This window comes from Coregonus lavaretus (genome assembly GCF_964263955.1).
Source record: "Coregonus lavaretus genome assembly, chromosome: 23".
NCBI lineage: Eukaryota > Metazoa > Chordata > Actinopteri > Salmoniformes > Salmonidae > Coregonus > Coregonus lavaretus.
In genome coordinates, this window is record NC_140010.1 from 47,180,808 (window position 1) to 47,469,165 (window position 288,358).

Sequence of the window (288,358 nt, forward strand, 5' to 3'; positions counted from 1 at the left end):
TGACTGTAAGTCGCTTTGGATAAAAGCGTCTGCTAAATGGCATATTATTATTATTATTATTATCAGAGATCATATATGATCATTCAGATTGATTCACACTGTGACAGATCATCAGTCTATGAACTCCATGAGCTTGGAGTGGCACTTACTGGTTGGTTTGTGGCCTCTCTCTCTCTCTGTCTGTTCATGGCTGTCACTCTCCTGCCACGACCATGATGGCACCAAACAATGTCTTAACACATGAAACACACCTTCATGACCCATAATCACTGTGATGAAGTTAAAGACATTAAGCTGAAAGCCCTCAAATTTGCCAGCTAGTTTGCCAGGGGTGATGTGAGGGCAGTTTCCAAGAAGAACCTTACTTACAGTCCTTTGCACTCCTTTTATTGACTGGTGGCACATCCAGTGTCACTGTGACGAGATTTCCGGGCGAGAGTATCTGCTGGCGTCGTGCTTGACTGCCACTTCTCCCTGGTACCTGTTTAGTAACAATGTTTACTCGTCTGTTCTTCTCCCTGGTACCTGTTTAGTAACAATGTTTACTTGTCTGTTTTACATTAAGCGTTAGTTTTTTCTACTTTTCGGCCTGTTGTTTTTGTCCACTTTTAGGCCTCTGATGTACTTATCCCTGCCGGCTCATCATGCATCCTACGTAGACGCAGTTACCTGCATCGTGGCTTACGTCGCAACTGGTCTGTCAACTATTCTACTGGTAGCAACATTAACTCTCTCTGGTCTCACTCGCGCCCTGCTCCCAATCCATCATCTCATACTGTAAACCATGACTGCCTACAACTATCCAAAAACGTACCTCTCAGTCTCACAATCCTAATACTTTGCTCTCTTCAACAGTTGATCAATGAACAACAAAGCCCCCTTGCTCCATTAACTAATATCTGACAACAAGCTAGACTTCCTCCTCTTAACTGAAACTTGGCAACAACCTGGTGATTAATTTTCTCTTAACCAAGCTACTCCCGCTGGTTATGGCTACATGTGTCACCCCGCTCCACCTCGCTGTACTGTATAACTCTACAATTGTCACCCCACTCCACCGACTTGACAACAACCTGGTGATTTATTTTCTCTTAACCAAGCTACTCCCGCTGGTTATGGCTACCTGTGTCACCCCGCTCCACCTCGCTACAATTGTCACGCCCTGGCTCTGGGGACTCTTAATTGTTGAGCCAGGGTGTGGATTTTCATTGTTTAGTTTTCTATGTTTTTCGTTCTAGATCGTTTATATCTATGTTGGCCAGGGTGGTTCCCAATCAGAGACAGCTGTAGCTCGTTGTCTCTGATTGGGGACCATACTTAGGCAGCCTTTTGGCATGTTAGTTTTGTGGGATCTTGTTCCGTAGGGTTTTGTGTATAACCTAGGACTTCACGTATCGTTTGGTCTATTGTTTTGGTTCGTGTGTGTACTAATAAAGAATGTACGCTTATCACGCTGCGCCTTGGTCCGCTTCATCAGTCAGCGATCGTGACAACAATCTAAATAACTGAACTGTCTCTCCCTACTGTCTCCTCACTTGAATACATTGCCTACATATCATCTTGCTCCATGACCACTATCCTTGTGTACCGTCCTCCTAAAGCTAATGAATCCTTCCTATCTGAACTACTCATCATTGCTGTCCCACTCTCCACCCGCTTACTGTTGCTTGGCGATATGAATATTCATGTGGACTCATCAAACTCAATACTTACCTCTGATTTCATTGCTGTTCTGGACTGTTTCAATATTACCCAACATGTTAATTTTTCCCACTCACATCAAGTGATATGTACTTGACCTCGTCTGCTCTGTTGGCCTCAACCTAACTCATATTTCTCCCTCCCTGTTCCCGCTGTCTGACCACAAGATCCTTCATTTCTCTCTTACCTAATACTCACCCCACAACACTGACAAACGCCTCATCTCCTTCCGCAACATCAAGGCTGTTGACCCCCTCCAACTCTGTGATGCCATCTGCTCTGCTCTGCCCCTTGACCACGCCCCAACTCACCTGATGAACTAGTTGACCAATTCAATACTGCTCTATCTGTCTCCCTCAACTCTCTGGCCCCACTCCAAACTAAACCTGTCTCCTTCTCCTCCTCCTCCCCCTCGTTTACCACTGAGATCCGCACCCTGAAGCAAGCTGGCCACCTGGAGCGCCTGAGCAGGAAGTCTGGGCTCAATGACCACGCTGAGGCCTACAACCTCCACTTCTCCACCTACAGAGATGCCCTCCATGCTACCAGGTCCACCTAACCCAACATCATCAACAGCTCCAATGGGCTCTATGCACGCATTTCCGCATTGGCGTAAGGATGCTTGGGCATTTCCGGTTACCGGAAAAAAACATTAGACAGTGACAGTAGACCGTTATGATGGCAGAGATGAAGTTTACAAGGTGTTTGCTGGAGTTGCCTAAAGTATCTGTTAATGATATACGGAGGGTTGTCCGTGTCACGGTTTCGGCCGAGGCTGCTCCTTCTCCTTGTTCGGGCAGGCTTCGGCGGTCGTCGTCTCCGGAGTACTAGCTGCCACCGTTCGTTGTTTCTGTGTTTGTTTGGTTTGGTCTGTTTTGGTACACCTGTTTCTCATTTAGTCTTGATTATGTGTCCTTTAAGTTCTCGTTGTTTCTGTCTTGTGGTTGTGTGTAGTTGTTCCTTGTCAGCTGGTGCTTCCAGTCAGTTAGTGCTCTATTTTGTATTGGATAGAGAGTCCGCACTTGTTGTGCGTGTTTGCTGTGTTTTGCATTTATACGCTGTGTGCGTTATTTTTCTCGTGCCTCCGGCTTTGTTTGTAGCCGTTCTTTTGTGGACTTTACTAAAGTATTTTTGGACTAGCATCTGTGTCCTGCATCTGATTCCTACACCACACCTACGCCCGCTCTGACAGAACTACACACCATCCATGGAATCAGCAGGAGCAGCAGCAGCGACCGAGTCTTGGGAGGAGCGCGTCCACGGACAGGACGAGCGGATAGCCCAAATCACCAACGCTCTGCAGGGAGTAATGAATACCCTGCATCGCCTGGAGACCAGTTGGGCACCCACGCCTCCTCCCACATCACCACCAGCACCGGTCAGTCCCTTTGTCCACGCTCCGGAACCCAGTGGGATTCGGCTCTTGCTCCCGAGGGCGTATGATGGTACCGCTGCCGGGTGTCAAGGTTTCCTCCTACAAGTTGAACTCTACCTCGCCACCGTACACCCGGTGCCCTCGGGACACGAGAGCGTTTCCGCCCTCATCTCCTGTCTCAGCGGCAAGGCGTTGGAGTGGGCCAACGCCGAATGGAGGAGAATAGACCCCGCGACGATCACCTATGCGGAGTTCTCCCGTCACTTCAGGGCTGTATTCGACCATCCACCTGAGGGGAGGGCGGCGGGAGAACGTCTATTCTACCTCCGACAGGGGAGGAGGAGCGCCCAGGAGTTTGCACTGGAGTTCCGGACTCTAGCGGCAGACGCAGGGTGGAATGAGCGGGCCCTCATAGACCACTTCCGCTGCAGCCTACGGGAGGACGTCCGTCGTGAGTTGGCCTGCAGGGACACCACCCTTATGTTTGACCAGTTGGTGGACATGGCCATTCGCCTAGACACCCTGCTGGCTACCCGCGGACGTCCTGAGTGGGGGTCGTCCATTCCACCCTCCAGCACCTCCGAGCCTAGTCCTATGGAGCTCGGGGGTGCTGGCGCTAGAGAGGAGAGGAGAAGGAGCCCGAAAGGGACCACCCCCTGTACCAACTGTGGCCGTGGAGGACACACTGCGGCTAGGTGCTGGGGGGGGTCTCCTAGGGGACGAGACGGCAGGCCCCGCACTGGTGAGTCCTTCCAGGTGAGTAGGCGCCCCACTTACCCAGAGCTCTCTGTTGTGCACATAACCATACCTGTTTGTTTCCCACAGGTTGCACCTCGTTCCCAGCATAAGGCGCTAGTAGATTCAGGCGCAGCCGGGAATTTTATAAATCTGAGATTTTGTGTAGAGTAAGGGATTCCCCTCCTTCCTGTCAACAATCATTTTCCTGTACATGCTCTAGATAGCCGTCCGTTGGGATCGGGGTTGATTAGGGAGGTCACAGCTCCACTTAGGATGGGGATGCAGGAGGGTCATGAGGAGACTATTCAGCTATATCTTATTGACTCTCCTGCGTATCCGGTGGTGCTGGGGCTTCCCTGGTTGATTACCCATAATCCCTCTATTTCGTGGCAACAGAGGGCTCTTAAGGAGTGGTCTGCCCAGTGTGTAGGGCGATGTCTGGGCGTTTCCGTAGGGGCGACCTCGGTGGAGAGTCCAAACCAAGTGCCCACATTGCACATTCCCCCCGAGTATGAGGATTTAGCACTTGTGTTTAGTAGGGCGAAGGCGACGCAATTGCCACCACATAGACAGGGGGATTGTGTGATAGACCTCCAGGTAGGAGCTGCGCTTCCGCGGAGCCATGTGTATCCTTTGTCTCACGAGGAGAAGAGAGCTATGGAGACTTACATAGCCGAGTCTCTGAGACAGGGATACATACGGCCCTCCACTTCCCCTGCGTCCTCGAGTTTATTTTTTGTGAAGAAAAAGGATGGAGGTTTGCGCCCGTGTATTGATTACCGCAATCTCAATCAGATTACTGTGAAATACAGTTATCCACTCCCTCTGATTGCGACTATGACGGAGTCTTTACACGGGGCGCGGTTCTTCACAAAATTGGACCTCAGGAGCGCATACAACTTGGTGCGTATTAGGGAGGGAGACGAATGGAAGACAGCATTTAGTACCACCTCGGGTCATTACGAGTATCTCGTCATGCCATACGGGTTAATGAATGCTCCTTCAGTCTTCCAATCCTTCGTAGATGAGATCTTCCGGGATATGCAGGGGCAAGGAGTGGTCGTGTACATTGACGACATTCTGGTGTACTCTTCTACCCGAGCCGAGCATGTAGCCCTGGTGCGCCGAGTGTTGAGGAGATTGTTGGAGCATGACCTATATGTCAAGGCAGAGAAATGTCTGTTTTTCCAGGAGTCAGTCTCCTTTTTGGGTTATCAGTTGTCTGCGTCAGGGGTGAAGATGGAGGTTGACCGTGTGTCGGCCGTGCGTAATTGGCAAACTCCAACCACTGTTAAAGAGGTGCAGCGGTTCTTGGGCTTTGCGAATTACTACAGGAGGTTTATCCGGGGTTTTGGACAGGTGGCAGCTCCCATAATGTCCCTTCTAAAGGGAGGTCCGGTGCGCTTGCAGTGGTCTGCTGAGGCTGATAGGGCTTTTGAGAGACTGAAGGACCTGTTTACCTCGGCGCCGGTGCTGGCGCATCCGGATCCCGCGCTACCATTCCAGGTCGAGGTAGACGCGTCTGAAGCCGGTATAGGGGCCGTGCTCTCGCAACGGTCTGGCACGCCACCGAAACTCTGTCCCTGTGCTTTTTATTCTAAAAAGCTCAGTCCGGCGGAGCGAAATTATGACGTGGGGGACAGGGAGCTGCTAGCCGTGGTACAGGCCCTAAAGGTGTGGAGGCATTGGCTTGAGGGGGCTCAACACCCTTTCCTCATTTTGACTGACCACCGAAACCTGGAGTACATCCGGGCAGCTAGGAGACTGAACCCTCGCCAGGCTAGGTGGAACATGTTTCTGGCCCGGTTCGTTTTTAAGATCACTGCATCGCAGTGCTAGCTGTGCCACTAGAGATCCTGGTTCGAATCCAGGCTCTGTCGTAGCCGGCCGTGACCGGGAGACCCATGGGGCGGCGCGCAATTGGCCCAGCGTCGTCCAGGGTAGGGGAGGGAATGGCCGGCAGGGATGTAGCTCAGTTGATAGAGCATGGTGTTTGCAACGCCAGGGTTGTGGGTTCGATTCCCACAGGGGGTATGAAAAAATATATATAATGTAAGTCGCTCTGGATAAGAGCGTCTGCTAAATGACGTAAATGTAATGTAAATGTACATCCCTGGGTCCCAGAACGGTAAGGCAGATGCCCTGTCCCGGCGGTATGACACGGAGGAGAGGTCCGTTGAGCCCACGCCCATACTACCGCCGTCTTGCCTGGTGGCACCGGTAGTGTGGGAGGTCGATTCCGAAATCGAGCGGGCGTTGCGTACCGATCCTAGCCCTCCAGAGTGTCCTGTGGGTCGGACGTACGTTCCGCTCGAGGTTCGGGATCGACTTATATATTGGGCTCACACGTCACCCGCCTCTGGACACCCAGGTATTGGCCGGACAGTGCACTGCCTTAGCACTAAATACTGGAGGCCATCGTTAGCCAGGGATGTGAGGGTTTATGTTTCCTCCTGCTCGGTGTGTGCCCAGTGTAAGGCACCCAGACACCTGCCCCGGGGTAAGCTACAACCCCTGCCCGTTCCACAACGACCCTGGTCTCACCTCTCGGTGGATTTTGTTACTGACCTTCCCCCCTCCCAGGGGAATACCACCATCCTGGTCGTTGTGGATCGGTTCTCGAAGGCCTGTCGTCTCCTTCCCATGCCGGTCTCCCTACTGCCCTACAGACCGCTGAGGCACTATTCACTCACGTCTTCCGGCATTACGGGGTACCCGAGGATATAGTGTCTGATCGAGGCCCCCAGTTTACCTCTCGAGTCTGGAGAGCGTTCATGGAGCGCTTGGGGGTCTCGGTGAGCCTTACCTCGGGGTACCACCTGGAGAGCAATGGGCAGGTTCAACGGGTAAACCAGGATGTGGGTAAGTTTCTGAGGTCGTATTGCCAGGGCCGGCCGGAGGAGTGGGTGAGGTATGTTCCCTGGGCCGAGATGGCCCAGAACTCCCTTCGCCACTCCTCCACCAGACTAACTCCCTTCCAATGTGTATTAGGGTACCAACCGGCTCTGGCACCTTGGCATCAGAGCCAGATCGAGGCCCCTGCGGTGGATGAGTGGGTGCGGCGCTCGGAGGAGACGTGGAACGCTGCTCACGTACATCTGCAGCGGGCCATCCGTCGACGCAAGGCGAGCGCCGATCTCCACCGCAGTGAGGGACCGGTGTACGCACTGGGAGATCGAGTCTGGCTCTCGACCAGAAACCTGCCCCTCCGCCTGCCCTGCCGGAAGCTGGGTCGGCGGTTTGTGGGGCCTTTTAAAGTCCTGAGGAGGTTGAACGAGGTGTGTTACAGATTACAACTACCTATTGATTATAAGAATATTAACCCCTCGTTCCATGTGTCTCTCCTCAGGCCGGTGGTAGCTGGTCCACTCCAGGACTGTGAGATAGCAGAGACTCCTCCGCCCCCGCTGGACATCGAGGGGGCTCCGGCGTACACAGTTCGGTCCATCCTGGATTCGAGACGTCGGATGGGGGGTCTCCAATATCTCGTGGAGTGGGAGGGGTATGGTCCGGAGGAGTGGTGCTGGGTGCAGAGGAGAGATATCTTAGACCCGTCCCTTCTGACTGAGTTCCATCGTGGTCATCCCACGCGCCCTGCTCCGCGTCCTCCTGGTCGTCCCCGAGGCCGGGGTCGGCGCACGGCTGGAGCCGCGCGTCAAGGGGGGGGTACTGTCACGGTTTCGGCCGAGGCTGCTCCTTCTCCTTGTTCGGGCAGGCTTCGGCGGTCGTCGTCTCCGGAGTACTAGCTGCCACCGTTCGTTGTTTCTGTGTTTGTTTGGTTTGGTCTGTCTTGGTACACCTGTTTCTCATTTAGTCTTGATTATGTGTCCTTTAAGTTCTCGTTGTTTCTGTCTTGTGGTTGTGTGTAGTTGTTCCTTGTCAGCTGGTGCTTCCAGTCAGTTAGTGCTCTATTTTGTATTGGATAGAGAGTCCGCACTTGTTGTGCGTGTTTGCTGTGTTTTGCATTTATACGCTGTGTGTGTTATTTTTCTCGTGCCTCCGGCTCTGTTTGTAGCCGCTCTTTTTGTGGACTTTACTAAAGTATTTTTGGACTAGCATCTGTGTCCTGCATCTGATTCCTACACCACACCTACGCCCGCTCTGACAGTCCGGACATCCAGTACGACACCACGTAGAAAACTGGATAAAGGCTTCAAATTTTACGTTTCTTATTTTCTTTGCAACTTTGAAGGTAATATGCTAACGCTAGCTAGCCTGAGCTAGAAGCCTTGCTTTGATGTTTTCAGTCATGACTCCGTCCTGCTTCAGGTTAATCATGCTTTAAATAAAGTTTAATCATGTGTATATACCTCTCACTTCATGTGTTTGTACTTTTATGAAAGTATCAGGTAAAAACAGGGCTCAATGAAGAAACCAAAGCCACCACACCAGCTGAGAGTAGGACTACATTAAGTGACACGTTCAAAGTTCTGTTGAACTTGTTCAAGGTTCCGTTCAACACGTTTTACTCGTTTAATGTTACCACAGCTTTGATTGCCATTGCTAAGAGAACACTTTAGAACTTTAGTGGTTTTCACGATAGCTGAACAGTGGTAGCCTAATACAGACCAGGGTAGCTGAGTGGGAATTGCCATGCTTTGTTGTTGGGTCTGTTGTAAACAAATTGGTGTTTGGTTTGAAATGTAAACAATAATGAGATTACTACTTTTTCCTGACTTGATGACTGCAATGACAGTAACATATTCCACTCAGCTATTCTTCAAACTGCTGATGTTCTACTCAAAACTGTCCTGTCATCTTTACTTCTTTCTTTATAAACATATGGCCCAACTTCCTTGCTTTTGTACTTGATGTTTCTACTTTTCAAGAGGAATTAGGAGCAAAACCTTCACTCTACTGTTGTTATTGGTACTAGGCTATAATGTTGCACCACTCACCTTCTGCTCTGCCAATACTGTTTGAAGGTAGGTAAATGGCACAAGACAATAGGTAAGTGGTGGGAGACAGTATAGCCAAGTGGTGCAAGACAGTAGGAAAGTGATGCAGAAAGCACAAAAGTGACACGAGACAGTAGATAAGTTGCTTACACCAGTAAAAAGTAGAAAGAACAAGTTTTGCTCCTACTCCTGCTGCTGTAGACCCTCGTCTTTCAAAACCCATTAAATTATGCTTCTGTGTATTTCAGATGACATTGCGTGATTCACAGCCAGTTGTACTTGTTAAAAGCTACTGTTTCTGTGTGGCTGGGTGTGGGATATGCAATGATTTGGTTGCATTACTATATCAGACTGCCCATTACTCTGAATGTGGCATGTCTGTCGTCCCTCCTGTACTTTCGTGCACTGAAACAGAGCAGAAGTGGCATAAACCACGAACAATGGTTTGTATCATTTCAATACCAGACAGTTGTGTCACATGCATACTAGCATGTTAGCATCCTTATTGACAGTTATACAACATCTTAGAACATTTGGCACTAAGGTCAGAAACTGGACCACGCACACGTCAGTCCTTTTGCTTACTGCTCTTCTCAGTATTTTAAATACAATGAATGCGCTAGTAGATAGCCTAGATCTAGATAGTTTTAGATAGATACTTTACTCATCCCGAGGGAAATTCAAGGTTTCCAGTAGCTTACAACAACACACATCACACATGCAACATTTAAACAGATAATAATACTAGTCATTGTTGACAGCTCAAATACATAGGCCTATATATTAAACACATTGGACATTTTAATTTACCTTGTGAAAAACCTTATGTCATCATCAGATCCAGCAAACCGCTCCAAGCAGAACTTGCTGCTGATAGTTATCTCCTCAATTTGATTTCGGAGCCTTGCTATCTCTACACTAAGTTCTTCATTGTGGTCAAGGGACATATCCAGCACAGCAGGTTCAGTACTGTTGCAGTAGTCATGGTCAGGAGGACAGTCCAATTCCACAGACGGATCATTCATGGTTTCTGTGTTGGGACGCTCGGTCCTATCCCAAACTCCGGGCCGTGGGGCTGGAAGACTGAAATTGTTCCATTGAAACAGCACTGGAACAGCTCCCTTCTTCAGACGTCTGTGCCCAGCTGGAGTCGGAGGCTCTATCACATCTTCACTTAGAAAGTGTCGGCTGCAGACTTGTGTGTTTGTTGTAAGAAAGTTGACTTGTCGAATGTTAATCACCCACCGTTTATGTAATTCACTGTCTTTGGGAAAAGTAAAAAAACTAACAGAAGAATTGCATCTGGCAGACACTGTACATTGCGGCACACAGCAGTGATGGCTGGAAGAGCTGTCATCCCGTTTTTGAAAGGACACTTTTGTACGTTTACACGTCATCGTGTTATAAGTCAAGACGAAGTATTACAAGTAAAAACATTAACATAAACATTAAGATAAACAACAACAACAATGAAAATTAACCGTTTCGGATGTTTTTGACGACAAGCATTCAATGCTAGCATACGGTAGCACAGCATTCTACGATAACCGGAAGTTTACATTCATCCTGAGATTTAACCGGAAATACGTCATGGTCGCCTGTGCAAATCGCCTATAAGAACTCCAATAAGAACTGCTTCAGCCCTGTGACCACACCTTCTCTACTCCCTCCACTGAACTCTGCAACACCTTCCTTCTGTTTTTCAAGGACAAGATCACCAAAATAAACTCATCACTGACTGATCAATCTCCTTCAGCCGCCCCTCCCCCTGTCAACCTCCCAACAGTCACCCCTGAAACCCGGCTCTCCTAATTTGCCCCCATTGACTCTCCCTATATCTCAAAACGTATCATCTCATCCTCTCCCCACTGTTCTCATCAAAGCCTGCCTGCCTGCTCTCTGTCCATACATCACAGACATCGTCAACCTCTCCCTCGCCCATGGTACTGTCCCCTCCAACTACAAAACAGCTGCAGTCACCCCCATCTTAAAAAAGCCAGGACTGGACACCGCCATCCTCAATAACTTCCGTCACATTTCCAACCTCCCCTTCCTTGCCAAGACTGTGGAATGTACTGTTGCCTCCCAATTACAAACCCACCTGCTAATCAACAACCTGTTTGAGCCCCTACAGTCTGGTTTCCACCCCCTCCACAGTACTGAAACTGCACTCCTCAAAGTGATCAATTACCTCTTAACCTCTGATGATGCTGGTGCCCTCAACATCCTGTTTCTCCTTGACCTGAGTGCCGCATTTGACACAGTGAGCCATCAGATCCTCTTCACCAGGCTGGAGGGCCTGGGTGTTGAGGGCACTGCACTCTCCTGGCTACAGTCATACCTCACAAACCGGACCCACTACATCTCCCTCAATGGTCACACCTCAGACTCAGCTGCAGTTCTACAGGGTGTCCCACAGGGCTCTGTGCTGGGTCCCTTACTCTTCATCATCTACATCCTCCCACTTGTTCAGATGCTCCGTCACTTCAACCTTGACTTCCACTGCTATGCCGTTGACACTCAGATCCACCTCTGCACCAAATCCCTCTTCAACCCACATTGAATCCTGCCTCTCTGCAATAAAAACATAGATGCAACAAAACCTCCTTAAGCTCAACAGTGACAAAATGGAACTCCTCCTCATAGGCACCAAATCCACCCTCATCAAAGACGACACCACTGTCTCTCCCTCCCTCCATGCACGCAACTCTACACTCTCATTTAATCACCACATAAGACAGACGGTCAAATCCTCATTCTTCCACCTCCGCAACATTGCCAAAGTCATGTCCTCCCTCTCCTGTCCTGCCGCTGAAACCCTCATACATATGTTCATCTCATTCTGTCTTGACTACTGCAACTCACTACTCTCTGTCATCAACTCAAGCTCCCTCCATAAGCTCCAAATGGTTCAAAACTCTGCAGCCCAAATCCTCACCCACAAGTCCTTTCAGCACATCACCCTTGTCCTCTGTGAACTCCACTGGCTCCCTGTCTCCCAACGCATTGATTACAATATCCTCCTTCTGACCTACAAAGCCTTTCACCACCTTGCCCCCCCTTATCTCTCAGACCTTCTTCTCCTCCACCAACCCACATGCGCACTCCGTTCAGCCTTGTCATCCCCAGGTTGAAGCTCCATAGCTTCGGCCACAGGGCCTTCTCCTCCTCCCTTCAGCCATTCATGACTCGGAGTCAATCACCATCTTTCAGTCCCTCCTGAAGCCATACCTCTTTGACAAGGCCTACCCTTAAGCCCCCCCAAAGACACTCCTCTCTTCACCCTACTGAGCAGCACCTAACCCTTACCCTACCCCTTACCCTAAACCAGGTTCGTATCCAAATCCCAACCCTACCCTCCCCATACACTGACACATCACACTTTCCCTTCTTTGAGCCCAGCCCTCTCTTTATTCCTGTTTTTGTTTAGTCTGATGTTTTGTTTTGACTCCTGTTTTATTTGTATTTTTTTGTGAAGTGACTTTGGGTCATTGAAAAGCGCTATATACGTCCCATGTATTATTATTATTATTATTACTAACCCTATGATGAAGACTAAGACAGTGATTGTGCAAGTAATACTGTAGCGAGCAAGTATTTTTGGCTTCAAAACATTCACTATCAGTTTTTCACACAGCCAGAACTACCAAGCTTTAGCTAGTTAGATAAAACCTGACACAGCTAAAAATGACTAAACTGTAAAAATGTAAATCCAACTAGCTACTAGCCAGGATAAAGCTTATACAGTTGAAGTCGGAAGTTTACATACACCTTAGCCAAATACATTTAAACTCAGTTTTTCACAATTCCTGATATTTAATCCTAGTAAAAATTCCATGTCTTAGGTCAGTTAGGATCACAACTTTATTTTAAGAATGTGAAATGTCAGAATAATAGTAGAGAGAATGATTTATTTGAGCTTTTATTTCTTTCATCACATTCCCAGTGGGTCAGAAGTTTACATACACTCAATTAGTATTTTGGTAGCATTGCCTTTAAATTGTTTAACTTGGGTCAAATGTTTCGGGTAGCCTTCCATAAGCTTCCCACATTAAGTTGGGTGAATTTTGGCCCATTCCTCCTGACAGAGCTGGTGTAACTGAGTCAGGTTTGTAGGCCTCCTTGCTCGCACACGCTTTTACAGTTCTGCCCACACATTTTCTATAGGATTGAGGTCAGGGCTTTGTGATGGCCACTCCAATACCTTGACTTTGTTGTTCTTAAGCCATTTTGCCACAACTTTGGAAGTATCCTTGGAGTCATTGTCCATTTGGAAGACCCATTTGCGACCAAGCTTTAACTTCCTGACTGATGTCTTGAGATGTTGCTTCAATATATCCACATCATTTTACTTCCTCATGATGCCATCTATTTTTTGAAGTGCACCAGTCCCTCCTGCAGCAAAGCACCCGCACAGCATGATGCTGCCACCCCCGTGCTTCACGGTTCGATGGTGTTCTTCGGCTTGCAAGCACCCCCTTTTTCCACCAAACATAACAATGGTCATTATGGCCAAACAGTTCTATTTTTGTTTTGTAGTATCTGAGGAATTATGACTTTGCTAACGTTTTCAAATGGAACCTGATAGGAGGTTTATTTAGCCCAGGGAGTAGTTTTGTGGGGACACACCATAGAACAGAGGAAGTCTGTTGTGTGGAGACAGGGGATTGGTCTGTATGGGAAACCACCCACAGCAGGGTAAAGATTATAAATACTAGGTTGGGACAAAGGACGACAGAATAATCAGATTTGAGATGGGGCGATTGTTCTCCAGATATCTGCAGGTATCTGTAAATCGACGCTGTAACCCTTTGTTATGAATAAACCTTATGATGAAAATACAGCGTCAGCGGGTTCTCCTTGGTCACACAGCATAATTAGCAACGTTTGCTCGACACAACAGTTTCTTCAGACCAGAGGACATTTCTCCAAAAAGTACGATCTTTGTCCCCATGTGCAGTTGCAAACCGTAGTCTGGCTTTTTTATGGTGGTTTTGGAGCAGTGGCTCCTTCCTTGCTGAGCGGCCTTTCAGGTTATGTCGATATAGGACTCGTTTTACTGTGGATATAGATACTTTTGTACCTGTTTCCACCAGCATCTTCACAAGGTCCTTTGCTGTTGTTCTGGGATTGATTTGCACTTTTCGCACCAAAGTACGTTCATCTCTAGGAGACAGAATGTGACTCCTTCCTGAGCGGTATGACGGCTGCGTGGTCCCATGGTGTTTATACTTGCGTACTATTGTTTGTACAGATGAACGTGGTACCTTCAGGCGTTTGGAAATTGCTCCCAAGGATGAACCAGACTTGTGGAGGTCTACAACTTTTTTCTGAGGTCTTGGATGATTTCTTTTGATTTTCCCATGATGTCAAGCAAAGAGGCACTGAGTTTGAAGGTAGGCCTTGAAATACATCCACAGGTACACCTCCAATTGACTCAAATGATGTCAATTAGCCTATCAGAAGCTTCTAAAGCCATGACATCATTTTCTGGAATTTTCCAAGCTGTTTAAAGGCACAGTTAACTTAGTGTATGTAAACTTCTGACCCACTGGAATTGTGATACAGTGAATTATAAGTGAAATAATCTGTCTGTAAATAATTGTTGGAAAGATTACTTGTGTCATGCTCAAAATAGATGTCCTAACCGACTTGCCAAAACTATAGTTTGTTAACAAGACATTTGTGGAGTGGTTGACTCCAACCTAAGTGTATGTAAACTTCCGACTTCAACTGTAGTTGCTCACATTCATTCTAACATATCAAAGTTTATTCACATTCATACACTTTTTATTTAAACGTACTTTGTTGTTGCCAACAATAATTACTTTACCCAGTGTGGTGAGTAATGATTGTGGTGCTGCACAGTGCTTTTTCTCTCACTCACACATTGCCACTGCTTGTAATAACAGAGAGCTAGAATGAAGCCCACAAATGAAGCAGTCAGTGTGGGCGGGGGAAGTGACTCACGTTTCAGCAGAGGAGGCCTTTTCAAAATAAAAGTTCCTCAACTAATCTGGCAACAGTTTTTTCAAAATAAAAGTCTCGTGTTTTTTTGTTTTGTTTTATTGGGGGGGGGGGGGGGGGGGGGGACCATTACCCCCCCCCCGGGCTCCTACGCCCCTGACTTACATAGTAAAAACACCTTTTCCCATTCATGCAGTAGGTAATGACAAATGCAGTTGTATAGGCGGTATCACAGTTCCATTCCTAAATAATACATTATTACTAGGGCCTACAAACAACCGCATTAAAGACAATTACACTTTTAAAAATAACAAGCATTCACAATAATTCAACATAAAATATTTATTATTCGATAGGTAATGGAGTCATGGTTCTGTCCTCAACACACAATATCAAACAATGAAGCCAACACACATGCGGAACAGGGATATACATTTTCATCCAGTTATTTAGCAATAAAACAAATGTCAAACTAGCCTTCTAAAAAGCACTGTTTGGCAGTGCCCGTCCAATATGCATCCAACTTGAGTGGGGAATAACACAGAAGGCGTGGAATTTGACACGAATTTGATGCATTAGAATATGTTTAATTTATTATTGTCCAGCTTCTGGTATAGTTGTATATTAAATAAATATTCAAGTAAATGTGAAAATCTAGAGGATTTGTGAATCAGCCAATTGCTTGCCATGGCTTAATCACTCTTCTTTTCATCTTGTCCTCCATCAGTGGGGCCCCACTGGTTTTGCCTGTGCTGAAATCCCACAAACTTTGTTGAGAATTGTAACAAAAAGCCTAGTCTAAAGGGGCTGTGATGAAAGCTTCAATTCTCACCACACATATTAGGAACAATAATAACACAAGATGTGCTAACAATGTTTCTCCCACAAGGAATAACCTAGCTGAATGAGCTTCTGTAAACAGTAAATGCCAGACACAAGGAAAAAGACTGATGATAGTGGTGTAGCTGTCAATTGCCCAGTTTCTCCTACCCAAAACAGAAACAAACATCAATTTACTCTCAATACTCAATAAAAGGTGTCTCCCTTTAACAATTACTAACTATAGTCCTAAAAAATTTCACTGACCATCAACATCAAATATAATACAAGAAGCATTAATTAATAGTTAATCATTTATTTCCTGTTAATACGACAACAGCTTTATTTTAAACTAAGGCGAAACCTTGTCCCTAAAAATGGCAAGTTAGCGTGGCAGTCAGAGTTGTTTTCACACCTCCGTCAGTCACAGCAAATTCCTACATGACAAACCACGGTAAAATTGAATAAGAGTAAAAAAATGCACTAATAATCCTGAAGCTCAACGACATGACCTCATGCTTTGGCCTGTGATCTCTGATGTGCACCGGGCCTAAAGCTTCATTTATTTGGTTGGGAATCATTGATGGACAGCAATATTCAAACATTGTCTCTGATTTCTTAAAGCAGATTTAAGTCAGGACTGACACTGGACCATTCAGGAACACTCACCACCTCTTGGAAAGCCATTCTAGTGTGTCTTTGGGATTAACATTTGTCCCGCAGAAAAATTGCTCCTTTCATATTTCCTTTCATCCTGACAAACTCCCCAGTCCCTGCCAGTGACAAGCATACCCATAACATGATACAGTAACCACAATACTTGAAAATACAAAGGGATCAACAACATTGCATTCACTCCACATCACTTGCCTGTATGACAAAGTAAAAAGAAGAAAGCCTGTTTTAAGAAATCCACTCCAAATCATCCTTTCTGTTTACAACAAGGCCGTTAAGTAATACGGTAAGACAACACGGCAAAGACTTTAACGTTCTGGCCTAAATTAAAAACTAAAGTATGAAAATGGTTAGTCTTTAACACAGGCTTTCTTCAAGTTATCTAGAAGGGTGAGTGACTGTAACTGTGCACTGTTTTTGCAGAGTGAATGTACAAACACTTGCCACGTGCGAAAACACACACAAGCGACACCCACATTAAATTCTATATTTATGTCATGAATAAATACTTCCTCCAACCTTTCAGTCTTTCTCGAAACTCACTTTCATTGCCAAAACAACAGGCCTGTAGAGGGAGAGGATATGGGCCTTAAGGGTTAATATACTGTATATTATCTAAGTAACAAACTCCTTATCAAATTGACCTCTCATGAGTCATGATCATTAACTACTTCCAGGAGTTCAAGAGATGATAATGACATAAAACAGTCCAGCTAAAATGGTATACCATTGGAACAAGAAGAAGATAGCCCTACATCTCTAAGCAAGCAGGGTCAATGTACATATGCACACTTGTATATGTACATAAGTACAGAAATATACACTCTTAGGTGTGCATATGTATGTACAAAGATACACTTACATGGACATACATAGATTTGTTTATCTATACACATACATACAGTTACAGCATACATTGAGAAATGTTTGAAGTGCTTGATTCCGAGGATAGCTACTGCAAACCCAGTTTCATGCTGGGTTGCTGCTACGGTAATACTGGTAGGCAGGATAACACAGTTTATATACAACAAGTCTTCAATGCAATGAGGCTGGGTTGGATTCTTCGTTCGCATTTTGTTTCGCTTCCTGTTGTAACAGCAGCTATTAACATAGCCTCCACCTACAGTCTGATGTGAGGCCAGGGGAGGGCAGGGCCTCACACCTGTCTCTCCGGCTGTCAGTCAGACAGAATGTGTACAAAGGACATGGGGAAGACCCCTTTCCTCTCGGGATGTCCCTCTATGTGCCCGATCTGAAAGAAATAAAAGAATAGATACATAATGATGAATACATATTTTACTGTGACAGCTTCACAATGAGACTCAAATGAGTGACATGCAAATAAGTATACTCTTATACTTCAATAACTTGGTGTACTTGGTATTTTCTCTTTACTAATGATCCCTGATCTGAAAGGATTGGAAAGGAGAAAAATGCATGGCAGAAGCTTCACCTAGTCTACCTGACAACTTCTGCCATACAGTATCGCCGTCACCTTTCTAGTATAATTGTTTACATTTTGGTCATTTAGCAGACGCTTTCATCCAGAGTGATTTACAGACAGTTGTCAGTCAGCCTAGTCCTCTCAGATCAGCGAAGAAAGATAATGGATTTGTCATACATTCTGAATGACAAAACCAGGGTTACGTTCAGGAGTGTGCAACGTACTGAATGTTGCAGATAGAAACGCTTTGAATAAAACTTTTAATAGGGATTCCTTACTCAAGTGTTGCTTTAGCAGTATGCTTAGGGTCATTGTCCTGCTGGAAGGTGAACCTCCGTCCCAGTCTCAAATCTCTGGAAGATTGAAACAGGTTTCCCTCAAGAATTTCCCTGTATTTAGCGCCATCCATCATTCCTTTAATTCTGACCAGTTTCCCAGTCCCTGCCGATGAAAAACAGCCCCACTGCATGATGCTGCCACCACCATGCTTCACTGTGGGGATGGTGTTCTCGGGATGATGAGAGGTGTTGGGTTTGCGCCAGACATACCGTTTTCCTTGATGGCCAAAAAGCTCAATTTTAGTCTCATCTGACCAGAGAACCTTCTTCCATATGTTTGGGGAGTCTCCCACATGGCTTTTGGCGAACACCAAACGTGTTTGCTTATTTATTTCTTTAAGCAATGGCTTTTTTCTGGGCACTCTTCTGTAAAGCCCAGGTCTGTGGAGTGTACGGCTTAATGTGGGCCTATGGATAGATACTCCAATCTCCGCTGTGGAGCTTTGGTCTCTTTGTTGCCTCTCTGATTAATGCCCTCCTTGCCTGGTCCGGGAGTTTTGGTGGGCGGCCCTCTCTTGGCAGGTTTGTTGTGGTGCCATTTTCTTTCAATTTTTTAATAATGGATTTAATGGTGCTCCGTGGGACATTCAAAGTTTCAGATATTTTCTTACAACCCAACCCTGATCTGTACTTCTCCACAACTTTGTCCCTGATCTGTTTGGAGAGCTCCTTGGTCTTCATGGTGCCGCTTGCTTGGTGGTGCCCCTTGCTTAGTGGTGTTGCAGACTCTGGTGCCTTACAGAACAGGTGTCTATATACTTAGATCATGTGACATCATGTGACACTTAGGTGGACTTTATTTAACTAATTATGTGACTTCTGAAGGTAATTGGTTGCACCAGATCTTATTTAGGGGCTTCATAGCAAAGGGGGTGAATACATATGCTTGCACCACTTTTCCATTATTTATTTTTTAGAATTTCTTGAAACAAGTTAGTTTTTTCATTTCACTTCACCAATTTGGACTATTTTGTGTATGTCCATTACATGAAATCCAAATTAAAATCCATTTAAATTACAGGTTGTAATGCAACAAAGTAGGAAAAACGCCAAGGGGGATGAATACTTTTGCAAGGCACTGTATGAGTGTGGCTGCAGCCTGATGCAGGTCAAATACTCACCCACCAGTCCGGGTCCTCCTCTCCTGTGACGATGATAACCTCTCCCTCTGCAAAGGTCAGCTCATCATCGTTATCCGCCTGGCAGTCGTAGATGGTCTTCACCCGTCTAGTTTTACTCTTCCCCTGGTTGAAAATGCAAAAAGCTTAGTATGTTTACATTACCGTCAGAGTACACCGATAAATTTTCACATGGTGTATGACTTGATAAAATGGTACTTTATGTGAGTTATTAAACAATTTAAAGGCAATGTTTTCCGCGTTCGCAGAGACTGCATTCATGGTAAACGTTGCATATGTTGGCTCATTCAGAAATTAACTTTCATTGTTTAACGCGGATCTTCCGCAATACTTCTGTGATATGGATTGAATCCAGCCCTAGGTACTACAACAAAAAGCACTATATTTAGTCAGCACTCACAGTGTTGATCTTCCGAGGCAGCGGCACAGGCATTTCCACTGCACCCGGCGGGGATCCATTGGTGTCCTCACTGGCCTGTCTGGGTGACAGCTCCCCCTGTTGACTGCAAGACCGCCCATCCATCGCAGTCTGCACGGCCTCGCCCGGATGGAGCCGCTCACTGACAGGGGGCTTCGGAGGGATGTCGCTCAGTTGAGGCTTGGGCGGGAGGTCCTTGAGCTGCGGTTTGGGCGGGAGGTCCGACAGCTGTGGTTTTGGGGGGAGGTCAGAGAGCTGGGGCTTGGGGGGCAGATCTGACATCTGGGGTTTGGGAGGCAGTTCGCTTAGCTGCGGTTTTTCTGCCAACGGGGCCCTCTGAGGGGTGTCTCCGGGGGTCTGCAGGGGCTGGGGGGATTTTTGGTAAGACTCTAGTTGGGCGCAGGTTGACCTCTGTAGAACCTCCGGAGGTTGGCAGAGCTTGTCCACTGAAGGGAGGTGCATAGTGTCGATCTTCCGTAGTGCCACTTCAACAAGACAGGGTGAGGCATTAAAAAGTGTCAACTTGCATCAACTTAGTTTGGTATATTTTGGGTTAACAGTATCCTTACTAAATTGTATACATATAGTGGTGGTTTCCCAGACACAAATTAAGCCTTGTCCAGGACTAAAAAGCTTTCTCAATGGGGATTCTCCATTGAAACAACTTTTTAAAACAGCATTAGGCTTAATCTGTGTCTGGGAAACTGGCCCGTAATCTATACTATGTGATTTCTTGCATTGTTAGACATTTTCTGTTAAATAAGAGAGAAAGAATAATACCTTTTTGGGGTAGTTTGGGTAGAACCCTTGGACCAAGTGTTGACTTGGTATTACTAATGGTAGTACTGAAAGAGAGATAAGATTACCCATCATACAATGTGATTTTAGCCTTTGAAGGTTGAGGTGTCAATTTCGGAATGTTTGCATGCACTTTGTAAGTTCTAAGCCATATTTTTGGTTGTTGTCTCTCATAATCCAAAATAGGAATACTGTAAGTCATCCACAAAATTAAATACCCTTTTAATTGTGAACACTGTTGATAAATGCATCTGCTAAATATGTGATTGGCACTATCGCGCGGAGCCTGGACAGGCTGAATGAGTGAGTTGAAGCAGCGGTTATGGTGCTGTACCTCTGCTGCTGCTCAAACTTGTTTCCAGGTGAGGTCCTGTTTGTAGGCGGTGGAGTGGACTCGCTTCCTGTGTAGGAAAAAAGATTGAAGATGTATGGCCACATGTACCTTACAGGGGCAAGCTGGGATTTTGGAACATACATTTTTGGATCTTTAAATTAATTATATACAGTGTACAGCAATTAATACTTGAAGAATATAACTTAGAATTGCCTCATGAGCTTAGTTTCGATGTCAAGTCCATGCATCTATAGCTCTGTTTATTTATTTGAGTGCTTACATTTCTCCAGCCCCATCCCTCAGCTTTTTAAAGTGTGTGTATGGGGGGGGGGGGGGGGGGGGGGTGACCGCTTTGTTGTTGTTTCAATCCAGACTGCCTCTTTAAAGGGACAGTTCACTCCAAAATCAAAGGTTGACAGATATTTTCAGACCTCAATAGATGAGATAAGTCCATAGCCATGTATCAGAATGGAAAAGATAAACACCATATCATTTCCTGACACCATATCATTTCCTGATTTCATTCAGTTTTACCATCAAGGACCACTTTGGAAACAAGTATTTTAATTCATGCTTTTAAGTGCTATCCTCTGGGGATCCAATGTCCTGCTTGTTGTATTATTTGTTATGGAAAGAAGTGGAGGGCGCTTAACCAACGTGAGTCAAGGTGCAACCCAGATTATCATCTTTGAAAAAGAAAAGGCACAATGATCGCACACTATTAAAAACGTAGATGAAGGCCATTGATGAAGGCCCAAACGTCAAGCTTTTAATAGATGCTTAAATAAAATAACATGTTTTTACTGGTGAGTGAGGGTTGCACCTTTTCCTTTTCAATGTATAATTTTTTACCCAAATAAATTCTACCCAATTCATTAGACTACTTTTGAGGTCTGAAAACATCTGACAAACGCTGAATTTGGAGTGAACCATAGATTAAGATAATGTAACACTTTAGTTGAAGGACCTTGTTATATTGCTTTCAAACCAGTCATAGAGCATTATGGAACTGTATAATAATAAGACATGAGAGGCCCTTTAGCTGATATGTTAATGATACATGCCAGCCATGCCTTTTTACCATACAGTTTCACAATGCTCTATGACTGTATCTATTAGCTGATTAATGTTTATTAGCCTATATAATACTTTATAACAAGGAGCTTCAAGAAAGTTTTACCTGAATTTAAATGCTTGAATTCCAATGGAGAATTTATGTCAAAATGAGTCATATGAATTACAATTTAAAACTTCCATGGGTGTTACACATAAAGGGGTGGTTTCCTGGACACAGATTAACCCTAGTACTGGACTAAAAAGCATACTCAATGGAGAATCTTCATTGAAAGCACTTTTTAATCCATGACTATGTGTAATCGGTGTCTAGCAAACCACCCCAAAATGTCTAAAATGTAAACTATTAAACTTGGTTGATCGTAAGGAAAAATACATAATATGTATCAGCAATATGTGACAGAGGGAACGCATTCAGCACTTGGCCTTTTGTTCGTTTTTTCTGCTCGCAGAGGAAGTGAACCAAATGAGAAACAAAGAGGAACCACAGAAGCGTCAAAGTCAGATCTATTTCAGTTTGCCTCTATTTCAGCTTTGATCAAATCAGCAGAGGGGGTCAACAGCCATTCGGAGTGTTCAGCAGGACGCAATGTTTTGGGATGTTCAGATATAAATATGTTATGTAGAACAAACATGCCTCTGACACGTAGAATAAGGAATCTCGTCGGCTCCATTCATGGCATTTCTAACTGCAACGTTTGACAATGTTTCGCTACTGAACGTGGCCCTGGGGTAAGCTATCGAGCACATTTGGTAGAGTGCAAAATGCGTGCAAATTGAATGAATAGGTTGTTTCAATAACATCATAATGTTCAATTCCATTCCCAACTGGGGACAAGTGTAGCCCAATCTGATCCAGTAAACTATAGCTTTCCCTTTTAGTGACCATTCATTGGCGATTTGAGTAATACTAAATATAGGAATACAAAAAAGAAAATATATGTCTGACCCAGCTTCAACTTTAGCTCAGATTTTAAACCCGAATATCCAAGGAAGAAAACAATATACTCTTTTCTCTTTTGTGTGCTGGGGCCTGTTCAGGAGGATGCAAAGAAATTGATCATGTAAACCAGATTTGATTGTATGTAATGTAGAATGGAGAATCCTGTCAGCACTATTTACTTCTATATGCAAGGTTCACAATATGTCACTGCATACATGCATTTAAATTTTTTACATTTAAGTCGTTTAGCAGACACTCTTATCCAGAGCGACTTACAAATTGGCACAGTGTTGTTTAAAACTTTTCAACCCGTGTCCCACTCACCCCAACCGGTCCCACCTTTGCTCTGGGGGCCTTGCAGGACTGGGCTGGGGGGGTCTGAGAGGGTACGCTTGTGCCCGGGGGGAGGGGGTGGGGGTCTCTTCTTGAGGGTGGAGCTGCCCCCGCTGCCTCCAGTCTGGGAGCCCAGAAGAAGGGGGGTAGGCGGGCCAGTAGAGGGTGCTAGAAAAGCCAGGGAATGAGAGGCATGCTGTGATTGGTTTAAACAAGGAGGCACACTACAGAGCTGTTATCTATGATCGAAGCCATATTTAATTCCAAAAAAAGGTACTGTAAAGATGCAAAGATTGAACAAGATGTTCAAGCAAGTTGATTCCTCTGACACAAAGCGGAAGGCACTATCAATCTATTTTGACATTATCAAAACTATTCAAAAACACTTTGGATTATTCCATGCATGAACTGCATAATTGTGAAACCCTGTACATCAATAAATCAAATGTATTTATAAACCCCTTTTTACATCAGCAGATGTCACAAAGTGATTATACAGAAACCCAGCAAAAAAAAAAAAAACAACTACAAGCAATTCAGATATAGAAGCACTGTGGCTAGGAAAAACTCCCTAGAAAGGCAGGAACCTAGGAAGAAACCTAGAGAGGAACCAGGCTCTGAGGGGTGGCCAGATTATAAGAGTAGATGGCCATTTAGGCCAGACCGTTTTTCAAGATGTTCAAACGTTCATAGATGACCAGCAGGGTCAGAGTACATTCAAATGACGCCGACTAGAATTCAATAAATCCTACAAGAGTGAAGTTTATGCATTGTCTTTGTTTACAAACTGTGCTTGATTTGCACCATTCTCTTATTCTGTCCCCTGAGGCTACAAGTCACGCACGCACTGACACTTTTCTAGTTACCTTTCATGCTGTACAAACCAGTATAGCCTTCAAATGCCGCCCTCCAAAAAGCAGCAACCTTTTCGGTTGACAGAGAGACCTTATGTATTTGATCAAATACATGATAATCAGTTGCTACTGCCATAACCAGGACCATGGGAAAGACTCCTGTGCAAAGTGCTTCTACTTCTTTTTTTTTCCTTTTTTGAATAGAGTTGAATAGACAATGGAAACCTGTTTGTTTGCTGACACACTACCCACCCACACCCACACACAGCAGGGTGGGAGAAGCACAGGGTCAGGTCAACCACAGAGAAGTGCCCCTCAGACCATCTTACTGTAATGGAGGTGGTTTGGTGAACCATGCTCGCGTGATAATTGACCTTGCCTGAAACCCGAAAACTTGTGTAAGGTCCTCAACCTAATGCCTAGGCTACAGCTCAGCAGATGAACACTGTATTGTGGTGCGAAGGAGACACAGGTGTGAAACCCCAGTCTTTAATATATTAACTTTATATAATAGATTAATATTAGATTCATAATATTATTAATATTACCTTTCCCTGCTGTCCTGCTGGGTAGTGTAGTCCCGTCAGGTCCTGGTGAGGGAGGCGTGTCTGTGGAAGTGCTGTAGACTGGGTTGGCGAAGGCCCCATAGGATAGGCGCTGTTTGTCCCTGTGAGGAGTGTAGCCCCCCGGGAGTGTCAGCTTGTCCTGAGGGGTGGACATACTGGAGGAGTGGCCGAAGCTCTGGGGCCGCGGAGAGCGCTCTTTTTTCACAGGACTGGGCTGAGGGGTCAAGAGTAAGAGGTTAGAGGTCAGAGACCGCTCATACCTATCCAGCACTGCAACCAAAATGGCATCATATTCCCTATTGTGAGTAAATAGGTCCTTTCAGATCCAAGGGCTAACAGACAAACAGGCTACATGTACTATCTGAGTTGTCCCTTGTATTTAATTCTTATTTTTGCACTGTCTCTATGCACACTCACAGGGCCCTACACACTTACACACACTGACACTCCAACACACACACAAACACTCACTCCATCGTTTGCTCACACGGATAATATGCACATAGATTTCTACTGACTCTACACACATCCACTCACATACAATCATCATATACGCAGCTGTTTATCATATATCCTGTTGCCTAGTCCCCTTCCCCTTTTTGGGGGAAAAAGTCAAGGGGTCTGAATACTTTCTGAATTCAATAATTAATGATTTTATTAATTCAGTCATGATGGAGTACCTTGTCATCAAGGTCATCATCACTCTCGTCTATTTCCTCCAGTCGCAGGTTCCACTCATACGCCACATGGACGTGAGGGTTAAACTTCCCCTCTGCCGCCTCCATCAGCTAGAGAGGGAGAGAAGGAGAAAGAAAGAAAGAAAGAAAGAAAGAAAGAAAGAAAGAAAGAAAGAAAGAAAGAAAGAAAGAAAGAAAGAAAGAAAGAAAGAAAGAAAGAAAGAAAGAAAGAAAGAAAGAAAGAAAGAAAGAAAGAAAGAGAGAGCGAGACAGACAGACAGACAGAATGAGGGAGAGAGAGAGAGAGAGAGAGAGAATGAGAGAGAGACAGCGAATGAGAGAGAGAGAGAGGGAGAGAGAGAGAGACAGAATGAGAGACAAAGAGAGAATGAGAGAGAGAGAGAATGAGAGAGAATGAGAGACAGAGAATGAGAGACAGAGAGAGAGAGAGACAAAGAGAGAATGAGAGAGAGAGAGAGAGAGAGAGAGAGAGAGAGAGAGAGAGAGAGAGAGAGAGAGACAGACAGACAGAATGAGAGACAAAGAGAGAATGAGAGAGAGAGCGAGAGAGAGAATGAGAGAGAGAGAGAGAATGAGAGACAAAGAGAGAATGAGAGACAGAGAGAGAGAGAGAATGAGAGACAAATAGAGAATGAGAGAGAGAGAGAGAGAGAGAGAGAGAGACAAAGTGAGAATGAGAGAGAATGAGAGAGAGAGAGAATGAGAGAATGAGAGAGAGAGAATGAGAGAGTGAGAGAGAGAGAGAGAGAGAGAATGAGAGACAAAGAGAGAATGAGAGAGAATGAGAGAGAGAGAGAATGAGAATGAGAGAGAGAGAGAGAGAGGGAGAGAGAGAGAGAGAGAGAGAGATAGAGAGAGAGAGAGAGAGAGAGAATGAGAGACAGCAACCTTATCTTCCACACAGACCATCCCCTGGCATGGCACAATGCTATGCTAGCACACTACCCCTCTGTTAAGAGGGGGGGTGTTAGCGATGGGTGGAAACTTAGGATACTAGACAACGAGGACTCTGAGTCATCTAATATAAATCTTTATAAATCTGGAACAGTATTGGTTCAGGGCAACACCAAACAGTTCCAGCTGGACTTTCACCTAATCAAAGGAATAGCTCAGCAGGAGAAGCTCTCCCTTGAGAAAGATACCCCCACCCCGTGCGGGTCAGACCAGACCTCTTCATTAAATAACCCCACAGAGCAACCCCAAGCGGAAAGTCAACTTCCCAGCACAGCGTACTACTCCCTCATTGAAATGAAGGATGAATTCACCCAGCTGGAGGTAAGGCAGGTGGAGCTGGAACAGCAGGTGAACACACTCCAGTCAGCACAGACCCAGACAACAGTCCAGCACAACAACACCCCCTTAACTAGACATGGCGAGCTGGAGGTAGGACCTACACATAGAGGACCCCTGCCGAGAGGACCTACAACCAGACCACAGCACCATCAGCCACAACTACACCCCCACCCCCACCAATTAACACCCCCCCAAGTCAACCATTCCCACACCTCATTTAGGCCCCCTCAGATCAGACCTATGCCCCTCCTACCCACCCCATGCCCCCCACTCCCGCAAAGAGGGCCTCAGCATGAAAGTCACACATACGCCCAGGCCGTGAGCAGGCAAACATGCCCAACACCCACTCTTACACTAGCACAAGCCAATGGCATGTACCAGATGCTCAGCAGGCTCTGCTCACAATTACTGGCCTGAGGCCAAACCACACGACCAACAACATTAGACACTTTATGGAACACAAAGCCATCACTATTTCATCCTGGAATATCCAAGGCCTGAGGTCATCTGCCTTTGGCCTAAAGAGCAGGAACCTGGACTTCACCAAATAATTCGGAAATACAGATATTGTCATCCTGCAAGAAACATGGTATAGAGGAGACGGACCCACTGGGTGCCCTCTAGGTTACAGAGAGCTGGTAGTCCCATCCACCAAACTACCAGGTGTGAAACAGGGAAGAGACTCAGGGGGTATGCTAATTTGGTATAGAGCAGACCTAACTCACTCTATTAAATTAATCAAAACAGGAACATTTTACATTTGGTTGAAATTCAAAAGGAAATTATCTCAACAGAGAAAAATTTCCTCCTGTGTGCTACCTATATCCCCCCACTAGAATCCCCATACTTTAATGAGGACAGCTTCTCCATCCTGGAGGGGGAAATCAATCAATTCCAGACCCAGGGACATGTACTAGTCTGTGGCGACCTAAATGCCAGAACTGGACAAGAACCTGACACCCTCAGCACACAGGGGGACAAACACCTACCTGGAGGTGACAGCATTCCCTCCCCCATATGCCCCCCTAGGCACAACGACGACAACATAACCAACAAAAACGGGTCACTACTCCTGCAGCTCTGTCGCACACTGGGAATGAACAGTTGAAGTCGGAGGTTTACATACACTTAGGTTGGAGTCATTAAAACTTGTTTTTCAACCACTCCACAAATTCCTTGTTAACAAACTATAGTTTTGACAAGTCGGTTAGGACATCTACTTTGTGCATGACAAGTAATTTTTCCAACAACTGTTTACAGACAGAATATTTCACTTATAATTCACTGTATCACAATTCCAGTGGGTCAGAAGTTTACATACACTAAGTTGACTGTGCCTTTAAACAGCTTGGAAAATTCCAGAAAATGATGTCATGGCTTTCGAAGCTTCTGATAGGCTAATTGACATCATTTGAGTCAATTGGAGGTGTACCTGTGGATGTATTTCAAGGCCTGCCTTCAAACTCAGTGCCTCTTTGCTTGACATCATGGGAAAATCAAAAGAAATCAGCCAAGACCTCAGAAAAAAATTTGTAGACCTCTACAAGTCTGGTTCATCCTTGGGAGCAATTTCCAAACGCCTGAAGGTACCACGTTCATCTGTTCAAACAATAGTACGCAAGTATAAACACCATGGGACCACGCAGCCGTCATACCGCTCAGGAAGGAGACGCGTTCTGTCTCCTAGAGATGAACGTACTTTGGTGTGAAAAGTGCAAATCAATCCCAGAACAACAGCAAAGGACCTTGTGAAGATGCTGGAGGAAACAGGTACAAAAATATCTACATCCACAGTAAAACGAGTCCTATATCGACATAACCTGAAAGGCCGCTCAGGAAGGAAGAAGCCACTGCTCCAAAACCGCCATAAAAAATCCAGACTACGGTTTACAACTGCACATGGGGACAAAGATCGTACTTTTTGGAGAAATGTCCTCTGGTCTGATGAAACAAAAATAGAACTGTTTGGCCATAATGACCATCGTTATGTTTGGTGGAAAAAGGGGGTGGCTTGCAAGCCGAAGAACACCATCCCAACCGTGAAGCACGGAGGTGGCAGCATCATGCTGTGGGGGTGCTTTGCTGCAGGAGGGAACGGAACAATTCATATAAAAAAGATGGCATCATGAGGAAGGAAAATTATGTGGATATATTGAAGCAACATCTCAAGACATCAGTCAGGAAGTTAAAGCTTGGTCGCAAATGGGTCTTCCAAATGGACAATGACCCCAAGCATACTTCCAAAGTTGTGGCAAAATGGCTTAAGGACAACAAAGTCAAGGGATTGGAGTGGCCATCACAAAGCCCTGACCTCAATCCTATAGAAAATCTGTGGGCAGAACTGAAAAAGCGTGTGCGAGCAAGGAGGCCTATAAACCTGACTCAGTTACACCAGCTCTGTCAGGAGGAATGGACCAAAATTCACCCAACTTATTGTGGGAAGCTTGTGGAAGGCTACCCCAAATGTTTGACCCAAGTTAAACAATTTAAAGGCAATGCTACCAAATACAGTGGGGAAAAAAAGTATTTAGTCAGCCACCAATTGTGCAAGTTCTCCCACTTAAAAAGATGAGAGAGGCCTGTAATTTTCATCATAGGTACACGTCAACTATGACAGACAAATTGAGGAAATAAAAATCCAGAAAATCACATTGTAGGATTTTTTATGAATTTATTTGCAAATTATGGTGGAAAATAAATATTTGGTCAATAACAAAAGTTTCTCAATACTTTGTTATATACCCTTTGTTGGCAATGACACAGGTCAAACGTTTTCTGTAAGTCTTCACAAGGTTTTCACACACTGTTGCTGGTATATTGGCCCATTCCTCCATGCAGATCTCCTCTAGAGCAGTGATGTTTTGGGGCTGTCGCTGGGCAACACAGACTTTCAACTCCCTCCAAAGATTTTCTATGGGGTTGAGATCTGGAGACTGGCTAGGGCACTCCAGGACCTTGAAATGCTTCTTACGAAGCCACTCCTTCGTTGCCCGGGCGGTGTGTTTGGGATCATTGTCATGCTGAAAGACCCAGCCACGTTTCATCTTCAATGCCCTTGCTGATGGAAGGAGGTTTTCACTCAAAATCTCACGATACATGGCCCCATTCATTCTTTCCTTTACACGGATCAGTCGTCCTGGTCCCTTTGCAGAAAAACAGCCCCAAAGCATGATGTTTCCACCCCCATGCTTCACAGTAGGTATGGTGTTCTTTGGATGCAACTCAGCATTCTTTGTCCTCCAAACACGACGAGTTGAGTTTTTACCAAAAAGTTCTATTTTGGTTTCATCTGACCATATGACATTCTCCCAATCCTCTTCTGGATCATCCAAATGCACTCTAGCAAACTTCAGACGGGCCTGGACATGTACTGGCTTAAGCAGGGGGACACGTCTGGCACTGCAGAATTTGAGTCCCTGGCGGCGTAGTGTGTTACTGATGGTAGGCTTTGTTACTTTGGTCCCAGCTCTCTGCAGGTCATTCACTAGGTCCCCCCGTGTGGTTCTGGGATTTTTGCTCACCGTTCTTGTGATCATTTTGACCCCATGGGTTGAGATCTTGCAGGGAGCCCCAGATTGAGGGAGATTATCAGTGGTCTTGTATGTCTTCCATTTCCTAATAATTGCTCCCACAGTTGATTTCTTCAAACCAAGCTGCTTACCTATTGCAGATTCAGTCTTCCCAGCCTGGTGCAGGTCTACAATTTTGTTTCTGGTGTCCTTTGACAGCTCTTTGGTCTTGGCCATAGTGGAGTTTGGAGTGTGACTGTTTGAGGTTGTGGACAGGTGTCTTTTATACTGATAACAAGTTCAAACAGGTGCCATTAATACAGGTAACGAGTGGAGGACAGAGGAGCCCCTTAAAGAAGAAGTTACAGGTCTGTGAGAGCAAGACATCTTGCTTGTTTGTAGGTGACCAAATACTTATTTTCCACCATAATTTGCAAATAAATTCATTACAAATCCTACAATGTGATTTTCTGGAAAAAAAATTCTCAATTTGTCTGTCATAGTTGACGTGTACCTATGATGAAAATTACAGGCCTCTCTCATCTTTTTAAGTGGGAGAACTTGCACAATTGGTGGCTGACTAAATACTTTTTTTCCCCACTGTACTAATTGAGTGTATGTAAACTTCTGACCCACTGGGAATGTGATGAATGAAATAAAAGCTTAAATAAATCATTCTCTCTACTATTATTCTGACATTTCACATTCTTAAAATAAAGTGGTGATCCTAGCTGACCTAAAACAGGGAATTTTTATTAGGATTAAATGCCAGCAATTGTGAAAAACTGAGTTTAAATGTATTTGGCTAAGGTGTATGTAAACTTCCAACTTCAACTATACATAGTCAATGGTATTCTTCGAGGGGACTCCTATGGTAGGTACACCTATAGCTCATCTCTTGGCAGTAGTACTGTAGACTACTTTATCACTGACCTCAACCCAGAGTCTCTCAGAGCGTTCACAGTCATCCCACTGACACCCCTATCAGACCACAGCAAAATCACAGTCTACTTGAACAGAGCAATACTCAATCATGAGGCATCAAAGCCAAAGGAACTGAATAATATTAAGAAATGCTATAGATGGAAGGAAAGTAGGGTGGAAACCTACCAAAAAACAATTAGGCAACAACAAATTCAATCCCTTTTAGACAATTTCCTGGACAAAACGTTCCACTGTAATAGTGAAGGTGTAATATTAGCAGTAGAAAACCTAAACAGTATATTTGATCTCTCAGCTTCCCTATCAAATCTAAAAATCTCTAACAGAAAACCAAAGAAATTAACAGTGACAAATGGTTTGATGAAGAATGCAAAAACCTAAGAAAGAAATTGAGAAACCTATCCAACCAAAAACATAGACACCCAGAAAACCTGAGCCTACGGCTTCACTATGGTGAATCACTAAAACAATACAGAAATACACTACGGAAATAGAAGGAACAGCATGTCAGAAATCAGCTCAATGTAATAGAAGAATCCATAGACTCTAACCACTTCTGGGAAAATTGGAAAACACTAAACAAACAACAATACGAAGAACTATCTATCCAAAACTCAGATGTATGGGTAAACAACTTCCAATCCTTTTGGCCCTATAACAAAGAACAAACAGCAAAAAAATGTATACATGATCAAATGCAAATCTTAGAATCAACTATTAAAGACTACCAGAACCCACTGGATTCTCCAATTACATTGAATGAACTACAGGACAAAATACAATCCCTCCAACCCAAAAAGGCCTGTGGTGTTGATGGTATGTATCCTCAATGAAATGATAAAATATACAGACCACAAATTCCAATTGGCTATACTTAAACTCTTTAACATCATTCTTAGCTCTGGCATCTTCCCCAATATTTGGAACCAAGGACTGATCACCCCAATCCACAAAAGTGGAGACAAATTTGACCCCAATAACTACCGTGGGATATGCGTCAACAGCAACTTTGGGAAAATCCTCTGCATTATATATCATTAACAGCAGACTAGTTCATTTCCTCAGTGAAAACAATGTACTGAGCAAATGTCAAATTATCTTTTTACCAAATTACCATACGACAGACCACGTATACCCTAATTGACAAACAAACAAAACAAAGGCAAAGTCTTCTCATGCTTTGTTGATTTCAAAAAAGCTTTTGACTCAATTTGGCACGAGGGTCTGCTATACAAATTGATGGAAAGTGTGGTTGGGGGAAAAACATACGACATGATAAAATCCATGTACACAAACAACAAGTGTGCGGTTAAAATGGGCAAAAAACACACACATTTCTTTCCACAGGGCCGTGGGGTGAGACAGGGATGCAGTATAAGCCCCACCCTCTTCAACATATACAGTGAGGGAAAAAAGTATTTGATCCCCTGCTGATTTTGTACTTTTTCCCACTGACAAAGACATGATCAGTCTATAATTTTAATGGTAGGTTTATTTGAACAGTGAGAGACAGAATAACAACAAAAGAATCCAGAAAAACGCATGTCAAAAATGTTATAAATTGATTTGCATTTAAATGAGGTAAATAAGTATTTGACCCCTCTGCAAAACATGACTTAGTACTTGGTGGCAAAACCCTTGTTGGCAATCACAGAGGTCAGACGTTTCTTGTAGTTGGCCACCAGGTTTGCACACATCTCAGGAGGGATTTTGTTCCACTCCTCTTTGCAGATCTTCTCTAAGTCATTAAGGTTTCGAGGCTGACGTTTGTCAACTCGAACCTTCAGCTCCCTCCACAGATTTTCTATGGGATTAAGGTCTGGAGACTGGCTAGGCCACTCCAGGACCTTAATGTGCTTCTTCTTGAGCCACTCCTTTGTTGCCTTGGCCATGTGTTTTGGGTCATTGTCATGCTGGAATAGCCATCCACGACCCATTTTCAATGCCCTGGCTGAGGGAAGGAGGTTCTCACCCAAGATTTGACGATACATGGCCCCGTCCATCGTCCCTTTGATGCGGTGAAGTTGTCCTGTCCCCTTAGCAGAAAAACACCCCCAAAACATAATGTTTCCACCTCCATGTTTGACGGTGGGGATGGTGTTCTTGGGGTCATAGGCAGCATTCCTCCTCCTCCAAACACGGCGAGTAGAGTTAATACCAAAGAGCTCGATTTTGGTCTCATCTGACCACAACACTTTCACCCAGTTCTCCTCTGAATCATTCAGATGTTCATTGGCAAACTTCAGATGGCCCTGTATATGTGCTTTCTTGAGCAGGGAGACCTTGCGGGCGCTGCAGGATTTCAGTCCTTCACGGCGTAGTGTTTTACCAATTGTTTTCTTGGTGACTATGGTCCCAGCTGCCTTGAGATCATTGACATGATCCTCCCGTGTAGTTCTGGGCTGATTCCTCACTGTTCTCATGATCATTGCAACTCCACGAGGTGAGATCTTGCATGGAGCCCCAGGCCGAGGGAGATTGACAGTTATTTTGTGTTTCTTCCATTTGCAAATAATCACACCAACTGTTGTCACCTTCTCACCAAGCTGCTTGGCAATGGTCTTGTAGCCCATTCCAGCCTTGTGTAGGTCTACAATCTTGTCCCTGACATCCTTGGAGAGCTCTTTGGTCTTGGTCATGGTGGAGAGTTTGGAATCTGATTGATTGATTGATTGCTTCTGTGGACAGGTGTCTTTGATACAGGTAACAAACTGAGATTAGGAGCACTCCCTTTAAGAGTGTGCTCCTAATCTCAGCTCGTTACCTGTATAAAAGACATCTGGGAGCCAGAAATCTTTCTGATTGAGAGGTGGTCAAATACTTATTTCCCTCATTAAAATGCAAATCAATTTATAACATTTTTGACATGCGTTTTTCTGGATTTTTTTGTTGTTATTCTGTCTCTCACTGTTCAAATAAACCTACCATTAAAATTATAGACTGATCATTTCTTTGTCAGTGGGCAAACGTACAAAATCAGCAGGGGATCAAATACTTTTTTCCCTCATTGTATATCAACGAATGGCGAGGGCACTAGAACAGTCTGCAGCACCTGGCCTCACCCTACTAGAATCTGAAGTCAAATGTCTACTATTTGCTGATGATCTGGTGCTTCTGTCACCAACCAAGGAGGGCATACAGCAGCACCTAGATCTTCTGCACAGATTCTGTCAGACCTGGGCCCTGACAGTAAATCTCAGTAAGACAAAAAGAATGGTGTTCCAAAAAAGGTCCAGTTGCCAGGACCACAAATACAAATTCCTCGGCCTAAACATCAGCGCCACAGGTAACTTCCACAAAGGAACATAAAATTTGACATACCAATTAGGATCTGGCTAAAAATACTTGAATCAGTTATAGAACACATTGCCCTTTATGGTTGTGAGGTCTGGGGTCCGCTCACCAACCAAGAATTCACAAAATGGGACAAACACCAAATTGAGACTCTGCATGCAGAATTCTGCAAAAATATCCTCCGTGTACAACGAAAAACACAAAATAATGCATGCAGAGCAGAATTAGGCCGATACCCGCTAGTTATCAAAATCCAGAAAAGAGCCGTTAAATTATATAACCACTTAAAAGGATGCGATTCCCAAACCTTCCATAACAAAGCCATCACCTACAGAGAGATGGAGAAGAGTCCCCTAAGTAAGCTGGTCATGGGGCTCTGTTCACAAACACAAACAGACCCCACAGAGCCCCAGGACAACAACAACAACACAATTAGACCCAACCAAATCACGAGAAAACTAAAAGATAATTACTTGACACATTGGAAATAATTAACATAAAAACAGAGCAAACTAGAATGCTATTTGGCTCTTAACAGAGAGTACACAGTGGCAGAATACCTGACCACTGTGACTGACCCAAACTTAAGGAAAGCTTTGACTATGTACAGACTCAGTGAGCATAGCCTTGCTATTGAGAAAGGCCGCCGCAGGCAGACCTGGCTCTCAAGAGAAGACAGGCTATGTGCACACTGCCCACAAAATGAGGTGGAAACTGAGCTGCACTTCCTAACCTCCTGCCAAATGTACGACCATATTAGAGGCACATATTTCCCTCAGATTACAGAGATCCTCAAAGAATAAAAAAACAAACCCAATTTTGATAAACTCCCTTATCTACTGGGTGAAAAACCACAGTGTGCCATCACAGCAGCAAGATTTGTGACCTGTTGCCACAAGAAAAGGGCAACCAGTGAAGAACAAACACCATTGTAAATACAACCCATATTTATGTTTATTTATTTTCCCATTTGTACTTTAACTATTTTCACATTGTTACAACACTGTATATATACATAATATCACATCTGAAATGTCTTTATTCTTTTGGAACTTCTGAGTGTAATGTTTACTGTTAATATTTATTGTTTATTTCACTTTTGTTTACTATCTACTTCACTTGCTTTGGCAATGTTAACATACATTTCCCATGCCAATAAAGCCCTTAAATTGAAATTGAAATTGAGAGAGAGAGAGAAAAAGACTGAGTTAGAGTGACAATATTAATAATATAATATTACATGATCATATCATAGACAGAATAGATTATGGCAAGAGGCAGTACCAGAGCTGTGTGCAATGTGTGAAAAAGTGTATGCTATGATTATTCCCATAATTGAGAGCACTAGCATGCTTCTCTACATTAAGCAAAGCCAGGGAACCAGAGTGTTTGCATCAACAGCTAAGACTTCCTAGCTTAACATTGTGGCCTATTTAAGTTGAGTTCTGCACACACATCCAGCTTTGCGCTTGGAGTTTATTGCTGCCCATGCTGCAACTATGCTGTTACTCGCTGTGCATTGTCTGTTTACTGCAAGCTCACCACCACCCCAGCTTCCACCTGTTTGGCTCTGCTTTTGTTCCAGTCAGGGGGATTGGTATAGCTATACCTGTAGTTTATTATTATGGTAATGATTGAGCATCGCTACGGCAGTGAGCTACCCTGAAGCTGCAGAGCCTAACGCCAAGAACTAATGTATTGTAATGTACTTCTAATAAATGGTTAAAACGAATACATTGTGTTTCCTGTCTGAACTGATCATTGTCAAAAAGGATGACTGGATGTATGAGATTAGTTACATTGTGAGAGCTAGTCACAATACTGAAAAAGTTGTACTGGTATACATGCAATACAGTAGTCATGTCATATAGTACAGTGCCTTCAGAAAGTATTCATACCCCTTGACTTATTCCACATTTTTTTGTGTTACAGCCTGAATTAAAAATTGATTAAATACATGTTTTTTCTCACCCATCTACACACAATACCCCTTAATGAGAAACTGAAAACATAAGTATTCACACCCCTGAGTCAATACTTTGTAGAAGCACCTTTGGCAGCGATTACAGCTGTGAGTCTTTCTGGGGAAGTCTCTAAGAGCTTTCCACACCTGGATTGTGCTACATTTGCCCATTATTCTTTTCTAAATTCTTCAAGCTCTGTCAAATCGGTTGTTGATTATTGCTAGACAACCATGTTCAGGTCCTGCCATAGATTTCCAAGTAGATTAAAGTCAAAACTGTAACTCGGCAACTCCAGTGTAGATTTGGCATTGTGTTTTAGGTTTTGTCCTGCTGAAAGGTGAATTCATCTCCCAGTGTCTGGTGGAAAGCACGGCTGAACCAGGTTTTCCTCCAGGATTTTGCTTGTGCTTAGTTCCATTTGGTTTCATTTTAATCCTGAAAAACTCCTCAGTCCTTAACGATTACAAGCATACCCATAACATGATGCAGCTACCACTATGCTTGAAAATATGGAGAGTGGTACTCAGTAATGTGTTGTATTGGATTTGCCCCAAACATAACTTACTAACCAGATCAGTCACTCAATACAGTCTTCTTTCACAGTCGCTGCTGTCCTTGTCTGTTCCTAAGGCTAGAACTGAGATGAGGAAACAATATTTTTCCCATAATGCCCCTTCATCCTGGAACATGCTTCAAAAGATATTAAAATTAGGGGAGTTAGTGTCCTTTAAGACTCTGATCGACAACACTGTTTGTGATAGCTGCAGTTGTTTCTAATCTTCAATTGTATCTGTAACTTGTGACACTTTTGTGTGTATTTTGTATGTTTCTGTAATATTTTATGTACATGCTGCTATTTCCCTGTTTTGCCTTCTTGCCAGGTTGCCCTCGCAAAATAGGTTTTTAATCTCAATGGGTCTGGTTAAATAAAGGTTAAATAAAAAAAATAACACTTTGTATTCAGGACAAAAAGTTGCCACATTTTTTTGGAGTATTACATTAGTTCCTTGTTGCAAACAGGATGCATGTTTTGGAATATTTTTTATTCTGTACAGGTTTCCTTCTTTTCAATCTGTCAATTAGGTTAGTATTGTGTAGTAACTACAATGTTGTTGATCCATCCTCAGTTTTCTCCTATCACAGCTATTAAACTATGTAACTGTTTAAAAGTCACCATTGGTGAAATGATACACCATCCAATGTGTAATTAATAACTTCACCATGCTCAAAGAGATATTCAATGTCTGCTTTTTTGTTATTTTACCCATTTACCAATAGGTGCCCTTCTTTGCGAGTCATTGGAAAACCTCCCTGGTCTTTGTGGTTGAATCTGTGTTTGAAATTCACTGCTCGACTGAGGGACCTTACAGATACAGTAATTGTATGTGTGGGGTACAGAGATGAGGTAGTCATTCAAAAATCATGTTAAACACTATTATTGCATACAAAGTGAGTCCATACAACTTATTATGTGAGTTGTCAAGCACATTTTTACTCCTGAACTTATTTAGGCTTACCATAACAAAGGGGTTGAATACTTATTGACTTAAGACATTTCATTTTTTATTAATTTGTTAAAAAAAATTGAAAAACATATTTCCACCTTGACATTATGGGGTTATTGTGTGTAGACCAGTGACACAAATCTCAATTGAATCCATTTTAAATTCAGGCTGTAACACAACAAAATGTGGAAAAAGTCAAGGAGTGTGAATACTTTCTGAAAGCACTGTATGCCACTTGATGCTTGTATTATGTGATTGGATGTGTTGATACTGTGGGAGGTTCGTTTCAACCACTAGCTGCCAGGTTGACAGAGGTATTCAGGGGAGTTAGAGAAACATAAATGAGGGTACTCACATTGTCCGCACTTCTACGGGACATAGCATGCTTTCCATGTCCTCTGTTGCTAGTTATGACAGGGAGGACTGGAGCACTACCAGAGCCAGACTGTCAGTCTCTAAAACATTTACATTTACATTTACGTCATTTAGCAGACGCTCTTATCCAGAGCGACTTACAAATTGGTGCATTCACCTTATAGCCAGTGGGATAGCCACTTTACAATATGTTTTTTTTTTCTTTTTCTTTTTTTTGGGGGGAGGTGGGGTAAGGGGGGGTAGAAGGATTACTTTATCCTATCCCAGGTATTCCTTAAAGAGGTGGGGTTTCAAAACAGTTTGCAATGTTGCTGGAAATAATACAGCCTTCTAGATACTGATGCCTAGAAGGCTGATACTCACTGTTTCCTCGCACTGGGTATCTTGCAACCTTCTTGCAATGTCCAGAGCAGTCTCTCCACTTTGATTGGCTGAAAGAACAAGTAGCCAGTGGTTACCGTAAGTGCGGAGCCTCATGACATGATTTGTAATTTGACTATGGTTTTCTTATATGGCCCCAAGGGGATAAATGAAGTTGTAATGAATTGAATTGAAATGACATGCATCAACATAAGTCCAATTATGTTTTAATGTTATGAGGCAAATTATGGTTTTAAAAAACAACACCAGACCTAGGATAAATACTTGTAAAAATGCTTTGTGAAAATATTTGGAATTTGAAGAATTGTTAAATACTGTGCTAAAGGGGCAGATAATAACTTGACTGCTTTTTACAATTACAGTAGCTACTTTTCCTAAACTATTTGATATATACCTGAAAGTAAGAAATACAATATTTCTGAAGAAAAAAATACTTAGTAGTTGACATATAAATGCATTTCAGAACTATCCAGAACAAACAAATCAGGTCTCTCTCTCTCTCTCTCCCTCTCTACCAAAACACCTTGGTTTGCCTCACATATTTCAGTCATTTGAAATCTAAGATGAAAAAGATGCAATGAAATGACAAGTCCGACGGGGACAATCCGAGGGTTTGCACACACCGATGTCGATGGCTGGCTTGCCCCGCAGTAGCAGTTTCAAACATTCTTGTTTTTCATACAGACAGCAGTAGTGTAGTGCAGTGTTTCCATTCTCCGTCTGACTGTCTAGATTACCACTGGGGGTGGAGAGTGAGAGAGACTGATAGTCAAATTCTAGTGACAGATATACAAAGAATAAAATGGTAACACTTAAGATAATCATTAGTAAGTCATTAACAAGTATTTAGTAAATGTGTTTGTTATAATTTCCAACTTTAAATTGTGATTTAGTTCCCTCTGCCGGGACATATACCTGTTTTGCACCAGGAAGTCCACTAGATGCAGGGAGGTCTGGTCAGCAGTCCTCACAGAGTAGTGGAGGGCAGTCTCACCGGGCTCCTGTTGGGAACAAGTCTGTGTATTCATTTGGACATTTGTATAATGGTATCACTGGCATACTAGCATTAGCATTTTGATCTCAGTGGGTTTTAACTAATTAAAATATACATAAATAAAAATAGATCAAATACCACCACTGTAATAATTTATTCATTTGATTTATTTATGAATATTTTCATGTCCATATTTTTGATAACCACCTCTTCGTCCAGTGGTTCCAAATTGTTTCGGAATTGGGAACCACTTGAAGCCTTCAGAATTGTCTTCTGACTCGTTGTGAACTTCAGTTCATATGCCATTTAAGAATAAAATAAACACAGCTACCGTTACCTTTCCTGCCTCGGGCAGGGGCTCCATAAGCTCCCTCCCCTCTGCATATATCTGGATAAGTAACAGCAGATCTCGGGAGTGCACCGCCTCTGACAGCTTGCCTGGAACCGTGGCTTTGCCAGTCCGGTGGGCAAATTTGTGCTCCACGTATTTAGCGTTGATGTACTCCTTCCTCACCGTCCTGCCATAGAGAATATGAGGTTGTTTCTTATCATAATAATCTGTATGCCAGTGAACTGTAATACTTAGGCCGGTATCAGAAGTGCATTTGATTTGCACCACACGGAGGGAATTGATATTTATTGACACAGTCAGGAGTGAAAGTAAGCCGATCCGGAGTAAAATATATAGTGGTGGTACACCATATCGGTAAGATTTTTGCCTATCACAATAATAGCACCCCCTGGTTTGAACCTTTGAAGTTCAGATGGAACAGTAAAAGTAGGAAAAGTAACTGAAGTCTGGACACTGACTAGGCCTCATGTAGCCTATTATAATATTAACTCCTGCAGAATTAAGTGTTCCTCACAGTAACATAATAGACCAAATGTTAATTTTGTCTCGGAACAGGATTGGAGAAATAGGACATCTTTCTTTCAGCATCTTGAGATACTGCAAATACGTGTTTAAGGACCGTGTTGTGTAGCCTAAACGTGCATTTCTTTTCCCAGCAACATAAAGCTGACAGTATTTTACTTTCAACCACATAAAATATGCATCCTAAATTAACTGAAATACTATCAGAAACATGTTGGATCGTTTTCACTGTTTTAATTTCCTTAAAACCTGTCAAACTGTTGTAATTTGGAAATTTTGCACAGAAAATATCCCCGGTCACTAAATCAAATCAAATCTAATGTTATTCATCACATGCTTCGTAAACAACAGGTGTAGACTAACAGTGAAATGCTTACGGGCCCTTCCTAACAATGCAGAGTGAGAGAAAATAGAGAAATAATAGAAAAACATTCATTCTATCGATTTATGACATTATTCTGGTAAGCAAAGCAATATTTTTGTATTCTAGAGCATCAAGTAATGACAAAAGAGAAGCTGTATGTCGCCTATCTAATAATAGACAAGTTGACTAACAAATAACCTACCAAATGTCAGAAATTATAAGCAGAAAAATATCTAAATGAGGCTTGAAAACTTTAAAAAATGTTGCACCCCCTGTCAAAATATATTTCTGCCGTCCCTGTCCAGGTTACAAATGTCTCAATTGCCAAATATCATTACAATTTCTGGTGTTTTTCTAGCAGATGTATTTTTCCATCCATCAACTGGCTGGTGTGCTGTTGGATGCTGGAATTATTTGACAGTGGATGAACGTGTGCATCACTGGCGGCTTCTCAGAGGAGGAAGGAGAGGACCATCCTACTCAGTGAATTTCAGAAAAACAAAAATAGTGAAACATAATTTTTTAAATAATTTTTATACAAAACTACCGGTACACTAAATATATTAATATAACTGATTAAAGCACACTATTTTGAAATGAAGGTCTATAGTAGCCTCAACAGCAGTCTCTGGGGTAGAACCATGGTGTAGCCGGAGAACAGCTATTTTCCATTCTCCTCTAGGTACATTGGCTTCAATAAAAAAACTAGGAGGCTCATGGTTCTCACGCCCTTCCATAGACTTAAACAGTAATTCCGACAACTTCTGGAGCTCTTGCAGCATGAACTGACATGTTATCCACCCAATCAAAGGGTCAGAGAATTAATCTAGGACTGAAAGCATAAACTACAGCTAGCTAGCACTGCAGTGCATAAAATGTGGTAAGTAGTTGACTCAAAGAGAGAAAAACACTTTTTTTTTCACTTTCACTTACTTAGCTAGCTAATGCAGTAGGCTAAATTAGCCTACTCAAACACCCGGCTCAAACAGAGAGGAATGCTATTTATGTTAGCTAGCTGGCTATGACTATCCAACACTGGAACTCTTCCAAGTCAAGGTAAGCTTTTGGTTTTATACATTTATTGCCACATGGTCCGCTGGTGTAACTACTAAACTGCTTGCTGTACTGTGTGATTGTCGCGGGTTTACTAACGCGTTAGTTCTATTTAAACGAATCGGAGGCGAAGGACATAATGCTCATCCCAGTCCAGGCCCAAATCCCCGTCACTCGGAGGAGGTTTCGCTAGAGGTCGGCGTGCGGGATATCAAACGACACTGCGACGGTGAGTGGATAAGTCGCCATTACCCTCCATTCTATTGGCGAACGTGCAATCACTGGAAAATAAACTGGATGAGCTCCGTTCGAGACTATCCTATCAACGTGGTCTATAGAACTATAATATCCTATGTTTCACCGAGTCGTGGCTGAACAAGGACATGGAAAATATAAATCTAGCTGGTTTTTCTATACATCGGCAGAACAGAACAGCTGTGTCCAGTAAGCTGAGGGAAGGAGGTGTGTGTATTTGTCAACAACAGTTGGTTCGCAATCTCTAATATGAAGGAAGTCTCGAGGTTCTGCTCTCCTGAGTTAGAATACCTCATGATAAGATGTAGACCACACTATTTACCAAGAGAGTTTTCATCTATATTTTTTGTAGCTGTCTATTTACCACCAGGCAATAAGCAAAAAAGAAAATGCTCACCCAGATGCGGCACTCCTAGTGGCCAGGGATTTTAATGCAGGGAAACTGAATCCGTTTTACCTCATTTCTACCAGCATGTCTCCCGTGCAACTAGAGGTGAAAAAACTCTACTCTACACATAGAGACACATACAAAGCTCTCCCTCACCCTCCATTTGGCAAATCTGACCATAACTCCATTCTCTTTATTCCTGCTTACAAGCAAAAACTCAAACAGTAACTCAATACTGAAGAGGTCAATACTCAATTTGGAGTGGTCAATACTCAATACAGAAGTGGTCTGATGAAGCGGACGCTAAGCTACAGGACTGTTTTGCTAGCACAGATTTGAATATGTTGCAGGATTCAACCTATGGCATTGAGGAGTTTACCACATCAGTCACCGGCTTCATTAATAAGTGCATCAACGACGTAGTCCCCACAGTGACCGTACATACATATCCTAACCAGAAGCCATGGATTACAGGCAACATCCAACTGAGCTAAATGCTTGAGCTGCCGCTTTCAAGGAGCGGGACACAAATTCGGACGCTTATAACAAATCCCGCTACACCTGCGGACGAACAATCAAACAGGCAAAGTGTCAATACAGGACTCAGATCAAATCCTACTACACCAGCTCTGATGCTCGTCGGATGTGGCAGGGCTTGCAAACTATGATGATTTACAAAGGGAAAACCAGCCACAAGCTGCCCAGTGACACAAGCTTACCAGACAAGCTAAATGCCTTCTATGCTCGCTTCGAGGCAAGCAACACTGAACCATGCATGAGAGCACCAGTTGTTCCGTAGCCGATGTGAGTAAGACCTTTAAACATCTTAACATTCACAGACGGATTACCAGGATGCGTACTCAGAGCATGCGCTGACCAGCTAGCAAGTGTCTTCACTGATATTTTCAACCTCTCCCTGACCCAGTTTTGCCAGCAGCATACCACCCTGCATCCCACTGCTGGCTTGCCTCTGAAGCTAAGCAGGATTGGTTCTGGTTGGTCGCTGGATGGGAGACCAGATGCTGCTGGAAGTGGTATTGGAGGGCCAGTAGGATGCACCCTTTCCTCTGGCCTAAAAAATATCCCAATGCCCTAGGGCAGTGATTGGGGACATTGCCCTGTGTAGGGTGCCGTCTTTCAGCTGGGACGTTAAACGGGTGTCTTGACTCTCTGTGGTCACTAAAGATCCCATGGCACTTATCGTAAGAGTAGGAGTGTTAACCCCAGTGTTAACCCCAATTCCCAATCTGGCCCTCATACCATCATGGCCACCGAATCATCCCCAGCTTCTAATTGGCTCATTCATCCCTGTAACTATTCCCCAGGTCATTGCTGTAAATGAAAATATGTTCTCAGTCAACTTACCTGGTAAATTAAGGGTTAAATAAATACAAATAAAATGTAATACCTACATGTTTCATGCAGACCACCATAGTCCCCGTGCCCAGAAACGCCAAGGTAACCTTTCTAAATGGCTATCGCCCTGTAGCACTCACATCTGTAGCTATGAAATGCATTGAAAGGTTGGTCATGGCTCACATCAACACCATCATCCCAGAAACCCTGGACCCACTCCAATTTGCATATCGCCTCCACAGATAACTCTATTGCACTCCACTGACCTTTCCCACCTGGAAAGTGTGATGCCAGGTCAACAACCTCTCTCTCAACGTCAGCAAGACAAAGGAGCTGATTGCGGACTACAGGAAACAGAGGGCCGAGCACGCCCCCATTCACATTGACGGGGCTGTAGTGGATACGGTCGAGAGCCTCAAGTTCCTCAGTGTCCATATCACTAAGGACCCATCATGGTCCAAACACACGAACACAGTCATGAAGAGGGCACGACAACGCCTCTTCCCCCTCAGGAGGCTGAAAAGATTTGGCATGGGCCCTCAGATCCTCAAAAAGTTATACAGCTGCACTATTGAGAGCATCTTGACTGGCTGCATCACCGCTTGGTACGGCAACTGCTCGGCATCTGACCGCAAGGCACTACAGAGGGTATTGCGTACGGCCCAGTACATCACTGGGGCCGAGCTCCCTGTCATCCAGGACCTCTATGCCAGGCGGTGTCAGAGGAAGGCCCTATAAATTGTCAAAGACTCCAGCCACCCAAGTCACAGTCTGTTCTCTCTACTACCGCTTGGCAAGCGGTACCGGAGTGCCAAGTCTGGGACCAAAAGGCTCCTGAACAGCTTCTACCCCAAAGCCATACGACTGCTGAACAGTTAATTAAATAGCTACCCGGACGTTTTGTTTTTCACTCCCTGCCTACATGTACATATTACCTCAATCAATAACCCCAACTACCTCGTACCCCAGTACACTGACTCGGTGCCAGTACTCTTTGTATATAGCCTCGTTATTGTTATTTTATTGTTATTTTATTGTGTTACTAATTTATTTTGATCTATTTGTTAATGTTCTTACATTTTAACTGCATTGTTGGGAATAGGCTCGTAAGTAAGCATTTCACGGTAAAGTCTACACTTGTTGTATTCGGCGCATGTGACAAATATCATTTGATTTGATTTGAGATATGTTGACTATGACGTTAGCTAATATGGTGACAACGATGTAGGCTGTGTGTAGTGGTTAGTGGTTATGGTATGAAGGTTTGTCTTGGAAAGGTTTTTTCAAGTGGTCACAGACAGCTGTTGTGTTATTCATTGAATTCCACAAGCGAAGGGAAAAGGTGAGAGGAGGAGAGCACGTAGATGCGAGAAGGAATTATACAATGAGCAAAGTGATGACGCTGTTTGTATGTGGCTGCTATGAAAGTTAACTGTGTGTGTGGGTGATCAGGGGTGCATTCATTCCGCCGATTCTGTTGCAAAATGTTTCTTAAACTGAAGCAAACGAAACAAAATGGAGATGGACCTACCGCCGAATTTGTCCAATAGAAACTCTCGTTTGCAACTGTTTGGATTAATGATTACCTCCTAGATCAGCTAGACCAGGGGTGTCAAACATACGGCCCGCGGGCCGGATCAGGCCCGCAAACTGGTTTAATCCGGCCCGCGAGATGATTTAAGTATAAAAATGCGCTGCAATTTTTCAATAAAATAAACTGCTGTTCCAATTGCGTCCACTGGATGGCGCAATAGCAATTGTGTTAAGCAAGCAAACTGTTTATACCGGGGCAGAGCAAGTAGGTCAAGCACGTGCAGCCAATGAGCTACTTTGTTTTGCCCGCGATATTTATTACAGCTTCTACTTTTAACATTATGTGCTTTGGCACCCTCATTGCCCCAATATGTCTCTGTCAAAAAAGAGAAAAGTGGACGCAGAGTGCAGAGTGTTCCAAGAAAAATGGTCATCCTATTTATTCACGGAATTGAATGGGAAAGCTGTATGTTTGGTGTGTTCAGAGCATGTTGCAGTGCTGAAAGAATATAACCTTCGTCGCCACTATGTGAGTCTTCATGCCGACAAATATGACAACTTTCAAGGACAGCGGAGATGAGAGAAGGTGAATGAACTGTTGGCGGGTCTGAAGAAACAGCAGTCTGTGTTTACTCACAGCCGAGACATCAGTGACGCTGCAGTGAAAGCTAGCTACCTCATTGCTAATGAAATCGCAGTGGCTTCAAAACCATTTAGTGAGGGTGAATTTGTAAAAACATGCATGATGAAGGCAGCGGAGATTGTGTGCCCTGAAAAGCGGCAGGCTTTTGCAAATATCAGCCTGACAAGAAACACAGTTGCAGACAGGATTTCCGATCTTTCAGTGGATTTGGACAGCCAGTTGAAGCAAAAAGTAAAGTCATTTATTGCGTTTTCGGTTGCAATTGATGAAAGCACGGACATTACAGATGTTGCACAACTGGCCATTTTCATCCGCGGAGTTGATGACACATTGACCGTCACCGAGGAGTTCGTGGAGTTGGTGCCGATGACAGATACAACGACAGCAGCTGATATTTTTACCGCACTCGTCGGCGCGCTGGACAGGGTCGGAGTGGACTGGTCCCGCGCTGTCAGCCTGGCTACAGATGGTGCGCCCTCAATGATCGGGAAAAAAGCAGGCGTTGTGACAAAGTTCAAAGAGAAAGTGCAATCTGCAAATGGAGGACGTGATTTTTTGACTTTTCACTGTATTTTGCACCAGGAGGCTTTGTGTTGCAAGTCATTAAAGATGGATAACGTCATGAAGGTGGTCATCCAAACTGTTAATTTCATCCGATCCAGAAGCCTGAATCACCGTCAGTTTGACAGCCTTCTCAGAGAGAAAGACCACATCTATGGCCTGCCATACCACACTGAGGTAAGATGGTTAAGCCGAGGTGCTGTGCTGAGGCGTTTCTTTGATTTACGAGAAGAAATTGAACAGTTCATGGAAGAAAAGGGCAAACCAGTGTTAGAATTTCATTCCGCAGAATGGATGCAGGACCTTGCATTTATGGTGGATGTTACAGAGCACCTGAATAACTTGAACAAACAGCTGCAAGGGCGCAACAAAGTTGTCACGCAGTATTATGACAGCATACGTTCTTTCAAGTTGAAGCTGTCATTGTGGGAGACGCAACTTGCCGGTGGTGATGCAGCTCACTTCCCCTGTCTGAAAAATGTGTGCGCGACCCAACATGTGGCAGACATGAAGCGGTTCAAAGATAAAATAACGGGACTGTTACGGGAGTTTGAGCAACGCTTTCAGATTTATGTTTATGTTTTTATGTTGATGTGCTATTGTTTTTAATTGATTGTATTTGTATATTTAACCTATTCTTGACTCTGTGGTTCTTGCACTTGTTTGGGGAACAGGATTTCATTATTTTTATCTACATTTCTGCCTGAGAAATGACACCCTGATATAGTTCTGTGATCTGTGATATACTTCTGTGAATCACTGAGGCATTGTGTGTTTGTGTGTTCTTTGTCCTCAGAACTTTCAAATAACTTGAGGTGTTTTATGATTAATAGTGATGTTGTGCTTTTGGACACTGCCCTCAGGCTCCAGCTTTATGTTTATATGTTTTTATGTTGATGTGCTATTGTTTTTAATTGATTTTATTTTATTTGTATATTTAACCTATTCTTGACTCTGTGGTTCTTGCACTTGTTTGGGGAACAGGATTTCATTATTTGTATCTAAATTTCTGCCTGAGAAATGACACCCTGATATAGTTCTGTGATCTGTGAAACAGTTCTGTTAATCACTGAGGCATTGTGTGTTTGTGTGTTCTTTTTCTTTAGAATTTTCAAATAAACTTGACGTGTTTTATGATTAATAGTGATGTTGTGCTTGTACTATTTTGGACACACTGTCCTCAGGCTCCAGCTTTATGTTGTATGTTGATCGTATTAAAACAAAGAAAACAATCTGAAGTTGTTGTTTTTAAGTTATATATACCATGATTTTTCCGGTCCGGCCCACTTGGGAATAGATTTTCTTCCATGTGGCCCCTGAGCTAAAATGAGTTTGACACCCCTGAGCTAGACGCAGGCAAGAGTGTGCAAGGCAGTATTGAATGTGTCATTTCCATTCGTAGGTTGTAGCAACCTCATGATGGGTATCATGTAGTAGCCTAAACCTATCGATGTTACATTGAGCTGGGTGAATGGAATATGAATGACAGTCATCCAATATGCTTTAATAGAAATAAGGCCATACTTATTGTAAAACAAATATTGTCCTCCCTAATCTTAAACAGCACCGACCGCCACTGGTGTGCAGGTAGCGTACAGAGCCTTTGAAGTGATTTGTTTGACATTCAAATTCAAACATTATGACTGGTTCTGCTTACCGGGATGCCACATAAAAGGTAATACATTTTAAAAGTGAAAAGACATATCTTTACTAATTAGGCCCCTCCAGATAGGAAGTCCCGTACCGGCAAGAAATTAAATCTACTTTTCACCCCCTGGACACAGTATTTGGCAAATATTCGCAACTTGCTATGATGACAACCATTTTAGATTTCAGAGGGGTTGAAAAGATTAAAGGGCTAGATTCACATTGAGTTCAATTGACTGATGTTAATTCAATAACACTCACATGTCACTTGATGGGGTGGGCTTTGGCGAGGGACATGGAATATTGCCTTCCATGATGCCATTGAAACTACTGTTCCCTATGTTCTTAGCCAGCTGAGGAGAGAGAGCAGAAACGGTGGGATGAATGGAAACTGCCAAAGTTTAGTAGTTAAACATACCATATATAGTCCCTTGCAAAACTATTCAGACCCTTTGGATTTGTTAAATTGATGGAATTGTCATTTTTTGTCACCAATCTACACAAAATACTCTGTACTGTCAAAGTGGAAGATATATATTTTTTTAGATTAATAAAAATGAAATAACTAAAATATAGTCCTTGCATAAGTATTCAGCTCCCTGAGTCAATACATGTTAGAAACACCTTTGGCATCGATTACAGATGTGAGTCTTTCTGGGTAAGTCTATAAGAGCTTTGCACACCTGGATTGTACAATATTTGCTATTATTCTTTTCAAAATTCATGAATCTCTGTCAAGATGGTGGGGATCATGGCTAGACAGCGATTTTCAAGTCTTGCCATAGATTTCCAAACAGATTTAAGTCAAAACTGTAACTTGGCCACTCAGGCACATTCACCGTCTTCTTGGTAAGCAACTCCAGTGTAGATTTGGCCTTGTGTTTTAGGTTATTGTCCTGCTGAAAGGTGAATTCTTCTCCCGGTCTCTGGTGTATGTGACGCGTACTGAGTATACGAAGAGGCAGGACGCAGACGCGGGAATTAACAAGGTCAAGGTTTACTTAACAAAGAGCACGAGAAATAACAAAGATAGAGTAAACGACACAAAGCTTAACAATCACACACAACATCATCCAGAACAGTCCAGGGCTAAATAGGGATGGTGATGAGATGATGAGGTGCAGGTGCGCTGGAGGTGATTAGGGTGCGTTGGGTTTCCATTCCGGTGTTGCCGAGGTGGTGCGCTCAGACCAGTGGCTCAATAGACCGGCGAATCAGAGCGCCGGAGGGGAGCAACGGGAGGAGACGTGACAGCGTAAAGCAGACTGAAGCAGGTTTTCCTCTAGGATTTTGCCCGTGCTTAGTTCTATTCCGTTTTTTTTTACCCTGAAAAACTCCCCAGTATTTGCTGATGACAAGCATACCCATACCATGATGCAGCCACGACCATGCTTGAAAATAAGGAGGCAGTTACTCAGTGATGCGTTGTGTTGGATTTGCCCCAAACATAAGGCTTTGTATTTAGGCCAAAAAGGTACTCCTTTGCTGTGTTTTCTTTTCTTCAGTATTACTTTAGTGCTTTGTTGCTTACAAGATGCATGTTTTGGATATTCTGTATATTTGTATTCTTCTTTTCACTCTATCATTTAGGTAATTATTGTGGAGTCACTACAATGTTGTTGATCAATCTTCAGTTTTCTCCCATCACAGCAATTGAACTCTGTAACTGTTTTAAAATCACCAATGGCCTCGTGGTAACATCCCTGAGCAGTTTCATTCCTGTCCTGCAGCTCAGTTCAGAAGGATGACTATCTTTGATGTGTCTGGGTGGTTTAATACATCATCCACAGCATAATTATTAAGTTTAACCATGCTTAAAGAGATATGCAATGTCTGATGTGTTATTGTTACCCATCTACCAATCACTGCCCTTCTTTATGAGGCTTTTGAAAAGCTCCCTGGTCTTTGTAGTTGAATCTGTGCTTTAAATGCAATACCTGACTGAGGGACCTTACAGACGTTGTATGTATGGGGGACAGAGGAAGGGTTAGTTATATAAAAATCATGTCAATCCCTATTATTTCACACAGAGTGAGTAACTTATTATGTGATGTGTTAAGCCAAATCTTACTCCTTAACTAATTTAGGCTTGCCTAAACAAATGGGCTGAATACCTATGGAACGACTATATATAAAAAATAAAGAAAATGTTTTACATTTTTTAAAGAAAACATTTCTTTCACTTTGAAATTACAGAGTATTTTGTGTAGATTGTTGACAAAAAAAATACAATTACATCTATTTGAATCCCACTTTGTAATACAAAATGTGAAGGAATCTAAGGGGTCTGAGTAGTTTTGCAAGGCATTGTAAATAAACTAAGATACAATCAAATTAAATGTTGACAGGGGAAATTGTCTTGGACAGTACTGCCGTATACAAAATAACACACCTGTACAAATAAATTAGGAACGAGATTAAGCAGTCCTAGACTCAAAATATGCAGTAATTCCATAGCGATAAATTAGTCTGAGTCATGGAAACTGACCCTTTACACATCCATCACATACATAACATATACATTCATTGCATAATGCCAATGTCAAACACATCATGCATCTCGTTGACAAGAAAGAAACAACTGAAAAGTAACAGTTGAACGCAACACATAAATACCCCAATTTCTTTATTTTTGATTATTTGATTAATTGGGATTAAAAAAAACAACTCCAAGCTACACTTGAATGTTTAAAACCTGATAGAAAGTACAGTACCTCATGAAGCTGTTTGAGAGAATGCCAAGAGTGTGCAAAGCTGTCATCAAGGCAAAGTGTGGCTATTTGAAGAATCTCAAATATAAAGTATATTTTGATTTGTTTAACACTTATTTGTATGCTACATGATTCCATATGTGTTATTTCATAGTTTTGATGTCTTCACTATTATTCTACAATGTAAAAAATAGTAAAAATAAAGAAAAACCCTTGAATGAGTATGTGTGTCCAAACTTTTGACTGGTAGTGTATGTAAAATTATAATGCATCTATATATTTTTTTAAAGAACTGCCCCTCTTTCCGGCCCTCAAATTTATTTTAATGAACAAATTGGTCCCCCAAAACATCTGTGTAGCCCTCCATTGAATTGTTTTATCCCAATGTGGCCCTGGAGCTTCAAGATGTGTCAGCATACCAATTTACACTGAGTGTACTAAACATTAAGAACACCTTCCTAATATTGAGTTGCAACCTCTTCTGCCCTCAGAACAGCCTCAATTCGGTGGGGCATGGTCTCTACAATGTGTCGAAAGCGCTCCACAGGGATGCTGGCCCATGTTGACTCCAATGCTTCCCACAGTTGTGTGAAGTTGGCTGGATGTCCTTTGGGTGGTGGACCATTCTTGATACACACAGGAAACTGTTGAGCATGAAAAACCCAGCAGCGTTGCAGTTCTACCTACTACCATACCCCGTTCAAAGGCACTTAAATATTTTGTCTTGCCCATTCACCCTCTGCACACACACAATTCATGTCTCAAGGCTTAAAAATCCTTCTTTAACCTGTTTCCTCCCCTTCATCTACACTGATTGAAGTGGATTTAACAAGTGACATCAATAAGGAATCATAGCTTTCACCTGGATTCACCTGGTGAGTCTATGTCATGGAAAGAGCAGGTGTTCATAATGTTTTGTACACTCAATGTATGTGTCAACATACCAAGAGTTCGGAGCTCCCCAGTTTGTCTAGCTCCATGGACTGGATGCGGGAGATGTGGACACCCATCTCCCTGTGGATCCCAGAGCATTCGATACACGTCAGGATGCCAAGATTGGTAGACAGCCATTTTGGCTCTGCAAAGAGACAACAGATGACAACATTAGTGTCTGGGACTGGTCGGGTATGCTTCCACCTTCAGCACACACTGTATGTGCATGGTATCGAATCCTGGTACCACAGCTATATACTGTACATTCCCCTCGCTCTATGACCCCTCTCATTCAATTCTATCGCTCTCTTTCTCAATTATACATAAAAAAATACAAACGAGGAAAGAGAAACAAAAAGACAACAGAAGTTGATGGCGCTTTAAACATCCAGACAACGAGAGGTCTGTCTGTCTGTCTGATTGATTGAGGTGCTGCTTATAAGGCACATCAGAGCCAAACAACAGTACTCAGACCAACATCAAAATAATCTCAATATACACAATCTGACAGCCCTATTACAACTCTGTCGTTTTTCAGGGTTATCAGATGTTGAATGAAACAGTCATTCATCAAAGCCAATGCATGCAGTTGCATGCTATGGACACAAGATGGCACAAGGATGCTCTAGGCTTAACACCAAGCCCTTGAAAACTGAATAAACATTGATTATGTTTACATGCACACTAATAATTCAATATTAAACTGATTATTGCAGTAGGCCGAGTATGGCATTAGTCATATAAACACCTTACTCTGTTTATCTTAATCGGCGTAAGGTCATAATCGAAGTAAGCATACGCTGATTAAAATGCCTGCATTTTTTGGCAATCTTTCAAATTATTAGGACATGTAAACAGCTTAATCGGAGTTCCAGCGGTGTATTTGATCTGCGCCATGTGCTAGCAGCGCAAGCCTCCCTCTTATGTGTGTGAAGTGAGTTCGGAAAAACTGAAAATATGCAGCTTAGAAATAGTTTTCCAAAATGTCCAAACTCATAATCAAATAGGCTTCCCAAAAATATCAAGTCGCTGTGGTACAATGTTTATTTTGGTTGGGGATTTTCTGCATTTATCAAAGTCCCATCAGGTAGCCTGATTTCAGATCAGGCTACCTGACTATTAGGGAAATCGTTCTTCTTGCAAAGCATGTAAACATTTTAATCAAACTATTATATTGATCTGAGTATTCACAATAATCGTATTGTGTGCATGTAAACGTACCCACTGAAGTAAATGGACACCACAAAAACAATCAAAGGTTTATGTAGGGGTTTAAGACACCATTACACTAGATACAAATAAGAAACCAAATTGTTCAGCATTTGAAGAATAAATTCATTATGTCTACTGTTTTATCCATACTCATAAAACATTGTAATATGAAAGATGCTGGAAGCAGATAGCACCCTTTAAGTAAATGCATTTGAAAAGCCATACAAATATTGGTTGGTTGTTTAATGAGAACAAGGAGAAAGGGAGAAGTAAAAGAGAGAAGAACAAAAACGGGGAGAGAGAGAGCAAGAAGGAAAGAGAGGGGGTGCAGAGAGAAGGAATCGGGCAGATACACAAGGAATGAAAGAGGGGGAGAGAGGGAGAGGGGAAGAGGGTAGAACTGCATAATTATTAGCTGTGTTTACAGAATACACAAGTAGCCAGAGCATGGGATCTGCCCGGATACTAGTGATGTGGGAGAAGCCTCTAACACAGGATGTGGAAAAGAGGAGGTCCAAAGTGTCTCGGACTTCAGATCACAAACAAATTTTGATTATTAAGGGGCGGCAGGTAGCCTAGCGGTTAAGAGCGTTGGGCCAGTAACCGAAAGGTCGCTGGTTCGAATCCCTGAGCCAGCAAGGTGCCATTGAGCAAGGCAGTTAACCCCCAACAACAACTGCTCCCCGATGACGTTGATTAAGCCAGCCCCCCCTGCACCTCACTGATTCAGAGGGGTTAAATGCGGAAGACACATTTCAGTTAAATGCATTCAGTTGTGCAACTGACTAGGTATCCCCTTCCCTTCATATTAAAACCTCTACAGGATCAATGTCCCGAAATGGGACAGTTGCAGCTCAATATGCGATATGTTTTATTTTTATTTTTTAAACTACGTTCATTGGTGCGAAAAGTGCAAATCAATCCCAGAGCAACAGGAAAGGACCTTGTGAAGATGCTGGAGGAAACGGGTACAAAAGTATCTGTATCCACAGTAAAACGAGTCCTATATCGACATAAACTGAAAGGTCGCTCAGCAAGGAAGAAGCCACTGCTCCAAAACCGCCATAAAAAAGCCAGACTACGGTTTGCAACTGCACATGGGGACAAAGAACGTACTTTTTGGAGAAATGTCCTCTGGTCTGATGAAACAAAAATAGAACTGTTTGGCCATAATGACCATTGTTATGTTTGGAGGAAAAAGTGGGTGCTTGCAAGCCGAAGAACACCATCCCAACCTTGAAGCACGGGGGTGGCAGCATCATGCTGTGGGGGTGCTTTGCTGCAGGAAGGACTGGTGCACTTCACAAAGTAGATGGCATCATGAGGAAGGAAAATTATGTGGATTTATTGAAGCAACATCTCAAGACATCAGTCAGGAAGTTAAAGCTTGGTCGCAAATGGGTCTTCCAAATGGACAATGACCCCAAGCATACTTCCAAAGTTTTGGCAAAATGGCTTAAGGACAACAAAGTCAAGGTATTGGAGTGGCCATCACAAAGCCCTGACCTCAATCCTATTGAAAGTTTGTGGGCAGAACTGAAAAAGCGTGTGCGAGCAAGGAGGCCTACAAACCTGACTCAGTTACACCAGCTCTGTCAGAAGGAATGGGCCAAAATTCACCCAACTTATTGTGGGAAGCTTGTGGAAGGCTACCCGAAACGTTTGACCCAAGTTAAACAATTTAAAGGCAATGCTACCAAATACTAATTGAGTGTATGTAAACTTCTGACCCACTGGGAATGTGATGAAAGAATTAAAAGCTGAAATAAAAGCTCTACTATTATTCTGACATTTCACATTCTTAAAATAAAGTTGTGATCCTAACTGACCTAAGACAGTGAATTTTTACTAAGATTAAATGTCAGGAATTGTGAAAAACTGAGTTTAAATGTATTTGACTAAGGTGTATGTAGACTTCCGACTTCAACTGTACATACATACACATGCATACATATATACATGCATATATACACATACTTATACATTTCCTTTTTAAAATATATATTTCCCTTTATTACTTTCCAACCCCACCTCCCCTTCCCTAATTGGAGTAAACTAGTGAACAACAATGCTTAGGCCTCTACTTCCAGCTTATACATACTATATAAATTTTATGGACACAGTCAATTTTACAATAATTATATTTTGCTTGTTTTTACTCCTGAACTTCCTCTACCCTCAACCTCTCCTATCATTTACATGATGTCCATCCGGTTTGCTTCTATATGGCATATCTTTCTAACTGTGCTCTTTCACAAAAGCTCTCAACCTATAACCTGTGGTCTTTGAGTGTCTTATTGCCTATTGGTCCACATATTTCATAATAGTGATTGTGTTCCCCATACTCTATATAATATATATGTTTATAGATATGTGTTGTATATTTGATGTATTGATGCAGGGCTCATCCGTAAAACTATTGATGCAGGGCTCACCCCCTGCTAAAATAAAGGTTCAATAAAATAAGTAATAGTAAACTTGAGTTCTAACTCAATTTTTTAAATCCTCAATAGTGGTAGAGATGACCTCTGGGAGCCAACTCCAAAGAGACCACATTCAAGTCCTCCATCCCCCACTCATTCAAACATAGGAACTGGTTCCTCCAGTCTGAACCCTGCTGCTGTCTCTGGCTCCACACCCACCCCGGCCTGGCCATCTAGAGGTGTGAAGAGGCCAGCCGAGAAGCGGAGGAGGGCCAGTGAACCAGCGGCAACTACCACCGAGGGAGAGGACCGTTGGCACACTGTGCTTGAGGATGATGTGGAGCCACTTCCATCAACATTTAGACCGAAAATGCAGCCAGGACCTCAGCTGGACATAACTGGAAAGTACAGCCCCCTTCATCTTTGTGTGTAAACTTTAATTTTGTATTACCATAGCATTTTTGTATGTTCTTTATAGTTATGTACTTAAAAATGTATCAATTGACCAGTTCGGCCACTTGGGAGACTGACACCTGGGAGACTTCATACTAAATATTATGTAGCTCTCTCTTTCTTGAATGTATCATTCTGAAACTTTGCACACACACTGTTGCCCTGTTGTGGACTCCAGCTTCCTATCTCAATGTATTATCTTTCTTTTGCATTTCAAAGATGACACAACAAAAATAAAAATAGAAAATGCATGTTTTTTTGTTTGTTTTATCTTTTACCAGATCTATTGTGTTATATTCTCCTACATTAATTTCACATCTCCACAACCTTCAAAGTGTTTCCTTTCAAATAGTATCAAGAATATGCATATCCTTGCTTCAGGTCCTGAGCTACAGGCAGTTAGATTTGGGTATGTCATTTTAGGCGGGAATTGAGATGAAGGTTTTAACTACTGCAGTGGTTTTCAACCTGTGGTCCATGATTTTCTTCTTATGTTTTTTGTTGTTGTATTTTTTAAACTCCAGTCTGAACTCAAACAACTAAAACCAGATAGAACGTGTGTGGAAATTATAATGCACCTAAAAAATTACAAATAAAATACCCTGAAAACAATTGATTTCAAACAGTATTTTCAATATAAAGAGCTAAGCAGCAAATATAGTGCATTTTGTTGATTTTGTGGTCTCAATCCAGTGAGCTTGCCAACATTCGTCATCAAGAATATGATACTGAAAGAGCAGGAAATTTGGTTCCCTTGTCATATAATTGCTACATTTAATATTAATACAGCAATAAAAATAGATTGCATTTTGGTGATATGTCCCCTGCGATTCAAATCATTGTCTTGCGATTGTTGGAGCAGGATAGGGTTCTCTGTAGGAACAGAGAAGCGGCCATGGGATGACATGACATGGTTACTAGTTATGGGACACATTATTCCATTTCTGTTAGTCACATGTCTGTGGAACTTGTTCAGTTTATATCTCAGTTGTTGAATCTTATGTTCATACAAATATTTACACATGGTAAGTTTGCTGAAAATAAACGCAGTTGACAGTGAGAGGACGTTTCTTTTTTTGCTGAGTTTAGTATGTAGTATACACTCATTACGTATGTAGTATACAGTATGTTAGTATGGGTATTCAAACACAGCTTGGGAATGTGAGTATGAAAATGTGTACGTACACTACCAGTCAAAGGTTTGGACACACCTACTCATTCAAGGGTTTTTCTTTATTTGTACTATTTTTTACATTGTAGAATAATAATGAAAACATCTAAACTATGAAATAACACATATGGAATCATAGTAACCAAAAAAGTGTTAAACAAATCAAAATATATGCTATATTTGAGATTCTACAAATAGCCAACCTTTGCCTTGATGACAGCTTTGCACACTGCCTGTTTGGGTAAGAAATGCAATGTATTTACGTGTAGAATTTATTATCCGTCGTGTCTCTGTTGAAACCAATCACTCCTTCTATGGGGAAGGAGTTGATGGGTGTGAGGCTCTGATTGTCCACCAGAGGTCACAATGTCCTTCTTCTTTGTAGAGCTTCTCTGGTAGTGAAGTGTTTGTTAGGACAGACACTTCAGATGCACCAATGATTGTCTGAGATGGGATTGTCATTCCCAACTCGTGTCTTCAGTGAAAGTTGTAGACTACTTTACATGCCAGCTGCAGACTGGTAATGCTACGGTCTAGTGAGTTTCTTCTTCTTGTGTAGAGATTGAGAGTTTCAGAGTTTCTCACCATTTCAAACGTGTGGACTAACGTCTCACATTTCCTGGTCTTAGAGTGTCAACCATTTGTAACGTTCAGCTCCCGCTGCACATCGGCTGGTCTGTAGAGGTTCAACCATTTGTAACGTGAGCTCGCGTTTCATGTCGGCTGGTCTTTCTGGTCTAACCATTTTAAACGTGCAGTCGCCACTCTCACATTTTCTGTTCTTTCTGGTCTAACCATTTTAAGCCATGTAGCCACAGCTCCACGCTTCCTGGTCTAATGTTAATTTGTCTTTCAAGCCGTTATGCCCTGTTGGTAAAAGGGGCGTTCCTACTTGCTGACACGATCTCTGATGGTACTTGGGGCATGGCTAGTTACTGTGCAAAGGATATGATTAGAAGTTATCACTTATGACTCCTAATATCACATTCCTATCTTAACAAAAATAGTTTCATCCATTTTCATATCACATAGACAACGTTTTGGATGGAAACTTGACAGATAAAGGGGGTATCCTTCCTAAGTTACAGTATTTGATTCATACAGTTTTTAATAACTTCACAAAATAATAAACAATTTGACATGATTACTCTGTAGATCCCCACGGACTATTCTAAACATTCAGATGTTAGGAATATTGTTTGAGTGTTTACTTTTTGGACGTTTATAGTTTTGGTGGCAAAAGTATTCTGGAACAAAGACATTCCTTTACCAATACTGGGGAGCAAGGGAGAGATCCCCCTCCTCTCTAATATATGGCAGAGTGTTAAGGTGTCAAAACCAGCAAATTGGGAATGTGATAATTTGTCATACGGTGAATAGTTGGTCTGGATTTCCAGAATCCGAAATGTCTTAAACTGTTGGTTTGGTCTGTCCTCTCTCGAAGTTATGGCGATAGTGACTACAGATGGTATCTTGATGCATGGAAGGAAAACATCGACGAAAACAGCGTGAGCTTCACCCCCCCTAATCGGCTGAATAAACAAATGCGTTCACTACTACCTTCTCCTTCACCACTTCTACCGTGAGACCTGAGTTCGAGCCAGTAACCTGTACACAAGCATCCAGTCGAAGCTATCAACTGCCTTTTCTCTCATGCCTTTTCTCTCAGGAGTGCGACATGAGTCCACGTGGAGTAAGCAGGGAGAGAGATCCCGTCCAAACTTCTCTCATTGTACTGGTGGGAAAATGGACAAGACATAATGGACTGTAAAGGACAGTGGCGGCTCAGGTGAGAGACATTATCAAGGGCCATCTACTTTGAACATGTGCCATTGGGAGGACGAACTGAAACACTATCTGAAGCAGAACATGAAGAAAAGCCAGAACAAGAGTGCCAGGAAGGAGGGGGGTGGTCAACTGTGCCTATAAATTGATTTAGGGTTGCCCTAAACTGTTTATTTGGGGTATCATGTTGATTTTGGAGGTCTACACACTGAGAAGCTTATTGTAATTTAGATTAAAATGCATTGAGATACCGATCTGTCATTAACATGCCACTTGCGACATTGTAAGACATGGATAAACGGGGGCTGTAATGAGAAAAGCTAATACTGGTAATATGAGTAGTACAAATTGTCTATATATGGTCGTGAAGCACTAAGGACTGTCCTTCTAAATTTGGGTTGTATAACCATGATGGGGACATTGATAGTAGGGGTTTTGTTTTACCATGATATCAGAATTCTAAGGTTAAAGCGCATCAATACATATGGCTTTCTGGATGATACAGTACAATTGACTTGAGCATGTTTTAGTATGTTTATAACTATATAAGTGGACTAGCAGTAGTGACTAATGTGTTATAGGTTAGATGGAATGATTATGTGCAAATGAATTTGTAGCCGGAGGCTAAGTACATACGGGGCATGTATTTGAGACAGAATGTTTGCATAAGGGTGTTAGTTGCAGATTCTAGGAGAGATAGTGTTTTCATTTCAGACACTATTGTCAACTTTCAGTGAGGGGTTCGTTAAAGAAGGTACAACACTTGAAAGAATTGCCACAAATCCCTGTATACAGGAGGCCACCTTACCAGAAGGGAAGTTCGCTGTAGTAGTAGCATCACATCTCCTGCAGAGGGTGCCAAATGACAGGTGGCCATTGCTGTACATTTATACCCCATGGTGAGGGTAACTCGACTATTGTAGTGGAACATCTGAAAGAGCAGCAGTGATCTTGCAAACATACACCAACCGAAGCAATTGCCTTGTGTGTGGTGATGAAGCGTGTAACAATGTTTAATTCATATGTTCCTTCTGAGAATGAATTGCACTATGTGAAGGTTTGAAACTCAATGACAACAGAAGTCATTTACAATTGTAATGTATTAAGTGTAAGAAAGTCTTTCCTTTTCCCTCTTTCCAAATCATGTTAATACTTGTTTGATGAAAAATGCTTGTAAGTAATTTTCTATTAGGTTGAGACTTAGTCTCAAAAGGGAGGAAATGTGGGAGAAAATTACAATATGAGTCATGCTATCCCGTGTTTTACAATTTAGAGAATTGTCTCTTGTTATATACTATTTTTTCTAACCTGATACAAACTTGTCTTTGTGTGACTTAGTCATAAGACTGGGCGTATAGCTAAGATCCGTTTGGGTGCGACCGCAGCATGTGAGACATCCCGTGGTTTTACTATCTGCAGGAAGTCAGCTGTATGGAAACTTGCAGGAAGGGAGCACATTATAGTGTGAACTTTGACAAAACACAGTTATACGGTTTGAGTCCTCGTGCTATCAACCTCAAGCTATCTTAATCTGCACAGACAAACCAATCGCCTTTTACACTATGTTCCGTCCCTGTTTCCACCTCTATTTTATTTTTTATTTATTTATTTTATTTCACCTTTATTTAACCAGGTAAGCCAGTTGAGAACAAGTTCTCATTTACAACTGCAACCTGGCCAAGATAAAGCAAAGCAGTGCGATAAAAACAACAACACAGAGTTACATATGGGGTAAACGAAACATAAAGTGAAAAATACAACAAAAAATATATATACAGTGTGTGCGAATGTAGTAAGTTATGGAGGTAAGGCAGTAAGTAGGCCATAGTGCAAAATAGTTACAATTTCGTAAAACACTGGAATGATAGATGTGCAAAGGATGATGTGCAAATAGAGATACTGGGGTGCAAATTAGCAAAATAAATAACAATATGGGGATGAGGTAGTTGGGTGGGCTAATTTCAGATGGGCTGTGTACAGGTGCAGTGATCGGTAAGTTACTCTGACAACTGGCGCTTAAAGTTAGTGAGGGAGATAAGAGTCTCCAGCTTCAGAGATTTTTGCAGTTCGTTCCAGTCCTTGGCAGCAGAGAACTGGAAGGAATGGCGGCCAAAGGAGGTGTTGGCTTTGGGGATGTCCAGTGAGATATAGCTTCTGGAGCACAGACTATGGGTGGGTGTTGCTATGGTGACCAGTGAGCAAAGATAAGACAGGGATTTGCCCAGCAGTGATTTATAGATGACCTGGAGTCAGTGGGTTTGGCGACGAATATGTAGTGAGGGCCAGCCAACAAGAGCGTACAGGTCACAATGGTGGGTAGTATATGGGGCTTTGATGACAAAACGGATGGCACTGTGATAGACTACATCCAATTTGCTGAGTAGGGTGTTGGAGGCTATTTTGTAAATGACATCGCCGAAGTCAAGGATCGGTACGATAGTACGTTTTACGAGGGCATGTTTAGCAGAAGGAGGCTTTGTTGCGAAATAGGAAGCCGATTCTAGATCTAACTTTTGATTGGAGATGCTTAATGTGAGTCTGGAAGGAGAGTTTACAGTCTAACCAGACACCTAGGTATTTGTAGTTGTCCACATACTCTAGGTCAGACTCGCCGAGAGTAGTGATTCTAGTCGGGTGGGAAGGTGCAAGCAGCGTTCGGTTGAAGAGCATGCATTTAGTTTTACTAGTGTTTAAGAGCAGTTGGAGGCTATGGAAGGAGTGTTGTATGCCATTGAAGCTTGTTTGGAGGTTTGTTAACACAGTGTCCAATGAAGGGCCAGATGTATACAAAATGGTGTCGTCCGCATAGAGGTGGATCCGAGCGTCACCAGCAGCAAGAGCGACATCATTGATATACACAGAGAATAGAGTCAGCCCGAGAATTGAACCCTGTGGCACGCCCATAGAGACGGCCAGAGGTCCAGACAACAGGCCCTCCGATTTGACACATTGAACTCTATCTGAGATGTAGTTGGTGAACCAGGCGAGGCAGTCATTAGAGAAACCAAGGCTATTTAGTCTGCCAATAAGAATGCGGTGGTTGACAGAGTCGAAAGCCTTGGCCAGGTCGATGAAGACGGTTGCGCAGTACTGTCTTTTATCGATCGCGTTTATAATATCGTTTAGGACCTTGAGCGTGGCTGAGGTGCACCCATGACCAGCTCGGAAACCGGATTGCATAGTGGAGAAGGTACGGTGGGATTCGAAATGGTCGGTGATCTGTTTGTTAACTTGGCTTTCAAATACTTTCGAAAGGCAGGGCAGGATGGATATAGGTCTATAACAGTTTGGATCTAGAGTGTCACCCCCTTTGAAGAGGGGGATGACCGCGGCAGCTTTCCAATCTCTGGGGATCTCAGACGTTATGAAAGAGAGGTTGAACAGGCTAGTAATAGGGGTTGCGACAATTTCGGCGGCTCATTTTAGAAAGAAAGGGTCCAGATTGTCTAGCCCAGCTGATTTGTAGGGATCCAGATTTTTTAGCTCTTTCAGAACATCAGCTGTCTGATGTGTGAAGGAGAAGCGGGATGGGGGGGCATGGGCAGGTTGCAGCGGAGGGTGCAGAGCTGGTGGCCGGGGTAGTGGTAGCCAGGTGGAAAACATGACCAGCCGTAGCAAAATGCTTGTTGAAATTCTCGATTATTGTAGATTTATCGGTGGTGACAGTGTTTCCTAGCCTCAGTGCAGTGGGCAGTTGGGAGGAGGTGCTCTTATTGTCCATGGACTTTACAGTGTCCCAAAACGTTTTGGAGTTAGTGCTACAGGATGCAAATTTCTGTTTGAAAAAGCTAGCCTTTGCTTTCCTAACTGATTGTATTTATTGGTTCCTGACTTCCCTAAAAAGTTGCATATTGCGGGGACTGTTCGATGCTAATGCAGTACGCCAAAGGATGTTTTTGTGCTGGTCAAGGGCAGTCAAGTCTGAGGAAAACCAGGGGCTATATCTGTTCTTAGTTCTGAATTTTTTGAATGGGGCATGCTTATTTAAGATTGAGAGGAAAGCACTTTTAAAGAACAACCAGGCATCCTCTACTGACGGAATGAGGTCAATATCCATCCAGGATATCCGGGCCAGGTCAATTAAAAAGGCCTGCTCGCTAAAGTGTTTTAGGGAGCGTTTGACAGTGATGAGGGGTGGTCGTTTGATCGCGGACCCATTACGGACACAGGCAATAAGGCAGTGATCGCTGAGATCGTGGTTGAACACAGCGGAAGTGTATTTAGAGGGTACATTTGTCAGGATGATATCTATGAGGGTGCCCATGTTTACAGATTTAGGGTTGTACCTGGTAGGTCCGTTGATCATTTGTGTGAGATTGAGGGCATCTAGTTTAGATTGTAGGTTGGCCGGGGTGTTAAGCATATCCCAGTTTAGGTCACCAAGCAGTACGAACTCTGAGGATAGATGGGGGGCAATCAGTTCACATATGGTGTCCAGGGCACAGCTCGGGGCTGAGGGGGTCTGTAGCAAGCGGCAACATTGAGAGACTTATTTCTGGAAAGGTGGATTTTTAGAAGTAGAAGCTCAAACTGTTTGGGCACAGACCTGGATAGTACGATAGAGCTCTGCAGGCTATCTCTACAGTAGATTGCAACCCCACCCCATTTGGCAGTTCTATCAAGACGGAAAATGTTGTAGTTGGGGATGGACATTTCTGAATTTTTGGTGGCCTTCCTGGCCAGGATTCAGATTCTCTGCTAACTGCCACGAAGACAAAGAGGTTGTACATTCTATAAAAGCCGAGAGCCAAGCCTAACTCTAACCCTGTTCGTTGGGCTTTTAACTCTGCACTGTTGAGTGGATTGTTAACCGCTCCATTTTTCCAAATCTTATAATAAAGTTGTTTGAATAATCTACAGTCTCTCTCTTCCTTTTGGTTAGGATTTCCACCACATTCCTGACTACTGCCAAGGTTTGGTGGTCTTTCTGGCGCTTATAGCTGCCGAAGCGTCACCCAGATGGGTGCTACACTTCAGTAGTGGACTATCCAGCCTACCTGCAGAGGAGGAGGCGACAACGTATGAGGTGCCTGATGAAGAGCTTCGGGCCTGTCTAAGTAACTGACTGACTTTGTGCCATTGAAGCTCCTTCCGCTTAAACTAGTGCTCAGCCTTTCTGAACTGCCTGGATGAACAACACCTTAACATCTGAAGCTGTGGAGTGGAAGATCATCGCCCAAGACCTGCCAGATCTACATTTGTTTTGTTCGTTTTAAAAGCGTCTTTGAGATTGTCTTCGTAATGAAAAGCTCTTTATAAAATAAATCTATTATTATTCTTATTACTGTATGTTTGGGATGATGAGAGATCACTTAAACCACATGAGGGAGAAAACAGACACACACACACACTCACTCTCTCACTCACCAGCTGCACCACAGTCACAGCAGATTTCGTTGCCAGGCATCCGTAGCACGTCTTCTATGATGGCTTTGGTCAGGTCATCCAGAGTGTCCTCTCCTCCTGTACTCTGCTCCCCGCGGAACGCCTTGTTCAGTGCCTCCTCTTTACTGTTGGTCAGCACCGATATCCAGCTGCACACACACACACATATACAGTACCAGTCAAAAGGTTGGACACACCTACTCATTCAAGGGTTTTTCTTTATTTCTACTATTTTACTATTTTTTTGCCAAGAGTGTGCAAAGCTGTCATCAAGGCAAAGGGTGGCTATTTGAAGAAGCTCAAATATAAAATATATTTTGATTTGTTTAACACTTTCTGGGTTACTACATGATTCAATATGTGTTATTTAATAGTTTTGATGTCTTCACTATTATTCTACAATGTACAAAATAGTAAAAATAAAGAAAAACCCTTGAATGAGTAGGTGTGTCCAAACTTTTGACTGGTAGTGTATATACTGTATACAGTGACACCCTTGATAAAGATGAGCAAAAAGTACTGCATAAAATAAATAATTCAAATACTGAGCTATATTGTATGCTCAAAAAATGGGGACATTATATTATTCTACACTAATACAATTGCTCAGAGAAAGAGATTTTGTTTAACAAGTAATACATTTTCTTCTCAAAAAGAATACATTTTCAATACATTTCAATAATTCACCTTGCGAGGATAATGGCACTGAGCCTTTTTCTAAAATGTTTTATGACATTGGAGAACACATTGGGAGGGATCTTAGACCATTCCTTCTTTCTTTTTGTGGCCAATTAATAATTTCCTTGTGGATTTTAATGTGTGCTTGGGGTTATTATCTTGCTGATGATCCACTTGCGGCCAAGTTTCAACCTCTTGGCAGAGGCAACCAGGTTTTTAGCTAAAATGTCCTGGTACTGGGTAAAGTTCATGATGCCGTTGACCTTAACAAGGGCCCCAGGACCAGTGGAAGCAAAACAGTCCCATATCATCAAAGATTCCCCACCATATTTTACAGACATTCAGCTGTATACACACACACACAAACACAAACACACCATATAGTAGGCTATCTTACATCACAAACTCTTGTTCATCTTCAGCCTGGAAATGATATGTGCGATTATCTGTAAAAGAGAAATGACAGACATACAGTACCTTAGTGCATAGCTAGTATTACTAGAGTAGAATGACTAGAAGTAAAAACACTAACTGTGGGAGCCCGTTTTTTTACACACACAAAAAGACAAAGGGCTTCTCCCTCACTGTCTCGGAGCCTGGGCTCGGTGAAACACATAAAATACTTCCAAATACTTGAACATTGAGGTGTGTGCCGTGTTTTGGTATAGTGGTAGTGCTACAGGGGTTCCATCCCTGGTTCAGTCCTTCACACTTTCACTTTATATTTTAAAGTATTTTTATTTATTCAGACAGTAGGATATATAATTGTCTTACGTCAGATACCGCGACGTCTGCAATGATTTGTCTCATATCTCGCAAAGAGTAATGGTATAGATCAAAAGATGTCCGGCTACAATGTAGTCATAACATTCAAAAATATATCCTCGGTTGTAATGACACTTGGTCATAGCTAAATATACAAGACTGAATCCGTAGGTTTTTTTCAATGTATTGCCACATTTAACCCTAACCCCGTCGATGAGGCTGGGGGCGTAGTCCACGATCAGCTCCTTCGTTTTGTTGACGCTGAGGAATATGTTATTTTAAATACTCTCCGACTGTCTATTTATTATTTGAGTGTGTGTCTGTCTGCACATGTTTCATAGCGAGTCAAGCGAGAGAGCAGGAATTCCAGAAATGATTAAATATGTTTTCATTTTCTGTGGCATATGCATAATATTCAAATTAGCAGCATGACGCCGTTACATAGGCAGTGCAGCAGAGGCGGGCCGTTGCCTAGCAACCACAGCAAACAAATGTATCATGTGCAGCATTCAATGCAGTCACTTATAAAGGATGACAATAGGTAGCTACTTTCAGCAGACAGAAGGGTGATTCAGGTCAGATTTGAGCATTTTTACAAACTGGATTAAACGTACAATTCAAATTAAATCAAATCAAATCAAAATGTATTTGCCACTTGTGCCGAATACAACAGGTGTAGACCTTAGTGAAATGCTTACTTACAAGCCCTTAGCCAAAATGCAGTTTTAAGAAAGATATGTGTTAAGTAAAAAATAGATAGGTAAAAAATAACAAATAATTAAAGAGCAGCACTAAACTAAAATAACAGTAGGGAGGCTATATACAGGGGGTACCGGTACAGAGTCAATGTGCGGGGGCATCGGTTAGTCGAGGTAATTGAAGTAATATGTACATGTGGGTAGAGTTAAAGTGACAATGCATAAGTAAAAAACAGAGTAGCAGCAACGTAAAAGAGGGGGTGGGGTGTGGGAGACAATGCAAATAGTCCGGGTAGCCATGATTAGCTTTTCAGGAGTCTTATGGCTTGGGGGTAGAAGCTGTTAAGAAGCCTTTTGGACCTAGACTTGGCGCTCCGGTAACGCTTGCCATGCGTTAGTAGAGAGAACAGTCTATGACTAGGGTGGCTGTTGTCTTTGACAATTTTTAGGGCCTTCCTCTGACACCACCTGGTATAGAGGTCCTGGATGGCAGGAAGCTTGGCCCCAGTCATGTACTGGGCCGTACGCACTACCCTCTGTAGTGCCTTGCGGCCGGAGGCCGAGCAGTTGCTATATCAGGCAGTGATGCAACCAGTCAGGATGCTCTCGATGGTGCAGCTGTATAACTTTTTGAGGATCTGAGGACCCATGCCAAATCTTTTCAGTCTGCTGAGGTGGAATAGGCATTGTCGTGCCCTCTTCACGACTGTCTTGGTGTGTTTAGACCATGATAGTTTGTTGGTGATGTGGACACCAAGGAACCTCAAGCTCTCAACCTGTTCCACTACAGCCCCGTCGATGAGAATGCTCAGTCCTCTTTTTTTTCCTGTAGTCCACAATCATCTCATTTGTCTTGATCACGTTGAGGGAGAGGTTCTTATCCTGGCACAAGACGGCCAGGTCTCTGACCTCCTCCCTATAGGCTGTCTCATCATTGTCGGTGATCAGGCCTACCACTGTTGTGTCGTCTGCAAACTTAATGATGGTGTTAGAGTCGTGCCTGGCCATGCAGTCATGGGTGAACAGGGAGTACAGGAGGGGACTGAGCAAGCACCCCTGAGGGGCCCCCGTTTTGAGGATCAGCGTGGCAGATGTGTTGTTACCTACCCTTACCACCTGGGGGCGGCCAGTCAGGAAATCCAGGATCCAGTTGCAGAGGGAGGTGTTTAGTGCCAGGGTCCTTAGCTTAGTGATGAGCTTTGAGGGCACTATGGTGTTGAACGCTGAGCTGTAGTCAATGAATAGCATTCTCACGTAGGTGTTCCTCTTGTCCAGGTGGGAAAGGGCAGTGTGGAGTGCAGTAGAGATTGCATAATCTGTTGGGGCGGTATACAAATTGGAGTGGGTCTAGGGTTTCTGGGATAATGGTGTTGATGTGAGCCATGACCAGCCTTTCAAAGCACTTCATGGCTACAGATGTGAGTGCTATGGGTCGGTAGTCAATTAGGCAGGTTATCCTAATGTTCTTGGGCACAGGGACTATGGTGGTCTGCTTGAAACATGTTGTTATTACAGACTCAGTCAGGGACATGTTGAAAATGTCAGTGAAGACACATGCCAGTCGGAGTACATGACCTGGTAATCCGTCTGGCCCTGCAGCCTTGTGAATGTTGACCTGCTTAAAAGTATTACTCACATCGGCTACGGACAGCATGATCACATAGTCATCCGGAACAGCTGATGCTCTCATGCGTGCTTCTGTGTTGCTTGCCTCGAAGCGAGCATAGATGTGATTTAGTTTCTCTGGTAGGCTTGTGTCACTGGGCAGCTCGCGGCTGTGCATCCCTTTGTAGTCTGTAATAGTTTGCAATCCCTGCCACATCCGACGAGCATCGGAGCTGGTGTAGTATGATTCAATCTTAGTCCTGTATTGACTCTTTGCCTGCTTGATGGTTCATCGGAGGGCATGGCAGGATTTCTTATAAGCGTCCGAGTTAGAGTCTATATAGAAATATACACAGACCGCCACCCCTTGTCTTACCGGAGTCAGCCGTTCTATCCTGCCGATGTAGCATATATCCCGCCAGCTGTATTTTATCCATGTCGTCGTTCAGCCACGACTCGGTGAAACGTAAGATATTACAGTTTTAATCTCCCATTGGTAGGATATCCTTGATCTTAGGTCGTCCATTTTGTTTTCAAATGATTGTACGTTGGCTGATAGGATTGATGGAAGAGGCAGATTACTCGCTCGCTGTCGGATCCTTATAAGGCACCCCGACCTACGTCCACGATATTTCCGTCTCTTTCTCATGCGAATGAAGGGGATTTGGGCCTTGTCGGGTGTCTGTAGAATATCTTCGTCCAATACGAGGTGAGTAATCGCTGTCCTGATATCCAGAAGCTCTTTTTGGTCATAAGAGACAGTGGCAGAAACATTATGTACAGAATAAATTACAAATAACGCGAAAAAACACACATAATAGCACAATTGGTTAGAGGGCCATAAAACGGCAGCCATCTCCTCTGGCGCCATCTCACAGTGCATTATGGGTTCTGCACAGACCGTGTTACAGCATCAAAGGGAGTAGGGAGGAGATGGAGACAGTCAGTGCTTAATTTGTAAATTAGGAGGTACAGGAACAAAAAGTGAGCCAAGAGGGGGGTCACCTGGGGGCTCTGAGGTACCGGAACGCATTCAAAAAGAAATCACCTTTATAATAAAGCATTTAATGCATATCATATATTTTGAGTAGTGGCATAGAGCAGTAGAGTAGAGGCACTTACAGAAGTTGCACACATGGAGATTTTTTTTTTAAGCCTACAGTGCCTTCGGAAAGTATTCAGACCCCTTGACTTTTTCCCCATTTTGTTACGTTACAGCCTTATTCTAAAATTGATAAAAATATATATAATCCTCAGCAATCTACACACAATACCCCATAATGACAAAGCAATAACAGGTTTTTAGAAATTTTAGCAAATGTATTAAAAATAAAAAACAGAAATACCTTATTTATAAAAGTATTCAGACCCTTTGCTATGAGACTCAAAATGGATCTCAGGTGCATCCTGTTTCCATTGATCATCCTTGAGATGTATAACTTGATTGGAGTCCACCTGGGGTCAATTCAATTGATTGGACATGATTTGGAAAGGTACAGAGCTCTCTATATAAGGTCCCACAGTTGACAGTGCATGTCAGAGCAAAAACCAAGCCATGAGGTGGAAGGAATTGTCCGTAGAGCTCCGAGACAGGATTTTGTCGAGGCACAGATCTGGGGAAGGGTACCCAAAAATATATGCAGCATTGAAGGTCCCCAAGAACACAGTGGCCTCCATCATTGTTAAATGGAAGAAGTTTGGAACCACCAAGGCTCTTCCTAGAGCTGCCAGGCCAAACTGAGCAATCAGGGGGAGAAGGGCCTTGGTCAGGAAGGTGACCAAGAACCCAATGGTCACTCTGACAGAGCTCTAGAGTTCCTCTGTGGAGATGGGAGAACCTTCCAGAAGGACAACCATCTCTGCAGCACTCCACCAATCAGGTCTTTATGGTAGAGTGGCCGGACGGAAGTCACTTCTCAATAAAAGGTACATGACAGCCCGCTTGGAGTTTGCCAAAAGGAACCTAAAGACTGTCAGACCATGAGAAACAAGATTCTCTGGTCTGATGAAACCAAGATTGAACTCTTTGGCCTGAATGCCAAGCGTAAAGTCTGGAGGAAACCTGGCACCATCCCTAAGGTGAAGCATCGTGGTGGCAACATCATGCTGTGGGGATGTTTTTCAGCGGCAGGGACTGGGAGACTAGTCAGGATCGAGGCAAAGATGAACGGAGCAAAGTACAGAGATGTATTATTAAAGCGGTTATGACAGTTATTTTATTTTCTTCATGGTCTTCATCCATAATCGTCTATTAAAAGATTATACAATTACCGAGCCAGCCCTACATGTGGTAGAGTTGGTGGTACCATTCAGCCAAACTCAGGCACCAGACCTTCACTTTCAACTCTACTAATCTCCCGTGGACCGATTCTGCGTGTAGATCAAGAGAATCTGCCAGGGACTGAATGGGATGCGTGAGGTCCGAGCAGCATTAGTTCAGTGGGGTGGAGACTTAGTTTGTGCTGGAACTCTCAATTTCTAACACGTATGAACACAGAAGTTAATCACGCAGCTGACCAAATTACACAAGATTTTACTTCATGGCTAACAGAGATTACAACTCTTCTAATCTCATCTACCCCTCTCACTTGTAAGACTCCCTCACGCCACTGCTACCAAGAAACAGTAAAAACTAAGGAATGATGTTCTCCTTCAAAAAACTTGATGTGCGTTATAATTAGCTATGATTAGGAGGTGCACTATGATTAGCTATTGAGCTATGATTATTTAGCTAAGATTTTGACAACTATTACTGCATTCTATCAGGCTCAGCTCAAGTGTGTGAAAGTATTTTACATATACAGTATTCGACCCAGGTCTGGTGCAGACGGCCGATTCCATTCCAATATAGTCAATTATGAATAAAAGTGTCTGCTAGGTTATCGTCATCATTATATGATATTATACTAAATATATTATCATATATTATACATTATATTATTCTTATATGATATTATAGAGAATGAAACCCCACCTCTTTAAGGAATACCTGGGATAGGATGAAGTAATCCGTTTAGCCCCCCCCCATCCCCCCCCCCCCCCCAAAAAAAATAAAAAAATAAAAAAAATTGGGTAAAGTGGTTAACCCACTGGCTATAGGGTGAATGCACCAATTTGTAAGTCGCTCTGGATAAGAGCATCTGCTAAATGACTTAAATGTAAATGTAATTATAGGAACTCACGGGAGATGAGGTCGAAGCACTTCTTGTCCTCCCCACTGGGTTTGACCTGGCAGGTCAGTAGGTTCAGTCTCACCGGCTGTCTGTTAGACTAGATGAGAGAAATAACATATGAAATAGGTGAAGAAATGAAAGGATGAATTAATCAGCCAGTTGTTGATCAGTATGTTGAAAAGATTTGACGTTTATTTTTTATTTAATTAATTTTTTTAGGGGGTAGATCAGCTTTAATATTGCAGACAGATTGTAACTTCCATCAATGTAATTGTCTGCATCACTTCCAATCCCCCATGTTTTTTTTCTCTCGCATATATATATATATATATATATATATATATATATATATATATATATACATACACATACAGTGGGGAGAACAAGTATTTGATACACTGCCGATTTTGCAGGTTTTCCTACTTACAAAGCATGTAGAGGTCTGTCATTTCTATCATAGGTACACTTCGACAGTGAGAGACGGAATCTAAAATAAAAATCCAGAAAATCACATTGTATGATTTTTAAGTAATTAATTTGCATTTTATTGCATGACATAAGTATTTGATATATCAGAAAAGCAGAACTTAATATTTGGTACAGAAACCTTTGTTTGCAATTACAGAGATCATACGTTTCCTGTAGGTCTTGACCAGGTTTGCACACACTACAGCAGGGATTTTGGCCCACTCCTCCATACAGACCTTCTCCAGATCCTTCAGGTTTCGGGGCTGTCGCTGGGCAATACGGACTTCCAGCTCCCTCCAAAGATTTTCTATTGGGTTCAGGTCTGGAGACTGGCTAGGCCACTCCAGGACCTTGAGATGCTTCTTACGGAGCCACTCCTTAGTTGCCCTGGCTGTGTGTTTCGGGTTGTTGTCATGCTGGAAGACCCAGCCCCGACCCATCTTCAATGCTCTTGCTGAGGGAAGGAGGTTGTTGGTCAAGATCTCGCGATACATGGCCCCATCCATCCTCCCCTCAATACGGTGCAGTCGTCCTGTCCCCTTTGCAGAAAAGCATCCCCAAAGAATGATGTTTCCACCTCCATGCTTCATGGTTGGGATGGTGTTCTTGGGGTTGTACTCATCCTTCTTCTTCCTCCAAACACGACGAGTGGAGTTTAGACCAAAAAGCTCTATTTTTGTCTCATCAGACCACATGACCTTCTCCCATTCCTCCTCTGGATCATCCAGATGGTCTTTGGCAAACTTCAGACGGGCCTGGACATGCGCTGGCTTGCGCAGGGGGACATTGTGTGTGCTGCAGGATTTTAATCCATGTCAGCGTAGTGTGTTACTAATGGTTTTCTTTGAGACTGTGGTCCCAGCTCTCTTCAGGTCATTGACCAGGTCCTGCCGTGTAGTTCTGGGCTGATCCCTCACCTTCCTCATGATCATTGATGCCCCACGAGGTGAGATATTGCATGGAGCCCCAGACCGAGGGTGATTGACCATCATCTTGAACTTCTTCCATTTTCTAATAATTGCGCCAACAGTTGTTGCCTTCTCACCAAGCTGCTCGCCTATTGTCCTGTAGCCCATCCCAGCCTTGTGCAGGTCTACCATTTTATCCCTGATGTCCTTACACAGCTCTCTGGTCTTGGCCATTGTGGAGAGGTTGGAGTCTGTTTGATTGAGTGTGTGGACAGGTGTCTTTTATACAGGTAACGAGTTCAAACAGGTGCAGTTAATACAGGTAATGAGTGGAGAACAGGAGGGCTTCTTCAAGAAAAACTAACAGGTCTGTGAGAGCCGGAATTCTTCCTGCTTGGTAGGTGATCAAATACTTATGTCATGCAATAAAATGCTAATTAATTACTTAAAAATCATACAATGTGATTTTCTGGATTTTGTTTTAGATTCCGTCTCTCACAGTTGAAGTGTACCTATGATAAAAATGACAGACCTCTACATGCTTTGTAAGTAGGAAAACCTGCAAAATCGGCAGTGTATCAAATACTTGTTCTCCCCACTGTATATACATACATATCCTTTAAAAAAATATATAATTCCCTTTATTACTTTCCAAACCCACCATCCCTTCCCTAATTGGAGTAAACTAGTGAACAACAATGCTTAGGCCTCTACTTCATGCTTATACATACTATATACATTTTATGGACACAGTCAATAATTATATTTTATTTGTTTTTACTCCTGAACTTCCTCCGATCATTTTCATGATGTCCATCTGGTATGCTTCTATGTGCCATATCTTTCTAACTGTGCTCTTTCACAAAAGCTGACAATATATAACCTATATACTTATTATGGACACAGATGTCTTTCACTAGTTATCTTGTTGTTATTAGTTGTTGTTATTAGTCCCATCCTTCAGCTCCATTATACACCTCCCATCTATCTCTTAACACCATACACGTGTGGCGCAGTGGTCTAAGGCACTGCATCGCAGTGCTAGCTGTGCCACTAGAGATCCTGGTTCGAATCCAGGCTCTGTCGTAGCCGGCCGCGACCGGGAGACCCATGGGGCGGCGCACAATTGGCCCAGCGTCGTCCAGGGTAGCAGAGGGAATGGACGGTAGGGATGTAGCTCAGTTGGTAGAGCATGGCGTTTGCAACACCAGGGTTGTGGGTTTGTTTCCCACGGGGGGCCAAAATAAAAATAAAATAGTAGCTTAGTGGGTAAGAGCGTTGTGCCAGTAACTGAAAGGTCGCTGGTTCAAATCCCCGAGCCGAGTAGGTGAAAAATCTGTCGATGTGCCCTTAAGCAAGGCACTTAACCCTAATTGCTCCTGTAAGTCACTCTGGATAAGAGCGTCTGCTAAATGACTAAAATGTAAATGTACATATTGGATTTGTATTTGCCATATATTTTTCAACTGTACTGTGATGTTTTACAAAGGTTCTGAACCTTTCTATTCTCATTGTTTCTACAGTTTGTGAATTGAAAATAAACATTTTTGCTAAAAGTATTATTATATTAATGATCGATTGACTATGACTTTTCAGATCACCCAGTAGTGCTATCTGCAGGGTCAGCTCCATGCAAATATTGCAATCCTTCAGCCATTCCTGGACCTGTGTCCAGAAACAAGCTACAAATGGACAGTACCAAAACAAATTATCTAATGATTCTGTCTCTTCACAGCCAAATCTGCAGAGCTGGGAAGATTGTATCCCCCATACAAATAACATTATATTGGTAGCAAGAATTTTATATAATAATTTAAATTGAAAACGTTTTGAATTCGCTGTCGTTTTGCATATCAGTTCATAAACACTATGCCATGGGATCGGTACGTAAAAAATCTATTCCCAACTATTTTGCAATCTATATGGGATGGCTGTCAATCTTTTGGTCCTTAAATTAAACTGGTAAACTTTTTTATTTACCACAATTTTCTTTACCCAATTATGTTCTTTAATGCAAGGCCGACAGACAAGTTCCTTACTTTTTCCTCCTTCCACTTTCCTCTTCCATTTTTGCGGTAATGCTGCAATTATTTGGTTGTAATTTGGGGTAGAGCAGACATTTCCATTTGTTTTTGTTAGCTGCATGTGCGACATAACTCCACCATTCCTACCGATAATATCATTTACAAAGATTATACATTTATTTTATTTTTTCTAAAAAAAGAAAGTTTTTTATCAATTAGTATATTTGAGATTATATGTGTTGCAATATTTGTTCTGTCATTTCTGGAGGATTAAATTGAAATTGCAACCAACTTTCTATGGCTTGTTTTAGAAATAGTGATATTTGGGAGATGATTTCCTTTTCAAATACCTGAAAGTGAGGGGTTGTAATCTGAATAAAGGGAAAAAGTCCCTTCTTGAACATTGGGTGAGACAATTTTACTAGTTTGCTAGAGAATCAGTTCGGATTTAAGTATAATATTTGTATGACTGAAGCTTTTAGTGATAGGTCTAATGCTTTAATATTTAATAATTTCTGTCCTCCGAATTCATATTCATTATATAAATAGGCCCGTTTAATTTTGTCTGTCTTGCCGTTCCAAATAAAATGGAATATTTTTTTCTCATATAATTAAAAAAACTGTTCGCTAGGCGTAGGCAAAACCATAAGCAATTAGGTAAACTGGGATAATACTAAAGAGTTAATCAGGGTGATTTTTCCACAAATTGACAGGTATTTACCTTTCCATGGTAGCAAGATCTTATATATTTTTGCGAACTTTCTATTAAAATGTATTGGAGTGACATCATTTATTTCATTTGGGATATGTATTCCGAGTATATCCACATCACCATCAGACCATTTTATTGGTAAACTAGTTAATGTTAATGTAAAAATTGTATTTTTTAGTGATCCAATACGTAATATAGTACATTTATCATAATTTGGTTGTAATCCAGAGAGGTTAGAAAATGTATCTAGATCCTCTATAGGGTTGTTGAGGGATTCTAGTTGTGGATTTAAAAGAAAACATGAATCATCAGCGTACAATGACACCTTTGTTTTTAAGCCCTGGATTTCTAATCCCATGATATTATTGTTGGATCTGATTTTAATAGCTAACATCTCGATGGCAATAATACATAGATATGCCGATAGTGGACAACCTTGTTTCACTCCTCTTGACAGTTTAAAACTTTCTGAGAAATAGCCATTATTTACTATTTTACACCTAGGGCTACTATACATGATTTTGACCCATTTTATAAGAGATTCTCCAAAATTGAAATGCTCCAGGCATTTATATATAAACCCCAGTCGTACTTTATCAAATGCCTTTTCAAAGTCTGCTATGAATAGCAGGCCTGGTTTCCCAGATTTTTCATAGTGTTCTATTGTTTCCAGCACTTGCCTTATATTATCTCCAATGTATCGCCCATGTCTGATTAGAATGAATAATGTCCGACAATACCTTTTAAATTCTATGCGCTATACATTTAGCTAGAATTTTTGCATCACAACACTGAAGTGTAAGGGGCCGCCAATTTTTTAAATGGACTGGATCTTTATATTTTCCACTTGTATCCTGTTTCAGTAATAATGAAATCAGACCTTCTTCTTGAGTGTCTGATAATCTACCATTTACATAGGAGTGGTTAAAACATGCTAATAACGGTCCTCTGAGTATATCAAAAAAGGTTTGGTATACCTCGACTGGTATGCCATCCAATCCTGGAGTTTTCCCGGACTTAAAGTCTTTAATTGCATCCAGAAGTTCCTCCTCTGTAATTTCACCTTCACATGAGTCTTTCTGTATGGCTGTTAATTTTACATTATCAATAGAAAAAAAATCTCTACAATTTGCTTCAGTTAGAGGAGATGGAGATGACTGAAATTAAAACATATGCTTAAAGTATACAGTTTGCTTTATTTTTATAATATATTACACTTGATCTTTCTTGAATAAGTTTCTCCATTTCTTTTTGTTTTTCCTCTAATTTATTATGAGCCTCTATGTTACAGTTTTTATTGCTATCTATCTGTTCTGTTAGACCTTCTATTTCCTTTGTTAGTGTGGACTCTTTTGACCTAAATTGCTTTTGTTTTCGAGATGAGTACTGAATTGCATGGCCTCTAAAGGCACATTTAAAGGTATCCCATACAATAAGGGGATTTGCTGTACCTATGTTATGTCGGAAAAAATCTGTTATAAATTCCTCTATCCTAGTTAAAAACAAGTTATCATCCAATAAGCTTTGATTACATTGCCAATATCCTCGCCCACGTGGATTTTCAGTAAGAGTAATGTATATGCCAATTATATGATGATCCGACTGCATTCTGTCCCCTATCAACACTTTTTAAACTTTTGGTGCCAACGAGAATGACATAAGAAAGAAGTCAAGATGACTAGCTTGATTGAGTCTCCGCCATGTATATCTCACTAGATCAGGATATTTAAGCCTCCATGTATCTACTAGTTCTAATGTATCCATGACATTCACGATTTCCTTAAGAGCATGACGGTGATTGTTTGTAGTGTGATTTCCTTTACGGTCCATTGAGCTATTTAAAACAGTATTATAATCTCCCACCATAATAATAGAGTCTTGAATTGCTTGCAAGGTCGATATTTTATTATATATATTTTCAAAGAAGTGTGGATCATCATTATTTGGTCCGTAAAGGTTAATGAGACATATTTGTTTATGGTCCAATAACATATTTAAAATAATCCATCTACCTTGCGTATCTGTTTGGACAATTTGCACATTCGGATCGAAATTACTGTTAATTAATATCATCACCCCTTTTGAGTTTCTTTGCCCATGGGAGAAGTATATTTGCCACCCCATTCCTTTTTCCACGCAACTTCATCTAGAATTGTTGAATGGGTTTCCTGTAAACAATAGATATTATATTCCTTCTCTTTGAGCCATGTAAATATTGTTCCTCTTTTGTTATTATCTGCTAAGCCATTACAATTATAACTGGCTATACTTATTTCACCACATACCATAATGAGATACAAGTTTCAAATCTATTTGTCATTATATATGTTTGTAAATTTACCAATAGAAAATACCTTAGTGATTGAGTGTCCATATAGCTGTACCATGATATTTGCAATGTTACTAAATAACCCTCCAATTGTTCTCCACTAATTCCCCCGCAAAAACCTCTCCCCATCCCAAGTTGGGCCGTCATCCCAGTGATCAGCATACCACCCCTGTCCCCCCGGATCCCTATGCCCCCAAGGGGCCAGGACCCATCCATCGAAAACAGCACATAGTGCCACCCACAAAACAGAAGCAGGTCAACCGCCAAAGGCATTTCCAATGCTCTCACCTCAATATATTTGTATAGCAATTTAAAAATGTCTATTCAAATATCTTGCATATCTTATTTCCCATCATTATCAATTAATGTGCGTAATAATGTTGGCAGTTCATGCGTAGGATTTTAACCTATAACCCGAATTGTCATTGTATTACATTACATTTTTAACAAGCAACTACCACTTCAAGCAACTACCCCATGGGGTCGCTCAGGTGGGTGTCCAGGATATAGGGTTTGACATGTTGATAGAACCTTGGTTCAACATATTTTTGTCTGGTGGGATTTGACTTCTGGACAAGAGTGTTCTCACTGTGTTGCTGCGTTGCATTGTGTTGCAATGGATTATGGGTAATGTAGTGCAATGTAGTAGTACTCACTGTGGCATGTGCGATAGTGAGGATGCCGCTCTTCACAGAACATTTCCTCCTTTGCCACACCTTCCGTAACCTAGGAAACAAGGAAATAAATCAAGGAGATAATTTTTCACACTTCTTAATCTTATAAATATTTACACAGACAAACAAATACTGATACAGTGCCTTCAGAAAGTATTCATACCCCTTGACCTATTCCAAATGTTGTGTGTTACAGCATGAATTCAAAATGGATTTAAAAAAAAAATCTCATCCATCTACACACAATACCCCATAATGACAAAGTGAAAATATGTATTTAGAAATTTTAGCAAATGTATTGAACATTAAATACAGAAATATCTAATTTACATAAGTATTCTTCTTAACATTCTTCAAGCTCTGTCAAGTTGGTTGTTGATCATTGCTAGACAGCCATTTACAAGTCTTGCCATAGATTTTCAAGCCTATTTAAGTCAAAACTGTAACTAGGCCATTCACTGTCATCTTCGTAAGCAAGTATATTTGGCCTTGTGTTTTAGGTTATTGTCCTGCTGAAAGGTGAATTTCTCTCCCAGTGTCTGTTGGAAAGCAAACTGAACCTGGTTTTCCTCTAGGATTTTGCCTGTGCTTAGCTCTTTTCCGATTATTTTTATCCTAAAAAACTCCTCAGTCCTTGCCAATGACAAGTATCACTGCTTGCAATGGCTGCATCACTGCTTGGTATGGCAATAGCACTGCCCGCGATCACATGGCGCTACATGGCGCTAAATGCCTTTCAGGACATCTATATCAGGCGGTGTGAAAAGAAGGCCCGGAAAATCGTCAAAGACACCAACCACCCAAGCCAGACTATTTTCTCTGCTGCCACATGGCAAGAGGTAACGGTGCATCAAGTCTGACACCAACAGGCTCTTGAACAGCTTCTATCCCCAAGCAATATGACTGATAAATAGCTAACAATATGGACACTCACAGACCCCTACAAACTCACACACACTGTCACTCCAACACACACACTCACACTCACTCCATCATCTTCTCACTCACACATAATATGCACATATATTTATACTGACTCTACACACCCGCATACCCTCTCACATACAAGCTGCTGCTACTCTGTTTATCTTATATCCTGTTGCCTAGTCCCCTTACCCCTATACACATCTATCTCCATCACTCCAGTATCCCTGCACATGTAAATATGGTATTGGAACTGACTTTTAAATATTTCCTGTATATAGTATGCTTACTTACTTATTACTGTATTGTGTATTTCATATTTCATATTCTTATCTCACATTGTTATTGATTATTGCATTGTTGGGTTTTGAGTTTGCAAGAAAGGCATTTCACTGTACTTGTGCATGTGACGGAAATGTGAAACTTGAAGCATACCCAAAACATGATGCAGTCACCACCATGCTTGAAAATACTTAAAGTGATACTCAGTGATGTGTTGTGTTGGATTTGCCCCAAACATAACGCTTTGTACTCAGGACACAAAGTTAATTTCTTTGCCACATTTTTTGCAGTTTTACTTTAGTGCCTTATTACAAACAGGATAAATGTTTTGGAATATTTGTATTCTGTACAGGCTTCCTTCTTTTCACTTGGTCATTTAGGTTAGTATTGTGGAGTAACTACAATGTTATTGATTCATCCTCAGTTCTCTCCTATCACAGCCATTACACTCTGTAACTGTTTTAAAGTCCCCATTGGCCTCATGGTGAAATCCCTGAGCGGTTTGCTTCCTCTCCTGCAACTGAGTTAGGAAGGATGCCTGTATCTTTGTAGTGACTGGGTGTATTGATAAACCATCCAAAATGTAATTAATAACTTCACCATGCTGAAAGGGATATTCAATGTCTGTATTTTTATTTTTACCCATCTATCAATAGGTTCCCTTCTTTGCGAGGCATTGGAAAACCTCCCTGGTCTTTGTGGTTGAATCTGTATTTGAAATTCACTGCTCGACTGAGGGACCTTACAGATACAGTAATTGTATGTGTGTGGTACAGAGAAGAGGTACTGAATTTGTCTGAATCGTCTCAGTGCTTCTCCTGCCGATGGGGCGCTTCCCCTTTAAGTCCCTGTGAAATAGCCAGCATCAGCTGCGCAAAAGTGGGTTGTGACAGTGGCGCGAGAGAGGAAGTGTTCAACCCTCAGCTTGGAAGCTCATTCATACCCAGTTTGTTTTGTTGTATTTAAAAGTGTGTACTGTAGCCGTGTCGCAGGATCAACCAGTATCGGATCTACTTATGTCTATTGTTGGACTACTGATCTATGTTGGTCTCCTTGGACTTTCTCCGTTGGAGATCTGTTGGCGGATTGGATTGTCTGACTGACCGACTACCACTTTTTTTGCATACAGTATTTAATTTGTTTTGGGGTGATTTATACCGTGTTAATAATAATAATAATAATATGCCATTTAGCAGACGCTTTTATCCAAAGCGATTTTTGTGTATGGGTGGTCCCGGGGATCGAACCCACTACCTTGGCGTTACAAGCGCCGTGCTCTACCAGCTGAGCTACAGAGGACCATCAGTGTTGATTTATGTGTTCAGTTGTAGTTGAAGACTACTGAGATTTCTGATGCTCTTTATGGTTGTGTGGTAAAAGAGTTTGAGATTTTGATTGTATGATTGAGACTGGGTTTACGCTGCACTTTATGAACGGACAAACATTGATTGAGTAAGGTCACTTGTTCACTGCACTCATTTGCCGGGCTGGACACTTTTTATGCCCGAGGTAAGGGACATTTACCAGTGAACCAAGGATGTTATTGTTTTTTGACTTATTGATTGTGTGATTATTGTGATAATACAACAAACGCAAAAGAACAGTGGATTTGAAGTTATATCCAATGTTTTAAGGGTTTATGAAAAGTATTTCCACACTGACTTTTACACGAGTCCTTTGTATTGGTGTAGACTTGACAGACAGGACTGGACTCATTCCCTCTCAAACAAAACGGAGAAATCGATATTTTCTCTGGTAGGCACAACCTACCTGGCACCCCTAACAAACAATAACCTCAAGTCAAAACCGTTACAGTAGTAATTAAAAAAACAATGTTAAACACTATTATTGCACACAGTGAGTCCATGCAACGTATTATGTGACTTGTTTAGCACATTTTTACTCCTGAACTTTTTGAATTCATTAAAAAAACAAAAAAAATTAAAAAATTAAAAAAAACATGATTCCACTTTGACATTATGGGGTATTGTGTGTAGGCCCATGACACAAGCTATATTTAATAAATTGTTAATTCAGGCTGTAACACTGTATTGTAAGTCAGCGTTCACATCAACACATTACCAAATGTACCCATCCATCCACTTTTTCACCCACCCATCGCTTTTCTTCATCAAATAGCCCTTCTTCTCATTGCCAAACTCCTTGTTCCCCTGTAGTTGGTGCATGCTGTATCCACTCTGCTTGCTCTGAGAGTCCTGAAAGACCCAGTCACAGAGGGTTCAATGTACATAGACACACTACTTTACATAGACACACACCTTTACGTAGACACACTAATTTACATAGACACACTCCTTTATAGACACACAGCTTTACGTAGACACACTAATTTACATAGACACACTCCTTTATAGACACACTGCTTTACGTAGACACACTAATTTACATAGACACACTCCTGTATAGACACACTGCTTTACCTAGACACACTACTTTAGACACACTACCAGAGATAGACACTACTTTACAAATAAATCCCAAATAGTCACAAACACAATGGGACATGGTACAGAACTATGAAACATTCATGGGGAATGGTTACAGGACAAAATAAAGGAAGCCAATGATTAGTATTGAGTGGACAGCACTTACTCTCCTAGACTTCAGTCAGAGAATGCAGTGAAGGGGAGAGAGAGGCAGTAAGTCAGAATGCACCAATGTTGAAGTATCAAGAACCGCATCCCACCTATGAGTAGCTCGCCAAGCAATTCTGAAAGTACATGGATTTTTTTCATTTGTTCCACAAACTGTCATAAACATAAAGCTCCCGGCTACTATCCAATCAAAGCCACATTATTCCACCCCTGCTTAGCCACTATTGGCTTAAAAAGCCAAACATAACACAATATCGGACAATTTAATTTGCAGCAATATTGCCCGTCTGATGTTTGATGCTCGCGTTTGTTTATCACTCCGCATGTAGCCATGCTAATGATAACCATCTTGTGGGTAGACAGACTTTCCACAAAAACCTTCTCAATTAAATGTTAACTGCAATGTAGGCTTACTACATTATGATTATTTGTATCAATTGGGTGGCCATTGTTTTGCAAACTCTGCCATGAGACGCTGCAGCAGTAGGCCTAACAGCAGAAACATCGCTAGACTGACACATTCCTCTCTTGCTAGAAGCGGGGAATTATGTTTTTTTCCAGACCTATACAAAATGTATTCTGGTGTGATTTAAGCATTGACATGGACTCAGAACATACATTTTCGTTGTTTCTCTATGAATAATTGTAATATTGAGGGTAAAAATTGAAAAAATGCTAAAACAGGGAAAATAAAACAGAAATCGGGAAAATACATAAGATAATTTTATGGGGCCTGTCATCCCAAATACAGTTTATTAACCACTATTTTACCAGGTATTTTGACAGGCACATTCTTATCTTCTATTTAAAAGTTTAGAAAAAAATTGTAGCTTGCAACATGTTAATTTTAAAAAAAGTAGCCCTCGTGCTAGTAAAGGTTGGAGACCCCATATCCATATCAAGAAAACAACAGTTAATACAGAGAGTGGTTAGTATTATAAATTCAGGAAAAATACCCCTTCTCAGGCAATTGGCTGCTATAAATAGGAATAAGGAATGCCTATATCCACACCTTAAAGGTGCACTATGCAGAAATCTCTCCGCCATTTCCTGGTTGCTAAAATTCTTACAGTAAGTCTAATTTCAGTTTATGTGACAAAAAAAACAAGTATAGTGTAGATAATCATTGTACCATCTAAACAGCTGTGAAATATATTTTCCATAAGCAAAAATATTTTATTTTCAGCTTTTTTTTAAGCTGGTGTACAAAACCGAAAGTAAAAGACGCAAAAACTAAACTTAACGGGAAGCATAGAAATAGCGCACATAGAAAAAATCTACCGCTTCGTAGACTTGCTTTTAATAACAATGACAGATCTATAACTCACTTTTCTATGTTGATTTGGCCGGGTCCCCCAAAAAGTTACATACTGCAACTTTACCAGTTCAATACATTTCCTGCTTTTAAGGCTTGAGGGGAGGTAAAACGATGTTGAATGGATTGACTGGGATGTGATGGGTTGATGTTGGGTAAATGCTGATTACTATAGAGAGCAACATTTTATGGCTGAATCAGATCTATACTGTACTGTTTTCAGAAGCTGAATACCAGTGGGGTGAGGTGTGGTTTTCCTTGTGGGATAACCACACCTTCCCTGCACCAAGGATCTATGGTTACCACGCCGGAAAAGAAAAGTGTTCCATTGGGGACCAAGTGGAATCCCTTTAAAGTGTTATCCCCTGGGTTGTACTCAGTGCATCCCCCCCCCCCCAATAAATCTATCAGTGAATAAAATAAAATGTAGGGTCTTATGATATAAAGATACATCTATTATCCAATGCTCAAACAAAAAACAAAACAGGTTTACATTAGACTGAGCAGTCCGTGTAGCACAACACTGGTTCCCAGCAAGGGGTTACTTGACACTGGCTACCAGCATGGTACAGCACTGGCCACTCTGACTTATCTACAGTTGGCTTAAGACAATGAAAAGTAAACTAACTGTGGAGTAAAGTAAAGAGAGTACAGTGCATTCGGAAAGTATTCAGACCCTTTACTATATAGACCCTATTTTGTTGAAGCACCTTTGGCGGCGATTACAGCCTTGAGTCTTCTTGGGTATGACGCTACAAGCTTGGCACACCTGTATTTGGGGAGTTTTCCCATTCTTCTCTGCAGATCCTCTCAAGCTCTGTCAGGTTGGATGGAGAGCGTCACTGCACAGCTATTTTCAGGTCTCGCCAGAGATATTAAATCGGGTTCAAGTCCGGGCTCTGGCTGGGCCAATCAAGGACATTCAGAGACTTGTCCAGAAGCCACTCCTGCATTGTCTTGGCTGTGTGCTTATGGTCGTTGTCCTGTTGGAAGGTGAACCTTCGCCCCCAGTCTGAGGTCCTGAGTGCTCTGGAGTAGGTTTTCATCAAGGATCTCTCTGTACTTTCTCCATTCATCTTTCCCTCGATCCTGACTAGTCTCCCAGTCCCTGCCGCTGAAAAAAATCCCCACAGCATGATGTTGCCACCACCATGCTTCACTGTAGGGATGGTGCCAGGTTTCCTTGACGTGACGCTTGGCATTCAGGCCAAAGAGTTCAATCTTGGTTTCATCAGACCAGAGAATCTTGTTTCTCATAGTCTGAGTTCTTTAAGTACCTTTTGGCAAACTCCAAGCGGGCTGTCATTTGCCTTTTACTGAGGAGTGGCTTCTGTCTGGCCACTCTACCATAAAGGCCTGATTGGTGGAGTGCTGCAGAGATGGTTGTCCTTCTGGAAGGTTCTTCCATCTCCACAGAGGAACTCTGGAGCTCTGTCAGAGTGACCATCGGGTTCTTGGTCACCTCCCTGACCAAGGCCCTTCTCCTCTGATTGCTCAGTTTAGCCGGGCAGCCAGCTTTATGAAGAGTCTTGGTGGTTCCAAACATCTTCCATTTAAGAATGATGGAGGCCACAGTGTTCTTGGGGACCTTCAAAGCTGCAGACATTTTTTGGTACCCTTCCCCAGATCTGTGCCTCGACACAATCCTTTCTCGGAGCTCTACGGATAATTATTTCGACCTCATGGCTTGGTTTTTGCTCTGACATGCACTATCAACTGTTGGACCTTATATAGACAGGTGTGTGTCTTTCCAAATCATGTCCAATTGAATTTACCACAGGTGGACTCCAATCAAGTTGTAGAAACATCTCAAGGATGATCAATGGAAACAGGATGCACCTGAGCTCTCATAGCAAAGGGTCTGGATACTTATGTAAATAATGTATTTCTGTTTTTTATTTGTAATACATTTGCAAAAATTACTAAAAACCTGTTTTCGCTTTGGCATTATGGGGTAGTGTGTGTAGATTGATGAGGAAAAACTGTATTTAATCAATTTTATAATAAGACTGTAACGTAACAAAATATGGAAAAAGGGAAGCGATCTGAATACTTTCCAAGTGCACTGTAAGTAGCCTTGTCCGAGCCAGAATGGACCCTAGGGCAGGAGCCTATCACCTGTTTCTGTAGCATGAGGCAGCTTGATGTACAAGTACATCCCCTGGACAGGACACTAGTTTGTCGCAGGGCCTTACTCCCAATCTGTCTCCTTAACACTATAAATTGCTGGGCCTCGAGGGACCCCCCTACAAGCTAATGAGCAGTCATTCGAACTGCAACATTCAACAGTGTAATTAATACATTTCATTTATGCTATCGCAAAAATAATAATTTGGTTGTGTTTATGAAGGTCTTAGGTAACATTAGAATACTTTATTTTTTATAACAACAGCATTTCCATTAGTTTACTTAAAAGAAGAAAAAAAATTGCGAGCTAAACTTTTTTTTTTACAACTTTTAAATAGGCACATTCTTCTCTTTTGTCAATACACCTGGTAAAATAATGGTTAATAAACAGTATTTGTCATGACATGCCCCTTAAAATTATATTTTGTAATTTCCCGAATTCTGTTTTCTCAGATGTGTTTTTTTCCCCTGTTTTTTCCCCCCCGTTTTTTTACTCTCAATATTACAATTATTCATAGAGAAAAAACTGGATGTTCTGAGTCTGTCAATGCTTAAATCACATCAGAAGTACATTATCAAGTATTTATTTTCTGTCTCTCTAGACAATACAGATCACCCTGGAGTGGATGCTGAGGGGAGAACATCTAGGTTGAGACCAACGACAGGTACTCCAAGCCTCTGTGGTGGCAACAATTACATCTAACTACCCTGACCCCAACAGCAGCTACATTGGATTCCAGGAAGTTGAGAAGGCTCATAGCGTCTTATACGAATAACATTTTCAAGAAATAACATTGTAGTTTTGTTTTTTTAATGTTCTTATAAAACAACAATTACACAGTTACTATGCCATTCATGCTGTCACTCAGCATTAATTAGACCAGTGATTTACAAACATGTTGCTGGAGAGCAACCGTTTTGTAGGTTTTCACTCCAACAGGTTTTGGCGACAGCTAGTCTTACTGGGGTCCGACACATAACAACAAAGACATTACAGACAAAATACTTTACCATTTACATACATTTAAAAACATTAACATGTAGTGTGTGCACATGCGTTTTGAGAAGGAGAGAGGACGCGAGGAGTATGCAATTGAGGTCTTCCCACAGAATCCTACTCATTACTCCTGGGAGGCAGCTCAGTTCCAAAACTTCACCTGGTGCAAAACATGCCTACCCGGGCGCCCGGGCCAGATTAATCAAATCCCCTCATTGAATAGAACGGGTGAAGTTTTGCAAGTGTACCCATGAGTTGACCAGTTAAATTGCCAGGGTTAGAGGTTCCAAGCCAGATCTATTCATTCTGATTTCTATGCCCATGAATTTACCGGAATGAATACATCTCTGAGATAGAGAACGGTGCTGTTCCAGGTGGTCTACATAGCAGTCACACTGCACGCAGCCACCAATGATTGCATGGCATGTTATTGATGGCGTTCCACAACATCACACTGCCATCATTAGGCTAGCTAAAGTTTGTTGCAAAATTTAGCCACCAGCTCCTCCTTGGTTGGTTTTTCCACCGGGGCGATGTTGGGAGGTAGGTCTGGTGTGTCAACTTTGAAGTCTAGGTCTTTGTATATGACCTGTTTATCTTCCCGCCTCTTGAAAGCCTGCTGGACCAATCAGGTTCTAAAGTTGAATGTCTTCTGTTCAGACACTCTTCTCTACCCAGTTCTTAGCCTGTTTGGAATACTCCACACGGCTTCTCGGATCTCCTGAAAGATGTGTAACAGAATAACAAACCAAAAAATATAAATTAATCCTAATTAGTCTTTCCTTGCATCCTCCTGAAACATTATTGGAGGAGGCGTGTGAAAAGGATACAACGATAGATGTGAGAAATTGAACAAAGATCAAATCCGAAACAGTATGGTTCATTGTCCTATACTCATGTCTGTCCCACTACCCCTCTCCATCTTCCATTCCCTCCCAGGCAGGTATAAACAGAAAGAGTGATTGGTGATGTTGGCTGGTATAAAACAGAGTCAGTCATTACATGTCAATTCAGGGCATGAGCTGATATTCTAAATGTTTTAATTTAAATAATGTAAAGTTTGGGCTAGTTTGTCATTACAAGTCATGCAACAGCTAGGGCCAGAGACATATATTTATCTATATGGCTCTGGCTAGGGCTGTGTGCTACTCATGGACCTCAACTAGGGCAAGTAATTTTATGCAATCAATAGCACTACAGAAAACTGTGATGCCTAGTAGAAAATAATATACAATTTCTTATCAGTAACGTTATAATGAAAAAGGGAATTGCATCACAAATCAAAATAAGCTAAACAGTCAGTAGGACAGGATAACGTTACCGTTACAGTAGTAGCTAAGCTAAAAACATCACAAACAAATTAAATGAATGGCAAACAAATAACGTTATAAATTACTTTGTGGTGACTAGCTACAGGTGTTAGCAACTTAGCTAGCTAGCAACATACCTTGAATGGTTGGAGCTTTCCCGTCCATGGTGGAAAGACTGTCGGAACAGAACCCGGTTTCAACCGGTCCCCATTGTAGTCTGTGGCTACAAAGTGATCACTGGACACGGTCAACCACAGATGGTGAATGACTTCAGGCGTCGTACCGACACCATAAGCATGATGTTGGATGGCCTGCAGCCATGCCTGACATAAAGCACCATCGCAGTCAGGAAAAGAGTGGAAATGTGTAGTGTATTTGTATCTGACCGGAACATTATTGCACTTCATTTTGGCCAACGTCATACTCGACTACTAACGTTATTCGCCTTACTTTACTTCAGCGATTACTAACCGCTAGCCTAGCTAGATGCCATCTCTTTGTTTAATTCCTTTCGTTCTGATTTCCTTTCTTGAAGACCAATAGTAAGACACTCCATCGTCCCGCCACCTGTAATTATCAATTTTAGAACCAGGAAGAAGAGTATCTACCGGATTACAGACTATATGGAAGACCTTTGCGCTAGCACGAGGTAGGTCTTTGTTTTTTAAATACTTTTTACATTAAACAACACATGATTTGGCAATTCAATGCCGAGACACCAATTGTTGTTTATGTAACAATAAATACACTGTTTTTAATGCATTTTAAGTCATTTAGGAAATTCAGCATTTTGATATAAAATACAGAAATCTAAATTGTGGGGATTTTTTATTCTCATAATTGATGGGATGAATAGCTTGGAAGGAATGCATTAATGATTAAGGCATGGAGGGTCTGGACTGTGCTGATGTGGGTTGTTTCACCTGGCAAGCTGTGATTAATGTGAGGAGCTGTTTTAGGGGGTAAGATGAGATAAGAATTTGTGTCTCCAAATACTAGACTATACTGCTTCTTTGTGATCTGTGAACCTTCCTTGGACGTAGGAATGGTGTCTAGGGGAGCTGGCTCTTCTCACCATGACAGGTTGTTATAATAAGAACTTATGCCTGGCAACAGGGATGCGCCAAGAGGCTGGGACTAGCCTGTGCGCCAACGGATTGGCTGAGTAAGTCTAAACCACGCTCAGTCTCTACCCTGATAGGCCCAACAGAGAGCGGGAACTAAAAACTGACAAGAGTATTTTAAGGAGAACTCATAACAATGGATTAGTTCTCTGTCTGCCCTGCGTGGTATTTCAGGGAGCCCGTATATACGAACATCATATTTACCATTGAAGTGTTTGCATTAATTAAAATACTAGTCTATTTAGAAGACGTGTATTGACCTCTTTTGTTCCTAATACCAGATTTGAATTGACGCAACTTAACAAAATACTCAAACAATGGACCTAAAAACTGTCTAGGGTACTGACAAACAGCCAGGCAAGTGTTATAAAGGGCCCAGAAGTGCTTTTGGGTGAACTTCCCCGTTAACATATAATTTGAGAAGGTTTTTGGGGAAAGTGTTTCTGTCTACCCACAAGACAGTTATCATTAGCATCTCTAACTGGCTACATATGGAGGAGTGATAAACAAACGCGCGCACCAAACAAGACAGACAGGGGCAATATTGCTGGAAATTAATTGGCAGATATTGTGTTACGTTTGGCTTTTTAAGCCAATAGTGGCTAACCAGGGGTGGTATAATGTGGCTTTGATTGGATAGCAGGCAGGAGTTTTATGTTTAAGACAGTTTGCGATATATCAAATGAAAAAATCCATGTACTTTCCGAATTAATTGGCGAGCTACTAATAGGTGGGCTGCGAGCTACTGGTAGTTCACGATCTACCTGTTGGAGACCCCTGCTGTAGGCTATATGTAAAAAACTAAAACAAAAACCACAATTTTAAAGTTTCAATCAATTTTATTTGTGCCTTTCGTACAACTATGAAACAGAAAGCATATGTGTTGGAACGCGGTAACAGCTTATTTTTATAAAGACAACAATTTAAATAATACCCTAACCACCAAGATTCAAGGTCAGCAAGATGCACGGTCAAATGATGAAAACATCAGTATATATCAGTATATAAATATCATTATAAGCGCTAAGTGTGCTTGATAAATAGTGAAACTCAGCACAAAAGCATTAATGGCATTATAATGAATATGTGTTGATATGACAGCAGTCAAAAATAGTCAATTATTGTCAGCTCGTGCTTACATGGTGTGTGTTCACGCAATGGCATCAGTTGGAGCATGTCCATGTCACATAAACAACGAAAGCTGGTGAGTGCGTTGTAGGGCCTGCTCTCTCAGTGATGACATTATGTGCTGATAATCATAGCATAATAGCATTGTCACCGGCTTGTTCTATCCAAACAGTGCCATCCCTTCCTCTCTCCTGTCTCACCGTTTCATTTGGTGGTTGCGCAGGCATCTGCTCAGTGCCCACCGTTCTGTTTTTTTTTTGTTTAGGCCTCTGAGTCGTAAACTCAGAATCAGAAGAATAATCAATCATCAGAGATGTCATATTCATTTCTTCCCCACAATCGGAGTCGTTTTCGTTCAGATTTTGTAGCAATTTATTTTTCTCCTCTGGTTACACGTAACATGCTGGTAGAAATGAGGTAAAACAGATTGAAGTTTTCCTACATTAAAGTCCCTGGCCACTAGGAGTGCCGCTTCTGGATGAGCATTTTCTTGTTTGCTTATGGCCTGATACAGCTCGTTGAGTGCGGTCTGTTTGTTATATTAAGATTCTAACAACGACAATGTGTTATATAGACTCATGTAGAAAAAGTCAAGGATAGAGGGGGGCAAAACCCCAAAAAATCCAGAGCAATACATTTTTTAAATTCATCTCAGGGCAGACACTAACCACAAGGCCACTGAGTTGGTACCTGATGTTGGGTGAATAAATGTGGCATACCTGAGGTCTATTATCAGGTACACTTTTGTGGAACTGCAGTGCGCACCAAGTGGGAGATACATTAGGGGAGAGACTTAATCTCATACACATTTTATGTCACTGCTGGATACAGCATGTACAGTACCTCCCGCTGGACATGACAGTGTTTCCCTGGCCGCTGTGGAAAACCCGGCTCAGTGGGTATGAGACATGAAAGACTTGCTCCATTACTGTTATTGCACTTCTTATGCAGAAAAGTATAGAACAATGGACTGTTGAAATGGCATAGGGCTTGTGTTATGGTTCTTATGAGTTTGAGGCAGATGAGGAAGGGACGTATGGAGGTAGAAGGAATGGATGGTCTTAGGTAATATGAGTAAGAATGAAAGGATATCCTTTTCACTGAGAACCTCTCTTGTCAATGTTAGCAGGTAGATATGGTCATAGAAGATTATTTATGTTTAAGACAACAGCTGTATCTTAGAGAAATGTTAGAGCATTACCCAAGGATACAAATAATATAGCAAATCACACTATACAAGTCAACAATATGGCATAGGCAGGCCAATACTAGGGTCCATAATCCAAATGAATATTGGTCCAAGTATGGTGCCCTGCTGCACTCCCATGGTTTATTAGACAAAAAAGGCTACCTCCTTTTGGTCCAGCTGCAGAGATGATTTAATGAGGTCTCTTAGGGCCGTCAACTGCTTCTTCTCCTCATCCTGGGTCTGCTTTATCTGTGGAGTGAGAACCATTCACATCACTAAAATTACTATCAAATCCCCGTCAGTGACAACCAAATCACCACATACACTGATTGGATAGATATAGATGAAAACATAAAGCCATACAGCAGAGAGACTAACAGCCTTTTCTCTAATCATTTTCACATTTAAAATGTAGATGTCACCTACGTTATACAGGTCAGCTGCAAGCTTCTCAATATACTGCTTCAACTTGTCTGCGGTTTTCAATCCATCTTGAAAAAAGCTGAAAAATAAAGAGTAGTCTGGTATTCTAGCATAAGCATATCAACATATATTTTTTAATACGTTTTGCTTTCACACTACAATGGTTTGCAGTCTGAAGTCCAGTTATCTAACATGGAGGAGTCTGACAAGTTGTTTGTCAATCACATATGCTTGACTATTCCAACACTTGTGTTGCCTTTGCCATGCAGCAATCTTACGGAAGTTGATATTTTAACCGCAACTGCTAACCCGACAACAACACTGATAGCCACATATTGTTGGTTGAGGGAGTACTAAGTAACCCAAAACCACTCAACTCTTCCACTCACAATACATCCCATAATCAGCATGGGGCACAAATAAACGGCTCCTATTTGATGATTTTAAGAGTGTAACTGATCTCGTACTATTTATCTTATGTGTACATCTGTTGAATGGTTGTTATTGTTTTTAGTGTTGTTTTAATGTTGCAAACCTGACTGACTACAAATGTCCCAATTGGGACAATAAAGATATTGATTGATTGATCAACACTGCCTTTTCTGGTGAAAACAAGGCATTTAAGTATGTGCTGGAAGTTCTGTCAGTATACTTACTTGCACTGTGCATGGTAGTACTTTATGAGGTTCTGGAGCAGGTCAACTCCCTTCTTAGTTTTGATCTCATTCACTTTGATCAGGTACTGTTGGGACATGAAGAAAGATGGAAGATATTTGCAATGAAAGCCTCTTACACAAAACAATTGTAAAAACTTTAGTTGCATAAGAAAGGCAGAAACCAGTCATCTAAACTTTTCAATTGTTTGGCACACAAATCACAAAGTATTTTTCCAATGTTTGCGTGTGCTTGGTGAATTGTAGTGTGCGCGTGGATGCTCGGTGAGTTGTGAGTAATAAGCAAGAATTGTCTTGTACATTCCTGGGCATCAAGCTGTTGTGGCTGATCAAGATGAAAAGGGTTTGTCACCAAGAGAGGTGTGGCTGAAGGACACGGTCATGGCTAGAAGGGATCCAGATTTTGTCAAATTAACATCAGATTTAACTTTTCGTAGCAGGTTAGGAGAACTTACGCAGCAGGTTAGGATAATTAACGTAGCAGGTTAGGAACATTAGGTTAAGGTTAGGAAAAGGGTTAGGGTTTGACAAAAGCTGGACATTTTGACAAAAGCTGGATACCTTCTAGCCATGACCGAAGGCCACCCCCTTCAGCACCATGGACAGGGCCACAAGCTAAAGGACAGAAGACAGGTGTTTCCAGTTCAGCACCATGGACAGGGCCACAAGATAAAGTACATAACAGGTGTTTCCAGTTCAGCACCATGGACAGGGCCACAAGCTAAAGGACAGAAGACAGGTGTTGCCAGTTCAGCACCATGGACAGGGCCACAAGCTAAAGGACAGAAGACAGGCGTTTCCAGTTCAGCACCATGGACAGAGTCACCCACCTCAGCACAGAAAACACATGCACTCACTACCGCACCACAGACAGTTGCACTGGTTGATTCACAGTGGACAGCGACACTCACTTTAGCACTGTGGAAAGCTCATAGGGGTAGAAAGAGGATTCTGGATGGATAGAACCCGTTTTAGCATGGAAATTACCTTCAAGGGGTTTCAACCTCTTAAAGTAGTCAACTGGGTTAAGGAAGGATCACATAATTTCATCCAGGTCATCAGGAGGAATCAGACAATTTATTATACTCCTGAGCAAACATTCCAGAACTGCAGGTATCAGTAAATGACCAACCTTGGCTTTGTACCTGTTCAGACAACACTATCCAGGTGGCAATCTGCTGTGCTAAAGGAGCTCCTTAAACCTGACCCCCAAAAAACATCTGGGTCAGATGGTTTAGAAAAAAAAATGTCTTTAAGGTTGCAGCCCCTATCAATGCGGAGCCTATCTCTCCTCTCTGGGGAGGTTCCCAGTGCTTGGAAGGCAACCACGGTGCATCCTTTATTTAAAGGGGGCGATCAAGCTGATTCTAAATGTTATACGTCAATTTCGAACTTTCCCTGTTTATCAAAAGTGTTGGAAAAACTTGTCAATAATCAACTGACTGGCTTTCTTGATGTCTATAGTATTCTCTCTGGAATGCAATCTGGTTTCCGCTCAGGTTATGGATGTGTCACTGCAACCTTAAAGGTCTTAAATGATGTCACCATTGCCCTTACTTCTAAGCAATTTTGTGCTGCTATTTTTATTGACTTGGCAAAGCTTTTGATATGGTAGACCATTCCATTCTTGTGGGTCGGCTAAGGAGTATTGGTGTCTCTGAGGGGTCTTTGGCCTGGTTTGCTAACTACCTTTTTCAAAGAGTGCAGTGTGCAAAGTCAGAACATCTGCTGTCTCAGCCACTGCCTGTCACCAAGGGAGTACTCCAAGGCTCGATCCCAGGCCCCACACTCTTCTCAATTTACATCAACAACATAACTCAAGCAATAGGAAGCTCTCTCATCCATTTATATGCAGATGATACAGTCATATTCAGCTGGCCCCTCCCCGGATTTTGTGTTAAACGCTCTACAACAAAGCTTTCTCTGCAGTTCACCATGTTCTGAACACCTCCAAAACAAAGGTCATCAATCTACACACAATACCCCATAATGACAAAGCGAAAACAGTTTTTTTTTTGTGAACAATAGTTTTTTATTGGGTCACAAGGGCAAAAATAAAATTACACTCTTCCCCTTTTTTAGTCTAAGATATAGAACCCCATAGGCACGAAACGCTGACCGTAGTCTACGATGTAGAACCCCATAAGCATGAAGCGCTGACCGTAGTCTAAGATATAGTACCCCATAGACAGGAAGCTCTGACCGTAGTCTAAGATATAGTAAGAATGAAGACCCTGGCAAATCAAATCAAGACGAAGTTCCTGAAAACTAAGAAGAGCCTTTGAGTTGAATATTGACCCCTTTTGCAGACCAGGCTCTAGACTCAAAAGGTTTATTACCGGAAGTAATAGCCTTGTTATTTACATTTACATTTTAGTCATTTAGCAGACGCTCTTATCCAGAGCGACTTACAGTTAGTGAACGCATACATTTTCATGGCCCCCCGTGGGAAACGAACCCACTACCCTGGCGTTGCAAGCGCCATGCTCTACCAACTGAGCTACACAGGGCCTCAGAGGGGTATTGAGATGCCATTTCCAGTTACCACTTACACACTTCTCAACCTTCCTAAAATTCTCTATTTTATTAGAAATAATAGTACCAAAATACAGCATGCATTTCTTATTAGATATACCAGAAAATAACACATCCTGCAATCTAGTAGGTGAAACAAGTTATTCCTCAATAAAGGCTGATGTAGACTGATCAAACCATGATCTAAGTGGGCGTAACTGGAAAGATTGGTGGTAAATACAAAAATTTGGTAATGCAAGTCCACTATTACACTTCTGTCGTTGTAACACCTCAAACCTAATCTTTGGATGTTTGCCATTCCAAAGGTATTTACGTATAAATGTATCAATCATTCCCCAATAACCTACTGGTGGAGGGAGTGGGATCATCATGCTCAGGAAACTAATACGTGGCAACACATTCATCTTTATAGGAATGACCCTAGTTTGTAAAGAAGCAGGCAACTTCTCCCAAACGGTTAAATCTCGTTCAACCTCCTTGTAAGCTTTCTCATAATTAAACTTCACCAGACCATGCAGAGATGTTTGTATACTACTACCCAAATACGTGAACTGTGTTTTCATAGGAATTGTTGAGGGAAGTGAAACTTTCTTTGCTGCTTCATTCAGTAACATTAATGCTGATTTTGTCCAATTTATCTTATACCCGGACAGCAATTTGAATTGTTCAAATATGGATAATAAAGATGAAATTGAATTCTGAATATCTGTCATGTATAGGAGAATATCATCCACATATACTGATATGAGAGGAATATTTAATTAATCAGTATAGGAGATGTAATTACATTCTGTCTTAGATGTTGTGTTAAAAGCTCTAGCAACAAAATGAATAACTTTGGGGATAGGCCATCTCCTTGTCTACATCCCTGAAAAATAGGGAATGAACTTGAGCGTATGCCATTAGTAGAAATCCTAGCAACAGGGTTAGCATATAACACACAAACCATATCGATAAAATTCTTTGCCAAACAACATTTCTCCAAGACAGCCCACGGGTACTGCCATTCAAGCCTGTCAAAAGCCTTCTCAGCATCTAGAGACAGCACAGCACACGGGGTGTCCAGCTGTTGTGTTTCATGTATTACATGCATTAATCAACGGACATTTATAAACCTTATCCTGTAAGCGAGAGATATCTTCTACTCGCAAATGAGATTTTGAGAATGAGAATTTTCGCATTCAAACCACGGACATTCAGGGGTAAAAGAGACAGCTTAACCATTGTCAAAAACAATCCTGACAATTACGAGTTGAACTGAAAGTGGTTCAGATTTACCTTCGATAAGCAGTGACATGTAACCAAGATAAGTGCAAATCCATGGGTTCAAACAGTGAAAACATTACCATATTTTTATAATCCGGTACTAAATAATAATAATAATGAAATAAAATAAACCATCCAAAGTAAAGTCAACAGGTTGAACCAGCCTCCATCTCCGCTAGCCAGCTAATGTCCTTAGCTCCAACAGTGAAGGAAAGTTTCCTCCATTTTCGGTCCCGGTACTAGGAGAAGTTCCTGTCCAAAACAAAGATAGATAAGAGTTGAGTAGTCAACTAAATGTTAGCTAGCCGGTAAACGGAATCTTTAGCTCCCTGTTGCTCCAGTTTCATTCTGCGACTCCTTGTCATCCTGCTGTCCGGGCCCTTCCTCGGCATCCGTAAAGGAAAGCACTCGCTTTCCTTCACCTGTCACCGGGGAGACTTCTCCGAAATTCCTCTGCCTCTTTTGCCGAGGTGAAGGAGAGCTGCTCACCATTGAAAGTAAGTCGCAGGGTGGCGGGATAGATCAGAAAAGATGGTATGCCCTGCGAGTACAATTCCCTCTGGACATCTGCGAATGCTTTCCTTCGCTGATTTGTGAAGGCCCTGTAGTCCGCATAAAAACGTATGGTTCTCCCGGCATCATGGATGGGTGCATTCTTTCTTGCTTCATGTGCTCCTTGTAGAATAGCGTTGCGGTCTTGATATCTGAGAACTTGAAGACCATGGTCCGGGGGTTGTCCTTCTTTGCATTTTGGTTGTAGATCCTGTGGGCCCATTCCATTTGAATCGAAGTAGTACCAAGTGACGGAATCCATTTGGGGAGGATTTCTTGCAGGAAATCAATTGCATCACCACCCTCCCTTGTTTGTAGCAATCCCCGTGACCCTCACGTTACTGCATCTGTCTTGAACCGCATCTTCTCAAGTTCCAAAGTGCTGGGGTTCACATCCCTTTTTAAGCCCCTTGCGGCAGTCTGAATGCGATCCACCTTTTCTATTAGCGCCCGAACTGATCCCATGTGGGTGCAACTTGATCCCTAACTCCTTGAATTGCTGCACCAACAGCACGTGTAACCACCGCCTCCATCCGGTCTTGTTGTTCAGCTAAAGCTAGCGAAATGGCGTTGCTAAAGCTAGCATCAGTAGTAACTTCGGTTTTCTGGCATTTAGTTCCCATTTTGGTGGGCGAACCCGTATGTTTCTTGACCCCAGACATTTCTAGTTTAAACTAGAAAGTATAAAAAGTAGATAACCTGAATAAAATATAGAATGAGGAATTGTTGGCAGTCTTCTGACCATTGCGTTTGTAGGTCAGTACGATTCGATCTTAGTCCTGTATTGACACTTTGCCTGTTTGATGGTTCGTCGGAGGGCATAGCTTGATTTCTTATAAGCGTCCAGGTTAGAGTCCCGCTCCTTGAAAGCGGCAGCTCTACCCTTTAGCTCAGTGCGGATGTTGCCTGTAATCCATGGCTTCAGGTTGAGGAATGTACGGTCACTGTGGGGACGATGTCATCGATGCACTTATTGATGAAGCCAGTGACTGATGTGGTGTACTCCTCAATGCCATCGGAAGAATCCCGGAACATATTCCAGTATGTGCTAGCAAAACAGTAGCTTAGCATATGCGTCATCTGACCACTTCTGTACTGAGCAAGTCACTGGGACTTCCTGCTTTAGTTTTTGCTTGTAAGCAGGAATCAGGAAGACAGAATTATGGTCAGATTTGCCAAATGGAGGGCGGGGGAGAGCTTTGTACGCGTCTCTGTGTGTGGTGTAAAGGTGGTCTAGAGTTTTTTTCCCTCTGGTTGCACATTTACCATGCTGGTAGAAATGAGGTAGAACGGATGTAAGTTTCCCTACATTAAAGTCCCCGGCCACTAGGAGCGCCGCCTCTGGATGAGCATTTTCTTGTTTGCTTATGGCCTTATACAGCTCGTTGAGTGCGGTCTTAGTGCCAGCATCGGTTTGTGGTGGTAAATAAACAGAAAAATATAGATAAACTCTCTTGGTAAATAGTGTGGTCTACAGCTTATCATGAGATAAGGCAAGCAAAACCTAGAGACTTCCTTAATATTAGATTTCGTGCACCAGCTGTTATTTACAAATATACACAGACCGCCACCCCTTGTCTTACCAGAGACAACTGTTCTACCTTGCCGATGCAAGATTCTCTGGTCTGATTAAACTAAGATTGAACTCTTCGGCCTGAATGCCAAGCGTCACTTCTGGAGGAAACCTGGCACCATCCCTACGGTGAAGCATGGTGGTGGCAGCAGCATCATGCTGTGGTGATGTTTTTCAGCGGCAGGGACTGGGAGACTAGTCAGGATCATTATGGGGTATTGTGTGTAGATTGAGAAGAAACAAATCTATTTAATACATTTTAGAATAAGGCTGTAACAAAATGTGGAAAAAGTCAAGGGATCTGAATACTTTCAGAATTTACTGTATACTCCTCTATAAACTGGCCATCTCTGTATACCCGACGCAAGACCCACTGGTTGATGCTTATTTATAAAACCCTCCCTCTTAGTTCTCCACAACCCCCTATCTGAGATACCTACTGCAACCCTCCTCCTCCACATACAACACCCATTCTGCCAGTCACATTCTGTTAAAGGTCCCCAAAGCACACACATCCCCATGTCGATCCTCTTTTCAGTTGGCTGCAGCTAGCGACTGGAAGGAGCTGCAAAAAACACTAAAACTGGACAGTTTTATCTCTATCTCTTCATTCAAAGACTCAATCATGGACACTCTTACTGACACTTGTGGCTGCTTCATCCGTGAAGAGCACACTTCTCCATCGTGCCAGTGGCCAACAAAGGTGAGCATTTTCCCACTGGCAACAGCTCTGGTGGACATTCCTGATGTCAGCATGCCAATTGCACGCTCCCTCAAAACTTGAGACAACTGTGGCATTTTGTGTGACAAAACTGCATATTTTAAAGGGGCCTTTTATTTTTCCCAGCACAAGGTGCACCTGTGTAATAATCATGCTGTTTATTCGGCTTCTTGATATGCCACACCTCTCAGGTGGATGGATTACCTTGGCAAAGGAGAAATGCTCAATAACAGGGATGTAAACAAATTTGTGCACAAAATTTGAGAGAAATAAGCTTTCTGTGCGTATGAAAAATGTCTGGGATCTTTTATTTCAGCTCATGAAACATGAGACCAACACTTTACATGTTGCTTTTTATATTTTGGTTCAGTGCAACTTACAGAGTGGAGGACGAGCAAGAAGATAAAGCAAAGCATGAGAAAAATGTGTGCATCCGTCCATATTTGTGTGTGAGCGTGCACATACAGTTGAAGTCAGAAGTTTACATACACCTTAGCCAAATACAAACTCAGTTTTTCCCAATTCATGACATTTAATCATAGTACAAATTCCCTGTCTTAGGTCAGTTAGGACCACCACTTTATTTTAAGAATGTGAAATGTCAGAATAATAGTAGAGAGAATTATTTCTTTCAGCTTTTATTTCTTTCATCACATTCCCAGTGGGTCAGAAGTTTACATACACTCAATTAGTATTTGGTAGCATTGCCTTTAAATTGTTTAACTTGGGTCAAATGTTTCGGGTAGCCTTCCACAAGCTTCCCACAATAAGTTGGGTGAATTTTGGCCCATTCCTCCTGACAGAGCTGGTGAAACTGAGTCTGGTTTGCAGGCCTCCTTGCTCGCACATGCTTTTTCAGTTCTGCCCACACATTTTCTATAGGATTCAGGTCAGGGCTTTGTGATGACCACTCCAATCCCTTGACTTTGTTGTTCTTAAGCCCCCGTGCTTTACGGTTGGGATGGTGTTCTTCGGCTTGCAAGCCGCCCCCTTTTCCTCCAAACATAACAATGGTCATTATGGCCAAACAGTTCTAGTTTTGTTTCATCAGACCAGAGGACATTTTTCCAAAAAGTAAGATCTTTGTCCCCATGTGCAGTTGCAAACCGTAGTTTATGGCGGTTTTGGAGCAGTGGCTTCTTCCTTGCTGAGCAGCCTTTCAGGTTATGTCGATATAGGACTTGTTTTACTGTGGATATAGGTACTTTTGTACCTGTTTCCTCCAGCATCTTCACAAGGTCCTTTGCTGTTGTTCTGGGATTGATTTGCACTTTTCACATCAAAGTACGTTCATCTCTAGGAGACAGAACATGTCTCTTTCCTGAGCGGTACAACGGCTGCGTGGTCCCATGGTGTTTATACTAGCGTACTATTGTTTGTAAAGATGAACGTGGTACCTTCAGGTGTTTGGAAATTGCTCCCAAGGATGAACTAGACTTGTGGAGGTCTACAAAAATAAATTCTGAGGTCTTGGCTGATGTCTTTTGATTTTCCCATGATGTCAAGCAAAGAGGCACTGAGTTTGAAGGTAGGCCTTGAAATACATCCACAGGTACACCTCCAATTGACTCAAATGATGTCAATTAGCCTATCAGAAGCTTCTAAAGCCATGACATCATTTTCTGGAATTTACCAAGCTGTTTAAAGGCAAAGTCAACTTAGTGTATGTAAACTTCTGACCCACTGGAATTGTGATACAGTGAATTATAAGTGAAATAATCTGTCTGTAAACAATTGTTGGAAAAATTACTTGTGTCATGCATAAAGTAGATTTGACCGACTTGTCAAAACTATAGTTTGTTAACAAGAAATTTGTGGAGTGGTTGAAAAACGAGTTCTAATGACTCCAACCTAAGTGTATGTAAACTTCCGACTTCAACTGTATTATCACATCCACACGCAAGCACACAAACTCACTGACCTCGCACATCTGTAACTGGAAGAGACGTCGCTCCTTCTCCATCTCCTCTGCAATCTCAGCTCCGGTAATCTCAGTCCGGATCATCCCATGTTGTTTAGCATGCTCCCGCTTCTCCTTCTCAATCTTGGTGCTGGGGGAAAAATCCAGAATTCCACTCAAGGTAAGGATCACAGTGAAATACAGTCACAGGAATACAATAGGTCATGCTTTCGATAATGGTTTGATAATGAGACATACAAATAAAATAAAAAGTTGACTCACAAGCACATAAGTAAACACAGTAAAGCAAACTTACAACTTGGCCTCATAGTCCTTCCATGCCTTGTCAAACGGCTTCTTTATATCCTAAAGATGAAGAGGAAAGAATCCAATCATATCATTGCAAATAAATCGATATTACAGTTTTGTACAACCGCTTTTTTGGAACTGTGGTTAATGGTACCTATAGAATAGGGGTCTTCAACCTTTACTAGCATTAGAGCTATTTAAAAAAAAATAGAAACATATCGCAACCTACTAATTTTTTTGGTAACACTTTTTGGTAGCTGACATAACTTGTCATAACCTGTTAGAATATGGTCAGAACACTGTCATGACACATATAGACCTGTTGTGACATACATTGCGTTATTTTATGGCTGTTATGACACCTACATAAGAGTGAAAAAACCCACAAAACCTACCACACAAGGCAAAACATTCCATTACACCATAGCCTACGTGTCAACAGTATGTTTATGTTGTATATTATTTAATTTTTTTGACCATATTAAATGATCATTGTAATGGCACACACATTGATGTCCACATGCACCTACCCCAATGCTCTGTTTATGATGACTGGGATGAATGCAGATTTCAGGAGCAGGACAAGACACCCTCTGATGACTGATACAAGGGCATGTATGTGATAGACCTATCTGGCTTATATCATTATGATGTCATAATGCTTCTTGACAGTGTCAAAGTGTTTCTTAGTCCAAGAAAAGTGACACAGGATGGTCATAATGCTTCATGACTGTAAAAAATTCAGTACAACAACAACAAAGGAGTTAAGAAACAAACTTTAAAACGAATGCAAACTTATTGGCAGGGAAAAAACTAATTTGAATAAATGTGGGTTTTGACACTATGTAGGTGTCATAACCAGCCGTAAAATAATGCAATATGTCACAACAGGTGTAAATATACCCAGTCAAATAACAACTCTGTCAATATACCCGGTCAAATAACAACTCTGCCAACATACCCGGTCAAATAACAACTCTGCCAATATACCCGGTCAAATGACAACTCTGCCAATATACCCGGTCAAATGACAACTCTGCCAATATACCCGGTCAAATGACAACTCTGCCAATATACCCGGTCAAATGACAACTCTGCCAATATACCCTGTCAAATGACAACTCTGCCAATATACCCAGTCAAATAACAACTCTGCCAATATACCCGGTAAAATAACAACTCTGCCAATATACCCGGTCAAATGACAACTCTGCCAATATACCCGGTCAAATAACAACTCTGCCAATATACCCGGTCAAATAACTACTCTGCCAATATACCCGGTCAAATAACAACTCTGCCAATATACCCGGTCAAATAACAACTCTGCTAATATACCCGGTCAAATAACAACTCTGCCAATATACCCGGTCAAATAACAACTCTGCCAGTATGGTCCTCTGTAGCTCAGCTGGTAGAGCACGGCGCTTGTAACGCCAAGGTAGTGGGTTCGATCCCCGGGACCACCCATACACAAAAATGTATGCACGCATGACTGTAAGTCGCTTTGGATAAAAGCGTCTGCTAAATGGAATATTATTATACCCGGTCAAATAACAACTTTAAGAGACCACATAAAATTGTATTTTGTATTTTCCCAAATTCTGTTTTCTCCGTTTTATATTTCCTGGTTTTGCATCTTTTTCTCTTTTTTATTCTCAATATTATAATTATTCATAGAGAAACAACAAAGTCCAAGGGGCAGGAGGACAATATAGTTATGTCAAGTAAGCCTACCAGTTAACAATAATTTGAGGTTTTGGGGGAAAGTCTGTCTACCCACAGGACCGTTATCATTAGCATCGCTAACTGGCTACATACAGAGTGATAGACAAACGCGCACTCCAAACAGACAGGGGCAACATTGCTGGAAATTAATTGGCAGATATTATGTTACGTTTGGCTTTTTAAGTCAATAGTGGCTAAGCAGGGGTCTCAGGATGCTTTACTGTTGGCATGACACAGGACTGATGGTAGCGCACACCTTGTCTTCTCCGGACAAGGTGTTTTCCGGATGCCCGAAACAATCGGAAAGGGTATTCATCAGAGAAAATGACTTTACCCCAGTCCTCAGCAGTCCAATCCCTGTACCTTTTGCAGAATATCAGTCTGTCCCTGATGTTTTCCTTCGTGGCTTCTTTGCTGCCCTTCTTGACACCTGGCCATCCTCCAAAAGTCTTCACCTCACTGTGCGTGCAGATGCACTCACACCTGTCTGCTGCCATTCCTGAGCAAGCTTTGCACTGGTGGTGCCCTGATCCCGCAGCTGGATCAACTTTCGGAGACGGTCCTGGCGCTTGCTGGACTTTCTTGGGTGCCCTGAAGCCTTCTTCACAACAATTGAACCTCTCTCCTTGAAGTTCTTGATAATCCGAGGTTAAGAATGTTAGATCACAATGCCATAAGCGAAAAAACTGCAGAAATCGCAACAGACGCCCTCCAAAATAGGCCGGCAGGCACAGGCCTTGTGAAGGTACTCTCCAGTTTAGCCCTGAACTATGCCCACCAGCAGAGATGGGCATTGGTCCAATACCGCTGTGCTCAGCAGAAGCACGAGCAAGAAACTACTGAGACGAAGGGACAGGTGGAGAGAACCAGGAAGCTAATGACAAAAGCTGACAAAGACAAGATGCTGCTAGCCGAGGAGCGGCATTTGAGAACGTATCAATTAAAAGATCTGGCAAACACTTATGACGAAGAACGAGCACAAACTCTCGAACAAATCAGTTTTCTACAAGAACAACTCGATATAGCCAACAGAAATACGACGAAATCCACGCAAAACTAGATTAATATGACGAGCTAGCTAAAAACAAGGGCGACCACTTGATGCCCTGCAAGCAGTTTTAAATGACACCACTCAAAGCAATATTGTTCTATTCAAAAAGCTGCAGACCAAAGACGATCCGTTAATGAACACCTTGACCAAGTTGGATGACAAAACAGCGTAACTCATTGAAGTCGCTGACTGAATGAACGATGAGAGAACCCAGGTATGGACGTTGGAAAACTTGACCTCTAAGCAAGCGGTGGACATCTCATCACTGAATCTCTCGCTCCACACTCAAGATCTCTCCCTGCAAACCATGACCGATAAGTATAAGGCCGAACGGAGCAACTGCGACACTCACTGGTCTAAAATAAATACCCTCAGCTCCCAAGTGGACTCTGCGATGCAGCAGAACACCACCCTTAGGTACCATCTGGAGGAACTCCAGAACAGCCATGCGCTACCGCGTGACTACCCAATTGAGCAACCAAGCTCGCAACCAGAGCCTGGGGAATGAAGGAGTGTAGACGACAGACTTTCAGACTTCACCTCTCTTAGGGGTCCCTCAGTCTTTTCATATTGGTCATTCGGCCCAGAGTAACATGGCGCCTCTTCACCAACAACATTTCAATTTGGCTCTTCCGCTTGGCCCTTTGGTCATAAATTCCCCACGGGAGGAAGCAGACACTCCCCGCGCACTTGGCACGGAACGCTTTGACAAAATCGTCAAAAACTTCAGCATCTTTGACCCCGTTCCAGGTAAGCCAAACGACACTGAGATGTTCTTAGCAGACATAGAGGATGCCTTGGATGGCTACCTGAACGCTACGAATACTGACAGGCTTTATCTGTTGAAGCGAACGTCCAACAGACACGTGACAAGGTTCATCCGTCTACAACAGCAACACGTGCAAAACGACTACGCTAAACTTGCCACAGCTTTGAAAATAGAATTCAGTGGTTCTGCGACTCGCAAACACAACAGCTCACTGGCTAACACTGTCAAACAAGCTCGGAATGAACACCCACAAGCCTACTATCATAGGCTTCTTTCAACTTACTTTGGCATGCTCACTGAAACAGGAATGGAAGATTTATTACCATTCAAACAAATGTTTCTGTCAAACATGTATCCCAACTTCATTAACTACTTGGGCCCTACTGCCCACGTTGGTTTGCCAATCTCGGCACTCGGAGAGCATGCAAGCACAGCTTTTGATGCATCCAAAGCGGGCCGGGCTAAGAGCCCGGACACCTCGGTTTTCAAGATTGGGGTGGGGGGTGCAATCACTCCAGTTGGAGGGTGCGGCATCAGGGACAGGAGCGGAAAAAGATGACGCACCAGGTGTGCGGCTACCACGTACATACCCTACTGATGACTACAGCAGTAACGATAGCTACAAAGAACGTCCCCAACCAAACAGGTCCCACAGAGGTCGATCTGGCCGCTACATTCCTGCATTTATCCCTCACAAATGGTCAGCGAACAAGGGTAACAAGCGTAACAAGAGTAACAAAGGGTTCGATGAAGACTAAAACGTAACTCAAAGCTCTCTAGAAGCTTTGATAAGAGATGTAGTTCAGCGAAAAAAAAATTGAGAAAGAGGGAAAAGATAAGTCACCATGACTAGGCGCGAAATTGCCGGAGAATGGGTCCCCCGAAATTAAAATCATTTGCGAGGTCGGAAACGTTCACCTTAACCCCGCCCTCACTTAAATCCCAGTCCAGGGCCCGCTCGATCTAGACACAAGCCCATAAGCTTTGTCTAGAGACCATGATATAGATGTTGCGACGCACAAGGGAAGCAGCGTTGCAACAGCTGATTCCTCTCCCATTCCGATAGAGGACCCACTGGGTCACGAAGTACAGCAAGTTGTCTTAAAAATCGACATAGATAACTCACCACTCCGTTCTGCCAACCCACTCCACTTTGTTGGGAATATGACAAGAAATACCGACTCGAACAGGCCATACCTCAAAGCTGTCTTAGAGGACTGTCTGACCTGTGATGCACTGATAGATTCAGGTTCGACTATTTCCCTCATATCTCATACTTTGCTGGATGAACTCAAAAGGACAGTGGACCCAGCGAAACGTTGGTTAAAAACAGAACGATGCGACACTAAACTTCGAGGTTTCACTCAGGACACCTCGCCTCTTACCAAGCGTATCCTACTAAAACTGAACTTCGAAAGCGTGTCACTTGTCCATCCTGTGGACGTGACTAGCATGGACACCGAGCAGATGCTGATTGGGATGGATTTAATAGACCGTTTGATACCACTGATGGATTGGAAATCCAACCAAATCTGGTCACATTGGAAACAAGGAAGTATTTCACTACTTACTGGTTGTCTCGAACCTCCCGCATACAGTCTATGTGGGAGCGGACATTTTGGTGAGATTGGGTGTTAAACTTGATACCAAGCTCTGTCAGGTTGGATGGGGAGCGTTGCTGCACAGCTATTTTTAGGTATCTCCAGAGACGTTCGATCAGGTTTAAGTGCGGACTCTGGCTGGGCCACTCAAGGACATTCAGAGACTTGTCCCGAAGCCACTCCTGCGTTGTCTTGGCTGTGTGCTTAGGGTCGTTGTCCTGTTGGAAGGTGAACCTTCACCCCAGTCTGAGGTCCTGAGAGCTCTGGAGCAGGTTTTCATCAAGGATCTCTTTGTACTTTGCTCTGTTCATCTTTGCCTCGATCCTGACTAGTCTCCCAGTCCCTGCCGCTGAAAAACATCCCCACAGCATGATGCTGCCACCACCATGCTTCACCGTAGAGATGGTGCCAGGTTTCCTCCAGACGTGACGCTTGGCATTCTTTTTTCTCATGGTCTGAAAGTATTTAGGTGCCTTTTGGCAAACGCCAAGCAGGCTGACGTGCCTTTTACTGTGGAGTTGCTTCCATCTGGCCACTCTACCATGAAGGCCTGATTGGTGGCGTGCTGCAGAGATGGTTGTCCTTCTGGAAGGTTCTCCCATCTCCACAGAGGAACTCTAGAGCTCTGTCAGAGTGACCATCGGGTTCTTGGTCACCTCCCTGACCAAGGCCCTTCACCCTGATTGCTCAGTTTGGCCGGGCGGCCAGCTCTAGAAAGAGTCTTGGTGGTTCCAAACGTCTTCCATTTAAGAATGATTTGAGGCCACTGTGTTCTTGGGGACCTTCAATGCTGCAGAAATGTTTTGGTACTCTTCCCTAGATCTGTGCGACACAATCCTGTCTCGGAGCTCTACGGACAATTCCTTCGACCTCATGGCTTGGTTTCTGCTCTGACATGCACTGTGGGACCTTATATAGACAGGTGTGTGCCTTTCCAAATCATGTCCAATCAATTTAATTTACCACAGGTGGACTCCAATGAAATCTCAAGGATGATCAATGGAAACAAGATGCACCTGAGCTCAATGTCGAGTCTCATAGGAAAGGGTCTGAATACTTATGTAAATAAGCATTTCTAAAAACCAGTTTTCGCTTTGTCATTATGGGATATTGTGTTTAGGTTGATGAGGATTTTTTATTTTTTTATCCATTTTAAAATTAGGCTGTAATGTAACAAAATATGGAAAAAGTCAAGGGGTCTGAATACTTCCCGAAGGCACTGTAAAGAGATAGCCTCTTCTTAACTTGGAAGGATGGGTTGAGGTCCTGGATTCTATCCAATACAGATTAACAATCTTCACACTTTTAAAAGCAACAACTTACCCCCTTCACTCCTTTGAGGTCCCCTTTGAGAAGAGAGTCCAGGGTGAAGATCACATTATGGCTCAAGCTCTGGAGCTGTGGAGGAGACAGAAGAGGATGGTTCATTCTCAAAACGATAAAGAGGATATTTTGATGGGACTTTGGCAGCTCTAATCACAGTACTTGAATTTGAGGGGTCATGCACAGAGCCAGTGAAGGACTTATAACCAATCCACACTTTTCTCTTTCTGGTTCTTGGAGATTGCCTGGCTCAATTGACCCTTTGCTAAGCCCCGCCCCAGATTTTTGGGCAACTAATCACAGCGCTCCAATGGCTAGCAACTGTGGTCGAGTCCGACACCTCAGACAAATTCACGTTTGAAACACATGAAAGCCATTAAGGGCATTACAAAAACAGAGTTTTCATCCAAAATCAAATAGTTCAATTGGCTAAATAATTTAACAGTGCACCAGCGGTATTTGCTCCTGTGATTCCTGAAATGCAGAGCCTGTTGTATTCAAAACACAGTTTGAGATCATTGTGAGGGTATTTCACCAGTGATTAGAATAGGGAATTTGGCTTCCAGTAACCAAGGGGGCAGGACTTAGCGAAGGGTCAATTGGTAAAGCATGGCGCTAGCAATACCAAGGTCATGGATTCAATTCCCAAAGGAACCATCACAGACCACATCCTGGAAATGTATTCGTCGTTTTGGATAAAAGCATCTGCTAAGTGGCATATTTTAATTATATTAAGTTGCCAGGCTTGCATTTGATCCGCCAAAAAAAAAACGAATTCCAGGGTTTTTCTTTATTTTTACTATTTTCTACATTGTAGAATAATAGTGAAGACATCACAACTATGAAATGACACATGGAATCATGTAGTAACCATAAAAGTGTTGAACAAATACAAATATATTTTATATTTGAGATTCTTCAAAGTAGCCACCCTTTGCCTCGATGACAGCTTTGCACACTCTTGGCATTCTCTCAACTAGCTTCATGAAGTAGTCACCTGGAATGCATTTTAATTAACAGGTGTGCCTCGTTAAAAGTGAATTTGTGGAATTTCTATCCTTCTTAATACATTTGAGCCAATCAGTTGTGTTGTGACAAGGTAGGGCTGGTATACAGAAGATAGCCCAATTTGGTAAAAGACCAAGTCCATATTATGTCAAGAACAGCTCAAAAAAGCAGAGAGAAATAACAGTCCATCATTACTTTAAGACATGAAGGTCAGTCAATCCGGAAAATGTCAAGAACTTTGAACGTTTCTTCAAGTGCAGTCGCAAAAACCATCAAGCGCTATGAAGAAACTGGCTCTCATGAGGACCACCTCAGGAATGGAAGACCCAGAGGATAAGTTCATTAGAGTTACCAGCCTCAGAAATTGCAGCCCAAATAAATGCTTCACAGAGTTCAAGTAACACACACATCTCAACATCAACTGTTGAGAGGAGACTGCGTGAATCAGGCCTTCATGGTCTAATTGCTGCAAAGAAACCACTACTAAAGGACACCAATAAGAAGAAGAGACCTGCTTGGGCCAAGAAACATGAGCAATGGACATTAGACCGGTGTAAATTTGTCCTTTGGTCTGGAGTCCAAATTGGAGATTTTTGGATCCAACTGCCGTGTCTTTGTGAGACGCGGTGTGGGTGAACGGATTATCTCCGCATGTGTAGCTCCCACCGTAAAGCATGGAGGAGGTGCTGTGATGGTGTGGGGGTGCTTTGCTGGTGACACTGTTTGTGATTTATTTAGAATTCAATACATAATTAATCAGCATGGCTACCACAGCATTCTGCAGCGATACGCCATCCCATCTGATTTGGGCATAGTGGGACTATCATTTGTTTTTCAACAGGACAATGACCCAACACACCTCCAGGCTGTGTAAGGGATATTTTACCAAGAAGGAGAGTGATGGAGTGGTGCATCAGATGACCTGGCCTCCACAATCCCCTGACCTCAACCCAATTGAGATTGTTTGGGATGAGTCGGATGGCAGAGTGAAGGAAAAGCAGCCAACAAGTGCTCAGCATTTGTGGGAACTCCTTCAAGCCTGTTGGAAAAGCATTCCAGGTGAAGCTGGTTGAGAGAATGCCAAGAGTGTTTACTTAAAAATCATACAATGTGATTTTCTGGATTTTTGTTTTAGATTCCGTCTCTCACAGTTGACGTGTACCTATGATAAAACGTACAGACCTCTACGTGCTTTGTAAGTAGGAAAACTTGCAAAATCGGCAGGGTATCAAATACTTGTTCTCCCCACTATATATATATGAAAATTACAGACCTCTCTCATCTTTTTAAGTGGGAGAACTTGCACAATTGGTGGCTGACTAAATACTTTTATATATATATGTATATATATATATATATATATATATATATATATATATATATATATATATATATATATATAAATAATGGCACACAGTCTCAATGGACTAATCCATTGCGGAGGCCACGGGGATGTCACAGTCCAAGAAAAGGGGAGTGTGGCTAAAATGCAGAACTCCAGAATGCGCTCTCTCCCACCAATTTGTGCACATTCATTGTTTCATTATGCATTGTGTGAATTGTTTACCCTTTGATTATTAGTGTATCAATTCCCCATTACATACACTGAGTGTAAAAAACATTATGAACACCTGCTCTTTTCATGTCATCGACTGACTGTGAATCCAGGTGAATCCAGGTGAAAGCTATTTTTGATTTATTAGGATCCCCATTAGCCGCAGCATCGCCAATGGCGACAGCTATTCTTACTTGGGTCCGACATATAACGAAAAACACATTACAGACAAAATACTTTACGATTGACATACATTTAAAACATTAACATGTAGTGTGTGTGTGTGTGTGTGTGTGTGTGTGTGCATATATCAGTTACACATACATGTCAGTACATACAGTGGGGGAAAAAAGTATTTAGTCAGCCACCAATTGTGCAAGTTCTCCCACTTAAAAAGATGAGAGAGGTCTGTAATTTTCATCATAGGTACAGGTCAACTATGACAGACAAATTGAGAAAAAAAATTCCCAAAAATCACATTGTAGGATTTTTAATTAATTAATTTGCAAATTATGGTGGAAAATAAGTATTTGGTCACCTACAAACAAGCAAGATTTCTGGCTCTCACAGACCTGTAACTTCTTCTTTAAGAGGCTCCTCTGTCCTCCACTCGTTACCTGTATTAATGGCACCTGTTTGAACTTGTTTTCAGTATAAAAGACACCTGTCCACAACCTCAAAGAGTCACACTCCAAACTCCACTATGGCCAAGACCAAAGAGCTGTCAAAGGACACCAGAAACAAAATTGTAGACCTGCACCACGCTGGGAAGACTGAATCTGCAATAGGTAAGCAGCTTGGTTTGAAGAAATCAACTGTGGGAGCAATTATTAGGAAATGGAAGACATACAAGACCACTGATAATCTCCCTCGATCTGGGGCTCCACGCAAGATCTCACCCCGTGGGGTCAAAATGATCACAAGAATGGTGAGCAAAAATCCCAGAACCACACGGGGGGACCTAGTGAATGACCTGCAGAGAGCTGGGACCAAAGTAACAAAGTCTACCATCAGTAACACACTACGCCGCCAGGGACTCAAATCATGCAGTGCAAGACGTGTCCCCCTGCTTAAGCCAGTACATGTCCAGGCCCGTCTGAAGTTTGCTAGAGTGCATTTGGATGATCCAGAAGAGGATTGGGAGAATGTCATATGGTCAGATGAAACCAAAATATAACTTTTTGGTAAAAACTCAACTCGTCGTGTTTGGAGGACAAAGAATGCTGAGTTGCATCCAAACAACACCATACCTACTGTGAAGCATGGGGGTGGAAACATCATGCTTTGGGGCTGTTTTTCTGCAAAGGGACCAGGACGACTGATCTGTGTAAAGGAAAGAATGAATGGGGCCATGTATCGTGAGATTTTGAGTGAAAACCTCCTTCCATCGGCAAGGGCATTGAAGATGAAACATGGCTGGGTCTTTCAGCATGACAATGATCCCAAACACACCGCCCGGGCAACGAAGGAGTGGCTTCGTAAGAAGCATTTCAAGGTCCTGGAGTGGCCTAGCCAGTCTCCAGATCTCAACCCCATAGAAAATCTTTGGAGGGAGTTGAAAGTCCGTGTTGCCCAGCGACAGCCCCAAAACATCACTGCTCTAGAGGAGATCTGCATGGAGGAATGGGCCAAAATACCAGCAACAGTGTGTGAAAACCTTGTGAAGACTTACAGAAAACGTTTGACCTGTGTCATTGCCAACAAAGGGTATATAACAAAGTATTGAGAAACTTTCGTTATTGACCAAATACTTATTTTCCACCATAATTTGCAAATAAATTCATTAAAAATCCTACAATGTGATTTTCTGGACATTTTTTTCTCATTTTGTCTGTCATAGTTGACGTGTACCTATGACGAAAATTACAGGCCTCTCCCTTCTTTTTAAGTGGGAGAACTTGCACAATTGGTGGCTGACTAAATACTTATTTTCCCCACTGTACACAGAAGTAGGTTACATGGGGGAGAGGTGTTGTGCCGTGAGGTGTTTCGTTATTTGTTTTTTGAAAAAAGGTTTGCTGTTCACTTGCACTATATTAGATGGAAGGGAGTTCCATGCACTCATGGCTCTGTATAATAACGTTCCCTTGAATTTGTTCTAGACCTGTCGACTGTGAAAAGACCCCTGGTGGCATGTCTGGTGGGGTAAGTGTGTGTGTCAGTGCAGTGTGTAAGTTGACTATGCAAAAAATCAGGGATTTCCAATAAATGATTGATTAATATGAAAACAAGAAGTGACGCAGTCAGTCTTTCCTCAACTCTTAGCCAAGAGAGACTAGCATGCATAGTATTAATATTAGCCCTCTGATTACAGTGAAGATCAAGACGTTCCGCTCTGTTCTGGGCCAGCTGCAGCTTAACTAGATCTTTCCTTGCAGCACTTTTATTTTATTTTCATTGATTTAACCTTTATTTAACTAGGCAAGTCAGTTAAGAACAAATTCTTATTTACAATGACTGCCTACCAAATAGCACATTTTTATTTATTTTTTATAGGACAAAACACACATCACGACAAGAGAACTAAGACAACAACATAGCATGGCAGCAACACATGACAACACAGCATGGTAGCAACACAACATGGTAGCAGCACAAAACATGGTACAGACATTATTGGGCACAGACAACAGCACAAAGTGCAAGAAGGTAGAGAGAACAATACATCACGCGAAGCAGCCACAACTGTCAGTAAGAGTGTCCATGATTGATTCTTTGAATGAAGAGATGGAGATAAAACTGTCCAGTCTGAGTGTTTTTTGCAGTTCGTTCCAGTCACTAGCTGCAGCGAACTGAAAAGAGGAGCGACCCAGGGTTGTGTGTGCTTTGGGGACCTTTAACAGAATGTGACTGGCAGAACAGGTGTTGTATGTGGAGGATGAGGGCTGCAGTAGGTATCTCAGATAGGGGGAGTGAGGCCTAAGATAGTTTTATAATTAAGCATCAACCAGTGGTTCTTGTGACGTGTATACAGAGATGACCAGTTTACAGAGGAGTATAGAGTGTAGTGATGTGTCCTATAAGGAGCATTGGTGGCAAATCTGATCGAATGGTAAAGAACATCTAGCCGCTAGAGAGCACCCTTACCTGCCGATCTATAAATTACGTCTCCATAATCTAGCATGGGTAGGATGGTCATCTGAAACCAAGTCTAGATTTAACCTTAGCCTGCAGCTTTGGTATGTGCTGAGAGAAGGACTGTGTACCGTCTAGCCATACTCCCAAGTACTTGTATGAGGTGACTACCTCAAGCTCTAAACCCTCAGAGGAAGTAATCACACCGGTGGGGAGAGGGGCATTCTTCTTACCAAACCACATGACCTTTGTTTTGAAGGTGTTCAGAACAAGGTTAAGGGCAGAGAAAGCTTGATGGACACTGAGAAAGCTTTGTTGTAGAGCATTTAACACAAAATCCGGGGAGGGCCCAGCTGATTATAAGACTGTATCATCTGCATATAAATGGATGAGAGAGCGCTTCCTACTGCCTGAGCTATGTTGTTGATGTAAATTGAGAAGAGCGTGGGGCCTAGGATCGAGCGTTGGGGTACTCCCTTGTAGACAGGCAGTGGCTGAGACAGCAGATGTTCTGACTTTATACACTGCACTCTTTGAGAGAGGTAGTTAGCAAACCAGGCCAAAGACCCCTCAGAGAAACACCAATACTCCTTAGCCGGCCCACAAGAATGGAATGGTCTACCGTATCAAAAGCTTTGGCAAAGTCAATAAAAATAGCAGCACAACATTGCTTAGAATCAAGGGCAATGGTGACATCAATTAGGACCTTTAAAGTTGCAGTGACACATTCATAACCTGAGCCGAAACCAGACGGCATACCAGAGAGAATACTATAAACATCAAGAAAGCCAGTCAGTTTATCCAACACTTTTGATAAACAGGGCAAAATAGAAAATGGCCTATAACAGATAGGATCAGCTTGATCTCCCCCTTTAAATAAAGGATGCACCGTGGCTGCCTTCCAAGCAATGGGAACCTCCCCAGAGAGGAGAGAGGTTAAAAAGGTCAGAGATAGGCTTGGCGATGATAGGGGCAGCAACCTTAAAGAAGAAAGGGTATAAACCATCTGACCCAGATGTTTTTTGGGGGTCAGGTTTAAGGAGCTCCTTTAGCACCTCGGACTCAGTGACCACCTGCAGGGAGAAACTTTGTAGCGGGGCAGGGGAAAAAGAGGGAGGAGCATCGGGGATAGTCGCATTAGAAGGGCTGGGAGATGAGGAAATGTTGGATGGGCAACGAGGCATGGCTGAGTCAAACAGGAATCCTGACTTAATGAAGTGGTGATTAAAGAGCTCAGCCATGTGCTCCTTGTCAGTAACAACCATATCATCAACATTAAGGGACACAGGCAGCTGTGAGAAGGAGGGTTTACTCTCCAGGTCTTTAACTGTTATCCAGAACTTCTTGGGGTTAGACCCACAGAGAGAGAACTGCTCCTTAAAGTAACTAACTTTGGCCTTCCGGATAGTCTGAGTGCACTTATTTCTCATTTGCCTGAACGAGAGCCAGTCAGCCTGAGTATGCGTGTGCCGAGCCTTTCACCAAATGGAATTCTTGAGGTGGAGTAACTGCCAGATCACGGTCGAACCAGGGGCTGAACCTGTTTTGCAAATCAGGACAGGTTGTTTAACTGAGCAGCCAGTTGGTAGAGCATGGTGTTTGCAACGCCAGTGTTGTGGGTTCGATTCCCAGGGGGGGCCAGTATTAAAATTAAAATAATTAAAAAATTAAAATAATGTATGCACTCACTAACTGTAAGTCGCTCTGGATAAGAGCGTCTGCTAAATGACTAAACATTTTAAAAAATTACGAACACAGGCTGTAAAACAGTGATCACTAAGGTCATTACAGAAAACACCAGACTGATACCTATCAGGATTATTTGTGAGGATAACATCAAGGAGAGTAGCCTTTTCTGTGTGTTTGGAGTCATGCCTTTTGGGATTGGTAATAATCTGAGAAAGATTTAGGGAGTCCCATTGCTTTAGGACTTGGTCAGGTGGTTTAAGCATGTCCCAGTTTAGGTCACCTAGCAGGACAAATTCAGACTTAGTGTAAGGGGCCTGGAGAGAGCTTAGGGCATTTAGGGTACAGGCCGGTGCTGATGGTGGACGATAACACCCAGCAACAGTCAACAAATAACTATTTGGAAGCGTAATGCTTAAAACCAGCAAATCAAATTGTTTGGGGACAGACTTGGTGGAGACAACTGAGCACTGAAGGTGTTCCTTGGTAAAGATTGCCACTCCACGACCTTTGGAAGATCTGTCTTGCCGAAAAAGGTTATAACCAGAAAGGTTAAGATCAGTGTTCAAAACACTCTTTCTTAACCACGTCTCAGTAATGACCAACACATCTGGATTGGAGCTGTGAACCCACACTTGCAATTGATCAGTTTTAGGTAATAAGCTTCTAGTGTTAACGTGCAGAAAACCCAGGCTTTTATGAGATTAGAAATCAGTGAAGCAGATATCAGAGCACAAGTCATAATTGGGGCTAGCAACAGTAGATGGGCCAGGGTGTACATGCACATTTCCAGATATCATCAGCAGTAATACAATCAGGGCACGGCAGAGACATTTGAATGTGCATTAGATGGCAACAAGATCATATTGTACAGCAATTTCATCAGGTAACATGAATATAAAGCCGGCGAGAGGTGGTTAGAATAGGATGGGAGGCCAATAGTCTGTGTAACAAATAGAGAGTCAGAGTCCCGAGTGTGGGAACAAACAGTCTGTCCCACGGTTGGGAAAACAAGCAAATTCATACAAAGCAAACAGGAGTCATGAGGCAAATAGCATAAAGCACAAGAAAAAAATATAACTAGCCATTGTAAGTTCAGAGTCACTCGCCCCTACAGTGCGTGTGTGCTGGAGGTGAGCGAAAGCTCGGGAGAGAGGGGGGAGTGTGGCAGGGGTACCTGTACCAGACAGGGAGAGACAGGCCGGGCAGATGGTGAACAGATCGCCAGGTAGAATCAAAGCTGCAGTGCAGCAGGCAACGGGAGTAGGTGTCACACCCACTTGGGAGAAACTTTTTCGGGAGGCAGATTCCTTGTAGAAAATCCCAGCTAGCAAGTCTCTGCCCACCGTTTTTTTCCCACGTGGAAAAGGAGGTCGTTAGCTAGCTATATCTCTTCAGTTTCGGCGAATGGTCCTTCACGATGTCCAAACAAAGTTGTCCTGTGGCTGTTGTATTTTGGAGATTGAGAGGAGGATATCTTCTGATGTGATCAAAGCAACAATATTGTTTCTTATTGAGGTAATTTACAATTGAAATGTCCTGGCTGCATATCATTTCAAAACAGAGATGAATCCAGGGAGTACTGTATTGTAATGACCTCTGCACAGATGGAGGGGGCTTCAAAGGCCTCTGCATTTGGGTGGGGGGGGGGGCTGTGAAACTCTCCTGCCAATGTTGGGCTCAAGGGCTTTGACACATCTCACTTCACAACTCAGTGCTAATTGATCTGATCTGTTCTGTCCTAGCAAGCTTGGTAGCATTAACGTAGCATTCAGTCCTTATAAAGTAAAATATATCATTGTAATTTATTGACCATATGACTGGACAATAATCAAGATAAGATAAAACTAGAGCCTGAAGGACTTGCTTTCTGGAGTGTGGTGTCAAAAAAGCAGAGCATATCTTTATTACGGACTGACCTCTCCCAATCTTTACAACCATTGAATCTATATGTTTTGACAATGACAGTTTACAATGTAAGGTAGCACCAAGTATATGGCACCACAACAAACCTGCCAAAAGAGGGCCGCCCACCAAAAAACGAATGGACCAGGCAAGGAGGGCATTAATCAGAGAAGCAAAAAAGAGACCAAAGATAACCCTGAAGGAGCTGCAAAGCTCCACAGCGGAGATTGGAGTATCTGTCCATAGGACCACTTTAAGCCGTACACTCCACAGAGCTGGGCTTTACGGAAGAGTGGTCAGAAAATAGCCATTGCTTAAAGAAAAAAATAAGCAAACACGTTTGGTGTTCGCCAAAAGGCATGTGGGAGAGTCCCCAAACATATGAAAGAAGGTACTCTGGTCAGATGAGACTAAAATTGAGCTTTTTGGCCATCTCAATTTCTGGCGCAAACCCAACACTGCTCATCACCCCGAGAACACCATCCCCACAGTGAAGCATGGTGGTGGCAGCATCCATGCTGTGGGGATGTTTTTCATCAGCAGCGACTGGGAAACTGGTCAGAATTGAAGGAATGATGGATGGTGCTAAATACAGGGACATTCTTGAGGGATACCTGTTTCAGTCTTCCAGAGATTTGAGACTGGGACGGAGGTTCACCTTCCAGCAGGACAATGACCCTAAGCATACTGCTAAAGCAACACTCAAGTGGTTTAAGGGGAAACATTGAAATGTCTTGGAATGGCCTAGTCAAAGCCAGGACCTCAATCCAATTGAGAATCTGTGGTATGACTTAAAAGATTGCTGTACACCAGCGGAACCCATCCAACTTGAAGGAGCTGGAGCAGTTTTGCCTTGAAGAACGGGCAACAATCCCAGTGGCTAGATGTGCCAAGCTTATAGAGACATACACCAAGAGACTTGCAGCTGTAATTGCTGCAAAAGGTGGCTCTACAAAGGATTGACTTTGGGGGGGTGAGTAGTTATGCACGCTTAAGTTTTCTGTTTTTTTTTGTCTTATTTCTTGTTTGTTCCACAAAAAATCCAGGTTGTAAGGCAACAAAATAGGAAAAATGCCAAGGGGGGTGAATATTTTCGCAAGCCACTGTAGCTCTGAATCCACGATATGGCAGAGGTTGAAAAGCCATAAAAAATACGTTCTCTCAACAATAGGTTATGGTCAATAATATCAAAGGCTGCACTGAAATCTAACATTACAGCTCCCACAATCTTCTTATCCGACCGCAAGGCACTACAGAGGGTAGTGCGTAAGGCCCAGTACAACACTGGGGCCAAGCTTCCTGCCATCCAGGACCTCTATACCAGGCGGTGTCAGAGGAAGGCCCTAAAAATTGTCAAAGACTCCAGCCACCCTAGTCATTGACTGTTCTCTCTGCTACCAAACGGCAAGCGGTACCGGAGGGCCAAGTCTAGGTCCAAAAGGCTCCTTAACAGCTTCTACCCCCAAGCCATAAGACTGCTGAACAGTTAATCAAATGGCAACCCGGACTATTTGCATTGATCCCACTCTTTTTTATGCTGCTGCTACTGGCTGTTTATTATCTATGCTTAGTCACTTTACCCCTACCTACATGTACATATTGCCTCGACTAACCTTATACCCCAGCACATTGACTCGGTACTGGTACACCCCTTTATATAGCCTCGTTATAGTTTTATTGTGTTTTTTAGTAGTTCTTTTTATTTATTTGTATTTCTTTCTTTTTTGGGGGGGGGGGGGGGGGGGTTAGATCAGCTTTAATATTGCAGATAGATTGTAACTTCCATCAATGTAATTGTCTGCATCACTTCCAATCCACCATGTTTTTTCTTTCTCGCAAATATATATATATATATATATATTTTTTTTTTTATATATACATACATACATACATACATACATACATACATACATACATACATACATACATACATACATGTACACATACATGCATATAAATGCAAATGCATATACAGTGGGGAGAACAAGTATTTGATACACAATGTTTTCCTACTTACAAACCATGTAGAGGTCTGTAATTTTTATCATAGGTACACTTCAACTGTGAGAGATGGAATCTTAAACAAAAATCCAGAAAATCACATTGTATGATTTTTAAGTAATTAATTTGCATTTTATTGCATGACATAAGTATTTGATCACCTACCAACCAGTAAGAATTCCGGCTCTCAAAAACCTGTTAGTTTTTCTTTAAGAAGCCCTCCTGTTCTCCACTCATTACCTGCATTAACTGCACCTGTTTGAACTTGTTACCTGTATAAAAGACACCTGTCCACACACTCAATCAATCAGACTCCAACCTCTCCACAATGGCCAAGACCAGAGAGCTGTGTAAGGACATCAGGGATAAAATTGTAGACCTGCAAGACTGGGATGGGCAACAGGACAATAGGCAAGCAGCTTGGTGAGAAGGCAACAACTGTTGGCGCAATTATTAGAAAATGGAAGAAGTTCAAGATGACGGTCAATCACCCTCGGTCTGGGGCTCCATGCAATATCTCACATCGTGGGGCATCAATGATCATGAGGAAGGTGAGGGATCAGCCCAGAACTACACGGCAGGACCTGGTCAATGACCTGAAGAGAGCTGGGACCACAGTCTCAAAGAAAACCATTAGTAACACACTACGCCATCATGGATTAAAATCCTGCAGCGCACTCAAGGTCCCCCTGCTCAAGCCAGCGCATGTCCAGGCCCGTCTGAAGATTGCCAATGACCATCTGGATGATCCAGAGGAGGAATGGGAGAAGGTCATGTGGTCTGATGAGACAAAAATTGAGCTTTTTGGTCTAAACTCCACTCGCCGTGTTTAGAGGAAGAAGAAGGATGAGTACAACCCCAAGAACACCATCCCAACCGTGAAGCATGGAGGTGGAAACATCATTCTTTGGGGATGCTTTTCTGCAAAGGGGACAAGACGACTGCACCGTATTCAAGGGAGGATGGATGGGGCCATGTATCGCGAGATCTTGGCCAACAACCTCCTTCCCTCAGTAAGAGCATTGAAGATGGGTCGTGGCTGGGTCTTCCAGCATGACAACAACCCGAAACACACAGCCAGGGCAACTAAGGAGTGGCTCCGTAAGAAGCATCTCAAGGTCCTGGAGTGGCCTAGCCAGTCTCCGGACCTGAACCCAATAGAAAATCTTTGGAGGGAGCTGAAAGTCCGGATTGCCCAGCGACAGCCCCGAAACCTGAAGGATCTGGAGAAGGTCTGTATGGAGGAGTGGGCCAAAATCCCTGCTGCAGTGTGTGCAAACCTGGTCAAGACCTACAGGAAACGTATGATCTCTGTAATTGCAAACAAAGGTTTCTGTACCAAATATTAAGTTCTGCGTTTCTGATGTATCAAATACTTATGTCATGCAATAAAATGCAAATTAATTATTTAAAAATCATACAATGTGATTTTCTGGATTTTTGTTTTAGATTGCGTCTCTCACAGTTGAAGTGTACCTATGATAAAAATTACAGACCTCTACATGCTTTGTAAGTACGAAAACCTGCAAAATCGGCAGTGTATCAAATACTTGTTCTCCCCACTGTATATACACATATCCTTTAAAAATATATATTTCCCTTTATTACTTTCCAACCCCACCACCCCTTCACTAATTGGAGTAAACTAGTGAACAACAACGCTTAGGCCTCTACTTCCAGCTTATATATACTATATACATTTCATGGAAACCTTAATGACTTGGAGAAGATCTGCAAAGAGGAGTGGGACAAAATCCCTCCTGAGATGTGTGCAAACCTGGTGGCCAACTACAAGAAACGTCTGACCTCTGTGATTGCCAACAAGGGTTTTGCCACCAAGTACTAAGTCATGTTTTGCAGAGGGGTCAAATACTTATTTCCCTCATTAAAATGCAAATAAATTTCTAACATTTTTAACATGCGTTTTTCTGTTTTTTTGTTGTTGTTATTCTGTCTCTCACTGTTCAAATAAACCTACCATTAAAATTATAGACTGATCAATTCTTTGTCAGTGGGCAAACGTACAAAATCAGCAGGGGATCAAATATTTTTTTCCCTCACTGTAGTACTTGGTGGCAAAACCCTTGTTGGCAATCACAGAGGTCAGACGTTTCTTGCAGTTGGCCACCAGGTTTGCACACATCTCAGAAGGGATTTTGTCTCACTCCTCTTTGCAGATCTTCTCCAAGTCATTAAGGTTTCGAGCCTGACATTTGGCAACTCAAACCTTCAGCTCCCTCCACAGATGTTCTATGGGATTAAGGTCTGGAGACTGGCTAGGCCACTCCAGGACCTTAATGTGCTTCTTCTTGAGCCACTCCTTTGTTGCCTTGGCCGTGTGTTTTGGGTCATTGTCATGCTGGAATACCCATTCACGACCCATTTGCAATGTCCTGGCTGAGGGAAGGAGGTTCTCACCCAATATTTGACAGTACATGGCCCCGTCCATCGTCCCTTTGATGCGGTGAAGTTGTCTTGTCCCCTTAGCAGAAAAAACACCCCCAAAGCATAATGTTTCCACCTCCATGTTTGACGGCGGGGATGGTGTTCTTGGGGTCATAGGCAGCATTCCTCCTCCTCCAAACACAGCGAGTTGAGTTGATGCCAAAGAGCTCGATTTTGGTCTCATCTGACCACAACACTTTCACCCAGTTCTCCTCTGAATCATTCAGATGTTCATTTGCAAACTTCAGACGGGCCTGTATATGTGCTTTCTTGAGCAGGGGGACCTTGCGGGCGCAGCAGGATTTCAGTCCTTCACGGCGTAGTGTGTTACCAATTGTTTTCTTTTTGACTATTACATTTTAGTCATTTAGCAGACGCTCTTATCCAGAGCGACTTACAGTTAGTGAGTGCATACATTATTTTTTATACTGGCACCCCGTGGGAAACGAACCCACAACCCTGGCGTTGCAAACGCCATGCTCTACCAACTGAGCTACATCCCTGCCGGCCATTCCCTCCCCTATCCTGGACGACGCTGGGCCAATTGTGCGCCGCCCCATGGGTCTCCTGGTCGCGGCCAGCCACGACAGAGCCTGGATACGAACCAGGATCTCTAGTGGCACAGCTAGCACTGCGATGCAGTGCCTTAGACCACTGCGCCACTCGGGACTATGGTCCCAGCTGCCTTGAGATCATTGACAAGATCCTCCTGTGTAGTTATGTCCCTTTTGTCTTCAAGAGAGCGAGAGTTGCACCCCTTCTCAAAAAACCAACACTCGATCCCTCTGATGTCAACAACTACAGACCAGTATCCCTTCTTTCTTTTCTCTCCAAAACTCTTGAGCGTGCCGTCTTTAGCCAACTCTCTTACTATCTCTCTCAGAATGACCTTCTTGATCCAAACCAGTCAGGTTTCAAGACTGGTCATTCAACTGAGACTGCTCTTCTCTGTGTCACGGAGGCTCTCCGCATTGCTAAAGCTAACTCTCTCTCCTCTGCTCTTGTCCTTCTAGACCTGTCTGCTGCCTTTGATACTGTGAACCATCAGATCCTCCTCTCCACCCTCTCCGAGCTGAGCATCTCCGGCGCGGCTCACTCTTGGATTGCGTCCTACCTGACCGGTCGCTCCTACCAAGTGGTGTGGCGAGAATCTGTCTCCGCACCACGTGCTCTCACCACTGGTGTCCCCCAGGGCTCAGTTCTAGGCCCTCTCCTATTCTCGCTATACACCAAGTCACTTGGCTCTGTCATATCCTCACATGGCCTCTCCTATCATTGCTACGCAGACGACACACAACTAATCTTCTCCTTTCCCCCTTCTGATAACCAGGTGGCAAATCGCATCTCTGCATGTCTGGCAGACATATCAGTGTGGATGACGGATCACCACCTCAAGCTGAACCTTGGCAAGACGGAGCTGCTCTTCCTCCCGGGGAAGGACTGCCCGTTCCATGATCTCGCCATCACGGTTGACAACTCCGTTGTGTCCTCCTCCCAGAGTGCGAAGAGCCTTGGCGTGACCCTGGAAAACTCGTTCTCCGCTAACATCAAGGCGGTGAACCGATCCTGTAGGTTCATGCTCTACAACATTCGGAGAGTACGACCCTGCCTTACACAGGAAGCGGCACAGGTCCTAATCCAGGCACTTGTCATCTCCCGTCTGGATTACTGCAACTCGCTGTTGGCTGGGCTCCCTGCCTGTGCCATGAAACCCCTACAACTCATCCAGAATGCCGCAGCCCGTCTGGTGTTCAACCTTCCCAAGTTCTCTCACGTCACCCCGCTCCTCCGCACACTCCACTGGCTTCCAGTTGAAGCTCGCATCTGCTACAAGACCATGGTGCTTGCCTACGGAGCTGTGAGGGGAACGGCACCTCCGTACCTTCAGGCTCTGATCAGTCCCTACACCCAAACGAGGGCATTGCGTTCGTCCACCTCTGGCCTGCTGGCCCCCCTACCTCTGCGGAAGCACAGTTCCCGCTCAGCCCAGTTAAAACTGTTCGCTGTTGGTGGAACAAGCTCCCTCAAGACGCCAGGATAGCGGAGTCACTCACCAACTTCCGGAGAAACTTGAAACCGCACCTATTTAAGGAATACCTGGGATAGGATAAGGTAATCCTTCAACCCCACAATCCCCACCCCCCAAAAAAATATACATATTGTAAAGTGGTTATCCCACTGGCTATAAGGTGAATGCACCAATTTGTAAGTCGCTCTGGATAAGAGCGTCTGCTAAATGACGTAAATGTAAATGTAAATGTAGTTCTGGGCTGATTCCTCACCGTTCTCATGATCATTACAACTCCACGAGGTGAGATCTTGCATGGAGCCGCAGGCCGAGGGAGATTGACAGTTCTTTTGTGTTTCTTCCATTTGCGAATAATCGCACCAACTGTTGTCACCTTTCACCAAGCTGCTTGGTGATGGTCTTGTAGCCCATTCCGGCCTTGTGTAGGTCTACAATCTTGTACCTGACATCCTTGGAGAGCTCTTTGGTCTTGGCCATGGTGGAGAGTTTGGAATCTGATTGATTGATTGCTTTTGCGGACATGTGTCTTTTATACAGGTAACAAACTGAGATTAGGAGCACTCCCTTTAAGAGTGTGCTCCTAATCTCAGCTCGTTACCTGTATAAAAGACACCTGGGAGCCAGAAATCTTTCTGATTGAGAAATTGCAAATCAATTTATAACATTTTTTACATGCCTTTTCTGGATTTTTTTGTTGTTATTCTGTCTCTCACTGTTCAAATAAACCTACCATTAAAATTATAAACTGATCATTTCTTTTTCAGTGGGCAAATGTACAAAATAAGCAGGGAATCAAATACTTTTTTCCCTCACTGTAGTACTTGGTGTATAACCTACATTTGAAGTCGGAAGTTCACATACACCTTAGCCAAATACATTTAAACTCAGTTTTTCACAATTCCTGAGATTTAATCCTAGTAAAAATTCCCTGTCTTAGGTCAGTTAGGATCACCACTTTATTTTAAGAATGTGAAATGTCAGAATAATAGTAGAGAGAATGATTTATTTCAGCTTTTATTCACAAGGTCCTTTGCTGTTGTTCTGGGATTGATTTGCACTTTCGCACCAAAGTACGTTCATCTCTAGGAGACAGAACGCGTCTGCTTCCTGAGCGTTATGACGGCTGATTTATTTTGATGTTCCCATGATGTCAAGCAAAGAGGCACTGACTTTGAAGGTAGGCCTTGAAATATATCCACAGGTACACCTCAAATTGACTCAAATGATGTCAATTAGCCTATCAGAAGCTTCTAAAGACATTACATTATTTTCTAGAATTTTCCGAAATATTTAAAGGCACAGTCAACTTACAGTGGGGAACAGTGGGGAAAAAAAGTATTTAGTCAGCCACCAATTGTGCAAGTTCTCCCACTTAAAAAGATGAGAGAGGCCTGTAATTTTCATCATAGGTACACATCAACTATGACAGACAAAATGAGAAAAAACAATCCAGAAAATCACATTGTAGGATTTTAAATGAATTTATTTGCAAATTATGGTGGAAAATAAGTATTTGGTCAGTAACAAAAGTTTCTCAATACTGTGTTATATACCCTTTGTTGGCAATGACACAGGTCAAACGTTTTCTGTAAGTCTTCACAAGGTTTTCACACACTGTTGCTGGTATTTTGGCCCATTCCTCCATGCAGATCTCCTCTAGAGCAGTGATGTTTTGGGGCTGTCGCTGGGCAACACAGACTTTCTACTCCCTCCAAAGATTTTCTATGGGGTTGAGATCTGGAGACTGGCTAGGCCACTCCAGGACCTTGAAATGCTTTTTACGAAGCCACTCCTTCGTTGCACGGGCGGTGTGTTTGGGATCATTGTCATGCTGAAAGACCCAGCCACGTTTCATCTTCAATGCCCTTGCTGATGGAAGGAAGTTTTCACTCAAAATCTCACGATACATGGCCCCATTCATTCTTTCCTTTACACGGATCAGTCGTCCTGGTCCCTTTGCAGAAAAACAGCCCCAAAGCATGATGTTTCCACCCCCATGCTTCACAGTAGGTATGGTGTTGTTTGGATGCAACTCAGCATTCTTTGTCCTCCAAACACGACGAGTTGAGTTTTTACCAAAAAGTTCTATTTTGGTTTCATCTGACCATATGACATTCTCCCAATCCTCTTCTGGATCATCCAAGTGCACTCTAGCAAACTTCAGACGGGCCTGGACATGTACTGGCTTAAGCAGGGGGACACGTCTGGCACTGCAGGATTTGAGTCCCTGGCGGCGTAGTGTGTTACTGATGGTAGGCTTTGTTACTTTGGTCCCAGCTCTCTGCAGGTCATTCACTAGGTCCCCCCGTGTGGTTTTGGGATTTTTGCTCACCGTTCTTGTGATCATTTTGACCCCACGGGGTGAGATCTTGCGTGGAGCCCCAGATCGAGGGAGATTATCAGTGGTCTTGTATGTCTTCCATTTCCTAATAATTGCTCCCACAGTTGATTTATTCAAACCAAGCTGCTTAACTATTGCAGATTCAGTCTTCCCAGCCTGGTGCAGGTCTACAATTTTGTTTCTGGTGTCCTTTGACAGCTCTTTGGTCTTGGCCATAGTGGAGTTTGGAGTGTGACTGTTTGATGTTGTGGACAGGTGTCTTTTATACTGATAACAAGTTCAAACAGGTGCCATTAATACAGTTAACGATTGGAGGACAGAGGAGCCTCTTAAATAAGAAGTTACAGGTCTGTGAGAGACAGAAATCTTGCTTGTTTGTAGGTGACCAAATACTTAGTTTCCACCATAATTTGCAAATAAATTCATTAAAAATCCTACAATGTGATTTTCTGGATTTTTTTTCTCATTTTGTCTGTCATACCGTATTGGTCCGAATATAAGACGGCCTTTTTTCCCCTCGAAATAGGTCCAAAAAAGTCGGGTCGTCTTATATTCGGGGTCTAGTATTCAGAGCGCAGTTTCTCTTCTTCGGCGCTCCCTTTAAATGTCAATACACATTCGCGGGCACAGATGGCGCCAAAAATTCGTTCCGGACGGAGGGAAGAGGCGTCCTTAACAACCAGCCCGTTACCGGTGTTTAAAGATGGAAAGACAGGCTGACCATTTAGAGACAAGTGGCTCAAAAGTGGGCCAGGTCAATAAACAACAGCGGAGGAGCTATGATGCCAATTTCAAAATAATGGTTGTCAATAAGGCAGAGTCATCTAACAACTGCCAAGCTGCCAAGACATTCGGGGTCACTGAGTGTAATGTAAGAAGATGGCGAGCAGAAAAACAACGTCTAAAAGATGCTAACAGTCAGCGAAAATCCTTCCGTGGTCCTCAAAGTGGTCGTTTCATTGAGGTTGACCGGAGGGTTTTTGAATATGTCAGGGAAAAAAGAGTTGAGGGAATGCCCATTACCAGAGCTGTCATCCAGGTTAAGGCCCTGGAAATCGCCAGAGAGCTCAACATCACTGGATTTAAAGCCAGCCTCGGCTGGTGTCGTAGGATGATGCGGCGTAATGGACTGTCACTTAGACGGAGAACGAGTTTGGCCCAACGCCTGCCGTCAGACTTCGGAGAGAAGCTGCTTTCGTTTCAGCGCTTTATTATCAACCTGAGGAAGAAGCACTCCTACCCGCTGGATCAGATCGGCAATGCTGATCAGACACCCGTTTATTTCGACATGCCAACATCGGTGACTGTCAATAGAAAGGGAGAAAAGTCTGTGTTGGTGAAATCAACGGGCAACGAGAAGAGCCGCGTCACTGTCATGTTGACATGTCTCGCTGGTGGCAGCAAACTCCCCCCGTATGTCATTCTTAAGCGTAAGACTGTGCCAAAGGACCCAATGCCAGCTGGCATTATTGTGCGCGCCCAGGAGAAGGGCTGGATGGAGTCGGGGCTTGTAGTGGACTGGCTAAAGGTTGTGTGGGGCGCACGCTACGGGGGACTGAGGAAGAGGAGGAACATGCTCGTTCTGGATGCGTTCCGCGGACATCTGACTGAGCCCGTGAAAAGTCAGGTGCGAGCAATGAACGGGGATCTTGTGATCATACCAGGGGGAATGACAAGCCAGCTACAGGTGTTGGACGTAGTTGTGAACAAGCCTTTCAAGGATAACCTGCGAAAAAAATACACAGAGTGGCTCCTGTCTGGCAACCACGCACTCACACCGACCGGGAAAATACAGAAGCCGTCAGTCCGTCTACTGTGTGAATGGATCCTGCATGCATGGGATGCTATTCCCTCACAGAGCATCATCGATGGCTTTAAAAAATGTTGCATCTCAAATGCATTGGACGGCAGCGAGGACGACGTGCTTTGGGAGGAGCCGGTGGAAGCGGAGCAGCTGGGGAGCGATGACAGCGAGAGCGAACACAGCGGGGCAGAGGACGTGTGTGAGGGATAGAGAGACATCGGAGGAGAAGTTTGGCGAATTTTTGTTAAGTTTAGTTAAATGTGTGGCCTGTATTTTCTCTGTTATTTAAAAATGTTGCTTTATTATTGCTTGATATTAATTTTGAATCATACTGTACATAGTTTGCCTTTGTGTTTAATTCACTGTGTTTTTAATATTGTTATTTTAAAATAAAATGAAGTTCTTTGTTCGGCAAATCTAGTCTGCAAATCTGTTTTTCTAAATGTTTGTGTTGAAAAACGGGGGGTCGTCTTATAATCAGGGTCGTCTTATATTCGGACCAATACGGTAGTTGACGTGTACCTATGATGAAAATTACAGGCCTCTCTCATCTTTTTAAGTGGGAGAACTTGCACAATTGGTGGCTGACTAAATACTTTTTTTCCCCACTGTAAACATCTGACCCACTGGAATTGTGATACAGTGAATTATAAGTGAAATTATCTGTCTGTAAACAATTGTGGAAAAATTACTTGTGTCATGCACAAAGTAGATGTCCTAACCGACCTGCCAAAACTATAGTTTGTTAACAAGAAATTTGAGGAGGGGTTGAAAAACTAGTTTTAATGACTCCAACCTAAGTGTATGTAAACTTCTGACTATTGTGGGAAGCTTGTGGAAGGCTACCCGAAACGTTTGACCGAATTAAACAATTTAAAGGCAATGCTACCAACTACTAATTGAGTGTATGTAAATGTCTGACCCCCTGGGAATGTGATGAAATAAATAAAAGCTGAAATAAATCATTCTCTCAACTATTATTCTGACATTTCACATTCTTAAAATAAAGTGGGATCCTAACTGACCTAAGACAGGGAATTTTTACTAGGATTAAATGTCAGGAATTGTGAAAAACTGAGTTTAAATGTATTTGGCTAAGGTCAAACATCTGACTTCAACTGTAGGTCTAATGCTTTAATATTTAATAATTTATGTACTCCGAATTCATATTCATTATATAAATAGGCCCGTTTAATTTTGTCTGGCTTGCCGTTCCAAATAAAATTGAATATTCTTTTCTCATTTCATTTAAAAAACTGTTCGCTAGGCGTAGGCAAGACCATAAGCAAATAGGTAAACTGGGATAATACTAAAGAGTTAATCTGTGTGATTTTTCCACAAATAGACAGGTATTTACCTTTCTATGGTAGCAAGATCTTATCTATTTTTGCTAACTTTCAATAAAAATTCATTGGAGTGAGATCATTTATTTCATTTGGGATATGTATTCCGAATATATCCACATCACCATCAGACCATTTTATTGGTAAACTACATGGTAATGTAAACGTTGTATTTTTTAGTGATCCAATGCGTAATATAGTACATTTATCATAATTTGGTGTTAATCCAGAGAGGTTAGAAAATTTATCTAGATCCTCCATGAGGCTGTGGATTTAAAAGAAAACATGAATCATCAGCGTACAATGACACCTTTGTTTTTAAGCCCTGGATTTCTAATCCCTTGATATTATTGTTTGATCTGATGTTAATAGCTAACATTTCGATGACCATAATAAATAGATATGCCGATAGTGGGCAACCTTGTTTTACTTCTCTTGACAGTTTAAAACTTTCTGAGAAATAGCCATTATTTACTATTTTATTGTGTTACCTTTTTTAATTTTAGTTTATTTAGTAAATATTTTCATTTAACTCTTATTTTCCTTAAAACTGCATTGTTAGCTAAGGGCTTGTAAGTAAGCATTTCACGGTAAGGTCTACACCTGTTGTATTCGGCGCATGTGACAAATACAATTTGATTTATCAATATCTTTCAACCAATCAACAGTAATTTGTGTCAGTGCAGTACATGTTGAATGCCCTTCTCTATAAGCATGCTGAAAGTCTGTAGTTAATTTGTTTACAGAGAAGTAGCATTGTATTTGGTCAAACACAATTTCTTCCAACAGTTTGCTAAGAGCTGGCAGCAAGCTGATAGGTCTGCTGTTAGAAACAGTAAGTTGTCAATGCCAGGAGGTTTGTCATTAACGATCGATAACAATTATTTTTCCACCTCTCCCACACTAACTTTACAAAATTCAAACTTGCAATGCTTTTCTTTCATTATGAATTTTTTTTTTATTATACATGAGTATGATGGCTCACTGTTCCTGCCAACGTTTGCCAACTTTGCCAATGATAATAATTGGCAACATCAAATCGTTTGTGATGAATAAGCCAACTGATTCAATGAAAGATGGAGTTGAATGTCTTTCTGTCCATAATTTCTATAAAAGTACTCCAATGTTTTTTTTCCATTATTCTTTATATCATTGATCTTGACTTCATAATACAGTTTCTTCTTCTTTTTGTTGAGTTTAGTCACATCATTTCTTAATTTGCAGTAAGTCAGCCAGTCAGATGTGCAGCCAGACTTATTAGCCACTCCTTTTGCCCCATCTCTTTCAACCATACAGTTTTTCAATTCCTCATCAATCCATGGAGCCTTAACAGTTCTAACAGTCAGTTTCTTAACAGGTGCATGTTGATCAATAATTGGAAGAAGCAATATGTTTTACATCATCCACATAAGAGTCACAGCAAAATCCTTTGTATGATCTCTTATACACAATTTCAGGCCCAGCTTTTGGAACTTTGGCTTTCCTGTATATAGCCACTATACTGTGATCACTGCATCCAAAGGGTACGGATACAGCTTTAGAACAAAGTTCTACAGTATTAGTAAAAATGTGATCAATACATGTGGATGATCTTATTCCTATGATCCCTTATTGATGTCACTTGTTAAATCCACTTCAATAAGTGTAGATCAGGGGTGTCAAACTCAATTCCATGGAGGGCCGAGTGTCTGCAAGTTTTTGGTTTTTCCTTTCAATTAAGACCTAGACAACCAGGTGAGGGGAGTTCCTTACTAATTAGTGACCTTAATTCATCAATCAAGTACAAGGGTGGAGTGAAAACCTGCAGACACTCGGCCCGCCGTGGAATGAGTTTGACACATGCGGTGTAGATGAAGGGGAGGCGACAGGTTAAAGAAGGATTTTTAAGCCTCGAGACAATAGAGACATGGATTGTGTATGTGTGCCATTCAGAGGGTGAATGGGCAAGACAAAATATTTAACTGCCTTTGAACGGGGTTAAGGTAGTAGGTTTTCACGCTCAACAGTTTCCCGTGTGTATCAAGAATGCTCCACCAGCCAACTTGACACAACCGTGGGAAGCATTGGAGTCAACATGGGCCAGCATCCCTGTGTAACGCTTTCGACACCTTGTAGAGTCCACACCCTAACAAATTGAGGCTGTTCTGAGGGACAAAAGGAGGGGAAGGTGTGAAGGTGTTCTTAATGTTTTGTACACTCAGTGTATATCACCAGTACTACGTTTGACGTTAATTCCCATAATTTCTAATCTACAATGTTTGTTTGGTTACGGTCATTTCTGTTAATGCATTCAATATATTATTATTGCAGTCTTTTACCATTTTCATTGTCGGAGTGGACACGTTATTTGCAGAATGCACAACCTATGCTACACTTGTGAGAAACAAGTTTTGGTTTATTTCATTCCATTGTCAATTTATCATTGTCTTTTGGTTGGAGCCCTCCTGTCACCTGATTATGCATAGAAGTAGGCCAAGGCTGCCTGGCCTGCACACAAATGTAGGCCTATAAATGTGCCCATTTGGAGATCTGATAGTATTTCTGATTGTCTTAACTCACCACCACTAATGAGCTGTGGAACATCTCAAAGTAATTTTTATTCACCTCAAACAGCAAGTAAACAAAGTCTGTTTTTACATCCATTGAGAATGAAAATAGATCCTCAATGTATTTGAAAACTCTTTCCACCTCTCTCCCTTTCGAGGAAAATGTCATGCCCTGATCCAGTGGAAACATCATAAAATAGGCCTACCTGATTTACTTCTCATCCCTTGGGCAAATAGCCTACAGTTGTGTCTATCCGGAGCTCACTGGTGCGGGAAACTCTGAGGGCCCAGAATATTTTATGCAATGTTGCAAGTTTGTAGCAGACAGGCCATGCGTAGCCAATGTGATTTATATGATGTTTATTTTCATCAGGATATTTTCTACCTGCAGGCTGCAATGTTCTAATTTGTTGGCTTTATGTAGGCTATTTTTACATAGTTGGCAATGGCAAAAGATTTTACATTTAGATTTAGATTGAATTTTGATTAACCACATGACAATGATTTTGAGATACGTTATTAGAAATTAAATTAAGATGTTCCACGAAAATGTGCATATGAAAACCATAACTGACACGCAGACCGGTAGAAATGGTAAGATAAATTGGCATTTCACATGAAAAAGGTTGCCGACCCCTGATGTAGCCTATTACCGGCAACTTCAAGAGCGTAGCGGCGGGAGGAGTATGGTCGGGTCTTCTGGTTATCTTGATCTCAGGCTCCCTAGAGTCATTTGTGTCTTATTTCATCAAACTGTGTGCTTAAAGCATTAGACAAGCTCAGTGCATATCATTTTATTTTATTAAAAAACATAGGGTGGGTCTATATATGGAAAAATACACGTAAAAAAATGTCAACCAATCAATTGGTCGAAAGAACAGACGACTTTCGGGGACAGACCTAATACCAATTGATGGGAAACTATTGAGAATGGTAACAGACTGTATTGCCACCCCTATTTGCTATTTCTTTAACCAAAGCCTAAAGGAGTGTGTCCACAGGAGTGGAAGGAAGCTAAAGTAATTCCACTGCCTTAAAATAGTAAAGCACCAATTGCTGGCTCTAACAGCTGCACAATCAGTCTGCTGCCTGTTCTTAGTAAACTGATAGAGAGGATCGTGTTTGACCAAATACAATGCTATTTTTCAGAGAACAAGCTAACCACTGAATTTCAGGGCACTCAACTTGTACTACACTGACTTAGATGACTGATGATTGGTTAAAAGAAATTGATAATAAGATGATAGTTGGAGCTGTATTGTTAGATTTCAGTGCAGCCTTTGATGTTACTGATCATAAATTGTTATTGAAAAAACTCACTTGCTATGGCTTTACATTACCTGCCATGACATGGTTGGAGAGTTATTTATCCAATAGAATACAGAGAGTGTTATTCAATGGAAGCTTCTCAGATATGTACAGTGCGATGTCCCTCAGGGCAGTTATCTTGAGACGTTCCTCATCTCTATTTTTACCATTGATTTGCCACTGGTCTTACACGAAACTAGAATGACTATGTATGCAGATGACTCCACACTCTACATGTCAGCGCCCAAAGCCGGAGAGCTCACTAAAATGTTAAATAAGGAGTTACAGAGTATCAGAATGGGTGATTAATAATAAACTGGTCTTAAAAACATCTAAAACGAAAAGCATTGTACTTGGTTCAAAACATTCTCTAAGACCTAAACCTCAACTGGAGTTGTGCATAAAGGGTGTGACCATTGAGCAAGTTCAACCACTCCACAACTCATAGGTACAGTATAACATTGGATGGTCAATTATCAAGGTCAAGTCATATTGACAAAGTTGTTGTGAAGTTGGGGAGGGGTGTCTGTAATAAAAACATTTTTGACACACAAAAAAATCAACTGTACTAGTCGTTCAGGCTCTGGTCTTGTCCCATCTTGATTACTGTCCGGTAATATGGTCAAGTGCAGCACAAAAAGACCTAGTAAAGCTACAGCTGGCTCAAAACAGAGCTGCATGCCTTGCCATTAACTGCAAATACAGAAATAACATCAACAACATGCATACCAGTCTTTCCTGTTTGAGGGTTGACGAGAGATGAACTACTTCTCTTCTAGCTTTTATGAAACAAAAATTCCAGATTGTCTGCATAATCAAATAACATTCAGCTCAGACACCCATACACACCCCACAATACATGCCACCAGGGGTCTTTTCACAGTCCCCAAGTCCAAAACGAATTCACGGCAACGCACAGTTTTATACAGAGCCATGATTGCATGGAACTCCCTTCCATTTCCAATTACTCATTCAAACAGCAAAATTACCTTTAAAAACAGATTAAACAACAACTAATGTAACTGTCCTTGTCTATCAGTGTTTTGTTACTTGTCATGTTTTGTGCTTTTTTGCCGACCCCAGGAAGAGTAGCTGATGCTTTTTTGCATAATGAATTACACAAGGTGATTCATTAAGTCAAGAATGTCTTATCTTATCCACAGGATAAGATACTGCAAAGAAATAGTGTGTGTGTGTTAGTGTAGGATTTTTTACTCCAGTCAAAGCAGTAGCTAACACACCTGATTCAACTAATAAAGACTGGAATGGAAGGCCTTTATAATAAATATTGATATTTCTCACTGTCATCCTCTCGCACTATCTGTTTAATACAATCCCTTTAAAAAAATCTCACCAGGTTCTTCAGAAGTGCGGACAGCTCCTTGACGAGGCTGGAGAACTTGACAAAGGCGGTTCCCAGATCGGGGTTGTCCCTGCTGATGAAGTTGCTACCAAACTTGTCCAGTGCCTGGCCATAATTCCCTTCATTCTGGACATGATCTGCAAGCAGAGGAGGTGAAAACAACATATGAAAAAACAACATGTTCACTCAAAACAAAGGATTCATCTATAACGTTTGGGTGCTGGAGCTAAGAATGCTATCCATTTCATATTCAACAGGTCAAAGTATTTTCTTCACATATCACCGGTACCCTAAGTCTATGAAAAAAGGGCTTCACAGGCAAGGATATTGCTGCTAGTAAGATTGCACCTAAATCAACCATTTATCGGATCATCAAGAACTTCAAGGAAAGAGGTTAAATTGTTGTAAAGAAGGCGCCCAAGAAAGTCCAGCAAGCGCCAGGACCATCTCCTAAAGTTGATTCAGCTGCGGGATCGGGACACCACCAGTGCAGAGCTTGCTCAGGAATGGCAGCAGGCAGGTGTGAGTGCATCTGCATGCACAGTGAGGCAAATACTTTTTGAGGATGGCCTGGTGTCAAGAAGGGCAGCGAGGAAGCCACTTCTCTCCAGGAAAGACATCAGGGACAGACTGATATTCTGCAAAAGGTACAGGGATTGGACTGCTGAGGACTGGGGTAAAGTCATTTTCTCTGATGAATCCCCTTTCAGATTGTTTGGGGCATCCGGAAAAAAGCTTGTCCGGAGAAGACTAAGTGAGCGCTACCATCAGTCCTGTGTCATGTCAACAGTAAAGCATCCTGAGACCATTCATGTGTGGGGTTGCTTCTCAGCCGAGGGAGTGGGCTCACACACAATTTTGCCTAAGAACACAGCCATGAATAAAGAATGGTACCAACACATCCTCCGAAAGCAACTTCTCCCAACCATCCAAGAACAGTTTGGTGATGAACAATGCCTTTTTCCAGCATGATGGAGCACCTTGCCATAAGGCAAGAGTGATAAATAAGTGGCTCAGGGAACAAAACATCGACATTTTGGGTCCATGGCCAGGAAACTCCCCAGACCTTAATCCCATTGAGAACGTGTGGTCAATCCTCAAGAGGCAGGTGGACAAACAAAAACCCACAAATTCTGACAAACTCCAAGCATTGATTATGCAAGAATGGGCTGCCATCAGTCAGGATGTGGCCCAGAAGTTAATTGACAGCATGCCAGGGCGGATTGCAGAGGTCTTGAAAAAGAAGGGTCAACACTGCAAATATTGACTCTTTGCATAAACTTTAATGTAATTGTCAATAAAAGCTTTTGACACTTATGGAATGCTTGTAATTATACTTCAGTATACCATAGTAACATCTGACAAAAATATCTAAAAACACTGAGGCAGCAAACTTTGTGAAGACCAATACTTGTGTAATTCTCAAAAGTTTTGACCACGACTGTATTTGTAAAAAAAAAATGGCATTTTAATAGCAGTCTTTGTTTTTATTGATCTATACAACATTCAAAATAATAGATATCAAAATCCAAAAGTACAGTGCCTTCAGAAAGTATTCACACCTCTTGACTTTTTCCACATTTAGTTTTATTTCAGCCTGAATTGAAAATTGATTAAATTGAGATTGTGTCACTGGCCTACACACAATACCCAATAATAAATAGGCTACCAGCTAAATAATGTATATAGCTATAGATAGGCTAGTATACTAGTAGAAGCGGTAAGCCTAAGTTGCTAGGATCGCTACTATACGTTCCAGGATACTGCCAAACCCTAATGTCGGCTGCTTGGCGAAGCAGCTAGCCTTGCTGCTAGCTATCAAGCTAGCCAGATTTCCTTGACAGTTTGAACACAGTCCGTAAGACATTATCACCAAAAAGCTGCAGATGGATCATAGGAAGATTGAGGTGGAGCGTGCCTACAGGTCTTGAAAACCTGTAACCAGCCCAGGTGACAGACCCAGGCTGTTAGTGGTCAACTTCCTAAGGTTCAAGGACAAGATGGCTGTTCTGGAGAGAGCCAAGAACTTGAGAGGAACCAACATCTTCCTCAACGAGGACTTCGCTGAAGCTATGCGCCAGAGGCAGAAATAACTTATCCCAGCTATGAAAGCTGCCATAGAGCATGGGGACATGGCTTACATCTGCTACGACAAGCTCGTTGTCCTACCCTCCCTCCCTAAAGCCTGGGAGGAGTGAGATAGTCAAGCTTCCGGGTCAGTAGCCTGATTGACTGACTCCATTATTAATTTTTTTTGTCTATCTCCGATAAGCTACCCAGGAATGGGCTAATAGCCTATATTAATATATGTAGCATTAGAAATAAGGTTCATGAAATCAATAACTTCCTAACATCGAATCACATTCATATACTGGCCATCTCTGAAACTCACTTAGATAATTTATTTGATGATACAGCAGTAGCAATACAAGGATAAAACATCTACAGAAAAGACAGGATTGCCAATGGGGAAGGTGTTGTACAGTTGAAGTCAGAAGTTTACATACACTTAGGTTGGAGTCATTAAAACTTGTTTTTCAACCACTCTATAGTTTTGGCAAGTCGGTTAGGACATCTACTTTGTAAATGACACAAGTCATTTTTCCAACAATTGTTTACAGACAGATTATTTCACTTATAATTCACTGTATCACAATTCCATTGGGTCAGAAGTTTACATACACTAAGTTGACTGTGCCTTTAAACAGCTTGGAAAATTCCAGAAAATAATGTCATGGCTTTAGAAGCTTCTGATAGGCTAATTGACATATTTTTGAGTCAATTGGAGGCGAACCTGTGGATGTAATCCAAGGCCTACCTTCAAACTCAGTGCCTCTTTGCTTGACATCATGGGAACATCAAAATAAATCAGCCAAGACCTCAGAAAAAAATTGTTAACCTCCACAAGTCTGGTTCATCCTTGGGAGCAATTTCCAAATGCCTGAAGGTACCACGTTCATCTGTACAAACAATAGTACGCAAGTATAAACACCATGGGACCACGCAGCCGTCATACCGCTCAGGAAGGAGACGCATTCTGTCTCCTAGAGATCAATGTACTTTGGTGCGAGAAGTGCAAATCAATCCCAGAACAACAGCAAAGGACCTTGTGAAGATGCTGGAGGAAACAGGTACAAAAGTATCAATATCCACAGTAAAACAAGTCCTATATCGACATAACCTGAAAGGCCGCTCAGCAAGGAAGAAGCCACTGCTCCAAAACCGCCATGAAAAAGCCAGACTATGGTTTGCAACTGCACATGGGGACAAAGATCGTACAATTGGAGAAATGTCCTCTGGTCTGATGAAACAAAAATAGAACTGTTTGGCCATATTGACCATCGTTATGTTTGGAGGAAAAAGGGGGATCCTTGCAAGCCGAAGAACACCATCCCAACCGTGAAGCACGGGGTGGTAGCATCATGCTGTGGGGGTGCTTTGCTGCAGGAGGGACTGGTGCACTTAAAAAAATAGAGGGAATCATGAGGAAGGAAAATTATGTGGATATATTGAAGCAACATCTCAAGACATCAGTCAGGAAGTTAAAGCTTGGTCGCAAATGGGTTTTCCAAATGGACAATGACCCCAAACATACTACCAAAGTTGTGGCAAAATGGCTTAAGGACAACAAAGTCAAGGTATTGGAGTGGCCATCACAAAGCCTTGACCTCAAGCCTATAGACAATTTGTGGGCAGAACTGAAAAAGTGTGTGCGAGCAAGGAGGCCTACACCAACTCTGTCAGGAGGAATGGGCCAAAATTCACCCAACTTATTGTGGGAAGCTTGTGGAAGGCTACCTGAAACATTTGACCCAAGTTAAACAATTTTAAAGGCAATGCTACCAAATACTAATTGAGTGTATGTAAACTTCTGACCCACTGGGAAGGTGATGAAAGAAATAAAAGCTAAAATAAATCATTCGCTCTACTAATTCTGACATTTCACATTCTTAAAATAAAGTTGTGATCCTAACTGACCTAAGAGAGGGAATTTATTACTAGAATTAAATGTCAGGAATTGTGAAAAACTGAGTTTAAATGTATTTGGCTAAGGTGTATGTAAACTTCCGACTTCAACTGTATATATACATATATATATACAAATATATACACACACATACATACACACACACACACACACACACACACACACACACACACATAAATATATATATACATACAGTGAGGGAAAAAAGTATTTGATCCCCTGCTGATTTAGTACGTTTGCCCACTGACAAAGAAAGGATCAGTCTATAATTTTAATGGTAGGTTTATTTGAACAGTGAGAGACAGAATAACAACAAAACAATCCAAAAAAACGCATGTCATAAATGTTATAAATTGATTTGCATTTTAATGAGGGAAATAGGTATTTGAGCCCCTCTCAGTCAGAAAGATTTCTGGCTTCCAGGTGTCTTTTATACAGGTAACGAGCTGAGATTAGGAGCACACTCTTAAAGGGAGTGCTCCTAATCTCAGTTTGTTACCTGTATAAAAGACACCTGTCCACAGAAGCAATCAATCAATCAGATACCAAACTCTCCACCATGGCCAAGACCAAAGAGCTCTCCAAGGATGTCAGGGACAAGATTGTAGACCTACACAAGGCTGGAATGGGCTACAATACCATCGCCAAGCAGCTTGGTGAGAAGGTGACAACAGTTGGTGCAATTATTCGCAAATGGAAGAAACACAAAATAACTGTCAATCTCCCTCGGCCTGGGTCTCCATGCAAGATCTCACCTCGTGGAGTTGCAATAATCATGAGAACGGTGAGGAATCAGCCCAGAACTACACGGGAGGATCTTGTCAATGATCTCAAGGCAGCTGGGACCATAGTCACCAAGAAAACAATTGGTAACACACTACGCCGTGACGGACTGAAATCCTGCAGCGCCCGCAAGGTCCCCCTGCTCAAGAAAGCACATATACAGGGCCGTCTGAAGTTTGCCAATGAACATCTGAATGATTCAGAGGAGAACTGTGTGAAAGTGTTGTGGTCAGATGAGACCAAAATCGAGCTCTTTGGCATCAACTCAACTCGCCGTGTTTGGAGGAGGAGGAATGCTGCCTATGACCCCAAGAACACCATCCCCACCGTCAAACATGGAGGTGGAAACATTATGCTTTGGAGGTGTTTTTCTGCTAAGGGGACAGTACAACTTCACCGCATCAAAGGGACGATGGACGGGGCCATGTACCGTCAAATCTTGGGTGAGAACCTCCTTCCCTCAGCCAGGCCATTGAAAATGGGTCGTGGATGGGTATTCAAGCATGACAATGACCCAAAACACACGGCCAAAGCAACAAAGGAGCGGCTCAAGAAGAAGCACATTAAGGTCCCGGAGTGGCCTAGCCAGCCTCCGGACCTTATTCCCATAGAAAATCTGTGGAGGGAGCTGAAGGTTCGAGTTGCCAAACGTCAGGCTCGAAACCTTAATGACTTGGAGAAGATCTGCAAAGAGGAGTGGTACAAAAGCTCTCCTGAGATGTGTTCAAACCTGGTGGCCAACTACAAGAAACGTCTGACCTCTGTGATTGCCAACAAGGGTTTTGCCACCAAGTACTAAGTCATGTTTTGCAGAGGGGTCAAATACTTATTTCCCTCATTAAAATGCAAATCAATTGATAACATTTTTGACATGCATTTTTCTGTTTTCTTTGTTGTTGTTATTCTGTCTCTCACAGTTAAAATAAACCTACCATTAAATTTATAGACTGATCATGTCTTTGTCAGTGGGCAAACGTACAAAATCAGCAGGGGATCAAATACTTTTTTCCCTCACTGTATATATACATACATACACACATACATATATACATACACACACATACACATACATGTCCTTTAAAAAATATATATATTTCCCTTTATTATTTTCCAACCCCACCACCCCTTCTCTAATTGGAGTAAACTAGTGAACGACAATGCTTAGGCCTCTACTTCCTGCTTATACATACTATATACATTTTATGGACACAGTCAATTTTACAATAATTATATTTTGTTTGTTTTTACTCCTGAACTTCCTCTACCCTCAACCTCTCTGATCATTTTCATGATGTCAATCCGGTTTGCTTCTATATGCCATATCTGATGCCCGTTCTTAGTAAACTGATGGAGAGAATTGTGTTTGACCAAATACTATGCTATTTTTTAGAGAACAAGTTAACTACTGACTTTCAGCATGCATATAGAGAAGGGCACTCAACTTGTACTGCACTGACTCAGATGACACATGATTGGTTAAAATAAATGGAAAATAAGATGATAGTTGGAGCTGTATTGTTACACTGAACCAAAATATAAATGCAACATGTAAAGTGTTGGTCCCATGTTTCATGAGCTGAAATAAAAGATCCCAGAAATGTCTTTCAAATTTTGGGCACTAATTTCTTTACATCCCTGTTAGTGAGCATTTGTCCTTTGCCAAGATAATCCATCCACCTGACAGGTGTGGTATATCAAGAAGCTGATTAAACAGCATGATCATTACACAGGTGCACCTTGTGCTGAGGACAATAAAAGACTACACTAAAATGTGTAGTTTTGTCACACAACAATGCCACAGATGTCTCAACTTTTGAAGTTGCATGGAATTTACATGCTGACTGCAGGAATGTCCACCAGAGCTGTTGCCAGAGAATTGAATGTTAATTTCTCTACCATAACCTGCCTCCAATGTCGTTTTAGAGAATTTGGCAGTCCATCCAACCGGCCTCACAACCGCAGACCACGTGTATAGCGTCGTGTGGGCAAGCGGTTTGCTGATGTCAACGTTCTGAACAGAGTGCCCCATGGTGGTGGTGGGGTTATGGTATAGGCAGGCATAAGCTATGGACAATGAACACAATTGCATTTTATCTATGGCAATTTGAATGCACAGAAATACCGTGACGAGTACCTGAGACCCAATGTGAGGCCCATTTCTTTTAAGGTATCTGCATATCTGTATTCCCAGTCATATGAAATCCATAGATTAGGGCCTAATTAATTTATTTCAATTGAATAATTTCCTCATATGAACTGCAACTAAGTAAAATCTTTGAAATTGTTACGTTTATATTTTAGTTCAGTATAGATTTCAGTGCAGCCTTTGATGTTATTGATCATACATTCTTATTGAAGAAACGTACTTGCTATGGCTTTACATCACCTGCCATCACATGGTTGGAGAGTTATTTATCCAATAGAACCCAGAAAGTGTTCTTCAATGGAAGCTTCTCTAACATCAGATATTACAGTGCGGTGTCCCTCAGGGCAGTTGCCTTGGGCCATTACTCTTCTCTATTTTTACAAATGATTTGCCACTGGTCTTACACAAAGCTAGAATGACTATGTATGCTGCTGATTCCACACTCTACATGTCAGCACCCAAAGCCAGTGAGCTCAATGAAATTCAAAAAAAGGAGTTACAGTCAGTATCAGAATGGGTGATGATTAATAATACTGGTCTTAAATATATCTAAAACTAAAAGCATTGTATTTGGTTCAAAACAAACCTCAACTGGAGTTGTGCATAAAGGGTGACCAAGTTGAGGAAGCTAAACTCCTAGGAATAACATTGGATGGTCAGAAATCAGCTAAAGAAGGGTTGGAACCCGGTGTAAATCAGTGATGCCTCACAACACGTCAAGCCAATCAAATGCCTTGCTTGGGCGGAGCTCCGAAGGTGCTCACCAGATTAGTGCCATAGGACTAACAGTGCGTGAGGACAAAAAATATAAACAAAACAAGCACTGGTGACAAACATTTTGGAACATTTGCAGCATGCTGGTTTTCACAGAATTTGGCTGTTATTTCAAGATGAGATTAAGCTGCAGCAACAGGGGAGAAATTGTCTACAATGCTGATCATATCAATATTTTTTTATTTTGACGTATCTGAAGTGATATTTGGCTATAAAAGCTAGCATGAGGGACAAGAAGTCATTAGCCACAATGTATGTTTTGAGAAAAGTCAGCTAACCTTGTAAAATACCTATGTATAACTAACTAGCTAGCTACCTGCTAGTTACATTTATCTCACGATTATAAAGCCCAAAAAAATTACAATGTTCAACTTCATATTCATAATCTCCAGCACCACCCCAACATCAACATATGGGAAAATTGCACATTTCTAGGTTTTGTAGTAAAAAAGATAGAGGAAGACAAGTGTTTCCAATGACACGTCGGTGTGCATCGTGTGATTTTAACCAATTATGAGTAGGCATTGCCTACTAATTGGTTGATGATGTCATTGGAAACACTTAACTTCCTCTAGAAACGCACAATATTCACATATGTTGATGCTGAGGTGATGCTGGAGATGATGAATATGAAGTTGAAAAATTTTGAAATGTTCCTTTAATAAAAACAGCATATTATTAACCTAAATGGTTAACTGTGTTAGCCCAGTTGCTAGCTCATCCAGGGTCAGTGATACATACAGCAACCATGTACTGTCTATCTATGGGAACAACTGCAATAATTTTGCAACCAACATTGAATGAAATAAAATGAACCTAAAAAAATTGTACCTGTAATGCTCATCTCCTGTAGCCTAATTATCATCTCCTTATTTTCATACTGTACCTATATTACAATGATTGCTTTTGCACTAAACAATTATATGTCAGCACTTAAAAGGCATGTACAAAATCTGATATATGGTTTGCCTCATATATGATGATACCATTTTAAATTGAGAACATATAGCGTAACATATAAACAATGTGTCACGTCTCCTCCCGTTGCTCCCCTCCGGCGCTCTGATTCGCCGGTCTACTGAGCCACCGGTCTGAGCGCACCACCTCGGCAACACCGGAATGGAAACCCAACGCACCCTAATCACCTCCAGCGCACCTGCACCTCATCATCTCATCACCACCCCTATTTAGCCCTAGACTGTTCTGGATGATGTTGTGTGTGATTGTTAAGCTTTGTGTCGTTTACTCCATCATTGTTATTTCTCGTGCTCTTTGTTAAGTAAACCTTGACCTTGTTAATTCCTGCGTCTGCATCCTGCGTCTTCGTATACTCAGTACGCGTCACACAATGTGTGAGTTTAGCTATTTTCTGCTTCAGTTGACAGATGCCCATAAGACCAGTAATGCCATCATACTGTAGGCCTATGGCTGCATTGGCGATGCATGCTATATGATAAGCTGCTAAATGGATTCACATGGCTGATATACTGAGAGAGAGTGACAATCAAATAAAACAGGTTGGAGATAAAAACAGATTAGACAAAAAGGAAATGATCATTTGAGAATACAACACAGAAACACAGAGACAGAACCCCTTCCCCTTTTTATTGCAGGATTGTGGTAGACTATACTGTGCATTCGGAAAGTATTCAGACCCCTTAACTTTTTACACATTGTTACGTTACAGCCTAATTCTAAAATGGATAAAAACAAAAAAATTATTATCAACCTACACACAATGACAAAGCAAAAACAGTTTTTTAGAATTTTTGCAAATGTATTATATTACATTTACATAAGTATTCAGACCCTTTACTCAGTACTTTGTGGAAGAACCTTTGGCAGCGATTACAGCCTTGAGTCTTCTGGGGTATGACGCTACAAGCTTGGAACACCTGTAATTGGGGAGTTTATCCCATTCTTCTCTGTAGATCCTCTCAAGCTCTGTGAGGTTGAATGGGGAGCGTCGCTGCACAGCTATTTTCAGGTCTCTCCAGAGATGTTCGATCGGGTTCATGTCCGGGCTCTGTTTGGGCCACTCAAGGACATTCAGAGACTTGTCCCAACGCCACTCCTGCATTGTCTTGGCTGTGTGCTTAGGGTTGTTGTCCTGTTGGAAGGTGAACCTTCGCCCCAGTCTGAGGTCCTGAGTGCTCTGGAGCAGGTTTTCATCAAGGATCTCTCTGTACTTTTCTCCGTTCATCTTTCCCTCGATCCTGACTAGTCTCCCAGTCCCTGCAGCTAAAAACATTCCCACAGCATGATGCTGCCACCACCATGCTTCACCTTAGGGATGGTGGTGATTTCCTCCAGATGTGACGCTTGGCATTCAGGCCAAAGAGTTCAATCTTGGTTTCATCAGACCAGAGAATCTTGTTTCTCATGGTCTGAGTACTTTAGGTGCTTTTTGTCAAACTCCAAGCGGGCTGACATGTGCCTTTTACTAAGGAGTGGCTTCCGTCTGGCCACGCTACAATAAAGGCCTGATTTGTGGAGTGCTGCAGAGAGGGTTGTCCTTTTGGAAGGTTCTCCCATCTCTACAGAGGAACTCTGGAGCTCTGTCAGAGTGACCATCGGGTTCTTGGTCACCTCCCTGACCAAGGCCCTTCTCCCCCGATTGCTCAGTTTGGCCGGGCGGCCACCTTTAGGAAGAGTCTTGGTGGTTCCAAACTTCTTTCATATAAGAATGATGGAGGCCACTGTGTTCTTGGGGACCTTCAATGCTGCAGAAATATTCTGGTACCCTTCCCCAGATCTGTGTCTCAAGGATGATCAATGGAAACAGGAGGCACCTGAGCTCAATTTCGAGTCTCATAGAAAATGGTCTGAATTCTTATGTAAATAAGGTATCTGTTTTTTTTTTCTAAAAACCTATTTTTGCTATGTCATTATGGGTTATTGTGTGTAGATTGATGAGATTCATTTTTTACAAAATGTGGAAAAAGCCAAGGGGTCTGAATAATTTCCAAATGCACTGTATATACAAAAGTATGTGGACACCACTTCAAATTAGTGGATTCGGCTATTTCAGCCACACCCGTTGCTGACAGGTGTATAAAATTGAGCACACAGCCATGCAAACATTGGCATTAGATTGGCCTTACTGAAGAGCTCAGTGACTTTCAACGTAGCACCGTCATAGGATGCCACCTTTCCAACAAGTCAGTTTGTCAAATTTCTGCCCTGCTAGAGCTGCCACGGTCAACTGTAAGTGCTGTTATTGTGAAGTGGAAACGTCTAGGAGCAACAAAGGCTCAGCCGCGAAGTGGTAGGCCACACAATTGTCTGTCCTCAGTTGCAACACTCACTACCGAGTTCAAAACTACCTCTCAAGAAACGTCAGCACAAGCACAAGAACTGTTCGCAATGCCAAGTGCCGGCTGGAGTGGTGTAAAGCTCGCCGCCATTGGACTCTGGAGCAGTGGAAACGTGTTCTCTGGAGTGATGAATCACGCTTCACCATCTGGCAGTCGGATGCGGATGCCAGGAGAACGCTACCTGCCCCAATGCATAGTGCCAACTGTAAAGTTTGGTGGAGGAGGAATAATGGTCTGGGGCTATTTTTCATGGTTCAGGCTAGGCCCCTTAGTTCCTGTGAATGGAAATCTTAACGCTACAGCATACAATGACATTGTAGACAATTCTGTACCTACAACTTTGTGGCAACAGTTTGGGGAAGGCCCTTTCCTGTTTCAGCATGACAATGCCCCTGTGCACAAAGCGAGGTCCATACAGAAATGGTTTGTTGAGATTGGTGTGGAAGAACTTGACTGGCCTGCACAGAGCCCTGACCTCAACTCCATCAACACCGTTGGAATGAATTGGAACGCTGACTGCGAGCCAGGTCTAATCACTCAACATCAGGTGGCAGGTAGCTTAGTGGTTAAGAGCGTTGTGCCAGTAACCGAAAGGTCGCTGGTTCTAATCCCCGAGCTGACTAGGTGAAAAATCTGTCAATGTGCCCTTGAGCAAGGCACTTAACCCTAATTGCTCCTGTAAGTCGCTCTGGATAAGAGCGTCTGCTAAATGACTAAAAAAATAAAAAAATAAAAAAAGTAAACAGTGCCGACCTCACTAATGCTCATGTGCCTGAATGGAAGCAATTCCCTGCAGCAATGTTTCAACATCTAGTGGAAAGCCTTCCCAGAAGAGTGGAGGCTATTATAGCAGCAAAAGGGGGACCAACTCCATATTAATGCACATGATTTTAGAATGAGATGTTCGACGAGCAGGTGTCCACATACTTTTGGTCATGTAGTGTATGTGATTAATCAACCTTGACACTAGTTCATTTTGAATAGTAGTTTAACAATTAAAACAAGTTTAAACACTTCACTTCAAAGAATCGACACTTCATCACTTCCAAATGTACAAATAAGCTAACTGGTATGTAATGATTATACATCTTAGTCTAAACAACAACAGATTATTGAGTAGTAACAAGTATGTTATTATTACTAAAGCATCATTTCAGGTGAACAAAAAAAACTCCATACCAGCGGTGGCCATTCTTCCACTGATCCCTGATCTACTGGGTGAGCAGATGTCTATTCCAGCCCAGCAATAGCACACTTGATTATCAACTCAAAAGGTTGAATCAGGTGTGTTATTGCTGGGCTGAAATAGAACCCTGCAGACCTCCATTAGGTTTGGCCTACTCCAATTGTAACATTGTGTTTAACTGTATTTTTGTATAGAATGTTTGCTAACATCGGTAGGCCTACACATACAGTGCCTTCAGAAAGTATTTATACCCCTTGACTTATTCCACATTTTGTTGTGTTACAGGCTGAATTCAAAATGGATAAAATGTTGTTTTTTTCGCACCCATCTACACACAATGCCCCATAATGACAAAGTGAAAACATATTTTTAGAAATTGTTGCTAATTTATTGAAAATGAAATACAGAAATATCTCATTTACATAAGTATTCACACCCCTGAGTCAATACATACTAAATCACCTTTGGCAGTGATTACAACTGTGTGAGTCTTTCTGGGTAAGTCTCCAAGAGCTTTGCACACCTGGATTGTACAATATTTGCATATTATTATTTTAAAATGTCTTAAAGTTCTGTCAAGTTGGTTGTTGACCATCGCTAGACAGCCATTTACAAGTCTTGCCATAGACTTTCAAGCCTATTTAAGTCAACACTGTACCTAGGCCACTCAGGAACATTCAATATCATCTTGGTAAGCACCTCCAGTATATATTTGGCCTTGTGTTTTAGGTAATTGTCCTGCTGAAAGGTAAAATGTGTCTCCCAGTGTCTGTTGGAGAGCAGACTGAAACAAGTTTTCTTTTTATCATAAAAATCTCCCTAGTCCTTGCCGATGACAAGCATACCCATAACATGATGTAGCCACCACCATGTTGGAAAATATGAAGAATGGAACTCAGTGATGTGTTATATTGGATTTTCCCCAAACATAACGCTTTGTATTCAGGGCATAAAGGTAATTTCTTTGCCACATTTCTTTGCAGATTTACTTTAGTGCCTTATTGCAAACAGGATGCATGTTTTGGTATATTTGTATTCTGTACAGGCTTCCTTCTTTTCACTCTGCCATTTAGGTTAGTATTGTGTCGTAAATACAATGTTGTTGATCCATCCTCAGTTTTCTCCTATCACAGCCATTAAACACTGTAACTGTTTTAAAGTAACCATTGGCCTCATGGTGAAATCCCTGAGCGGTTTCCTTCCTCTCCGGCAATTGAGTTAGGAAGAACACCTGTATCTTTGTGTCACGCCCTGGCTCTGGGGACTCTTATATGTTGAGCCAGGGTGTGTAGGGTCTATGTTTTGTGTTCTATGTTCAGTTTCTAGTTCATGTGTTTTCTAGGTTGGCCGGGGTGGTTCTCAATCAGAGGCAATGAGAATCAGCTGTTGCTTGTTGTCTCTGATTGGGAACCATACTTAGGCAGCCTGTTGTGCACTTGTGTTTTGTGGGATCTTGTTCCGTGTTGGTTTGTGTTCATTACTGAGGACTTCACGTTTCGTTTTGTTGTTTTGTATTTTGTATCGTGTTGCTAGTACACTATTAAAGAGATGTACGCATATCACGCTGCGCCTTGGTCCACTCATTATGACGATCGTGACAGAAGATCCCACCAAAACAGGACCAAGCAGCGTGTCCAGGAGCAGACAGCCTGGACTTGGGAGGAGATCTTGGACGGGCAGGGGTCCTGGACTTGGGAGGAAATCCAGGCTGGTATGGATCGCCGTCCGTGGGAGGAGACGGTGGAGGTGCGCCATAGAGAGGAGCAGCGGCACCAACCGGGCCGACGTCGGACACGCAAGAGGCAACCCCAATAATTTTTTTGGGGGGGCACACGGCATGGACGACGGGGCTGCTGGAGGCAGCTACTGGGCGAGTTTGTGGATTAGGAGAGGAGGCCACCGGGTTTGGGGGGCTGGAAGGGAGGTTGGCGGAGCCTAGAGGTAGAGCAGAGCCAACTCCCCGTACTCAGGCTAGGCAGCGTGAGATTGGGCAGGTTCCGAGGTATGCGGAGCTGCGTACTGTGCCGCGAGTGGTCCGGCACAGTCCGGTACGTCCTGTGCGAGCACCACCACGAGTGTGCCGGCTCAACGCTCGTGGCCTCCAGTACCCCTCCTCGGTCCCGGATATCCTGCGCCAGTGTCACGTGCTGTAGTGCCAGTACGAGTACACAGCCCTGTACGTCCTGTGCTGATGCCTCACACAGAGTGTGTAAAAATAGGCATTCAGCCAGGACGGGTTGTGTCAGCTCTTCGCTCCAGACCTCCAGTCCGTCTCCACAGCCCGGTCCGGCCCGTTCCTGCTCCCTGTAACAAGCCTGTGATGCGCGTCGCCAGCCCGGCCCGGCCTGTTCCTGCCCCTCGCACCAAGCCTGTGGTGCGCGTCGCCACCCCGGCCGGCCTGTTCCTGCCCCTCGCACCAAGCCAATGGTGCGCGTCGCCAGCCCGGCCCGGCCTGTTCCTGCTCCCCGCACCAAGCCTATGATGCGCGTCACCAGCCCAGCCCGGCCTGTTCCTGCTCCCCGCACCAAGCCTATGGTGCGCGTCGCCAGCCCGGCCCGGCCTGTTCCTGCTCCCCGCACCAAGCCTGTGGTGCACGTCGCCAGCCCGGCCCGGCCCGTTCCTGCTCCCCGCACCAAGCCAATGGTGCGCGTCGCCAGCCCGGCCCGGCCTGTTCCTGCTCCCCGCACCAAGCCTATGGTGCGCGTCACCAGCCCAGCCCGGCCTGTTCCTGCTCCCCACACCAAGCCTATGGTGCGCATCGCCAGCCCGGCCCGGCCTGTTCCTGCTCCCCGCACCAAGCCTGTGGTGCGCGTCGCCAGCCCGGCCCGGCCTGTTCCTGCTCCCCGCACCAAGCCAGTGGTGCGCTTAGCCAGCCCGGTCCGGCCCGTTCCTGCTCCCCGCACCAAGCCTGTGATGCGCGTCGCCGGCCCGGCCTGTTCCTGCCCCTCGCACCAAGCCGATGGTGCGCGTCATCAGCCCGGCCCGGCCTGTTCCTGCTCCCCGCACCAAGCCTGTGGTGCGCGTCGCCAGCCCGGTCCGGCCTGTTCCTGCTCCCCGCACCAAGCCTGTGGTGCGCGTCGCCAGCCCGGTGCGGCCCGTCCCTGCTCCCCGCACCAAGCCTGTGGTGCGCGTCGTCAGTCCGGCACAGCCCGTGCCTGCTTCACCGGTGCCTGGTCAGGTACCGGTCAGCTGCTCCACACCGGAGACTAAGCAATCCGCTCCACCGATGTCCAGTCCAGCTCCAGCCAGCGGGGCCAGACTAGACCAGGGGAGCTATGGGGGGGTTGTTAGAGGGTGGTGGTCACGCCCGGAGCCGTATCCGCCTCCGAGGCGGAATGCCCACCCGGCCCCTCCCCTGTTGGGTTTATGTTGGCGCGGTCGCAGTCCGCGCCTTTGGGGGGGAGGGTACTGTCACGCCCTGGCTCTGGGGACTCTTATATGTTGAGCCAGGGTGTGTAGGGTCTATGTTTTGTGTTCTATGTTCAGTTTCTAGTTCATGTGTTTTCTAGGTTGGCCGGGGTGGTTCTCAATCAGACACAACGAGAATCAGCTGTTGCTTGTTGTCTCTGATTAGGAACCATACTTAGGCAGCCTGTTGTGCACTTGTGTTTTGTGGGATCTTGTTCCGTGTTGGTTTGTGTTCATTACCGAGGACTTCACGTTTCGTTTTGTTGTTTTGTATCATGTTGCTAGTACACTATTAAAGAGATGTACGCATATCACGCTGCGCCTTGGTCCACTCATTATGACGATCGTGACACTTTGTAGTGACTAGGTGTATTGATATACCATCCAAAGTGTCATTAATAACTTCACCATGCTCAAAGGGATATTCAATGTCTGTTTTTTTTGTACCAATAGGTGCCCTTCTTTGCGAGGCATTGAAAAACCTCCCTGGTCTTTGTGGTTGAATCTGTATTTGAAATTCACTGCTCGACTGAGGGTCCTTACAGATAATTGTATGTGTGGTGGACAGAGATGAGGTAGTCATTCAAAATCATGTTAAACACTATTATTGCACACACAGTGAGTCCATGCAACTTATTATGTGATTTGTTAAGCAACATTTTACTCCTGAACTTATTTAGGCATGGCATAACAAAGGGGTTGAATACTTACTGACTGAAGACATTTCAGTGTCATGACTTGCCCTCATAGGTTGAGGATCAAACATGCCGGCTAGGCAAAGGTTTGAACACCCCCTTTCCTGGGGGCCAGTTTTATGACCGGTCGTAAATACCGTGCAGACTTTCTCTTCCTTGCCATGAAGTATTGGGAGAAAGGACCCCTTTGTTAACAAAGGAAGTCTTCACACCAAGACTAACAATTAAAAGTGGATAATGAAACAATGTTCCTACTTAAAAGAATGTGGGAAATGGTTGGTGGGGACTTAAAGAACGATCATGTCAAATTCGTTACTATGTTGTGATGTCAATAAAGACGGTGGAACATCATAACTGTATCACTGGGGGGGTACACTTCCCAGTTATGAGGTTTACATCTAATGGTTGTATAAAACAAATGATTAAGTATAATAATAATTTTGTGAAGATAACAATGTGACTTTAGCATTCTAGATGAGACGATTGTTTGCATAAAAAGCCTTGAAAAACATTTAAACATTAGACCAGCAGACGTGAAGCGTGAGCTAAACGTTGTAAAATGGTTGAATTTCTACAAGACCAGAAGACCAGAAAACGTGAGACGTTAGTCCACACGTTTGAAATGGAGAAACTCTGAAACTCTCAACCTCTACACGAGGTGAAGAAGAAGACAATGCACTAGACCTTATCATCTCAGTCTGCAGCTGGCATGTATAGTCATCTAGAGAACCTTCACTAAAGACACGAGAGGGGAGAGGACTATCCCTCTCTGACAACCGCTGGTACATCAGTAGTATCCATTCCAACCACCACTACAACCAGAAACTCTACCAAGGACATTGAGATCTCTGGTGGGCAAACCAGAGTCCTACATCATCAACTTAACTATCGAGGAAAGCAACATGTAAATACATGTTGCATTTCTGATTCGAATGAGCGATTATTAGGATGCATAAGTATTATGATTACTGTGAGTGTAGTTTCCAAAGTAACTACAATAGTTTGAATCTCTGTCTCTCCCTTCCATTCTGACCCCTCCACTACCCAAGCATTCATGCTAATGTTAGTCCAGTCCACTAGGGACCAGTTTTATTGTATTACGTTAGTAATCAATAACCTATGTGTGTTTGTATTGTGTTATTATTGAGTTAGTTAGTAAATAAATAATTAAGCCAATTTGTGTATTGCTGATTCATCAATAAGGTTAGGGTTCTTGCAGATTCAAGGATTATGCGACGTTCAGAATGAGACTGATAAGAGGTAATTATTTGATAAGTGACTGTTATCGATATATAACATATCTTCTAAGAGTTTAATTCGGGAGATGGTAACTCGTTAAACAACTTCTTCCGTGGTGCCCCAAATTCCTCATGAGTTAATTGTTACATGATTAATTTAATCGAGTGACAATTAAACATAGTTAGGTGATTCGATAAATAACAGTCATATATTAAAGTAAATCACGTCACGACATCAGCTTTTCATTTTGAATACATTTCTAAACATTTCTAAAAACAAAATTCCACTGACATTATGGGGTATTGTGTGTAGGCCAGTGACACAACATCTCAATTTAATCCATTTTAAATGCAGGCTGTTACACAACAAAATGTGGAAAAATTCAAGGGGTGTGAATACTTTCTGAAGGCACTGTATAACCCATGGCATATAGGATATACCCTTAGTCTCTTGGGACCTCTCTCTTCATCTGCAAACAGAATTTCAGAGCTTTCCATATCTGAGGACAGAAAACATCACAAAGAAACAGACTTGGTTATACTCAGATTAGACAGCATTAAATATTATGTTGCTATTATCTCCCTGTCCTCAAAGTTTTCCCCTCTATGGACTGGAACTGGAGAATCGTTTCATAATGGCCTCCCACAAAGTTACCTGCCCTATACAGTAGCCTACAGTCGTGGTCAAAAGTTTTGAGAATGACACAACTATTAATTTTCACAAAGTCTGCTGCCTCAGTTTTTATGATGGCAATTTGCATATACTCCAGAATGTTATGAAGAGTGATCAGATTAATTGAAATCAATTGCAAAGTCCCTCTTTGTCATGGAAATGAACTTAATCCCAAAAAAAACATTTCCACTGCATTTCAGCCCTGCCACAAAAGGACCAGCTGACATCATGTCAGTGATTCTCTCGTTAACACAGGTGAGAGCGTTGACGAGGACAAGGCTGGAGATCACTCTGTCATCCTGATTAAGTTAGAATAACAGACTGGAAGCTTTAAAAGGAGTGTGGTGCTTGAAATCATTGTTCTTCCTCTGTTAACCATGGTTACCTGCAAGGAAACACGTGCCGTCATCATTGCTTTGCACAAAAAGGGCTTCACAGGCAAGGATATTGCTGCTAGTAAGATTGCACCTAAATCAACCATTTATTGGATCATCAAGAACTTCAAGGAGAGAGGTTCAATTGTTGTGAAGAAGGCTTCAGGGCGCCCAAGAAAGTCCAGCAAGCGCCAGGACCATCTCCTAAAGTTGTAATGTACTCTAATGTACTCCTGAGTGGCGCAGTGGTCTAAGGCACTGTATCGCAGTGCTAACTGTGCCACTAGAGATCCTGGTTCGAATCCAGGCTCTGTCGCAGCCGGCCGCGACCGGGAGACTCATGGGCGGCGCACAATTGGCCCAGCGTCGTCCAGGGTAGGGGAGGGAATGGCCGGCAGGGATGTAGCTCAGTTGATAGAGCATGGCGTTTGCAACGCCAGGGTTGTGGGTTCGATTCCCACGGGGGCCAGTATATATATTTTTTTATATGTATTCACTAACTGTAAGTCGCTCTGGATAAGAGCGTCTGCTAAATGACTAAAATGTAAATGTAAATGTAAAGTTGATTCAGCTGCGGGATCGGGGCACCACCAGTGCAGAGCTTGCTCAGGAATGGCAGCAGGCAGGTGTGAGTGCATCTGCACGCACAGTGAGGCGAAGACTTTTGGAGGATGGCCTGGTGTCAAGAAGGGCAGCGAGGAAGCCACTGATATTCTGCAAAAGTTGTGGTCAATCCTCAAGAGGCGGGTGGACAAACAAAAACCATGACAACAACGTGATTTTGGAGGTATGGCAACGTGACACTACTCTGTTATAAAAATATGCTCTGCATTTTTGACACAAAAATCTACTTTAATAGTTGCTAAGGCTCTGGTCTTGTCCCATCTTGATTACTGTCTGGTAATATGGTCACATTTTAAATGTGTTTGACTGTCTTTGTCAATCAGTGTGTCAGTGTTTTGTTACTTGTCATGTTTTTTGTGGACCCCAGGAAGAGTAGCTGATCCTTCTACAAAAGCTAATGGGGAACCAAATAAACAAATATACTTTGGTTAAAGATAAAGCAAATAGGGGTGGCAATACAGTCGGCTACCATTCTCAATAGTTTCCCATCAAGGTTGTCTATACCTGGTGGCTTATCATTATTGATGGATAACAATCGTTTTTCCACCTAACTAACTTGACCAAAATCAAATCGGCAATCCTTCTCTTACATTATTAGATATTTTTACAAAAATATGATGGTTCAATGTTGTCATTTCACTTCTGAGCTTTTCCACCTTACTAGTGAAATAGTCATTGAAATGATTGGCAATATCGAAAGGTTTTGTTATAAATAGGTAGGGGAGGGAATGGCCAGCAGGGATGTAGCTCAGTTGGTAGAGCATGGCGTTTGCAACGCCAGGGTTGTGGGTTCGATTGTATGCACTCACTAACTGTAAGTCGCTCTGGATAAGAGCGTCTGCTAAATGACTAAAATGTAATGTAAAATGTAACCTAGTAATAGGGTCATTAGTCTTCTAGACTGTCAACTTTAACAGTGAGACAAACTCACTGCAGTAAAAATGAAACGGTTGCCGGAATAACATATTGTTGTCCCTCCCCAAACAATATCCAAAAAAAAAATTGTCCTGGACACACATTCCATAATTGACAGACATGCTATGGTGAGGTCGTTAATGTGAAAGCCTTGCATCGATTTATATTAGAGGGAACACAGGACGACAAAGTATCATCAATAATATGTGAATTAGAGTTCAGAGCAGTCTGACCGCACGTTGAATGCCTTTCAATGCCATTCCCCCAGAGAATATTGTCGCCCGACCTACTATTACTTTACATTTGCTCACGCCACGGGTGACCATTAATCACACTAATATAAATTACGTATGTGGGGGAAAACTCTGAGGTGTTGGTAGCTGGGACTGTCGTTCAGAAGTGTGTGTATTAAAATTCAGCTTTTGATATTTGAACTCGCTCCACTGTGACGGAACACTGGCTTGTAACAAACAAACTTGCAATTGTGCTTGCTGCCACATGGTGCGCCATGGGTCTCCTTCACTGAGGTAAAACAGGAAAACGACCTTTTGAATGGTCAGAACTATACACCCACTGTATGTGGTCCATACAGGAAGAAAACCCATAACACACAATGTTGACTGTGCCACCGTCACATTTTAACTTTTGTGCAGTGATTAATCACATATTTCAGGCACAGAGATAGATATTTTGGCTATTTAAAAAAAAGCATGTAGGCGCAAAACCAGAACATCAGTTGAGAGGATGAGGCCTTTCAAGGACGTGTAGGAGGATGGACTGAGTAAGAGGACGAGACTACCTTGACCAGAGTTGTAGATGGCTTTCACAGACTTCTTCACCTTCTGTAAAGCAGTCCGGTCTTGATCCAAAGCCTAGAGACGGGGAAAGAAAAGAGAAAGAGAGATGAGATCAGACGCATTTGAAAGTCTTCAAGATACAGTACATCCCTGTTTTACAGGATTCAATTATATTTTAAACATAATCAGCGATTACTGTAACATTTGGGGATCAACATTGTTCAGAGAGGATCCTTACAGACCTGGGCAGAAAACAGTTGTATGTTGTAGTTTATTTGAAAATAAGTTTTCAAATGCTTAAGGTAGACGAATATAGTTTATATAGAGTTTCAACTAAAAGGCAACTACTGTATTTTCTTTGATATTCAAATACAGGTCTCAGAAAACCAAATAATATTTGAAAGTATTTTGAATACCTCTCAGAAAACCAAATAATATTTGAAGGTATTTAATTATATGCAAGTTATCTGAAAACAATAAATATATATTTATTTGATGGCTGCCAAATACTTGATGAAGAACCAAAAACTACAACAGTTAGTTGAATATATGATCATAAGCACATGGTTTGGAGAGCTCCCAGATATGAATCTTAATATAGCCTATAGCCTAGAATTAAATACATGAGGGACATGAAATCACCTCAACATTAGAGTAAACCACTTTTGCAGCTTCAAAATGACTAACAAATATATGTTCAAAATGAGTGACATAAGGTAATACAGTAACACTTGACATCCAGTTCTTATGCATGTGGAGTAACTTTGTGATTAATACAATAGCAACATGGTTGATACATAGGACTTTGGAAATTGCTTTATAATGTAATAATAATGGAGTTATTACATAAGTGGAATAAGGAACATTCACTATTCCTCGTGTACAGTAGTTACAAAAACGCTCAGCTCATTGCTATGCAATAAGAGTACCTGTAATTATGCCAGCTAGCTACCTACCATTCAGCTGTTTTTCTAACCTCATTATCTGAAGCGTTAACGTTAGGTAGTTAATAGCTACTGTACTCGAAATGTAGCTACCTGGATAGCTAACTAAACAATAGCTGGAACGACCTAGCTTTAATATTTGGAGACGCTTTCTCTCTGTTGGGACAGACGCGAACTGGCTGAATTGATTCAGTGGCTAGCTTTGCACTTAACTGGCTAACAGTAGCTACTAAGGGTAAGTTATAACCTACATTTATTTTTGTTTTGTTTTTACATACTGGTAACCAGAGTCGTTCAAGGGAATTCGGGACATGGGTGACTAGTTAACGTTAGCTTGGCTCTCTGTGTGTTCGTGCCGTGGGAGGAGGGGTTAGTTCATTGGCAGAGAGCAATGGCTAGCTAGTATGCAAACTATTCTAGCTAATTAACTGGCTGAATAAGTTGACGACGTACTCACTCAAACTGTCAAAACTAACCCAAAACTTTACACAACGTTAGACACGGACACAAATGATCTGCTTGGCGTGTTAACACACTGGTTGTTTGTTGTAACTGAGTATTGGTGCTAAACCGTGTTATTGGAGGCTGGCATGCTAGTTGGCTTTGGCATCATAGGATTCGGTGCCCTGGACGGTTTTCACGGAAGAATTCCGTACCAAGTTAGCTAGCTGAATAAACTAAGTTAGAGTCTATTCCTAGAAACATTGAACCGCTGTAGTTTACAACAATTATAATTTCTAAAGTGGAAGTTGGGAGAGTTATATTTGAGTGTTTCAGTGAAACGTAAGTGAGGGAGGCCCCGCTCTCTCGCTTTCCCAGATGTTTAGTTAATTTCATTCCGATCTCCTTTGTATTATTGTAGCCTTTCTCTGTAGCCTGTCAACTATGTGTCTGTCTATCCCTGTTCTCTCCTCTCTGCACAGGCCATACAAACGCTTCACACCACGTGGCTGTTGCCACTCTAATCTGGTGGTCCCTGCTCGCATGACCCACGTGGAGTTCCAGGTCTCTGGCAGCCTCTGGAACTACCGTTCTGCGGCCAACAAGTTAATCTCAGCCTATGCTACCCTCCAGTCCCTCGACTTCTTGGCCCTGACAGAAACATGGATTACCACAGAAAACACTGCTACTCCTACTGCTCTTTCCTCGTCTAACCATGTGTTCTTGCATACCCGAGAGCATCTGGTCAGCGTGGCGGTGGCACAGGAATCCTCATCTCTCCCACGTGGACATTCTCTCTCTTTCCCCTGACCCATCTGTCTATCTCCTCATTTGAATTCCATGCTGTCACAGTCATTAGCCCATTCAAGGGTTCATTTATCGCCCTCCAGGTTCCCTTGGAGAGTTCATCAATGAGCTTGACACCTTGATAAGTTCCTTTCCTGAGGATGGCTCACCCCTCACAGTTCTGGGTGACTTTAACCTCCCTATATCTACCTTTGACTCATTTCTCTCTGCCTCCTTCTTTCCACTCCTCTCCTCTTTTGACCTCACCCTCTCACCGTCCCCCCCTACTCACAAGGCAGGCAATACGCTTGACCTCATCTTTACTAGATGCTGTTCTTCTACTAATCTCACTGCAACTCCCCTCCAAGTCTCCGACCACTACTTTGTATCCTTTTCTCTCTCGCTCTCCTCCAACACTACTCACTCTGCCCCTACTCAGATGGTAATGCGCCGTCGCAACCTTCGCTCTCTCTCTCCCGCTACTCTCTCCTCTCCCATCCTATCATCTCTTCCCTCTGCTCAATCCTTCTCCCTCCAATCTCCTGATTCTGCCTCCTCAACCCTCCTCAACCCTCCTCTCCTCCCTTTCTGCATCCTTTGACTCTCTATGTCCCTTATCCTCCCGGCCGGCACAGTCCTCCCCTCCTGCTCCGTGGCTTGACGACTCATTGCGAGCTCACAGAACAGGGCTCCGGGCAGCCGAGCGGAAATGGAGGAAAACTAAACTCCCTGCGGACCTGGCATCTTTTCACTCCCTCCTCTCTACATTTTCTTCCTCTGTTTCTGCTGCTAAAGCCACTTTCTACCACTCTAAATTCAAAGCATCTGCCTCTAACCCTAGGAAGCTCTTTGCCACCTTCTCTTCCCTGCTGAATCCTCCTCCCCCTCCCCCCTCCCTCTCTGTGGATGACTTCGTCAACCATTTTGAAAAGAAGGTTGACGACATCCGATCCTCATTTGTTACGTCAAATGACACCTTTGGTCCTGCTCACACTGCCCTACCCTATGCTTTGACTTCTTTCTCCCCTCTCTCTCCAGATGAAATCTTGCGACTTGTGACGGCCGGCCGCCCAACAACCTGCCCGCTTGACCCTATCCCCTCCTCTCTTCTCCAGACCATTTCCGGAGACCTTCTCCCTTACCTCACCTCGCTCATCAACTCATCCTTGACCGCTGGCCATGTCCCTTCCGTCTTCAAGAGAGTGAGAGTTGCACCCCTCCTCAAAAAACCTACACTCGATCCCTCCGATGTCAACAACTACAGACCAGTATCCCTTCTTTCTTTTCTCTCCAAAACTCTTGAGCGTGCCGTCTCTAGCCAACTCTCCTGCTATCTCTCTCAGAATGACCTTCTTGATCCAAACCAGTCAGGTTTCAAGACTGGTCATTCAACTGAGACTGCTCTTCTCTGTGTCACGGAGGCTCTCCGCACTGCTAAAGCGAACTCTCCCTCCTCTGCTCTTATCCTTCTAGACATATCCGCTGCCTTTGATACTTTGAACCATCAGATCCTACTCTCCACCCTCTCCGAGTTGGGCATCTCCGGCGCTGCTCACTCTTGGATTGCGTCCTACCTGACAGGTCGCTCCTACCAGGTGGCGTTGCGAGAATCTGCCTCCGCACCACGTGCTCTCACCACTGGTGTCCCCCAGGGCTCAGTTCTAGGCCCTCTGCTATTCTCTCTATACACCAAGTCACTTGGCTCTGTCATATCCTCACATGGTCTCTCCTATCATTGCTACGCAGACGACACACACTTAATTTTCTCCTTTCCCCCTTCTGATAACCAGGTGGCGAATCGCATCTCTGCATGTCTGGCAGACATATCAGTGTGGATGTCGGATCACCACCTCAAGCTGAACCTCGGCAAGACGGAGCTGCTCTTCCTCCCGGGGAAGGACTGCCGTTCCATGATCTCGCCATCACGGTTGACAACTCCATTGTGTTCTCCTCCCAGAGTGCAAATAACCTTGGCGTGACCCTGGACAACACCCTGTCGTTCTCCGCTAAAATCAAAGCGGTGACCCGATCCTGCAGGTTCATGCTCTACAACATTCGCAGAGTACTACCCTACCTTACACAGAAAGCGGCACAGGTCCTAATCCAGGCACTTGTCATCTCCCGTCTGGATTACTGCAACTCGCTGTTGGCTGGGCTCCCTGCCTGTGCCATTAAACCCCTACAACTTATCCAGAACGCCGCAGCCCGTCTGGTGTTCGACCTTCCCAAGTTCTTTCATGTCACCCCGCTCCTCCGCACACTCCACTGGCTTCCAGTTGAGGCTCGCATCTACTATAATACCATGGTGCTTGCCTACGGAGCTGTGAGGGGAACGGCACCTCCTTACCTCCTTACCCTACACCCAAACGGGGGCACTACGTTCATCCACCTCTGGCCTGCTAGCTCCCCTACCTCTACAGAAGCACAGTTCCCGCTCAGCCCAGTCAAAGCTATTTGCTGCTCTGGCACCCCAATGGTGGAACAAGCTCCCCCACGACGCCACGACAGTGGAGTCACTGACCACCTTCCGGAGACACTTGAAACCCTACCTCTTTAAGGAATACCTGGAATAGTATAAAGTAATCCTTCTACCCACCCCCCCATAAAAAAAATATTTAAAAAAAGTGGTTGTACCACTTGCTATCATAAGTTGAATGCACCAATTTGTAAGTCGCTCTGGATAAGAGCGTCTGCTAAATGATGTAAATGTATGAAATTAAAATGCAATTACCAAAGTATTTCGTAACAACATGCTAATAAAACATTGCTCCAAAAGTAATTACACTTTCATTGCACAGGAACAGTTTAATATTAAGTGTTACTGATACAAGATACAAGATCCTTTATTGCCACACAACCAAGGTTGGTGGTATGTGTTTATGGTACAGCATGGTAGCTCTGAAGTGACGAATATACATATATACCCCAGCCTCACCTCATACAACAAACATTCACCCACATTCATTGAACATATACAGGCTTTACATTCACAATTAGTACAAAGCAGCTAGAATAGCATCATCACCTTGAGGTTCTTTCTTCTCTTGTAATCTATTGCTATCTCTGTGGTTTTTGAGGCGTTCAGCATGAGGTCGTGGGCCTTACACCACGCCACCGCCCAAGCCACTTCACGGCGATACTGTGTTTCATTGTTGTCTGTGATGAGGCCGACTATGGTGGTGTCGTCAGCAAATTTAAAGACCTTAACTGAGGTCTCCTGAGATGTAAACTGGTTTGTAAAGAGGGAAAATATCCATTGTTCTAGGTGTACATAATCAAGTCAAACCAATTCATGCTAACAGTAACAAAATATGGCTATGTCAAAAGGAAACTAAATATCGAAAAACTATGTTAGCTTGTATTCTGAGTAAACTATCCCTTTACAGATGGTATAGTGTGTGTTTGAAACAAGAACACTTGCCCTCAGATGGACAAAGAGGTTCAAAGTTGTTTTTGCTAAGCATCCAACTTGCTAGTTGCAATGTATGCAAATGTTTTGAATTTCTCTGCAGTATTTTCAGTTATCATTAATTTAATTGCAGCTTTTGACCATTTCAGTGGCATGTTTAAAAAGTCATAGAGTAGTTGAGTGTCACAACTTATTTATTCTTATCTGTACAAAATATAATTGGTTAAATGGTTTGCCTTGATTATGTACACCTAGAGCAATGGACTTTCAGGAGGATGGATAATTACATAATTTTCAGATAGAAATGTATTGTGTAGATCAAATGTGACTGCCAGATAGATTGGAATAGTATAGGAGATTGTGTGTGTTATTCATTATATTTCTGTCTTCAACATGATGTTCCAGATACAGCCCTGCCATTAGTTGAAGGCAGCCAATCCAATAGTTTCTGAAAAGTAGTAACTTCCTGAGATCTGTATTCAAATATTTCTGAAAAGTAGTTGCTTTCTGAGATCTGTATTCAAATAGTTGTTGTCACCTCCAAAGTAATTATTTGCTCCCCCCCAAAAAGAATTACTTACCACAAATAATAGTTAAAACTATGGTTATCCCAGGTCTGGACCCTTACAACATGCAAGATACAGTATTCTATCAAATGCGCCACTTGAACTTGCAAGAAAAGATCCAGCAAACAAGTGCGGACTTAACCAATTCAAATTTCCATTGAGATGGCAGAAAGGAGGAAATCAAGTCTTTGGTGTACTGTATGCTACTCAACAACTATGATATAGCTGGTACCTTTACCATGCTCTGTATACTACATGGAACCTAGTCAAATGTGTATTTTTTGTTTTTCTTAAGTCATTTTTATGAAGCAGAAAAGCATATCTGAAATGTAGCATACATATGTTTTATATTCACACCTTTTTCTGAAGTATATGACTCTGCAAATTCATCATTATGGCACAAGGTGGAATTTGTATTAATTTAATCCGAGGTCATGTTTGATTGAATAGGCCCTTGGTACTAGCACATTGAAGCAGGCTAGCCTAGAGAGAAAATAACTTGAGAATTCAATTCTTGCAGCATAGAAGTTCTATCTACATGGCACTGTTGCCATTTTCTCCTCAAATCACTGTTGGATTACCTCCAGCTATGCAGTGGGCCACAAGGTCATAGGCTCTCACAGGTAGCCCAGAGTTTCACAAGAGAAAGAGGAGGCGACACCAAATCAATAGCAGTTTTTTGTTGTTGACCACAGCAAAGGGGAAGGGCCTGAGAGAGGCAAAATACTGTATGCAACACTCCCAACAAAGACGCCTCAAAGAGAAGAGGTGCTTGTGAATCCCTTGTGACTGCTGTTGTAAGGCTTCGTAGAGCGGTCATAAAAATTGAACAGCTTGCTGTTACCGTTTTTGAAAACTTATGACCAACACACTTAATACAAGGTAACTGACATGACAGAGATATAAAGAAAGCATTGACCAACATGAGCCTTGTTTGATAGCCTACACGGTATGGTAAAGACAATCATAAATTGATAGGCAATGGGAACCAAAACAGTACTAACACTGCCATTTGACAGAGCTATTTCAGCTTTATAATTGCTGACTCAAGCAGATCAATATGTGCTATAGAAAGCGAGGCGGTGCCATTTATACTGAAAGGGGAAAGATCCATTCCTTCCCTACATTAGTGAGGAATCCATTTCACCAAAATGCATTTATGGCCATCAATAATACAATCGCAAGAAGGATCCAATGTACCAACCCCTCATATTCAAAGGAAAAATGGATAAGACAAAGCAACATCCATTAGTAAAGTACAGCACTGGACAACACCCTTACATAAGGCAAAATAAATGAAATCATGGAACATTAATTAGGCATGTGCCCAAGCGTGTTAACGCAGATGCAGTATTCATATCAGGGACTGTGTGTGTGTGTGTGTGTGTGTGTGTGTGTGTGTGTGTGTGTGTGTGTGTGTGTATTGTTGCTCCCATGAGGCCAGTTCCACAGACAGAGGCTTGATCGGAGGGGTATTCACACATAGTAACCATAGAAACCATCTTCCCAGTCTTTTTCCAACAACTGCTTTTTTTGGACAACTGTCTTCAAACCCAGATGGGATGTTAGGCTGTGAACCAAAGGAAGATGTTGTAGGGCAATTCCATGGTAACAGAATGACGTTGAGACAAAAACCATTGATTGCAAAGTTAAACAAACCATACAACTCTATGTAGAAGGACTACTTTTAACAATTTCCACTGAACATTTTACAAAAACACATTTACTCAAAGAACAGTGCAGATGTAAAGTTTGGTAACAGAATGACGGTAAAATCTCTCTCAGAAAAAGCTTATCTACTCCAAATTAAGATTCAAAGATATCTGCAGAAAGAATGGGGTGTCAGCTATGATATGACACCTTGAGTTTGAAGTGGATTAACACCGGTAACAGAATGACATGGGTCCCCAATCTGTACTATACAGAAATGCATAATGATGGATATGAAAGTCATTCTCTCCATGGTGATGTATCCTGAATAGGTACACAAAGGTAGAAATATGCAACATCCTCCTTTGTATGTTTGGATATTATTCTACACACTGGCTATTATTTTAATGAGCTCCACCCCAAACAAGACAACATTTAGTTGGTCCGGACGGACCAAATCTGTACCAATCATAGACGTCTATGTTTCACACATTTGGGCATCACAGTACAGCACAGTAGAGCTCAGTAGATTACAGTACAGTAGAGCACCTGTAGAATAGAATTCAGTACAGTACAGCAGAGTATAGTTCAGTACAGTAAAGTACAGTACAGTTCAATACAGTAAATTATACTGTACTCTAGTGTGCTCTGCTGTACTATACTGTACTAAACTCTACTCTACTATACTATGGTGTAGAGGTGCCTGGAGATGTGGGTATACTTACATTTTGCCAAAAACTTCCCAAGTGGCCCACCCAAAGTCTGCCATTTGCATGTGTTGTGCGCATTTTAGAACAGTGTTTTCCCACAAATTGCATTTTGGAACATTTGTGCCTACCGTCTACCACCGTGTGCACATTGCTGTGCCTAATATGTGAAGAAATAATAACATTTTACGCTAAACATTCTGATCTATTCCATCAGCCTTATTAATTGACATGGCATACACTGAGTAAACTAAACATTAAGAACACCTTCCTAATATTGAGTTGCATCCCCTTTTGCCCTCAGAATGGCCTCAATTCGTTGGGGCACGGACTCTACAAGGTGTCAAAAGCATTTCACAGGGATGCTGGCCCATGTTGACTCCAATGCTTCCTGTGGACTGTGAGCTCTTGTTCTCCGTGGCCGACGTGAGTAAGACATTTACGCGCGTTAACCCTCCCAAGCCGCGTCCTCAAAGTATGCGCACACCAGCTGGCTGGAGTGTTTACGGATATATTCAATCTCTCCCCATCCAAGTCTATTGTCCCTAATTGCTTCAAGATATCCACCATTGTTCCTGTACCCAAGAAAGCGAAGGTAACTGAACTAAATGACTATTGCCCCGTAGCACTCACTTCTGTCATCATGAAGTGCTTTGAGAGGCTAGTTAAGGATCATATCACCTCCACCTTACCCGACACCCTAGACCCCCTGCAATTTGCATACCACCCCAAAAGATCCACAGACGACGCAATCGCCATCGCACTGCACACTGTCCTATCCCATCAGGACAAGAGGAATACCTACGTAAGAATGCTGTTCATTGACTACAGCTCAGCCTTCAACACCATAGTACCCTCCAAGCTCATCATTAAGCTCGTGGCCATGGGTCTGAACCCAGCCCTGTGCAACTGGGTCCTGGACTTCCTGACGGGCCAACCCCAGGTGGTGAAGTTTCGAAACAACACCTCCACTTCGCTTATCCTCAACACAGGGGCCCCACATGACTGCGTGGCCACGCATGCCTCCAACTCAATCATCAAGTTTGCAGACGACACAACAGTGGTAGGCCTGATTACCAAAAACAGGAAAATAACCTCTCCCTCAACGTCAAAACGAAGAAGCTGATCGTGGACTTCAGGAGACAGCAGAGGGAGTATGCCCCCATCCACAACGATGGGGCCACAGTGAAGAAGGTGAAAAGCTTCAAGTTTCTTGGCGTACATATCACTGACAATCTGAAATGGTCCACCCACACAGACAGTTTGGTGAAGAAGGCGCAACAGCAGGAGGCTGAAGAAATTTGGCTTGGCCCATAAGACCCTCACAATATTTTACAGATGCACAATTGAAAGCATCCTGTCGGGCTGTATCACTGCCTGCTACGGCAACTGTACCGTCCGCAACCGCAGGGCTCTCCTGAGGGTGGTGCGGTCTGCACCAGGTGTCACAGGAAGGCCAAGAAAATCATCAAAGGACCTCAGCCACCCAAGCCATGGCCTGTTCATCCTGCTACCATCCAGAAGGCGAGGTCAGTAGAGGTGCATCAAAGCTGGGACCAAGAGACTGAATAACAGCTTCTATCACAAGGCCATCAGACTGTTTAATTGTCACCACTAGCCGGTCCCCGCCCAGTACCCTGCCCTGAACTTTAGTAACTGTCACTAGACCACCAGGTTACTCTACCATGCACATTAGAGGCTGCTGCCCTATGTACAGCAACATGGAATCACTGGTCACTTTAATAATGTTTACATACTGTTTTACCCACTTCATATGTACAGTATATACTGTATTCTAGTCAAGGCCTAAACCTATTTAACTACTGCTATACATCAGATATACAACATATTATATCCATATACTGTCCATATTGTCTATACATCCCATCCAACAGACACACACACACACATACAGTGCATTCGGAAAGTTTTCAGACCCCTTCACTTTTTCCACATTTTGTTACAATACAGCCTTATTATAAAATTGATTAAATTGTTTTTTCCCCTCATCAATCTACACCCAATACCCCATAATTACAAAGCAAAAACAGGTTTTTAAAAAACGGACATATCACATTTACATAAGTATTCAGACTCTTTACTCAGTACTTTGTTGAAGCACCTTTGGCAGCGATAACAGCCTTGAGTCTTCTTGGGTATGACGCTACAAGCTTGGCGCACCTGTATTTGGCGAGTTTCTCCCAGCTATTTTCAGGTCTCTCCAGAGATGTTCGATCGGATTCAAGTCCGGGCTCTGGCTGGGCCACTTAAGGACATTCAGAGACTTGTCCCGAAGCCACTCCTGCGTTGTCTTGGCTGTGTGCTTAGGTTCGTTGTCCTGTTGGAAGGTGAACCTTCGCCTCAGTCTGAGGTCCTGAGCACTCTGGAGCAGGTTTTCATAAAAGATCTCTCTGTACTTTCCTCCGTTCACCTTTCCCTCGATCCTGATTAGTCTCCCAGTCCTTGACACTGAAAAACATCCCCACAGCATGATGCTGCCACCACCATGCTTCACCTTAGTGACAGTGCTAGATTTCCTCCAGATGTGACGCTTGGCATTTAGGCCAAAGAGTTCAAGCTTGGTTTCATCAGACCAGAGAATCTTGTTTTTCATGGTCTGAGAGTCATTTAAGTGCCTTTTGGCAAACTTCAAGCTGGCTGTCATGTGCCTTTTATTGAGGTGTGGCTTCCGTCTGGCCACTCTACCATAAAGGCCTGATTGGTGGAGTGCTGCAGAGATGGTTGTCCTTCTGGAAGTTCTCCCATCTCCACAGAGGAACTCTGGAGCTCTGTCAGAGTGACCATCGGGTTCTTGGTCAACTCCCTAACCAAGGCCCTTCTCCCCCGATTGCTCAGTTTGTCCGGGCGGCCAGTTCTAGGAAGAGTCTTGGTGGTTCCAAACATCTTCCATTTACGAATGATGGAGGCCACAGTGTTCTTGGGGACCTTCAATGCTGCAGATTGTTTTTGGTACCCTTCCCCAGATCTGTGCCTCGACACAATCTTGTCTCGGAGCTCTACGGACAATTCATTCGACCTCATGGCTTGGTTTCTTCTCTGACATGCACTGTCAACTGTGGGATCTTATATAGACAGGTGTGTCTATATAGGGCAGCAGGTAGCTTAGTGGATAAGAGCGTTGTGCCAGTAACCGAAAGGTCGCTGGTTCTAATCCCCGAGCCGACTAGGTGAAAAATCTGTCGATGTGCCCTTGAGCAAGGCACTTAACCCTAATTGCTCCTGTAAGTCGCTCTGGATAAGAGCGTCTGCTAAATGACTAAAAATGTAAATGTAAAATGTGTGTGCCTTTCCAAATCATGTCAAATCAATTGAATTTACCACAGGTGGACGCCAATCAAGTTGTAGAAACATCTCAAGGATGACCATTGGAAACAGGCTGCACCTGAGCTCAATTTTGACTCTCATAGCAAAGGGTCTGAATACCTACGTAAATAAGGTATTTCTGTTTTTCATTTTTAATACATTTGAAAAGATTTCTAAAAACCTGTTTTCGCGTTGTCATTATGGGGTATTGTGTGTAGATTGATGAGGAAAAAAATAAGGCTGTAACGTAACAAAATGTGGAAAAGGTCAAGGGGTCTGAAAACTTTCCGAATGCACTTTACATATACAGCACCAGTCAAAAGTTTGGACACACCTACTCATTCAAGTGTTTTTCTTTATTTTTACTATTTTCTACATTGTAGAATAATAGTGAAGACATCAAAACTATGAAATAACACATATGGAATCATGTAGTAACCAAAAAAGTGTTAAACAAATCAAAATATATTTTATATTTGAGATTCTTCAAATAGCCACCCTTTGCCTTGATGACAGCTTTGCACACTCTTGGCATTCTCTCAACCAGCTTCACCTGGAATGCTTTTCCAACAGTCTTGAAGGAGTTCCCACATATGCTGAGCACTTGTTGGCTGCTTTTCCTTCACTCTGCCATCTGACTCATCCCAAACCATCTCAATTGGGTTGAGGTCGGGGAATTGTGGAGGCCAGGTAATCTGATGCAGCACTCCATCACTCTCCTTCTTGGTCAAATAGCCCTTACACAGCCTGGAGGTGTGTTGGGTCATAGGTCCTGTTGAAAAACAAATGATAGTCCCACTAAGCCCAAAACAGATGGGATGGCGTATCGCTGGAGAATGCTGTGGTAGCCATGCTGGTTAAGTGTGCCTTGATTTCTAAATAAATCACAGACAGTGTCACCAGCAAAGCACCCCCACACCATAACACCTCCTCCTCCATGCTTTACGGTGGGAACTATACATGCAGAGATCATCCGTTCACCCACACCGCGTCTCAAAAAGACACGGCGGTTGGAACCAAAAATCTCAAATTTGGACTCCAGACCAAAGGACAAATTTCCACCGGTCTAATGTCCATTACTTGTGTTTCTTGGCCCAAGCAAGTCTCTTCTTATTATTGGTGTCCTTGAGTAGTGCTTTCTTTGCAGCAATTCGACCATGAAGGCCTGATTCACGCAGTCTCCTCTGAACAGTTGATGTTGAGATGTGTCTGTTACTTGAACTCTGTGAAGTATTTATTTGGGCTGCAATCTGAGGTGCAGTTAACTCTAATGAACTTATCCTCTGCAGTAGAAGTAACTCTGGGTCTTCCTTTCCTGTGGCGGTCCTCATGATAGCCAGTTTAATAATTTCTACAAAACTAAATATAAAATGTTGATATTACACTGAACAAAAATATAAAAGGCAACATGTAAAGCATTTACATCCCTGTTAGTGAGCATTTCTCCTTTGCCAAGATAATCCATTCACCTGACAGGTGTGACATTTCAAGGAGCTGATCAAACAGCATGATCATTACACAGATGCACCTTGTGCTGGGGACAATAAAAGGCCACTCTAAAATATGCAGTTTTGAGGGAGCATGCAATCGGCATGCTGACTGCACTAATGTCCACCAGATCTGAGAATTGAATGTTCATTTCTCTACCAACATTGTTTTAGAGAATTTGGCAGTACATCCAACCGGCCTCACAACCGCAGACCATGTGTATGGCGTTGTGAACAGAGTGCCCCATGGTGTTGGTGGGGTTATAGTATGGGCAGGCATAAGCTACGGACAACGAACTATTGCAATTTTATTTATAATGTATATATTATTTTTTACCCCCTTTTTCACCCCAATTTCCTGATATCCAATTGTGATCTTGTCTCATCACTGCAACTCCCCAACGGGCTCGGGAGAGGCGAAGGTCGAGTCATGCGTTCTCCGAAACATGACCCGCCAAACCGCGCTTCTTAACACCAGCCCGCTTAACCCGGAAGCCAGCCGCACCAATGTGTCGGAGGAAACACTGTAAAACTGGCGACACGAGTCAGCGTGCATGCGCCCGGCCCGCCACAAGGAGTCGCTAGAGCGCAATGGGACAAGGACATCCCGGCCAGCCAAACCCTCCCCTAACCCGGACGACGCTGGGCCAATTGTGCGCCGCCTCATGGGTCTCCCGGTCGCGGCAAGGGGAGGCCCTATCGATGGCAATTTTAATGCACAGAAATATAGTGACGAGATCCAGAGGCCCATTGTGAGGCCAATATTTTTAAAGGTATCTGTGACCAATAGATGTGTATCTGTATTCCCAGTCATGTGAAATCTATAGATTAGGGCCTAATGTATTTCTATCAATTGACTGTTGCATGTTGCATTTTTGTTCAGTATAGTATTGTACAATCCAGGTGTGCAAAGCTCTTGGAGACTTACCCAGAAAGACTCAGCTGTAATCGCTGCCAAAGGTGATTCTAACATATATTGACTCAGGGGTGTGAATACTTATGTAAATGAGATATTTATATATTTCATTTTCAATATGTGCAAACATTTATAAAAACAAAGTACAGATGGGGTTTTGTGTGTAGATGGGTGAGAAAACATATATTTAATCCATTTTGAATTCAGGCTGTAAAATCAAAATGTGGAATAAGTCAAGGGGCATGAGTACTTTCTGAAGGCACTGTATATGGAAATGACCTATAGTGTAACTGCAACTGAGCAGAGTCATTTTGAAGAGAAAAATTTACCATATCTTCGAGCTTAACCTGATAAAAGAACCTGGGTTGAAAAATCACAAAAAGGCTTATTTAACAGAGGCCTCTTCATGTTCGAATTAATTCTGTCATCTTCTTTAAAATTATTTTTCAAAATAGGCCATTTTGTATGTTGCTCAGTGATATTAATATGCAACATAAATAAAACTGAATTAAATCAAAAGACAAATTAGCTTTCCAAAACAATTAGCATGGAGGAGAGCACCTGAGGAGAGATTAGCGGTAGCCCCCGGCTGATTTTTTGGGGGGGAATCGCATGTTGATGATTTATCTAGTGCTAAACACCTGAACCTCCACTGCCAACCTTCAAGGAATTAAATGTGTGATTTGTCTCAAAACAAGAACATAGTAAATTACTGTGTAACATAGACCAAGCTAATATAATTCAGGCTAAAGCACTTAGCATTCCACAGGAGAGCTCAATGACAGCACGCAACCTAGCAACAACAGGGTTTTGTGAGGGGATATTTAGCAACATTTATAAACGTTTTGTTAAAGTGGTAGTGAAAACTGCTGAATTGGAATGAGTAACAAAAGGAATACATTTGAAGCCGACAAACTGAAACCATGCAGTTTCAAGTTTCTTTGAAAGATGATCAGGTTTGCCATTTGAAGAAGCTCAACTTTACAAAATTACTATAACACAGAATCGTGAAGTCATTGGAAATTAGGCACTAAACAAGCTCCTAATAACTCCTGGTGACAACGCAAAACTAAACTGAACGATGACATTAAGATTAATCTTATTGTAGGCAGCGCGATTTAGGTTGTACCTTTTCATATATGAGAAGGCAGCAACTAAGTTAACAGCGCGAAGATGACACAGTACAGAGCTGTTTTCTGTAAGGAAAAGGTTACCCTTTTTGATAGGATACGACTGATGTTTTGGCATGGAAAGCATCTCCCTGAGTCTGATGAAATTGCAATAGTGAAATAGGGGCATGGGTAAGGCAGGCAGAAGTGGGCCAAACCAAGGCTGGTCCCCATGGGGTAAAAGCTATGCTCATTTCCTTTGGAATATTTTTGGTACGTTACAGTATGCACCAGATGAGGAAATGCCTGGAAGTCCACAGAGTTCTGTGATAATTCTGTTTTGTATGTCTCATGGTTGACAGATACAGTGGCTTGCGAAAGTATTCACCCCCCTTGGCATTTTTTCTATTTTGTTGCCGTACAAACATTTATTTTTTGGGGGGTTTGTATCATTTCAACATGCCTACCACTTTATTGTGAAACAAACAAGAAATAAGACCCCCCCCCCCCCCCCAAAGTCAATACTTTGTAGAGCCACCTTTTGCAGCAATTACAGCTGCAAGTCTCTTGGGGTATGTCTCTATAAGCTTGGCACATCTAGCCACTGGGATTTTTGCCCATTCTTCAAGGCAAAACTGCTCCAGCTCCTTCAAGTTGGATGGGTTCCGCTGGTGTACAGCAATCTTTAAGTCATACCACAGATACTCAATTGGATTGAGGTCTGGGCTTTGACTAGGCCATTCCAAGACATTTAACTGTTTCCCCTTAAACCACTCAAGTGTTGCTTTAGCAGTATGCTTAGCGTCATTGTCCTGCTGGAAGGTGAACCTCCGTCCCAGTCTCAAATCTCTTGAAGATTGAAACAGGTTTCCCTCAAGAATTTCCCTGTATTTAGCGCCATCCATCATTCCTTCAATTCTGACCAGTTTCCCAGTCCCTGCCGATGAAAAACATCCCCACAGTATGATGCTGCCACCACCATGCTTTACTGTGGGGATGGTGTTCTCGGGGTGATGAGCAGTGTTGGGTTTGCGCCAGACATTTTCCTTGATGGCCAAAAAGCTCAATTTTAGTCTCATCTGACCAGTGTACCTTTTTCCATATGTTTGGGGAGTCTCCCACATGCCTTTTGGCGAACACCAAACGGGTTTGCTTATTTTTTTTCTGGCCACTCTTCTGTAAAGCCCAGCTCTGTGGAGTGTACGGCTTAAAGTGGTCCTATGGACAGATACTCCAATCTCCGCTGTGGAGCTTTGCAGCTCCTTCAGGTTTAGCTTTGGTCTCTTTGTTGCCTCTCTGATTAATACCCTCCTTGACTGGTCCGTGAGTTTTGGTGGGCAGCCCTCTTTTGGCAGGTTTGTTGTGGTGCCATATTCTTTCAATTTTTTAATAATGGATTTAATGGTGCTCCGTGGGATGTTCAAAGTTTCTGATATTTTTTTATAACCCAACCCTGATCTGTACTTCTCCACAACTTTGTCCCTGACCTGTTTGGAGAGCTCCTTGGTCTTCATGGTGCCGCTTGCTTGGTGGTGCCCCTTGCTTAGTGGTGTTGCAGACTCTGGGGCCTTTCAGAACAGGTGTATATATACTGAGATCATGTGACAGATCATGTGACACTTAAATAAAGTCCACCTATGTGCAATCTAACTAATTATGTGACTTCTGAAGGTAATTGGTTGCACCAGATCTTTGTTAGGGGCTTCATAGCAAAGGGGGTGAATACATATGCACGCAACACTTTTAGAATTTTTTGAAACAAGTTATTTATTTCATTTCACTTCACCAATTTTGACTATTTTGTGTATGTCCATTACATGAAATCCATTTAAATTACAGGTTGTAATGCAACAAAATAGGAAAAACGCCAAGGGGGATGAATACTTTTGCAAGGCACTGTATGGAGGGAGAGGGGGACAGAGAGAGATATATAGATAGATCGATCAAGAGAGATAGATAGAGAAATTACTAATTTAACGTTTGTCATGACAATACAGCATTTATAAAATATAGCATTTTCGGAGATCAACTTTCCTCAACTAGGCCTAGATCATGTGATGTAAATGCATGCTGCATCTCTCCATCTTCTCTATTGTAAAGCATATTCATGAAGCAAGAATTTTGGTGGAACATTTCAAATGCACATCTTTGAGAGAAAACACATTATTCAGCACAAACCCAAACTTTGTACGACCACTGTCACGTTTAGTGCCCATAATTCCTGTTGTGAAAATTAGAAAAGTAATTTTAAAAGATGTCTGTGGTGTAAAGTTACTAAGTAAAAATACTTTGAAGTGTTTTTTTTTTTGGGGGGGGGGGGGGTATCTGTACTTTACTATTTATCTTTATTTTATTTTTATTTTTTACTAAAGAAAATGTGTACTTTTTACTCCCATACATTTTCCTGATACCCAAAAGTACTTGTTACATTTAGACTGCTTAGCAGGAAATGAAAATGGTCTAATTCATGCACTTATCAAGAGAACACGTAGTCATCCCTATCGCCTTTGATCTAGCAGATACACTAAAGACAAACTTTTCATTTGTGAATGATGTCTGAGTTTTGGAGTGTGCCCCTGGTTATCGGTAAATAAATAAAAAACTAGAAAATAGGTTTTCTTTATATAAGGAATTTGAAATGATTTATAGCATTTACTTTTACTTTTGATACTTAAGTATATTTAACACCAGACACTTTTAGACTTTTTCAAGTAGTATTTCACTGGGTGACTTTCACTTAAGTCATTTTCTAATATGGTATCTTTACTTTTACTCAAGTATGACAATTTGGTACATTTTCCACCACTGAAAAAATTGCTTTAACCACTGCATTTGGTTTGTCAGAATAGAATCTTACTTAGGGCTCTATTTTCAGCTGGCGCTAAGGAGGCATAAGTGTCAAATGCATGTTAGCTTGAAATTTCAAATAAAATAAAATGTTATTGGTCGCATACACATGTTTAGCAGATATATTGTGGGTGTAGCGAAATGCTTGTAAATGCTTTTCTCATGTAAAAACCGGTGCACTGGCATTTTTCAGCCCTAACGCCAGGTTCGGCAAATTACCTGTCTAACATCAGCTCATTGCACTGAGGTGGGAGGGGTGGCAATATTTGAGGTGTGTACTTAAAAACAAGCGCAAAACTGACAATTTCATGCAGCGCTAATGGGAAGTTTTAAGACCCACAAAAAGCAGGTCTTAATGGTAACAGTTGATAATGGCATGGATTTTGAGAACGGAAGCGCAGCCTATACAGCCATGATGCACAGTGGAAGAGAGATGTTCCTTTTGTGCCGGCGAAACTCGTTTTTTAAAAACATTTTGATTATAACCAAGCATAGCCTCCCCTACCCTTAATCACGGCTGGTTTAGCAGCATCGCATAGGTGTGTCTTTTTATCTTGGCCATTAGCCAAGTAGCCGATGAATAAAGGGCTTTTAAATGGTCTACTCAGAGTGCATAGAAATATTTTGCTTTCATGCCGTTTCATTATGCACAATGGACATACATACCTACAGTTTAAGTCGGAAGTTTACATACACTTAGGTTGGAGTCATTAAAACTAGTTTTTCAACCACTCCACACATTTCTTTTTAACAAACTATAGTTTTGGCAAGTTGGTTAGGACATATAATTTGTGCATGACACAAGTAATTTTTCCAACAATTGTTAACAGACAGAATATTTCACTTATAATTCACTGTATCACAATTCCAGTGGGTCAGAAGTTTACATACACTAAGTTGACTGTGCCTTTAAACAGCTTGGAAAATTCCAGAAAATTATGTCATGGCTTTAGAAGCTTCTGATAGGCTAATTGACATAATTTGAGTCAATTGGAGGTGTACCTGTGGATGTATTTCAAGGCCTACCTTCAAACTCAGTACCTCTTTGCTTGACATCATGGGAAAATCTAAAGAAATCAGCCAAGACCTGATTAAATGTCAGGAATTGTGAAAAACTGAGTTTAAATGTATTTGGCTAAGGTGTATGTAAACTTCCGACTTCAACTGTATGTGTGTATATGCATTTATATGTATGTATGTATGTATGTATGTATGTATGTATGTATGTATGTATGTATGTATGTATGTATGTATGTATGTATGTATGTATGTGTATGTACAGTTGAAGTCGGAAGTTTACATACACCTTAGCCAAATACATTTAAACTCAGTTTTTCACAATTCCTGACATTTAATCTTAGTACAAATTCCCTGTCTTTGGTCAGTTAGGATCACCACTTTATTTTAAGAATGTGAAATATCAGAATGATAGTAGAGAGAATGATTTATTTGAGCTTTTATTTCTTTCATCACATTCCCAGTGGGTCAGAAGTTTACATACACTAAGTTGACTGTGCCTTTAAAGAGCTTGGAAAATTTCAGAAAATTATGTCATGGCTTTAGAAGCTTCTGATAGGCTAATTGACATCATTTGAGTCAATTGGAGGTGTACCTGTGGATGTATTTCAAGGCCTACCTTCAAACTCAGTGCCTCTTTGCTTGACATCATGGAAAAATCAAAAATAAATCAGCTAAGACCTCAGAAAAAGAAATGTAGACCTCCACAAGTCTGGTTCATCCTTGGGAGCAATTTCCAAACCCCTGAAGGTACCACGTTCATCTGTACAAACAATAGCACGCAAGTATAAACACCATGGGACCACGCAGCCGTCATACCGCTCAGGAAGGAGACGCGTTCCGTCTCCTAGAGATGAACATACTTTGGTGCGAAAAGTGCAAATCAATCCCAGTACAACAGCAAAGGACCTTGTGAAGATGCTGGACGAAACAGGTACAAAAGTATTTATATCCACAGTAAAACGAGTCCTATATCGACATAACCTGAAAGGCTGCTCAGCAAGGAAGAAGCCACTGCTTCTTAGAGAGCCAACAAGTGCTCAGCATATGTGGGAACTCCTTCAAGACTGTTGGAAAAGCATTCCAGGTGAAGCTGGTTGAGAGAATACCAAGAGTGTGCAAAGCTGTCATCAAGGCAAAGGGTGACTACTTTGAATAATCTAAAATATAAAAATATATTTGTTTAACACTTTTTTGGTTACTACATGATTCCATATGTGTTATTTCATAGTTTTGATTATTCTACAATGTAGAAAATAGTAAAAATAAAGAAAAACCCTGGAATGAGTAGGTGTGTCCAAACTTTTGACTGGTAATGTAGATTCCTTTGTTCATGCGTGGTGCGGACGGACCAGTTCATCACTGGGGGCGAGTTCCCAGTCATCCGGACTATCTGCAGTGCCTCTATGAACATTCACATTACTCTCGCCTAACACACACACACACACACACACACACACACACATCATATGTTGCTGCTACTATTTATTTTTGCTCAGATGCTCAGACACTTTACCCCTTATTGTATGCATTTAACTACCTTGTCTATCACCAGTATCACTGATACAGTTATTGATAATGTATATTATTTTGTTCTTTCTCTACTGGCATTGACACTTTTTGTTCTTATTATTTTTATATTCACACTTTCTGTTTTTGATATTGCTACTATGCAAATATGCATGTAACCATTTCACTGTACCGTTTACACCTTCTGTAGTGACCCATCCACTTAGCTAGATGTGGCTGGGGGGTGGCTATGGTATTTCTTTCAAATGACCCATCAACTTAAACAAGTGTGTCTGGGTAGGCGTCATCTAATAATTATAAAATATTTATAAAATATTTTTATCTGGACAATTTTTATTTTTTATATTGCTACTATGCAAATATGTAAGTAACCATTTCACTGTACTGTTTACACTTTCTGTATCCTGTGCATGTGACAAATGCACTTTTATTTGATATAGTGTGTTTACCAGAGAGAGTAATGTGAAGAAGAACATGACCTGCACCAAAGTCAGATTAGCATACAGGCCAAGGACAAGATAGTGTTTTTTTTATCAGGAGTTTTTCCTTATTGTAGGCTACTACTTTCACCACTTTTAGTCTTGAAATCTTTGGTTGTTTACTACACTACTCACTCTGTTTAGCACATGGCCTCACATGTGAATCCTTAAAGAGATGGGTGGGGCTTTAGAGGGTCTGAACGATGCTGAATTAGTGTAGACAAAGAAGTAGGTGTACCAAATCAAATGGGGTTACAAATGTATCAACTTTCAAAGCAGAATTACTTTCCCATTGTTCCTCAACTGCACAGTACGATATAACATTTTGTAGCTCTGAGTCTCTACTTTTATCCAATGTAAAAAACACAATTTCAGATTTTGCTACATAAGACTGAATCGAGACAGTCGGTCACATATATCTTTATTTTGACTCCGTCCTGAGCTAATGTTGTGTCAATTCGAAAATGCGATAGATCCTCTCCAACCTTCAATTTCTTAATTTGAAGATTAATATTTATAAGTAATAATCTGATCTAATAATGAAATGCCATGATAATAACGAAGTGTAATGGCTTGTTTCAAATAGGTTTTATTAACAAGCATATCCATGTAAACAAGTGTACAAACCGAATTGTGACCTTCCCTTTTTACACAAGACATAATAGGCCTAAGACAACTGTAACATACATTTAAACAAAATGGACACATACCAAAATTAAAGGAAATGGTAAAGGAAAGGAAAAACTAGTACCAAAGTGTGATGCAATAGTGAAATTTCATGTTTCTTTTGAATCTGATAGCCTATGCGTTAAGTTGTGTCAATACAAAAATGTGACAATCCTCTCCAATCTGACATTTGGGTGTAGAAGCTGTCTCGTAGCCTGGTGGTCCGAGAGCCGATGCTCCGGTACCGTTTGCCGGAAGGTAGCAGAGTGAACAGTCTATGGCTGGAGTTTTGAAGAATTATTCGGGCATTCCTCTGACACCGCCTGAAATAGAGGTCCTGGATGGCAGGGAGCTCTGCCCCAGTGATGTACTGGGTTGTCCGTACCACCCGCTGTAGCGCTTTGCGGTTGAGGGTGGTGCATTTGCCATACCAAGCAGTGATGTAGCCAGTCAAGATGCTCTCGATGGTGCAGCTGTATAACTTTTTGAGGATCCATGCCAAATCTTTTCAGTGTCCTGAGGGGGAAGAGGCGCTGTCGTGCTCTCTTCACGACTGTGCGGCTATGTGTGGATATGTTAAGTCCTTAGTGATGTGGACGCCAAGGAACTTGATGCTCTTGACATGCTCCACAACAGCCCTGTCGATGTGGATGGGGGCTTGCTTTCCCATAATTTTTCTATAGTCCATGATCAGCTCCTTGGTCTTACTGATGTTCAGGGAGAGGTTGTTGTCATGGCACCACACTGCCAAGTCTCTGACCTCCTCCCTGTAGGCTGTCTCATCGCCATAGGTAATCAGGCCTACCACCGTTGTGTCGTCAGCAAACTTGATGATGGTGTTGGAGTCGTGCGTGGCCACGCAGTCGTGGGTGAACAGGGACTACAGGAAGGGACTAAGCACAAACCCTTGAACGGCCCCCGTGTTGAGGGTCAGCATGGTGGAGGTGTTGTTGCCTACCCTCACCACCTGGGGCCGTACCGTCAGAAAGTATAGGATCCAGTTGCAGAGGGAGGTGTTCAGGCCCAGGGTCCTGAGCTTAGTGACGAGCTTGGAGGGAACTATGGTGTTGAACGCTGAGCTGTAGTCTATGAACATCATTCTCACATAGTTATTTCCCCTCTTGTCCAGGTGGGAGAGGGCAGTGTGAAGTGCAATTGAGATTGCGTCATCTGTGGATCTGTTGGGGCAGTATGCGAATTGGTGTGGGTCTAGGGTGTCTGGGTTGATGGTGTTGATGTGTGTCATGCCCAGCCTTTCAAAACACTTCAGAATTGTAGATGTGAGTGCTACAGGGCGACAGTCATTTAGGCAGATTACCTTGGAATTCTTGGGAACAGGGAATTAACTAGCTATCCTTATGACTACCATTATCACTACTAGCATTACTACCACTACTATCTGTACCTACTAAAACTATTGCCACTACATCAGCACTACTACAACTACCATTATCATTACTACTACCACCACCACCACGAAACTAGTAATGATCTCTCTCTATCTGTACTGTCGTTCTGACACAATCTCTTGAGATCATTTCTTAAAAGCTTTCCCAATAATGCCCTCCTAGATCTACGTAGCGTTTGAGGTTCTTTGACAATATCTTTTTTTCATCATTTTGACCTCCTCGGCTCAAAGACTGGGCTTCGACTATACAAAAAGCGAGCATTCACTGTCTAAATCTGATCTCAAATATCAATCCCATAGTTCAGAATACATGAAAGGTGGGTTAGAGGGAGAAAGAGAATGTCAGAGAGAGAAAAAGAGAGAGAGCGAGAGACCGACGGACAGACAGAGTGAAGGGTCTTCAGCCAGAGGTAAAGGGGAGGGGAGGGAACCACAGAATGCTGCTTCCGTGTCGCCAGCGGTCCCTGTTACCACAGCAACCCCGACCCCTGGATGTGGGTCACCTCAGTGTCAGATGTACTGCCTGAACTGGAGCTGATGACAAAGTCTGCAAATTCACCTACAGTGCTATGAAAAAGTATTTGCCCCCTTTCTAATTTTCTCTACTTTTGCATATTTGTGATACTGAATGTTATCAGATCTTCAACCAAAACCTAATATTAGATAAAGGGAACATAAGTGAACAAATAACACAACAATTACATATTTATTTCATAAACAAAGTTATGCAACACCCAATTCCCCTGTGTGAAAAAGTAATTGCCCCCATACACTCAATAACTGGTTGTGCCACCTTTAGCTGCAATGACTCCAACCAAATGCTTCCTGTAGTTGTTGATCAGTCTCTCACGTCACTGTGAAGGAATTTTGGCCCACTCTTCCATGCAGAACTGCTTTAACTCAGTGACGTGTGTGTTTTCAAGCATGAACTGCTCGTTTCAAGTCCTGCCACAACATCTCAATTGGGATTAGGTCTGGACTTTGACTAGGCCATTCCAAAACTTCCAATTTGTTGCTTTTTAACAATTTTCATGTAGACTTGATTGTGTGTTTTGGATCATTGTCTTGCTGCATGACCCAGCTGCGCTTCAGCTTCAGCTCACAGACGGATGGTCTGACATTCTCCTGTAGAATTCTCTGATACAGAGCAGAATTCATGGTTCCTTCTATTAAGGCAAGTCATCCAGGTCCTGAGGCAGCAAAGCATCCCCAAACCATCACACCACCACCATGCTTGACCTTTGGTATGATGTTCTTACTGTGGAATGCAGTGTTTGGTTTTCGGCAGGCATAATGGGACCCATCTCGTCCAAAAAGTTGACTCAAGTTTGCCAAAAAGCACCTGGATGATCATCAAGACTCTTGGAAGAACGTTCTATGGACAGATGATTCAAAAGTATAACTTTTTGGACGACATGGTTCCAGTAATGCCTGCCGATTAATAAATATGTAATTGTTGTTTTATTTATTCACTTATGTTCCCTTTATCTAATATTAGGTTTTGGTTGAAGATCTGATAGCGTTCAGTATCACAAATATGCAAAAGTAGAGAAAATTAGAAAGGGGGCAAATACTTTTTCATAGCACTGTAAATACAGTGCCTAGTGAAAGTCTACACACCCTTTGCACAGTTGTGACATTTTGCTGCCTTAAAATTAGTATTTTCTGTATTTTAAAGTAATGTGTTGGCAGCATCATGTTATGGGTATGCTTGTCACCAGCAGGGACTGGAGAGTTTGTCAGGATCAAAATAAATATGAAACCAGCAAAGCCCAGGTAAAAAGTTAGAGGAAAACCCACCTCAGTCATCTGAAAACCTAACCCTGAGTTTTATTTTTCAGTGGCACAATTAAACTTTGCATTTACAATTTTAATGCCAAAGACATACCAGAATGGCTTTCAAGAGGTGCTGAATGTTCCTGAGTGGTCCAGTCTGGTTTGAATATCACTGTCCATCAATGATTCCCAAACAAATTTACTGAGCTTGAGCAATTTTGATAAAAACAATGGATATACACTACCAGTGAAAAGTTGACACACCTACTCATTCAAGGGTTTTTCTTTATTTTTACATTGTAGAATAATAGTGAAGACATCAAAACTATGAATTAACACATATGGAATCATGTAGTAACCAAAAAAGTGTTAAACAATTCAAAATATATTTTATATTTGAGATTCTTCAAATAGCCACCTTTGTCTTCATTACAACTTTGCACACTCTTGGCATTCTCTCAACCAGCTTCATGAGGTAGTCATGAAACATGGGACCAACACTTTACATGTTGCGTTTATATTGTTGTTCAGTATATTTATATAAATCAAATCAAATCAAATTTTATTGGTCACATGCGCCGAATACAACAGGTGCAGACATTGCAGTGAAATGCTTACTTACAGCCCTTAACCAACAGTGCATTTATTTTAAACAAAAAAAAGTAAGAATAAAACAACAACAACAAAAAAGTGTTGAGAAAAAAAGAGCAGAAGTTAAATAAAGTGACAGTAGGGAGGCTATATATACAGTAAAATAAAGTGACAGTAGGGAGGCTATATATACAGGGGGGTACCGTTGCAGAGTCAATGTGCGGGGGCACCGGCTAGTTGAGGTAGTTGAGGTAATATGTACATGTGGGTAGAGTTAAAGTGACTATGCATAAATACTTAACAGAGTAGCAGCAGCGTAAAAAGGATGGGGTGGGGGGGCAGTGCAAATAGTCCGGGTAGCCATGATTAGCTGTTCAGGAGTCTTATGGCTTGGGGGTAGAAGCTGTTGAGAAGTCTTTTGGACCTAGACTTGGCACTCCGGTACCGCTTGCCGTGCGGTAGCAGAGAGAACAGTCTATGACTAGGGTGGCTGGAGTCTTTGACAATTTTGAGGGCCTTCCTCTGACACCGCCTGGTATAGAGGTCCTGGATGGCAGGGAGCTTTGCCCCAGTGATGTACTGGGCCGTACGCACTACCCTCTGTAGTGCCTTGCGGTCAGAGGCCAAGCAGTTGCCATACCAGGCGGTGATGCAACCAGTCAGGATGCTCTCGATGGTGCAGCTGTAGAATTTTTTGAGGATCTGGTCCATGTATTAAATCCTGTAATATTCATCTGTATGCAGATGTACGGTTATGTATGCCATTGCACTGACTGTTGACCAAGCTATGTTAGAGCTGCAATCTGATTTTGTTACATTACAGAAAGCCCAATGTGATTTAAAACTACATTTTACATTTTAGTCATTTAGCAGACGCTCTTATCCAGAGCGACTAATATATGTTGTTCTCTAATTCACAGAAAAATGTCTCAGATGGTCTACATATTCACTCATTGAATGGCTCTCTCATCGAGCGTGTTCCCACCTATAAATATCTGGGGGATTGATAAAGATCTAACATTTTTAAAAACATACTGATGAGCTAGTTAAAAAGCTAAGATTTAAACCGGGCTTCTTTTTTAGAAATAGATCTTGCCTCTCCATGAACAGCAGGAAGCAGATTGTGCAGTCAACTTTCCTGCCAGTTCTTGACTATGGTGACACCCTTTCTCAGAATGCAGTAGACACTACTATTAAACCATTGGATGCCGTCTACCATAGCGCCCTTCGCTTTATTACAGGTGACAGTTTTAATACTCATCACTGCATCTTGTTTCAGAAGGTCGGCTGGACCTCACTAAAGTTCCATAGATCACTTTATTAGTCCTTTCTGGTTTACAAAGCTCTGCTCCACAAGCTTCCAACATACAGTGCCTTCAGAAAGTATTGACTTATTCCACATTTTGTTGTTACCGGCTGAATTCAAAATGGATTCAAAAACTAAAATAATCCTCTCACCCATCTACACACATTACCCCATAATGACAAAGGGAAAACATGTTTTTTGAAATACAGAAATATCTAATCTACATAAGTATTCACATCCCTGTGTCAATACATGTTAGAGTGGCAGTGATTACAGCTATGGAGTCTTTCTGGGTAAGTCTCCAAGAGCTTTGCACACCTGGATTGTACAAAATGTGCACAGTATTCTTTTAAAAACTCGTCAGTCTCTGTCAAATTGGTTGTTGATCATTGCTAGACAGCCAAGTCTTGCCATAGATTTTCAAGCCGATTGAAGTCAAAACTGTAACTAGGCCCCTCAGGAACATTCACTGTCATTTTGGTAAGCAATTCCAGTGTATATTTGGCCTTGTGTTTTAGGTTATTGTCTTGCTGAAAGGTGAATTTGTCTCCCAGTGTCTGTTTGAAAGCAGGCTGTCCTCTAGGATTTTGCCTCTGCTTAGCTTTATTCCATTTGTTTTTACCATTAATAAATCCCTAGTCCTTGCCGATGACAAGCATACCCATAACATGATGCAGCCACCACCATGCTTGAAAATATGAAGAGTGATGTGTTGTGTTGGATTTTCCCCAAACATAACGCTTTGTATTCAGAATATAAAGTTACTTTTATTTTAGTGCCTTATTGCAAACATGATGCATGTTTTGGAATATTTTTATTCTGTACAGGCTTCCTTCTTTTCACTCTGTCATTTAGGTTAGTATTGTGGAGTAACTACAATATTGTTTTTACCCATCTACCATTAGGTGCCCTTCTTTGCGAGGCATTGGAAAACCTCACTGGTCTTTGTAATTGAATCTGTGTTTGAAATTCACTGCTTGAGTGAGGGACCTTGCAGATAATTGTATGTGTGGGGTACAGAGATAAGGTAGTCATTAAAAAATCATGTTAAACACTATTATTGTTTATTGAGTGAGTCCATGCAACTTATCATGTGACTTGTTAAGCAAATGTTTACTCCTTAACTTATTTAGGCTTGCCATAACAAAGGGGTTGAATACTTATTAACAAGACATTTCAGCTTTTCATTTTTTATTAATTTGTAAAAATTCAGAAAAACCTAATTCCACTTTACATTATGAGGTATTGTATTTAGGCCAGTGACACTGGCTGTAACACAACAACATGTGGAAAAGGTCAAGAGGTGTGAATACTTACTGAAGGCACTGTACCTCACTTCCCTGTTGAAATATAAGTTACCAAACCCATTCGCGTGGTTGGCTAACTCGAGGTCCCGCTTGTCTCCACAAAGTTAGGTAAATCCGTCTTTAGTTTTAACGCACCACAGTTATGGAATACCTTACAAAATGAATTCCCTGGTGCTGATAGGGCAGTTTAAAACTCTGTTGTTAAATGAGTTCACTGAAGTGTGCAATTGTTTCAATTGACTATTATAACTTGTTGTAATAACCTGAGGAAATGTATTTATAGCTCTTTTTTTGTGTGGGGGGGGGGGGGTATTGATGGAATGTTTGTCCTCAGAGCACCATTGCAAATGAGACATTGGTCTCAATTGGGCTCCCCTGAATAAATAAAAGTAAATAGGTTGTAATCTCATTGATCAACGTATCAACCAAATATTACCCAATGATCCACGTTGAAATGACGTGGTGTGCCCAGTGGGCTGGATCTGAGTCAATATGCTCTCACAGCAAGGAACTTGGCAAGTGGTACAGGCAGGCTTCTCCTTTTATCCTGAGTTCCCTTTTACCAACGGTGGGGCAGTTTTTGTCCTCGTGGACCGCAACAGTGTCACACTTTTGCTCCAGCCCTAATTAACACACCTGATTAAACTCATTGTGACGATTTCCTGGACCCAGATTGAACCTATTCCTAGACTAAAAGCACTTTGAATAAAGATTCTCCATAGACCTTTTTTCACAGCTATTCTCCATAGACGACTAGTGCAGGTAGCTAATAAAGGGCTGTTTTAAAATCAGGGTAGTAGAGGACAATGACTAGGGCTGTTCTGAGTACTCCAACAAAACTAGTATCGTAACGAATATGGAGAATTGTCACAATATGATTATGATAAGACCATTTTTTGTAATTATCCGTGATCTAAAAAAAACTGCTGCTAGCACGCATCTCTCTCATGTCTCTCAAACAGTGCGAAGTGCAGTGCGCTCTAAATAACTCAACTGTCTAGTTCTGCTCTGTAAAGAAATGGGCAGGCTATAGGTTGATCCTGCTGCTCTGATTGGATAGAGGGAAACTGTCTCTCCGTTCACTTGCTCTTCATCGCTTGATCATTTCACCAGTCACTTCTCCTCACGTTTCACCCAGATCATTTTGATTGCTACTGCCTGCTGTTACTATGACAAATCAGTTAGCGAGGACGTTTGCTAGCAAGCTATCAATGTGCATCATATCTAATAAGCGGAGGAAAAAAGGATCAACGCCGATGCAAGTTTTGAGAGCAGAGACACACATCCACTGCTCCTGATCTACCACTTCCTTGATGTATAGAATTGTGCAGGTAGATGATTATGTATTGCCAACCTCTATTTAGACACTTACAGTGCCTTGCAAATGTATTCATCCCCCTTGGCGTTTCACCTATTTTGTTGCATTAGAACCTGTAATTTAAATGGATTTTTATTTGGATTTCTTGTAACTGACATACACAAAATAGTCCAAATTGGTGAAGTGAAATGAAAAAAAATAATAATTACAAAAAAGTGGTGCGTGCATATGTATTCACCCCCTTTGCTATGAAGCCCCTAAATAAGATCTGGTGCAACCAATTACCTTCAGAAGTCACATAATTAGTTAAATAAAGTCCACCTGTGTGCAATCTAAGTGTCACATGATCCGTCTCATGATCCCAGTTTATATACACCTGTTCTGAAAGGCCCCAGAGTCTGCAACACCACCAAGCAAGCGGCACCATGAAGACCAAGGAGCTCTCCAAACAGGTCAGGGACAAAGTTGTGGAGAAGTACAGATCAGGTTTGGGTTATAAAAAAATATCAGAAACTTTGAACCTCCCACGGAGCACCATAAAAAAATGGAAAGTATATGGCACCGCAACAAACCTGCCAAGAGAGGGCCGCCCACCAAAACCCACGGACCAGGCAAGGAGGGCATTAATTGGAGGCAACAAAGAGACCAAAGATAACCCTGAAGGAGCTGCAAAGCTCCACAGCGGAGATTGGAGTATCTCTCCATAGGACCACTTTAAGCCGTACACTCCACAGAGCTGGGCTTTACGGAAGAGTGGCCAGAAAAAAGCCATTGCTTAAAGAAAAAAATAAGCTGTACCCCCCTGTATATAGCCTCCCTACTGTTATTTTATTTTACTTCCGCCCTTTTTTTCTCAACAATTTTTTGTTGTTTTATTTTACTTTTTATTAAAAAATAAATGCATTGATGGTTAAGGGCTGTAAGTAAGCATTTCACGGTAATGTCTACACCTGTTGCAAATAAAATGTCAGTCTTCCAGAGATTTGAGACTGGGACCTTCCAGGTCCTTCCTGGTTCACCTTCCAGCAGGACAATGACCCTAAGCATACTGCTAAAGCAACACTCGAGTGGTTTAAGGGGAAACATTTAAATGTCTTGGAATGGCCTAGTCAAAGCCCAGACCTCAATCCAATTGAGAATCTGTGGTATGACTTAAAGATTGCTGTACACCAGCGGAACCCATCCAACTTGAAGGAGCTGGAGCAATTTTGCCTTGAAGAATGGGCAAACATCCCAGTGGCTAGATGTGCCAAGCTTATAGAGATATACACCAAGAGACTTGCAGTGGTAATTGCTGCAAAAGGTGGCTCTACAAAGTATTGACTTTGGGGGGGTGAATAGTTATGCACGCTCAAGTTCAGTTTTTTTGTCTAATTTCTTGTTTGTTTCACAAAAAAACATATTTTGCATCTTCAAAGTGGTAGGCATGTTGTGTAAATCAAATTATACAAACCCCCCCCAAAAATCAATTTTAATTCCAGGTTGTAAGACAACAAAATAGGAAAAATGCCAAGGGGGGTGAATACTTTCGCAAGCCACTGTACATTCTTCAGATTACGAGTATCAGCCAATCCGACTATTAACTATCAATTTAGGGATACGGTTTCGAATACAGCCAGATCGAGACACCCCTAGCAATGAAATTGCACTAGCAATGTTCTTCTGAGTATCAAAGGGTTCTACAGCAATGTTCTCCTCAGCTCAACCAGTACTTAAAAAGCCTGGATCTGACCCAGACGACCTTGAGAACTACAGGCCCATCTCCAACCTGCCCTTTTGGGTAAGCTCCTTGAAAATGCTGTGTCGAGACAACTTCAACACCATCTGGCCCCTCACAAGCTACTGGAGCCCTTCCAGTCGAGTTTCAGAGCTAGACACAGCACTGAGACTGCCCTGGTAAGGGTCACCAATGACCTCTTCGTGAGTGCTGACTCTGGGACTGCCAGCATCCTCATACTGTTGGACCTCAGTGCAGCATTCGACAAGGTCCTCCCCTCGAGTGAGGGAAAATCTATTTTTATATTTTTTTACTATGATGTGAGTATTCGCCTTGGGTGGGAGAAACGCGCTTTACAAATTAAATGAATTATTATGATGATTATTATTCCAAATCGACATATAACGTTTTCGTGCGTTGGTGTGCAGCCATTTTTTATATACAGGCTACAGGTCACACTTTGGGAAGGTTTTGCATTGGTTTCAACAGAGCACGTCACTTCCTACCTCATTGGACAATGTGCCTCATTGGAAAATGTGAATGTTCAAAGGTCAAAGTTAGTCAATGAACAATGGCTGTGGTATGAATAAAGTGAATTAAGCATGGCTTTTAGTTCAGGAGACACCTGATAAAGAGAGGTCTCACTCTCTAATCCTCTCTCTCTTGCGCGCGCACACACATCACACGTGCGTGCACACACATCGCGCGCGCGCACACACACACACACACACATCACACGCGCGCGCACACACACACACACATCACACGCGCGCGCACACACACATCACACGCGCACTCACTCACACACACACACACACATATATATAGGAACACACACACACTTCCAGAACGCAGATGCGAGATAATTTCTGCAGTGTGAGCCAAACACAACTGACAACCTCATTCAGCGTTCTCCTGTCCAAGTCCAAAACAAAGAACTGGGTCAGCAAAGACCATAAAGGAAGGTGTCATTCACCAGTATTTCCATTTGCCAAGGACAGGCGTGCAAAGTGATGTTACTCAGCAAGAACCTACCAAACACAAATACTGTACATTACATACAAACACACACATATTCAGGTTTAACATAGCCAGTGTGTCCATTTCAAGTTTGTAGTAAAAATTACATATCTATGGGACAATATCAAATGATGTCATGAGAGGGACTGGCTTTTCAAGACCCTGTCTGAAGGGTAGCATAAAAAATACACACACACTCTCACGCACAATCACTCACCCACACTGACGTGCATCCAGCCAAACAATGCAGCTGAACATACATCACACTGCCAAGCAATTTGGTCAGAAGGTGCAAGCACACACACGTCTCTTGATGTCAATGGAACCACTTCCCTAAACTCAACATTTAGCCCTCAACTCTATCATTCCTTCTCCTCCCTCCCTCTTCCTTTCTGTTGCTCTTCCTCTCCCTCTTTTTCTTGTCCATTCTCCCTTCTCCTCTGTCCTTTTCCTAACCCTCTATCACTACGTCTCCTGCTCTCCCTCTCAGACTACTACTACTCAACTCCCTTTCTTACTCGCATGTGCACGATAGCACAAGGCCAAACCAAACGATCCCTGAGAGCGACTGCCAAAGGCAAAGGGTTTAATTAGACAACACTCATGTCAAGCCGACGAGCTGCACCAGTTATCATCAAGGATAAACACTAAACCTTTGCAAGATTACAACCTTCCCTCTCAGCACAGCCAAAAATGGCCCACTTTACAAGTGGTCAGGGATAGATGGAAGTGTATAATGCAGAGAAAAGTGCTGAGGTGGACGTTTCATGAACTTTTATGAGAGAAGGCTGCAGCAGCGACAGGGCTTTATCCAACATTATGTTGAAGCCGCAATAGCAGATATGCATAAAGATGGCCGCCTCCATACACTTACCGCAAACGCCTCGTATACTACGTTTGCCGTATTATACATTGCTCTTCGTTACTCTTTTTTTGTATCTGAATTAGCACAGTATACATGACGCCAATTCTATCTCCATGACACTGGCAATTAGAAAAAACAAAAAGTAGATTGTTCTGATTTATGGGCGTATTGAACCACTGGATAGTTCTAAAATAATGACGTAAAATCTGTATTCTGACATATTTATACACGTTCACTATTGAGCATTTGCTAAATAATTTGGGTTATTCAACTGGAACTGACTCACCAACCAATCACACTACTCCATTTCATAGCATCTCTCGCTAACCCCCTCGAGTCTGACAGAGCTCTGTCAAACTCACATTTAGATTACAAAGGACTATTGGTGCATTTCCATGCAGGATTTACCGCAGTGTTTTACCCAAAAGGCTACGCAGGCCGGCACCCGTGTCACACTGGGCCATGGCTCCAGCAGACCAAAGCCAGGCCACTGGTACCTTTCAGCTTACATTTACATAACAATGGCTAACTGTGAACGTTAACACCTCACAAAGCACTGTTGTTTCTCACCATCAGAGCTAGCTATGGAAACACAATTTCCCTAGTATAACCAACTGCACGTTCTTTGCGATTAATGTCACATTGTATAAGACAGTGCTGGTGAAATTGTAGCGCTGACACCTTCAGCAGTGGCAAAGAGAGTTCAGAACACCTTTTATTGAACTTCTACAGAAATATGGGACCTGATGAGAAGTATTGATTTCGATGTACAGTACCAGTCAAAAGTTTGGACACACCTACTCATTCAAGCGTTTTTCTTTATTTTTACTATATTGTAGAATAATAGTGAAGACATCAAAACTATGAAATAACACATATGGAATTATTTTGCAACCAAAAAAAGTGTTAAACAAATCAAAATATATTTTATATTTGAGATTCTTCAAAGTAGCCACCATTTGCCTTGATGACAGCTTTGCACACTCTTGGCACTTTTTTGGTTAATACATGATTCCATATGTGTTATTTCATAGTTTTGATGTCTTCACCAGGGACGGCTTGTTCAATAGGGCGATATGGGCGACACACTGCCAAACGGGAAAAGGAAGGGATTTTTTTTCTAATCAATTATATCACGGCAACAGCAGTTATCAGTGTTCACGTCTGATCTGCCAGCCACTAAATGTCAAATCAGGCTAAAGTCGTGCTTCAAATGGCCCCGCCCGTTTTTGGGGCGATTTCAGTCAAGTTGAAAATCGCCCAGAAGTCTCTCATAGCCTGTCATGTAAAATCTATTTTTTTCACATTTCAAAGCTTTCAATACATTCTCTATGGGTGTCTGTGGGCTTGCACTTACGCGCTTTCGTCATACGTGACGTAACGTTGAACGTAACTAAGACAATGGCGGCTACCAGCGTCTCTGTTGCGACCTGCAGTGCGGCGTTATTTTATGTTTTTAATTTGTAGACTTAGTTTACAAACATTCTGCCAACCATGGATTTCCAGTGGTTGGTTTTGGACTGATCTTGTTGATCGTGTACATACCCGCTACGAACGGACTAAATAATGAAAACGCTGCTGGCAGCTGAATCCCAATACAGCTGGGAGACTTGGCTGGATGAGTCCCGGACAGAGAAGTGGAGCCGGCCACCTTCACCCTGGTCAGAGCGGACCGCGATCCTGGTAAGAGAGCGACTCTGTACCCCGACATTGAACTGCTTTCTGTGTCATTGCGACCTTACTATCAATTCAATTCAATTTAAGGGCTTTATTGGCATGGGAAACGTGTGTTAACATTGCCAAAGCAAGGGAAGTAGATAGTAAACAAAAGTGAAATAAACAATAAATATTAACAGTAAACATTACACTCAGAAGTTTCAAAAGAATAAAGACATTTCAAATGTCATATTATGTATATATACAGTGTTGTTACAATGTGCAAATAGTTAAAGTACAAATGGGAAAATAAATAAACATAAATATGGGTTGTATTTACAATGGTGTTTGTTCTTCACTGGTTGCCCTTTTCTTGTGGCAACAGGTCACAAATCTTGCAGCTGTGATGGCACACTGTGGTTTTTCACCCAGTAGATAAGGGAGTTTATCAAAATTGGGTTTGTTTTCGAATTCTTTGTGGATCGCTGTAATCTGAGGGAAATATGTGTCTCTAATATGGTCATACATTTGGCAGGAGGTTAGGAAGTGCAGCTCAGTTTCCACCTCATTTTGTGGGCAGTGTGCACATAGCCTGTCTTCTCTTGAGAGCCAGGTCTGCCTACGGCGGCCTTTCTCAATAGCAAGGCTATGGTCACTGAGTCTGTACATAGTCAAAGCTTTCCTTAAGTTTGGGTCAGTCACAGTGGTCAGGTATTCTGCCACTGTGTACTCTCTGTTTAGGGCCAAATAGCATTCTAGTTTGCTCTGTTTTTTTGTTTGTTCTTTCCAATGTGTCAAGTAATTCTCTTTTTGTTTTCTCATGATTTGGTTGGGTCTAATTGTGTTGTTGTTGTTGTTGTTGTTGTTGTCCTGGGGCTGTGTGGGGTCTGTTTGTGTTTGTGAACAGAGGCCCAGGACAAGCTTACTTAGGGGACTCTTCTCCAAGTTCATCTCTCTGTAGGTGATGGCTTTGTTATGGAAGGTTTGGGAATCGCTTCCTTTTAAGTGGTTACTATCTGCCCCGTGAGTTCCCCCAATTGTTTGTTACCGTTGTGTACTGTTGATAATCACAAGTTTACTGGAGAACTGAGACCAAGTAGAGACTTTGGACAGGGTGGATATGGTATAATAAAGGCAGTTTATTCAGAGGTAAAGATATCTGGAATCGCGTGCACGGACTCGTGCACGTGTGTAGGTCACCTAAATCATCAGAAAAATTGCCCCTCCTGAGAATTTTTTCAGGAGCCGCCACTGGTCTTCACTATTATTCTACAATGTAGAAAATAGTAAAAATAAAGAAAAACCCTTGAATGAGTAGGTGTGTCCAAACATTTGACTGATACTGTATGTATAAATTCCAAGACAGACTTTCACTGTGTTTTTGATACTCACATGGATGACAATACTAAAGACCTATGGTGGACAATAATATGCATTATGAACAATAAGATTTGGAATACAAGATGTATTATGACTATAAAACAATCCCCCGGAATTAAAAAGAAGAAGAAAGCTGGACTCCAAAAAACAAGTTCCCCTACAAAACCTTTAATGGACACTATTAAATATGTAAATCATGTTAAGTAGCCTAATAATGAACCCATATATTGATGTGAAACAGATTTGTATTTATATGAATTAATCTATTATGTTTGTAAAATGTGGAGAAAAAAAAACGTTCATAAAGATTATTTTAAATAAAAAAAGCAAAAGAGACTCACTAGATACATGAACTAAAAAAAATACTATTTTCACACCAGAACGACAAATGGCTAAAAGCAGCGGGTGGCCGCGGTGTGTTAGCCCCCTGCTCAAACCTGTATATGCATGTGTGTCTTTTGGAGGGGCTTGGGATAAAGTGGAAGTCAAATTTCCGTTGGACCTTGTGTACAATTCACGAATAAAGCGAACTTAATTTTAAATGGGGCACTAGAGCGAGGGTGAAACGTTTCACCTATACGTGATCATCACAGCTCTCTTAAAGTAGAGTTAGTAACAACATTTCTGACATCATACATCAGGAAACAAGTTCTTAACCACAAACCTCAGAAAGAAGACCACTCACTCCTAGACACATGGTAGGGGAGTTGTTATTGTTGCATTGACAGAGGAAAGAAGTAGTAGGGGCACATTTTTACAAAGAGGGAACTTTTTTTTATGACACTGAAGAGCACTTCAAATATGCAAAATCGTGTTTGGGTGGTTTCCACTGACAAAAACAAGAGATGTGGAAATCAACATTAACTGCCTGCTGTATAGGTGAGTCGTGTGTGTAGCCATCAGATGCACTGTTCTCTTTTGCAACCACAGTAGGTTGTTAACACTAGGATAGTACTTTATGTGGTCACAGAATCTAAATGCTTCAAACTAACTGCCATACTTTTAATTAAGCATTATGACAGTATTATGGCCCCAATGCAGCTCTATCATGACACTGCACCATCCTAGTGTTACCAACATTATATCTGAAACTCAAATCGAGCAGCTCAACCCCTTCTTTTGTTACATTTAGGGCACACCGTTTTCATATTACATTTTAGTCATTTAGCAGACGCTCTCATCCAGAGCGACTTACAGTTAGTGAGTGCATAATTTTTATTTATTTTTCATACTGGCCTCCCGTGGGAAATGAACCCACAACCCTGGCGTTGCAAACGCCATACTCTACCAACTGAGCTACACGGGACCTATTACAGTGACAAAGAGAATCCACGAGACTCGAATCGCCATCGAGACACAACAACAGCAGTAACCATGAATGGTTTGGTGACCTCACTCCCGAGGACAGGAGACAGGGCTTGTGTAAAGCTGTCATAGTGCTTCGCCTGGCACTGCCACTCCACTGTCCCCAGACAAAGTCACAACAGCGTCAGTCAACTCCACCACAATGACACAGCTGGGCCAGCTGAGCCAGGCAATTTTCCTTCCACAAAGACACAGCTCAGTCCCAAAAGCTACCCTATAAACCAGTCGAGACAACCACAGATTCTTTACCGTAGGCCCTGTGTAGCTCAGTTGGTAGAGCGCCAGGGTTGTGGGTTTGATTCCCACGGGGGGCCAGTATGAAAATGTATGCACTCACTAACTGTAAGTCGCTCTGGATAAGAGCGTCTGCTAAAATGACTAAAATGTAAAAAAATGTTTCCACTGACCCAAAAAATTACCTAAATCAGAGCGAGTGGTTATGGTACTTTTGTACTGATGAAGATCAGAGATGTACCGTATGTAATAAAACGTAAAAGTCAGTCGCAAAGTTTCATAGATTGATATTTGGACCAATAGTTTCATTCTTCTTAACTGCTGTTAGTCATTGGGTTTACCATTTGTTTTTAATCAACAGATTATCATTTATCTCAGGCAGATCACATTGACCATTCATAGAAACTCATCCTTAGACTGCCCATCTTTATATGTGTTAATCATCTTTAGAGAGACTGGTTTATGCTATAGAGAGGAAAGTGTTGTCCCCAGTAACACCAGTTTGATTATTTGTATGGAGGTCAATGAGAGTGTGTTGAATTTTGTAAACATAAAATTGAATAGCTAATTTGCGAAGTGAGGTTTATTTGATCAAATACAAGTTTCGTAATGTTTCGGTTGTTACGAATGAAGTCGATATACAGTACCAGTCAAAAGTTTGGACACATCTACTCATTCAAGGGTTTTTCTTTATTTGTACTATTTTCTACATTGTAGAATAATAGTGAAGAGATCAAAACTATGAATTAACACATATGTAATCATGTCGTCACCAAAAAAGTGTTAAACAAATCAAAATATATTTTATATTTGAGATTCTTCAAAGTAGTCACCCTTTGCCTTGATGACAGCTTTGCACACGCTTGGCATTCTCTCAACCAGCTTCATGAGGTAGTCACCTGGAATTCATTTCAATTAACAGGTGTGCCTTCTTAAAAAGTTAATTTGTGGAATTTATTTCCTTCTTAATGCGTTTGAGCCAATCAGTTTTGTTTTGACAAGGTAGGGGTGGTATACAGAAGATAGTCTTATTTGGTAAAATAATCACTACAAAACGTATTGTATGACCTCTTTTACACTATATTAGGCCCAGACTTTGGAACTTTGGTTTTCCTAGATATGGCTACTATATTGTGATCACTGCATCCGATGGATCTGGATACTGCTTTCAAGCACATTTCTGCAGCATTAGTAAAGATGTAATCAATACATGTTGATGATTTCAACATGTCCTGAATGGCAGGGAGCTCGACCCCAGTGATGTACTGGGCCGTACGCACTACCCTCTGTAGCGCCTTGCGGTCGGATGCCAAGCAGTTGCCATACCAAGCAATGATGCAGCCAGTCAAGAAGCTCTCAATGGTGCAGGTGTATAACTTTTTGAGGATCTGAGGGGCCATGCTAAATCTTTTCAGCCTCCTGAGGGGGAAGAGGCATTGTTGTGCTCTCTTCACGACTGTGTTGGTGTGTTTGGACCATGATAAATAAAAGCCCAACAAGCATGTGTTACTAGAATGCTAAGAGATCCTATACATGAGAATTCCCTTATTGGATACAATACTAAATGCTAATGAGCGCAAGCAAACAAACTAACCCCAAGGACAGAAAACCCAGCTCATAAAGTTATACATGTATCTCAAAAGGCTACTCACAGTTTGCTGAACGCACAAAACAAATATTAAACAGCAGGAGGGATTCCAGGATCCCTTGATCCAGGAGGGGATTGTCTCTAGCAGCTGCTGTTACCAAGATGTTTTATCTTGCAAGCCACTAGCTAACAAGTTAGCAAACCAAATACACAGCTGGATAGAATTCATTTAGCACATCTTAGATAGTTCACTTTAAACTAGGGCTGCCAGAGTTAAATCAGTTAACTTTTTGTAATTTTAGTGCACTCATTTTCATTCATTGTGATTCATCGCATTGTCTGAAAGTATTCAAAATACACTAAAAACATCCAAAATACATAATACACTGCTCAAAAAAATAAAGGGAACACTTAAACAACACAATGTAACTCCAAGTCAATCACACTTCTGTGAAATCAAACTGTCCACTTAGGAAGCAACACTGATTGACAATAAATATCACATGCTGGTGTGCAAATGGAATAGACAACAGGTGGAAATTATAGGCAATTAGCAAGACACCCCCAATAAAGGACTGGTTTGCAGGTGGTGACCACAGACCACTTCTCAGTTCCTATGCTTCCTGGCTGATGTTTTGGTCACTTTTGAATGCTGGCGGTGCTTTCACTCTAGTGGTAGCATGAGACGGAGTCTACAACCCACACAAGTGGCTCAGGTAGTGCAGCTCATCCAGGATGGCACATCAATGCGAGCTGTGGCAAGAAGGTTTGCTGTGTCTGTCAGCGTAGTGTCCAGAGCATGGAGGCGCTACCAGAAGACAGCCCAGTACATCAGGAGACGTGGAGGAGGCCGTAGGAGGGCAACAACCCAGCAGCAGGACTGCTACCTCTGACTTTGTGCAAGGAGGAGCAGGAGGAGCACTGCCAGAGCCCTGCACAATGACCTCCAGCAGGCCACAAATGTGCATGTGTCTGCTCAAATGGTCAGAAACAGACTCCATGAGGGTGGTATGAGGGCCCGACGTCCACAGGTGGGGGTTGTGCTTACAGCCCAACACCATGCAGGACGTTTGGCATTTGCCAGAGAACACCAAGATTGGCAAATTCGCCACTGGCGCCCTGTGCTCTTCACAGAAGAAAGCAGGTTCACACTGAGCACATGTGACAGACGTGACAGAGTCTGGAGACGCCGTGGAGAATGTTCTGCTGCCTGCAACATCCTCCAGCATGACCGGTTTGGCGGTTGGTCAGTCATGGTGTGGGGTGGCATTTCTTTGGGGGGCCGCACAGCCCTCCATGTGCTCGCCAGAGGTAGCCTGACTGCCATTAGGTACCGAGATGAGATCCTCAGACCCATTGTGAGACCATATGCTGGTGCTGTTGGCCCTGGGTTCCTCCTAATGCAAGACAATGCTAGACCTCTTGTGGCTGGAGTGTGTCAGCAGTTCCTGCAAGAGGAAGGCATTGATGCTATGGACTGGCCCGCCAGTTCCCCAGACCTGAATCCAATTGAGCACATCTGGGACATCATGTCTCGCTCCATCCACCAACGCCACGTTGCACCACAGACTGTCCAGGAGTTGGCGGATGCTTTAGTCCAGGTCTGGGAGGAGATCCCTCAGGAGATCATCCGCCACCTCATCAGGAGCATGCCCAGGCGTTGTAGGGAGGTCATACAGGCACGTGGAAGCCACACACACTACTGAGCCTCATTTTGACTTGTTTTAAGGACATTACATCAAAGTTGGATCAGCCTGTAGTGTGGTTTTCCACTTTAATTTTGAGGGTGACTCCAAATCCAGACCTCCATGGGTTGATAAATTTGATTTCCATTGATAATTATTGTGTGATTTTGTTGTCAGCACATTCAACTATGTAAAGAAAAAAGTATTTAATAAGATATTTCATTCATTCAGATCTAGGATGTGTTATTTTAGTGTTCCCTTAATTTTTTTGAGCAGTGTATATACAGCTAAAAACAACAGAGCTATGTCAAAACAAGTTTACATTGAGGTTAAAGAAAGTGTGCTTTATTAATTTACCAGACTTTCCTAACTGATACTTTGGACAAAGTCAAGACGTCAATATTCTTGTAATGCTTTTTGTATAATATTTAGGTATTAATCACAGCAAATCAGGCGATTAACTCGATTACATTTTTGTATCGTTTGACAGCCCTACTTTATACAATAGTTGTGAATTTCATTAAGATATAATTAACACGCTGACCAGGACTGACTGACATCCCAAAACTCCCGTTTGCTCATTGCGTTTCTTTGTAAACACACATGACATGGCTTAAATCAGCCGTTTTGAGGAATGTTTCATAATGAAAAATTATTTAACAGGTGAAATGAAGAACGTGATCTGCTTTATCGATTACCTTGCGCACAAGTTGACTGGAGGTATTTATTTTAAAAAGCACAAATATTGAAATGTATTAAAAAACAAACAAAAAATATTTTCAATAGTATTGACTCTATTGAAAATCATACCATGGCTATTTCAAAATACCGTGGTATACAGTATATAAGGTATAACGCCCAACCCAAGTGTTAACACACACACACACACACACACACACACACACAATAATGTTACAAACAGAAATATAGATAGAATCGCCTCGCAGATTCTACACAACCACAGTGCGGTTATCTTCAAACTACATCAACTGAAATAAGGTCCGGTTCAAAACAACAGTTAATTGAATAGGGCCACCTCATATTTGACATGCACAATTTGAAACACTCCACACTGAGATGAAGCCTGTCATTACCGCATTATTACTGCAGTAAGTTTCTACTGGTGGGTTTTATGTCTGCATCGGTGGCCCTGAAATCCTCTGACTGCAGTGCCTGTGCCTGGGGTTTTTCTCTGTCACTCTCTCTCTGGATTATATTATCAGTACTGGCAAATGCATTACTCTCCAGTACCACACTCTCTCTTCATCTCCCTTTCTCTCTGTTCATTCTCTCCCTCTCTGACAGATCTTTCCATAGTAACTCTGTACCCCCTTTTTCAATCTTGTCTCATCGCTGCAACTCCCCAACGGGCTCAGGAGTCAAAGGTCGAGTCATGCGTCCTCCGAAACATGACCCACCAAACCGCGCTTCTTAACACACGCCCGCTTAACCCGGAAGCCAGTGTAACAGTTTTGCTTCCGTCCCTCTCCTCGCCCCAACCTGTGTCGGAGGAAACACCGCCCCCCAGGCCGAACCCTCCCCTAACCCGGACCATGCTGGGCCAGGGTTGTGGGTTCGATTTCCACGGGGGGCCAGTATGAAAATGTATGCACTCACTAACTGTAAGTCGCTCTGGATAAGAGCGTCTGCTAAATGACTAAAATGTAAATTGGATGTTTCATCAATTTGCATATTTCACAGCATTGTTACAGTGACATGCAAATGTCCATCCCTCATCCAACGTTTAACCTACATTAGATGATCTGACATATAATGTTGCAATCATGGTACATCTAAAAAATGCCCATGAAGTAGTGTCAACCTCTCCCATTGCTCTTTTAGTGCAATGCTTCCTGATTCCCTGGCTGGCTGGCAGTAGCAGGCCAGGTGAGTGTTGTGCGCTAAGCCTGTATAAGTAGGTTAATACCCTCTCTGCATCCCTCCAGCACTGCAGCTCTGAAGAGGGAAAAACACTCTCCTGTTATACAAGTTCACTACGGCTTCGGTCTATATTTAGCACACCACAAATCTCCACTCTTCAGAGGATATAAGATGAGTTCTCGACTTCACGTTGGGACAATTTAATGTGATTCCAAAAAAAGTGTACAAGGAAGGCACATAGGGATTGGGTATGTGTATTTCTTAGAAAATAAATTGGATAACTGTCATTACACAATTATATGTTCACAAAAGGTAACTCGTGAGCAGAAAGGCTGCCTATTCTGGCGCAATCAATTTGTATTCTTCATACATGTCATTTATTGCAAGGTTAATGATACACTTTATTGTCAATTGTTACAGGGACATTGAAATTAGTCATTTTCCTTTATACCAACCCACCTGGGACTCACACACAGAGATGTTGGAGGACAAGATCAGCAACAGCGTAACGCCTTTGGAGCAGTATAGGGGTTAAGTTCCTTGCTCAAGAGCACAACGGAAGGAGATGGTATCTAGTGTACAAGGAAAGCACATAGGGATTGGGCCCACTCCCTACCAGATTTGTCCCAGTCAGCACTGGGATTCGAACCAGCAACCCTCCTGTTTCTTGCCCCCCTCTCAAACCTCTAGGCTACCTGCTGTCCCCATTAAAGGGGAATTTCACCCTGGGGATCCTGGTTTTGTTTCGATCATGTCCGAGGGATTTCTAGGTCAGCGAGATGTGTTTCACTCATAATTGTCCACGAAAAGGGTGGGACTTGGCTTTGCGCCGAATATACACCCTATGATGGATCTGAAAATAAATGTAGAGCTGCTTTGTCTCATTTTGCGAAGCCTCTATGTTATACCGATTGTACTATACATTTTTGTGTGTAGGTATGGCTGTCCTTGTTTGATAGAGCCATTGGACGTCTTTCAGCGATGTTCCTATTGGCAGATGTATTGCTAAATATACACTCTCTGAAAGACTACAACTCATGTTGGGTGGTGCTTCCTGCTCTGGCCCCGTCCCTCCCCCAAGACGGAGGCGGACACAACACAAAACCCTCTTGGCAAAGCTGAAAGAACTGACCGCAATGGCTTCAAGTGATTCCTCTCAACAACATGAATTTGACGAAGGAGCATTTTGTGATGTTCTATTAGCTACATGGTGACATTCAACCATATGTTTAAACTGGAATATAGTGAAGAGGATTTGAAACAAAGAGTTGGATTTAGCTAGAAAATCAGCTATCGCCGATACCAGCACCAAGAGGTTAGATGAACAGGGCTAAGTAAGTTATTTTTCATGCAAGCCAACTAGCAAGCTAACTTTACTTTATCTACTGAAACCCATATTGTGTATTGCTGGCTAACATACTACTGTGTCAAATCAAATTATTTTTCTGTTTGCTAACTTAGGTAGCAAGCTATGTAGCTAGCTAGTCTAGCTGAACAGCTACCGGTAGCCATATCTGACTAAAAAGAGAAGAGGTTTTACAATAGGAAATCTATTGCATCTTGATTGTAAAACCTCTTCTCGAATGGTCTTGTCCATTCGAAAGTCCGTGTTGCCCAGCGACAGCCCCAAAACATCACTGCTCTAGAGGAGATCTGCATGGAGGAATGGGCCAAAATACCAGCAACAGTGTGTGAAAACCTTGTGAAGACTTACAGAAAACGTTTGACCTGTGTCATTGCCAACAAAGGGTATATAACAAAGTATTGAGAAACTTTTGTTATTGACCAAATACTTATTTTCCACCATAATTTGCAAATAAATTCATAAAAAATCCTACAATGTGATTTTCTGGAAAAAAAATGCTCATTTTGTCTGTCATAGTTGACGTGTACCTATGATGAAAATTACAGGCCTCTCTCATCTTTTTAAGTGGGAGAACTTGCACAATTGGTGGCTGACTAAATAATTTTTCCCCCACTGTATACCTGCTGGAGCGCATACTACGGGTGGGTGTTGCTATGGTGACCAATGAGCTAAGATAAAGGCGGGGATTTGCCTAGCAGTGATTTACAGAAGACCTGGAGCCAGTTGGTTTGGCGACGAATATGTAGTGAAGACCAGCCAACAAGAGCGTACAGGTCACAGTGGTGGGTAGTATATGGGGCTTTGGTGACAAAACGGATGGCACTGTGATAGACTACATCCAATTTGCTGAGTAGAGTGTTGGAGGCTATTTTGTAAATGACATCGCCGAAGTCAAGGATCTGTAGGATATTCAGTTTTACGAGGGCATGTTTGGCAGCATCAGTGAAGGAGGCTTTGTTGCAAAATAGAAAGCTGATTTTAGATTTAACTTTGGATTGGAGATGCTTAATGGGAGTCTGGAAGGAGAGTTTACAGTCTAACCAGACACCTAGGTATTTGTAGTTGTCCACATACTCTAGGTCAGACCCGCCGAGAGTAGTGATTCTAGTCGGGTGGGCGGGTGCCAGCAGTGTTTGATTGAAGAGCATGCATTTAGTTTTACTAGTGTTTAAGAGCAGTTGGAGGCTACGGAAGGAGTGTTGTATGGCATTGAAGCTCGTTTGGAGGTTTGTTAACACAGTGTCCAATGAAGGGCCAGATGTATACAAAATGGTGTCATCTGCGTAAAGGTGGATCTGAGAGTCACCAGCAGCAAAAGCGACATCATTGATATACACAGAGAAAAAAGTCGGCCCGAGAATTGAACCCTGTGGCACCCCCATAGAGCCTGCCATAGGTCCAGACAACAGGCCCTCCGATTTGACACACTGAACTCTATCTGAGAAGTAGTTGGTGAACCAGGCGAGGCAGTCATTTGAGAAACCAAGGCTATTTAGTCTGCCAATAACAATGCGGTGGTTGACAGAGTCGAAAGCCTTGGCCAGGTCGATGAAGACGGCTGCACAGTACTGTCTATTATCGATCGCGGTTATAATATCATTTAGGACCTTGAGCATGGCTGAAGTGCACCCATGACCAACTCGGAAACCGGATTGCTTAGCGGAAAAGGTACGGTGGGATTCGAAATGGTCGGTGATCTGCTTGTTAACTTTCGACAGGCAGGGCAGGATGGATATAGGTCTGTAACAGTTTGGATCTAGAGTGTCACCCCCTTTGAAGAGTGGGATGACCGCGGCAGCTTTCCAATCTCTGGGGATCTCAGACGTTACGAAAGAGAGGTTGAACAGGCTAGTAATAGTGGTTGCGACAATTTCGGCTGCTAATTTTAGAAAGAAAGGGTCCAGATTGTCTAGCCCAGATGCTTTGTAGGGGTCGAGATTTTGCAGCTTTTTCAGAACATCAGCTGTCTGAATTTGTGTGAAGGAGAAGCGGGGGGGGGGGGGGGGGGGGCATGGGCAAGTTGCAGCGGAGGGTGCAGAGCTGGTTGCCGGGGTAGTGGTAGCCAGGTGGAAAGCATGGCCAGTCGTAGCAAAATGCTTGTTGAAATTCTCGATTATTGTAGATTTATCGGTGGTGACAATGTTTCCTAGCCTCAGTGCAGTGGGCAGCTGGGAGGAGGTGCTCTTATTCTCCATGGACTTTACAGTGTCCCAAAACGTTTTGGAGTTAGTGCTACAGGATGCAAATTTCTGTTTGAAAAAGCTACCCTTTGCTTTCCTAACTGCTTGTTTATATTGGTTCCTAACTTCCCTGAAAAGTTGCATATCACGGGGGCAATTCGATGCTAATGCAGTACGCCACAGGATGTTTTTGTGCTGGTCAAGGGCAGTCAAGTCTGAGGAGAACCAGGGGCTATATCTGTTCTTAGTTCAGAATTTTTTGAATGGGGCATGCTTATTTAAGATTGAGAGGAAAGCACTTTTAAAAGAACATCCAGGCATCCTCTACTGACGGAATGAGATCGATATCCATCCAGGATACCTGGGCCAGGTCAATTAGGAAGGCCTGCTCGCTAAAGTGTTTTAGGGAGCGTTTGACAGTGATGAGGGGTGGTCGTTAAACTGCGGACCCATTACGGACGCAGGCAATGAGGCAGTGATCTCTGAGATCCTGGTTGAAGACAGAGGAGGTGTATTTAGAGGGTAAATTAGTCAGGATGATATCTATGAGGGTGCCCATGTTTACGGATTTAGGGTTGTACCTGGTAGGTTCCTTGATAATTTGTGAGAGATTGAGGGCATCTAGTTTAGATTGTAGGTCGGCCGGGATGTTAAGCATATCCCAGTTTAGGTCACCAAGCAGTACGAACTCTGAGGATAGATGGGGGGCAAGCAATTCACATATGGTGTCCAGGGCACAGCTGGGGGCTGAGGGGGGTCTGTAGCAAGCGGCAACAGTGAGACACTTATTTCTGGAAAGGTGGATTTTTAGAAGTAGGAGCTCAAACTGTTTGGGCACAGACCTGGATAGTATGATAGAGCTCTGCAGGCTCTCTCTACAGTAGATTGCAACTCCACTCCCTTTGGCAGTTCTATCTAGACGGAAAATGTTGTAGTTGGGGATGGACATTTCTGAATTTTTGGTGGCCTTCCTAATCCAGGATTCAGACACTGCTAACACATCAGGGTTGGCGGAGTGTGCTAGCGCAGTGAATAACTCAAACTTAGGGAGGAGGCTTCTAATGTTAACATGCAAAAAGCCAAGGCTTTTACAGTTACAGAAGTCAACAAATGATAGCGCCTGGGGAGTAGGAGTGATACTGGGGGCTGCAGGGCCTGGGTTAACCTCTACATCACCAGAGGAGGACTAGAATAAGGATACGGCTAAAGGCTTTAAGAACTGGTCTTCTAGTGCGTTGGGTACAGAGAACAAAAGGGGCAGATTTCCGGGCGTTGTAGAATATATTCAGGGCATTATGTACATACAAGGATATGGAAGGATATGAATACAGTGGAGGTAAACCTAAGCGTTGGGTAACAATGAAAGAGATAGCATCACTGGAGGCACCGATTGAGCCAGTCTCCGCGTGTATGGGGGGTGGAACAAAGGAGCTATTTGAGGTAGTTTGAGAGGGACTTGGGGCTCTACAGTGAAATTGTATAATAAGAACTAACTGGAACAGCAATAGGCAAGGCATATTGACATGGGAGAGAGGCATAAAGCAATCACAGGTGTTATTCTAGAGAGCTAAGACAACAACTGGTAATGGCGATGAAAGTTTGGGATGAGGGTAAAGAGATAAAACAGGACAGGGTACCGTGTAAAGGAACAGTCCAGCAGGCATCAGCTGTGCAGCTGAGTGAACATAAGGTCCAGTGAACAGCAATGTGAGTCCGAGAGCAGTTCGAATTGGTGCTACAGCACAGGTGAGCAGGAAGCACGGCTGCTGAATTGCGTGTGCTAGCGGGCTGGGGCTAGCAGATGGATCTTCGTGGTCGGCGCAACAGAATGCCTGTTGAAACCACAGACGATTATGTCGGCAGACCAGTCGTGATGGATCGGCGGGGCTCCGTCTCGACACTAGGAGGTCCCGTCCGGTTGACAGAGAGTTAGATAGCCAGGAGATGGGCCTGACTCGAGGCTAGCTCAAGGCTGATTAGCCAACCACAACATCCATTCGGTTGCAGCTAGCTAGTTGCGATGATCCGGTGTTAAAGGTCCAGTGATTCAGTGATTCCGGCAGAAAATCCGATATGTTCTGTGTCGATAACACGCTGTGCAGACTGGCGGATAATAGTTCAGGCTAGAGCTGGCTGGTAGGTAGTGCAGGCCACGGACAATGGTGAAAAAAACGCTAATGGTGGCTAATAGCAAGTAGCTAGTTAGCTGGCTATTCCCGTCGGTAGACAGAGAGGTAGATAGCCGGGACATGGGCCTGGCTCGAGGCTAGCTCAAGGCTAACTGATGCTTGCTTCGGGGGCAGTGGTGATTAGCCAACAGCAACATCCATTCAGTTGCGGCTAGCTGGTTGCGATCCGGTGTTAAGGTCCAGTGATTCAGTTATTCCGGCAGAATATCAGATGTTCTGGGTGAAAACTGCTAACGGTGGCTAATAGCAAGTAGCTAGTTAGCTGGCTAGCTAGTTTCAACTGGAGATTCTAGATAAAAGGTAAGTAAATAATAGAATCCGTTCCACATTGAGTGAGGCGGGTTGCAGGAAAGTATATTTAGTAGAAGGATGAAAAGTGTGATAGGGAAATATATACCAAAAAAAAGACAAAAAACTACAAAAAACTGGCTATTTACACGGACACACTACAGAGTACACGACCGCACTGCTACGCCATCTTGGAGACAGACTAGTGTATTATTTATGGACATTGAGAGCTGCTTTTGATGGGACATATCAGTCAACAAAGTGAATGGGCTGCAGAAGGGGTCTTAGGAGGGCAGTTCTTACACAGTATGAATTGTTGTGTATGGGAGCTTGAGGAGAAATGTCACCTCTAAATCGCTCTCATACATAACAATACATTAACTGCCTATAAGCACAACCCTGCACAACCAAAAAAACATTCCTCATCTCAAAGACCTGTCTGTAAACCTCCCCAGCCCATTGACTTTGACATGTAATTATTGTCAATAGTAACGGGCAGATATGTCTTTGTATTGAGTTTTGAGAATCTGCAGAGAAAATTAGTTGGTTGTGTCATTACTGTTGTTGATGTTATTATACCTTTCTGTGTCCCGTGCTGGTTTCTGTCCCACAATCTTGTTGTGCTCAATAACTGCAAAGTGTGTCCGCTCCCTCATGATTGGGTTCGATCCCCGGGACCACCCATACACAAAAAAAAAATGCACGCATGACTGTAAGTCGCTTTGGATAAAAGCGTCTGCTAAATGGCATATTATTATTATTATTATTATTATTTACTCTAAATGCAGCCGCTTTGGGTATTTTTAAGCAGGGCACTGTGGAAGGAGTCCAGATAACCTGAGTTTTACAAAGAAAAAAGGTAAAAAGAGAAAAGGGGTAGACTAAATTGATTACATGGTCTGGAAGGTACTTTGTGGTCCTAAAGCTACCTCTAACCCCATAAACTCAAAACCATAAACACTACCCAATTCATGTTTATGCCATGCTTACTGTAAATTAAGCCATTTTAGCAGTCAGCTAAACAAACATGTTTACTCTGCTGAAGGTAGCTACAGTGGGGAAAAAAAGTATTTAGTCAGCCACCAATTGTGCAAGTTCTCCCACTTAAAAAGATGAGAGAGGCCTGTAATTTTCATCATAGGTACACGTCAACTATGACAGACAAAATGAGAAAAGAAATCCAGAAAATCACATTGTAGGATTCTTAATGAATTTATTTGCAAATTATGGTGGAAAATAAGTATTTGGTCAATAACAAAAGTTTCTCAATACTTTGTTATATACCCTTTGTTGGCAATGACACAGGTCAAACGTTTTCTGTAAGTCTTCACAAGGTTTTCACACACTGTTGCTGGTATTTTGGCCCATTCCTCCATGCAGATCTCCTCTAGAGCAGTGATGTTTTGGGGCTGTCGCTGGGCAACACGGACTTTCAACTCCCTCCAAAGATGTACTATGGGGTTGAGATCTGGAGACTGGATAGGCCACTCCAGGACCTTGAAATGCTTCTTACGAAGCCACTCCTTCGTTGCCCGGGCGGTGTGTTTGGGATCATTGTCATGCTGAAAGACCCAGCCACGTTCCATCTTCAATGCCCTTGCTGATGGAAGGAGGTTTTCACTCAAAATCTCACGATACATGGCCCCATTCATTCTTTCCTTTACACAGATCAGTCGTCCTGGTCCCTTTGCAGAAAAACAGCCCCAAAGCATGATGTTTCCACCCCCATGCTTCACAGTAGGTATGGTGTTCTTTGGATACAACTCAGCATTCTTTGTCCTCCAAACACGACGAGTTTAGTTTTTACCAAAAAGTTCTATTTTGGTTTCATCTGACCATATGACATTCTCCCAATCCTCTTCTGGATCATCCAAATGCACTCTAGCAAACTTCAGACGGGCCTGGACATGTACTGGCTTAAGCAGGGGGACACGTCTGGCACTGCAGGATTTGGGTCCCTGGCGGCGTAGTGTGTTACTGATGGTAGGCTTTGTTACTTTGGTCCCAGCTCTCTGCAGGTCATTCACTAGGTCCCCCCGTGTGGTTCTGGGATTTTTGCTCACCGTTCTTGTGATCATTTTGACCCCACGGGGTGAGATTTTACGTGGAGCCCCAGATCGAGGGAGATTATCAGTGGTCTTGTATGTCTTCCATTTCCTAATAATAATCCCACAGTTGATTTCTTCAAACCAAGCTGCTTACCTATTGCAGATTCAGTCTTCCCAGCCTGGTGCAGGTCTACAATTTTGTTTATGGTGTCCTTTGACAGCTCTTTGGTCTTGGCAATAGTGGAGTTTGGAGTGTGACTGTTTGAGGTTGTGGACAGGTGTCTTTTATACTGATAACAAGTTCAAACAGGTGCCATTAATACAGGTGACGAGTGGAGGACAGAGGAGCCTCTTAAAGAAGAAGTTACAGGTCTGTGAGAGCCAGAAATCGTGCTTGTTTGTAGGTGACCAAATACTTATTTTCCACCATAATTTGCAAATAAATTCATAAAAAAATCCTACAATGTGATTTTCTAGATTTTTTTTCCTCAATTTGTCTGTCATAGTTGACGTGTACCTATGATGAAAATTACAGGCCTCTCTCATCTTTTTAAGTGGGAGAACTTGCACAATTGGTGGCTGACTAAATACTTTTTTTCCCCACTGTAACTTCCCAGTCTAGCAGTGACTACCATGGCATAGGCGAAATTGATTGACAGTTTGAATCCAAAAGATTGCTACAGTATATGATTTAGCGGATGGCTTTCATAGTTCAATACAGGACTGTAGCTAGCTAGTAACTTAGTCTAGCTAGGTTAGCAAGCTAGCTAATGTTAGGTTACCTCTAATCGAGAATCTTACATTTTGTTGTGAAGGAAGAAATCTATGGTATCGCATCATTTCTCAGCTGGCGTCGAAGTGGCTTACCCATCAGTTTAGACTTTGGTCACCATAAGCATCATTCTTGATAGCTGCAAGCCACTGGCAGCATCGGGGTCAATCTCCGGTAGGTAGAACGGTGAAAGATAACTCCTTTTTGCAGTTGTTTGTAATTAGCACAGCCAGGCACAGAACCCTACACGGCCATGATGACAAAGGTTAGTCAAAAAAAATCCTGCCTAGAGAAGTTCTGAGATTACTGTGTGTTGGTAAACAATGTCACCATCCAAGTTTGTGGGCACGCCCCATTTACCTAACAGGCAGGTACACTACATGACCAAAAGCATGTGGATACATGCTCGTCGAACATCACATTCCAAAATCAAGGGCAATAATATGGAGTTGATCCCCCCTTTGCTGCTATAATAGCCTCCACCCTTCTGGGAAGGCTTTCCACTAGACGTTGGAACATTGCTGCAGGGAATTGCTTCCATTCAGCCACAAGAGCATTAGTGAGGTCGGGCACTGATGTTGGGCGATTAGGCCTGGCTCGCAGTTGGCATTCCAATTCATCCCAAAGGTGTTTGATGGGGTTGAGGTCAGGGCTCTGTGCAGGCCAGTCAAGTTCTTCCACACCGATCTCGACAAACCATTCTGTATGGACCTGCTGATACAGGAAAGGGCCTTCTCCAAACTGTTGCCACAAAGTTGGAAGCACAGAATCATCTAGAATGTCATTGTATGCTGTAGCGTTAAGATTTCCCTTCACTGGAACCAAGGGGCCTAGCCCGAACCATGAAAAAACATTATTTGCACAAGGTTCCAGTAATCGGTGACAATATCAAGTCAGGTCACAACCCTGTATGAATTGGATTCTGATTACTGAAAACAAAATACATGTATTGACAAAAGTAACAAGACTGCACTTACGTGAAATATATCATGAGTGATGAACAACAATCCATCAACAAATGGTAGTTAGGCTAACTGCCAGTAAGATTGGTATGGCCTACTAAAAACAATTACAGTGGATTGGTATCACACCCAATTACGTCAGGGTTTAACATGCTTTACATGTTATAGACAAAAACATGTAATTTATAATAAGTGATAACATCACCTAAGGTTGCAGTTATATTCTTAAATTGGGTCTCGTAACATTTAATGTTAGTTTAAGAACAGGTGGGTAGGTGTTTAGGTATTGGAATCAGTGTTACTATCAGTAACATCCACAGAACGTGACTGAAAGGGAAGCTGGTAAACCTAGTTATCACCCAGGCAGTACAAATTCCCTCTGTCAGCTTGATTCTTCCATCTCTTGAATTACAACATCAAAAATCTACTCCGTAACCATTCATAAGTAGGGAAAGGTGATACCTAGTCAGTTGCACAACTGAATGCATTCAGCTGAAATGTGTCTTCCCCATTAAACCCAACCCATCAATCAGAGCAGTGCGGCGGGAGGCTGCCTTATTCGACATCCATGTCATTGGCGCCCAGGGAGCAGTTGTTGTTGGGGGTTAACTGCCTTGCTCAAGGGCCGATTTTTCCACCTTGCCAGCTCGGGGAGTCAAACCAGCGACCTGCCACCTTAACTGTGTATAGTATACAGACAAAATACATTTTAGTTTAAGAGATGTGAAGAGTGACAAGAAAAGAGCTGTGCAGTCACTGCAGGGCAATGAACCCAGTGTGCCAACATCAAAAGACCATCATGCACCACTTCTCTGCCCCAGGTGATTCCTCTGTTTTGCCTTGCAGTTCCCCAAGAGAATATAAATGTGAGCACACAAGGAAACCAGATAGTTGTCAACTGGAAGCTGCTAATATCCTAAAATAGAGGCATTAAAAATGTTTCACAGTGAAAAACAGTTTCTGCTGTTCATGGTCCGTATTCCCCCAGTTTTCCTGGAGGGATGTTTGGCCAATGTACTGGAGTGCGTGCATGAATAAATAGCCTATATTAGGCAGACAACTGCGTCATTGCAACCTGCAAGCACATCTGTCTTCCTTTATGTTCCAATGCATTTGCTGCAGTTTACCAGTTAGCTGATGTAGATCTCATTGCAAGGCCCTTTTTTTGGAGGTAACGTGAGGATTGTATTGGACAAAAGGCATAGGTTATTGAGCATGGTGAGCATTGGTGGACAGGAAAAGACGCAACGCTCGCTCACCATTAAAAAGTCTTAGTTTTATTAAGCACGTGATTCTGAAGAAGGCCATGAAGGCTGAAACGTCAATCTTTTAAACTTGCTTAACAAAACAAAAAATGATGGTGAGCGAGCGTTGCGCCTTTTCCTGTCCAATGATGTGGTGTTTACACATTTTTAGGTTGCACCTCTACTCACGTTGGTTGAGCACCCATGGTGAACATTGGTCACAGTTCGCCCAACCAGAGCTAAAAACATGCATCTGTTTTAAAATGACTGTAGCATCATTGTAGCCTAATATATCATTATTTAAATAATTTGCATTGTGCAGTTTCACATCACTGGTTCAGTTTCCCCAATAGAAACATGTAGTCTACTGTGTGTCCTTCCTAACTTCCATACTGGCTTCTCCCATTCTGTCTCTCTCTTTTCTGAGGACAAATTATTTTCTGAGTGGCTAAGTGGCCAAATTGTCTGGACGTCTCTTCCCGATCAACCGAACCTTCTGTGCATGTGCGGGATTCTCTACTTTACATAGGGATTCTCTACTTTACAAACAAGCCCATTGTCAAACTCTGGTCTACACACGCAGATCGTTCGGTTGCCTAGAGGTAGAACAGGCTACTCTGGCGAATTGCAATCATGTGTAGTCTATCAAATCGTGGGGTGCTGCATGATCATTGAGAAGCAAAATAACAGTTGTTTTGCCCCAATGCAATGTGTAGACTGCGTCAAGATTATGTTTGTGCTACTGCTATGTCTTTAGTTAGGTTGTACCCTACATCCTAAATTAGCCTACAATAAAAACAAATATTTTAAATGTTAATTCAAATCGCCGCAGGGTATTTATTCCAGCTGTTTAGAAATATGAGGCAGAGACGTTACACAACTAACACATGCACAGCCTCAGCCTTATAAACATGGCCCGGTTAACCGGGTAGGAGGAGTTTGCACTGGGTGAAAAGTGATTGCATCCATTTTGTAACCGGGCTGCCTCCCAGGCATGAGTGTCCCTGTAACAGTAATGCTTCCGTCCCTCTCCTTGCCCCAACCTGGGCTTGAACCAGGGACCCTCTGAACACATCTTCCTACTACGAGGCGTCGTTACCTATCGCTCCGCAAACACCGCCACAACTACAATGTTTTAGAGCGATTGACGTCACTTATTGAACGCTGCCAACTAGCTAGCCATTTCACATCGGTTACACCCCGTTCAAAGCCAATGGCTAAATCAGCTCCAAACATAGTGACGTATGTCAAGCACGTGGAGTAATGATTTAGGATTCAGAGTTTTTGTATGAATAAGGGTTTGCTCTTAACAAAATCCCCATATGTGCTAGTTTTAAAATCAAAACATTTATTTTATGGAAAAGACATGTTCCTGAACGGTGCACCATGCTACCTTGTTGACAATATGACCGGCGCAGATTAGTGTTCGATTTGAGAAGGTCTCCATCACAGGTTTTGCCCGGTCACGTCACGGGCCATAACCCAGTGCACCCCAGTTCAGCCTAATCGAACTCACTAATTTTTACTGAGAGGAGGCGTGGCCAGTTTGCTCTGCCATCCAAAGCTACATGGTCACAATTACATCCGTAATGTAGTGAGCAGTGTGGGAATGACATTCCTAAATTGTTACAAAACAGACAGTGTGGAATTGTAGGCCTACATTATTGATTTATACAATGTAGCCTAGGAAACAGCACTGGCGAATAGGCTGGGTTAAGTGTAGCCTATCAGAATTAACGTAGCCTACCAGTAGTTTGCTGCGCTGTACAGTGGCAAATTTGAGTCAAATAATTTTACAATCATTGCATAGCCTATGCTTCGCATGGCCATAAATAGCCTAACTGTTCTAAAAAACATACTCTCATAGCAATGCAATGTGGGGGTGACATAGGCTCCCGAGTGGCGCAGTGGTCTAAGGCACTGTATTGCAGTGCTAGCTGTGCCACTAGAGATCCTGGTTCGAATCCAGGCTCTGTCGTAGCCGGCCGCGACCGGGAGACCCATGGGGCGGCGCACAATTGGCCCAGCGTCGTCCAGGATAGGGGAGGGAATGGCCGGCAGGGATGTAGCTCAGTTGGTTGAGCATGGCGTTTGCAACACCAGGGTTGTGGGTTCAATTCCCACGGGGGGCCAGTAAAAAAAAGAATATATATATATTTTTTTAAGAATAATTTATGCACTCACTAACTGTAAGTCGCTCTGGATAAGAGCGTCTGCTAAATGACTAAAATGTCAAATAGGCCTATGAGTAGGCCATACGAAACCAGGCCAAAAAAAAAATATGATTTGGGGGATTTTCACGAAATTGAGTCGATAGAAGAGTCCTTTGGAGGAAGGATTGTTGACGTATATTTGAAATGTGTATCTAAAAGCATCATTGAGAAATAATGTATCAAAGTTGGCATATTTATGACATTTTGTCCTTACCCAGGCCTCCTTTAAGACTCCATAATGGGGGGGGGGGGGGGGGGCGCAAATAAAACCATAAGGGCCACCAGTTGGGGAATCTCTACAGCCGTATCAAAGTTCCAGAGTGGGATCTCTGCTAGTTTAAACGTTTTTTATTTAACCTTTATTTAACCAAGTAAGCCAGTTGAAAACAAGTTCTCATTTACAACTGCGACCTGGCCAAGATAAAGCAAAGCAATGCAATAAAAACAACAACACAGAGTTACATATGGAATAAACAACACGTACAGTCAATAACACAATAGAACATCTATATACAGTGTGTGCAACTGTAGTCAATTATGGAGGTAAGGCAATAAATAGGCCATAGTACAAAATAATTACAATTTAGTATTAACACTGGAGTGATAGATGTTCAGAAGATGATGTGCAAATAGAGATACTGGGGTGCAAATGAGCAAAATAAATAACAACGCAAATAACAATATGGGGATGAGGTAGTTGGGTGGGCTAATTACAGACGGGCTGTGTACAGGTGCAGTGATCGGTAAGCTGCTCTGACAACTGATGCTTAAAGTTAGTGAGGGAGATACAGTGGGGAGAACAAGTATTTGATACACTGACGATTTTGCAGGTTTTCCTACTTACAAAGCATGTAGAGGTCTGTAATTTTTATCATAGGTACACTTCAACTGTGAGAGACGGAATCTAAAACAAAAATCCAGAAAATCACATTGTATGATTTTTAAGTAAATAATTTGCATTTTATTTCATGACATAAGTATTTGATACATCAGAAAAGCAGAACTTAATATTTGGTACAGAAACCTTTGTTTGCAATTACAGAGATCATACGTTTCCTGTAGGTCTTGACCAGGTTTGCACACACTGCAGCAGGGATTTTGGCCCACTCCTCCATACAGACCTTCTCCAGATCCTTCAGGTTTCGGGGCTGTCGCTGGGCAATACAGACTTTCAGCTCCCTCCAAAGATTTTCTATTGGGTTCAGGTCTGGAGACTGGCTAGGCCACTCCAGGACCTTGAGATGCTTCTTACGGAGCCACTCCTTAGTTGCCCTGGCTGTGTGTTTCGGGTCGTTGTCATGCTGGAAGACCCAGCCACGACCCATCTTCAATGCTCTTACTGAGGGAAGGAGGTTGTTGGCCAAGATCTCGCGATACATGGCCCCATCCATCCTCCCCTCAATACGGTGCAGTCGTCCTGTCCCCTTTGCAGAAAAGCATTCCCAAAGAATGATGTTTCCACCTCCATGCTTCACGGTTGGGATGGTGTTCTTGGGGTTGTACTCATCCTTCTTCTTCCTCCTAACACGGCGAGTGGAGTTTAGACCAAAAAGCTCTATTTTTGACTCATCAGACCACATTACCTTCTCCCATTCCTCCTCTGGATCATCGAGATGGTCATTGGCAAACTTCAGACAGGCCTGGACATGCGCTGGCTTGAGCAGGGGGACCTTGCGTGCGCTGCACGATTTTAATCCATGACGGCGTAGGGTGTTACTAATGGTTTTCTTTGAGACTGTGGTCCCAGCTCTCTTCAGGTCATTGACCAGGTCCTGCCGTGTAGTTCTGGGCTGATCCCTCACCTTCCTCATGATCATTGATGCCCCACGAGGTGAGATCTTGCATGGAGCCCCAGACCGAGGGTGATTGACCGTCATCTTGAACTTCTTCCATTTTCTAATAATTGCGCCAACAGTTGTTGCCTTCTCACCAAGCTGCTTGCCTATTGTCCTGTAGCCCATCCCAGCCTTGTGCAGGTATACAATTTTATCTCTGATGTCCTTACACAGCTCTCTGGTCTTGGCCGTTGTGGAGAGGTTGGAGTCTGTTTGATTGAGTGTGTGGACAGGTGTCTTTTAAAACAGGTAACAAGTTCAAACAGGTGCAGTTAATACAGGTAATGAGTGGAGAACAGGAGGGCTTCTTAAAGAAAAACTAACAGGTCTGTGAGAGCCGGAATTCTTACTGGTTGGTAGGTGATCAAATACTTATGTCATGCAATAAAATGCAAATTAATTACTTAAAAATCATACAATGTGATTTTCTGGATTTTTGTTTTAGATTCTGTCTCTCACAGTTGAAGTGTACCTATGATAAAAAATACAGATCTCTACATGCTTTGTAAGTAGGAAAACCTGAAAAATCGGCAGTGTATCAAATACTTGTTCTCCCCACTGTAAGTGTCTCCAGCTTCAGAGATTTTTGCAGTTCGTTCCAGTCATTTGCAGCAGAGAACTGGAAGGAATGTCGACCAAAGGAGGTGTTGGCTTTGGGATGACCAGTGAGATATACCTGCTGGAACGCATACTACGGGTGGGTGTTGCTATGGTGACCAATTATCTAAGATAAGGCGGGGATTTGCCTAGAAGTGATTTATAGATGACCTGGAGCCAGTGGGTTTGGCGACGAATATGTAGTGAGGGCCAGCCAACGAGAGCGTGCAGGTCACAATGGTGGGTAGTATTTTTTTATTTATTTTTTATTTAACCTTTATTTAACCAGGTAAGCCAGTTGAGAACAGGTTCTCATTTACAACTGCGACCTTGCCAAGATAAAGCAAAGTAGTGCAATAAAAAACAACACAGAGTTACATATGGGGTAAAAAACATAAAGTCAGAAATACAACAGAAAATATATATACAGTGTGTGCAAATGTAGCAAGTTATGGAGGTAAGGCAATAAATAGGCTATAGTGCAGAATAATTACAATAGTATTAACACTGGAATGCTAGATGTGCAAGAGATTATGTGCAAATAGAGATACTGGGGTGCAAAAGAGCAAAATAAATAACAATATAGGGATGAGGTAGTTGGGTAGGCTAATTTCAGATGGGCTGTGTACAGGTGCAGTGATCGGTAAGGTGCTCTGACAACTGATGCTTAAAGTTATTGAGGGAGATAAGAGTCTCCAGCTTCAGAGATTTTTGCAATTCGTTCCAGTCATTGGCAGCAGAGAACTGGAAGGAATGGCGGCCAAAGGAGGTGTTGGCTTTGGGAATGACCAGTGAGATATACCTGCTGGAGCGCAGACTACGGGTGGGTGCTGCTATGGTGACCAATGAGCTAAGATAAGGCGGGGATTTGCCTAGCAGTGATTTATAGATGGCCTGGAGCCAGTGGGTTTGACGACGAACATGTAGTGAGGACCAGCCAACAAGAGCGTACAGGTCACAGTGGTGGGTAGTGTATGGGGCTTTGGAGACAAAACGGATGGCACTGTGATAGACTACATCCAATTTGCTGAGTAGAGTGTTGGAGGCTATTTTGTAAATGACATCGCCGAAGTCAAGGATCGGTAGGATAGTCAGTTTTACGAGGGCATGTTTGGCAGCATGAGTGAAGGAGGCTTTGTTGCGAAATAGGAAGCCGATTCTAGATTTAACTTTGGATTGGAGATGCTAGATGATTGGAGAGTTTACGGTCTAACCAGACACCTAGGTATTTGTAGTTGTCCACATACTCTAGGTCAGACCCGCCGAGAGTAGTGATTCTAGTGGGGCGGGCGGGTGCCAGCAGCATTCGATTGAAGAGCATGCATTTAGTTTTACTATCATTTAAGAGCAGTTGGAGGCCACGGAAGGAGTGTTGTATGGCACTGAAGCTTGTTTGGAGGTTTGTTAACACAGTGTCCAATGAAGGGCCAGATGTATACAAAATGGTGTCGTCTGCGTAGAGGTGGATCTGAGAGTCACCAGCAGCAAGAGCGACATCATTGATATACACTGTGAATAGAGTCGGCCCGAGAATTGAACCCTGTGGCACCCCCATAGAGACTGCCAGAGGTCCAGACAACAGGCCCTCCGATTTGACACATTGAACTCTATCTGAGAAGTAGTTGGTGAACCAGGCGGGGCAGTCATTTGAGAAACCAAGGCTATTTAGTCTGCCAATAAGAAAGCGGTGATTGACAGTCAAAACCCTTGGCCAGGTCGATGAAGACGGCTGCACAGTACTGTCTTTTATCGATCGCTGTTATTATATCGTTTAGTTATGGCCCATTTTGCACCGAGAAATTGGCAGAGTAGGCAATGTAACCAATCACAGCCCCCATTTTACTTGTATCATTGCACATACTGCAAATCACTAGCAGATGGTGAGCATTTCTATCCATTTTCACATTCATTCTGTTGGTAATGCAATTTGGATAATAAGTCAAAGTAGCAGAGATCGCACTCTGGAACATTGATATGTATATTATGTTCAACAATAACAATATTGAAAAATTAGCCAAAAATTGTGTTTTCAATATTCATCTTTATATTTGATTAATATTCATAACTTAAATGTATGTATATACAGTACCAGTCAAAAGTTTGGACACACCTACTCATTCAAGGGTTTTTATTTACTTTTACTATGTTCTACATTGTAGAATAATAGTGAAGACATCAAAACTATGAAATAACACATATGGAATCATGTAGTAACCAAAAAAGTGTTAAACAAATCAAAATAGATTTGAGATTCTTCAAATAGCCACCCTTTGCCTTGATGACAGCTTTGCACACTGTGTTATTTCATAGTTTTGATGTCTTCACTATTATTCTACAATGTAGAAAATAGTAAAAATAAAGAAAAACCCTTGAATGAGTAGGTGTTCTAAAACGTTTGACTGGTAGTGTATATATATATATTTGTTTTTATTGATATCAAAATATTACTCATATTACAGAGCAAGCAGTAAAGCTTCATATGACATCAATTGTTGCTTTGTAGCACCTACATACTAAACATTATGGAGTCTTAAAAGGATAGTTCACCCAAATTACAGAATTACATTGGTTTCCTTACCCTGTAAGCACTCTATGGACAAGGTATGACACCAATCCATGTTTTGATTTAGTTTCCCTGACACTGTTTCCACATGATAACATTTTAGCATTTGTGGCACAAATACTACTCAAGTCATGGGACCAATATTAGCATGTGGAAACAGTGCCAGGGAAACTAAACCAAAACATGGATTGCTGTCATACCTTGTCCTTAGACAGGGTAATGAAACCAAAATGCCATTTTGTAATTTGGATGTATTATTTTAGCAGACAGTCTTATCCAGAGGGACTTACAGGAGCAATTAGAGATACATGCCTTGCTCAAGGGCACATCGGCAGATTTTTCACCTAGTTGGCTTGGGGATTCAAACCAGTAACCTTTTGGTTTCTGGCCCAACCCTCTTAACCGCTATGCTACCTGCCACCCTTTAAAAGGAGGCCGGGTACAACCAAAATGTAATAAATATGGCAACTTTGATACATTATTTCCCAATTATGCTTTAAGATACAAATGTCAAATATATGTCAACTGTCTTCCTCCAAAAAAAAAAATTTAATTTCGTGAAAATCATGGTATTTTTCCGTCCTGGTTTCGTATGGAATCACTCCTACCATGCCTTCCTTTGGGCCGATATTAAATGAAATAATAAAATAGACCTACCAGAACAATGGACTAATCTGACCATTCATTCTTCCGCATGCCAACACTCATCCATGCGGAAAATGCATGGCCCCTATTGCACAACGTGAACGTGTTGTAGCCTAGCATAGCCTACCCTACAGTTATAGCAGAATGAATGCTGTGTTGAAGCAGTTCGAGAGAGAGAGTTTGGGGCCGATTTGATTCACTTTCAAGAGCCGACCATGGACTAATGCGCAATTGCATGACATTCACGTAACTCATAGTTGAGCTTATATGTTTGTTCACTGTGCTCATCTCATTGCCAATTAAGCTTTTTCTGGACGGCCTTACCTCCTCCAGAACATTGATTGTGTTCTTGCAGCTCTGCAACCGGGTGGTGAAACTGGAAGTAGTGGGGGAATTGTAGTCCTCGGTGGTCTCCGAGAGGAACTCGGATACCGAGATCTGGTCTGGCATCCTTTACCACGGAAAAAAGGATGAGTGGAAAATCAAAAAACCAACACCATGAATTAGAGATTGAAATAGTAATGGTAGGCTACGGAATCAACCTTCGTTTAATAATACACGATGAGAGATAAAAACCTTCTCCGTTGGATATGGTGAAATGTCCTGCCCTATACGTCCTCTCCACACTATTTCCACCCTTTCCCTCTATCCAAGCTATAATTGCACCCTTTCAGCTGTAAAAAAAACGATTCAGTTGTGTCCCCCAATCCTCCAAAACAAATGGTATGCACGGATGACAGATGTCCTCATTGCCAAATTAGGTGATATGGTTTTTCAAGAACAAGCTTTTGTGCACCGAGAGTCAATTCCGTTAATGCAATTATTGTAGAGGCTCTGGCAGCCGCTTATCTTTTCCCCTTCGTTTTTTCTCTCCCGCTAACGGACCATATCTGCTGTCTGACATTAGCGCACGCACGCCATGTCCCTCCCCCGCGTTTGTGACCGGGATAAACAAGGAAGAGCTTTGCGCATGCCTCGACCCTGTGGCGAGATAAATCATTATATAAATCATTGACATAATGATTTAGCGTGTAGACTAGATTTGCAAGTGTGTAACTGATGAGTTGTGAACATGAAAAAAACTAATTTGTAATCGAATTTGCAAACTTGTAATTGCGAGCAATAATTGTCGCACACGTCAATTTCACGCGCGCAGACTTTTAGCAGTACTTTAGCGCCCTACCATGACAAAAATATTTGTAGATGTGCAAACAGTGATTTGCAAGTAAGGAGAGAGAGAGAGCAGGAGCTTTGGGAGGTGAGACCTGTTTCTTCTTCTTCGATTAGGTTTAATGGCGGTTGGCATCAAATAAATGTTGAATTTTACCTCCACCAACCAGACTGGATTATAACTCCCTTATACTTTGCTTAAAAAAAGAAAAGAAAAACGACCATCTAACCCATACACTCATTTAAAACCCACCTCCCTACTTCACTAAATCTATTTAGTCGTACCTCAGGCCAACAGCCTGAAAGGACCGGACACCACCACTCAACACACCCTGTAACTCTTCTGATGTCAAATCTCGTACACCCAAATACTTCTCTGCAGCTGCCATCACAACCTAAATTTTCTGCGACTTACATTCCATCCCTGCAGTACAGTTGATAACCTTTGCTATAAATGCTAAACATCCAATCTTACTGAAGCATATCACTTGTTGGCCTATCCCTCTGTACTGGTAGAGATCTACTACTCACACCACTCCTCTCAGGATCCCTCCACCTTGACCCATTTTCCTTTCTTCACTGCCTCAGCATACGACAACTTCTGCACTACTCCAACCCTGGGAACCTTAACCTGCCTCTCTCACTGGGCATTTCTGATCCCCAGCCCCCTGGGCACCCCTACAATTAACACATACCACTACTTTCCCCAATGCTACACATACTTTTGTCTCATGCCCTTCTGCACACTTCTCACACCTAGAAACCTCCCTCCTACACATTGCTGCAACATGCCCATAAGCTTGACACCTGTAACAACGTAATGTATTCGGTAGAAAGCTCGTACGGGATAACTGATATATCCTAACATCACTTTGTCGGGCAAAGACTCAACATCAAAACTCAAAAGAACAGACAAGGACTTCTGTGTCACCGCTCATGCCCCCCTGTCTGCGTCACACCAAACGACGAGCATCACAAATACCGGGAATCTTCCCCTTCAGTTGGTCCACTTTCACATTTACCGCTACCCCATTAAATCACTCCTTTAAATGGCGCCCTTTTCTTGAAAGCAAAACAATTCACATCTCTTGCCCCCATTCATTTAACACGGAGCGCCTGCTCCCTCTGACCAACAGAAACAAACAATTATCACAAGACCACCTCGGGTTACCTTCACCGATTCCACAGCACCCAACTCCGTTTTCACCCACCCTGAACCCACAAATGGATCAGCCAAAAGGCATGGGTCCACTTTTTCCAAATATTTCAACAGATTCATCTCTATCCTGAGGGGGATACCAAGAACTTCACCACACCTACCACCTCCGATACTTCGCCCTCATTCACTAACATTTCTCCTCCTCTCTTCGATCCGGTGTACAGCTCACTCTGCTTACACTTTCTACTATTCTTCTTCAACAAACCATCTCCCTTTTTCCCTACATGTTTAACCAATTCAAGCTCACCCTCTTCCTTCCTCTCTCTCTCTTAGACCTCCTCTGCCGCTCTTTTTCCCTCCGTTCCTCCTCCGTAATCCAAGTATACGTCTCCTTATGATAATACTGCACTTCTCTTGACATACATCTCGTTCTTGCCCTCTCAAGGGACACCATTCTCCGCTCGATCCAGCCCTCCACCACCTGTTTCTTTTAACCAATTAGATTAGGTTTTCATAGACCAGCATACTCTACACTGATTGGTTGGTGACAGCTCACATGGGCCATGTTGTCTGTCGCAACCACCTGTCAATCCAGTCTGGTCTCATAGATCCGGGATACTTAAATTAGTATGATATGTTACGTTTGGTATGGTTATATAAGACAGACGGTTACTTGTCGGGGTGGATGGGTGGCCGTATAACGCAAAAGTCTAGCAACCCAAAGGTTGTGAGTTCGAATCTCATCACAGACAACTTTAGCATTTTAGCTAATTAGCAACTTTTCAACCACTTTTTTTTTTTACTTTTTAGCTACTTTGCAACTACTTAGCATGTTAACCCTAACCTTAACCCTTTTAGCTAAACCTTCCCCTAACCCTAATCTTAACCCTTTAGCCTAACTCCTAAACTTAACCTTAACCTACCCCCTAGCCTAGCTAACATTAGCCAGCTAGATAACGTTAACCACCTAGCTAGAATTCGTAACATATCTTACATTTAGCAAATTCGTAACATATTGTACATTTTACATATTTGTAACATATTTATTACAAATTGTAATTCATAACATATCATATGAAATGGATGGTGGACAACCACAAATTAATACATACGATACGAAACGTAACATCATACTAAATGAAGTGTCTCGGATTTACGTACAGAATAATACGAAATGCTCTGAGACCAGGTTGGTCAATCATAATAATAATAATAATTACATGCATTACCAGTTTACTACTGAGACTGATCACGCAATGTCTACCAATGAATCCCAGCTGTTAGCAGTCATGGTGGGTAAGTTTAAATATCTTTATTTTATGGCTAGGTAGCAAGCTTTTTTCTTCTTTGTGTAATATGTTTTTGGGAGCATTTGTCCAAGTCATTGTTATTAAAGGTGCAATATGCAGAAATCACTCTTCCATTTCCTGGTTGATCAAATTCAAATACAGTACCAGTCAAAAGTTTGGACACACCTACTCATTCAAGGGTTTTTCTTTATTTTTACTATTTTCGACACTGTCGAATAATAGTGAAGACATCAAAACTATGCAATAACTAATGGAATCATGTAGTAACCAAAAAGGTGGTAAGCAAATCAAAACATATTTTATATTTGAGATTCTTCAAATAGCCACCCTTTGCCTTGATGACAGCTTTGCACACTTGGCATTCTCTCAACCAGCTTCACCTGGAATGCTTTTCCAACAGTCTTGAAGGAGTTCCCACATATGCTGAGCACTTGTTGGCTGCTTTTCCTTCACTCCGCCGTCCGACTCATCCCAAACCATCTCAATTGGGTTAAGGTCGGGGGATTGTGGAGTCCAGGTCATCTAATGCAGCACTCCATCACTCTCCTTCTTGGTAAAATAGCCCTTACACAGCCTGGATGTGTGTTGGGTCATTGTACTGTTGAAAAACAAATGATAGTCCCACTAATCCCAAAACAGATGGGATGGCGTATCGCTGCAGAATGCTGTGGTAGCCATGCTGGTTAAGTGTGCCATGAATTCTAAATAAATCACAGACAGTGTCATCAGCAAAGCACCCCCACCACATATCACCTCCTCCTCCATGCTTTACGATGGGAAACTACATATGCAGAGATCATCCGTTCACCCACACCACGTCTCACAAAGGCACAGCGATTAGAACAAAAAATCTCAAATTTGGACTCTAGACCAAAGGACAAATTTCCACCGGTCTAATGTCCATTGCTCGTGTTTCTTGGCCCAAGCAGGTCTCTTCTTATTATTGGTGTCCTTTAGTAGTGGTTTCTTTGCAGCAATTCGACCATGAAGGCCTGATTCATGCAGTCCCCTCTGAACAGTTGACGTTTAGATGTATCTGTGACTTGAACTCTGTGAAGGGCTGCAATTTCTGAGGCTGGTAACTCTAATGAACTTATCCTCTGCAGCAGAGGTAACTCTGGGTCTTCTATTCCTGTGGCGGTCTTCATGAGAGACAGTTTCATCATAGCGCTTGATGGTTTTTGCTACTGCACTTGAAGAAACTTTCAAAGTTCTTGAAAATGTCCATATTGACTGACCTTCATGTCTTAAAGTAATGATGGACTGTCGTTTCTCTTTGCTTATTTGAGCTGTTCTTGCCATAATATGTCAAACAAATCATGATGTGTATCAGTCTAAACAACAGTACTTTGTCCCTCTGTGCAATGCTTTTGTGTCAATATGTGTATTTAACCAAATCAAAAGTGCTGGGGCAAATGCAAGCTCGCCACACGTTTGCCGGCGGCCCTGCTGTGCCGATCTCTACAACATGGATAAATGGAAATCGCCACACAATGCAACAAATTAAGAAACAAGCTATATGTATAATCTATATGTATTTTATTTTTGATTGGCGGGAATGGGCTTCCATATTTTTTTATTTAATTTATTTAACTTTTATTTAACCAGGAAGGGCTCATTGAGATTTAAAATCTCTTTTTCAAGAGCATCCTGGCCAAGATAGGCAGCACCAAGTCATTACAAAAAATTACAGACAGACAACATAAAAAACTACAAGTAATCTAGTAAAAACCATTCATGAATTCACAAGAGTATAACAATATCAAAAACAGCAAATTAAAAACATTGACAGGTCAGGGAATCAGCCTCAAAATCCTTCATCAGAGATTTAAAAACACCAATCGGGACAAGTTCTTCCAGTTTAAAATTATTTTGTAAGGTGTTCCAAGATGATGGCGCAGAGTACATAAAATACCTTTTACCAAATTCAGTTCGGACATTTGGAACAGTTAGCAGGATAAAGTCCAGTGAACGAAGAGAGTACCCACCACATTTCTGAACAATAAAAATGCCCAAATAAAAAGGTAGTAAACCCAAAATGGCTTTGTAAATAAAAGTATACCAGTGACTGAGCCTACGAGTGACTAGAGAAGGCCAGCCAACCCTGGTATACAAAGTACAGTGGTGCGTAAGGGTTTTGCAGTTTAAAATAAATCTCAAAGTACCATGATAAAGAGTGTCAATTGATCTCAAACACTGAGCGGAAGCATTCATATATAAAATATCCCCATAGTCTAGTAAAGGCATATAAAACAGCCATGTCAATAGTGAATTATATCCACGTTTTCAGTCGCAATTAGCTTTTTCTACATAGCCTAATGATTTGCATGATATTGATAAAAATGAAGCATTGTTTGTTGTAATGTTGTAAGGTAGGCATACTGTACTTTTATATTTGTATTAGAGGGGTAATTGTTCATTTTTTTATAGTTACTTGATGAAGACATGTTGTTAGCGTTAGCTAGCAGTAACTTTGCTTTTGTCTTGTAACTAAAATGTAATGACGAGAAAATAAACTCTTAAATTGTGAATTGTTGCGTTATTCAAGAGTGTAATATAGTCTTCTTACAATAATTAATAGTGTAATATGGTAGTTGCTTGCTTAACGTTTGGTAGTAGCTAGCTACTTTAATAGTTTGCAATGCTTAGCCTCCTAGTGGCAACTGTGACATTTAAGTTATTTTTGAGCTGCAAAGCAAGAACTTCAACCAAACCATCTCTCGGCTCATGATATTCCCGTCGCTAATGTGAATTCAAAAGTGTATGTACAATGTCTTCGGAAAGTATTCAGACCCCTTGACTTTTTCCACATTTTGTTACGTTACAGCCTTATTCTAAAATTGATTAAATAACACATTTTCCTCAGCAATCTACACACAATACCCCATACATTTCTGCAGATTTATAAAAAAAACACAAAACGGAAATATCACATTTAAATAAGTATTCAGACACTTTACTCAGTACTTTGTTGAAACACCTGGGCCACTCAAGGACATTCAGAGACTTGTCCCAAAGCCATTCCTGCGCTGTCTTGGCTGTGTACTTAGGGTCGTTGTCCTGTTGGAAGGTTAACCTTCGCCCCAGTCTGATGTCCTGAGCGCTCTAGAGCAGGTTTTCATCAAGGATCTGTACTTTGTACAAGATCATAAAAGATCTCTCTGTACTTTCCTCCGTTCATCTTTCAATAGATCCTAACTAGTTTCCAAGTCCCTGCCGCTGAAAAACATCCCCACAGTATGATGCAGCCACCACCATGCTTCACCGTAGGGATGGTGCCAGGTTTCCTCCAGACGTGTCGCTTGGCATTCAGGCCAAAGAGTTCAATCTAGGTTTCATCAGACCAGAGAATCTTGTTTCTCATGGTCTGAGTCCTTTAGGTACCTTTTGGCAAACTCCAAGCGGGCTGTTATGTGCCTTTTACTGAGGAGTGGCTTCCGTCTGGCCACTCTACCATAAAGGCCTGAATGGTGGAGTGTGCAGAGATGGTTGTCCTTCTGGAAGGTTCTCCCATCTCCACAGAGGAACTCTGGAGCTCTGTCAGATTGACCATCGGGTTCTTGGTCACCTCCCTGACCAAGGCACTTCTTCCCCGATTGCTCAGTTTGGCCAGGAGACCAGCTCTAGGAAGAGTCTTGGTGGTTCCAAACTTCTTCCATTTAAGAATGATGGAGGCCACTGTGTTCTTGGGGACCTTCAATGGTGCAGACATTTTTGGTACCCTTCCCCAGATTTGTGCCTCGACACAATCCTGTCTCGGAGCTCTACGGGCAATTTTTCGACCTCATGGCTTGGTTTTTGCTCTGACATAAAAACCTATTATGGGGTATTGTGCATAGATTGATGAGGGGAAAAAACTATTTGATCAATTTTAGAATAAGGCTGTAACGTAACAAAATGTGGAACAAGTCAAGGGGTCTGAATACTTTCCGAATGCACTGTATATACAATAGTATGTAGACACCCCTTCAAATTAGTGGATTCAGCTATTTCAGCCACACCCGTTGCTGACAGCCATGCAATCTCCATAGACAAACATTGGCAGTAGAATGGCCTTACTGAAGAGCTCAGTGTCTTTCAACGTGGCACCGTCATAGGATGCCATCTTTCCAACATGTCAGTTCGTCATATTTCTGCCCTGCTCGAACAGCCCCGGTCAACTGTACTGTATGTGCCGTTATTGTGAAGTGGAAACGTCTAGGAGCAACAGCGGCACAACCGCAAAGTGGTAGGCCACACAAGCTCACAGAAATGGACTGCCGAGTGCTGAAGCGCGTAGCGTTCAAAAATGGTCTGTCCTCGGTTGCAACACTCACTATCGAGTTCCAAACTGCCTCTGGAAGCAACGTCAGCACAATAACTGTTCATTGGGAACTTCATGAAATGGGTTTCCATGGCTGAGCAGCTGCACACATGCCTAAGATCACCAAGTGCAATGCCATGCTTTGGCTGGAGTGGTGTAAAGCTTTCCCGCCATTGGACTCTGGAGCAGTGGAAACGCGTTCTCTGGAGTGATGAATTACGCTTCACCATCTGGCAGTCCGACGGAGAAATCTGGGTTTGGCGGATGCCAGGAGAACGCTACCTCCCGAATGCTGTCCCAACTGTAAAGTTTTGGTGGAGGAGGAATAATGGTCTGGGGCTGTTTTTCATGGTTCGGGTTAGGCCCATTAGTTCCAGTGAAGTGAAATCTTAACGCTACAGCATACAATGACATTCTAGACAATTCTGTGCATCCAACTTAGTGGCAACAGTTTGGGGAAGGTCCTGTTTCAACACGACAATGCCCCCGTGCACAAAGCGAGGTCCATGCATAAATGGTTTGTCGAGATCAGTGTGGAAGAACTTGATGGGCCTGTACAGAGCCCTGATCTCAACCCCATTGAACACCTTTGGGATGAATTGGAACACCGACTGCGAGCAAGGCCTAATCGCCCAACATCAGTGCCTGACCTCACTAATGCTCGTGGCTGAATGGAAGTCACCGCAACAATGTTCCAACATCTAGTGCAAAGCCTTCACAGAAGAGTGGAGGCTGTTATAGCAGCAAAGGGGGTACCAACACCATATTAATGCCCATGATTTTGGAATGAGATGTTTGACGAGCCGGTGTCCACATACTTTTGGACATGTAGTGTACCTTGTGCAACAGGGATGGCATCAGTCGGTCGCTGGCTTAACATTACTCTGTCCTTTCATCATTAAGAATATATTCACAGAAGTTCAGCCTCATTTTAAGTTGGTTCCTACTGCTAACCCTAACCATCTCAAATGTTTTGCCCGTCATATTAAGTTATCCCCATGGACCTTAGTGGGGGAGCTGACGCTGTATCGCGGTGCAATGACCAATCAAGGCTAGCTATAGCTTCCAGTCGCTTTGGATTGGGTGGAGATGCTAGCTTTACCTAACATGCTGTGGGTTTGCTAAACACCCACATGGCGATCAGCTGTTGGTGATTATGCGTTCATTGCTTCTATGGTGACGTTCTGATAGAGCTAATTTGAAACACTCTTATATGCAGGCTTATTCTGGTAATCTATGGGGTCTATTTCTCTTGTTATCAGGGCATCTATCTTCTCTCATGGCTTACCGGAATATACCGTTAGACATGAGCTTCAGCTCAGGAAAAATATATATTAGAGGTTTTAGATTATCATGTCACTCTCACTGTGCATGCTGCAGATGTTCAGCTACTGCTGAGTGGTATCAGTAGTGACCTTTGGATAGCACAGGTGGTTACATGTAGCTACCGTTTTAGTTGCGGTTTTGGCGGGTTGTTAGTATACTCTATGTGATGATGTGTCATGGCTGAGCGTGCGCTCTGCAGCAGTCATTGTCAGAGAGCTGAATGATGTCTTCTGTTTTATCACCATGTATGCATTTTCTATTCCTAATTTCAGGTAGGTAAAGGCAGTCTTTCTTATCATGGTCCGATAGCAGTGATTCAGTTCATCTCAGTTGTCAGGACCCTTCGGTGTGTAGTCCGCTCACGAGTCCATCTGTTAGCCTACTCTTCATGGCCTACTGAAAAGCAACCAACATGCATATCAAGAGTATCTCTCCTCTCTCAGTAGCACACGTTTTAGTTCACTTAAGGCGATGGTGTTGGGTTGACATGAACCTTTGATAGAGGTGGTCTGTTTGATGGCTTTTATGGGTTCTTCAGTCTAAAATGCAGAAAAATGTTCCACCCCTTCAATATTGCACGATATCTCAAATTCTATTGTATTATGGACACTTGCATGTTAACAGCACGCAGTGATGCAATTAGCAATGGAACATCAGTCGTCATCACCAGCACTAACAATGCCTTGTCCTCTTTCATGTTATGCTTCCTGCATGCTTAGCACGGGCTGCACCTGGCTAACCCCTGTTCAACATTGATGCTGGCAACTAATGACAAGATCCTGGAACTCCTCACAGCTCTAGTTCATTTGTATTTGTATTTATTAGGGATCCCCATTAGCTGCTGTTACTCTTCCTGGGGTCCAAACACATTAAAGCACTTACAGTTGAAGTCGGAAGTTTACATACACTTAGGTTGGAGTAATTAAAACTTGTTTATCAACCACTCCACAAATTTCTTGTTAAGAAACTATAGTTTTGGCAAGTCGGTTAGGACATCTACTTTGTGCATGACGCAAGTCATTTTTCCAACAATTGTTTACAGACAGATTATTTAACTTATAATTCACTGTATCACAATTCCAGTGGGTCAGAAGTGTATATACACTAAGTTCAGTGTGCCTTTAAAAAGCTTGGGAAATTCCAGGAAATTATGTCATGGCTTTAGAAGCTCCTGATAGGCTAATTGACATCATTTGAGTCAATTGGAGGTGTACCTGTGGATGTATTTCAAGGCCTACCTTCAAACTCAGTGCCTCTTTGCTTGACATCATGGGAAAATCAAAAGAAATCAGCCAAGACCTCAGAAAAATATTTGTAGACCTCCACAAGTCTGGAGGTTCCACGTTCATCTGTACAAACAATAGTACGCAGGTATAAACACCATGGGACCGCGCAGCCATCATACCACTCAGGAAGGAGACGTGTTCTGTCTCCTAGAGATGAACGTACTTTGGTGCGAAAAGTGCAAATAAATCCCAGAACAACAGCAAAGGACCTTGTGAAGATGCTGGAGGAAACAGGTACAAAAAATCTATATCGACAGTAAAACTAGTCCTATATCGACATAACCTGAAAGGCCACTCAGCAAGGAAGAAGCCACTGCTCCAAAACTGCCATAAAAAAGCCAGACTACGGTTTGCAACTGCACATGGGGACAAAGATCGTACTTTGTGGAGAAATGTCCTCTGGTCTGATGAAACAAAAATAGAACTGTTTGGCCAGAATGACCATCGTTATGTTTGGAGGAAAAAGGGGGTTCCTTGCAAGCCGAAGAACACCATCCCAACCGTGAAGCACGGGGGTGGCAGCATCATGCTGTGGGGGTGCTTTGCTGCAGGAGGGACTGGTGCACTTCACAAAATAGATGACATTTTTGGTACCCTTCCCCAGATCTGTGCCTCGACACAATCCTGTCTCGGAGCTCTACGGACAATTCCTTCGACCTCATGGCTTGGATTTTGCACCGACATGCACTGCCAACTGTGAGACCTTATATAGACAGGTGTGTGCCTTTCCAAATCATGTCTAATCAATTGAATTTACCACAGGTGGATTTCAATCAAGTTGCAGAAACATCAACGATGATCAATGGAAACAGGATGCACCTGAGCTCAATTTCGAGTCTCATAGCAAAGGATCTGATTACTTATGTAAATAAGGTATTTCTGTTTGTTTTTTTAAAACATGAGCAAAAATGTTGAAAAACCTGTTTTCACTTTGTCATTATGGGGTATTGTGTGTAGATTGCTGAGGAAATTGTTTTATTTAATCCATTTGAGAATGAGGCTGTAACGTATTGGTTGCATACACATATTTAGCAGATGTTATTGCGGGTGTAGCGAAATGCTTGTAGGGTCTGCACTGTGGGTGTCAGTGAGTGAATGTGGGTAAGTGTGTGGGTAGAGACCCATGAGTGGAATATAGTCAGTGCAGATAGACTGTAGGTGAGGGTGGGCAGCCATTGCCTAGCCTGGAGTCTTTGGCTGTTTGATAGTTTGAAAATAATTTATAGATCTACAGTGCAACTTATGGGCCTACAGTGTATTGCATCGTGGGCTATGGAATGGGTGGAGTAGAAAGTGTTGCTGGGTATTTATTCAGCGTTCAAAACAACTGGGAACTTGAAAATCTCAGACTTGCGAGCATTCAAAACAGAAAAACGAGCTCGGGGCCTCTTTCTAGAGCTCCGACTTTCCGACCTGAAGAGCACTGATGCCATGATTTGACCTTGTTGTTTTGAACCCGGCATTAGACAGAGTCCCCCATGAAATAGCACACACACACACACACACACAGAACAAACATATAAATGCAACATTTAAAATGTTGGTACCATGTTTCATGAGCTGAAATAAAAGGTCCCAGAAATTTTCCCATACGCACAAAAAGCTTATTTCTCTCAACTTTTGTGCACAAATTTGTTTACATCCCTGTTAGTGAGCATTTCTTCTTTGTCAAGATAATCCATCCACCTGACAGGTATGCCATATCAAGAAGCTGATTAAACAGCATGATCATTACACAGGTGCACCTTGTGCCGGGGACAATAAAAGGCCACTCTAAAATGTGCAGTTTTTTCACACAACACAATGCCACAGATGTCTCAAGTTTTGAGGGAGCGTGCAATTGCAGGAATGTCCACCAGAGCTGTTGTCAGAGAATTGAATGTTAATTTCTCTACCATAAGCCGCCTCCAACGTCATTTTAGAGAATTTGGCAGTACGTCCAACCGGCCTCACAACCGCAGACTATGTAAAAGCAATTTGTAATCCAATTCCAAACTTGCCTTGAGGCCAAAGGTATGTGATGCCGTAGTCAGACACGCTTCCAAAGCAACCACAGAACAGGGAATACAAAGCTTCAATAGTGTAAAAACAAACATTTATTTTCCAAACAAAGTTGTATTTTCATAGGCTACATTCCATCGATGAACAAAGTCAAAGCGATCAGATTTAAATCTGTTGGTATATACTAGTAGCAGCTTTCTTAGTGGCGTGGCATAGCGTAGTGGTCAAAAAGCTGTAAGGTACCACCATACCTGAGGCCTAGTAGACCCATACTGCCAGAAACCTGAATTGGTAAAGGGATTGGGAACATGGGGAAAAAAGGGGTGTGCCCAGGAAAGGCTCCTTAATGCTTTTAAAATACTCATGATAACCATAGAAAACCAAAAAACATGAGTTCATCAATCATACTCCATAATGCAATATTTATACTTATATTCAAATATTTTTCTAAATGAAGCAATACAATAAATATAGCACATATAAAGAACATGGGAATTTGGCTCCAACGTACCGGCCCCTAATTGTGACTGTGGGGACTCAAAACAATGACCAATAGTAAACTCTAGATGGAGCCACAGTTCAATATATTGTCCATAATTGTAAATTAATGATGCAAAAAAATCTTCCAATTGTCTAAACAAAAGTCGGTGTATGCGTTCCAAAGAACATCAGTGTACATGTGTGTGCGGCGGTGGAAAGGGGGGCGTAGTCTGCTATGCGGGGGCTTCCAGCAGCAGACATAGCTTGATGATGGGCCTGCAAAGGGTGGTGGTCTGGGTTCTCACCTGGACTTGCCTAACCAGCCCTCTGGAGTCTGGGGTGGTTTGTGTGACTTGCCCCATGATCCACGAGTTACGTGGGACCGAGTCATCCACGATAAGAACCATGTCCCCAGGGACAAAGTTTCTTATTTTTCATGTCCATTTTGGGTCGCTCCTGCAACTCAGGAAGATACTCTTTGGTCCACCTCTTCCAGAACAAGTCTGCCATATACTGCACCTGCCACCATCTCCTTCTGGCATAACAATCCTCCAGCTTAAAACACTCCCGGGGGAATAGATGGTTTGGTGTTTAGAAGAAGAAGATGGTTGGGGGTGAGAGGCTCCAAATCATTAGGGTCACTAGATGTGTTAGTGATAGGCCTGTCTACTTCACAGAACAGGGTCTGCAGCCCTTCATCATCCAGTGTCTGCTGAAGCATTATGGCACTAAGAACACTTCTGATTGTCCTTATCTGTCTCTCCCAAATACCACCATGGTGCGATCCAGTGGGAGGGTTAAAGATCCATGTGATACCTTTTTTGAGCAGGGTGTCCTGTATCTGAGCATCATCCAGGCCCTGAATGGCCTCCTTTAACTCATGCTCTGCTCTGACAAGGTTGGTACCATTATCCGAGCAGATAAACTTCACTTGTCCTCTCCTGTCAACAAACCTTCTGATAGCATTTATACAAGAGTCAGTGTCCAATGAATGTGCCACTTCTATGTGTACAGCTCTTATATTCAGGCATGTAAAGATGACTCCATACCGCTTGACAGTTCCTCTGCCATGCTTCATTTCAAACGGGCCAAAGTAGTCGACGCCCACATTGGTGAAAGGTAGTTCATCTGGAATCAGTCTTTCCTGGGGCAGGTCTGCCATCTGCTGCTCACCTCTGCTGTCACTCAGCTTTCTGCAAACACATTTGGAGATGACCTTTCTGATAGCTGCTTTAGCACTAGGAATCCAGTATCTGTCTGAGGCGAGAGTGTGTGTGATTTCATCCACTATGTCCAACATCCTCATGAACATGTCTGATGATGAGCTGTGTCACATGATGGCTCTTGGGCAGGATAGCTGGGTGTTTAGATTTTGCTGGTATAGCTGACCTACTCATTCTGCCACCTACTCTCATAACACCATCTTGGAACACTGGAGACAGTTTGTATAGATGGCTGTTCCTTTTTACCATTGAGCCTTTCTTCAGAGCTACCATTTCATCTGGAAACATTCTCTGACAAAAACAAACAATTTGCCCTTCTGCATCCATCAGCTCATCCACAGAGAGTGACCTTTTGATCGGTGTTCTTTTGTAGCCCTTCAACTGCTTCTCCATCAGATTCTTGTTTTCCTCATCCTTTTGTACAGACCTTTGATGCTTTCTTTTCTCACATACTTGCTTTAGTGCACTTTTAAACTTTAAGATCCATGCAACCGCTCTTCTGAGGCGGTGCCTCAGTGAGAGATGAGCTTGCTGACAGCATCGACATTCTGTTCCACAGATACAACATTCACCACTGTGTCTGTCTTCACCTCCGGATCATCAACGACTAGAGTTTGATCTGGCACATGTGGCCATTCTGACTCTAGCTACGTTAGGAAATCTGGTCCTGGAATCCGTGTCTCATTTTTCAGGAAGACTTTTGCTGAGACACCTCTGGAGGCATAGTCAGCAGGGTTCAGCAAAGTATTCACATATCTCCACTGAGACACCTCTGATGCTTCCCTAATGGCAGTGACTCTGTTAGCAACAAAGGTGTGAAATCTGTGTGAAATGGAGCTGTACTGCCTGGATCTAGAAAGGCATACTGTTAGGTTACTTTTTTTGATTTTCACCCTCACAGGCACGATGGCTAGGATGCGATCAGGATTCCCGGCCCCAGTGTGACCCTTAGCAGCTCCATCCAAATTAACAAACACACTGGTAACACTCTTCTCTCGGTTTTCATTTATTTTGCAGCAGTTTACCTTTTGTAGGTGATGTGCAACATGGTAGGATGTTTACGTGAACACACTTTACAGGTAAGTCTTTGTGTGCATCCTTTGCTCATGTGTTCAGGGGTCAGACAACTGAAGCAGACTCCCTTGGTCTTTAAAAAGTCCAACTTCTCTTTGTGTGGCTTCTTGTTCAGTTCTGTGCATGTACCTAGACTGTGTTCTCTTTGACAGAACGGACACTGCTGGAGTACCACACCAGAGGGATTGCTAACCCAGCTCTCCACTGTTTTCACAACTGGTGTGACGCTGGTGGCAAAACCATAACCACTTTTCCTCTTTTTCAGAACACTTTGCCTACTCACAGGCAGTGGCGATTTTAGCATGCAAATCTTGGTGGGGCAAACTCCCCAAAAATTTTTTTAGATGCATGCCAGCAAGCCACAACACTAAACAATACATTAATTGCACTATAACGGTGACAAACGGTGCCCACAAACTATTATGGCCTACATAAAGCTGTCCCGACAGCAGAGTCCCAACAGCAGTCCCAAAATCTTACCAACGCTAAACATGGCTATCAGCGAAACAGTTCATTCAGCCTCCTTTACTGACTTAAAAAAAAACATAGCTGATATGGCTGACTTGCTTAAACAAATGTGGTTTCTACTGACAATTGAGATGTACAAACTATGGCGTAAGGGGATGACGAGCGGATAAGAGGCAATCCATAATTTCGATTAAGACATTAATGAGCGAGCTAGGACGGATGTAGTCAAATATAACTATTTGTTCAGCACTTTTGAAATGTACAGTGACAGAATTCAGAACATGGGCCGTTCTTACAGTATTCTCCCTGTACACCAAGTCAGAACCGAAGGGGGCATATAAGTAAACAATGAAAGCTCTTACAATATTCGATGATGACATTTCTCTAAAATAGGCTATAGGCTACATGTGCACAACCAAGTCAGAACAGTAGTGGAAAAGGGACCAAATTATTAGGGTGAGGCACATGGGCTATTAACAGCTTACTACACAACATACACTTAGTATTACTTTCTTAGCTACAGTATACATATCTCCCTGGCATATAACATCATTTATGCAGCAGCATACAATACATTTTTGGACTCACCTTGTTGTGCTGTGCTCACTTGAACAGGAAGGTGGCGCGGCGGTCCTTCATGGGCAAATTTTGTCATCAAAGAAAGAGAAAGAGGCCGGATTTACAATTCCGAGTTGGATGACCGTTCAAAACGTATTTTCCCAGTCGGAGCTCGTTTATTCCCAACTTCCCAGTTGCAATGCTTGCAGTTAGCCACTGTCACCGATTCCTTCTAAACCACTCGTTGAATTTGCGATTTCCAACTTATTGTGTAATGTTTATGTCCAATGGCCGTTTTATATATAATTTATCTTCATATGACAAGGATTTAGAAGGATATGCCAGTAGATTGTCGACTTGATTCATGATGATGACTGCTAGCTAATATTTTGAAAAGGAAGATGTTGACATGATCAGTCCAACCAAAGCTACTGTACATATAATGTGATTTGACGTCATTTTATCTGTGGCCAATGACCTTGAGCCTTCATGGAAGGGCACTTCTAATGTAACTCTATGGCAGAACCCAAAGGGCTTGAATTTTCGAAGTCTACCCTTAGACTTGGCGGTGATGTAGTGTCCCCATGAGTGACAGAACACAGAGCCAATCACGGCGCAATGCTCCGTATTTTCTGCTGGCTTGCCACATCACCACAGAAAGCACTGAGCTAGGCTGAAACACCTGCATTTTGGAACTGTCTTACTCAAGAAAACAAAAAAGAGACCATGTTTGTATGCAGCTTTATTAACTCAATTATATATTGTTTTTACATTGTTTGCAAACTGATATATTCCATCGATGAACAAAGTCAAAGCGATCAGGATTCAGAATCTTCAACCCTGATTGGCGGCCAGCTTAGAGCTTTCTCAATGTAAGCTGTGGCGATTCTATACTCATCTTTAAAGTGTTTTATCAGAAGCCTTTTGGCCTCTGCAGAACCTCTGTCAGCCTCTATATGTTGGCAACTGCGGACTAGATCTCTGGGTTGCCCCATGGTGAATTGCTCCAAAAAGTACAGCCTGTCTTTGCTGTTCTCAGTGCTGTCTTCAATAGCATGCTCAAAAGACACGTACAAAGAACATGTAGTCTAGTGGGTCACCCTTAAACACTAGTACACTAAGAGGTGGTAATGAGGACAACCTTTGCTGCTTTACCAGCGTTTCAGTGATAGCATTTTGGTGTAGCATAATGTTATCAGCTCCAGCCTGATCTGGGTTGGTAGGCATTCCTCCCCTAGTTGGAAGTTGCAGCTGCCCATCTTTCGGTCTTACAACAGGCTCCGCCTGTGTGTTAGTTGACCTACGATGAACGGGCGGTATGTGGTGTTAGCACTTTGTTGCAACATACTACTTTGACCCTGGCCCTGTGCAGAAAGCACAGATGTGGTGAACAATGGGGATCCCAGGTCAGCCATGGTGTTTGATTGTGTGCTATGGAGACCTGCGACAACCTGAGGGTGTTGGCACCTCTTTTCTTTGAGCAACCTTTCCCGAGGTATCCTCAGGCCTTCCCATTGCATTCAGGTAATCATTCATTCCATCATCTGATTTGTTTCCCATTCCTTGAGTGGCGTCATACTCATGGAATACATTCAGCTTAGCACTGTTAGCCAATATTTCAGCTTCAAGCTCCAATTCTTCCTTTTGTGCTTTGAGTTGAGCCTCTTGTTTCTCCAATGCTTGATTCCTTTTCAATGCTTCAACTTCTACCGGTAAGTCTGCCTTTTCAGCCTCCAAATGGAGCCTGATAGAATATGTGGTGGATCGTCCTGAGCGCCTGCTGTGTTCTGATCCATTTCCATGTTTTGATGAGACATTTGCGATACTGTCCCTTGGCTGTACCTCCTCATCAGTTTTGTTAGCCGCTGAGCATTGGTGTGCTTCTTCCATCCATGTGTCCACTGTGGTTGCAAAATAATTCAGTGTTGTTGCGTTTGGGCCACACCATTCAACCGGATCCTTTTCTGCCTCCTTGGCAGGTAACAAAGCCTTTATGGACTCATTGAGATCATGCAACTCCTTAACCATCTTTGAGAAATTAGTGCACATCTTTGTGTCAACATTTCCCCCATAATCTATCCCCCATAAGCTGTGTGATCTCATTTATCTTTTTAGTAAGTGCACCTAACTTAACACTTTTAAAAAAAGTTTCCATTGTATCCATCGTAAAGGCACGTAACACTTAACATCAAATCCCATTCAATTCCATTGATTTGGCGGCTGCGACCGGGAGACCCATGGGGCGGCGCACAATTGGCCCAGCGTCGTCCAGGGTAGGGGAGGGAATAGCCGGCAGGGATGTAGCTCAGTTGGTAGAGCATGGCGTTTGCAACGCCAGGGTTGTGGGTTCGATTCCCACGGGGGTGTCACGCCCTGGCTCTGGGGACACGGTTATATTGAGCCAGGGTGTGTAGATCTATGTACTCTATTTCTATGTTGGCCTGAGTGACTCCCAATCAGAGGCAACGAGTGTCAGCTGTTTGCTGGTTGTCTCTGATTGGGAGCCATATTTAAACTGTCGGTTTTTCCTTTGTTTTTGTGGGTTCTTGTTTCAAGTTGGTTGTGTTTGACCGTGAACTGTCACGTTACCGTCTTTGTTGTTTTGATCGTGTTTCGCTCAATAAAGAGTATGTTTGCCTGCAACGCTGCGCCTTGGTCCTCATCTGTTCCTGACGATCGTGACAGAAGAACCCACCAAGACAGGACCAAGCAGCGTGAAGAGGAGAGAGGATGGACCTGGGATCAGTGGAGTAGGAGTCTCGACTGGGCCAAGCCAAGTGAGGAGCAGAAAGGTTGGACTTTGAAGCAGTGGAGTGAGTGTCTGGCTAGAGACATGGAGACCTGGTCCACGGGTAGGAAAGAACCCCAGAAAATTTTTAGGGGGGGGCTCACGACGTCGGGGCAGCAGGAGGCCGCGATAGAGCGGTCCAACGGGTTGGCAGAGGAGGCCGCCAGGTTACGGGGGCCACTGGTCGAAGAGGGGATGGAAGGTGGAGAGGCACGGCGAGAGGTACTGGGGTGTGTTACCAGTCCGGTCCGGCCCGTTCCAGATCCCGGTGTAGGGCCAGTGGTGTGTGTCCCCAGTACGGTCCGGTCTGTTCCTGCTCCCCGCACCAAGTCTGTGGTGCGTTTCGTCAGCCCTGTCCGGCCCGTTCCTGCTCTCCGCACCAAGTCTGTGGTGCGCGTCGCCAGCCCAGTCCGGCCCATTCCTGCTCCCCGCACCAAGTCTGTGGTGCGTTTCGTCAGCCCGGCTCGGCCCGTTCCTCCTCCACGCACCAAGCCAGGGGTGCGCATCGTCAGCCCGGTCCGGTCCATTCCTGCTCCACGCACCAAGCCAGGGGTGTGTATCGTCAGCCCGGTCCGGCCAGTTGGTACTCCACGCACCAAGCCAGGGGTGCGCATCGTCAGCCCGGTCCGGTCCGTTCCTGCTCCACGCACCAAGCCAGGGGTGCGTGTCGTCAGTCCGGCTCCGGCCAGCGGGGCCAGACCGGACCAGGGGTACTTTGGGGGGTTGGAGAGGGAGTGGGGATCAGGCCCGGAGCCGGATCTGCCGCCAAGGCGGAGTGCCCACCCGGTCCCTCCCCTGTGGTATTTAGTTGGCGCGGTCGGAGTCCGCGCCTTTAGGGGGGGGTACTGTCACGCCCTGGCTCTGGGGACACGGTTATGTTGAGCCAGGGTGTGTAGATCTATGTACTCTATTTCTATGTTGGCCTGAGTGACTCCCAATCAGAGGCAACGAGTGTCAGCTGTTTGCTGGTTGTCTCTGATTGGGAACCATATTTAAACTGTCGGTTTTTCCTTTGTTTTTGTGGGTTCTTGTTTCAAGTTGGTTGTGTTTGACCGTGAACTGTCACGTTACCGTCTTTGTTGTTTTGATCGTGTTTCGCTCAATAAAGAGTATGTTTGCCTGCAACGCTGCGCCTTGGTCCTCATCTGTTCCTGACGATCGTGACAGGGGGGCCAGTATGAAAAATTAAAAATAATGTATGCACTCACTAACTGTAAGTCGGTCTGGATAAGAGCGTCTGCTAAATGACTAAAATTTTAAATATAAATGTACATTTGCAACCATCAGCACAGTATGAACACATTTTAGCAGGGCACAGCATAATGAATGAGCCCAACACATGACGTCATCAAAACACAACAGCCAATCAGCAAAGCGTCCGATTTTCTCTCTGCTCCACAGCGAGTTCTCAATTCAGAGCACGAATCCAACCAGAAGACACACAATTCTCAAAAGTTCCCCGAAATCGAACAGGTTGAGCAATAGAAAAAGCAACCGCACTTCATTCCCCTTGCTCCAAGTGCAAATCAAACAGTCAGAGAGCTACAATAGCTTCTGTCACTTATACAGTAGAGTAGCAGCGCTTGTTTCACCTTGTTCAGATGAAATCTTTACGTCCGATCCGATGTTTGATCACGCTGATAACTCATTCGATGGCATTCCCTCCAGCGATAGTTTTCTGGCAATTTGTAATCCAATTCCAAACTTGCATTGAGCCCACAGGTGTGTGTGATGCCGTAGTCAGACGCGCTTCCAAAGCAGAACAGGGAATCCAAAACTCCAATAATGTAAAAATAGGTTATATTCCATCGATGAACAAAGTCAAAGCGATCAGATTTCAACTGTAAACAAAGGGTATAGACTAGTAGCAGCTTTCTTAGTGGCATAGTGTAGCAGAAAAAATATATACACTACAGGCCAAAAGTTTGGACACACCAACTCATTCAAGGGTTTTTCTTTATTTTTACATTTTTTTACATTGTAGAATAATAGTGAAGACATCAACTATGAAATAACACATATGGAATCATGTAGTAACCAAAAAAGTGTTAAACAAATCAAAATATATTTTATATCTGAGATTCTTCAAGTAGCCACCCTTCGCCTTGATGACAGCTTTGCACACTCTTGGCATTCTCACAACCAGCTTCAGATAGATACCAGAAGATAGCCCTATTTGGTAAAAGACCAAGTCCATATTATGGCAAGAACAGCTCAAATAAGCAAAGAGAAACGACAGTCCATCATTACTTTAAGACATGAAGGTCAGTCAAGCCGGAAAATTTCAAGAACTTTAAAAGTTTATTCAAGAGCAGTCGCAAAAACCATCAAGCACTATGATGAAACTGGCTCTCATGAGGACCGCCACTGGAATGGAAGACCCAGAGTTACCTCTGCTGCAGAGGATAAATTCATTACCAGCCTCAGAAATTGCAGGCCAAATAAATGCTTCACAGAGTTCAAGTAACAGACACATCTAAACATCAACTGTTCAGAGGGGACTGTGTGAATCAGGCCTTCATGGTTGAATTGCTGCAAAGAAACCACTACTAAAGGACACCAATAAGAAGAAGAGACCGGTGGAAATGTGTCCTTTGGTCTGGAGTCCAATTTGGAGATTTCTGCTTCAAACCGTTGTGTCTTTGTGAGACGTGGTGTGGGTGAACAGATGATCTCCGCATGTGTAGTTCCCACCGTAAAGCATGGAGAAGGAGGTGTTATGGTGTGGGGGTGCTTTGCTGGTGACACTGTCTGTGATTTATTTAGAATTCAAGGCACACTTAACCAGCATGGCTACCACAGCATTCTGCAGCGATACGCCATCCCATCTGGTTTAGGCTTAGTGGGACTATCATTTGTTTTTCAACAGGACAATGACCAAACACACCTCCAGGCTGTGTAAGGGCTATTTTACCAAGAAGGAGAGTGATGGAGTGCTGCATCAGATGACCTGGCCTCCACAATCCCCTGACCTCAACCCAATTGAGATGGTTTGGGATGAGTCGTACAGCAGAGTGAAGGAAAAGCAGCCAACAAGTGCTCAGCATATGTGGGAACTCCTTCAAGACTGTTGGAAAAGCATTCCAGGTGTAGCATTCCAGGTGTTTAACACTTTTTTGGTTACTTCATGATTCCATATGTGTTATTTCATAGTTGTGTTGTCTTCACTGTTATTCTAAAATGTAAAAAATTGTAAAAATAAAGAAAAATCTTTGAATGAGTAGGTGTGTCCAAACTTTTGACTGGTACTGTATATACAGTGGGGGAAAAAAGTATTTAGTCAGCCACCAATTGTGCAAGTTCTCCCACTTAAAAAGATGAGAGAGGCCTGTAATTTTCGTCAACTATGACAGACAAATTGAGACTTTTTTTTCCAGAAAATCACATTGTAGGATTTTTAATGAATTTATTTGCAAATGATGGTGGAAAATAAGTATTTGGTCACCTACAAACAAGCAAGATTTCTGGCTCTCACAGACCTGTAACTTCTTCTTTAAGAGGCTCCTCTGTCCTCCACTCGTTACCTGTATTAATGGCACCTGTTTGAACTTGTTATCAGTATAAAAGACACCTGTCCACAACCTCAAACAGTCACACTCCAAACTCCACTATGGCCAAGACCAAAGAGCTGCCAAAGGACACCAGAAACAAAATTGTAGACCTGCACCAGGCTGGGAAGACTGAATCTGCAATAGGTAAGCAGCTTGGTTTGAAGAAATCAACTGTGGGAGCAATTATTAGGAAATGGAAGACATACAAGACCACTGATAATCTCCCTCAATCTGGGGCGCCACGCAAGATCTCACCCCGTGGGATCAAAATGATCACAAGAACGGTGAGCAAAAATCCCAGAACCACACGGGGGGGACCTAGTGAATGACCTGCAGAGAGCTGGGACCAAAGTAACAAAGCCTACCATCAGTAACACACTAAGCCGCCAGGGACTCAAATCCTGCAGTGCGAGACGTGTCCCCCTGCTTAAGCCAGTACATGTCCAGGCCCGTCTGAAGTTTGCTAGAGTGCATTTGGATAATCCAGAAGAGGATTGGGAGAATGTCATATGGTCAGATGAAACCAAAATATAACTTATTGGTAAAAACTCAACTTGTCGTGTTTGGAGGACAAAGAATGCTGAGTTGCATCCAAAGAACACCATACCTACTGTGAAGCATGGGGGGTGGAAACACCATGCTTTGGGGCTGTTTTTCTGCAAAGGGACCAGGACGACTGATCCGTGTAAAGGAAAGAATGAATGGGGACATGTATCGTGAGATTTTGAGTGAAAACCTCCTTCCATCAGCAAGGGCATTGAAGATGAAACGTGGCTGGGTCTTTCAGCATGACAATGATCCCAAACACACCGCCCGGGCAATGAAGGAGTGGCTTCGTAAGAAGCATTTCAAGGTCCTGGAGTGGCCTAGCCAGTCTCCAGATCTCAACCCCATAGAAAATCTTTGGAGGGAGTTGAAAGTCCGTGTTGCCAGGCGACAGCCCCAAAACATCACTGCTCTAGAGGAGATCTGCATGGAGGAATGGGCCAAAATACCAGCAACAGTGTGTGAAAACCTTGTGAAGACTTATAGAAAACGTTTGACCTGTGTCATTGCCAACAACGGGTATATAACAAAGTATTGAGAAACTTTTGTTATTGACCAAATACTTATTTTCCACCATAATTTGCAAATAAATTCATAACAAATCCTACAATGTGATTTTCTGGATTTCTTTTCTCATTTTGTCTGTCATAGTTGACGTGTACCTATGATGAAAATTACAGGCCTCTCTCATCTTTTTAAGTGGGAGAACTTGCACAATTGGTGGCTGACTAAATACTTTTTTCCCCCACTGTATATATGTTTATTTTTTATTTTTATAAAACTGTAAGGTACCACCATACCTGAGGCCTAGTAGACCCATACTGCCAAAAACCTAAATAGGTAAAGGGAAGCGGAACATGGGGAAAAAGGGTTGTGCCCAGGAAAGGCTCCATAATGCTTTTAAATACCCATGATAACCATGGAAAACCAAAAAACATGAGTTCATCAATCATGCTCCATAATGCAATATTTATATTCAAATATTTTTTTTCTAAATGAAGCAAAACAATAATTATAGCACAGATAAAGAAAATTGGAATTTGGCTCCAACACCATGTGTATGGTGTCATGTGGCCGAGCGGTTTGCTGATGTCAACGTTCTGAACAGAATGCCCCATGTTGGCGATGGGGTTACGGTATGGGCAGGCATAAGTTGTGGACAACGGACAATTGCATTTTATCGATTGGCATAAATACAGTGACGAGATCCTTAGGCCCATTGTGAGGCCCATTTTTTAAGGTACTGTATCTGTGACTAACAGATGCTTATCTGTATTCCCAGTCATGTGAAATCCATAGATTTGGGCCTAATTTATTTATTTCAATTGACTGATTTCCTCATATGAACTGTAACGCAGTAAAATCTTTGAAATTGTTGCATGTTGCGTTCATATTTTTGTTCAGAATAATTATGGTGAGCTCTTCAGAGTTCAGACATGTAACCATGCTGATGCTAGTGGTCATGAAAAGGAACGCATCATCAGTATTCCTTTTAGCTATGGGTAACCCAGTGTTCCTATATTGTGTCAGATATATGGAGGGTTGAATGGACCACTGGACTATAGAGAAACAAGGGCCTATACAAGACCAACTACAGAAATGAGACCAAATCTATCTGTGAAAGCACTACGCAAGATCCACTGGTCCATGCTCACCCGGGGGCTCTCTACTTACAACACCAAATCTGAAACACGTAACCATGTTGTTATTCTACCAAAATAACAATCATGGAAGTGTCTTGAGTTACTCCATGATTCTTATTAAGCTTTATAAGGGAATGACATGGCCTAGGCTACCTGTTATTTACACAAGGCATTCATGATCATTTTCACAGATACTTTACTACACATATGCTAGGCTACATCCTAAAAAATTATTGCTGCCTGATTGTTTAACCCCATCAGTCCCGAGACCCCAGCAAAAATCGGCTTTTCATTTATCTGACTCATTTATCTGCATGTCAAGCCCTTATATTTAGCTTCACAATTAAGTGTTTTAACATTTTATTTTCAGGACAACCAGGGCTACAAGTAGAACTCAAAACAATTTGACATAAACAATTGACAAACGTCAATTTAAAAAATAAGGTCAGCCAAAGCAAAAACCTGATAAAAATGAATTTATATGAATGCTGTAAGTACAGAAATTGTTTGCTCAGTAGAAAATTAATATCCAACTAGTCAGTTACAATTGTGTGGAGTTTGTGACAGCAACTATGTGAGCTTATTACAACAGGAATGTCCACCAGAGCTGTTGCCAGAGAATTGAATGTTCATTTCTCTACCAAAGTCATTTTAGATTATTTGTTAGTAGGTCCAACAGGCCTCACAACAGCAGACCACGTGTAACCATATCAGCCCAGGACCTCCACATCTGGCATTTTCACCTGCGGGATCGTCTGAGACCAGCCACCCAGATAGCTGATGAAACTGAGGAGTATTTCTGTCTGTAATAAAGCCCTTTTGTGGGGAAAAAACTCATTCCGTGGGCCAGTCTCCCAAGTGGGTGGGCCTATGCCCTCCCAGGCCCACCCATGGCTATGCCCCTGCCCAGTCATGTGAAATCCATAGATTAGGGCCTAATTATTTTTTTTGCAATTTACTGATTTCCTTATATGAACTGTAACTCAGTAAAATCGTTGAAATTGTTGCATTTATATTTATGTTCAGTATAGATTCTACAGACCCTACTGAGTATTCCCAACCCCACTTTTACATTGGCACATAATACTTTTTTTTCTCTCTTTAAGCCAATATGTAATTTAAAGGCGTATTACATTGGGGGCATTTATTTAACTTTGGAAATTATTTTGTATATACAGTATATCGTGATACAATAAAGGTTAATGACACGTTCTACTATTACAAGGGGAACTTTTATTTTGAAAACTTTAGAAATGTCGTGACCCGGAAGTACCTTTTTAATGTTGCTGACGAAATGCTGGTGTAAGGAAGTGCACAGTAAATCGGATAATGATTTAGCCAGTTAGCTACAATGATGCTATTTCAAATGTTAACAGTAAGTTCTACGACGCATATATTTTAGTAGTAACTTAACAATAGTCGTTAGTTTGGTTGACTAATCTTTTTTTGCCGTTAAAACCGCTTGAGTTAATTGTTAGCTAGCTAGTATGGCTTGAAATGTTGGGATTTTTAACGAATGGCTACCTGCTAGTCGAATGCTTGCTAGCCTAGGTAACTAGCTAGCGAGCTGTTATTGTAACAAGCTACTGTACTCGTTACACACTGTCGTCGCCAGCAGGTAGCTAACTAGCTAGCTAAGTTATTTCACAAGAGATAAGTTAAAGTTAACCAATTGTTATACTAGTAGAGCCAGTGGTTAAGGAACTTGTGAACGTACGTAGCTTGGTAACTAACTAACGTTAGGCCTGGCTTGTTAGCAAACTAACGTTAGATAGATAGCTAAGTTAGCTAGTTGTTTTGTGTTAGTTTGTTAGTGTATGTTAGCGTTAGTCAAGGTGTGTAGTCAAGACCTTGTTCCCTACAACTAGCTAACTAATTGGTGGTAGTTACTAATGCAGAATTGATCTTAGGTGAGTTAACTACTTTATTTGTTCCCAATAAATATTGACAAATAAATAGGCTATAGCCTATCGTTAGGTTCAGGATAACACAGAGACCGATCAAATCACATTTTCAAATCAAATTGTATTTGTCACATGCACCGAATAGAACAGGTGTAGACCTTACGATGAAATGCTTACTTACAAGCCCTTAACCAACAATGCAGTTTTAAGAAAAATAAGTGTTAAGTAAAAAATAGATAACTTAAAAATAACTAAAGATTAGCAGTAAAATAACAGTAGCGAGGCTATAGCCAATGGGGTACCGGTACAGAGTCAGGAGTCAGTGTGCGGGAGCACAGGTTAGCCGAGGTAATACACTACCAGTCAAAAGTTTGGACACCAACTCATTCAAGGGTTTTTCTTTATTTTTACATTTTTTTACATGGTAGAATAATAGTGAAGACATCAAAACTATGAAATAACACATATGGAATCATGTAGTAAACAAAAGTATTAAACAAATCAAAATATGTTTTATATTTGAGATTCTTCAAATAGCCACCCTTTGCCTTGATGACAGCTTTGCACACTCTTGGCATTCTCTCAACCAGCTTCACATGGAATGCTTTTCCAACAGTCTTGAAGGAGTTCCCACATATGCTGAGCACTTGTTGGCTGCTTTTCCTTCACTCTGCCATCTGACTCATCCCAAACCATCTCAACTGGGTTGAGGTCGGGGGATTGTGGAGGCCAGGTCATCTGATGCAGTACTCCATCACTCTCCTTCTTGGTAAAATAGCCCTTACACAGCCTGGAGGTGTGTTTGGTCATTGTCCTGTTGAAAAACAAATGATAGTCCCAGTAAGCCCAAACCAGATGGGATGGCGTATCGCTGAAGAATGCTGTGGTAGCCATGCTGGTTAAGTGTGCCTTGAATTCTAAATAAATCACAGACAGTGTCACCAGCAAAGCACCCCCACACCATAACACCTCCTCCTCCATGCTTTACGGTGGGAACTACACATGCGGAGATCATCCGTTCACCCACACGCGTCTCACAAAGACACAGCGGTTGGAACCAAAAATCACAAATTTGGACTCCAGACCAAAGGACAAATTTCCACCGGTCTAATGTCCATTACTCGTGTTTCTTGGCCCAAGCAGGTCTCTTATTCTTATTGGTGTCCTTTAGTAGTGGTTTCTCTGAACAGTTGATGTTTAGATGTGTCTGTTACTTGAACTCTGTGAAGCATTTATTTGGGCTGCAATTTCTGAGGCTGGTAACTCTAATGAACTTATCCTCTGCAGCAGAGGTAACTCTGGGTCTTCTATTCCTGTGGCGGTCTTCATGAGAGCCAGTTTCATCATAGCGCTTGATGGTTTTTGCGACTGCACTTGAAGAAACGTTCAAAGTTCTTGAAATGTTCCGGCTTGACTGACCTTAATGTCTTAGAGTAATGATGGACTGATGTTTCTCTTTGCTAATTTGAGCTGTTCTTGCCATAATATGGACTTGGTCTTTTACCAAATAGGGCTATCTTCTGTATACCACCCCTACCTTGTCACAACACAACTGATTGGCTCAAACGCATTAAGAAGGAAAGAAATTCAACAAATTAACTTTTAAGAAGGCACACCTGTTAATTTAAATGCATTCCAGGTGATTACCTCATAAAGCTGGTTGAAAGAATGTCAAGCATGTGCAAAGCTGTCATCAAGGCAAAGGGTGGCTATTTGAAGAATCTCAAATAGTGTTTTTCCAAGATGGCGTAGTAGTGCGGTCGTGTGTTGTGTCCTCGTGTAAATAGCCTTTTTTTTTTTTTTTTTTTTATTCGTATATATTTCTCTATCTCACTTTCCATCCTTTAACTAAATATACTTTCCTGCAACCCGCCTCACCCAATGTGGAATGGATTCTATTATTTCTTTATTTTTATCAAGAACCTACGGCTGAAACTAGCCAGCTAACTAGCTACTTGCTATTAGCCACCGTTAGCGGTCTTCACCACTGTCTGTGGCCTGCACTACCTACCAGCCAGCTCTAGCCTGGACAATTATCGGCCAGTCTGCACAGCGTACTATCGACCCAGAGCATATCGGATTTTCTGCCGGAATCACTGGACCCTATCACCGGACCATCGCAACTAGCGATCGAATGTTATTGTTGGCTAATCAACAGCCGTGCCTCCTGCTCGCCTGTGCTTTAGCAGCCTACGATCTGCTCCCGGACTTACTTAGTGCTGTTCACTGGACCTTATGATCACTCAGCTACACAGCTAATGCCTGCTGGACTGTTCCTTTACACGGTACCCCATCCTGTTTATCTGTTTAGCCTCAGCCCAAACTTTCGTCGCCAATACCAGTTGTTGTCTTAGCCCTCTCGAATAACACCTGTGATTGTGTTATGCCTCTCTCCCATGTCAATATGCCTAGCCTATTGCTGTTTGGGTTAGTTCTTATTATACAATTTCACTGTAGAGCCCCAAGTTAAGCTCAACCAGCCTCAGAGAGCTCCTTTGTCCCACCCCCCATACACGCGGAGACCGGCTCAATCGGTACCTCCAGTGATGCTAACTCTTTCATAGTTACCTAATGCTTAGGTGTACCTCCACTGTACTCATATCCTTCCAGATCCTTGTCTGTACATAATGCCCTGAATCTATTCTACAACGCCTGGAAATCTGCCCCCTTTCTCTGTACCCAACGCACTAGAAGACCAGTTCTTAAAGCCTTTAGCCGTATCCCTATTCTATTCCTCCTCTGTTCCTCTGGTGATGTAGAGGTTAACCCAGGCCCTGCAGCCCCCAGTATCACTCCTACCCCCCAGGCGCTATCATTTGTTGACTTCTGTAACCGTAAAAGCCTTGGTTTCTTGCATGTTAACATCAGAAGTCTCCTCCCCAAATTTGAGTTATTCACTGTGTTAGCACATTCTGCCATCCCTGATGTTCTAGCAGTGTCTGAATCTTGGCTTAGGTAGTCCACCAAAAATTCAGAAATGTCCATTCCGAACTACAACATTTTCCGTCTAGATAGAACTGCCAAAGGGGGCGGAGTTGCAATCTACTGTAGAGAGAGCCTGCAGAGCTCTATCATACTATCCAGGTCTTTGCCCAAACAGTTTGAGCTTCTACTTCTAAAAATCCACCTTTCCAGAAATAAGTCTCTCACTGTTGCCGCTTGCTACAGACCCCCCTCAGCCCCAGTTGTGCCCTGGACACCATATGTGAATTGCTTGCCCCCCATCTATCCTCAGAGTTCGTACTGCTTGGTGACCTAAACTGGGATATGCTTAACATCCCGGCCGTCCTACAGTCTAAACTAGATGCCCTCAATCTCTCACAAATTATCAAGGAACCTACCAGGTACAACCCTAAATCCGTAAACATGGGCACCCTCATAGATATAATCCTGACTAATATACCCTCTAAATACACCTCCGCTGTCTTCAACCAGGATCTCAGAGATCACTGCCTCATTGCCTGCGTCCGTAATGGGTCCGCAGTTTAACGACCACCCCTCATCACTGTCAAACGCTCCCTAAAACACTTCAGCGAGCAGGACTTTCTAATTGACCTGGCCCGGGTATCCTGGATGGATATTGACCTCATTCCATCAGTAGAGGATGCCTGGATGTTCTTCAAAAGTGCTTTCCTCTCCATCTTAAATAAGCATGCCCCATTCAAAAAAATTCAGAACTAAGAACAGATATAGCCCCTGGTTCACCCCCAGACTTGACTGCCCTTGACCAGCACAAAAACATCCTTTGGCGTACTGCATTAGCATCGAACAGCCACGCGATATGCAACTTTTCAGGGAAGTCAGGAACCAATATACACAATCAGTTGAGAAAGTAAAGGCTAGCTATTTTAAACAGAAATTTGCATCCTGTAGCACTAACTCCAAAAAGTTTTGGGACACTGTAATATCCATGGAGAATAAGAGCACCTCCTCCCAACTACCCACTGCACTGAGGCTAGGAAACACTGCCGCGGTCATCCCCCTCTTCAAAGGGGGTGACACTCTAGATCCAAACTGTTACAGACCTATATCCATCCTGCCCTGCCTTCAATCGAATGATGCTGGCACCCGCCCGCCCGACTAGAATCACTACTCTCGGCGGGTCTGACCTAGAGTATGTGGACAACTACAAATACCTAGGTGTCTGGTTAGACCGTAAACTCTCCTTCCAGACTCACATTAAGCATCTCCAATCCAAAGTTAAATCTAGAATCGGCTTTCTATTTCACAACAAAGCCTCCTTCACTCATGCTGCTAAACATGCCCTCGTAAAACTGACTATCCTACAGATCCTTGACTTCGGCGATGTCATTTACAAAATAGCATCCAACACCCTACTCAGCAAATTGGATGTAGTCTATCACAGTGCCATCCGTTTTGTCACCAAAGCCCCATATACTACCCACCACTGTGACCTGTACGCTCTCGTTGGCTGGCCCTCACTACATATTCGTTGCCAAACCCACTGGCTCCAGGTCATCTATAAAACACTTCTAGTCAAATCCCCGCCTTATCTTAGATAATTGGTCACCATAGCGACACCCACCCGTAGTATGCGTTCCAGCAGGTATATCTCACTGGTCATCCCCAAAGCCAACACCTCCTTTGGCCGCCATTCCTTCCAGTTCTCTGCTGCAAATGACTGGAACGAACTGCAAACATCTCTGAAGCTGGAGACACTTATCTCCCTCACTAACTTTAAGCATCAGTTGTCAGAGCAGCTTACCGATCACTGCACCTGTACACAGCCCATCTGTAATTAGCCCACCCAACTACCTCATCCCCATATTGTTATTTACGTTATTTATTTTGCTCATTTGCACCCCAGTATCTCTATTTGCACATCATCTTCTGCACATCTATCATTCCAGTGTTAATACTCAATTGTAATTATTTTGCACTATGGCCTATTTATTGCCTTACCTCCATAACTTACTACATTAGCACACACTGTATATAGATTTTCTGTTGTGTTATTGACTGTACATTTTGTTTTTGTTTATTCCATATGTAACTCTGTGTTGTTGTTTTCATCGCACTGCTTTGCTTTATCTTGGCCAGGGCGCAGTTGTAAATGAGAACTTGTTCTCAACTGGCTTACATGGTTAAATAAAGGTGAAATAGAAGAAGAGAAAAAAATATATATATATAATATATTTTGATTTGTTTAACACTTTTGGGGTTACTACATGATTCCATACGTGTTATTTCATAGTTTTAATGTCTTCACTATTATTCTACAATGTAGAAAATAGTCAAATTAATGAAGAACTTTGGAATGAGTAGGTGTGTCCAAACCTTTGACTGGTAGTGTATGTGCATGTAGGTAGAGTTAAAGTGACTACGCATGGATAATAAACAGAGAGGAGCAGTAGCGTAAAAGAGGGGGTTGGGTGTAGCCATTTGGGTAGCTGTTCAGGAGTCTTATGGCTTGGGGGTAGAAGCTGTTAAGAAGCCTTTTGGACCTAGACTTGGCGTTCCGTTACCGCTTGCCGTGTGGTAGCAGAGAGAACAGTCTATGACTATGGTGGCTGGAGTCTTTGACAATTTCTTTGGCCTTCCTCTGACACTGCCTGGTATAAAGGTCCTGGATGGTAGGAAGCTTGACCCCTGTGATGTACTGGGCCGTACGCACTACCCTCTGTAGTGCCTTGCGGTCGGAGGCCGAGCAGTTGCCATACCAGGCAGTGATGCAACTAGTCAGGATGCTCTCGATGGTGCAGCTGTATAACATTTTGAGGATCTGAGGACCCATGCCAAATCTTTTCAGTCTCCTGACGGGGATAAGGCTTTGTCGTGCCCTCTTCACAATTGTCTTGGTGTGTTTGGACCATGATAGTTTGTTGGTGATGTGGACACCAAGGAACTTGAAGCTCTCAACCTGCTCCACTACAGCCCCGTTGATGGGAATGAGGGCATGCTCAGTCCTCTTTTTCCTGTAGTCCACAATCATCTCCTTTGTCTTGATCACGTTGAGGGAGAGGTTGTTATCCTGGCACCACATGGCCAGGTCTCTGACCTCCTCCCTATAGGCTGTCTCATCGTTGTCGGTGATCAGGCCTACCACTGTTGTGTCGTCAGCAAACTTAATGATGGTGTTGGAGTCGTGCCTGGCCATGCAGTCATGGGTGAACAGGGAGTACAGGAGTGGACAGAGCACGCACCCTTGAGGGGCCCCCGTGTTGAGGATCAGCGTAGCAGATATGTTGTTACATACCCTTACTACCTGGGGGCTGCCTGTCAGGAATTCCAGGAACCAGTTGCAGAGGGTCCTTAGCTTAGTGATGAGCTTTGAGGGCACTATGGTGTTGAACGCTGAGTTGTAGTCAATCAATAGCATTCTCACATTGGTGTTCCTTTTGTCAAGGTGGGAAAGGGCAGTGTGGAGTGCAATAGAGATTGCATCATCTGTGGATCTGTTGGGGTGGTATGCAAATTGGAGTGGGTCTAGGGTTTCTGGGATAATGGTGTTGTGAGCCATGACCAGCCTTTCAAAGCACTTCATGGCTACAGACGTGAGTGCTACGGGTCGGTAGTCATTTAGGCAGGTTACCCTTAGTGTTCTTGGGCACAGGGACTATGGTGGTCTGCTTGAAACGTGTTGGGATTACAGACAGTCAGGGACAGGTTGAAAATGTCAGTGAAGACACTTGCCAGTTGGTCAGCGCATCACACCACATAGCAGGACTTTTGACCCCACAGTTGTCATGACTGTTGTTTGAATGTACAAGACAAGTACGCATAATTGCGGCTTTTTTTTAAACCAGTCAGGTCAGTTAAGAACAAATTCTAATTTACAATGATGGCTTGGCAAGTGTGGCGCTAAATAAAATAAAACGTAGTCTAGAAGTACAGTAAGAAGACAAGAAGAACATCAAGGCAACAACAAATAGACAACCAGTGGTTTAACGTACTTAAGTGAAAACATTGGTGGAAAAAGTACCCAATTGTCATACTTGAGTAAAAGTAAAGATACCTTAATAGAAAATGAATCAAGTAAAAGTCACCCAGTAAAATACTACTTGAGTAAAAGTATTTGGTTTTAAATATACTTAAGTATCAAATGTAATTGCTAAAATATACTTCAGTATCAAAAGTAAACGTGTAAAGTATAAGTTGTCAAAATATACATAGTACATATACCCAAAATAACTACTTAAGTAGTACTTTAAAGTGCTTTACACCACTAGGGAAAAATACTTTAACATTGGATTCTTCAATTTCTTCTGCATCCGTTGGTATGAATCATTGTCCTGGAAAGAAACATTATAGTTGAAAAAAGTGATTTAGCAAGCATTTGGCATTGTGGAGTGGAGCTTTATTCTTACATCAGTGTTTACCAAACTCGGTCCTGGGGCCCCCCCCGTGGGTGCACATTTTGTTTTTTGTCCTAGCACTACACAGCTGATTAAAATAATCAACTCATCATTAAGCTTTGATTATTTGAAACAGCTGTGTAGTGCTAGGGCAAAAACATACACCCTTTGGGGTCCCCAGGATCGAGTTTGGGAAACCCTGACTTCTGCTTACCTTCAAAATTATTCGTCAATCATAATTTATTCGGGCCGTGTCTTTTTTTACAAAATTTTCTGTAGAGTAAATGGCTTGAGCTACAAATTATTTAAAGCTATTCATGAAAAGCTCTCACAAACACGCATGTGTAACATGTTTTGCTCTATGATGCTCACAAGCTACAAAAGAGTCATTAGAAGGTAAGGGGTTCATCTACATAGAAGATAATTGGAAATTCCAGGAGATAGTGTCTGTAATACTGTAATAAGCTCATATAGTTGCTGTCACAAACTCCGAACTCCACACAGTTGTTACTGACTAGTTGGATATTAATTTTCCACTGAGCAAACAATTTCTGTACTTACAGCAATCATATAAATTCATTTTTATCTGGTTTTTGCTTTGGGGGACCTTATTTTTTAATAACTGTTTACGTCAAATTGTTTTGAGTTCTACTTGTAGCCCTGGTCCTGAAAATAAAATGGTAAAACTCTTAATTGTAAGGCTAAATATAAGGGCTGGACATTCAGATAAATGAAAAGCCGATTTTTGCTGGGGTCTCGGGACTGATAGGGTTAAACAATCAGGCAGCAATACTTTTCTGTGAAAATGATCATGAATGCCTTGTGTAAATAACAGGTAGGCTTGCCCATGTCATTCCCTTATAAAGCTTAATAAGAATCATGGATTAACTCAAGACACTTCCATGATTGTTATTTTGGTAGAATAACAACAAGGTTACATGTTTCAGATTTGGTGTTGTAAGTAGAGAGCCTCCGGGTGAGCATGGACCAGTGGATCTTGCGTAGTGCTTTCACAGATAGATTTGGTCTCATTTCTGTAGTTGGTCTTGTATAGGCCCTTGTTTCTCTATAGTCCAGTGGTCCATTCAACCCTCCATATATCTGACACAATATAGGAACACTGGGTTACCCATAGCTAAAAGGAATACTGATGATGCATTCCTTTTCATGACCACTAGCATCAGCATGGTTACATGTCTGAACTCTGAATAGCTCACCATAATTATTCTGAACAAAAATATGAACGCAACATGCAACAATTTCAACGATTTTACTGAGTTACAGTTCATATGAGGAAATCAGTCAATCGAAATAAATAAATTAGGCCCTAATCTATGGATTTCACATGACTGGGAATACAGATATGCATCTGTTGGTCACAGATACCTTTAAAAAAATGGGCCTCAGGATCTCGTAACGGTATTTTTGTGCATTGAAATTAGCAATCAATAAAATGCAATTGTGTTCGTTGTCCGTAGCTTCTGCCTGCCCATACCATAACCACACCGCCACCATGGGGCACTCTGTTCACAATGTTGACATCAGAAAACCGCTAGCCCACACAACGCTATACACATGGTCTGCGGTTGTCAGGCCGGTTGGATGTACTGCCAAATTCTCTAAAAAGACTGAGGTGGCTTATGGTAGAGAAATGAACATTCAATTCTCTGGCAACAGCTCTGGTGGACATTCCTGCAGTCAGCATGCCAATTGCACACTCCCTAAAAACTTGAGACATCTGTGGCATTGTGTTGTGACAAAACTGCACATTTTATTGTCCCCTGCACAAGGTTCACCTGTGTAATGATCATGCTGTTTAATCAGCTTCTTGATATGGTACACCTGTCAGTTGGGATGGCCCGTGATGGCACAAGGTTGGCATGACAATCTAGATACCGATGGTAAAACATTGTCAGTGTAAACTTAAATGACTAAAAACATAAATAAAGTATGTAGAAAAGATAATGGAGCAATATATTTTTATATAAGATCATCTTTGAGAACAAACAGTCACCTAAATTAAAAAACTGGACAGTTGGAGAGAATCTAAAATGTAAAAAATGTTGTGGCATGTGGCCCCCATTGATTTTGTTATAACGTTTGAGTCACTCAGATACCGTAAGAACACGGGATAAGCCATGGCAAAATGAAAAAGAATTGCAGGAAATTAGCTTTAAAGCTGATATGTTGTATCTCAGTCACAAGACAAAAATTGTATAATTGCTTTAAAAAAGCAAAATATTGTCTCTGTGGCCAAGAGCCCCCCCCCCCCCCCAATCATTGCAGCTCAAGAACTCAATTCAACTTCCTCTTGGCAAGGAACACCTTCTGTAGCAAGGAACGCCCATGAGCAGTCCGCAGTCAGACCAATCTATCTTAGATGCTTCTATTTTTCTGATGTCATGGAGAAACGTGGTGAATAGTGCAATTTCTGTTTTGAAACAATAGGGGTTTTATTTATGATTGTAACAATCCATAATTGAGTAGACTATGTGCCGTAAGAACTGAACACCTCAGTGTTGCCTACATCAATGTCATATTTGACTAAGCTCTGGCTAGGCAAACCATTATAGTATGTGTTAGACTGAACCCCAACTAATCATTTTCCTCCCTCCCCCTTTGTTTTAGGTGCCTAGTCAAACCTTGCCTTAGTGTGGGACCCCCGGCCCGGGTATGGCTCTAATCGAGGGGGTGGGGGACGAGGTCACCCTGCTCTTTGGGGCGGTCCTCCTGCTGCTGGTACTGGTGATTGCCTGGGCCTCCACGCACACGTCTGAGCCCCCCGAACACCTCTTCACCACACCCCCTACAGCCGCCGCCTCCTCTTCAGTCTCTGCCTCCCTCCAGCTCCGGACCGCCCCCTCTGACCAGCACCCAGCTCCCAATAACGTCACCACCAATGACAGCGACAGTCCGGAGTTGCCACCTACCACAACCACTCTGGACAGCCTGACTCCACCTTTGGGGGAGGAAGGTAAGGCAGAGGCGGGAGGACGGATACCTGAGGGGTGTGGAGAAAGAGGAGTAGAGGGGGCAGGTGGAGAGAGCAGCCTTCTGGAAGAAGAGGGGTTGGGCTTCAGGAGGGATGGTCTGAGACACCGAGAGCGGGTTGGAGATGGCCAGGTTGGAGCCGGCCCCTCTCCTTCCCCTTCTTTCCCCACCCCGAGTCCACTAGACAGTGCCTCAAGTGACAGCCACTCCCCAGATGTGGATACTGCTGACGCTGCCGAGAGGAACATGGTCTTGCGTCTTAAGTTCCTCAACGACACAGAGAGGATGGCCCAGGTCAAGCCTGAGGACACCATTGGTTACATCAAAAGGTACCTATTCTTTTGAGGTTTGTATCTATCTATTGAATTTAGCCTATTCATTCATATCAACACTGAGACATACATTCATTTGGTTGGTCTCCTAGTTAAGAGGGCGGCTTACCCATACAAGTAGACATAAACTTCTCCTATTTTGTATTTTATTTAACCTTTATGCAGGGACTTAATGCATTTCACCAGATTTAGCCAAGTGCAAGGCAAACTAATTCTCAACAGATGAATTTGCAGAGCCATCTCACAGCATTCTGTGTCTCCTTATAGACCTTGGGGGTGATGCCACACATGGCAAGGTGTTTCAGGATGCTTTTTAGGCTCACTTATAGCATCAAGGGAATCGGCTTAATAGTCTTCCAAATACTTAGGCAGAAACTAGCCCTCAAGGGATTTGTGGGTTGTAGTTAGATTGTTTGAATATAATCCCTATGGTTAATATTTGGGTAGTGTGTTTACATAGATTCACACTGGTGCCGACCGCTATTGAGGCTGGCAGAGGTGAAGGGGTGGGTGTGTATCAATCAGACCTGCGTTCATAGAACTATATTTCAATTACTTTCAAATACATTAGTAAAAAGTATTTAGATTAGGTTATTTGAAAATAGACCTATATTTAATTGAGTATTGAAATGCATTTAGAAAGTATTGGCAGGCATTTACAACTACATCTATTTGAAGAAGACTAGTTGTTTTTAGCTGTATATTTGAAAATATCCAAAAAACGAAAGTGTATTTCCAAATAAAAATACTGCTGCTTGTGGCAACATGATACTGCTGAGTCTCATTTGAAGATAGTGTACAATTTATAATGTGGTGCCCTTAACTATGTAGCGTATTTCAAAGTGGGAAACCATTGTTTATCTTTTAGGGTTAGTAAATCTAAGGGACGTTCTATATGAATTAAATCACTCTTTGACCTCAGCCTAAAAACCTTCCATACATGTTTGTTCTTGGTAGAAGTGGTCAGAAAGCAACGTTTTGGACCTGAATGCTAAAATATTCAGGAGATAGAGGTGCTAAAAGTTTACCCATCTGCACACCCCACCCTACCATGAAACATCCATGTCTTCATCACTTGAAAAGAGAAACAATTTAGTTTAATATCATTTGAAAGCTTACAAACAGGGTTGTGAAATTGATAGTATTCAGACCCCTTTTTCCACATTTTGTTATGTTACAGCCTTATTCTAAAATTGATTAAATACATGTTTGTCATCAATCTACACACACTACCCCATAATGACAAAGCGAAAACTGGTTTTTAGAACTTTTTACAAATGTAATAAAAAATTAAAAACAGTTATCACATTTACATAAGAATTCAGACCCTTTGCTATGAAAATCAAAATTGAGCTCAGGTGCATCCTGTTTCCATTGATCATCCTTGTGATGTTTCTAAAACTTGATTGGAGTTCAATTGATTGGACATGATTTGGAAAGGCACACACCTGTTTGGAACCACCAAGACTCTTCCTAGAGCTGGCCGCCCGGCCAAACTGAGCATCAGGGGAGAAGGGCCTTGGTCAGGGAGGTGACCAAGAACCCGATGGTCACTCTGACAGAGCTCCAGAGTTCCTCTGTGGAGATGGGTGAACCTTCCAGAAGGACAACCATCTCTGCAGCACTCCACAAATAAGGCCTTTATTGTAGTGGCCGGACGGAAGCCACTCCTCAGTAAAAGGCACGACAGCCTGCTTAGAGTTTGCCAAAAGGCACCTAAAGGACTCTCAGACCATGAGAAACAAGATTCTCTATTCTGATGAAACCAAGATTGAACTCTTTGGCCTGAATGCCAATTGTCACGTCTGGAGGAAACCTGGCACCATCCCTACGGTGAAGCGTGGTGGCAGCATCATGCTGTGGGGATGTTTTTCAGCGGCAGGGACTGGGAGACTAGTCAGGATCGAGGGAAACATAAATTGAGCAAAGTACTTGAAGAAAACCTGCTCCAGAGCCCTCAAGACCTCAGACTGGCCAATGACCCTAAGCACACAGCCAAGACAACGCAGGAGTGACATCGGGACAAGTCTCTGAAGGTCCTTGAGTGGCCCATCCAGAGCCCGGACTTGAGCCCGATCGAACATCTCTGGAGAGTCCTGAAAATAGCTGTGCCGCGACGCTCCCCATCCAACCTGACAGGGCTTGAGAGGATCTGCAGAGAAGAATGGGACAAACTCCCCAAATACAGGTGTACCAAGCTTGTAGCGTCAATCCCAAGAAGTCTCAAGGCTGTAATCGCTGCCAAAGGTGCTTCAACAAAGTACTGAGTAAAGGGTCTGAATACTTATGTAAATGTAATATTTCAGTTTCTTAAGGCTGTAACGTAACAAAATGTGGAAAAAGTCAAGGGGTTTGAATACTTTCCGAATGCATTGTAAATGTAAATTATCCCAAAACTCATATACTACAAAAAATAAAAATAAATTGCATGTGTTGTAACTCAGACCGTATTTTACTATAGAAAGTTACTGAGGCATGAATATAATACTTCACGAAAAATTATGTTTTGGGGGCATGATCTCTGTGCATCTGTAACTGCGTCTGTAATGAGTTTCATCATTATCCACGATTCATTCATGATTATCCATAATCATGGTAAAATCCACATTAATTTATAAGTGCTCAGAAACATATTATTATTTACAATAAAAGTAACTCCAAAATGACAATAGATTACTTAACAATTCATTTCTATTGGGCACAACATAATCCCAAAACAAACTGCAAATGCATCCAACAAGTTTGTAATCATTGCGTGCTAAGAATATGGGATCAAATACTAAACTTTTGACTAAATTTAATACACTAAGTGTATTTGTCCAAACACTTATGACACCTTCAAATGTGGAGACTAGATATATATAGTGCTTTCATTTTTAAACAGTAAATCAGATAGTTATGAAAATACCCTCAAATAAAAGGTGACATTCTGTACTATCACCTGATATAAAACATTTTATGTCAAATACAAAATGCTGGAGTATAGAGCCAAATTTAAAGTTATAGCGTCACTGTGCAAATAAATAAGTAGGGGAGTGTTTCTTGAGGAATATAACTTATAAATGTCTCATGAATTTATACTGAACAATTGTATAAACGCAACATGTAAAGTATTCATGAGCTGAAATAAAAGATCCCAGAAGTTTTTCATATGCACAAAAAGTGTATTTATCTCAAATTTTATGCACAAATTTGTTTACATCCATTACTGGGCATTTCTCCTTTGCCAATATAATCCAGCCACCTGATAGGTGTGGCAAATCAAGCAGCTGATTAAACAGCATGATCATTACACAGGTGCACCTTGTGCTGGAGACAATTAAAGGCCACTTTAAAATGTGCAGTTTTGACACACAACACAATGCCACAGTCTCAAGTTTTGAGGGAGCGTGCAATTGGTATGCTGACTGTCGGAATGTCCACCAGAGCTGTTGCAAGATAATTTAATTTTAATTTCTCTACCATAAGCTGCCTCCAACATCGTTTTAGACAATTTGGCAGTACGTCCAACCGGCCCCACAGACCACTTGTAACCACGCCAGACCAGGACCTCCATATCCGGCTTCTTCACCTGCGGGATCGTCTGAGAATTTGGGTTTGCACAACCAAATAATTTCTGCACAAACTGTCAGAAACCATCTCAGGGAAGCTCATCTGCGTGCTCACCAAGGTCTTGACCTGACTGCAGTTCGGTGTCAAAACCGACTCCAGTGGGAAAATGCTCACCTTTGATGGCCGCTGGGACGCTGGAGAAGTGTGCTCTTCACGGATGAATCCCGGTTTAAACTGTTCCGGGCAGATGGCAGACAGCGAGTATGGCGTTGTGTGTGCGAGTGGTTTGCTGATGTCAACGTTGTGAACAGAGTGCCCCATGGTGGCGGTGGGTTTATGGTATGGGCAGCCATATAATAATAATAATAATAATAATATGCCATTTAGCAGACGCTTTTATCCAAAGCGACATATGCTACGGACAACGAACGCAATTGCATATTATCAATGGAAATTTGAATGCACAGAGATACCGTGACGAGATCCTGAGGCCCATTGTCGTGCCATTCTTCCACCGCCATCACCTCATGTTTCAGCATGATAATGCACGGCCCCATGTTGCAAGGATCTGTACACAATTCCTGGAAGCTGAACTTTTCCCAGTTCTTCCATGGCCTGCATACTCACCAGACATGTCACCAATTGAGCATGTTTGGGATGCTCTGGATCGACATACGACAGTGTTCCAGTTCCTGCCAATATCCAGCAACTTCGCACAGCCATTGAAGAGGAGTGGGACAACATCCCACAAGCCACAATCATCAGCCTGATCAACTCTATGCGAAGGAGATGTGTCGTGCTGCATGAGGCAAATGGTGGTCACACCAGATACTGACTGGTTTCTTCTAAATATTTGCATGTTGGAGAAATAAAGTAAATTATAGGCGTTATGGATGTGAATGGACAAGCTTTTTGAGGAGATTGAACATATTAGCAAAAGTCTGAATTTATTTGTAAGGCTTGGGTAAAAACATGGATACAAAAATTATACATTTGAAAATATTGTAATTTCCAATATCACCTTGGAGAGAAACAACTGTCTGAAATAGACATTCAAATATAAAAAATGTATATCTAATCAAATGTAATTGTATTGGTCACATACATGTGTTTAGCAGATGTTATTGCAGGTGTAGCGAAATGCTTGTGTTTCTAGCTCCGACAGTGCTATATATCTAACAAGTAATATCTAACACTTTCACAACATATACCCAATACACACAAATCTAAGTAAAGCAACGCAATTAGGAATATGTAAATATATGCACGAGTAATGTCAGAGCGGCATAGACTAAGATACAGTAGAATAGTATAGAATACAGTATATACATATGAGATGAGTAATGCAAGATATGTAAACATTATTAAAGTGACTAGTGTTCCATTTATTAAAGTGGCCAGTGATTTCTAATCGGTATATAGGCAGCAGCCTCTCATGTGCTAGTGATGGCTGTTTAACAGTCTGATGGCCTTGAGATAAAAGCTGTTTTTCAGTCTCTCGGTCCCAGCTTTGATGCACCTGTACTGACCTCGCCTTCTGGATGATAGCGGGGTGAACAGGCCGTGACTCGGGTGGTTGTTGTACTTAATTATCTTTTTGGCCTTCCTGTGACATCGGGTGCTGTATGTGTCTTGGAGGGCGGGTAGTTTGCCCCCGGTGATGCGTTGGGCAGACCGCACCACCCTCTGGAGAGCCCTGCGGTTGTGGGCGGTGCAGTTCCCGTACCAGGTGGTGATACAGCCCGACAGGATGCTCTCAATTGTGCGTCTGTAAAAGTTTGAGAGGGTTTTAGGTGCCAAGCCAAATTTCTTCAGCTTCCTGAGGTTGAAGAGGCGCTGTTGCGCCTTCTTCACCACACTGTCTGTGTGGGTGGACCATTTGTCACCTTGAACATTTTTCAGCAGAAGGTAAAGTACTTTAGGATTACATCATTACAGGTAGCCTGAATAATATACTGCGTAGGCTAAGGCCAGGCACCACACCCTAATAGGGTCATTTTTACTCTTTACATACACTGAGTGTACAAAACATTACGAACACCTTCCTAATATTGAGTTGCACCCCCCCTTTCCCATCAGAACAGCCTTAATTAATCGGAGCATGGACTCTACAAGGTGCTAAAAGCATTCCACAGGGATGTTGGTCCATGTTGACTCCAATGCTTACCACAGTTGTGTCAAGTTGGCTGGATGTCATTTGAGTGGTGGACCATTCTTGATACACACGGGAAACAGCTGAGCATGAAAAACCCAGCAGCGTTGCAGTTCTTGACACAAACATGTGTGCCTGGCACCTACCATGCACCATTCAAAGGCACTTAAATATTTTGTCTTGCCCATTCACCCTCTGAATGGCACACATACACAATCCATGTCTCAATTGTCTCAAGGCTTTAAAATCCTTCCTTAACATGTCTCCTCCCCTTCATCTACACTGATTGAAGTGGATTTAACAAGTGCCATCAATAAGGGATCATCGCTTTCACCTGGTCAGTCTTTCGTGGTTAGGACAGGTGTTCATAATGTTTTGTACAATCAGTGTATATCACAATTAACATTAATAATAATAAATAATAATAATATGCCATTTAGCAGACGCTTTTATCCAAAGCGACTTAGTCATGTGTGCATACATTTTTATGTATGGGTGGTCCCGGGGATCGAACCCACTACCCTGGCGTTACAAGTGCCGTGCTCTACCAATTGAGCTTAATCAGTTGAATGTAGACACAAACTTGAGATTTGTAATAAAATATGCAAATGAGTCAATATTCATGTGCCTATACTGCCAATTAAATTGGAGACCATATAAAAACCTTGATGAAAGTTAGTTTTACAGAGAAAGTTTCAAGATGCTTTGCAAAACTGTTTCCTAAAAAACCATTATGGATGTTGTTACATTACCTGTTGCAATCATCCCCCTATCTTTTTACAGGACTGTAGAACTCGCAAATAAAACCCAGGACACTTCAGTGTGGTCTGTATTACTTCATTTTGTTACGTTACAGCCTTATTCTAAAATTGATTAAATCGTTTTTTTTCCTCACCAATCTACACACAATAACCCATAATGACAAAGCAAAAAGTTTTGGGGGGATTTTTGCAAATTTATTAAAATAAAAAATTGAAATATCTTATTTTACATAAGTATTCAGACCCTTTACTCAGTACTTTGTTGAAGCACCTTTGGCAGCGATTACAGCCTTGAGTCTTCTTGGGTATGACGCTACAAGCTTGGCACACCTTTATTTGGGGAGTTTGTCCCATTCTTCTCTGCAGATCCTCTCAAGCTCTGTCAGGTTGGATGGGGAGCGTCGCTGCACAGCTATTTTCAGGTCTCCAGAGATGTTCGATCGGGTTTAAGTCCGGGCTCTGGTTTCAAAATGTTTTACAAAAACTTTTCCTAAAAAAAACATTATGGATGTTGTTACATTGCCTGTTGCAATCATCCCCCTATCTTTTTACAGGACTGTAGAACTCGCAAATAAAACCCAGGACACTTCAGTGTGGTCTGTATTACTTCATTGAGATGTCAACTTCATAACAAACACGGGGGGACAGCTGTGAGTGGAAAAACAAGCTTTGTGAGCCCTTTCCAAAAGCCATGAAATATGATTGACTGAAAAGCCTTATTTGAGACTTCCTACTCTGTAATGGCCAACAGTCATGCAATTTCTTACATAAACTCGTCAAATAAAGCATACGTTCCAACATATAGTTCATTACACCTGCTAGATCCTCTGGGATGAGACCACTCTCGGCAGATGTTGTGCACATATGTTGCATGTGGTCTTCCCGGAGGTCTCCACTCATGAGAGGTTAACCACAATATGAGACTGATGGCGGCCAGCAGAAAACTCCATAACCTAGCTCTGATGTAACCCATGTCCTTTCTCCCCAACCCCACTTCAGGACCTACTTCGCCGGTCAAGAGCACCAGGTGCGCCTCATCTACCAGGGCCAGCTGCTACAGGACGACGGCCAGACACTGGCCTCGCTAAACCTGGCTGACAACTGCGTCTTGCACTGCCACATCTCCCAGCACGCCACCAGGGCAGCACCAGCAGGGGCCCGGGCTGCCGACCAGGTCCACGTGGCCCTCAACGTGGGCAGCCTCATGGTGCCCCTGTTTGTGCTCATGCTGTCTGTGCTCTGGTACTTCCAGATCCAGTACCGGCAGTTCTTCACCGCGCCCGCCACAGCGTCACTGGTGGGCATCACCATTTTCTTTAGCTTTGTGGCGTTTGGGGTTTATCGCCGCTGAGGTGAGTTTCCCTTTGGGACAAGCCACGTCCCGGATGTTCTTAATGAGCTTAGTTAATTTGCAGTAGTCAAAGTGGCTTCGGATTGTCTCGTTCTATTTATCTGCACTGGTGTGGAATAACTAGACAGACAGCTATTGCCTCAGTAGGTGTCCTCTAGACTACCATATTGTGTTTTCACATTAGTGCAGATGAAGGGGAGATGAGGAGGCCATTTTAGACTATTGACATGTACCCTTACTTAGCTCCCCTCCCTTCGTGGTCACTATTCTCTGTGAAACAAGCTTTTTGTTATGTTTTTGTCTCTTTCCTTCACTTTCCTTCCCCAAATGCACCATTCAAGTAAAGAAAAATCTCACACAGATGGATGTGCTATGATGTTTTTGTTTTTTCATGTTTTTTATGTATAGCGATTCTCATTGTGCCTATCCTAATATTAGTTTTTTTCTTATGTATACTGGTATGCAACCGCCTCCAGTTTAGTTGGTGCTTGCCTGTAGATGAGTCTATTTTTGGGGCTTACCCCCTTTTGACTCGAGGCAGGACTTGGACTAGGCCAGAGGACCATTTGTCTGTTTGCCTGTCTGCAGTCTTTCTCACTGCAGTGATGAAGGTTCAACTGCTGTTGTGATGTATGTATGTATGTTGGAACTTAAAGCATAATTTTTGTGTAAAATATGGCTTTTGAAAGCAAAAGATTCAAATTCTATTAAATCATTCTTTTATTTACTATTGGCTTTTGTGTGTGCATCTTTTGTAAAGGTTTTCAATATTGAAATGATGGACAAGGAAACATTGTGTTTGCGCTTGAAGTTCTTCAATTCAATTTCAATAAAAAATAAATAATATTAACCATTAATTTATTAAAGAAATGGGAGGTTCTCTACGAGTAGAGCAGAGACTGTGCGTAAAGTAGAGAATCTTGCACATGCACAGAAGCTTTGGGACCTTAAGCTGTCGGGAAGAAGGGTCCAGAAAAGTCAGATCGGCAGCCTCGGTTTAAAGTTTATTCTCTCAGAACAAATAATTATACAGGAGAGGAGGGGGCCCAGTGTGCTCAACTGAGTGCCTCTTCAGAGCAATGAATCCATATCCTCTGTGATGCAAAGTAGGTCAAAAGCTAAATCTGAAGTCAAGCACATGAAATGATAACTTTCACTCCTTTCAATATCCTGCCTTAGTGGTTTCGGAAAGTATTCAGACCCCTTGACTTTTTCCACATTTTGTTACATAACAGCCTTATTCTAAAGTGGATTAAATTGTTTTTTTTTTCCCCTCATCAATCTACACACAAGACCCCATAATGACAAAGCAAAAATATTTTTAGAGAATTTAGCAAATGTATTAAAATTAAAAACGGAAATATCACATTTTCATAAGTATTCAGACACTTTACTCAGTACTTTGTTGAAGCACCTCTGGCAGCGATTACAGCTTTGAGTCTTCTTGGTTATGACGCTACAAGCTTGGCACACCTGTATTTGAGGAGTTTGTCCCATTCTGCTCTGCAGATCCTCTCAAGCTCTGTCAGGTTGGATGGGGAGCGTCGCTGCACAGCTATTTTCATTTGCATATACTCCAGAATGTTATGAAGAGCGATCAGATGAATTGCAATTAATTGCAAAGTCCCAAAAAAACATTTCCACTGCATTTCAGCCCTGCCATAAAAGGACCAGCTGACATCATGTCAGTGATTCTCTCGTTAACACAGGTGAGAGTGTTGACGAGGACAAGGCTGGAGATCACTCTGTCATGCTGATTGAGTTAGAATAACAGACTGGAAGCTTAAAAAGGAGGGTGGTGCTTGAAATCATTGTTCTTCCTCTGTTAACCATGGTTACCTGCAAGGAAACGTGCCGTCATCATTGCTTTGCACAAAAAGGGCTTCACAGGCAAGGATATTGCTGCTAGTAAGATTGCACCTAAATCAACCATTTATCGGATCATCAAGAACTTCAAGGAGAGAGGTTCAATTGTTGTGAAGAAGGCTTCAGAAAGTCCAGAAAGCGCCAGGACCGTCTCCTAAAGTTGATTCAGCTGCGGGATCGGGGCACCACTAGTGCAGAGCTTGCTCAGGAATGGCAGCAGGCAGGTGTGAGTGCATCTGCACACACAGTGAGGCAAAGACTTTTGGAGGATGGCCTGGTGTCAAGAAGGGCAGCGAGGAAGCCACTTCTCTCCAGGAAAACATCAGGGACAGACTGATATTCTGCAAAAGGTACAGGGATTGGACTGCTGAGGACCTTCTCCCACCCATCCAAGAACAGTTTGGTGACGAACAATGCCTTTTCCAGCATGATGGAGCACCTTGCCATAAGGCAAAAGTGATAACTAAGTGGCTCGGGGAACAAAACATCAACATTTTGGGACCATGGCCAGGAAACTTCCCAGACCTTAATCCCATTGAGAACTTGTGGTCATTCCTCAAGAGGCGGGTGGACAAACAAAAACCCACAAATTCTGACAAAGTCCAAGCATTGATTATGCAAGAATGGGCTGCCATCAGACAGGATGTGGCCCAGAAGTTAATTGACAGCATGCCAGGGCGGATTGCAGAGGTCTTGAAAAAGAAGGGTTAACACTGCAAATATTGACTCTTTGCATAAACTTAATGTAATTGTCAATAAAAGCCTTTGACACTTATGGAATGCTTGTAATTATACTTCAGTATACCATAGTAACATCTGACAAAAATATGTAAAAACACTGAAGTAGCAAACATTGTGAAGTCCAATACTTGTGTCATTCTCAAAACTTTTGACCACGACTGTACTTTGCATCGTTCATCTTTCCCTCGATCCTGACTAGACTCCCAGTCCCTGCCGCTGAAAAACATCCCCACAGCATGATGCTGCCACCACAATGCTTCACCGTAGGGATGGTGGCAGGTTTCCTTCAGAAATGACGTCTGGCATTCAGTCCAAATAGTTCAATCTTGGTTTCATCAGACCAGAGAATCTTGTTTCTCCTGGTCTGAGAGTCTTTAGGTGCCTTCTGGCAAACTCAGAGCGGGCAGTTTTTTATTTTTATTGAGGAGTGGCTTCTGTCTGGCCACTCTACCATAAAGGCCTGATTTGTGGAGTGCTGCAGAGATGGTTGTCCTTCTGGAAGATTCTCCCATCTGACAGAGCTCCAGAGTTCCTCTGTTGAGTGACCATCGGGTTCTTGGTCACCTCCCTGACCAAGGCCCTTCTCCCCCGATTGTTCAGTTTGGCTGGTCGGCCAGCTCTAAGAAGAGTCTTGGTGGTTCCAAACTTCTTCCATTTAAGAATGATGGAGGCCACTGTGTTCTTGGGGACCTTCAATGCTGCAGACATTTTTTCTTACCGTTCCCCAGATCTGTACCTCGACACAATCCTGTCTCGCAGCTCTACAGACAATTCATTCGACCTCATGGCTTGGTTTTTGCTCTGACATTTAGCCAGTAGAAATCGGTGAGCGGGCAACATTTTTGGGGGTTCTTGCATTGGAATTATATTGAATTCTGCTCATGTCACGCTATACCCCAATAAACATAAGGTTCAAATGCAGAGACTCTGAGACCGCTGATTGAGTGCTTTTGAAGTGATAGCCTACAGATTTCGCGCCAACCTATCTCCAATGCGCTGTATCAGCAGAATGGACAGCGCTGTCCATTCCAGATGGATTACCAGGACGTGTACTCAGAGCATACGGGGACCAACTGGCAAGTGTCTTCACTGACATTTTCAACCTCTCCCTGACCGAGTCTGTAATACCTACATATTTCAAGCAGACCAAGAAAGCGAAGGTAACTGGCCTAAATGACTACCGCCCCATAGCACTCACATCAGTAGCCATGAAGTCCTTTGAAAGGCTGGTCATTTTTTATTTTTTATTTAACCTTTATTTAACTAGGCAAGTCAGTTAACATATTCTTATTTACAATGACGGCCTACCAAAAGGCCTCCTGCGGAGACGGAGGCTGGGATTAAAAAAAAGTATGTATGTATATATATATATATATATATACACACACACAGTGGGGAGAACAAGTATTTGATACACTGCCGATTTTGCAGGTTTTCCTACTTACAAAGCATGTAGAGGTCTGTCATTTTTATCATAGGTACACTTCAACTGTGAGAGACGGAATCTAAAACAAAAATCCAGAAAATCACATTGTATGATTTTTAAGTAATTAATTTGCATTTTATTGCATGACATAAGTATTTGATACATCAGCAAAGCAGATCTTAATATTTGGTACAGAAATCTTTGTTTGCAATTACAGAGATCATACGTTTCCTGTAGGTCTTGACCAGGTTTGCACACACTGCAGCAGGGATTTTGGCCCACTCCTCCATACAGACCTTCTCCAGATCCTTCAGGTTTCGGGGCTGTCGCTGGGCAATACGGACTTTCATCTCCCTCCAAAGATTTTCTATTGGGTTCAGGTCTGGAGACTGGCTAGGCCACTCCAGGACCTTGAGATGCTTCTTACGGAGCCACTCCTTAGTTGCCCTGGCTGTGTGTTTCGGGTCGTTGTCATTCTGGAAGAACCAGCCATGACCCATCTTCAATGCTCTTACTGAGGGAAGGAGGTTGTTGGCCAAGATCTCGCAATACATGGCCCCATCCATCCTCCCCTCAATACGGTGCAGTCGTCCTGTCCCCTTTGCAGAAAAGCATCCCCAAAGAATGATGTTTCCACCTCCATGCTTCACAGTTGGGATGGTGTTCTTGAGGTTGTACTCATCCTTCTTCTTCCTCCAAACACGGCGAGTGGAGTTTAGACCAAAAAGCTCTATTTTTGTCTCATCAGACCACATGACCTTCTCCCATTCCTCCTCTGGATCATCCAGATGGTCATTGGCAAACTTCAGATGGGCCTTGACATGCGCTGGCTTGAGCAGGGGGACCTTGCGTGCGCTGCAGGATTTTAATCCATGACGGCGTAGTGTGTTACTAATGGTTTTCTTTAAGACTGTGGTCCCAGCTCTCTTCAGGTCATTGACCAGGTCCTGCCGTGTAGTTCTGGGCTGATCCCTCACCTTCCTCATGGTCATTGATGCCCCACAAGGTGAGATCTTGCATGGAGCCCCAGACAGAGGGTGATTGACTGTCATCTTGAACTTCTTCCATTTTCTAATAATTGCGCCAACAGTTGTTGCCTTCTCACCAAGCTGCTTGCCTATTGTCCTGTAGCCCATCCCAGCCTTGTGCAGGTCTACAATTTTATCCCTGATGTCCTTACACAGCTCTCTGGTCTTGGCCATTATGGAGAGGTTGGAGTCTGTTTGATTGAGTGTGTGGACAGGTGTCTTTTATACAGGTAACGAGTTCAAACAGGTGCAGTTAATACAGGTAATGAGTGGAGAACAGGAGGGCTTCTTAAAGAAAAACTAACAGGTCTGTGAGAGCCGGAATTCTTACTGGTTGGTAGGTGATCAAATACTTATGTCATGCAATAAAATGCAAATTAATTACTTAAAAATCATACAATGTGATTTTCTGGATTTTTGTTTTAGATTCTCTCTCACAGTTGAAGTGTACATATGATAAAACATTACAGACCTCTACATGCTTTGTAAGTAGGAAAACCTGCAAAATCGGCAGTGTATCATATACTTGTTCTCCCCACTGTATAGGACCAAACACACATCAGAACAAGAGAGACAACACAACACTACATAATGAGAGACCTAAGACAACATAGCATGGCAGCAACACACGACAACACATCAAGGTTGCAACACAACATGGCAGTAGCACAACATGGTACAAACATGGGCACTGACAACAGCATGAAGGTGGAGACAACAATACATCACGCGATGCAGCCACAACTTTTAGTAAGAGTGTCCATGATTGAGTCTTTGAATGAGGAGATGGAGATAAAACTGTCCAGTTTGAGTGTTTTTTGCAGCTCCTTCCAGTCGCTAGCTGCAGCAAACTGGAAAGAAGAGCGATAGAGGGATGTGTGTGCTTTGGGGACCTTTAAAAGAATGTGACTGGAGGAACGGGTGTTGTATGTGGAGGATGAGGGCTGCAGTAGGTATCTCAGATAGGGGGGAGTGAGGCCTAAGAGGATTTTGTAAATAAGAATCAACCAGTGGGTCTTGCAACAGCTATACAGAGATGACCAGTTTACAGAGGAGTATAGAGTGCAGTGTTGTGTCCTATAAGGAGCATTGGTGGCAAATCTGATGGCTGAATGGTAAAGAACATCTAGCAGCTCGAGAGCACCCTTACCTGCCAATCTATAAATTACATCTCCGTAATCTAGCATGGGTAGGATGGTAATCTGAATCAGGGTTAGTTTGGCAGCTGGGGTGAAAGAGGAGCAATAGAGAAAACCAAGTCTAGATTTAACCTTAGCCTGCAGCTTGGATATGTGCTGAGAGAAGGACAGTGTACTGTCTAACCATACTCCCAAGTACTTGTATGAGGTGACTACCTCAACCTCTAAACCCTCAGAGGTAGTAATCACACCGGTGGCTGCCTTCCAAGCAATGGGAACCTCCCCAGAGAGGAGAGACAGGTTAAAAAGTTCAGAGACAGGCTTGTTGATGATGGGGGCTGCAACCTTAAAGAAGAAAGGGTCGAAACCATCTGACCCAGATGTTTTTTTGGTGTCAAGTTTAAGGAGCTCCTTTAGCACCTCGGACTCCGTGACCGCCTGCAGGGAGAAACTTTGTAGCGGGGCAGGGGAAAAAGAGGGAGGAGCGTCGGGCTAGTCGCATTAGAAGGACTGGGAGATGAGGAAATATTGGACGGGCAAGGAGGCATGGCTGTGTCAAATAGGAATCCTTACTCAATGAAGTGGTGATTAAAGAGCTCAGCCATGCGCTCCTTGTCAGTAGCAACCACATCATCAACATTAAGGGACATGGGCAGCTGTGAGGAGGAGGGTTATTCTCCAGGTCTTTAACCGTTTTCCAGAACTTCTTGGGGTTAGACCCACAGAGAGAGAACTGCTCCTTAAAGTAACTAACTTTAGCCTTCTGGATAGCCTGAGTGCACTTATTTCTCATTTGCCTGAACGAGAGCCAGTCAGCCTGAGTATGCGTGTGCCGAGCCTTTCACCAAATGGAATTCTTGAGGTGGAGTAACTCCGCCAGATCACGGTCGAACCAGGGGCTGAACCTGTTTTTAATTCTCATTTTCTTTATGGGGACGTGTTTGTTAACAATACCACTGAAAATATTTAAAAAAGAAGGTCCAAGCGTTTTCGACAGAGGGGATCAAGCTGATTCTATACCAATTTTTAGCAAGCGTCTGTGACAAATCAGGACAGGTCGTTTCACTGAGTAGCCATTACGAACACAGGCTGTAAAACAGTGATCACTAAGGTCATTACAGAAAACACCAGACTGATACCTATCAGGATTATTTGTGAGGATAACATCAAGGAGAGCTGCCTTTTCTGGGTGTTTGGAGTCATAATTTGTAATTCATTTGTGGGATTGGTAATAATCTGAGAAAGATTTAGGGAGTCCCATTGCTTTAGGACTTCGTCAGGTGGTTTAAGCATGTCCCAGTTTAGGTCACCTAGCAGGACACATTCAGACTTGGTGTAAGGGGCCAGGAGAGAGCTTAGGGCAGATAGGGTACAGGACAATACTATTTACATTTGGTATTTTATTAGGATCCCCATTAGCTGTTGCAAAAGCAGCAGCTACTCTTCCTGGGGTCCACACAAAACATTAAACATGACATAATACAGAACATTAATAGACAAGAACAGCTCAAGGACAGAACTACATACATTTTTTTTAAAGGCACATGTAGCCTACATATCAATACATTCACACAAACTATCTAGGTCAAATAGGGGAGAGGCGTTGTGCTGTGAGGTGTTGCTTTATCTGTTTTTTGAAACCAGGTTTGCTGTTTATTTGAGCAATATGAGATGGAACGGAGTTCCATGCAATAATGGATCTACAGTGCTATGAAAAAGTATTTGCCCCATTTCTAATTTTCTCTACTTGTGCATATTTGTGATACAGAATGTTATCAGATCTTCAACCAAAACCTAATATTAGATAAAGGGAACATAAGTGGAGAAATAACACAACAATTACATATTTATTTCATTTATTTCATAAACAAAGTTATGCAACACCCAATTCCCCTGTGTGAAAAAGTAATTGCCCCCTTACACTCAATAACTGGTTGTGCCACCTTTAGCTGCAATGACTCCAACCAAATGCTTCCTGTAGTTGTTGATCAGTCTCTCACGTCGCTGTGGAGGAATTTTGGCCCACTCTTCCATGCAGAACTGCTTTAACTCAGTGACGTGTGGGTTTTCAAGCATGAACTGCTCGTTTCAAGTCCTGCCACCACATCTCAATTGGGATTAGGTCTGGACTTTGACTAGGCCATTCCAAAACTTCCAATTTGTTGCTTTTTAGCAATTTTCATGTAGACTTGATTGTGTGTTTTGGATCATTGTCTTGCTGCATGACCCAGCTGCGCTTCAGCTTCAGCTCACAGACGGATGGTCTGACATTCTCCTGTAGAATTCTCTAATACAGAGCAGAAGTCATGGTTCCTTCTATTAAGGCAAGTCATCCAGGTCCTGAGGCAGCAAAGCATCCCCAAACCATCACACCACCACCACCATGCTTGACCTTTGGTACTCCTGAGTGGCGCAGTGGTCTAAGGCACTGCATCGCAGTGCTAACTGTGCCACTAGAGATCCTGGTTCGAATCCAGGCTCTGTCGCAGCCGGCCGCGACCGGGAGACTCATTCCCTCCCCAGGGTAGGGGAGGGAATGGCCGGCAGGGATGTAGCTCAGTTGATAGAGCATGGCGTTTGCAACGCCAGGGTTGTGGGTTTGATTCCCACGGGGGGCCAGTATAAAAAATAATAATATATGTATTCACTAACTGTAAGTCGCTCTGGATAAGAGCGTCTGCTAAATGACTAAAATGTAAATGTTTGTGTATGATGTTCTTATTGTGGAATGTAGAGTTTGGTTTTCGCCAGGCATAATGGGAACAATGTCGTCCAAAAAGGTAACTGCTTGCATCAGTTACCTGATGTGGAATAGAGTTCCATGTAGTCATGGCTCTATGTAGTACTGTGCGCCTCTAATAATTCATTCTGGACTTGGGGACTGTGAAGAGACCTCTGGTGGCATGTCTTGTGGGGTATGCATGGGTGTCCGAGCTGTGTGCTAGTATTCCAAACAGACAGCTCGGTACATTCAGCTCGTCGATACCTCTCACAAAAACAAGTGGTGATGAAGTCAAACTCTCTTCCACTCTGAGCCAGGAGAGACTGACATGCATGTCATCAATGTTAGTTCTACGTGTACTTTTAAGGGCCAGCCATGCTGCCCTGTTTTGAGCGTTTCTGCAATTTTCCCGAGTCCCTCTTTGTAGCACCTGACCACACTACTGAACAGTAGTCTAGGTGCGACAAAACTAGGGCCTGTAAGACCTGCCTTGTTGATAGTGTTGTTGAGAAGGCAGAGCAGTGCTTAATTATGGACATACTTCTCCCCATCTTAGCTACTGTTGATCAATATGCTTTGACCATGACAGTCTACAATCCAGGGTTACTCCAAGCAGTTTAGTCACCTCAACTTGCTCAATTTCCACATTATTCATTACGAGATGTAGTTGAGGTTTAGGGTTTAGTGAATGATTTGACCCAAATACAATGCTTTTAGTTTTGGAAATATTCAGGACTAACTTATTCCTTGCCACCCATTCTGAAACTAACTGCAACTCTTTGTTAAGTGTTGCAGTTATTTCAATTGCTGTAGTAGCTGACGTGTATGGCGTTGAGTCCTCCGCTGTCACGCCCTGACTGATAGAACTCTAGTTAGTTTGGTCAGGGTGTGAATATCATGTGAGTTTAGATTCTATGTTTGTATTTCTATGTTTGGCCGGGTGTGGTTCCCAATCAGAGGCAGCTGTCGCTCGTTGTCTCTGATTGGGGATCATACTTAGGCAGCCAGTTTTCCTGCCTGTGTTGTGGGATCTTGTTGTGTTCCTGTTTAGGCTTGTGTGTTAGCCCTTTGGACCGTCACGGTTAAGTTTGTTATTTTGGTTACTGTGTCGTGTGTTTATTAGTTAAATAAACATGTACGCCTTTCACGCTGCACCTTGGTCCGACCCGTCTCTTAACGTACGTGACATCCGCATACTTAGACACACTGGCTTTACTCAAAGCCAGTGGCATGTCATTAGTAAAGATGGAAAAAAGCAAGGGGCCTAGACAGCTGCCCTGGGGAATTCCTGATTCTACCTGGATTATGTTTGAGAAGCTTCCATTAAAGAACACCCTCTGTGTTCTGTTAGACAAGTAACTCTTTATCCACATTATAGCAGGGGGTGTAAAGCCATAACACATACATTTTTCCAGCAGCAGACTATGATCGATAATGTCAAAAGCCGCACTGAAGTCTAACAAAACAGCCCCCACAATCTTTTTATCATCAATTTCTCTCAGCCAATCATCAGCCATTTGTGTAAGTGCTGTGCTTGTTGAATATCCTTTTCTTTAAGCATGCTGAAAGTTTGTTGTCAATTTGTTTACAGTAAAATAGGGTTGTTAACAGGCTATTTGGTCGGCTGTTTGAGCCAGTAAAGGGGGCTTTACTATTCTTAGGTAGCGGAATTACTTTTGCTCCCCTCCAAGCCTGGGGTCACACACATTCTAGAAGGCTTAAATTGAAAATATGGCAAATAGGAGTGGCAATATCATCCGCTATTATCCTCAGCAATTTTCCATCCAAGTTGTCAGACCCCGGTGGCTTGTCATTTTTAATGGACAACAATAATTTGTTCACCTCTTCCACACTCACTTTACGGAATTCAAAATTACAATGCTTGTCTTTCATGATTTGCTCAGATATACTTGGATGTGAAGTGTCAGTAATTGTTGCTGGCATGTCATGCCTAAGTTTGCTAATCTTGCCAATGAAAAAAATTATTAAAGTAGTTGGCAATATCAGTTGGTTTTGTGATGAATGAGCCATCTGCCTTTTTTCCCAAGATTTCATTGAAGGTGCTCCAAAGCTTTTTACCATCATTCTTTGTCATTTATCTTTGTTTCATAGTGTTGTTTCTTCTTCTTTTTATTCAGTTTAGTCACATGATGTCTCAAGCAGTAGATGTGCTTACGTTCTTTATGTTAGTGCACGGTGAGCTGCACACAGTGGACTGCCTCCTCAGGTACACCGGCTCAGTGCTAACAGTATAAATCCGGTTCTTAGGCACATGATTACTGCACACAATAGCTGTAGGATCAGCGGTGGCAGTTAGAGGGACATAAATTAGGTTACTTATATTGTGACTACCGACGCCCCTGATGTAATGTACATTTGCTGAAGCATTTTGACAACTCTGCGTTACAATGGTTGGGATTAGCTGAGCTGGGCTTGGGTCATTGCTAAGTCATTGTCTCAACGCAGCCTTATAATGCTGTGAAAGGATCCAGGAACCCAAATTATTTGGGTGGATCCCATCCTCCTTATAAAACATGTTTTGTTTCCAAAAGGTATCGAAATTGTCAACAAAGGTTACACCCATTGAGCTGCAATAATCACGTAGCCAGTTGTGAAGAGCAAGAATCCTGCTAAAGCGTTCAATGCCACGATTCAGAGAGGGCACAGGGCCAGATATGATGGGTGTTTTGTTAGTGTCTAGCAGAGAGTCAGTCAGCTCTTTAAAATTCAGTTTCAACTGTTCAGAGCTGCCCTTCAAAATGTAATTAAAACCCACATTGACTACGATAGAATCGATTTCCATGTCCTGACATAGTACATTCGGGAACAGCTTAGTAATGTAATTTACTCGAGCTCCGGGATAGGACATTGTTTTTGCACCAGGAACGGTCACATTTCTTACCATGGAGCTGCCCAAAATCACGGCTGGCGAGAAGGACGAGGAAATTCGCCCACTCCCACACATCACAGGATGCAGGCCTCCGACAGATGGAGAAGCCCCACTTGATCCAGAGCGGGGATGGAAGGTTGCCGACGTCAACTTCGTAATCGTAGTAGTAGGCACTGCGGCCACAGACACAGGCACCCCCAGCGACGAAGGTGTTGGCTCCAGTACGGCGTAACTATTCGTTGTTTGTATCCGCTCCGGGTCTCTCGTTGGGAGTGTAGACTGCTTTGCGGGAGGTCGCAGTCTTCGGCTTCCACGGCTCGTGACATGCGACCATCGTTGATTGCCTTTCTCCTCATGCTGTGCTCCTTCGACGACGCTATCAGATGGTGGAGCTCCGGGCAACACCGGCCAGTCGGATAACGACAAACGACAAGGCGGAGATGTATCCAACAAGCGAGAACGCCGTCCAGCCACCGGCGTAGAAAAGGTCTAGAACTTAGGGAATGATTTGTACCAAATACAATGCTCTTAGTTTTAGAGATGTTCAGGACCAGTTTATTAGTGGCCACCCATTCCAAAACAGACTACAACTTTTTGTTAAGGGTTTCAGTGACTTCATAAGCTGTGGTTGCTGATGCGTATATGGTTGAATGATCAGCATACATGGACACACATGCTTTGTTTAATGCCAGTGGCAGTGGCACTGCTGTTACTCACTGTTTATTATCTATGCATAGTCACTTTACCCCTACCTACATCTACAAATGACCTTGACTAACCTGTACCCCCGGACATTTACTCAGTACCGGTAGCCCCAGTTATATAGCCTCGTTATTTTATTTTGTTACTTTTTATTTTATTTTTTACTTTAGTTTATTTAGTCAATATTTTCTTAACTCTATTTCTTGAACTGCATTGTTGGTTAAGGGCTCGTAAGAAAGCATTTCACGCTAAGGTCTACACCTGTTGTATTCAGCGCATGTAACAAATAAAATGTGATTTGATATACACTAAAGCAAGGCCGTTTTGGTAATGAATAAGGCTACAAGATAGATAGGCTGTTTGTAATAGGTGAATTACCCTATGTGAATGAAGCGGTACACACAACTGTCTTTACCAAAATAATGCTAACTAAATACTCAAAGTAGTAGCCTAGTTATTCATGCATGCAAACAAAAATACTTAATAGCAGTTTGGCTTAGAATACCAACACAACTGGGAATTTAAATGAATTAATGAGAACAGAACAAAACAGCAGTACCAAGTAGTAGGCCTAGTAAATTAAATAAAGTCATGATACAATGTATATTTAGGCAAGTTACAGTACATTAACAGTAAACAAACACAGTAAACAAAAGGCGAATGGAGATCCAAATAACCAAAATATAGCCTTCAGCCTACTACAGTGAGATGCAGCCATGCACAGCTGTCTTGCCAAATAAATAGGACTATAGTCCCACTTCAGACATGGAAAATCATGCCGCTCATTAGTACAGCAACACGTTGTGATGTGGTACAATTCACTTCTGTGGATTAAATTCGACCCACCAACGTAATCAATTAAGCAATGCTGGCCTACCATAAACATGTTTACAGAGTATTAAGATTGTTTAAATATGTACTATATATTCTACTGGTTATTCTCTGAAAATGCGCACATTTTGTGTCACCTTTTTGGACCCTCACCAATTTGTATCCCTGCTTCCTCACTGCCCACCTCTGCTTAAGCCATCAGCATGCTTCAGTTACTGCCAGCCGAAGTTGGCTAGGCGAACCGAACGAGTGTGCTCGAGTACTCCCTTAAAAGACATTTGCTTGAAAAATTAGAACAAATAGTCAATAGTACTGTTTGTCCATTTTGACATGCCGTAGCCAGTATACAGTTCCTCAAAATAGTCAGAATTGATCTAAGATAACTCAAGAAATCTGTCATTAACCTTGAAGTTTTTTTCTAACTAAGATGTTTGTTGCATTATTTCTAAATGAAAAAATGTGCATGAAAACGAGTCACCTCTCGTTGACAACAAAGACTTTACTGAAGAATCCCTACTGTTGACCAATCACTGACGAAGGGGCGTAGACTTTGGCTACTGACTTCGGCTTGCCTCCAGAAAAAATGTTTGCCCGAACAACCAAAAAAACCCTAATCGAAGTCCAGAACTAACAAAAAACATCACAAAATGTTGTCATAATATATGCACAAACTCTTCCAAACTGTTTTGGCTGGGAAGCATGCGGACGCCTTAGAGGCCTCCAGCTCCCCTTTAAAGAAGGCAGTGGCAGTGAGGCCTTCTGCTGTGTAAGTCTGACTTTTTTAGAGCAGGTGAAGTACTTCACCTCTGGTCTGATAAAATAAATGAATGGAGGAGCCGTCACTGAGGTAGTGGGACTTTGGCTGGCCACATGCTAGACAGGTACTTGTTTTCTTTTTTTGCTGCCTCTCCAAGATCTCTTTCACAATCCTCTCGACTGCAGCCTGGGCCATGGGCATCCTGGGGAGGACCCACCACTGGTGGGTTTACTGGAGCAGGTGGCAGGGGATGTGACTGGGACACTGACCGTTTCACTCTCTGCAGTAACATAATGCCACAGCTGTCCAGAATCCAGAAGCTTCTCAGGGCTGGTGTAAAGAGCAGATCCACCCGCTCCAAGATCTCTTTCCCCTTCGTGCTTGGTCAGTACCCCATCATTGGCAGCTCTCATGGGCTCTGTCCATCGACCGTGGTCCAATACGACCCTTCTTTGATGGGCCCAGAGCAGGAAGCACAGAGAGAAGCTGTCAGGGACAGTGGTGTTGTGGCTGGCAGCAGCAAAGGTGTGCTTGGCAGATCTAAAAGAAAGGCACAATATTATTTGAATGACAAAACCTTGACTATACACTAACCTAAATAGTGTGTGTATGTGTTACAGAATGAGTTAGTGTCTACACAGAGTATTCACACCCCTTGACTTTTTCCACATTTTGTTGGATTACAGCCTGAATTTAAAATTGATTAAATTGAGATGTTTTGTTGACTGGCTGTGTGCAATAATAGTGTTTAACATGATTTTCTTATGACTACCTCATCTCTGTACCCCACACATATAATTACAGTATCTGTAAGGTCCCTCAGTGGTGCAGTGAATTTCAAACACAGATTCAACCACAAAGACCAGGGAGGTTTTCCAATGCCTCGCAAAGAAGGGCACCTATTGGTAGATGGTTCAATTTTTTTTTAAAGAAGACATTGAATATCCCTTATAGCATGGTGAAGTTATTAATTACACTTTGGATGGTGTATCAATACACCCAGTCACTACAAAGATAAAGTTGCCGGACACTCTGGAAACCGCTCAGGGATTAAAACAGTGTTTAAACAGTGATTTAAAAGAGTTGAATGGCTGTGGTAGGAGAAAACTGAGCTGGATCAACAACATTGTAGTTACTCCACAATACTAACCTAATTGACAGAGTGAAAAGAAGGAAACTTGTACAGAATACTGCCTGCATCATGTTATGGGTATGCTTGTCATCGACAAGGACTAGGGAGTTTTTTTAATGATGAAAAGAAACGGAATAGAGCTAAACACAGGCAAAATCCTGGAGGAAAACCTGGTTCAGTCTGCTTTCCAACAGACACTGGGAGAAAAATTCACCTTTCAGCAGGACAATAACCTAAAACACAAAGCCAAATATACACTGTAGTTGCTTACCTAGATGACATTGAATGTTCCTGAGTGGCCTAGTTACAGTTTTGACTTAAATCGGCTTAAATCTATGGCAAGACATGAAAATGGCTGTCTAGCAATGATCAACAACCAACTTGACAGAGCTTGAATAACTTTTAAAATAATAATGTGCAAATATTGTACAGTCCAGGTGTGCAAAGCTCTTAGAGATCCAGAAAGACGGTAATCGCTGCCAAAGGTGATTCTAACATGGGGAGTTTAATACTTATCTAATCAAGATATATTAGTGTTTTATTTTTAGGATTCTGTTAGGATTATTCTTCCACTTTGACATTACAGAGTATTTTGTGTAGATTGTTGACAATAAATTACAATTAAATCCATTTTAATTCCACTTTGTAACACAACAAAATGTGGACAAAGTAAACGGGTGCGAATACTTTCTGAAGGCACTGTAAGTATGTGTGTGATATCATTTGAATTACCTGTATCCAGCAGGAACTCTTCAGAGCACTCCTCTTTTGTTGCAGCAAGAGCTGGTGCCAAAGAGGAGCAGAACAGGATGGCCTGTATGGAGGACTGCTGTGAGGACTCCCAGCTAACAATTCTAAAGGAGAGAGATTGTTTTTGTAATGTTACCCGTAATGTGCCCCTAATGTTTGAGTGTCCAGTTTTTCGTTAGTTAGGGGAACATTCTATCTATGTTAACAACAACTTTCGGATAACCTTTTTAGCATGTTGTGGTGTTAAAGTCTCAGATTTTACATTCAATTTCTGCGGTACAGTTGATAACCATTGCTATGAACGCTATGAAGCCAAACTTACTGAAGCATACAGTGCATTGGGAAAGTATTCAGATCCCTTGACTTTTTCCACATTTTGTTACATTACAGCCTTATTCTAAAAATGATTAAATATTATTTTTTTCTCATCAATCTACACACAATACCCCATAATGACAAAGTGAAAACAGGTTTTTAGAAATGTTTGCAAATGTATTAACAAATAAAAAACAGACATACCTTATTTACATAAGTATTCAGACCCTTTGCTGTGAGACTCGAAATTGAGCTCAGGTGCATTCTGTTTCCATTGATGATTCTTGAGATGTTTCTACAACTTGATTAGAGTCCACCTGTGGTAAATTCAATTGATTGGACATGATTTGGAAAGGCACTCATCTGTCTATATAATGTCCCACAGTTGACAGTGCATGTCAGAGCAAAAACCAAGCCATGAGGATGAAGGAATTGTCGGTCCCGAATTGTCGGAACCCGATGGTCACTCTGACAGAGCTCTAGAGTTCCTCTGTGTAGCTGGGAGAACATTCCAGAAGGACAACAATTTCTGCAGCACTCCAGCAATCAGGCCTTTATGGTAGAGTGGCCAGACGGAAGCCACTCCTCAGTAAAAGGCACATGACAGCCCACTTGGAGTTTTCCAAAAGGTACCTAAAGGAATCAGACCATGAGAAACAAGATTCTCTGGTCTGATGAAACCAAGATTGAACTCTTTGGCCTGAATGCCAAGCGTCACGTCTGGAGAAAACCTGGCACCATCCCTACGGTGAAGCATGGTGGTGGAAGCATCATGCTGTGGGGATGTTTTTCGGCAGCAGGGACTGGGAGACTAGTCAGGATCTAGGGAAAGATTAATAGAGAAAAGTACAGAGAGATCCTTGATGAAAACCTGCTCCAGAGCGCTCAGGACTTCAGACTGGGTCAAAGGTTCCCCTTCTAACAGGAGAACAACCCTAAGCACACAGCCAAGACAACGCAGGAGTGGTTTCAGGACAAGTGTCTGAATATCCTTGAGTGGCCCAGTCAGAGCCCAGACTTGAACCCGCTCGAACATCTCTGGAGAGACCTGGAAATAGTTGTGCAGCGACGCTCCCCATCCAACCTGACTGAGCTTGAGAGGATCTGCAGAGAAGAACTCCCCAAATACAGGTGTGCCAACCTTGTAGCGTCATACCCAAGAAGACTTGAGGCTGTAATCGCTGCCAAAGGTGCTTCAACAAAGTACTGAGTAAAGGGTCTGAATACTTATGTAAATATGATATTTCCAGTTTTTGCTTTGTCATTATGTGGTATTGTGTGTAGATTGATGAGGAAAAATACATTTTTAATCAATTTTAGAATAAGGCTGTAATGTAACAAAATGTGTAAAGTCAAGGGGTCTGAATACTTTCCAAATGCACTATACATCACTTGTTGGCCTATCCCTCTGTACTACTCACAGGGATCCTCTCAGGATCCCTCACCCTTGACCCATCCTCCTCTGCTTTTTTCACTGCCTCATCAAATGACACCTTCTGCACTACTCTGACTCTAGCCATGTCAACCTGCCTCTCTCGTACCGGACACTTCGATCCCCAGCAACATGGGCACCACTACAGTTGACACACACAACTTTATCCACTGAAACTACACAATCCTCTATCCCCTCCTGCACACTTCCCACATCTTGGAATCTCACTCCTACACACTGCTGCGACATGACCATAAACATTGCACCTGAAACATCGCTGTGGATTCGGCACAAAAGCTCTAACAGGATAACTGATACATCCTAACATGACTTTGTCGGGTAAAGACTCTGACTCAACACTCAAAAGGACTGACAGTGACTCTGTTTCACCACGCTCCCAACCGGGTCTGCGATGCATCAAACAATGGGCGTCCACACTTAATGCCCAGAAATCACTCCTTTCAATGGTTTCCTGTTCCTAAGAGCAAAGCAAGAAACAGATCTTGAACCAAGTTGTGTGACATGGAGCACCCGCTCCCTCTGGTCAGAAGAAACACAAACAAATATCACAAGTCCACTACAGGTTACTTCACTGATTCAACTGCACCCATCTCCTTTCTAATCCACCCTGAAACCACAAATGGATCCTCCAAAAGCCAAGAATCCACTTTCTCCAAAAGTGTCACTCCTACTGGACCAGAGTCCACTGATGCCAGGCTCGGGATCCGAGCTCTTCACCACACCTTCCTCCTCACTGAACTTGTCCTCATTCACTTCCATTTCACCTTCAGAACTCGGTCTGGCACACGGCTCACTCTGTTTGCACTTGACACCAATCTTCTTCACCACTCCATCTCCATTTTTATCACCATCTTCCTCAAATCCAAATCCAACCTCTGCTTTCCTCCTTCTCTTCAACCTCTTCCTCTTTTTTCCCCTCCATTCCTCCGCAGAAATCCACCTTTCTGTGTCCCTGTCCCAACATTCCTCTTCTCCCGACAATGCTTGCGGCCCGGTGGCATCCCGACGTAACGTCATCTCATAATCGTCCTTCTCACCTTAGAAACGTGTCTTCTCTGGGCACTGACATTTTGAGAGCATGAGTAGTGACCACACACAGAATAATTACCTGAGCCGGTTCTCTCGTTCCTCTATCTCTCTGACATGCACTGTCAACTGTGGGACCTTACTGTATATAGACAGGTGTGTTTCTTTCTAAATCGTGTCCAAACAAATGAATTGGCCACAGGTGGACCCCAATCAAGTTGTAGCAATATCTCAAGGATGATCAAAGGAAATTGGGCATATTAACCTGTTTTAATAATACTCATGAATCACTGAATCTAGAGTGATTTTCTTGAGTGTACTTTTAAAAGAGCTGAGAATTACTTCAAAGTGCATTCGTCCTATTGTTAACACCTATGAAGTTGTTTCAGATTGATGGAGATTTTTTAGTAAACTATTGGTTAACCAAAGTTAAATCACTGTTGCTAGGCAAGAACTTGAATGGTTCCTTTCACTGGGCTTGGGTGTGTGTGTGATGTGTGAATCTGACCTAGGGTCGAATTGCTCGCTCTTACCTAAATCCATGGCTGTCCTACCTTATCAGAGACTGAAACCAAACTGTGGCTCTCCTTAGGCATATTCCTGGAACGAGCCAGGGTTGAACAGAGTTCAGGCTAAACCCTTTGTCTCTCCTTGGCTATCTTCTTGATTGATTACAGCATGATGGGGTGGGATTTGTGTATGTTTGAAAGATTAAGTATGGACCTGTCATGTCCAACAATCAATCTTCAGGTCAAGCCCGGGAGAGCCGGGGTTGAACAGAGTTTAAACTGAACATGAGTGTTTTTGCATGACAAGGGCGTGATTAATTGTTTTACTATTTATTCTGAACTGAATAGTTGTTAAATTGAGCTGCCATTATAGAGAAGGGAGTGGGCAGAGCGGTAGGGAGAGAGGAACTGAAGGGAAGGATAGGGGAACCCAAGAGGGAGGGGCTTTAAATTAGGATGTATGTGTGTATGACTATATAAACAAGGAGCTGGGAGATAGAGGGGAGCTACTCTGCAGATCAGCTCGGCTTTGTTGAATTGTAATAAAGTCAATCTTGATTCTACAAAAACTCTGGAAGAACTTTGATTTTAAATAAAGTATAGTGATTATTCTCCACAACATAATTGGCGACCCCAGCAGGACTGGGGAAAGAGATCTTTGAGTGCTTCGCCATCGGAGAAGGTTTGGACGAATCACACACAAAAGTACATTGTGGCCACTGTTAAATACAGGTAAGCGACATTCTTACTTCTAGCATAGAAACTGTGTGATTCGATCAAGCTGAATCTGAGGGTAAGGTACGGAAGGGGTCTCTCCAGTATTAAGGACTACATTTAGCAAAAGTACACGAGAAATAAGCATGCATGCAATGTTATTGTTAATAAGTATAAAATAAGTTAAATCCTGTGGTACCGCTGTGGAGAGCAAAGGTTAGCACTCCAGAGGATTGAACGGGCAGAGGCTGGCCAAGAGTTGTACATAAGATTGAGAGGGCCAGGCGGGTAGGTGGTGCATCATCCTGGGTGTGGTGATGCAAAAGTTAGACAGGGCCAATCGGGTAAAAAAGTAGGTCATCCTGAGTAGGTGACACCATAAATTGGAAGTAGCGCTGGTCATCCAGAATGGTTGAACGGTTGTGAAAATAGCCGCCAGGGCTTCAACAAATAAATAAAGTATTAAATAGAGTAGGTCTGCTCATCTTGTGCGGGTGAATGGTTTGCTTGAGCAGCTGTGAGTAATTCAATTGTGATTAAGTTGTATGTTTCATCTGTCTCATCCAGGTTGCTCATTTGGTCAGCTTGATCAATTAGTTTGGTTCAAGTGTTTTGTCTGACTTGTTTTGTACAAGACTGGTTTATTGGACCTGCTTGGGTTTGCGAAAGCAAACTCTTTCATCTTTGTCCACTGGTCTGAATCAATTCGTGCATTCAATCTGTCAAATTCACTCAGTTGTTCATCTGATGTATTGGTTCAATTTGTCTGAGTCATTTGTTCGTCCTGCTGGTCATTCTGTCTGATTCATTGAAGCATGAGTGGCTGCTTATCTGTGTGAGTGATCAGACAATAATAAGAAATCCTGCAAATAATAGCCTTTTCTGTGTAGAGGGAGTGTCAGGACAGGGACTATATTTGAGGTCGTTTGAAGCTTCTATGGCTAGTGGAGAAAGGTTATGCCCAATATTGCATTAGGAAGAGGAGAATTAATGGTATGTGGATATTCATTTATCAACTGAGTGTGGAAAATGCACATTACTAGAAGGGGATCAGAAGGTGTGTGTGTCTTTACCAGGAGGAGTATGAGAAATCCTGTTGGAGGACATCTACACATTGTATTTCGGCCAATCTTTTAGGGTTTCATTATGTTTGGGAAATTTAGAAGTAATGTAGGATTATGGTCAAATTGACCATAGTGAAATGTCAAATATGACAGGGTTAACATTCCAAATTTGGGCACTTTTATAGAACAAAATATTCCTGCCGGTTATATGAATATTGATTGTGTGTTGGGAAATAGCGTTGTGTGAATGTGATATGAGAGTCGTGTGAAAATGGGAATTAGTTAATCTGAAGTTTGGAGAATAAACTGTTGATATAATGATATCTTGGGGTTTGTACAACGCTGCCTGTCATAGAATATTGTGAGATGTTAGTTCAGGGAATAGTGACCAGTCTATAAGATTCTGGGATGATTTTATGACTGAGGGGCAGGGTCTAGGTAGTTAAAGTTGTTGTTCCGCTGGGACTAGATTATGGTAAACTAACTTGTGGTAATAAAGAATCATTAGAAATACGAATAGTTGGGTTGATATAAATATATTAAAATATGATGAATTGTATGTGCGTGTAATTGATTACTAGAGATTGGATTAAAAAATATGTTGAATATTGTATAGGTGCTGACTTGCGCACCCAAAACGTAGACGTACGTGGGGGGTTGGAGACAGTACATAGATCATTTGATAGAAATAAGATGAAGCATTATAATAACTATCTATCATTTCGGAGCAGAGGTGATATAGTAAAGGAATTTTAGTATGTTGTAGGGGAAAAACATAATCCATTTGATTAAACTCGTTAGATCTGTTTCCAAATCAATGAATGTAGATTTGACTCGTTGACTGCTAATTCATTCCCTTCGAGATTGTGGGATATTTGTCTTATAAAGCCATTTTCTGATAATTGTGTTATGTGCCAGATGCTAAGACTACAGACCATTATAAAGGGGGGAAGGAGGATTTACATGTCATTTCAATAAAGCATAGATTCTGCATTACTGACTAAAATCTAGGTTTTCTGATTGTAGTACGACTATGGTTATGGGTTGCTTATATTGATGGAACAGTCAAGTCAAGGCTGGACAATTTAGCAGCCTGCATCTTTTGAATTGAAAGACTCACTTATTCAACAGGAATAGTGGGAGGATTTCAAGAATCATTTTTTGTGTTGCCTAATGAGTTGATAGTTTAAACTACTGAGAATATAGTTGTAATTTGGAATATTGAATTGAATATGGATATGAATTGAATGTATGCTTGTCAAATATAGCAAGTAATTGTTTTATTTATTAGAGCCTAATCAGAAAGGACAGTTACATAAATGTAATAGCGGACTGGCAATGGCGATAGAGCTGTGGCCATGATCTTAATTGATAACATTATCGGAAAGGGGCACAAGGGTTATTCCAAAACGAGTGACAGTAATGGGTAGGCAAGTAGGCACAAATAGGAGTGGTAAGAACAAATGGGCACAAATAGAATTACAAAAATTGGTACATGAAATTCGAAGGTGGGGGCGCAGACTGGGAGAAAAAATAGCAGTCAAACCACGGTTATTAAAACAGTGGTGGGAGTAAGAAATAGTAGTAACATAGAAGGTAGGAGAAGTTAGGATATAAACTAGGTGTCCAGATATAGACAAGTAAAAGAAAAAGATTAAGAAGGATAAGGGAATAAATGCCAAGACGAAGATTAGAACGAGAACCAACCGCATTTAAGTATAGGATAAGTGGAGATACAGTAGTGGATTACACAGTGACAGGAAACATACTGAATAGACTACTGGGAAAATACCTAGAGACAGGAAAGTGAGGGGGCTATTTTATAGGTTTGAGATAAGATAAGGGAACAAAGGAAAATAAGAGTATAATGCCAAAGCACAGGGAAGCGAGTGTATTATCTTAATGGGAAGTGAAGCATGGGGGCAAAGAGAATAAAATAATATTAAAAGGAGGGGCACAAGGGATAAAAACGTATTTTTGGAAAGAATCAGAGTATGAAGATATATTAAGGAGAAAGATACCATGAACTGAGGAATGTAAAAACTTTTACCTGAACTCACTACAGAAATATTACTGACCCAACATCCTAACAAAGACACTGAATCAAACATAAGGCTAAAACAGCTATCTAGTATTGTGAAAGTGCGCACTAGTAGCGTTTCAACCGGTGACATCTCTCGCTCTGAGACCTGGAAGTAGTTGTTTCTCTTGCTGTGCAAGGGCCGAGGCTTTTGTGGAGTGATAGGTAATCATGCTTCGTGGGAGGCAATTGTTGATGTGTTCAGAGGATGCCTGGTTCGAGCCCAGGTTGGGGCGAGGAGAGGGACGGAAGCAGATCTGTTACATTGATGCAAATATAATATGTTATTAGTTTTTGGTGGTTTGTGGATAGATTTGACTAATGTCATGATTTAGTGTGCGTGTGAAAAAGAGAGTCGTGCTCGTTGGGCTATATAGAGATGTAAGGTACGCAGTGGGATAGTATGCAAATAGTTAATGAATTCTAAAACGATAATTTGTTTTCGGTATGTGGATCAGTGGATTGCAGGTAGTTTTAACTATTATGCTGATGGGATAGCACCAACTTTTTGGAGGTTCTGGATTGATCAAACAACACATTTATATTTTTACTAAATCAATGCAACAGGTTGAAATTATTAGATTACCGGAAAGTGATTATGGGTTTGTTATGTTTACATTTTAGTCATTTAGCAGACACTCTTATCCAGAGCGACTTACAGTTAGTGAGTGCATACATTTTCATACTGGTCCCCTGTGGGAATTGAACCCACAACCCTGGCGTTGCAAACGCCATGCTCTACCAACTGAGCTACCCCCACAGCATGATGCTGCCACCCCCGTGCTTCACGGTTGGGATGGTGTTTTTCGGCTTGCAAGCGACCCCCTTTTTTTATCCAAACATAACGATGGTCATTATGGCCAAACAGTATTTTTGTTTCATCAAACCAGAGGACATTTCTCCAAAAAGTACGATATTTGTCCCCATGTGCAGTTGCAAACCGTAGTCTGGCTTTTTTATGGAGGTTTTGGAGCAGTGGCTTCTTCCTTGCTGAGCGGCCTTTCAGGTTATGTTGATATAGGACTCATTTTACTGTGGATATAGATACTTTTGTACCTGTTTCCTTCAGCATCTTCACAAGGTCTTTTGCTGTTGTTTTGAGCGGTATGACGGCTGCGTGGTCCCATGGTGTTTATACTTGCGTACTATTGTTTGTACAGATGAACGTGGTACCTTCAGGCGTTTAGAAATTGCTCCCAAGGATGAACCAGACTTGTGGAGGTCTACAATTTTTTTTCTGAGTTCTTGGCTGATTTCTTTTCATTTTCCCATGATGTCAAGCAAAGAGGCACAGCGTTTGAAGGTAGGCCTTGAAATACATCCACAGGTACACCTCCAATTGACTCAAATGATGTCAATTAGCCTATCAGAAGCTTCTAAAGTCATGACATCATTTTCTGGAATTTTCCAAGCTCTTTAAAGGCACAGTGAACTTAGTGTATGTAAACTTCTGACCCACTGGAATTGTGATACAGTGAATTGTAAGTGAAATAATCTGTCTATAAACAATTGTTGGAAAAATTACTTGTGTCATGCACAAAGTAGATGTCCTAACCGACTTGCAAAAACTATAGTTTGTTAACAATACATTTGTGGAGTGGTTGAAAAACGAGTTTTAATGACTCCAACCTAAGTGTATGTAAACTTCCGACTTCAACTGTATATCTTAAAGGGGCAAACACATGTAAATTGAGGTTTTATTTACTGAGTGAATTTTAAGTAAATACATGTGATTTATTTTCAAACGAGCTGTACTAAGGACATACTGTACACTTGGGATACAACATTTATGAAATGTTTTGATGGTTGTTAATGATTAGTCTACTATAGAATGAAACAGTTATTTGAAGGGTTTGAATAACCTCTGACCTTTGTCCTGACTTTCTAGTGTGATTTGATCACCCACACTGGAAAACCGAGTGACATAGGATGATGAGTTTAAGGTAATTTATTATACTGAGTTAAGGGTAATTTATAATACTGATAATTATGAAGAAGTTTATAATTTGGCAATAATCCTATATATCATTCCAAACAGGACAAGGATAAAGTGAGAGAGTTAGTCCTGAATGAGGGATATTCCTTGAATAATGTTATGGGATACAATTAAGTTAAGATATTCTCAAAGGTTATCATTTTAATTTCATTTATTATTTTGGTTTAACAGGCAATGTTGTTGTTTTGTTTTTGAACGCATGAATCACGATGTGAGTCATGTGTCCAAAGGGTGGAGTACTGGTCGGAAGTACTGGTCTCATGTTTTTTTTGTGGTAAATATGCAAATTGTAGTAAGTATATGAGCAGTAGTAATTAATGTGTTATGGGTTAGGTTAAATGTTTTTTGTGATAGGAGGCAGGGTGTAGAGTACACCTGTCCATGAAATGAGTGGACTGCAACAAGCTGCAAGATTGTGCACTTCCTAATCTCAAGGCTTCTACTGACTGATAAGAAGACAGGATACAGTAGCATACTGTGTCTCACCTAACCTAACAATGTTCTTAAGACTTTCTTCCCATGGGTGAAGGCAACTCTGCCCAACTGAGCAGGAGAATTTGAGCATTTTCTGCGCCCTGGAGACTATGTGGCGGTAAAAGACTACAGAAGAAAGAGCTGGAAAGACCCTAGGTGGGGGGCCTGTACCAAGTGGTTGGCTACCTCAATTACGGTGGAAGTGGCAGAGACAGATACTTAGATCCATGTGTCCCACTGTAGGAGTGTTCCAACCCCAGGAGAGGAATATGGCCCCGCCATTGGGTAGCATTGTTTTATTTTGTGTTTGTCTGTGCTTGTGTGTCTTTGCAGCAGTAACTCCGAGCTTCCCTATGGGTAGGCTGGTAAAAGGACACTCTTTGCAGACCGATGTTGATGGATTGAGAGGGACTCTGGCTGATCGGGAGACCCTAGTGACGGAAGAAGGTTAATAGCTAAAGTGACCATACATCTTCATCCAGGTTACATCATTGTACCAGAGTACCACGAGGGAAGCGATGACTTAGAGATGAGGGAGCTGAGGATGCTGCAGCTGGCGAGAATCAGGAGATGGGGGAGGATGAGCTACAATTACTGATGAGCTACGTATTCTTGCTGATTCCGTCGGCGGAGGGGCAGACCTCCAAGACCTTCAAGACCTCCCAGACGTCCAAGACATCCCAGACCTCCAAGATATTCCAGACATCC

At 42.6% G+C, this 288,358-nt stretch overlaps 2 protein-coding genes across 2 annotated transcripts; one reads left to right on the plus strand and one right to left on the minus strand.

Annotated features, from left to right (window-relative positions):
* Nucleotides 1-17,185: 17,185 nt before the first annotated feature.
* asap1a (ArfGAP with SH3 domain, ankyrin repeat and PH domain 1a) lies at nucleotides 17,186-217,595 on the minus strand. Its single transcript, XM_084139939.1, has 29 exons — nucleotides 217,367-217,595; nucleotides 217,115-217,241; nucleotides 154,916-154,988; nucleotides 133,987-134,132; nucleotides 107,587-107,661; nucleotides 101,122-101,171; nucleotides 100,827-100,956; nucleotides 92,241-92,326; nucleotides 91,588-91,663; nucleotides 91,324-91,410; nucleotides 81,472-81,572; nucleotides 78,133-78,202; nucleotides 71,045-71,132; nucleotides 65,192-65,240; nucleotides 64,099-64,265; nucleotides 51,699-51,832; nucleotides 48,305-48,396; nucleotides 39,707-39,887; nucleotides 39,291-39,376; nucleotides 38,999-39,114; nucleotides 38,358-38,425; nucleotides 25,095-25,202; nucleotides 24,397-24,628; nucleotides 23,001-23,162; nucleotides 20,645-20,711; nucleotides 20,293-20,357; nucleotides 19,495-19,997; nucleotides 19,077-19,199; nucleotides 17,186-17,425 (listed from the first exon to the last, which is right to left on the minus strand). Exons 2-29 carry the CDS (start codon nucleotides 217,238-217,240, stop codon nucleotides 17,351-17,353), a joined length of 3,336 nt encoding a protein of 1,111 aa, XP_083996065.1. The 5' UTR covers nucleotide 217,241; nucleotides 217,367-217,595; the 3' UTR covers nucleotides 17,186-17,350.
* Nucleotides 217,596-242,961: 25,366 nt separating this feature from the next.
* Nucleotides 242,962-262,763, plus strand: tmub1 (transmembrane and ubiquitin-like domain containing 1). The gene is made up of 3 exons (XM_084139982.1): nucleotides 242,962-243,051; nucleotides 253,525-254,216; nucleotides 261,684-262,763. The coding sequence occupies exons 2-3, from the start codon at nucleotides 253,570-253,572 to the stop codon at nucleotides 262,033-262,035; spliced, it is 999 nt and encodes a 332-aa protein (XP_083996108.1). The 5' UTR covers nucleotides 242,962-243,051; nucleotides 253,525-253,569; the 3' UTR covers nucleotides 262,036-262,763.
* The last annotated feature ends 25,595 nt before the right edge of the window (nucleotides 262,764-288,358 follow it).

Coding starts and splice junctions, on each gene's coding strand:
- asap1a (XM_084139939.1), bottom strand. CDS start 217,240: ATGCCAGACCAGATCTCGGTATCCGAGTTCCTCTCGGAGACCACCGAG. Junction 39,377..39,706: donor CCCTGCCCGAGGCAGGAAAG/GTAACGGTAGCT, acceptor TGTTCCCAACAG/GAGCCCGGTGAGACTGCCCT. Junction 20,358..20,644: donor AAGTTTGAGCAGCAGCAGAG/GTACAGCACCAT, acceptor TCTCTCTTTCAG/TACTACCATTAGTAATACCA.
- tmub1 (XM_084139982.1), top strand. CDS start 253,570: ATGGCTCTAATCGAGGGGGTGGGGGACGAGGTCACCCTGCTCTTTGGG. Junction 254,217..261,683: donor ACCATTGGTTACATCAAAAG/GTACCTATTCTT, acceptor ACCCCACTTCAG/GACCTACTTCGCCGGTCAAG.